General features: G+C 42.2%; 1 protein-coding gene across 2 annotated transcripts; it reads right to left on the bottom strand.

Moving 5' to 3' along the window:
• Nucleotides 1–44,770: 44,770 nt before the first annotated feature.
• Nucleotides 44,771–230,316, bottom strand: LOC124789651. 2 transcript variants are annotated; one of them, XM_047257084.1, is made up of 5 exons: nt 230,205–230,316; nt 109,342–109,452; nt 81,073–81,189; nt 61,832–61,915; nt 44,771–46,619 (listed from the first exon to the last, which is right to left on the bottom strand). In XM_047257084.1, the coding sequence occupies exons 1-5, from the start codon at nt 230,299–230,301 to the stop codon at nt 46,450–46,452; spliced, it is 579 nt and encodes a 192-aa protein (XP_047113040.1). In that variant the 5' UTR covers nt 230,302–230,316; the 3' UTR covers nt 44,771–46,449. The 2 variants fall into 2 exon arrangements, with proteins under 2 accessions (XP_047113040.1, XP_047113041.1); XM_047257085.1 differs by lacking the exon at nt 61,832–61,915 and having other exon boundaries at nt 109,300–109,452.
• Nucleotides 230,317–255,602: the final 25,286 nt, after the last annotated feature.

Genomic DNA, 255,602 nt, shown 5'->3' with positions numbered 1-255,602 from the left:
TTTATAGCACAGAGGATTATTTTGAATCCTTAAATCACTAACTGTTGTATTGTCAATATCATGTTGTTCTCATTGTCAGTTCTACGTCTCATTTATACTCTTTTAATTCTAAATTATGTGTAATATGTCTTTTCCAAAATGTATTAAATATATATAAATCCATCCCATACAGTACATGTTAAAAGGGCATGTAAAAGAACAAGACATTAATTCAATGTTTTAATTTTCAACATATTATATAGTGTTAATTTTATGTGTTTTAATTCAGTGTTTTAATTTTCAACATAATGATAATTTTGTGTGTTTGTTAGAAATTTGTAATATTCTGCTCTGTGTATTCTGGACAGTATTATGACAATTCCTATATCATATAAATGATGAAAAGGATGATAATAAATGAAATGAAATGAAATGTGCTGACTATAGTTGTAAAACGACTGTAGATCATCATAAGTAAGCATGGTCTACTTTACTCTTCCAAGTAGCTTTGCTGAGTTAGGGTCATACCTGCATAAACTGCACGTTGGGTTTGTTGCACACCTATCGGGCATTACCTCATAATGATCACTTTCTTTACGTATGCAATCAGTGTCTTACTGAATTCCCCTTATATATCGGAAGCGGTGAACCGTCTAGAAACTGAGTGTTTAGAAAATGCCGCGTAACCAACAGAACGTTTTTAATCTACGAATACATCGTTATATTCCTAGCTATTACTTAGGAACAAAGAGTATTTATAGCAAAACTGAAATTGTCGATGTTTAATTCATCTTTTATTCTTATTTATAAAATGAAACAGGTTGTTGTAGTAAAAGTAAAGACAACAGCACAGGTTTATCATCTAGCACTAGGAAACGCAATTTCCTCAACAGAAGGTAAAATAAAAAATATATCAAACAACACTTCCTCGAACTTATATAAAACACGTGTAGAAAAATTACCGAACTGTGATTTTTTGATAGAGGGCAACTCTAGCGCTGGCCACTCAGCTACAGTCGTAGTTGGGTCTCACTCTAAATAAATGTAGTGTGTTGCACGTAAATAAGGTTCAGTACTATTTCCTAGGTCACTTTCCCCCCATAACTTTTTGTCAACATATCCTCGCTTTTGAAACCTGACCTTTGCGTGTAGCCCCTGACACAGTGTTCTACTGCAAACTGTTAAGTAAGGCCCGGGTACACGGAATAGGATCTCAGGTATGTGAGTGGCTCGAAAATTTCTTAAGTAACGGAACGCAGTGTTCATTAGAGACAAGGATATCGACAGGAGTGTCCCAGAGAAGTGTAATAGGATCGCTCTTGTTCTTGTATACACTGGCGTGCAAAACTTTAGAACTACAGTGACTTTATCGTGATGTGTCACTGCCAAGTAACATAGATCGATGAAACTTGGTTCATACATAGGAACAAATGCTACAGTAAAGTTCAGAAGGAAACTGAAAGAAAGAAGAATGGAGAAAATTTTAGACCAATTTCTATCCCATCACTGTCTGATAATGTTATTGAAAAAGCGGCGTCTGTAAGGATAATTAGATAATTCATTTTACACAATTTGTTGTCAGATGTACAGTTTGGTTTTAGAAGTAGAAGTAGAAGAACTAAAAATGCTGTATTGTCTTTTCTGTTTGGGTACTGGGTGGGTTAAATAGAAGCTTTCGAACGCTAGTCATCTTTTTTGATTTAACTAACGCGTTTGATCATGTTGATCACTAAATATTGTTCCAGAAGATGGACCATTATTGAATACAGGAAGCAGCTCACAATTGGTTCATCTCTTACTTTAAGAAGAGACAGCGAAAGGTCATTCTCCACATTATTAAGAATGGCGATAATGTGGGGTCCGAGTGAGGCACCGTTAAATAGGGGGCGGGGGCTTGGGGGAGGGTGCCCCAGGGATCGATGCTGGGGTCACTCATGTTCCTTATTCTTGTAAATGATACGCCTTCTAGTATTTCATGTCAGTCTAAAATATTTCTGTTTGCCGAAGACTCTAGTTTGGTAGTAAAGGATGTTGTGTACAATGTTGGCACTGTTTTAAATAGTGCAGTTCATGATATGAGTTCACGGCTTGTAGAAAAATAAACTAGCCCTGAAACACAGTAAGAATCAATTTTTACAGTTTCTAATACACAGTTCTACAAAACCCGACGTTTTAATTTCACAGAATGGGCTTATGATTAGTGAAACTGAACAGTTCAGATTTCCAGGTATTCAGATACATAGTAAATTGTAGTGGAAAGTCCATGTTCAGGATCTTGTTCAAAGACTTAATGCTGCCATTTTTGCCGTTGGAACAGTATCTGAAGTAAGTGATAATTCGACGCAAAATGTAGTCTACTTTGCTTATTTTAATTCGCTAATGACATATGGTATCATATTTTGGGGTAATTATTCCCATTCTCAAAAAGTGTTTTTGGCTCAGAAACGGGCACTTCTGGCAATAAGTGATGAAAGTTCGCGAACCTCTTGTCCACTCTTGTTCATTAGTCTGGGTATTCTGACGTTGGCCTCATCAGCTTATTCCCAAGAATTAGCAGCTTTCAATCAGTTAATACTAGGCAGAAATCCAGTCTACATTTGGATTGCACCTCCTTTACTCTTGTGCAGAAAGACGTACAGTATACTGCTGCATCCATTTTCAATAAGCTACCACAAGAATTGAAAAATCTTAGCAGTAATCCACGCGCTTTCAAATCTAAACTGAAGAGTGTCCTCATTTGTCAACTCCTTCTAATCTGTCGACGAGGTCCTTGAAAAATTAAGCTAATTTCTGTGTTACATTGTTGACTGCGTTTATATAAACTTGTAGCTTGTCGTCTTCTTGAAATTCATGACCATTTTATTTTGTCTGTTATTACTTTTCTGTTGTAATTTCATGTAATGACACATTCCATGACCATGGAGATTCGCTCCTCAGTTTGGTCCTACGGAACTATAAGTGTAAAATAAAAAAATACGCAATGAGACGTGCAGAAATGACACTTTTATTGACAGACAATAATTACACTGAAGTCACGGCGATTTATGAAGGTTCCCTGGATATTACAAAAGGCAGGACATTGTTCTGCAACGTACTCCCATGCTGACTGCAAGGCTGATAAGGACCTCGTGTGGTAGGTCTTTGAGTTCGTCCACCAGTGCGTTTGACAACTGCAGGATGGTCGTTGGTGCATATGGACGTGCTGCAGTGCAACGCATTCCACACCCGATGGTATTTAGGCGGCCAGTCCATTCTCCGAGCATCCTGTCGCGAACTGTCATCCATTAAATTGCAGTCAGCGCCGAATTCAGCCCTGAAAAAATGCACACGGGGAGTGTCGTAATAATGTTAACCGGTGATCGTGCCGTGTTCAGAGATTTGGGCTGCAACATGATGGCTCCCCACACCATAACACCTAGACAACCAAAACGATCGTGTTTAACAATGCTGGACGTACCCTCACATGGCGAAAATTGGGAAGGCATCATGCACTAACGAATTTACGTAACTGCAGGTAGGCCCCCATTATACGCGGTTTCGTTACCCGAGTTTCCGCATGCGTGCTATTTTTGTTTTTATTCCAGTGCTGCCATCTGTTAACAGTGTGCGGAAGTATTAATGCATTAAGCGCATCTCACAAGGGAACATCCCCATCGCACCCCCCTCAGATTTAGTTATAAGTTGGCACAGTGGATAGGCCTTGAAAAACTGAACACAGATCAATCGAGAAAACAGGAAGAAGTTGTGTGGAACTATGAAAAAATAAGCAAAATATACGAACTGGGTCGTCCATGTGTAAGATATGCATTATAAGAAGAACGTGAGGTGAGGAGCGCCGTGGTCCCGTGGTTATCGTGAACAGCTGCGGACCGAGTGGTCATTAGTTCAAATCTGCCCTCGACTGAAAATTTTTCTTTCTTTATTTTCGCAAAGTTATGATCTGTCCGTTCGTTCATTGACGTCTCTGTTCACTGTAATAAGTTTAGTGTCTGTGTTTTGCGACCGCACCGCAAAACCGTGCGATTAGTTGACGAAAGGACGTGCCTCTCCAATGGGAACCGAAAACATTTGATCGCAAGGTCATAGGTCAACCGATTCCTCCACAGGAAAACACGTCTGATATATTCTATACGACACTGGTGACAGCATGTGCGTCACATGACAGGAATATGTTGTCGACCCACCTAACTAGTACACTTGGCGAATGGGTAAAAAGATTCTTCTACCTTGCCCGATTTAGGTTTTCTTGTGGATGTAATAATCACTCCAAAAGAAGTGATGAAAACATAAGAGTTTGTCACATAAACTGAAAATAAAAAGTTAAAATTTTCAGTCGATGGAAGATTTGAACTACGGACCTCTCGTTTCGCAGCTGTTCACGCTAACCACAGGACCACGACGTTCCTCGCCTCACAGTCCCCATAATATTACCTATCTTACACATGGACGACCCAGTTTGTATATTTTGCTTATTTTTTCATAGTTCCACACACCTTCTTCCTGTTTTCTCGATTGATCTGTGTTCAGTTTTTCAAGGCCTATCCACTGTGCCAACTTATAGCTAAATCTGAGGGGGGTGCGATGGGGAGGTTCCCTTGTCAGCGCGCTTCTTCTGTCGTGTTTGTCGAAACGCCAATCGTCAGATCAAATCAGTCAGTAGCGCTGTGAACTTGCACTTGATACGGTCTGTATTTAAAACGTCGTGTAAGAGGAAAGGAAGTGTACCAGTCCAGGGAAATACGCTTGCGCGGAAGTTTTATTCACTGGAAACAGAGAAAGAGGTTTTGGATCGCAATGGGAAAGATGAGCATATTGTTAACATTCAATGAATCCACTGTGAGAACTGTTAGTGACAATGCGGAGTAAATCCGGAAAACTGCTCGCTCTTCAACTGACTTTTAAGTGTGATTAAAGTGATCAAATCTCGCTCTTAGGCGATGGAAAAAAAATGTTGAGAGGACGATCCAGTACCTTTCTCCGCCCTCTCAGGTTGCTTTCATCAATTCAAGCATCGTGTTGGCTTTCACAGCATTAAAACGACAGGAGGTGGAGCTGCGGCAGACGAAGAGGTTTAGTTAGACAAGATGTAACTCTTCAGGCTTTCCCGGCGACATCTTGACATGTCAGGTTTAAACAAATTACGACACAAAAATGCTATACTGCGAAGCACATTTCCAACCTTGATGAAACGTGCTTCTTTTGGAAAGCGATGCCTAGAGGCACATTCAGTTCTATTGAAGAAAATGCGGCGCCTGGATTTAAGGATACAGGGTACTTTTCCGGCTTAATATTACGTAAAAGTCACTTCTTTCAGGCACTGCTTATAATGTATATGTTTTACAGATTTTTTGTTGATATCAGGTAATGCAGGACACTTTCTAAGCAAATTAGAAGTATTTTGAATATTTTTGAACCTGCTTAGGGTTATTAAAAAATTACAAAGAAATAGATGCATTTATTTCCAAAATGCTTCCTCAAATTGAGGTATCATTTAATCCAATGTTATACATTTGAAGGAGACCAAATTTTTGCCATATATGCATGACATGATGGTTGAGGTACTAGACCTATTTAATTCCACCATTTACGTATATTACAAGGATAAAAAATATCACATCTTACATTTTAATTTTTATATTTTTTTCCTAATAAAAATGTTATTTTTTCTATAATTTAGTTGATTCTACATGAAAGCGTAGGTCTACTACTCAAGTATGGCCTATTGAAAGTTACAGGAAAAAATTAGAGCAATGTTTTATAAACATTAGGAAATATTTGTACCTGAATTTTGAAAAATACAACTTGTGCGCATGAAGATATGAGTCCAATTAAACTGTGCCTCAGAACATTCCTGATGCATAGTCTTCATCCTGCAGCATTTTTTCATCTTGAAGCTTCCTCTTGGCATTCCTTTTAGCACTTCTTGCTTCTTTGGTAACTTGAAGAGCGAATCTTTCAGCTTCATGCACCTGTTGTCTGTCACAAACAAGCAATTGATCTTCCATATTAGAGTCACATTTTATGCCTAAATTTCTCAGGACTTCCAATCTTCTTATCACTCCATCAACGAAACATATCACTGCATCTAGTACACCAACTTTTAATGTATTTAGTCATACAAAAACATTCTTGGGTAATCTTTCCCATATGAAATGGTTGAAACTTTCATTTGTATTCTGAGTGCCCCCATGAAGATATTTACTGAGCAAAACAGGGTCACTCAGGTCTCTAAAAATTGATTTTATTTCATTCATAATACGCTCAGGAAGAGAATGCTTACCATAGTATATTTGACCACTTTCTTTTGCTTTTTGGCAACCACACCAACAATCTGCTCGTTCAGGGCAACATCCATGAACAGGGTGGTTATCTGTGGACAACTTATGAAAGTAGGTGGCCCATACAGCTTTTCTCATTGCTGTAACATCATTCAGAGGTGCACTTCGTCTAATGGCCAGTCCATAATAACTCTGAAGAAGGTCTATTTCAGTTTCTGTCAATCTATCTCGGCCAGACAGAGATTTTCCATCAGATAGCAACTTTCCTTTCATTTCTCTTCATAGCTTCCTCAATCTAGCACCCATCCTGTTTTGCACATGTCCACAACACTCCAGTTTTGTTACCAAGGTATCACTATGAACTCTGAACTCATTAATTTTATTGAAAGCTTTAGAGTCCCCATCGCCTAGGTACTTCGTATATCTAACGTTATAAATGGGAACTGACCTCTGAAATATTTTTAGAGCTCCATCACACTCCATACCTCCACTGTAACCATCATAATTCTTAGAACACTGATGTTCAGTATGTCCTTCAGTGTTACCATGGCAGGTGAGGCAGTACTTAGATAAGCACTCAACATCAACAACTTTTCCATTCTCCAGAGAAGTAGCACTTACAACACCATTCAAGGAACAATGTCCTCGATGTTGCCATGTCCCATCAAGTACAACAGCAATGTCAATGGTTCAACTAATATTTACAGTTTCTTCTACTGCACGTTTCATAGATACTTTAGACACAATCGTCAAGGCACCTAAAAGAATTTTTATGTACTTGCTGAACCTACTGGGAGGAGGAGGAGGAAGGTCCATCAAACCACAAAACGTTTAAGCAGCCTTTTTTCCTTTTCCTATTGCATGCATTGCATACACTAACTTCAAATTTACATCATATGAATTATGCACAATGTTCGAAGTCATTTTCGAGGTAGATTTATTGCAAGGTCTCCACAGAACAATTAATTTTGACGCTAAACCCTTCCTGCGACTTCGTTGTTCAGCATGTTTGTTTGTGGACTGGTTACCATGGAATTGCCTTTTATTGAATTTCTTCATTGGTGGCGTAGTTCGTATTTATTGCACACTAAAGGATATATTCTTCTACAAATATATGCAGCACTTGGGCAACAAACATTCAGTAACACGTAAACAAACTGATTCAGCGCAACAAAAGTAAATACTAAGAAAGATAATCATTTACAGACATTAGAAACCTGCACTGTTAGCAACACGTACAATGTATCATACGTGTAATTGCTGGAAACAGGAAGTTCACAGTTCCTTTCGAAATAATACTGTATTCTGTACGGTAACGGAAATAAAGGGGGCGTGGTGGCATACATGACCGTAACTTTAAAATTTGGTGTATATAGGTCATTTTTGATTTGAAAACCTATAATGTATATATCAATGTAATCAAGAAAGACTATAGAATTTAATAAAGTCATCAAAAATCAATTTTTCCGCCATTTATAAGTACCCTGTATCCTTAAGGCTGCCAAGGGCCGATGCACCCTTTCCAGAGGAAACGCTTCCCGAATATTGCAAATTGAGACCCTTTATAACCTACCAATCTCAGAATACTAGGACTCTAACAGAATGTGACAACAACAGGCTGGGATTTCATTGGAAACGAAATAATGATGTTAATGTATTATTGTGTGTTTCAGTGTTAAATTGCTAATGGCATAAAGTTTGCATTAAAATGCGTTTGAGAGAGATGATAATGGATATTTTCGGTAAAAATACTCAGGAAATCTGCACTTTTAAACTTAGGGTGAGAGTAAACCATAACCTAAGCATATATTTTCCGCATAAAATGACTCTCGATTTTCACGAATTCGATATGCGCGGCGATTCCGCGGAATGTAACTATCGCGTAAGCGATATTTACCTGTACGTACTTTTTGTGTAGGATTTGAAACAGAACTTGGGTGAGACGACATGTGTTGGACTTGATCGAATAGGAACCAGATAACTACACTGCAAACCGCTGTTCTGCCAGTGGGCGAAGAAGTCGCGCAAATGTCAGACCTGGTACATCAAATGTACACAAAGAGTAACTCTGGTATGGTTTGTGTGTCTACCAGTGTGCCTGAAGCCTATAAATCTGTCCTCTGTTGTTGTAGCGATCAGACAATTTGCTCGTAGAGCAATGGTTTTCGTTTGCAGTGAATATCGCCAAACTGTTAACGAGCAGCGGCGCCGCTGAAAGATACCTCGACCACGCCAAGAGCTCCCGATGTGTCTCAGCAAACATTATGCAAAGGGCAGTACTCGCCCTCTGAAGTTTCCGCAAGCAGTTGATCCGTTTCAGGAATGCAGGATTTCGACGATTTTTGCCTGTTATCAACACCGATACTGGCAAGACATCAGTCCCAGGGATTCAAAGACTTTGAAGAATGTTTTAATTTCAAGTTCGAAGTCGGGTAACAAATGACAAGAGAAAAATTTTTCGTGTGATGTAATTACAAATTAACATTTTTCTACTTTTCTCGTCTTTAGTTGTACTGTGAAACCTTTATTCTTGTCAAATTTAATGATTCTACTTCAAGGAATGGTATAAGTTTTAATTAGTGAGACTGCTAGTATCAAGACATGAGATACAAACGGCTGTTTCTTTCGAATACACTGACTTAGAAGATTAAGATTTTTACACCACGAGTGCACTACAGATCTCAGTGTACAAATTTCAACTTGATGCGTGTACTCTTTCGTGAGATAAAGGGTCTTATCAGAAGGAGGAACAGACAGTCGGATAACAAATGATAAAAAAAGTTTTCATGTAATATACTTACAAATTTAACAGTTTCGGATTTTAAGCTCTACTTGTATTGTGAAGCCTTTCTTCTTGCCAAATTTCATGTTTCATGCTCAAGGCGAAGTATGCTATAGATTCTGTTGAGTGAGCTTGCGACTATCAAAATTTGTGATTTAAATTGCCGTATTTTCGGCTTTGAAGATAATGTTTTTTATACCACCTAGGGACTATAGACATTACTATGTGACATAAATCTCACGTCTACCTGTTCCTGAAAAAAAAAAGGGTCTTGAACTGTCGGTCAGACAGACAGACGAGGCACCAAAGCGATCCTATAACCGTTTCGTTTTAACCGACCGAGGTAAGGAACGCTAAAACTGAACAGCAGCTGATGAGACAAATGCAGCAATATTACACAGTCCACATGTTGTAACGTAGCAAATTATTACGAGTTGTCATCTTCCATTGAAAGCTTAGCTTGCCGCGGAGCCTAGAGAAGAGCAGACTTTGGTTCTCACGCTCGTACAGCTGGCGTTGGCTATTAGGCAGCGTGAGCCGTGTACTTGCCCAACGCTGCGTGCAATACGTTACGCATACTCTCTGTGAATCTGAAGAAGTACTTTTAAATATTAATCGATAGTTTTCATACTTGGTGTACCAAATTCTATGGATAACACAGCCAAATCGCTAAAATTTCAAACCAATAACTTCAATACTTTCACAGCTATATATTTTTACCTAAAATATATAATAACTGTACTGGTATTGTGAAACCAAGTTAGGGGCTGTAATGTATTCGTGTTTAATATCAACTGAAACTACGACCAAGAGGATAGGTTCAATGTAATCTAATTTTCTGGGATTTTCTTTAATTTCATTATCACAGATTTCCGACGTAATTAAAATACTTTCGGTAATTATTGTTTCATCGCGTTTCGGTTGTTGGAGTGTGTTCGAGTGACTGAGAGAGTAAGCGGAGGACATATGTAAAGTGAGAATGTGATATTTTATTAATACTGTGTAAATGTATGCGTGAGAAAGATGTTGTCCAATAGGGGAATTTCTGACATATCTCTGAGTGAGCATGATTGTGTAAAAGGCAGCTAGAAGGGCAGTTGAGTATAAAATTTATTAGTGATTTGTTTTGTGCAAAGGAATCGTATTTAGTTTTCATTAAATTTTATTTAGTTTCGGAATTACGAAATTTCAAGTCTAAATTACTTGTGGTAATCTGATTGGCTGACATTAGAAATACCGTGAGTATGGAAGTGCTCGAAATGAGCTGATTGGTTGCTTAACAAACTACTCATTAGGAATTCAGCGTTTCCCGCGCGTTCGAGTGGGGCTTTGTGCCTCAGATGTATGAGTCGATATAGTCTCTCAGGAGCTGTCGTCTGGTAATCCCCTCTGTTAAATCGCACTGATCGGATTTGTACCAAAATGAAGGAATTCGCGCGTCTGGTCGGCTCTCTCGTCGTTTACAAAGATCGACTACAGTATTGAGCAACTTGTGAAAGTTTGAGCCTTGTGAGTGTTTTATTTTTATCCGCGTGTGAACATTTCGGTCGTGCATAAACTCCGCGTGGCGTGTTTCGAACAGGTTATGAGACATTATGGCGAGCACTTCTTTACAGGAAGCCTAGTGAACGACTGGATGTGTTAGCTCGCAAGTAGTCGTGGGTCAGTGACTGTTTATGACGTTTAAAATATCTGGTCTGTCTAAATATCTTCTGTCTGCTTTCGGGTGTGAGGTTGTTATAGAGACAGTCCGTAACATTACATAATTGATATTGGGATGTTAAACACAGGCTGGATAGCCATTTTCCTTGTTTTAAAGACAATAAACCAACTAAAAGAAAATTTTTGACATTTTTTTCAGATAAGCCATGCAAGAATCCCAAACGCTCGATACTTCAACTAACTTTCAACTACTAACCGTGGACTGGAGTTACGTGGTCTTTGCGTGTCACGTATTTAGCCGAATATTTTTCAACGCCGCTTTTGTCTGCTAAACCAGTATCTACCACCGCAGGGTGGAGGGGCAGACAACATGAAGCCTATCCAGGTGAGTGGACAGAATGTTTAATGAATAGTGAGAGTGCGACCCGCCCCGCCGCAATGTCTCTACCAGGCAGTTTGAAATGGAGAGTAGCTTCAGCCGAAGGAGAGGTTTGCCAATACTACATTCCAACTAGTTTCGTCCTTTGTACTTTCCACTCCTTCAACAGCTTTATGGCAACATCTTCCAAAATTGATTAGAGTTCTCCACATGGTGTCTACAAAAACTGGAATGATGCGACGTTTCTAAGCAAGATTTTATTCATGGATGAAGCATCTTTTACAAACTGTGGATGAAGCGACCTTGATAAAATGCGCTGCTGGTCAGTTGAAAATCCATGATTGCTGGCAGGTCTGTCGATGAGTGCTGTGGGCTTTTCGAGAATCACACCATTGGTCCCTGTTTCATTAATGGGTCTCTCTTCTTCTTAGCATCTTCCCATTTTAAAAGGGTCCCCTTTTTGAGTCAGTGCACACCATTTCATTAGATCTCAACGCTTCCCATGGATGCACGTATCTAAGATGTGCAGTTATAGCATCCGGCCACTGTAATTTAGTTCTTACACATTGTCTATGAGCATTGAAAGTGAGATAATGGACAGAGCTGATGACCGAGCCTGGTGGTGCCCATACGATGTGTCCATACCAACCAAGTCTAGATTCTTGCGTCTTCTCATTGGCTGGAGCCACTCCAGCTAGTTGTCGAATTGGTGGAGACTTCGATCTACCCTCGATTTGTTGGCGAAAATACATGTTCAAAGGCGGTGGTAGACAGAAAACATCTTCCGAAATTGTACTAAATGCTTTCTCTGAGAATTACTTTGAACAATTAGTTCATGAGCCCACACGAATTGTAAATGGTTGCGAAAACACACTTGACCTCTTAGCCACAAATAATCCTGATCTAATAGAGAGCGTCATGACGGATACAGGGATTAGTGAGCACAAGGTCATTTTAGCGAGGCTCACAACTATATCAACCAAAACCACTAAAAATAAATGCAAAATATATCTATTCAGCAGATAAAAATTCGCTTGATGCTTTCCTAAGAGAGAGTCTCCATTCCTTCCAAGCTAATTATGTAAATGTAGACCAGATATGGCTCAAATTCAAAGATGCAGTATCGACAGCAATAGATAGATTCATACCGCATAAGTTAATAAGAGACGGGACTGATCCACCGTGGTACACAAAACACGTCAGAACACTGTTGCAGAAGCAACGAAAAAAGCATGCCAAATTCAGAAGAGCGCAAAATCCCCAAAACTGGCTAAGTTTCACGGAAGCTCGAAATTTAGTGCGGACGTCAATGCGAGATGGTTTTAATAGTTTTCACAATGAAATATTGTCTCAAAATATGATAGGAAACTCAAGGAGATACACCAGTGCAAAAAACAGTCAATACCGTCACTGCGCGATAACGATGGAAATGTTACCGACGATGGTGCCACCAAAGCGGAGTTACTAAATACAATTTTCCGTAATTCCTTCACGAAAGAAGTCGAAGTAAATATTCCAGAATTCGAAACCAGAACAGCTGTTAGCATGAGTGACATTAAAGTATATATCTTAGGTGTTGCGAAACAACTCAAATCACTTAAAAAGGCAAGTCTTCCGGTCCAGATGGTATACCAATCAGGTTCCTCTCAGAGTATGCAGACACAATAGCGCCTTTCTTAGCAATCGTATACAACCGCCCACTTGACGAAAGGTCTGTTCCTAAAGACGAGAAAGTAGCACAGGTCACACTAATATTCAAGAAAGGAAATAGGAGTAGCCCACTGAATTACAGACCCATATCACTGACTCCAATTTGCCATAGGATTTTGGAGCATACACTGTACTCGAACATTATGAATCACCTTGAAGAAAATGACTTATTGATACATAACCAACACGGATTCAGAAAATATCGTTCTTGTGCAACACAGCTAGGTCTTTATTCCCATGAAGTAATGAGTGCTGTCGACAAGGGATCTCAGATCGATTCCATATTCCTAGATTTCCAGAAGGCTTTTGATACTGTTCCTCACAAGCAACTATTAGGCTAATGAAATTGCTTGCATATGGAGTATCGTCTCAGCTGTGTGACTGGATTCGTGATTTCAGCTCAGAGAGGTCACAGTTCGTAATGATAGACGGTAAATCACCGAGTAGAACAGAAGTGATATCTGGCGTTCCACACGGTAGTGTCATAGGCCTTCTGCTGTTCCTAATTTACATAAATGATCTAGGTGATAATCTGAGCAGCCCCCTTAGATTGTTTGCAGATGACGCTGTAATTTACCGTCTAGTAAATTCCAATTACAAAATGATGGAGAGAGAATTTCTGTACGGTGTGAAAAGTGGCAAAGGGCACTAAACAAAGAAAAGTGCTAGGTGGTCCACATGGGTACTAAAAGAAACCCGATAAATTTTGGGTATACGATAAATCGCACAAATCAAAGGGCTGTCAATTCGACTAAATACCTAGGAATTACAATTACAAGCAACTTAAATTGGAAAGACAACATAGGTGTTATTGTGGGGAAGGCGAAACAAAGACTGCACTTTGTTGGCAGAACACTTGAGGAGATCGGACAAACCCACTAAAGAGACAGCCTACATTACACTTGTCCGCCCTCTGCTGGAATATTGCTGTGCGGTGTGAGATCCTTACCAGGTAGGATTGACGGAGGACATCGAAAAAGTGCAAAGAAGGGCAGCTCGTTTCGTGTTATCGTGCAATAGGAGTGAGAGGGTCACTGATATGATACGTGAGTTGGGGTGGCAGTCACTGAAACAAAGGCGGTTTTCTTTGCGGCGAGATCTATTTACGAAGTTTCAATCACCAACTTTCTCTTCCGAATGCGTAAATATTTTGTTGACACCCACCTACGTAGGGAGAAATGATCTTCATAATAAAATAAGAGCCGGCCGTGGTGGCTGGGCGGTTCTAGGCGCTTCAGTCCGGAACCACGCAACTGCTATGGTCACAGGTTCGAATCCTGCCTCGGGCATGGACATGTGTGATGTCCTTAGGTTAGTTAGGTTTAAGTAGTTCTAAGTTCTAGGGGACTGATGACCTCAGTTGTTAAGTCCCATAGTGCTCAGAGCCATTTGAACTATTTTTGAATAAAATAAGAGAAGTCAGAGCTCGAACAGAAAGATTTAGGTGTTCCTTTTTCCCACGCGCCATTCGAAAGTGGAATGGTGGAGAAGTAGTCTGAAAATGGTTCGATGAACCCTCTGCCAGTCATCTAAGTGTGATTTGCAGAGTAACCATGTAGATGTAGATGTATTGTTGATCTGATCATGCTGAGAAATGCCTAATGATCTCGGTGTCCGCATTTCCGTGACATGCAGCGAGTGCTCAGCACTTCTAGGTGTGGACCAACAATCAGTACTACACAATGCAACAGGCCTCACCATTGTGCTGTGTCTCTGATTTTAGGAGGATAGGGATCTTCTTATCCCAAAGAACACCAGTGACGTTCTCAAATCGCGTCCAGGTCGCTTTGATTCTCGCTTACACATCATCATTCACATAGCTGTAGTCTGTAGTCGAGTCTTAATGAGACTCTAAATAGCCACAGTTATCTGCAGTCCCTAACAGATAAGCTGCCACAGCTATTGGAGGACATCCTGTTGTGATTTCCCACACATGTGTACTGGTAACTACAGACTTCAGTAGAACATTTGGAGATTGTTGTATGGTCGTTTGGAAAATACAACATGATCTGGACATTCATCAGACTTGATATCCTCGGGGCTTTTATCTGTGGGGAAAATTAGAAGAACGAGGAAATGCCAATCAATCGCATAGAACAAAATGCTGCGCTATGATAAGCCCAGATGAAACACAATGGGCATTACTTTCTGTCGAGAATCGCTTAGTAGCATGTATCAGTACTCGAGTTGCAACATTTTGGCCACATGATGTGGCAGTTATAATAATAAACACACGAATCATGTATCTGCTTACATGTGGTACAGTAGAGCTTATATTTCTGGCATATCTTCTAAATGCAGGGCAGTGGTTTGTGTCACTGTTATCTTCTCACAGTTTGATTAGGCAGTTTGTATGTTATGTCGCTGAAATTCTCTTGGAAGTCTTTTTCTAATAGCTCAGAAAAAAGTAGCTGCATAGATCAATTTATAAAAGAAGTTGGCGCCATAATTCTGCAGACATAAATGTTAAAACTTATTTTTCTACATTAGAAAATTCATCGCACTGGTTGCTACAACTTAGTGTAACCTGCAACTTGATACAATCACTCATTTTGAGTGTATAATTGGAATAGCCCATCTTAACTGCTGTAACTTTCATATGTCTGCTCTTTTGTGTATGTGACAAACCATCTCCCAATGCATATGATCAATGGTGTGTATCAGTAATGCTTTATAAGCAACTCACTAGACAGCTGGACATACACTGAGGTGAAGGGAGTCATGGGATACGTCCTAATTTGGTGTCGGGCCTCCTTTTGCTCGGCGTAATGCAGCAACTCGACATGTCGTTGGAAGCCCCTTGCAGAAATATTGAACCATGCTGGCTCTATAGTCATTCATAATTGCAGAAGCATTGCCGGTGCAGGATTTTGTGCACGAACTGACCTTTGAACTATGTCCCATAAACATTCGATGCGACTCATGTCTTGCGATCTGGGTGGCCAAATCGTTTGCTCAAATTGTCCACAATGTGCTTCAAACCAATCATGAACAATTGTGGCCTGATAACATTGTGCACTGTCATCATTAAGAATTCTATCATTGTTTGGGAACATGAAATACATGAATGGCTGCAAATAGTCTTTGAGTAGCCGAACGTAGCTATTTCCAGTCAATGATTAGTTCAGTTGGACCAGAGGACCCAGTCCATTCCACATAAACACAGCCAACACCATTATGGAGAAACCACCAGCTTTTACAGTGTCTCGTTGACAACGTGGGTCCGTGGCTTCATGGGTTCCGGGCCATACCATCACCTCTTACCAACTGAAATAGGGACTCATCTGATCCAGTCATAGTTTTCCAGTCGTCTTGGGTCGCACTCGCATTGGTCGTCTCCTGCCATTGCCAATTAATGCCAAACTTCGCCACACTGTCCCAAAGGATACATTCGCCATATGTCTGACATTGATTTCTGTGGTTATTTCACACAGTGTTTTTTGTCTTTTAGTATTGACAACTCTACGAAAACGCCACTGCTCTCAGTTGTTAAGTGAAGGCTGTCAGTCACTGCATTATCCTTGGTGAGAGGTAATGGCTGTAATTTGGCATTCAGGGCACACTCTTGAAGTTGTGGATCATGAAATAGTGAATTCCCTAACGATTTCCGAAATAGAATGGCCCATCTACCATTCTGTGTTCAGTCTGGTGATTCCTGTCATGCAGTAATAATCACGTGACTCATCTGGGTACAAATGACAGCTCCATCAATGCAGCGCCCTTTTCTAACTTATGTACACGATACTGCCACCATCTGTATATGTGTATATTGCTATCCCATGACTATCAATTTATATCAGCTGTATAGTACATTTATTCTCTTGTGATTATTGAAAGATAAGTCATAGCTCAAAAAAAGCGACAAGAAAATTAAATGTATTACTATGACCTACATCATTCGTAATTCAACATTCAATATCGTCACTGGACAGAAAAAAAATTATGTGTGCATTATTTAAAATTTATAAATATTACCTAGCATAGAGATTCTAAGTCTGTAACAGATAACAAAAATTATTTGAAATTAATTCAAATCATTTGTACCTCTCAACTCTAAAGACTGCTTTGTGAGATTTCACTATATATATATATATTTCTGTTTTGAACTTAAATATTGAACCATTAGATTAGAAATTTCAATAACAGGCAGCCACAGAAGGGCTTGTAAGATGTTTATTGTTTGTTGTTGTTGTGGTCTTCAGTCTGTAGACTCTGGTTTGATGAAGCTCTCCATGCTGCTCTAACCTGTACAAGCCTCTTCATCGCTGAATAACTACTGCAATTTATCATTCGTCTGAATCTGATCACTGTATTCATCTCTTGGTATCACCTTACAATTCGTACCTCCCACACTTTCCTCAAATATCAAATGATGATTCCTTGATGTCTCAGAATGTGTACTATCAAACAATCGCTTCTTCTAGGCAGCTTGGCCCACATATTTCTCTTCTTCCCAATTCTATTCAATACCTCCTCATTAGTTACATGATCTACCCACCTAATCTTCAGCGTTCTTCTTGTAGTACCACATTTCAAAAGCTTCTCTTGTTTTCTTGTCTAAACTGTTTGTTGTCCATGTTTCAGTTCCATACAGGGCTACACTCCATAGAAATACTACCATAAAAGACTACTTAACACTTAAATTCAATGTTGACAAATTTCGTTTCTTCCAAAATGCTTTTCTTTTCAGTGGCAGTCATTTAATATCCTCTCTAGTCCGGTCATCATCAGTTATTTTGCTGCTACTAATCTAATTCCCTCAGCATCACCTGATTTAATTCGACCACTTTCCTTGTTTTGCTTTTGTTGATGTTCATCTTATATCCTCCTTTCAAGACACTAGCATTTCCGTTCCGCTGCTCTTTTAAGTCCTTTGTTGCCTTTGCCAAAATTATGCCATCAGGAAACCACAAAATTTTTAATTCTTCTCCCTGCACTTTAATTAATACTCCAAATTTTCCTTTGGTTTCCTTTACTGCTTGTTCAATGTACAGATTGAACAACATCAGATATAGGCTACAACATTGTCTCGTTCCCTTCAGCACCATTGCTTCCCTTTCATGCACCTCGACTCTTATAACTGCTCTCTGGTTTCTGTACAAGTTGTAAATAGCCTTTCGCTCCCTGTATTTTACACCTGCTACCTTCAAGGACAGTACTGGGCACAACATTTTCAAAAGCTTTCTCTAAGTCTACAGATGCTATAAACATAGGTTTGCCATTCCTTACCCTATCTTCTAAGATAAGTTGTATGGTCAGTATTGCTTCACATTTTGCTACACTTCCCTGGAATCCAAACTGGTTTCCTCAAGGTTCACTTCTGCCACTTTTTCCATTCTTCTGTAGAGAACTCTTGTTAGTATCTTGCAACTATAACTTATTAAACTGATAGTTCACTAATATTCACACCTGTCAGGACCTTGCCTTTATATCTTAAGGTACTGCTACATTCCATGCTGATGAGTGACCAAAAAGTTTCCATTTGAGGGCCATACAATCCAGTATGGGTACGCTGATCGGCAAAATTACTGAGAGAATCAAGACATCGTCCCACCAACGCACCAGCTCAAAGGTAGTCATTTGGTAAAATATCTGCTGGGTGAAGAAGTCCATAACTGCCATCCACACATCCTCGTCTGACAGGAATCATCGACCCTTCAGGGCCTTTTTGAAGAGGCTGAAGGTATGATAATCATACAGTGAGAGATCAGGACTATAGGGCGGATGGATGAATGTCTCCCATTTGCGTTGGTGTAACTTCTGCTTACATTTGTGAATGGGGACATGCATTATCATGAATAAAAAGCACCCATGTTGTGCACCACTCCACAACAGTAGTTTTTGACAGACATGTGGCCTATACACATTCTTCAGTTATCCGAGGGATGTCTATTGATTTTCGCCCTTCGGCAGCTGAGAAAATAGTAACAGCACATTGGTTAATTTTGGACACATTTGGTAATAACATTGCCATATTTCACGTTTCTGTATTTACTGTGTGCATGTTGAAAAGATACAAATGCCACACTGTTCCTTTGGTTACATGTCTGTGCTTATATATGTGACAGAAGTCACACTATGTTGTCTATACACTGCAGGAATGCCTTCAAATGGAAACTATTTGATCGCTCCTTGTATGACTGATGGAGCAAGTGCGTTTAACACGCGGCCTATTGGTGTAACACTTATTTCACTGTTAAGATGATAAATTGTTGTCGTTCTAAGCAACACAGGTTCCTGGTCTGAAACTCTGCCATGGACTGACTGTATCATGATAAAAAACTGTCCCTTATATATCATCACAATAATAGGTGCTGAAACTACACACTGTTCGAAGTTAAATTTACAGAAATTACAATTAAAACAACTCATTCGATTAACTGAATACATCGAAAAATTGTGTCTTTTTTAAGTTTCTTCTACTGCAAGAGTTAGGCCAAATTATTGTTTAAATAATGGAATTCACAAATATCATTACGCAAACAATACTTTTGACAAAATTGTTAATTACTTTAGAATTAATTCCGGGCTGGTTTTGTTAACATGTTTTCGAGTAGAGCCAAATAGATATGGTACTTTAAGATTACTAGTATTTCGTCTTCCAAATGTCTATAATTAGTACAGAACTTATATTTTTTTTATACGTCAACAATAGAATTTAAGTTACAAAACAATTACTGATTTCGCCCTATAACAAAAGATAGTAACTAGGAATAGTTAAAATAAATTAGAAAATCAATTACATACATAAAACTATGCAAAAAATCAGATCTGGTGTTATATTATTTAAAACTGAGGGCCAACCTTTCTCTTTTATGAAAATGCAGATTATATTCATGTATGCTAATGGTAAATAGTTAAAAGTAACAAAACGAATTTAAGGATGCAGATGGCAAAATCAGGAAGGGGAATTAAAAATATCCCACCTTTCTTAGTCTCAACCTGAAACTAATTTCAATTAGCTGCAACAAAAAACATTTGGAAGTGAATTTACGGGACACTGAATGTAAAAATTCCAAAATATTTAAAGAGACCTCTACAAGATGTGTAGGTACTCTGACTGTTCACTGCAGCCCGAGCTGGTGGTAATGTGTGCGTGAGGTGCGCTTGCTTGGATAAATGGTGTGTGTTTCTCCTTTTCCAATAAAGGCTGTGGATGAAAGCTTATGTGTAAGGATCTTTTAATTGTGCCTGTCTGCAACTGTGTGTGTTATCTTTACGGAAAGCAGCAATCTATCTTTTCCTACATTGTTGTACTTCCAATAAATAGATACTTTTCTAGAGGTCACAGCAACTGACTATCAGTTGTTGTTAATTAAACATAATTAGTGTGTGATATCGTTTGTCTAGCTGCTTGAAGAACACTTCACTCATACGACATGTTATTGCAGTTATTATGTTATTGTGAAAATAAAACAACATTGGTGATTCAGTTAGAGTAGGTATCTCCTTATCTCACAAGCTTCAATACCTGTGATGATGACCCCACAAAGCAAACATAAGAGTATTTAGAAGTGTCATATAAATGGCTGACCTCAACACCAACAATGAGATCAAGCAAGAGGAAACACAGCAGACCACACCAGTTATACAGTAACCCAATGCTAGTTCATCAACCAATCAGCACTTTGGGCTGCTTTCTCCAAAACCAACACAAGGCAGGACCTCAGCCACTTAAACTTGCTGCCATTGTGAATGACAAGACCAGAATTATGGTTCATGTGAGCAGAGCACATTTTTGAACAGAATGACATCAGGAACGTCATTGTGTTGTGGCCCACTTAATTAAAGGAAATCCAGACAGTCCAAGCAAAATAAGTGTTGCGAAGTCCATTTTACAATGCATTCATAAACTGTCTCATTAGATAGACATTTCTCACTGACCTGAGAAATACAGCTCCAGAAATTACTTGGAACTAATGATTAGGTGACAAGTATCCCAAACAGTTATTGAAGGAACATAAGTTGCTGGTGGGGGCAGATTTGTTGCCAGGAAATTCCATCCACATGTTTTTATTTATTTATTTGTTTTGATCCTCTGAATCCTACATTGTACAGAAATGCACATCATGATATAGGACAGGTCACATGATACATATTAGACATTTATAAGAAGAGGTACATGTCTATGAATCTATAAAATGATTACATCATATTTATATCACGTGTCCCCCCCCCCCCCCCCCCCCCCCCCAAGAACCATGGACCTTGCCGTTGGTGGGGACGCTTGCATGCCTCAGCGATATTTTTTTTATGCAGGGGCAACAGTCTGAATGATTGACTGATCTGGCCCTGTAACACTAACCAAAACGGCCTTGCTGTACTGGTACTGCGAATGGCTGAAAGCAAGGGGAAACTACAGCCATAATTTTTCTCGAGGGCATGCAGCTTTACTGTATGGTTAAATGATGATGGCATCCATTTGGGTAAAATATTCCAGAGGTAAAATAGTCCCCCATTCGGATCTCTGGGCGGGGACTACTCAGGGGGACGTTGTTATCAGGAGAAAGAAAACTGGCATTCTACGGATTGGAGCGTGGAATGTCAGATCCCTTAATCAGGCAGGTAGGTTAGAAAATTTAAAAAGGGAAATGGATAGGTTAAAGTTAGATATAGTAGGAATTAGTGAAGTTCGGTGGCAGGAGAAACAAGACTTTCGGTCAGGCGAATACAGGGTTACAAATACAAAATCAAATAGGGGTAATGCAGGAGTCAGTTTAATAATGAATAAAAAATTATTGTGGCCAAGATAGACACGAAGCCCACGCCTACTACAGTAGTACAGGTTTATATGCCAACTAGCTCTGCAGATGACGAAGAAATGTATGATGAAATAAAAGAAATTATTCAGATAGTGAAGGGAGACGAAAATTTAATAGTCATGGGTGACTGGAATTCGGTAGTAGGAAAAGGGAGAGAAGGAAACATAGTAGATGAAAATGGATTGGGGCTAAGAAATGAAAGAGGAAGCCGCCTGGTAGAATTTTGGACAGAGCACAACTTAATCATAGCTAACACTTGGTTCAAGAATCATAAAAGAAGGTTGTATACATGAAATAAGCCTGGAGATACTGACAGGTTTCAGATAGATTATATAATGGTAAGACAGAGATTTAGGAACCAGGTTTTAAATTCTAAGACATTTCCAGGGGGAGATGTGGACTCTAACCACAATCTATTGGTTATGAACTGCAGATTAAAACTGAAGAAACTGTAAAAAGGTGGGAATTTAAGGAGATGGGACCTGGATAAACTGACTAAACCAGAGGTTGTACAGAGTTTCAGGGAGAGCGTAAGGGAACAATTGAAAGGAATGGGGGAAAGAAATACAGTAGAAGAAGAATGGGTAGCTCTGGGGGATGAAGTAGTGAAGGCAGCAGAGGATCAAGTAGGTAAAAAGACGAGGGCTAGTAGAAATCCTTGGGTAACAGAAGAAATATTGAATTTAATTGATGAAAGGAGAAAATATAAAAATGCAGTAAATGAAGCAGGCAAAAAGGAAAACAATCATTTCAAAAATGAGATCGACAGGAAGTGCAAAATGGTTAAGCAGGGATGGCTAGAGGACAAATGTAAGGATGTAGAGGCTTATCTCACTGGGGGTAAGATAGATACTGTGTACAGAAAAATTAAACAGACCTATGGAGAAAAGAGAGCCACTTGTATGAATATCAAGAGCTCAGATGGAAACCCAGTTCTAAGCAAAGAAAGGAAAGCAGAAAGGTGGAAGGAGTATTAGAGGGTCTATACAAGGGCGACGTACTTGAGGACAATATTACGGAAATGGAAGAGGATTTAGATGAAGATGAAATGGGAGATACGATACTGCGTGAAGAGTTTGACAGAGCACTGAAAGACCAGAGTCGAAACAAGGCCCTGGGAGTAGACAACATTCCACTAGAACTACTGACGGCCTTGGGAGAGCCAGTCCTGACAAAACTCTACCATCTGGTGAGCAAGATGTATGAGACAGGCGAAATAACCTCAGACTTCAAGAAGCATATAATAATTGCAATCCCAAAGAAAGCAGGTGCTGACAGATGCGAAAATTACTGAACAATCAGTTTAATAAGTCACGGATGCAAAATACTAATGCGAATTCTTTACATACGAATGGAAAAACTGGTAGAAGCCGACCTCGGGGAAGATCAGTTTGGATTCCGTAGAAATATTGGAACACGTGAGGCAATACTGACCCTACGACTAATCTTAGAAGTTAGGTTAAGGAAAGGCAAACCTACGTTTCTAGCGTTTGTAGACTTAGAGAAAGCTTTTGACAGTGTTGACTGGAATACTCTCTTTCAAATTCTGAAGGTGGCGGGGGTAAAATACAGGGAGCAAAAGGCTATTTACAATTTGTACAGAAACCAGATGGCAGTTATAAGAGTCGAGGGACATGAAAGGGAAGCAGTGGTTGGGAAGGGAGTGAAACAGGGTTGTAGCCTCTCCCCGATGTTATTCAATCTGTATATTGGGCAAGCAGTGAAGGAAACAAAAGAAAAATTCCGAGTAGGTATTAAAATCCATGGAGAAGAAATAAAAACTTTGAGGTTCGCCGATGACATTGTAATTCTGTCAGAGACAGCAAAGGACTTGGAAGAGCAGTTGAACGGAATGGATAGCGTCTTGAAAGGAGGATATAAGATGAACATCAACAAAAGCAAAACGAGGATAATGGAATGTAGTCGAATTAAGTTGGGTGATGCTGAGGGAATTAGATTAGGAAATGAGACACTTAAAGTAGTAAAGGAGTTTTGCTATTTGGGGAGCAAAATAACTGATGATGGTCAAAAAAGAGAGGATATAAAATGTAGACTGGCAATGGAAAGGAAAGCGTTTCTGAAGAAGAGAAATTTGTTAACATCAAGTATAGATTTAAGTGTCAGGAAGTCATTTCTGAAAGTATTTGTATGGAGTGTAGCCATGTATGAAAGTGAAACATGGACGATAACTAGTTTGGATAAGAAGAGAATAGAAGCTTTCAAAATGTGGTGCTACTGGAGTGAAGATTAGATGGGTAGATCATATAACTAATGAGGAGGTATTGAATAGGACTGAGGAGACGAGAAGTTTCTGGCACAACTTGACTAGAAGGGATCGGTTGGTAGGACATGTTCTGAGGCATCAAGGGATTACCAATTTAGTATTTGATGGCAGCATGGAGCGTAAAAATCATAGAGGGAGGCCTAGAGATGAATACACTAAACAGATACAGAGGGATGTAGGTTGCCGTAGTTACTGGGAGATGAAGAAGCTTGCACAGGATAGAGTAGCATGGAGAGCTGCATCAAACCAGTTTCACGACTGAAGACCACAACAACAACAACACATGTGTAATGTACTTAGGTCTTATATTTATTCTGTACTAGAATTTAGCATTTATACCAATAAAACTTACATTCAGTTACATTACATAGGGTCAGTAGTTTGGTCAGTAGTTTGTGATCCATTATCTGATGTTTTTATTGAGCAGTTCCTTATAGCAGTTCCTTATAGCAGCTTGTTTTTGAGGAATTCCCATATGCTGTAGAGGCAGTGTTTAATTAGGAGTGACTGTAGTTTTACTTTAAAATCCTTCACTTGTGTAATGTTATTCACTGCTATTGGGAGATGATTGTAGAGTTTTATTCCCGTATATTTGACTCCTTTATTGTATAGTTTTGTTGAATGGGGAATTACTTGTAGAGAGTTCTTTGACCTTGTATCATGTTGGTGTCAGTTTGAGTTTATATCTAAGTTGCTAATATTTTTCTTGGTGAAACATAGTGGGCCAGTATGTACTGACGTGGGCATGTTGTGGCTTAAACAACTTCTACCTAACATTTGGACCATATTAGCAGCTAACACAGAGATGCCTTTCAGTGTTCTTGTGAGTAAAGCAGTAGCCATAACACATAGCTTGCAATATGATGTTTTCAGCATGGAGCCAAACAACAACATGGCAGATGGCTCCAGACTGCACATACTAAGTAGCCCTGTAATATGCATTACATCAAGCACTCAAGTGGCAACAACTGACAAGCTGGCAACCAGTGTGTAAGAGCTGAGCACCCAAATAGTGGTGCTTAAACATACACAAAATGGAAATACCAAACTACATCAAAAGTGACTAGCAAAACTTTTCTTCAAGAACAGGGCAACAAGGAACAGTTTTAAAGTAGTAACTGGTGCTGTTATCATCAAAGTTTCTGTAGAAAGGCTTAAAAATGTGTTATGCCCTACAGTCACTCTAAATACAGCCACTCAGCCACAGTGGCCATCACAAACATTGAATTAGTTGCCCAGTTGCCCTCCATCCTACCCTCCACCTTTGGCTACTGTGTCATTTTTTCAGGAGACATATGTTTCCACTCATGCCCATGGAGTGCAACCATTAGCACCATGCAAGATTATGTTCATGAACAGTTTGTTGCAATGACGCACCATCAAGTCAAGCTGTCAAAAGACAAGACATTCATGGTTTCAGGAAAGATTCAATAACTGAATATTGGAAGCATTCGTCCATTAATGTATTCTGCAAGAAAGATGTTAATCAGACACTTTCAAAACAGTAGTTTTCCACAAGCTGAGGGACCAATGACGCAATTTTCTGTTCAAGTTTTGACAGTTTGTCTACTTCTAATGGAACTTCCATAGTGAATTTCACATGAATTGCAGGTTCTGATACCATTGTAAAAGAATGGGACCACCAAAATGATCACCACAAGACACCATTGCCTCACATTTATGCATAAACTTCTAGGAACTGCATTTAGAAGACATGAAGACTTTGGTAAATATGTGGCAAAAGTTGGCGTTTAGACTTTGGAGAACTGATTTCATGCATACTGCTGGGGGAGACTCAAGATGAGTGTATGTGAAGAACAAATTATCAGGAACTATATTTCAGAGGACATGCTTCTGTGGCACAGTTTCGAAGTTGAGGGTGCATGTAACACACAGTTAGTGATGGCTGCTAATAACTCCCATATTCAAACTTATTGCAGGAAATGTTTAGAATTGGACCTCAATATTAACAGCCAGTTTCAGTAGCGCATCATAGTAGTTGGCATCACAGAACCCACCATTGGGAATGATTTCTTTCACAACTTTCTATTGGATGCTTATCTCTTCACTGGGAGGCTCCAGTCATTAGTGGAGATAGATTCAATGAAAGTCAACTTTCCTTTCAACAGTGTTGTACAGGAATTTCCACAGATTACATCTGCAGAGAAGGCAGGGCATACATGAAAACATGGTATAATGCATTATATTCAGACATTATCTGGACCATGAGTTGCTGCCTAGCCTAGCCAACTAACTCTGCAAAAGTTTTTGGCAGCACAGGAGGATATAAAGAGGCAAATTCAGGCTGGTATAATGACACCCTCCAGTAGTCAGTGGGGCTTGCCACTCCATACAGATTTGAAGAAAAGCAATACTTGTTGTTTGTGTGGCACTAAGTGCCAGGACTGTGCTCGATAGGTATCCCAATCCACATGTGTGCATCTCAACAATGCAGTTGTGAAAGCATAGATATTCAGTGCGGTTTATTGTGAGAAACCTTACTTGCAAATACTGACAGCTCCAGAAGATGTCAAAAAGGCAGCTATCAGTATCCCATTTGGCCTGTTTCAATATCACTACATGCCTTACAGTTTGAAGAACACAGTGCAAAGCCAGCAATAATGCATCCACCAATCCCTTTGTAGAGTGTATTTTGTGTTCTGTTGCATGGATGATATTTTGGTGTTTTATGTTTCACAAGAGCAACACAAGACTCTTCTCAGGCAGCTCTTCCAACACTTACAACAATATGGTCTAGTTATCAAGCACAAATGCATCTTTGGTGAAGACAACATGAATGTTCTCAGATTTAATGTGTCTGCGACAGCCATATCTCGTACACCAGAGGCATTGTCAAACATAAGTAACTTGCCAGTGCTGCAAACCTACAAAGATCTGAGGCATCTCTACAAGGGAAATATGAGTCATGTGGACAGAGAATGAAGTGAACTCAAGAGCAGTTGGTAGCCTTCCATAAAATCAAAGAATATGCAGCTAACACTGTACTTCTCATGCATCCTTGGCATGATGCGTCACTAACATTAATGGTGGATGCCAGCTAAATAGACCTAGGAGCAGCATTACATCAACTGGTAAATGGAGCCTGGCAGCCTCTGGCTTTGTTTTCAAAAATGCACACACATCAGCACAACAAAACTGGAGCACAATAGATAGAGAACTATACATGATCTACACTGTGATTCAACACTTCAGAGGTGCTGTGGAAGGCAAGCATGTCACTGTCTACATGGACCATGCTCCTTTAACTGCTTTCTTTTCAAAGGTCACAGCACACTGCTTGCCTAATATTGACAGCAGAGTACATCTCTCTGTTCAGCACCAATGTGAGACCTATCAGCAGCTGTAGAAACATTGTGTCTGACTTCCTCACACACTGCTGTGCATGTGTGAAGGCTGTCATTGGAAACACATAACGGAACAATACAAGATGGTGGTGACTTACACCTGCTGCTTGCACAGAGAACATCAAACTTCATCCTATCTCTGGTTTATGTACCAAATTTACAAACTTTGTAGTGGTATGATTCAACCCACAACTTGCAGCTTGCTTATATGTCCAAACATTTCCGGCGTCAGGTTTCCACAAGTTAGCACATTCATGAGGGAGGGCTACTGTCATATTCCTCACAAAGAAGACAGTATGGCTAAGCATAAAAAAATGTTGCCAAAACTAGGCTCAATCGTGCAAGAAATGTCAATGGTGCAAGATTGGCAGGCGTGTATCCACATCATTAAGCATTATCAACACACCAATAGTGTGTTCGATGCACATACATTAGGATCTATTGGGACCGTTCTTGAGCCCCAGACAGTATAATTACTTGTTCAGTGATACATATATTTACTCACGGTCTTGAAGCGATCCCCATTATAGACGTGGCAGCAGAAACAGTGGCCAGAGCTTTTGTCAGTGAACAGGTTGCAAGATATGGGGTGCCTTAGATGATAACAATAGCTTGTGGGCAGCAGTTTGAGTAACTGTTGTTCCATCAGCTTCTACTGCTATGCAGCTGCTCATGTATCAGAACCACCAGCTACCATCTTGCAAACAAGAGGATGGGTGAAAGGTTCTACAAAATTCTGAAGGCAGGTATAATGTGCTCTCTTAGGGCTACGAACAGCTGTTAAAGAGGATCTGGACTGCTCCACAGCACAACTGGTATGTGGAGAACAACTAAGATATCCAGCTGAGTTCATTTCTCACAAACCAAGATATCTTCCAAATAAAGAAACTGCAGTTGACTTCAGCCAACATCCTCAGAGAAACATGGATGAAATTTGGCCAACAGCACCAAAAACACACAGAGATAAATCAGTCTTCATACGCAATGACCGGTGTATGAAGACTGATTTATCTCTGTGTGTTTTCTCGCGACGCGACGCGATGCGCACGCATGCACGCGAACGCACTCCCCTGCTCGACTCGCTGCGGCTCACTTTGTTACTGTCGCTCACACATGCCAACGCTACTAGCCCAATGCCATGCTGAGATGCAGGAATGGAGGAAGAGGCAAGATTGCTGCTGCTGTTGAGCTCCTGCTAAACGCAGTCGGGAGCAACAGTTGCGGCAACGAGAAGAAGAAGCGGAAGCCTGTGGCACAATTACAGTGCTATAAGTGCCAAAAGCTGGGACATATAGTCACGGAATGCAATGATGTGGTTGCGTGTGTTAAGTGCGGGCAACCGCACGACACACGGAACTGCACCAAACCAAGAGGTACTGCAGCGTCGTGCGTAAATTGCGGTGGCTCGCACGCCGCAAACGTGCGCAGCTGCATCTATCTGAAGACGTGGAAGCAGCAGAAGTTGGCCACCACACACAAAGAGGTGGCACAACAAGAAGAAAAGGTGGACACCCCACCCTCCTACATTAGTAGGGGAAGTGGGCTGCGCCACAAAGACGACGTGGACGCCTTCCACCAAACACTGCGGGAAGCCAACGAGGATGCAATCACTGCGCTCAAATCCGCCATGGCGGAGGAGAGTGCGGCCCTGAGAGCAGAACTAGAAGAGACGCGTCGGGAGGTGACTCAACTAAGGGTCACCTTGTACCTCGCATCCCGCACGACGCCGGATGTGGCACCGACCCCCTCCAGTACGGGGGTAGACGCAACAACACAAACAACCGCCTCCCTGGCCACACGGCAACGCAGGTTGCTAGGGAGGTGGTCATGCACTCGGGGAAAACTGCCGACAACAAGGAGACAGCCCCCTCGGAAGCAGTCATCACTCCTGTCTCTGCGGAAACACAGATGACGCAGGAAGTGCTGATGGAAACCGAGGGAGAAGAAGACGAGCTGTTCGAGTGCCTCCCCCTCCCCAACAAGAACTGTGTGAGGGAGGTGCTCACCAAGATCACAGATTCCCTGTGCGATGGTAGCTACCCCCATCATGATCATCCTTACCCTTTCACAGTAGACTAAATCCTTCCCCTACCTCATAAACCTTATCCTTTCCACTGGGGGTGCGAACCCTTGAACCAGAAGCTTCACGGGAGGGAACTCATCAGGCGTGCAGATCTGGAGCTAATCAACAAGCACTTGATCTTCACCGACGAGGACTGGCGGTACATGACTGACCAAGCAGTCCTGCACATTCAACAACAGATGCCCCCCGTGGACTTCTCCCGCCTGAAGAAGATAGAATTCGGGCAGCCAGGAAGCAGCAAGAAGAAGTACAAGATGCTGCCGGAATCATCCGGCAGATAAATTCCTACATCCACAGAAACCAGAGGCCAATCCAAAATGCGAAGAAAAACTTTCCCAACAGAGAGGATTTCAGGACGAACAGCTCAACCAGCTTAAACTCCTACACCTCGGGCCAAGGCAGGTCCATCATTATAGTGAGTGAGTGAGTGACACAATAACCTGCTCATAATGAGACACAATGACCTGCTCATAATGACACACATCTGGCTGAGGGATGACAGTACATGGCCACCTTGTCAACCTCTGTACGTGGGACCTTACAGAATTCCCCAACAAGGCATCAACACATTCAGAATAAATTGGAATGGTAAGGACACGACTGTTTCCATTGAACATTGGAAACAAGCATACCTAGAAGAGTACATGATGGCCTTGCAGCCACAGGAACAAAAAAGGAGAAACTTTTTCAGTTTATTTTCAAATTTTACTTTGCATTTTCTGACATCTTATATCACTAGGTAAGTGATAAAAAGTTTTTAATGCAGCATTCTGCACCCCTTTTCATGCTAAAGACAATTTAATGTGGAGTAATGAATGTCATTTTTCCTTCTGGTACTGTAATTATGTACCTCATTGTTCCTTTTGAGCTGTAGTGTACTATTTATAAAAAATTTCATGAAGTTATAAATATACTGTGAAGTGGTACTCAGAATGCCCAACTACTTAAACAGATGTCTACAAGATGATCAAATGAGCACCAGTTATTTCAGAACATTGTTCCACATGACATTACCGAATGGAAATATGCAAAATATGTCAACTTGTTGATTTGTCTTTTCCCAAGATTTACAATGATGAGTGCAAACATGGCTGAACTAAATTGTTCTAGGAGTTCCAAAATGTGCTTTTTACCATTTATTTTTTCGTCAATATGGACACTTAAGAATTTTGAAGTTCCAACCTATTACTTTGAGGTGATTGTTCGAGTTGGTTACACTAAACAACACCCATTTAGCAGTAGTTCTTTTATTCACCTAAACACATACAAGGCTCACAAAGAACTGAACATGGCGGAAGAGGCCAAAGATAATCTTAGCTCAGCTCAAAGATGGGTGCATCGATGTTGGTGTCAATTTCATCGGCGCCACATACCCCCCCCCCCCCCTCCCCCCCTGCTGGAGTAGTCTGCGGCAGCCAGACCATGGTCGTTGGGGAGCTGTGTGGGTAGATGTCATGAAGGAAGTTTGGGCCACCAAACCTGGAAGTCGTTGAAGCAAGCCGGGCGTCGTACTGGTAGTGCAGCGACAGGTAGGCCAGCGGTTTGCAGGTGGAACAGAGCGATGACGACGATGTCTCCAGTGGGCATGGCGAACACACGAAGTATGTCCAGGTTGACGTCGGGTGGGAGGGAAACACATTTCACCAGTTGGCAGAGAATGGCGGAGGTTGTGTCATGAGCACTGGATGAAGAAAAACACATGACGAACAGTGTATAATCGCACAGTATTATTCAGATGTCGTGGATTATGTCCTGGGGGACAGGCACAAACACCTCGAGCGAGGGCACGTTCAAGATGGGGGGGGATGTGAGAAACCTTGACAGGGCGAGGCAGGTGATGGTGGAGAGGTCGAAGGGACTGGCGAAGGGCAAGGGCATGATCGTAGGTAAGCTCAGGGTCACCAGTGAGGTGATTGTTCGGGTTAGTTACACCAAACAACACCCATTTAGCAGTAGTTCATTTATTCACCTAAACACATGCAAGACTCACAAAGAACTGAACATGGCGGAAGAGGCCAAAGATAATCTTAGCTTAGTTCAAAGATGGCTGCATCGATGTTGGTGTCAATTTCATCGGCGCCACAACTTATTTCCTCTCTATGGTATAGTATCCCTAGATGTGCAGAACTGAATATCATGTTTCTTTTTAAAATTGAGGGTGAGACCATTCACAGAAAATCAGCCAATGATATTCTTAAGAAGTAATTCTGCTTGTTGTATATGAGATGGAAGATCATTTACATATATGAGGAACAATAGTCATACTTTTCTTAGAGAGAGGTTTAGCAATGGCATATTTCAGTCTCTCCGAAAAAATTCCTTGAGTTAGTGATGCATTACATACACTCCTGGAAATTGAAATAAGAACACCGTGAATTCATTGTCCCAGGAAGGGGAAACTTTATTGACACATTCCTGGGGTCAGATACATCACATGATCACACTGACAGAACCACAGGCACATAGACACAGGCAACAGAGCATGCACAATGTTGTCACTAGTACAGTGTATATCCACCTTTCGCAGCAATGCAGGCTGCTATTCTCCCATGGAGACGATCGTAGAGATGCTGGATGTAGTCCTGTGGAACGGCTTGCCATGCCATTTCCACCTGGCGCCTCAGTTGGACCAGCGTTCGTGCTGGACGTGCAGACTGCGTGAGACGACGCTTCATCCAGTCCCAAACATGCTCAATGGGGGACAGATCCGGAGATCTTGCTGGCCAGGGTAGTTGACTTACACCTTCTAGAGCACGTTGGGTGGCACGGGATACATGCGGACGTGCATTGTCCTGTTGGAACAGCAAGTTCCCTTGCCGGTCTAGGAATGGTAGAACGATGGGTTCGATGACGGTTTGGATGTACCGTGCACTATTCAGTGTCCCCTCGACGATCACCAGTGGTGCACGGCCAGTGTAGGAGATCGCTCCCCACACCATGATGCCGGATGTTGGCCCTGTGTGCCTCGGTCGTATGCAGTCCTGATTGTGGCGCTCACCTGCACGGCGCCAAACACGCATACGACCATCATTGGCACCAAGGCAGGAGCGACTCTCATCGCTGAAGACGACACGTCTCCATTCGTCCCTCCATTCACGCCTGTCGCGACACCACTGGAGGTGGGCTGCACGATGTTGGGGCGTGAGCGGAAGACGGCCTAACGGTGTGCGGGACCGTAGCCCAGCTCCATGGAGACGGTTGCGAATGGTCCTCGCCGATACCCCAGGAGCAACAGTGTCCCTAATTTGCTGGGAAGTGGCGGTGCAGTCCCCTACGGCACTGCGTAGGATCCTACGGTCTTGGCGTGCATCCGTGCGTCGCTGCGGTCCGGTCCCAGGTCGACGGGCACGTGCACCTTCCGCCGACCACTGGCGACAACATCGATGTACTGTGGAGACCTCATGCCCCACGTGTTGAGCAATTCGGCGGTACGTCCACCCGGCCTCCCGCATGCCCACTATACGCCCTCGCTCAAAGTCCGTCAACTGCACATACGGTTCACGTCCATGCTGTCGCGGCATGCTACCAGTGTTAAAGACTGCGATGGAGCTCCGTATGCCACGGCAAACTGGCTGACACTGACGGCGGCGGTGCACAAATGCTGCGCAGCTAGCGCCATTCGACGGCCAACACCGCGGTTCCTGGTGTGTCCGCTGTGCCGTGCGTGTGATCATTACTTGTACAGCCCTCTCGCAGTGTCCGGAGCAAGTATGGTGGGTCTGACACACCGGTGTCAATGTGTTCTTTTTTCCATTTCCAGGAGTGTATTTAAGATAAGACTGGGTTCATAATATGGGGAAAAATTTTAGTATTTTTTTGGAAACACCATTAAAACCAGATGAGCTTTTATTTTTGAGAGAATGTATAAGTTTCTTAATTTCAGGAGCAGAAGTTGGTGATACCTTCATGTGAGAGAATTTTATGAGTTCCTTATCAACATACTGCTGTGATTTTTCTCTTCAACTGTTTGTCCCTAAACTTTCTACTACATTTAAGAAATGCTTATTAAATATATTTGCTACCAGTGCCTCATCATTTATAGCACTTCCATTCAGTTCAATACTGATGTTATCTTGTTCTGTGGCTGGTTATCCTGTCTCATGTTTCATTACATTCCATATAGCCTTAAGTGTGTTGCTGTAATTACTGATTTCTGACATTATATGCATGGTCCTTGAGTTTTTGTCAACCTTTCATAGTAATTTTGAATAGTTTTTGTAATATTAACTACTGCAGGATCTCTACTTGTTCTTGCCAACACATACATTACCCTTCTCCTTCCTCTAGTGATACATCGTTTTTTAAATGACTGTTCAAGTTTCTTTCTGATTAGCTTATGCAGAAACCTATTTTCAAATAATAATATAAATTTATCATGGAATACATTAAATTTTATGTTAGCATTTAGTTCATTATAAATTTCATCCTATGTCATTGCATGTAAATCATTCATAAAAACATTTGTCCTGGAGTCATTTATTCTTCTGATTTACTCTGAGAAGTATCCCTACAGTAAGGTACTATGTCATTTATCCTAATTAACTGTGCATCATGATCAGAAAGAGCTTCTGTCCCTGAGTAAACAGTTATTCTGTTGCTTTGAACTTCACCAAAGAAAACATTACCTACTGTCTTTATTCACCCAAGTTGCAAATTTAAGTACCAAGATAAAATTGTAGAATCCTAATCATTTTTCCTATCAGAAACCTTTAGATAATGTACAGTGAGGTCACTACAGACTATTAACTGCTTGATACTCTCTGACAAGTAACAGAGTAAGGAATCCAGTTTTCTCATAAACAGTTCAAAATTTACCAGTGTCAATTTATATACAGTTACAGTTGAAAGTGAAATATTTTTCATTATTAATTCAGAAGCTCACACTTCTATGTGCTGATCACTGTAAAATCTACTTGTCTCAATATTTTTGAACTTGTGTTCCATCTTAATATATGTAACAATTCCTCCTTTTCCCATATTAGTTCTGCATGAATAAGCTCCTTGAGTGTAATCTTTTACACGCAACTTGTCTAACTCTGTGTCTGTGTGATGTTCAGATAGGCACAGGATGTCTATCTTTTCAGAGCTCTCTAAATTTTCCAAACAAACAAGAGGCTCTTCGACCTTATCACTCTATCCTCAATATTTTGATGGAAAAAGTTAACCTTACTTTTCAGTGCATTCTTAAGCATTTTGTAAGATCTTCTTTCAAAACATGGTGCCTGAATTCTGATTCTAATGTAAAAATGGCACTCCTCTGACACCTGACACAACTGGGATCTTGCTATGTATGATGGTGCCCCTTCCCTCCCCTTTTTTATTATCTGCGAGAATCTCAGCCAACGTATATTTCCCTCTCCAAGTCAGGTGTCTATTGGTGCATCAAGTGTCTACAAAAGCAAATATAATGCGTGTTTTGTATTTGCTTGTTTATTAGTAGATGCAATGTGTGCTGCCATTGTGCGGAAGTAATAATTGAATTTGGTGACCACTGATGTCAATGTGTCATAATTACTTCTACATCTGTGTCTGGAGACTCTGTTTCATTTGCATTGCTGTTTTTCTTTGGTAGTGTTTAAGACTTGTGAAATTACACTAATGCTAAAATCTGGGTATTCTGCTACACCACCATAAGCAGCAATAGGATCCACCAGAAATAAAAATGTCATAGTGAATTGAATTTTATTTGACCCTATGGGATTAGCTGGTGTACAGTGCATATAGATGTGATATAGGACACATCAAAAATATAAAACATTCATTATCACATACTTCCTAGCCATTTTTCTCACATTCTAACATCACTGATTATAAGTAACAATATATACAAATTTCATGTGTACTCTTCAACACTGTAAAATTCCTTTTCCACCAGATAGCCTTTGAGATTCTTTGAAAACTTAGTGTCATGTATATTGTATCACAGTTTTTTAGGTGGACTTCTTAGTAATTTGATAAACTGAGTACTGGAGTCCTCTTTCAAGCATTATTAGTTGGTGGTGTATGCTTTGTATGTCATTCATCCTCATTGTGTTGTGGGTGTGTATGCTAGCATTTGTAGTCCACTTTGCACTGTCTTTTTTGACATATAGTTTATATGTTATTACAAAGATGTAAAAGTTAAGCTACCTAGTCTTTTGAAACAGTTTCTGAATGTTTCAGAAGTCTTTCTTCTTAATATGATCCTGATTTCTTTTTTATTTTGTAATGTGAATGCTCTTTTTATTTCTTGAATGTTTGCATTTCCCCACACTATCATTCCATACTGTAGGTATAGTTCAAAGAGTCCATCGTATACTGTGCACAAAAGCTGCGTGTCTGCATACTATGATAGCTGCCTCATTCTGAATATGATGGAGCTGAATTTATTAGAGACAGAATTAATATGTTGTATCTATTTCAGCTCGTTATCTACAGTAATACCTAAGAATGTAGTGGATTCTGCTTCTTCCAGTCTCATTTCATCCACCTCTAAACACATATGCACAGCCTTCTCTTTATTTTTGGATACTGAATACATAGTCTTTTTTAGGTTTATAACAAGTCCATTTTCCAGGAGCCACTGAGCTGTGGTTTTTTGCGTATATGTATGCTCTTCTCTCAACCTGTACCTGTTTTGGTCATTGTTCAGTATTGTCATATCATCTGCATACATTTTCTTCTTCTCTTCAGTACCTATGTCATTAATGAACAGATCATTGGTAAAGCAGATGCCAGACTGAGATTCATTGGAAGAATCCTAAGGAAATACAATCCGAAAACAAAGGAAGTAGGTTACAGTACGCTTGTTCGCCCACTGCTTGAATACTGCTGAGCAGTGTGGGATCTGTACCAGATAGGGTTGATAGAAGAGATAGAGAAGATCCAATGGAGAGCAGCGCACTTTGTTACAGGATCATTTAGTAATCGCGAAAGCATTACAGAGATGATAGATAAACTCCAGTGGAGGACTCTGCTAGAGAGATGCTCAGTAGCTCGGTACCTTCACCGAGGAGTCATGCAGTATATTGCTCCCTCCTACATATATCTCGCGAAGAGACCATGAGGATAAAATGAGAGAGATTAGAGCCAACACAGAGGCATACCGACAATCCTTCTTTCCACGAACAATACGAGACTGGAATAGAAGGGAGAACCGATAGAGGTACTCAAGGTACCCTCCGCCACACACCATCAGGTGGCTTGCGGAGTATGGATGTAAGTGCAGATGTAGATTAAACAGCAATGGTCCCATTATGAATCCTTGTGGCACTCGATATTTAATAGCTTTGGATTCTGACTGATATGCATTCCTTATTGATACATATTGTTTCCTGTTGTTTAAGCATGACTCTATCCACTTACCTGCTTGCCCTCAAATACCATAGTTTTGCAATTTTCATATCACTATTTCATGGTCAGTAGTGTCAGATGCTTCGGAAAGATCCAGGAACACTGCAGATACAACTTGTTTTTCATCTAAGGATGGTGTAATATAGTCTGTCAGACTGGCAATTGCTGATTCTGTAGATTTACTCTTTCTGAAACCATCCTGTGATGATGTAAGAATACTGTATTTGTCAAGATAATCAACTAATCTATTATACATAAGCATTTCCAGGATTTTTGAGAAACCTGACAATAGTGAAACTGGTCTGTAGTTGTTGGGGTCATCCTTATCCCTTTATTTTACACTGGTACCACCCTACTGGTCTTCAGTTTTTCTGGAAAAATTATGTTCATGAATGCACTGTTTGCTACATCCAGCAATGGTGAGATTATTTAGTCACTTACTTCCTTTATTATATTATTCAACATTTTATCATCATCAGCTGATTTCTTGGATTTCAGTTTTTGTATATTTTTCCTCAGTTCATCATCTGTGACTGATTTGAAGAATATGGTTATGCTTGATTTTTTTGATAACTTAGTAATCTTATTTTTTTGACTATTGCTTTCCAATTCTAAGTTCGCTATCACATTTATACAGTTATCATTGAGTATGTTAGCTATTACTCTATCATCTGTAACCACTCTGTTGTCTGTTTTTATTGACCTGATCTCTATTTCTTTGTTCGATCAGGTTTTTCCTTTCTTTCACCATTAATTTCATTCCAAGCTGCCTTTACCTTGTTTTGTAAGTTCATTGTGGTGGCATTAATTGCTCTTGCTTTTGCTTCTCTTATTGTTTTTCTCACTTCTTTCATAGCATCTTATAATTTTCAGTTACCCCCACCACTATTTCAAATCCTGCAGCTTCCTTTGCAGTTCTATTATTTCTCTGGTAATCCACTTTGTCTGATCCTGCTGCTTTTCTTGTCTGTTTGCTTTGGGGAATGCCATATCAAAATGGTGTTTATGTGTTGTAGTAAATGCAAGATACTTTTCATTTACATTCTGTGCATGTAGGATTTTATTGCAGGTTTCCCTGCTTAATATTGTTCTAAAGATGTTAATATTTTGTTCACTGATTTCTTTGGTTGCTTGTTTTGGTTCTGATATAATGTCCTTACTTCTGCAGAAGCAGGTCAGCTGTCCCTGGTGCTCAGATATTTATGTTGGACTACATGTGACTCATAACTACAACTACTAAAATTAGTAATAATGTTGTCAATAACTGTCTGACTTTGAGAACTCAATTTTGTCAGTGCACATATTGTTGCCTCCATATTGTATTGTATTAACAATTCTTCAAAATATTGTCTTGGTTTTGATTCTTTTCCCATGTCAGTATTGAAATCTCCACACATAATGATGTTTTTCTTCATCTTCATTCTTTGTAAGTTGTCCATTTTCTTCACAAAGATGCTAATCTTGCCACTTGGTGATCTGCGCACACAAAACAATCTAGTCATCAGTCATTACACCAGTAATTTCAAAGTTTTTTCTTTAGCTGTGGGTAATCTCACACACTTACTGTTTGCAATCTTTAGGGACTTCCCTGTATTAATATACATGGAAACACCACCACCTTTATGTTTAGATCTATAGAAGTAACTGGATAAGATACAGTCCTTTATGCACTGATATGTAGTATATCTGATTGTATTTCACTTAGGACTACTGCTTCTAGATTCTTGTTACCAATGTATTGAGTATTCTGATTTAGTAATTTTATGTAACTTTTCTTTTGCCAGCATACATGTTGCGGGCTCCACTCTGAGAGCATAACCTGTAGTCCTTTCTTTCTTGTGTTGTGCTTATATTTTCCTTTTTCAGCTGCAGCAGTTGGGTTTTCAGCCCCATCAGGCCATATAGTTTCCCTTGCTTCTGATTGTTTTGCAGGCATCTGTAAACATTCTGCTGAGTGCCATACTTTCCTATGCAGTTTTCACATAGAAACTTGTTTGGGCCTATAAAAACTGTCCCAAGATGATCACACTGTTCTTTGATGGCATAATTTATTTTGGAGATACATTTGTCACTCACTCACTTGCTTTTTATGATTCTGCTGAGTATTAGCTGGGATCCCACATAAACACTTCTTGCCAAGCTGATCATATTTCTTGTTTCATTAATAATCTGTTCTTTGCTGCTGCTTCTTAATGAGTTTGTTCCAATGTGTATACAGACACCACTGTAGTATTAGTTTTGGTTTGAGAATCTGGTTTTGTATTCATCTGTTTTGAATTTATCATATTTTTAAAAAGTTTGCCAAGTTGTTGCATTCTAATTCCCAGTCTGATGTCAATTTTGCGGTTGGGGACAGCAATATTTTTCAGCAGCAAATCACCAATTATCAGAAACAAGAGTTTGATATTTCCATGTAGTATGGCCTACTAGATTGTTCTTAGCTGAAGTCAGAAATTTATTTGCAGCAGCTGCTACACAACATTGAATGTTTGATTGCCAAGTGGTCTTTCTTTTCATAATTCCTTATCATCAGTTTAATTTAGCAGTTTCTTTTAAGAATATCTGCTGGTTTGACATCGCTATCTAGGTCACAACGGATTTACCACATTCAGTCTGATGATCTGAAAGATATGTCAAAGTAATATTCACACAATGTGTGTGTTTGTGTGTGTGTGCGTGTGTGTGTGTGTGTGTGTGTGTGTGTGTGTGTGTGTGTGTGCTATTCTGTTAGTGAGATCTGTGAGCAGCTTTCAATAGCTGTACAAATCACATTTATAACAACATACGGATATTTTTTCTTGCCTTTTCTGTGTTGGTAAGATTACTTTGGTAAATATTTTGAATTGATTGTGCACAGAAAGTAGTCTTATTTGTAAAACATAAATCCATACTGTTTCAAAAGGAGGGGGTCAAATTTATGCCTTTGATGTGATGTTTATCATTTGTCCATCTTTCTTCTTATGTCACTTCCGGTCTTACCTTTCCTCCTCCTGGCCTAGGTGTTTAAAATGTGTGTATTGTTGTAAATGTATTGGTGCAAATAATTATCTATTTTGTACTAGTGATGGCTCACATTTGATTATTTCTTAACATTAATCTCTCTCTTATGTTATTAATAGATTATCAAGTGGAAAAATGGGTGAGTGAGTGTTGTATAAATTGAAATAACTGGCTTGGATGATGTTTGCATAGCCACCACTGTGACCATCTCACCGAAATAATGGTTAAATGTAGCAACTATTTAGAACATAATTTTGATTGCCCAGTGCAAATTAAATTTTTGCACTTGAAACATTCCAATTTCACATAGTTGTGACAGTAGAAAGCCATGCCAGTTATTCCAAGAGAATAATATTTTGTGTCCTGGTATTTTTAAATCCATAGACCTTTGGTCATTTCAACTCAAGCAGTTCTCATTAAGGTGAGTTAAATGTTTTCTAGTCTGAAACATTGAAGTGTGTTTTAGTAAATTGCTGCTGGCAAATAATGGAATATATCTCTATATGATACCGTGGTTTATCAGGGATGCTTATGAGCACAATAGACTGAGTACTCTAAACCACTACCATTATTTCATAGGTATTGTAGAGTCCAAAAAGCTACATGACATTAAGTAATACATTTTGTAGAAGTAGTACCCAGCTACAGAGTAACTGAGTTTCCATTCCTTCCTTTGAACATGAGAGAGCACGATCATAAATGAGCATTATGTGGCTATTTAACAGATGGTCAGTGTTCTCAGTAGCAAATATTACAAAACTATGAACTAAGATTAAAGCCACCAAACAACCAACACATAATACAATACAAGAAATGAGCTTTTGCTAGTGTTGTAAATAACCAGTTTCACAAAATGGGGGAGGGTGCCATGAGGAGACATTTGCCCCTCTTGGCATCTGGAGTATAGACTTAGTAACACATTGACTGCTGCACACACAGTGACAGATGTTTCACCATGAGGCCAGGCCAGAGCATCAGGCATGAGGCTCTGTTGTGGCCACCAGTAGGCAAACAGCATCAGGTGTAAGGTTCTGAGCTGTGGCCACCAATGGCTTAGTGGCAGTCAACATGTTAGTCATTATAGAATTCCCATGCAGTTATAAAAATGATTGTTATGTCTGCCGTTTCACTGAACTGCATACTTAACATTCCTGACTGTGATAGGAAATTGTGGCTTTACAGTTTCTGTATGTATGTTTACATCTACAAGACTACCCTGCAATTCACAATTAAGTGCCTGACACAGGGCTCATTGAACCACCTTCAAGATATTTATCTACCGTTACACTCTTGAAGAGTACCATTTGACTCTTGAAGAGCATGCGAGAAAAACAAACACTTAAGTCTTTCTGTGCAAATGATGATTTCTCTTATTATATTACACTGGCCATTTCAACTCACATATGTGGGTGCCAACAAAATATGTTCACATTTGGAGGAGAAATTTTGTTATTGAAATTTTGTGAAAAGATCCAAAAACAAAAAAAATGTTTTATTTTAATGATTGCCATTCCAACTTGCATATAATATTTGTGACACTCTCTCACCTATTTTGCAATAATATAAAATGTGCTGCCCTTCTTTGAACTTTTTCAATCTCCTCCATTAGTCTTATCTGATGTGGAACCCACACACTGCACAGTAATACTCCAGAAGAGCACGGACAAGCATAGTGTGAGTTTTCCCACAACATTATCTGTGTGATTCTTCTAGTTTTAGCAATTTCTAATTGTAATTCCTAAGTATTTAGTCGAATTCAAAGCTTTTAAATTTGTGTCATTTGTTATGTAACCAAAATTTAGCAGATTCCTTTTAGTACTTTGATGTGGATGACTTTAGAGGCAAGTGCCACTTTCTGTACCATACCAATATCTTGTCTAAATCATTTTGCAATTGGTTTTGATCATCCAATGACTTCACGAGGCAGTAAATAACAGCATTGTCTGCAAAAAATCTAACATGGGTATGACAGGTTTTCAAGCTGTTCACGAGAAATTAAATCATTTCCTTGGTGCGGAGGCAGTTTTATGGCTGCCCCATGATCAAGGCAGGTGCAAACCTTTGCAGAACATTGCCAAACTTTGAGTCCCCTATGTTTTCTCTCATGCTTCCTTATACAGACCTTTACGAGTTGCAGAGTGGGACCATTTCAATAATTTTGTGCTTGAATTCTGGTGTAATTCCCAACATAAGATAAACATGACTGCAGTGCATTGCCCATTCCCTGTTGCATTACTTAATAATAGAAGTATTCTACTATCTGTCTAGAGGTGAGGTGAAAAAAGTGTCCAATGTGTGTGGTGATAAGATTTCTTTTCCTTGAGTTTGTATCTTCTCAAACTCTACGGGGGGAACACAGAACAACATGCAGCTGTTGAGTTATGAATTCTGTAACTAATTATTATGGCTGCAGAACAATGTATCAAACTGGGGATAAGAGGTATATCTTGGTTCAGTCATAGACTATTAGGAATGTGGTATAATGCCTAATTTCAATGTTGTTTAGGGATTTTTGAATGCTGGCTGTGGGTTACACTTTATCCAACTAACCCAAAAAATTTGTTTTCAAAAAACAAATTAATTGCCCTTAATTGTGTCTGTCAGCATTTAAAAATGGTACGAAAATAATGCAGTAAATTCAGAACCATGATCACTCACGAAGTTTTTCGTGCAAGCTGTGTTACAGATGACACTAAAGTAGGATAAAATTTTTAAAAGTTTGCTTCCAATTTCTCCACTTTGAGGAATATTAGCACATTACATTTCTTATTTTTTTGTTTTAGATTTTTAGAATTCAGTGCCAACCAGATGTTATTACTTTATAAATAAAAATACGTTTAGTGAATATTTTTTAGCTTTATTCTCCAGCTTGTTAGAGACAGTGGAGTTAATGACATGAAGATGTTATTTCAAATCATCAAGTCAATTTACATTAATATGAGCGTCATTTCTAAAGCTCTGCAACTGTAAGACAGAACTGAAGAAAATAATTTATTTAACAAAGTACCTCTACATTCCTTCAATATAATGTCCATTTTTACATATAACAGCTTCTCAATGTTTTGGAAACTTCCGTATTCTGGATAGGGCACATTCTTTGTTGAGCTATGTGATTACTCAGGTCATATCATAGGATGCTTCATCAGTTGTATCAAAACGTTTTCCATATAGCTGTTCCTTAAATTTGGGAAACAAATTAATGTCTGGTGGGCTCATATCAGGATTTTATATTGTATGGTGGGTGGGGAAGTTTTTCTCATCCATATTTGTTGAGCCTCTGCCCCCACTGGTAGGCCAATATGCTACCTTGCATTATCACGCAAAATGAGGACACCAGCTGTGAGCATGTAGGCCTTCTTTGACAAATTCTTGGGTGCAAAATATTTTGCAGAAATAGGTTGTAGTAAGCACCAGTTACAGACATCCCCTGGGGCACTATTTTTAGCTATGAGTCCATTCGTGTCATATGCAAAGATCATCATCAACTGGCAGCGGAATTTTTTCACACGTGGAAAGTAGGAACTTTTCTGTTGTTTTGACTGAGGCTTCTGTTCTGGCTCGAAATCTATTATCCAGGTTTCATGAAGTGCAACAGTCCTTTTCAGAAACTGATCTCCTCCTGGTTGATAATGTTGAAGCAATTCTTCTGCGATTCTTTTGCGAACTGCTTTCTGCTCTTCACTCAGATCATGTGGAACCCATGTGGCAACAACTTTTATCATCTTTAACTTATTATGATTTTGTAAACTGAAGGGATAGACATTTTGGCCTCATATGTAATTTCCTCACATGTTTGTCATCGATCTTTTCTCAAAATTTCATTAACAATAACCTGCGAGACATAGTCTGTTGCAGCTGATGGTCTCCCACTTCTTGGGTTGTCCTCAATGCTTACCCAACCTTCACAGAAATGGGCAGGCCACCATTGTATTATGCTATGATCCACTACACTATTAGACTGAGTGAGGTGGAGCAGTGATTAGAACACTGGACTCGCATTCAGGAGGACGACGGTTCAAACCCATCTCCGCCCATCCTGAGTTAGGTTTTTTTGTGATTTCCCTAAATCGTTTCAGGCAAATGCCAGCATGGTTCCTCTGAAATAGCACTGCCAATTTCCTTCCCAATCCTTCCCTAATCCGAGCATGTGCTCCGTCTCTAATGACGTCGCTGTCGACGGGACGTTAAACACCAATCTCCTCCTCCACTACACTATTCCCACACACTTCTCTCAAAGCCATTACAAATATCCATTGGATTCTTTCCATACAGGGGTTTTGAGTTTGATGTAGGAATGGTGGCCACTATGTGTAATTGACCTAACTCAGTTTCAGTCTCCATTTCAAAACCAAATTACTCATGACACCAGCCACTGGAACCAGCAAACCTAAAGTCTCACTCACAACTGATATAAATTTCAATTTTATCATACCGCCATAATGGTCGCACATGCACAATGTGCAGGACGTTTGAAATGACCCTCATGGTGTAGGAGGATCTACTTTCCATACAATAATTTAATATACTTGCCTTTTCTGTTTCACAGTAGTAATCTACATTCCAGAGAATATATTGAGTCAATAACTGTCAATCTTTGAGATAAAATAACATTTGTGTATATCCTGGCAAATTTTCTTCTTGGTTCAGGACATATTAAATGCACAGAATGAGTTACGGTAGATACAAAATAGCAAATTTAAAATCTTGCCTCCTCTTGAATAAATTTCTGAGAGTCCTCATGAGTGGCAAAATAGTATAAATGAAAAGCCCCTGTATTTTTATCCTCCAATTTCTACAGGGGCATGACATCCTAGCCAGATTAATATTGCCACACACTGAAAGTTTATAATTGCTGATTCTCTGCGTTTATACATACCTATATCTGACTCATATTACTAAAAGTTGTACGGTCCTCAGACTTGTGGAACATGATTTTGTATCAAGGTGGAGAATCTCATCTAGCCGTTTCTAATTCTACTTTGATTGCACATCATTAATAAACTGTCTAATAAAAAAGTCTACATGTGCCTGGAGAGCAAGGATGGAAGGAATAAAGATGCAACTGGTTTTCTTGTGAAAGTCATGTAACAATCTTTGTGAGCAATTTACATTTCTTCAGTACATTTTCAGTGCCTGATTACAACATTTTAATCAAAAACATATTAATTGTTTCTCTTAAGAGTTAAAACTAACATAACTGCTAAGAATTATTCTTTACATGTTTCCAATGCATTATAAGTAACATAAATCTGCCTTTTCAAATTTTATGTACTACTGACTATGCAGCTACTGTACTAGCAGAAATTTTTTTGTAGTAGATATGAAAGATTATTTAACAAATTTAAGTAATTGGCCTTGAAAACCATAAAAAATTCTCCATTCAGTGAATACTAAGGACTAACTGCAAATATAACATAGAGAACAGAAGAAACAGGTTTCAGTATGACTAGATTGTAGTGACTAGAATTAGCGCCCTTATCAAAACGTATTTCCATTCATTTTCGACCGTCTCTAGCATTCTGTTTATGTACATAACAAAACATTTACCGTCCAAGTTCAAAATCATTTTATTACTGTTACTAGACAAATATTTTAATTCAAGCATAATAACTGAAGTTTCATGTGATAAACAATGACACAAAATGTTCTTCCCTTTGCTATACATTCAAGTACTGTTACAACAATACATCAACAAACCTAAGGTTTGCTACATACAAGATATGGGCATATATTTCAACAGTTGAATGAAATGGCAAGAAACTAGTTATTTGGTGCTATGGTGACCGGGGTCACCAGCCGCAATCCTCATGACAATTATGATGTGCTGGTCAAAGTAGGTGACATATGCTCTGTAACAACCGTGTCAGAACATCAATTATAAACATGGACTGCCAGGACAATTATCGACAACCCAGTACCTAATCAGGCATCAGCAAGAGGTCACTGGCTGCACCACAAAACCACGCCTCAGTCCAGTCACAAGTGGCTAGAGGGTAGCACATCTCTTCCTGAAGAGTGACTATTTAAGCCAGAGCTGGATGAGGCATGTGCCAATTGCTTGCAGTCCAACACTTAAGCTCTCATCAACGCGTTACTGGTGAAGGCTGTATCACACTTAGAAGTTCGGCTTCTTCGAGTGCAGCTACTGTAATTTTGCAGCTCCTGGGAGGTTGTTGGAACCTATACCTTTGAACTGTATTTAGTTAGAACCATTGAAAAGGTGGAATTAATTTCTTGTTATCCTTATTGTTTTTGCAAGCTAATAACAAAGCTGTTTGTAATATCTACCAGTGGTTTCCTCACTCTTCAGGAAGAGACATGCTGCCCATTAGTCACTTGAGACTGGATGGGGGCATATTGTGGTGTGGCCAATGATCTCTTGCTGATGACTGGAGAGGTACCCAGTGGTACATAGTTCTTAGTTCACCTCCTGGCAGTCTGGATTGCAGTCTGGTTGCTACAGAGTGTGCAAGCATCACCTACTTTCATCCACGCATTGTAACTGTCATGGGGCTGCGGCTGGTGCCCTGGGACACCATAACACATAGTTTATTTGTACAACCACTTTACTTGTTCATTCCTATGAAACACCCCATTTTTAGTAACAGAATTTAAGTGTCATCAAATGAATGATTCACTTATCACTGTGAAAAGATGTAAGAACAGTGTTAACCTTTAAGGTGATTTTTATTTTTTCAGACATTTACTTGAAAGTTATATTAATACTTTACATTGATTTGAAATTGTGCTGATTAATTATGTAATAATAGTTTGGCACTGCTTAGGATTTCTGATACTGATGTTATATGCTAGAATCAGTAACTCCTTGAAATTTAACGTTTCCTTCCAAGCCCTGTCCAGAGGTAGCCTGGGTCGTATCTACCATGTGAGCTTCTAGTTTCAGATTCTGCCACAAAATTACGAATTTTATATGAAGGTCGATGATTTCTCAAGGCATGAAGGTAAGCAGCAGTGGCTTTTGGCCGTATTTCTCGGTCTTGCTCTGCAATAAAAATAAAAATTATTAATTTTGTCTAACTTCTTAATTAGATACTAACCAAATGAAGGGTAAGCAAAAAGTGTATTTAGTGAAATAAAGAAAATGTCAGGACTTCCAAAATGTCAGTACTTCCTCTGATGTAAACAAAATTTTTGCGTATCTTGAGCTTGTAGAATGTCTTCATAAGCAAAGAGCAAACAGCAGAAAACAAACATATAGAAGTCAATTATGGATGAAAATCTGCTGAGGTACAAAGAAGGTGCGATGGTGATTAACCACAGAATGTGAAAGGCTGAGAAGAAATGTACTGTGATGGAGATAAGAGAAAGAAATTAAATTAGTAAATGGTCACATTAAATTCAAAGCAGTCTTGAAAGGATGTTTACTTATGCACTGCCTCTCTAGTCTGGATGGGATCCCCCAAAAACTCTTGAGTCAATAACATAATCACTATTAGTAAATCAATTGTAGTTATCTTTGAGACAATTGTACATGAAAAAATAAGATAATCAGTACTGAAGTGTATGTATGAATGATTCTGTTATAATTACTCATTTAAAGCTGGTAAACTTATAAACCCACCTGCCAAAAACTACCATTTTTTTTTATAAAATATTCTGTTTGACTTATTAGGAAAAGGATAACTTCGTACTCACCACATAGAGGAGGCACTGAGTTGCAGACAGGCTCAATGAAAAAATTGCTAAACATTTAAGCTTTCTGAGGACAAAAAAGTCTTTCTTTGAAAATAGAAAACACACACGCATTCACACAAGCATAACTCACACACACATTTCCACTGTCTTTGGCCACTGTGATCTGAATGTGGACTGCAACTACATCTGAACTGAGCAGCCAGATACAGCCATAGTGCACAGTCATGCCACAGCAGCCAGAGACAGTGGCGGTGTGTGTGGGTTGTGCTTGTGTGACTGTGTATGTTTCCTGTTTATGAAGAATGACTCTTTTATCTGGAGGCTTAAATGTTTAACAGTCTGTTCAATATGCCTCTCTGCAACTCAATGCCTCCACAATATTGTGAGCAGCAACCTATCCTTTTCATAATATTATCATTATTCTACCCTGGACTTTCATGTTCAGTTTACTTGTATCACATATGTATGTATACCAGATATTCAACTGTAATTAACCACCTGAATTCAGTATATGTATAAATACTGACTTGTCCAGTATCTATTGTGCTTGTATTGTACACATGAGGTTTACTGGATAGAAAAAAATGCAATACAATACATATGCTATTTAAGCTAAGAAGGTATATACAAATTAGCACTTTGTATGATCAGCACAAAAGTCACTACTGTTTTACTAATACAGCATACTATATTGAGAATTCTGAGTAGGTGTACAATGACAAACATAAAAATGTTGTCATATAATGCGCTAACGGAGGTTTTTATACACACATTATTTCCTGCCAATCCAAAATCCAATCATTGAGATAATGTATAGAAAGAATGGCTAATAAAAATGCTTTTCACTTATATTTAGAATTTTTGGGCGTTAATAATTTTGTGTCACACATTTATAAGCTATTTGTTTCACTTTTTTGCACCATAATACAGAGTTCCATTTTGTGTATACAATCCATATAGGATTTATTTTTATCTTTTGTTTCTTAGTTATGACTATTATAGCTAATATGAGGTGACTTATTATTTATCATAAATAACATAAAAAAATAAGCATACTGGGATGTAAGTGTGAGGACGCTTCAGGTATCAGTGTATTCTTTGCAGGGTATTCAGTGATCAACTGTACATAGCATTTTTTGAAGCATAAATATTTATTCTTGGCTGCCTTATTATCATTTAAGTTAGTCTTGAAGGTATGAAAAACATCTTAGCAATTTCCTCTAAATGTGTGGACATAACAGGGACTTTGAAGTTGTAGTCTGATGAACTCCGTTCATTATTCACCTTATCAGTAAGTTAATTTGACTTTAACTGTGGCCAGCATAACAAACTGGAGCATTATGCAGTTTACAGGGTGATTCACGAAGATACGCAAATATTTTAATGTGTTATTCTAGAAGCAAAAATAAAGAAAAAAGTTCATATAAATATAGGTCCGCAAACGTTTAGTTACGGATTTACAGCTAATAAAAGATTTTACCTTAAATTTAGAAACTTTGCTAATATGAAGCCATCGCAAACTTGTACAAGGTTAAAGTAAAGCATGATTTCCATTTATTTTGTTGTTATTGATCTGGTGAATCTAAAAAAATGTCCCAGACATGTATCTGCAATAATTTTCCAGAACATCCAGAGTAGCAAAGAAGTAATTTTGTAAAATTTTTAATTTATTAACTACTTGGCCCAATTTGTTTTTTAAATTCCAGAGAATTATGCACAAAGTTTTCAACAGAAGTTGCAGAGAAATTAATTTTGGAATAATGATGGTAATAACATAAACTGAAACTGTATGAATGTGTCAGATAACCTGCTTTTATTAATACCATAGCACACATGAATTCTTGTTAAACCAGAAAAAGACAAAGCTCAGTTTTAAGGAAGTTGTACAGTGTACATACAATTTCACAATGCATTCACAATAAATGTTCAAAAATGCCTCCACCGAGTCCAACGCATTTAGCTGCAGAGGTATGAACAAATTTTGTTGCTCCTTTCCATTTCAAGGGGTTGTTCTTAATTTCATCTATTGCATTTATAATGTGAGCAAGTAATGCCTCACGTGTATTGACTTTATAAAGACTGTGTGTTTCATCCATTCCCAGTCACAAAAATCCATTGGTGTAAAATCGGGTGATCTGGGTGGCCACAGACGTGTGGCTCCATGACCAATCCATTTCTGGGGAAAACGTCCATTTTGGCATTCATCTCTTTGCTTCTCTGGATGTTCTGGAAAACTACTGCTGATACACATCTGGGACATGTTTTATTAGATGCACCAGACCAATAAAAACAAAATAAATGGAAATCATGCTTTACTTTAACTTCGTACAGTTTTGCAATGGCTTCATATTAACGAAGTTGCTAAATTTCAGTCAAAATGTTTTATTAGCCATAACTCCATAACTAAACATTTGTGGACTTTTTTTGTTAGTTTTACTTGTAGAATAACATATTAAAATATTTGCATATCTTTGTGAATCACCCTGTATAGTCACACACACACACACACACACACACACACACACACACACACACACACACAGTGATCAAGGTTCATGCACATCATGCAACAACTCAGTAGCAGCCTACCTTATTCTGTCATGTGCTTTTTTCTTTCCATGTTGCACTGTACATTCCCAGTTCCCTAAGATCTTTCACTGCTACAGTCTTGTTTATCTGAGAGGTCTTCAGCCATCTATGTTTCTTTTCATTACCTGTGCTACTCTTAACCTACTTCCCTCTCCTATTCTTGCTGTGTGCCTCTAGCCACCTCATTTGGCTCATCCTGCAACAATATCTGGTTGTTGCCCCAGCCTGTATACCTCTTGCTAGCTTTATTACAAATTAGTGGGCCCCTGTATCTTTCTCTTTATTTTGCTCTCAATTATTCTCAATTTGTCTCTATTTTCTGGTTGTGTTGTGACCCTCTGATGCATACAGTGTTATTGGACACATAACAGCACTATAGGTTCTTAATTTTACCTTTGTTGAAGTGCATCTTTATGTGTGTGTATTCTTCAGACTATAATAGCTTCGTGACTCACCTATGATCTGCTCCTTGATGTCTTCCATAATATTGTTTTCCACAGTAAACCATGCTCCCATACATTTCACTTTGTCTCTTCTGTGCATTTTTATTAACCCAAATTTAAATTTTTCGAAAAGTACCTGCCATCCTTGATAATTTCATCAACTCTGTCTTCCTTCTCTAAGATTCAGTTCAATCTTCATTGCATTACACATGAAATCCTTTACCATTTCTCCCTTCTCATCTTTATTTTCAGCCTTCACCAACACGCATAAGCAATTCATTAATAGTTTATTTTCACAAGTACTTCTTGGCATTCTTTTTCTGGATTATGCCTCATACAATCTTCTCTATTAGTAGGTTCAGAAGTGTAGGTGATATATATCTTCTACTTGGAGCTGGCTTTTCTCTGTTTCTCATATTATAGCAATGTCCTAAATATAGCTTCCAGCTTGGTACACTTTGTTCATGCTTCAGCAATACTGCTTGGCTGTGGTGGTATCTTCATTTCTTTCTGCGTACTGTACATACTTTCCCACTGAATGCTGCTATATCCTCCAGAGAAGTCAATAGACATTGTCCATACTTCTTTACCATATTCTCAACATGTTCTCCAACTTGTCTGATTTTCAATATGTGGTGAATTGTAGGGCTTACTTCTTCCAGATGAAAAACCAGTCTGATTCAGTACAATTCAGTTTATTAGCATCCTTGTGTCTCATCGTAGTGGATTTGTTATGGGTAATAGGACATGAAATTATTTTACAATCATATGTTACTTAATAAGACATTCAAACAATGGATATTGTTAATAAGATATTCTGAAGTACACCATGAAGCCATACACATAACAACCATCAGAACATAAATTATAAGTTGGATTATATTTGTGCAAATACAACGATTTTTTTTTTAAAGCAATTCAGCTCACTGTAATCAGGGAAATAGGTTATTTTATTTAAAATGCTGATGGTTATGTATTTTTCAACACTAAAAAAGCAGTTGCTAGTAACATTTTTATAGTTCTCTTTTAAGTACTTGTATGTGTAATTCTGATATTCTCCAACCTCTATATTTCTTGTTTAATCTCTTTTAATACCTCATGATATGTTTAGTAATGAAATACCTCTGGAGTTATCACAGTTCATTTTCTCATTATTCTTATGTATAAGGATTATTATAGATGTTTCTCATGCTACCAGTATTTGTTTTACTCGCTATGCAATGTTGATTAGTTCGTATATGTTTCCTACTTCTATAAGTGGTCCTCTCTTCCTACTTTTTAACTCAGTGGGTGATTCATTTCTCTCCTCACTTGTGGTCCTGTTTTGTCAGTGAACACAGTAATTTGAATGATCAGTGCAGTTTACTGTAGATAATTCAACCACAGTGCAGTATTTTTCTTTTTTGGAAAGATGTGTTTTTGCTTGTAGTGTATGATGCTTTGTTTTCTGTCTTGTGTTACGGAAATGAATGTTTTCATTTTTGTGGAAGAAACTAGGACATATTGTCGTATGTTTCTTAATAAACACTACACTTGTGAGAAGGTAAATATCTATAAGAGAATTTGCATTCTTTTAAGGAGAAGTCTGCAAGGTCTGACATGACCTTTTTCTATTCCTACTATGATTCTCAATTTTCAATTTTGCATTCTAAAGAGTTTTAGGTTGGATGATGAGCTGCCCTAGAAAATGATTCCATATTTCAAAACATAGTGCACAGTCATCAGACAGTCCTTATGACAGCATTTTTCAAGAACTTTCATTAAACAGCACATAGTACTTCATATTTTTAATGTACCATCAATGTGTGTACATCATCTATGGTTGTTCTTGTGTCAGCCTCCTCAGAAATTTTGTATTGTCCACACTTTAAATATCAGTGTCCAACACCCAAATTTTGACTCCCTAATCACTTCTCTTGGCATTATGAAAATTTAGCACTACTGTTTCATTTTTATTTATTACCAGCATGTTGTGACTGAGCAGATTTACAATACTACTCAATGTCTCTGATAGAGTTTTCCGAAACATAATTGGCTAAGATGTATACGTCATCTGTGAACTCAATAGAGTTGTGGCAGAGAGTATGTTGAATTGTAGATTATGCCAAGTGACATAAATTGGCTGTTTTTAATTGTATTCATTATTAAGTTAATCTTCATATACAGTTTGCTGTAGTTGCGTATCTGTGGTAATGTATATTTTGGAGTATCTGGCAGCTGAAGCCACACTGCCAGCAGTGTGTGTGTGTGTGTGTGTGTGTGTGTGTGTGTGTGTGTGTGTCTTTAGGTCTTGTTGGTCAAAAGCTTATTTTGTGATAGTCTTTTTGTTGTGCCTATCTGCAACTCCGCATCTCCACTATATGGGGAGTAGCAACTATCCTTTTCATAATATTGTTACATTCCAACCTGGATTTTCCATTGTTTGATAATGTATATTTTGACCTGTTCCAGATTCCTTATCCTTCTCCCACCTGATGGCATACATGAAACAGATTTTTTGGTTGAATAAACTGTATATCTCAGCCTTACAAGAAACATGCACTGAATGACTGGCAGATTGTAGAGGTGGTATTGAGCAATGAATGGGAGTTGTTTAAGATCTTAACAGCACGTTTCACAAAAGAAACTCCTTAATTTTGAAATTAAATAGCTTGGCATCAGAAAATAAGGGAGGGCCAGAGGCAAGTGATATATTTTCTTATGAATGCCTTGTAAACCAGATACAGAATTTTCACCACCAGTTCCAAACATAACCAAGTTTAACAGAAAGTTTTTGTCAATAGAACAGTTACAGTTATTCAGTGTAATCTGAGGAGGTCAGTCTGATAATTTTCAGCTGAATCTCAGCTGATATCTGCCAGTGAATTCCAAATATTACAGAACTGTTACACATGTTTCTGCAGAAGACCTAATGTCACCAGTAGACCTAGGATTTTAGGTGAAAACCTATTTTGTTCCTCATTAAATAAAGGCAATAAAAGTTGTACATACATGAATTATACCAATTTACGATCAAAAATGCTAGTTTTATAGCACCTAAAAAAACCTAATTTCTGGTTAGTACCTGACTGTACCTAAATGTTAAAAATCCAATTAAATAAAATTTTTCGTGGCTAGCATTCTATCATTGTCTTCCCAGCTAAGAATTACACAAATATTTTATCAAAAATCGTAATTTTATAGTACCTAAAATACCTAATTTTATGGCAGAACCAGACTGTACCTCATTTTTAAAAATCCTAAAAATACTTAATTTCATGTTAGAATCCGACTGTGTCTAATTTCTAAAAATCCTGAACGAAATTTTATATGAGTAAAACTACTCTTCTGTTCTTCCTGGCTACTTAGAAAACAATAACTGAATGATAACTGGGCTGTTTGCATGCATGAACGCCAATCATGAGTCAGATGACGACAGCATACGCCAGGCAGTTCCAGGCTGCCCCGCTACACAGAGTGTTGTTGCTCACTGTGAACTGTCAAATGGGCCAGCAGGGCACGGAGGAGCCTTGTGGTCTGCCTCTTGTGCCTTCCCGCCCTGTCGGAACAGCCTGTTTAAAACACCTGCACTGTCTTCATTCAGTCGGCCAGTGTGCTGCTTGGATGTGGTGAAATATTTCACAGTGACAGTGTATTTGTGGAAAGTCAAGCATGCCAAAAGTGGCCAGCTCCAAATCATCTCCGATTCCTCAGTGGTTACAAGAATTTCCTGATTTCTCTATAGACGGCAAAGTTATTCACTGCAATGTGTGCAACAAAGGCGTAAGTAAAATGTTAACCTTTTATCTGCTATGTCCACTAAGAGAGCAATGTGCCACTGTTTTTCCTGAGTTAATTTGGATCACACATGCGAATGCAAAAACGTTGTTTCTAAACCCTCAATGTAGGTTAAACCTGCTAATCAGATCTCGTACATATATTCTTCCATAACGTATTTCTCATTTCTTTTTGTTTCTGGGTACATTCTGAACAGAGATCACATTTAAGTCTGCATGTTGCAGACATTAAACACCAGGCAAATTAAAAAAATAAATCAAACTAAAAACAAATGTTTGTAATAAAACCAAATGCAATAAACAAAAACAAATTTCATCTTGACCTATGTCGAGCCACTGTTGCAGCAAACATACCATTCAATGCAGTTGAAATAGCCAGTTAAAAAGTTTTCTAGAGAAATACTATCACCACAGCATCCCATCAGAATCCACACTGAGAAAAAACTATTTACATACTTTATACAAAAATACATTGGGCAGGATAAGGGAAGATATAGGCGATTCATACATGTGGATCTCTGTCGATGAGACAACTGACGGACAAGGTTGATATGTGGCTAATTTCATTTTTGGATAGTTAGACCCTGACACTCGCTCAGTACCTACTCTGATCTGCGGCAAGGAGCTAAAAGAGACTAACCATGAAACATTTGCTCACTTTGTTAATAAAGCCCTCAAATTACTTTTCCCCAACAGTCTAGATGAAAATAAGCTACTTGTAATCTACACTGATGCAGCCACATATATGATTGCTGCTGTTAAATTGTTGAAAGTATTTTACCCACCCTTGCTCCATATCACATTTCTTGCCCATGCCATGAATCGTGTAACTGAGACTATACGCCTCGAATTTCCACATGTAAATAAGCTAGTTTCAATCATCAAAAAGGTTTTTATTAAAGCATCTACAAGAATCCAGTTATTTTGAGAGAGACTTCCCAACGTACCACTTCCACCAGAACCCATACTTACTTGCTGGAGAACGTGGCTAGATGCCGTGGAATATTACAGCAAGCATTTGGAAGACATTAAGAACATTGTTCTTAAATTGTGGGAGGAGGCAGTGAGCATTACTTCAGCTAAAGATCTTCTGTTTTCCAATGACACTGCATACATAAAATCTCATTATGCATTTTGGTCCCTATTATTAAAGCTCTAGGGTGTTCAGGGAAACCAGTCTACACGCAACTGTGATTTATAGAAGAGGTGACAGAAAAAATCAACTTGGTCCCAGGTTCTATTGGTATGAAAGTTAGTGAGAAACTAAAAGACAGTGTTACAATAAAACCCAGGACTGACCACCCTCTGCACAGTGGCTGATGTCTTACTAGGTAGATCACCAGAATATGCATGTGCAGTCCCATTGTGCCTAACACCACCATTTAAATATGCTCCGGTGACATCTGTTGATGTGGAACACTCATTCTCAGCATGTAACATGCTATTAACAGACAAGAGATGCAGTTTCTCAATGGAAAACCTGGAGTAAGTGTTAGTTATTTACTGTGGCTGTAATTATGAACATGGGAAATAATATGATGTGGATTTTTGTCAATCTGTTTATCTTTCCAAGCAATAAAATGTCAGATTTTGGTCACCTATTTTCGTATTTTTAAAACCTATTTTTGGAAGTGATAGAACCTATTTTAGGTACCTAATTTAAGATTTTTAGAACCTAAAAGTGCATGGTCTAGTCATCAGGTCATGCCCACCTATACTACCAACAAAGAGAACAGTTTTCGAATTATAAGTTCAACATAATCAATTATGTTGGGCTCAGTGCTGTCTGCTTAGGGTTAACATATGAGGCACATTTTCACTTGCATAAGTTTGTGAACAGATATTATGAGCTATTTTGGGATACTGGAAATAGTCATTCACATTTCCATGACCTGTACACACGCAGTGTGGTGTAGTGGTTAGTGCTGCTGGGTGGTGTGCTACTGGTCACTAATTCAAACCCAGTCACAAGCAATTATTTGTTATTTAGTATTTATCATTCCTGGAAGGTTCCTGAAATATCTTATGTTTGTATATTCTGGAATATTCTATGTGTGTATAAATGCTAGCATTCTGGAATATTCAGTGTTTGTATAAATAGGTGCACCCTCCATCCAGAAAGTCAGTTTTGTTCTGGCTGTACATTCATATTAGTAATAAATGTGCTCCCAGTTGTAAGTGTTGTATTTCACTGACATTGCTGCCTTCAGATTTTGGCTTGACTGTGCCTTCAGTGTGACACTGTTTGGTAGAAATGCCAGGTACTTCAAAAAATCCACATCACCATGATTCCAATTAAGCTATCACTTAGATAATTAGGAATCTAAATACAAGCAGTACATCATTCCGAAAATCCATATATTCAGCAGACAGATGAATTACAACACATTAGTAAGTCAGGTTCACATCAGACATCCATTGGTGTTTTCTGGAGATGCTGATCAGGACGCAACAAAACAGCTGGAACGATTCGTCTGAATGACAAAATACAATGGGTGGGCTGACATGATGTCTGTGGCAAATGTGTACGTTTACCTCTATGGCACAGCCCAGCAGTGGTTCAAAAGAGGACAATGAAGAGAAGCTCAGTAGCTGAGACAAATCCTAGGCTGAAATGAAAAAGAAATTTTGTAACAATCAACAGCAAATCTGCTTAGCAGAAAAGCGATTAAAGAACAGAACCCAGAATCATAGGTAAATGACAATTGCATATACCGAATTTTTTGGCCTTATGCAACATAGTGAGTCCAAATATGACAGAAACTGACAAAATCTCATATTTGATGAAAGGTGTCACTGAACATATATACCAAGTTCTTTTGGTAAAGGGTGTCAGAATGACACAGGAATCATCAAGTGGTGCCAGCAAATCGACGAATTGCAAAAGAAAAATGTTGAGTGAAAGATGTGTAACCAACTGCCGAATTTGGTCCCTAAGGCAGTTGTGAAAGACCACAATGAGTTTGCCTGCCTCAGAAGTCAGTTAGTAAGAGAAGGGATACAGTAGTGCATGGCAGCCAGAATTGTTGGACTGAGTCCAAAATAGGTAGCAGCCATGAATGTCGAATCCATACATCAAGAAGTAATAGAGAATGTTGAAGAATAGGTGTATTGAGCTTTAGCACCAATATCCACCACTAATAGAACATGCCATGAAAAATAGACTTAGCAAACTCAGATTTATACCACAACCGGCAAAATCGACCTGGCCAATGCAAATGCCATTAGCTCCCAAACCAAGTACAACGTCCCACCAAATAAGACATTATAGGCTACTTCAGAGAAAGAAGGTGAGTTTTTGATGAGCACTACACTACTGAGCAGGCAAGGAGATGGGTTGTCCCCTATCCTGTTCAACTTTGCCCTCGAGAAGATCGTACGCGAGACCTTCCAAGAGAACTAAGGGATTGAAATTGAGGGAAAGAGACTGGCATACTTAGCCTATGCAGACGACATCTGTTTACTCTCTAGGTCGGAAGAGGAGTTGGAGCAAATGACCAAAGCACTAAAGGAGGCTGCCAGCAAATTTGGGCTAAACATAAACGAAGCCAAGACAGAGTACCACGTTATGACGTGTGGTCATTGTCAGACTGCTGATCATCTACAATCACTGCAGGTTGGGGACCATTGCTACAACAGAGTGCAATAATTCAATTACCTAGGGGCACTTTTCACTGAGAACTCGTCATGTGAAGCAGAGATCAATGCCAAAATACAAGCAGGAAACTGATCTTACCACAGCCTAGCACAACTGCTTCAGTCCAAATATCTCTCCAGACAGTTCAAGATTCGACTGTACAAAACCCTGATCCAGCCTGTTGTTCTATATGGCTGTGAGACATGGAGTATCCAGAAACAGGACTTCCATAAGCACCTTTTTTTTGAGAGAAAAGTGCTTCGGAAGACCTTTGGTCCGGTTCTGGTTGCAGATGCAGGGGAATGGAGGACCAGATACAACCAAGAGCTTGAGGAACTATACCAGCTGCCCAACATAGCAGGAACTGTCAAAGCCAAACGAATGCAGTGGGCCGGCCACGTGGCCCGGATGGGGGATCACAGATGGCCTCGGAAGCTCCTGGATTTCACACCTACAGGAAAGAGACCGACAGGGAGACCCAAGAAGCGTTGGAGGGATGGACTCCATGAAGATTTAAACCAAGTGTCAATAGATGTGAATGGATGGTGGATAGCAGCATTGGACAGAATACAGTGGAGGAGAAAACTTGTAGATGCGTGCGGTCCACTGGGCCTGATCATGTAATAGTAGTAGTAGTACTACACTACCAGACATCAACCATCACAACAGTTCTATTCATGCCAGTCAACCTGTGGGATCAAGCCCATTGTTGTACCCTGTTTGAGATCACTCCCCCACTCACTACAATTATTTCCAGTTGTTGTACAGAGGTACCAGCCCTTTGCATAGCCACCATGGCCACGAAAACTGAACAAAGTGACCATCTGTGGAGGAGTGGCTGCCACAGGCACAAATCCTCCATGGACAACAGTCACAACAGTCATCAAGGTGTCAAGAAATCTCACTGAAATCATCATTGACAGACCACGTGCCTGGGCACTATTTAGCTCAGTAGCTTCTTTTTCTCTAATGCTTACAATCATCAGTTAAAGAAGACTATGTTCAGTGATATGAACGTGACTGTGCTGAAAGCTGCAATTGTGAAGCATGTCCAACTGCCAGGAACAGGTACTGCAAGAATAGCTATCAACGACAGAAAACAGTCCTTTGGATTTGTCATTTTAACAAAATGTAGCCATAATATTATTCTTAGATGGTGCAGTATCAGAGCACACATAACAAAAATTGTTCTTAACAGTTGTTTGCCGCTGAAGATGTAATTATCCTTCCATCATCAATAAGATTATTTTCAGTCTTCAGTCAAGATGCTCAGTAAAACTGTGAACCTTCTGTCATTTGCCAAAAGTTACTCAGGTTCACAAAGGAAATCCACATGCCAGTGACAATCATAAGGATTGTAGGTGGTCAATGAGAACTCTGGATCAATAGTTTTCATAAGCAACCACAACTTATGCCTTCAAAACCAGAGTGGAAAAAAGATAGACAAAATGGCCCATGGTAAAACACTGAATCAACACTGAGAATCGGCCACCAATTTACCAGTGCTCGTTTGGAGCATCACCAGATGAACGACAGATAATCCATGAGGAAGTGGAGAAGATGCTGCAAGATTACATGATCGGATGTTCAGAGGGTCCTTGGTTCTCTACTATAGCCCTTGTGAAGGGTGGCATATTTGTTTCCTCATCAAATACCAATGACTGAACAAGACATGAAGAAAGATGTCTATCCACTGCTGAACACTGATGACTCCTTCAAAGGAGCAACGTATTTCTCCTGCACACTGGCTACTGGCAAAACAAGGTTGATGAGACTGACCGGGAAAAGACTGCCTTCACAAATCTTGACAGTCTCTATGAGTTTGAAGTTATGCCATTTGGATTGTGTCACGTTCCAGCCACCAACAAAAGTATGATGGACAAGCTACTTTGACACCTTAAATGGACAACATGTCTTTGATATCTGTATGGCACTGTCATTTTATTCAAAGACATTTGAAGAACATCTCAGGCACCTGACAATCATCTTGAAGTATGTTCAGACTGCAAGCCTCTATCTGAATCCAAAAAGCGCTCCTTCATCACCCAAGAAATACAAATCATCAGGAATTTAGTGAATGCTGATGGGATCTGTACCTATCCCGAGAAAATAAGAACAGTCAGATTTCCTGATTCCTCGGCACTTTATGACAGATTGCTCATTCAACCTCCCTACTCCTGTCCTGTCACTGGCATCCCCTACACTATCAAAGGCAGGGCCCCTGTGAAAGCGGTCATGTTACCTCCAAACTTATCTGCAATCACTGTGTCACATTTTACATGGGTAAGATAACCAACAAGGTGTTTGTATGAATGGCCACCGCCAATCTGTGGCCAAGAGACAGCTGGACCACCCAGTTGCAGAACAAACTTGCCAAAACGATGTGCATCACTTTAATGACTGCTTCACACCCTTTGCCATCTGGATTCTTTCTACCAACACCAGAATTTCTGAACTGTACAGGCAGAAAATTTCCCTACAACATACCCTTCATTCCCATAACCCCACTGACATGCCTTTTATATGCTGCCAATGCACCTTCAAGTCCCTTCCTCTTCTCTATTTCGCTCCTCTATCTTAATGCAATGCAACCCCCCCCCCCCCCCCCCACTGCTCCCCAAACACACACACACACACACACACACACACACACACTCCCAGTGCTGTGTGGAAATTCTACTTCTGAATGAGGACTCTGTCCAGGAGCTAACAATATTTCTAGTATTATTCTTTTTCATCTTACTTGTCTCTGATTCAGCACCTCCTCTGTGTGGTGAACAGCAGTCTATCCTTTTCTCCTTTCCATATTGTTGATGTTTTAAAATAATTGTGATAACACTGTGGCTTCCGGGTATCAACTGCCTTTATGGGGTTGACATAACTTGAAAGTCCAGGATGAAATAACAATATTATGAAAAGAATGGACTGCTACTCATCATACAAGGGAGACAAAGGGTCACAGACAGGCACAAGGAGACTGCTATACATTTAAGTTTCCAGCCAAAATGCCTTCTTCTGATGTAGAAAGCACACACACATTCACAAAAGTACAACTCACACACACATGACCACTGTCTCCAGCCGCAGCACCCAGAGACAGTGGTCGTGTGTGCGTGAGTTGTGCTTGTGTGTGTCTTCTACTTTACAAGAAGGATTTTTGACCATAAGCTAAAATGTATAGCAGTCTTTTTGTTGTGCCTGTCTGTAACTCAGTGTTTCCTCTGTGTGATGAGAAGCAATCTATTTTGGATTTCAGCCACTGTAAATATTTAATTGCTAATATGTTGCTAAATATTTATGCTGTTTACATTTGTAATTGTTTCCTATGTAAATGAAACACTGAAGCAATAAAATTTAGGTCTTTTCCACATTTCTTTGTACACCCATCATGCTAGGTTCAAACACTGACAAAATACATAAGTAGAAAGGCTGTTGTTTTCTTCAGTGATTACTTCTATCATTTTTATGGTCTTATATGGCATATGGTTTAAGTTAATCCAAGCAGAACTGATAATGAATGTGAAACTGGTTCCAGGGCATTTGTAATTTCCTGTTTCTAATGGTACACATAATGATCTGCTGAATTATCTAATGGGCTGCAAATACAGTCCTTTGGTTCATTAAGAGCAACCTGGTCACTTTCTGAATCCAGTTCTGTGTAATCAGCATTATACGACTATTTTCACATGGCAGTTGTAGACATATAAAATATTTCAACTCACTACACTTGTTGTTATAAACTACTATTACAACATTTGTTTGGATGGGAAAAAAGACATCAAAGAGGTAAGTGTTCTAGAAAATTAAATTAAATGCAGTGCTACATCTGACACATATTCAGGTAATTCCCTATCCAGATTCAAGATTAATGTTTGAAGCGAGTTATTCAGATCATAATTTTCCATGCACCCATAAAATTGAGTTCTACCATTACTGATACAGTAAGCATAGAAATTTTTCATGCTGTCAGGCAAGTTCTTGCTAAGGACTTTGGAAAACACATCAAGGTAGCTGCTTCTACTAGAAGGCAACACTGGTTTCCAAGAAGACAGAGGCCAGGAAGGGTACAAGACAGATTACAACCACTTACTACAGCAACAAATATATTGCGCACCAAAATACTTCCGAGTAGTCCGCATTGGTGGCCTAGTGCTTCGGCACCTACAGCAGCTTGATCCACACCCTATGCGCCGGTGAACTGACGGGCAAGACAGTAAATATTTGGATGAGGTGACAGTAAATATTGGGGTGTCTGCAAAAGATATATGTCTCAAAAAATTATAAGTCATGAGCTTCATAAAAATTGCTGAGCTCACTAAGTCACTAACTTGCAGTGCTGCTATAACTGTGTCTTTTCAAAAAATGTAAATACTGTTAAGTGAGTTCAGTATGTTAGTAATACGGACTTCTGAGTAACCTCAGTTAAAAAGAATATCATTTCTTTCCTTATATGGTTGTATGTTAAATTTTTGCCATCTTTCTGAAAAACATAGATGCAGGAATGTAAAATTAAGTTGATTTGTGTAATACTATAAATGTAAGAAAATTTGTGTTTAACAAATGCTTGAGTTATTTCTGCCAACAAAGCACATGAGAAAAAAAAGTTAATGCTGTACAAAATGATGAGGAATTGTGCTTTGAATATTAAAAAAAGGAAACTGTAAGAGACAAATGTTTATCAGCCTGTTACAATACTTTCTTTGCAGATGTAAAAACGTTACATATGTAAAAATACTGCCATTATGTATAATCATAATTATAGAGAAACGTACAAGTTGGAGGTTATGTTATGGAAAAGGCTTTGTCTTCATATGCATGCTATAAGAAAAATATAGCCCAATAACTGAAATGAAAGAATGAAGTGTATTAGAAATTAAAAAATAATGATAAGCAGATTTTGTAAATACAGCAGATTTTTTTATTTTGAACACATGATTGGGTCATGATAATGGGCAGTATGAAAGACAGTGACGTGCAGATGACTGATTAAGTGAAATAGATAAATAGAACGTTAAATAAAAACATAAATTTTTCAGCAAAAGTTGCAGGGAATGATGACAGAGTACTCAGAGTCTAGGGAAGAATTTTCAGGACAAATTAGGAAAATGTGTACAACGAGGGCCGAATACATGCCATATAGAGAGCTTCTACAGTTGGCTTTGCAAGAAGTGGGATATAGCAAATGTCTCAGTTAGAATATCAAGTAAATACTTTAAAGCACTGTTTAAACTACAAGAATTGATTGTGAAAATGGAGGAAACAGATAAAGAGATGATTATGAAGAGGTCCACAATGTATAAAAAGAAGGTAATAAGAGAAATGTCAGAATTCTTGGATGATAAGAATAGAAAATTGCTTCAGTAACAATAGATGTGAAATTCCTCAAGCTATCTTGCAAAGCTGGGTGGATGGTTTAGTAGAAAATACACAGGGTGAATCACTTAAAACTTGCACCGCAAATGTTGTGGAAATGGAAAGTGCTATTGGTGTGTGATATTTACGGAATGAATTGGTTGTCAGGGGGTAATATTGTGAGCCAATCAACAGATTGCAGTAATATTTACAAAGTGTGATTTTTGTTCAAACATATTCACATTAACAAGCTAAAGGTATTGTAAATTAGAATGTCAGTAGTGTTTGTTACAGGAGTCCACTACGAGTCATTTATGAGATATTGTATTTTGTAAAGTTCTCACATCTACACTTGTACAATACCTGTTGTAGCACACACTAAAGAGCAACACAAGTGCATGCACTAGTTATGTGGATTCAGTAATGAAACAGCTGACCATCACAGGTTGTACTCAGATTGACCACTGGCAGTTGCAATACACTTTCAGTCTGGTATTGAATGACTGCTGCAACCATGCTAGCATTTCAGTGGGAATGTACTACCAGGCTGCAGAAATATATCATTGCATATCATTTGGTGTAGTTGCTATGCCCCTTGTAGACAGCATCTTTCAGCTATCCCAACAGAAAAAAGTCTACAGGTGACATATCTGTGGAGTGGGCTGGCCAATGTACAAGTCCTCTGCATCCAATCCAGTGATTTGGAAATAATTCGTGAATACATGATGTAGTACTTTATGCACTATAGACTGGACACCCATCATGTTGGTGCTACAAATTCCCCCTAGTCTGCAGAGGAATATCTTCTACTATCAGTGGAAGATGGCCTGTTAAGAAGCTGTGATACTTGTGCACATTCAACTCCTATAAACTGGTGGTTCACTATCTCACACTACATGTCTGCACTCCACCTGATGAAGCCAGTGGGGATTGTCAACAGACCAATAGTGCACATTTTGGTGATTTACCTGGCCATGATTGGTAAACGTGTCTTTATCACTAAACAAGATACATCTGGAGTATCTTCCCATAATGCCCATGCGCATAAGTTAGCACTATTCTCATAATGATTTCCATGTAGTCCTGATGGAGAGAGATATGATAGGGATGGAACATACGTCAATGGAGAATGTTTAGGACACTTGCCTCATTCTGCCACTTCCTCATGTGGTTGTGTGTGAGCTAACATGTGGATCAAATGCAGCATCAGTAAGAACATTAATTTCCCCTTCTTCTGTCATCAAGCTTTTTTCTTCTATTACATTGGCTAGGTGTTACACTACCACTTTCACATAACCAGGTGAAGAGGTTGATAAATAATTGCCGACACTGTTGACATCTACTGAGATATCTTGCCACCTATACCGAACAAGAACGAACTGTATTTTTCCTACACTCTCCATTTACCAATGAGAATGTTGTCTTTTTCTGCATTGGTAAATCCCATCGTCCACTAATGACCTACTGTTTGGACTGTCAAGCACTAACTGACTAGCAACTTGCAGTGCACTCAAGAAACACACAAGCACACCATAAGCAAACATAACAACATTGTACCTAGCAACTGCCCAGGCTCAGTGGCACAAACAAGAGCGGGTGAGGAAATCTGCACAGTACTACATCTCATAAATGACTCGCACTAGATTCCTGCAATAAACACCACTGACATTCTAATTTACCCTATTTTTATTTGTTAATGTGAACAGGCATGGTTCTATTTAAAAAGTATATGTTTGCACAAAAATACACTTTCTAAGTATTATTACAATCTATGTGTTGGCTACCAATACTGGTCACCGACTACCAATCCATCCTGTGAAAATTGCACATTAATAGCAGTTTCTGTCTCCACAGTATTTGTGGTGCAAGTTTTAGGTGAGTCACCTTGTATATGATCTGGATGTGTAACTGAAAGAACACCAGTAAAAATAGCCCAGTGTTAAGATGTGGAAATCAAAACAAAAGCTGTGTGATAGTTTAACCAGAAAAATAAAAATAATGAGCTGACATAAAGATGTGGAAATCAAAACAAAAGCTGTGTGATACTTTAACCAGAGAAATAAAAATAAGGAGCTAACATATGCAGTATATAAAAAACAGTCTTCAGACAAACATGAATAAATACTAGAAGTCTAATCAAAACATATCACAAGGTAAACAGGATATGACAGTATCTTGAGTGAACAAAAAATATGCGGAACAAAATAAACGAATGTTAGTACTGCATGAGGTCTTACAGTTCTCAAAAAAAATCTTCAAACATGGAGACATTTCTGTACCATAATGTTTCTTACATAGTTTCAATTATCAGTACTTCATTCCCATAAAAAAAGAGTATGGCATTTGTAGTAAAAGAAATAGACTATAGTGTTATACAATGGAAAATACTGATCTCAAGAAATTCAGTGCATGGTGAAAAATATGACATTGATTTTGAAAGTTATTTTATTCAAATGGTTGCTCAGAAAAACTACACCATGGAAGAAAAATAACTGTTATCCTCCCATCCTTAAATGAAAAAAGGGAGAATTTACTAGGTTTAATATATTATCTTCTGGGAAATGAAAAACACACACAAGCTCATACATACACATGCAAGATATAAGTAACATATCTGGCAGTCTTTTAGATTCGACAAATAATGATATTACACTGTGAAAGGAAATTCAACAGAAAGAGGCAAGGACTGTCATATTAGTTCTCAGAATCTGTGTGAAATACATCAAATGGAAGCAGATAATAGAAATAAAGACATTCAGAATCTAAAAAATGCCAGAAGACGAGAGAGAGAGTGCGTACAAGGAGATGAAAACATTTTAAAGACAGAAATTCTGATCAGATTTCTTAAACATAAAACTGACACTGCTATGTGAGGTATCTTCAAACAAGTACCTGATGTACAATAATTTGGGAGTGAGTAAAATGAATTTAACTTATTTCTAGCTGTTCTGGTTCATATTAAACTTGTAAAAAATTGAAGTAAAAGCATTATGATACTTTTTTAAATTTTGGCTGAACAACACACTTTCTGATGAGTTTAGAAATGTTTTCAGTGATGTGTTAGTTGCTGAGGTGCAGTCAGGTAATTAGACCAGTATTTTAAGTCTTATTATGTGGAGGCAGTATTTCCTATGGATAAATAAGTTGAGACAAATGGCCATTGCAGTCACTGCTATGATACCAAATGCAAGGGGCACCTGATTAGATATGGAAAATTTCATTTAAAGAAAAGAATGATCGGTCAAGGAAAAATGTTAGTAGTCCATATGGTTGTAGAATTAAAAATGATGTGTAAATTACTTTGGCAGGCAAAGAACAGTAATGAATTTTGTTGTTTGTCAGGGTAAAGAAAGGAAGAGGAACTGTACTGTATTGTGTGAATATGAGACTGTTTTGTGGGACATTTCAACTTATGGCTTTAGTGGGAAAGAGACTGAAGTCATAAAGCCAGGGGTGTTACAGCAGTTGAGAACAGTTATATTTTGGCAGATGAGATAACAAAAATATGGCTGTTGTCAAAGTGGTCAACACAACATTAATACATGACACAGTACTGACATAATTATACTGCTTTTCATTGCATTATTATTCAGTAGTTTACAGTTAATGACTATATAACACATTAGACTAAAGTTTTGTCTTTGTGGGGATCCACAGCCTCCAGATGCTTAATAAACGTAAACATGATCTGTAGTAGGCTGTAACATGATTTTACTTAACCATGTGGTTAGCTAATTTTGACTACTTGTCATATTAGAAGTCCTTGACAACGACAAGTAGTTGAAATTAGCTAATCACACGATTAAATAAACATCATGTCACTGCCTACTACAGACCCTTTTTACATTTATTAAACATTAGATTTTATCACCAAATTTATAATTATCCTAGTTTCCTTACTCTTAAGTGCTTTGCTACAGGTAAACCATGTATTTAAATTTGGTGATGCTTTTCAGAAATAGACTCAGCGTACTGCTTTGTAACTTGTTTCAGGCCTGAATCTCCTATAGTAACAAATGTGTTTCAATACTCACAGTGACAACAACATGAACCTGAGAAACCCAATTAATTGCACTACATTTTATTTACGAACAATAAACTGCCATCTTTTAAGATCCAAATATATTTTAGGAACTTAATTAGAGTTATAACCAGATCATTTCTTTTATTACAGAACAGAGCAGGGAGGATATTCAAGTGTAGGCTTTATTGTAAGTAGGAAAACCAAAAACAATATTATATGTCTAGACGCAGTCTATCGAAGCTATAAAGGCTAGCGTATAGCTCAGTTTAGGTAGTTGCAACACTGAATCTTTATAGTTGTGGAGACATGAGGTATTGCACATTTCACATATGAGTGTGGTTCTGTTAGTCTTAGCTATTTTTTTTCACGATATAGAGTTGATAATATGCATTATTTTATGGAGTTCAGAATAACAGTTCTGTGGGACTCAAATTTTCATGTTTTACTTATACAAAATTCTAAATTATAAAGACATATTTGTCTATGATGAAAATAGAGACTAATCTCACAAAAACTGTATGATAGCATTATAAAGTAAGTTTCATAATTACAACTTACCAAGGAATAATTGCTAGAAACAATGTAAGGTAAGTACGAAAATGTGTTTTTGCAAAGGGTGATGGATGGTCACAAAGTTGTAATTATTATCTAAAAAATGAAGTTACTGTTTTTTTTGCTTAGTTTGCAGGAATATGTCTGCAGCCCTGGTACACATTGATTCCTTGTACCCAAGTATCACAGGACACAACTAGAGACCCAAAAACAAAGTGGTGCACTATCATATGACACAATGGTTAGCTGACACAGACACTTAGTGTGCTCAAACAAACCTGAATGATGAAATGTGAAGGGACACCCTCCTCTAACATTACCTTCATTCAACAGAAGTAGAAGTTATCGATACCGAAAAGACTTTCTACCTTTCAAACAGATTAATATTATGTCAGATGCTTAACTGAAAGAATTTCACGTGATTTTGCGTACAATGTGTTATGTTTCAGGCTAAAATGTATAAACATAAATCACTTTATTTTCTTTGTTACAATCAATATGTACTAACTCTGTATGTACAGTTAAAATTAGTTTTATTTTAGAAACATTTGAAATTACGAAATATCTGACATACTGAAAATTCCTATTATTAATTTCACAATCTGATACTAATTATTGAATTTATTTCTGGATTCATTTATTAAATAATAATAGAAATTCATTTGTCAACAAAATTTGTAGACTCTTGGGAGTATTGTTAGTAGCACAGAATGGATTAGTAGTGGGCATGCCTCTGATGTGATCAGATGTGTTTTTGTGTTTGGCGATAACAATGTAATTTTTGATAATGAAGTGGAAATTGTAAAGACAGTGCAAGAGAGAAAATTGTGAAAAAATAAAAATCAATATAAAAACAGGCAATTCTTCAGTAGTTATCATAACATTTGGAACCATGAAAATCTATAAAGTCAAAGATTTCAGCCTCAAGATCAACCCCTAGAAGTGACGAACTGGAGCCAACAGTGAGAAAAGAAGGTAAGTAAAAAAAAATTTTTTTCTTTTTATAAATATTACTCCTCTTGAAGCTTATTAAAAGAATCTACTATAAAATGAGTGAAAATCAACAGGTGATGGGGAGGGTAAGATTACAAGTGGCAGACAATCTGTGTGGTCGACATAGCATTTGGCAAATGGTACATCACAATCGAAATGATAGTGAAAAAAATGATAATCAGTCATGGATTAGTTTCCAAAGTCTTCCATAACATTTGGAACATGTCAAAAGTTGCTGCCTACTGAGTTTCATGACTGCTCACACCCATTCAAAAAGATTGCTGAACAGAGGGAGCAGTGGGAATCTTGCCACCGTGTCCAGCCAATCCAGATATCTTCTGCAGCTGTGTAATCACCATGACCCAAGAGAAAAAGGAGTACATCATACAGTGGAAACATGTCAATTCACCACCACTGAAAAAGGTGAAGTTCCAGTCATCATTGCACAAGGCAATCCTCAATGTTTTTAGGGACTCCCACTGTGTTGTGTTAACTTATCATGTTCATAAAGGGCAAACTGTCACAGGAGATACTACTGAAATTTCCTGATGTCAATACGGGAAGCTGTCAAGATAGAACATTGTAACTCTCCAGGAGGCTGTGAAACATGCTGCTGCTTTGCGCTGTCAAATTTTGACTCATTCCTTATAATTTCCTTACATTGTAGTTTTTTTTTTTTTTTTTTTTTTTTTTTTTTTTTTTTTTTTTGTTTTTTTTTGCGTGGAACTCTGTGAGTCTTCCTCTTTCTTCAGATGAAGAAACCTTTGTGTGGCTGGCATTTACAGAATGCTGATGAGGTGATTTTCAAGGTGTAACAGTTCCTGAAAAGCCAAAATACCAACTCCTGCTACTAACACCTCCACCAAGTTATCCATCATTGGGATAAATATTTCACATTCAAGGGTGAAAAAGTAGAGAAGGGTTAACACCAAGTTTCATTGGCACAGATTGATTTTTTTAAATTTCATGAACAGTCATAGATAAACACAATGCTATGATAACAAAACAGAAGACATCCAATGAATGGACCAAAAATGGAAAAGAGTACAATGGTACAGCCTCCCCCAGGACTCATATGAAATGTCCAATATCATATATCACATCATCTATATCATATATCTATATCATATATATATATCACATCATCTTTGTTTATATATCTAAAAAGAAAGATGATGAAACTTACCAAACAAAAGCGCTGGCAGGTCGACAGACACACAAACACAAACAAACACAAACATACACACAAAATTCTAGCTTTCGCAACCAATGGTTGCCTCGTCAGGAAAGAGGGAAGGAGAAGGAAAGACAAAAGGATATGGGTTTTAAGGGAGAGGGTAAGGAGTCATTCCAATCCCGGGAGCGGAAAGACTTACCTTAGGGGGAAAAAAGGACAGGTATACACTCGCACACACACACATATCCATCCACACATACACAGACACAAGCAGACATTTGTAAAGGCCTTTACAAATGTCTGCTTGTGTCTGTGTATGTGTGGATGGATATGTGTGTGTGTGCGAGTGTATACCTGTCCTTTTTTCCCCCTAAGGTAAGTCTTTCCGCTCCCGGGATTGGAATGACTCCTTACCCTCTCCCTTAAAACCCATATCCTTTTGTCTTTCCTTCTCCTTCCCTCTTTCCTGATGAGGCAACCATTGGTTGCGAAAGCTAGAATTTTGTGTGTATGTTTGTGTTTGTTTGTGTTTGTGTGTCTGTCGACCTGCCAGCGCTTTTGTTTGGTAAGTTTCATCATCTTTCTTTTTAGATATATTTTTCCCACGTGGAATGTTTCCCTCTATTATATTCATCTTTGTTTATATATATATATATATATATATATATATATATATCCACCAGGCCTCAATCTCCGCTAATTTCAAGTTGCCGCCACTCATACCTCACCTGTCATTCAACAACATCTTGTTGTTCATCCCTATGAAATCCCCAAACCACCTTCCCTACCCTCTGGCTCCTACCCTTGTAACCGCCCCCGGTGTAAAACCTGTCCCATGCACCCTCCCACCACCACCTACTCCAGTCCTGTAACCCGGAAGGTGTACACGATCAAAGGCAGAGCCACGTGTGAAAGCACCCACGTGATCTACCAACTGACCTGCCTACACTGTGACGCATTCTATGTGGGAATGACCAGCAACAAACTGTCCATTCGCATGAATGGACACAGGCAGACAGTGTTTGTTGGTAATGAGGATCACCCTGTGGCTAAACATGCCTTGGTGCACAGCCAGCACATCTTGGCACAGTGTTACACCGTCCGGGTTATCTGGATACTTCCCACTAACACCAACCTATCTGAACTCCGGAGATGGGAACTGGCTCTTCAATATATCCTCTCTTCCCGTTATCCACCAGGCCACAATCTCCGCTAATTTCAAGTTGCCGCCACTCATACCTCACCTGTCATTCAACAACATCTTTGCCTCTGCTCTTCTGCCTCGACTGACATCTCTGCCCAAACTCTTTGTCTTTAAATATGTCTGCTTGTGTCTGTATATGTGTGGATGGATATGTGTGTGTGTGCGAGTGTATACCCGTCCTTTTTTCCCCCTAAGGTAAGTCTTTCCGCTCCCGGGATTGGAATGACTCCTTACCCTCTCCCTTAAAACCCACATCCTTTCGTCTTTCCCTCTCCTTCCCTCTTTCCTGATGAGGCAACAGTTTGTTGCGAAAGCTTGAATTTTGTGTGTATGTTTGTGGTTGTTTGTGTGTCTGTCGACCTGCCAGCACTTTAATTTGGTAAGTCACATCATCTTTGTTTTTAGATATATATTTCCTACGTGGAATGTTTCCCTCTATTATAAGATGGAAACATTCCACGTGGGAAAAATATATCTAAAAACAAAGATGATGAGACTTACCAAACAAAAGCGCTGGCAGGTAGATAGACATACAAACAAACACAAACATACACACAAAATTCGAGCTTTCGCAACCCCTGGTTGCTTCGTCAGGAAAGGGGGAAGGAGAGGGAAAGATGAAAGGATGTGGGTTTTAAGGGAGAGGGTAAGGAGTCATTCCAATCCCAGGAGCGGAAAGACTTACCTTAGGGGGAAAAAAGGACAGGTATACACTCGCACACAAACACTTACCCATCCGCACATACACAGACACAAGTAGACATTTTTCATGTTTGTGTGTCTATCAACCTGCCAGCACTTTTGTTTGGTAAGTCTCATCATCTTATCCGGATAAGACAATTCAGTGCTTCCTAAGGCCTTGTGTGTTACAAAACTTGATATTCATTGCGAAGGCATGTGGAATGTTCTAGAAGGATGTACGTTGTCATGATTATCAGTGGATTGTTGTCATTGATAAAATTATGTACATATACTAAATTAAGTAACTAATCAAGAAATTGAAATAATAAGTCCTTAGAAATAAATAACTAGAGACTGCAGAGATTTTAGCATGAAAAATCTATGCTTCTAATTAACAAAATGGTAATCTAAAAATCCAATAAAAAAAGAACACACTATCTTGAGAAGCAGCTTAAAAGTTATTACCAAGCGATGTATTTTTTATTTGTTATTTATTTTTATGTCTTCCTCTGTAATTAATATTCTTTGTGATTAAATTCCTAATTAACTCTCCAATTGTTTACATCTTACAGTTTTCCAATTTCCACAATTTGTGACCTTATTTGTGCATTCTATGTATTTAATCAGATAAAGCATGAGCTCTGTACTACCATTACATGTTAGTACCCAAATACAAACTGTAATTAATTACTTAACTAAAATAATATGAGAGACATTATTGTAATTAAAGTTCAGAATGATATTTTTATGGAAAACTAAAGATATTGCTATAAAAGATCGTCATTCAATATTGTATTTTATACCTTATTTGGCTGTAACAACAGTTTCTTTACATTTTGTAAATTTTAATTGTAACATCAAAATTGTACAAAATTAACAAGGCTGCAAGTTAGTTGTTGAGTTGTTGTTTTGTCAGTCAGTTTTAAAGTTACTTTTGAAAGTCAAAGAGATCAGTGAAGTCTGCCCATGTTTTGTTTACATGACGAGTGTGCAGTTCAGATGTCAATTAATGTGAATAAAGTTTGTGAAGCCTGAAAATTTCCCATTCACTCATCAATGGACCAGGCACAAGTAACACCCAACATGAATCATTACAAGAGAACAGTGAAGATCTCATAAGAACAGCAGGAGAGAAATAATGAAATAATGGCTCTGGATGAGGAATACTAAACTCATGAAGGATCTCATCTACACCCACACTCTGCAAGCCACCGTGAGGCACACAACAGGTGGTACGTTCCATTGTACCAGCTACTAGGATTTCTTCCTGCTTCATTCACATATGGAGCACACAAAGAATAACTGTTTGAATACCTCTGTGCATGCAGTAATTATTCAGATCTTACCCTTACAAACCCTATGTGAGCAACACACCGCAGGTTGTAGTATATTTCTAGAGTCATCATTTAAAGACAGTTCTTGAAACTTTCTTGGGATAGTTTACATCTGTCTTCAAGAGTCTTCCAGTTCAGTTCCATCAGTAGCTCTGTGACACTCTTTTGCAAATCAGACAGATTCGTGACCATTTGTACTGTCCTCCTCTGTTTATGTTCAGAATCCTATGTTAGTCCTATTTGGTATGGGTCCTACACACTTGAGCAATATTCTAGAGAAAGAGGAGGTTAGAGTTTAATGTCCTGTCGACAATGAGATCATCAGAGAGAGAGCACAAGCTCAGATTAGGTAAGGATGGTGAAGATAATTGGCCATGCCCTTTCAAAGGAACCACCCGGCATTTTCCTGAAGTGCTATAAGGAAATAATGGAATACATAAATCAGGATGGCTGTATGCGTGTTTGAACCATCGGTTCCTGAATGTGAGTCCAGTGTGTTAACCACTGCACCACCTCACTCGGTAATATTCTGGAATTGGTTGCATGAGTGATTTGTAAGCAACCTCGTTTGTTGACTGACTGCACTTCCACAGTATTATACCAATGAACCGAAGTCTACCATCTGCATTATCTACAATTGTGCCTATGTGGTCATTCCATTTCATAAACCTACAAAGTGTTATACCCAAGTATTTGTAAGAGTTCGTCAGTTCCAACATTGACTCATTAATATTACAGGATATTACTTTTTTTTCATTTTGTGAAGTGCACACTTTTACATTTCTGAGCATTTCTAACAGTTGCCAACCTTTGCACCTGTTTGAAATCTTATTAAGATCTAACTGAATATTTATGCAGATTCTTTCAGACAATACTTCATCACAGATAATTGCATCATCTACAAAAAGTCTGAGGTTAGAATTAATATTGTCTGCAAGGTCATTAATGTAAAACATGAACAGCAAGGATCCCAAGACACTTCCCTGAAGTCCTACATCTGATGATGGACTCTGCATCCAAGATAACACACTGTGTCCTTGCTACCAAAATGTCCTCAATCCAGTCACAAATTTCACTTCATACCCCATATGATTATACCTTTGACAATTAGCATAGGTACGGTACTGATTTGAATGCTTTTTGGAAATCAAGAAATATAGCATCTACCTGATTGCCTTGATCCAAAGATTTCAGTATGTCGTGAGAAAAGTGCAAGTTGGGTTTCACATGATTGATGTTTTCGAAATTCATGCTGGTGGGCACTGAGGAGGTCACTGTTCAAGATACCATGTTATGTTTGAGCTCACAATATGTTCTAAGATTCTACAACAAATCTATGTGAAGGATATTGGATGGTAGTTTTGTGGATCAGTTCTATTACCCTTCATGTAGACGAGTGTGACCTGTGCTGTTTTCCAAGAACTAAGCATGGTTTTTTTGTTCAAAGGATCTATGATAGGTTGTAATTAGAAAGGGGGTTAACTCGTCCACAAATTCAATATAGAACCTGATAGATATTCCATTGGGATATGAAGCTTTGTTCAGTTTTAATGATTTCACCTGTCTCTCAGCACCACTAAAACTAATACTTATTTCATTCATCTTTTCAGTGGTACAAAGATTAAACTTGGGCAATTCTCCTGGGTTGAAAACAGAGGTAGACATTTGAGCTTTTGCTTTGGTACTCTCCGTTACTGTTCCTGTCTCAGGCTCTAGGGACTGGACACTAACTTTGGTGCCACAAACAGTCTTTACATATGACCAGAATTTCTTTGGGTTTTGTGAAAGATAATTTGACAATATTGTGCTATGGTAGTCACCGAAGGCATCGCACATTGCCCTCTTGACAGAGAAATGCGTTCATTCAGCATCTCTCTCTCTCTCTATAGCCCTACACTTTGTTTTACATCTATTATGCAGTGATATCTTTTTCTTAAGAAGTTTCTTTACAGTGACTGTATAGCATGGTGAGTCCCTCCCATTATGAACTGTTCTACTGGTTACGTATCCATCCAGTGCATGGTCAACTATTCTTTTAAACTGAGCAATAGTGCCTCCACAGGCTCCTGCTGCCATGTGCTGAATATATCTTTGTGCTTGTTTTAGTTGTCCTTTTACTTTGGTAATCATTGTTGCCACAACCATGTCATGGTCACTGATACCAGCTTCAATGTGGACATCCTCAAAGAGGTCAGGTCTACTTCTGTCCATTAGATCCAATAATTTGATCATGAGTGTGGAGCCTAACTCTCTTTCCCAGGTAGTTTTCAGAGAAGACATTTAATAATGTTTCAAAGGATGTCTTATCACACCCACCACTAACAACAATGTAATTTTCCCAGTGAACTGTTGGATGATTAAAGTCTTCACTGATGATTACAGTATGATTGGGGAACTAATGTATAAGTGAACTGAGGTTTTCTCTGAAGTTTTTGATTACATAAGAAGATGAGTAGGGTGGGTGATCAAAGGAATCAATTGTCATTTTATGCCCACACCTGATACTGAGTCTTGCCCAAACAATCTCATATGCAGCTTCAATTTCTATCTCGGTGGATTTAAGTTTCTTGTTTACTGTGACAAATAAACCACCTCCATTTCCCATGTGCTTATCCTTTCAATATAAACTTAAATTTTCTCCAAAAATCTCACTGCTATCAATTTCAGGTTTCAAACAGTTTTCTGTACCTAGTATTATGTGAGCATCATGGCTTTTCATGAGTGCTTCAAATTCTAGCACTTGTTGCTAATTGTTTGGAAGTTTACCATTTGGATTTTAATACTTTCCCCTGTGGGAGGCATTTCTTTTGATCTTAGACTCATATTTCTCAGTTTCCTACAGCTATCATTATCTGGACTGGATGGAGAGTCACCTAATCTAAAAATACCTTGTGTGCACCCACAGATAGTCAGCTGCTACCTCAGTAGTGCACATCTGAACCATTTAGTGGGGATCCTACAGTTCTCAACCCTATGACATAAGTCCAGGAAGTTGCAGCCTAGCTTGTCACAGAACCTTAAAAATCTACCTGCCACCCTACAGAGGTGAAACAAAGAAAGGAGAATATGAGTTGTAGGCCTACATGAAATGATTATGGACAAGTATGATGTAGTTTCATTTACTCAATCATTCATCCAGTCACACATCCTGTTGTCAAAATATGCTTTTCTATGATAAAAACTTTACTCCAGAAGAAAATAGTGTTTAATAAACAATAGTGGTTGAAAATATCCAAAATATGTTAACATGATGGCTAATTTGTCTCCAAGACTTACAAATTTCTTTAAATACTGCATTTACCTAACTTAGTGTGGTAAAAAGCCATAATATGAGGTTTCTTCCAGTTTTAAGTGTTATCTACAGTTGCATCCAAAAATTTAGAAGATTATGCCCTGCTTTCTACTTTGAAAATTATACAAAATTTATTATTAGCTCATTATGCACTTCTGTTTAGAACCAACAGTATGGCATTTTCTTTTTCAAAACAGGGGTTAGACCAGATGCCTATTCTCTGATAAAGCAAACTGAAATCTCTTGCCAGATTGGGAGGCCGTGAAAGAGAGAGAAGCACTTTCTTAACACTAAACAGGTGGTGAAAATTTGACGTTAATTGGCACTTTTTCAACTACACTCCTTGCACATGTTTACTTAGCTGACATTTATTTACAGAGTAATGTGTGTGAATCCATGGTGTGACTAAATAATCTATTAGCCACATGAATTTGACCACTTCATTGTTTAGTAATAATGTAATGTAGGACGCTCTTTTCATTTTATTTTGAATTATTCACACAAAGTTAATTTAGTCTGTCATGTTTTACAACATAATTTACCAGACAAAACAGTTTTTCTGAGATTTAGTATTTCTCTATATTATGCATAAAACCTATAGCAGGAATTTCTTCCTAATAGAATATTCACACCTACCATCAATTGAATACCTGTAGTGAGCACTTTCTTTTCTTCTTCTTCTTCATCTTCTTCCTCCTCTTTGAATTAGATAAGAAACTGTTATCACCTAGTTCATTAATTCACCATTGCCATAATTTTTTATCCAAAAATATCCCATCAACAGTGTTGCTTTTTCCTCCAGTTATCAGTTTCAGAATGCACCCTAGCAACTGATCCTTTCTTCTAGACAGATTGTACTACTACAAATTTCTTTTCTATCCAATTCTATTCAGTACCTCCTAATTAGTTATGTGATCTACCCATCTAATCTTCAGCAGTATTTTGTAGCACCACATTTCAAAAGCTTCTATTCACTTTTTGTCTACACCGTTTATTGCCCATGTTTCACTTCCATACATGGCTACACTCCATACAAATACTTTCTGAAAAGACTTCCTGACAATTAAATATATACTCAGTGAACAAATTTCTCTTCTTCAGAAACATGTTTCTTGCCATTACCAGTCTAGATTTTATATCCTCTCTACTTCAACCATCATCAGTTATTTTGCTACCCAAATAGCAAAATTCATCTACTAATTTATGTGTCTCATTTCCTAATCTAATTCCCTCAGTATCAAATTATTTAATTTGACTACATTCCATTATCCTCATTTTGCTTTTGTTGATGTTCAGCTTATATCCTCCTTTCAAGCTCCTGTCCATTCTGTTTAGCTGCTCTTCCAAATCCTTTGCTGTCTCTGACAGAATTACAATGTCATCAACAAACCCCAAAGTTTTTATTTCTTCTCCCTGAACTTTAATTCCTACTCCAATTTTTCTTTTGTTTCCTTTAGTGCTTGCTCAGTTTACAGATTGAATAACATTGGGGTATGCTACAACCCTGTCTGTTCCTTCTCAACCACTGCTTCTCTTTCATGCACCTCGACTCTTACAACTACCATCCAGTTTCTGTACAAGTTGTAAATAGCCTTGCACTCCCTGTATTTTACCTCTGCCACCTTTAGAATTTGAATGAGTGTATTTGTCTCGTCAACACTGTCAAAAGTTTTCTCTAAGACTATAAATGCTATAAACAAAGACTTGCCTTTCCTTATTTATCTTCTATGAGATGTTTTAGTGTCAGTTTTACCTCGTGTGTTCCTACATTTCTGCAGAACTTAAACTGATCTTCCCTGAGATCAGTTTCAACCAGTTTTTCCATTCTCCTGTAAAAAAATGCATGTTAGCATTTTGCACTTGTGATTTATTAAAATGTAAGTTCAGTAATTTTCACATCTGTCAGCACCTGATTTATTTGGAACTGGAATTATTATATTCTTCTTGAAGTCTGAGGGTTTGTCACCTGCCTCATGCACCTTGCTCATTAGATGGAAGAGTTTTACCATGAATGGCTCTCTCAAAGCTATCAGTAGTCCTAACAGAACATTGTCTCCTCCTGGGACCTTGTTTCAACCTAGTACTCTGACACATTCTTCATGCAATATCACATCTCCCAGCTCATCTTCATTGATGTCCTCTTCAGTTTCCATTCTATTGCCCTCAGGTACACGTCCCTTGCATAGACCCTCTATATACTCCTTCCAACTTCATGCTTTCTCTTCTTTACTGAGGACTGGTTTTCCATCTGATCCCTTGATAGTCATATAGCTGCTTCTCTTTTCAACAAAGGCCTCTTTAATTTTCCTGTAGGTGGTATCTCTCTTTCTTCTAGTGAAATATGCTTCTAAATCCTTACATTTGTCCTCTAGCCATTCCTGCTCAGCCATTTTGGATCTCCTGTCAGTCTCATTTTTTAGACGTTTGTATTCCATTTTATCTGTTTCATATACTGAATTTTTTACTTTCTCCTTTCATCTATTAAATATCTCTACTAGTCCTTGTCTTTTTATCTACTCAATCCTCTGCTGCCTGCACTACTTCATCTCTCAAAGCTACATATTCTTCTTCTACTGTATTCCTTTCCTCTGTTCTTGTCAGTCATTCCCTGATGCTCCCACTGAAACTCTTGACAACCCGTCATTCTTTCAGTTTGTTCATGTCCCATCTCCTTATTCCTACCTTTTTTGCGGTTTTTTCACTTTTAATCTACAGTTCATAAACAATAAAGTCAGAGTCCACATCTGCCACTGGAAATGCCCAATTTAAAATCTGGTTCCAAAATTTTTGTCTTACCATTATGTAATCAGTCTGAAACCTTCTGGTGTCTCCAGGTCTCTTCCATGTATACAACCTTCTTTCATGATCCTTAAAACACGTTTTAGCTGTGATTAAATTATGCTCTGTGCAAAATTCTACCAGGTGGCTTCCTCTTTGATTCCTTTCCCCCAGCCCACTTTCACCTAGTATTTTCCCTTTTCTTCCTTTTCCTACTATCAAATTCCAGTGCTCCATGACTATTAAATTTTTGCCTCCCTTAAGTACTTGAATAATTCCTTTTATCTCAACATATATTTCTTCAATCTCTTCATCCTCTGCAGAGCTAGTTGGCATGTAAACTTGGACTATTGTGGTGGGTGTGGGCTTCGTGTCCATCTTGGCTACAATAGTGCGTTCACTATGCTGTTGATAGTAGCTTATTCAAGTTGCTATTTTTTAAATTCATTATTAAGCCTACTCCTGCATGACCCCTATTTCACTTTGTATTTCTAACCCTGTGTTCACCTGATCAGAAGTCCTGTTCCTCCTGCCACCTAACTTTACTAAGTTCCACTATACCTAACTTTAACCTATCCATTTCTCCTTTTAAATTTCTAAACTAACCGCCTGATTAAGGGATCTGACATTCCACACTCCGCTCAATAGAATGCCAGTTTTATTTCTTGTGACAACAATATCCTCCTGAGTAGTCCCTGGCCAGAGATCTGAAAAGGGCCTATTTTAGCTCTGGAACGTTTTGTCCAAGAAGATGCCATCATTTAACCATACAGCAGTGCTGCATGCCCTTGGGAAAAATTATGACTGAAGTTTCTCCTTGCTTTCAGCTGTTCACAATACCAGCACAGCAAGGCCGTCTTGGTTGATCTTACGAGGCCAGGTCAGTCATCCAGGACTGTTGCCCCTGCTACTACTGAAAGGCTGCTGCCCTCCTTCAGGAACCACACATTTGTCTCGCCTCTCAACAGTCAGCCCTCTGTTGTGGTTGCACTTACAGTACAGCTATCTGTATTGCTGAGGCACACAAGCCTTCCCACCAATAACAAGGTCTGTGGTTCATGGAAGGGTGGGGGGGGGGGGGGGGGTCTACATACAAAATAAAATAATAATTTCTATGTGAATGACATTAGTCGCTAAGTTAATGCAAATGGCACTAAGAAAATTAAGTAAATATTGCTTTTCAAGCATTCATTGTGAAGCTTAGGCAAGATAAAATGAACTGGTCTGTCTCTTTTTTCCTGCTGGATTAACTACTTAAAATTATTAAATCTAGTGTTTCTGTGTCATTTTGTTCGCTGGTTAAATCTCTGCCTTATTTTTCCTAAAACTTTTCAGACTGCAAAGAAATTTATTTGTGCACTATATAATTATGATGACTGCCACAAGAAATATATCAAAAGTTCAATAAGACCAGATTTTTGCCATCATGCTTTTTTCTTATGTGTATTTAATGTAACAGAGATTTGTTTTGACTCACATGTTATGTACATTCATGATGTTACATGTTTAAAAGTGCAAGTTTTGATGTAGCTGAAGTATAAACATGAGGAAACATAAAAGCTGTTATGCATCTACAGAACCGAAATTAAAGGAAATAAACCATGCAGAACAAGTTGTCCATTTTCTGTAATTTTTAGTATATCATTTTTATGCAAATTCATATTTTATCAGACACAACTTCAGTATATCTTGGAAGCAACTAGCCTGGAAAAATTAGACTGAATAAGTCAAGAATGTAATGATCTGTAAAATAAAATTATTAAAGAACATACAGAAGATAGAAACTTTCTAAAGAACTTCTAGAGGTAAGTATCTCCAGTTTTGTCAGTACAGTAAATTGCACAACAGAATCAATACTTTATAAAAATGTCTTCAATATAACCATTTAATGAGGCACTTCTCCAGTGGGTTAACCACTAATGCAAATAGAGACCTGATGAATTCTACTTATAAATTTAAACAAATCACCTGTGACAACTGGAGCTTGTCCCAACAGAGCCTCTCTTTCTTCTTTGGGCATAGACTCTATGGTTTCCAGGTTTGAGCGGAGGTTGTCGAAGAACTGCTGCATGTTGCTTAGGACACCTGGAATTTCGCAGTTATTATTCTAATGCATCAAAAGTGAAATTCACACAAAAGAAAACTATAAATTACAAGACAGAACTGGTGGCCATCATTCACGTTCAGGATGTTTGCCTCTTCTTGTCCTTACAACAAGTGCATCACTCTTATCCTAGGGTCTGAGTGACCTGCCCTTCTGTTTTAGACTTCTCCAACCACTTGCTCTCTTCTCCTGGAGGACAGAACTAGTAGCTCCGAAAGCCGAAAGCTAGCATAATGTTGTGTACATTTATATATGTTCATCATCATGTAATATACCCTTTGATTCATGAAGGTAACTTCTAGCTATCAATTCTGTCTCCTAATTTTATAGTTCTTACTTTATTTAAGGTGAAAATGGCAAGGAAAACTATGGAAGAATGTAAATATTTTAGGAGTAAAGAAGAGAAATAACCAAATAGTGAAGGTGCGTATTCACTGACAGGCACCTAAAAAAGGATGAAAACTGTGCTAGTTCTTGGAGAGGCTAAACACACACACACACCACCTCTGCCACTGCATTGTGACAGCTGAACCCACAATGACTGCAGTTTGACAGGTAGACTGGGGTGAGGGGTTGTGTCAGGTAGGATGGGTAGAGGGAAAAAAGAGGCAGCAGGGAGGGTTGGGGAAAGGCGGCTTGGCTGGTAACTTGTAGGGAGCCAGCAGCTGCATGGGTTGTGAAAGCAGGAGGGGAGCAGGAGGTACAAAGGACAGACATGTGACACATGGTCACTGGAGCCGATGAGTCCCATGGTGCATGATGATGATGATGATGATGATGATGATGATGATGCTGCTGATGATATGATAATGTAGCGAATGGATTGGGAGGGCAGAGGACAGGGAGACTGTTGGGCAGTAGGTGTGGATATAGTGAGTTAGCAGAGACTGAGCCCAGGATAATTACAGGAATGAAGGATGTGTTGCAAGAATAACTACCCACTGCATATTTCAGTAAAGCTGGTGGTGGTAGGGCAGGGGAAGTAGGACACAGATGGCACTGTTCGTGAAGCAGCTACTGAACTTCAGCACGTTGTGCTTAGCAGCGTGTTCTGCCACACTTGGTTAACCCTGCCCTTGACCACAGTTTGGTGGTGGCCATTCATTCTGGTGGATAGCTCATCACTCATTATCATCCTGGGCATGGGCAACTGAACCATGTGATTTGCCATGGCTTTAACTGTGTATCATTGTGCACACAAATCAGGGACGTCCATCCCACCCTTTCTAAAGTGGTATTCCGCCACCCACCCAGACTACCCTATGTCACTCCCATCCCAAACCGCTTGTCACAAGGGTCATATCCCCATGGAAGATATAGGTGAAAGACCTGTCCAATGCATCCATGCAGCACATCCCACTCTAGTCCTGTCACAGACTTATCCTATCCCACCTGTGAAAGCAGCCATGTCATATACCAAATCTGCTGAAATTTCTGCTCGGTATTTTGTGTGGGTATGACCACTGCCCACTGGAATGAATGACCACCACCAAACTGTGGCCAAAAGCAGGATTGACCCCCCAGTGACAGAATATGCTACTAAGCACAATATGTTTAAGTTCGAAAGCTCCTTCACAACCTGTGCCAGCTGGAACCTCCCCCATCAACATCAGCTTTTCTAACTACTTAAATGGGAGTTATCCTTGTAACACATCTTTCACCTCCATAATCTTCCTGGACTTAACCTTCAATAAGCTACTGCACCCACACCCTCTGCTAAACAGTCTCCCCTTCCTTCACCCTCCAAATCCACTCTTCCACATCATTGTCATCGTATGCCACACTAACTCACCAACTGGTGCCAGTTTGTTGCATTCCTATCCCACGCACCTGCTGCCTCTCCCTCCTGTATTCACATTCTGTACGCCTGCTGCCTCCCTCTCAACTGCCAGTCACCCTTCCCTAACTGTCTCTTCTGTCTCTTTTCTCCTTCTATCCACCCCTCACACAATCCCTCATCCCAGTCTTCTTGCCAAAATGGAGTCATGCAGCTGTGCGTGCGTGCGTGCGTGCGTGCGTGCGCGCGTGTGTGTGTGTGTGTGTGTGTGTGTGTGTGTGTGTGTGTGTGTGTAGTTTAGCTTGTGAGAGGATTTGTCGAAAAGCTAGAAAAGTTGTCATTCTTTTTTATGTGCCTGCCAATAAGTGAATGCCTCTACTGTTTGATCAGTTGTCTCCTTTACTTCTTAATTATTTATTTAAGATAATGAAATTTTAGTGCCTTATGATGGTAATGTGTTGATATTCCTAATGACTGAATGAGAAAGAAATCAGATTTAAAACACAAATTAATAGCTGATGTGCCGATGACAGAAACACTCAACAGTAGGAAAATGTTTCTTGATTAGGAAGAGGAGGAAATGGTTGGAGAAGATTGGAAAGGAGGGACAGATCAGGTTGAGGGGAACTCACCCGTTGTGATGCTGAGAGGAGACAAAGATGAAGGTGTCAGAGCCTCTCACCAAATTAATAGTTTACAACAAGTAAAAACTCTTAGAATTCCATTTGCTTCGAAACTTGATTTTATGATTCTGTACAAACACTTTGGAGACTGCCCTATGATACTGCAAGGTTGCTACTATTATTGCAGAATAACTGTATTTTATCAAATGTTATTGCTGTATCCATGTTAACCTTCAGCAAGCAATAGTAAATTAGTGTCTAAAAGTTAGTCCCGAATCTGATATGAGAACATCGTATCTGCACAGGATGTTCCAAGATTTTCAGAATCTGTTAACACAACAATTGGCGAACAACAGTTTCCATAACTATGAATGTAGAAAGTCATGAAACCAAAACACTAGTGAAGCCTGACAATGTCGGGGTGAAGACAGCAGCCCTAAGGTAATTTATGAGATGAACAATGTTTAATTTTAAAAATTGTAATGCCTAGACCACATTTTTTCTCATCTTTTTCTTTTTCCTTAAACAATTAAAGCACAATGACTAGTATCGGTTGCTTTCTACAACCTTCTTCATATTGTCCAAACCATTAAAAAGCTGTGGCTATGAAGTAAAAACTATCACCTTTAGCTGCAGTCATGCCATTACATGCATTCAAATTGTGGACCAACAAGGCTATAACATAATGTAGTTATAAACATTATCATGAGTGAACCAGTTTGTAAACTATAATCTCGCAAGATGACAGTAATAAGGAAGGTGAATTGCCAGTTGCATTAGTACAATTTGCATCAGTGTTGCATTATATGCAATTGTACAGTTGGTATTGCAGTGAGAACAGTGTATGCAATGATTTTAAGAATTGTCAGCTGTTCCACAGCCTGGCTTACACAGGAGTGACATAGCATTGCAAGATTACAGTTAGGAAAAATCAAACAATCATTACAAACTGAACTCACATTCTGCCCTGTCAAACAGAGAAACACTGTGAAGGAAACTAGAACATGTAACAATACCACAGAAGGAAAGTTGCTACTCACCATATAGCGAAGATGCTGAGGCGCGTTAGGCACAATAAAAAAATTCACATAATTAAAGCTTTTGGCCATTAAGGCCTTTATCAGCAGCAGACACACATACATACATGCACACACACACACACACACACACACACACACATAAACACAACTTGCACACACGTCTGCTGTCTCAGAGAGCTGAGTGTGGTATCAGCTCTTTGAGACAGCAGACGTGTGTGCAAGTTGTGTTTATGTGAGTGTGTGTGTGTGTGCGCGCATTTTTGTATGTGTGTATACTGCTGACAAAGGCCTTAATGACCAAAAGCTTTAATTGTGTGAATCTTTTTATTGTGCCTATTGCGACTCAGCATCTCCGCTATATGGTGAGTAGCAACTTTCCTCCTGTGGTATTGTTACATTCCATCCTGGATTTTCCATTCTTTGATAAACTAGAGCATGTAATGCATATAGACTAAAAGCTATATTGACTAGTAGCAAGTGAGTCCAGAGGAATTTGTCATAGAATCCCATAACTATTTTGTCATTTACTGTAAAAATAACATGAGCTTATGCCCCCCTTTCCCTAGCTTAAATCCTGACCATATTCTTGGAGCTGTCTTCAACTCACTAATGTGTAGGACCAGGACTAGTTTGGACAATACACACTTGTTACTTGTATTGGAACAATCTTAGAAACGTATAAAAGATATCCATGTGCAAATGATATGAAATAAAGAGAGCTCTCAATCCACACGAGTTCTGTCTCAGTGGAGTGCAAGAAAGTGGGTTCTTTCTTTGCCAAGTTCTGTATTTTGCCTGTAAACCCATGACAACCTAATCCTGTGTATGATAACTTCCTGGTCTCATCAGTCAATGAAATCAATGTGTTGTCTACTTTAGAGATCATTGTTGTTGTTGTTGTAGTCTTCAGTCCAGAGACTGGTTTGATGCAGCTCTCCATGCTACTCTATCCTGTGCAAGCTTCTTAATCTCCCAGTACCTACTGCAACCTACATCCTTCTGAATCTGCTTAGTGTATTCATTTCTTGGTCTCCCTCTACAATTTTTACCCTCCACGCTGCCCTCCAATACTGAATTGGTGATCCCTTGATGCCTCAGAACATGTCCTACAACTGAGATCATATACATCACAATAGAAACCAGAGCTACATGCAAGAGTGTATCCAGGCCCTGAAGGGGAAGACTGGAGGGCAGGGGGGGAGGGGGGGGGGGGAGAGTGATGGCTCATGTTAGTTTTGTGATGAATGACATGAAACAGTTTTGAGATTTCATGAGAAATTCTTTAAATTGATACTAGATCAACAGGTTTCTCTTTCTTTTTTTGGGGGGGGGGGGGGTAAGTGAGGGAGGAGGTTCGGCTTATGTCTCCCTGCCTCTTGGTGGGGTGAGTGCAAGGTTGGCTACATATCTCCGTTAGTCTGTTCACTCACAAAACCACAATGTGTTCTATCTGCACACTTGGAAATGTTGCACTGAATTCTGTATCACCAAATTCTTAGAAGCCATACACTCCCTCTCACTCGCCAATCAATTTTCTTTCTGCAAGATGTAAAATTATTAAATTCCTCTCTCTCCTTCATCACAAGGACCCATCCAAGTATCCTATAACTCTGATGCACCTGCAACTCTGGCACTTATCAGTGTTTGTATCTATCATCACAATATACCTCCACACTTCCTTCACTTTCTTCAATGAAACTTAATCCACTCCCACTTCCAGAAAGCAGTATCATTCCCGGCATCTGTCTACCTTGCACATCTTGCTCATCCATTCTTCTTCTGCCACATCAGAATTTCTCATCTGCCCCTTCTTTCCCTCCCCTATAACTATGGTTCAGGATCCCTACTCGAATTCCCTATCTTGGGATGGTTTATGATTGTGTGTGGCATGTAGCACTGGCAAAGTGGTGTACCCTTACTCAGTAATATGCTATTGGTAGGTTTTAGTAGTCTTGTATGGATCCTTTTCAGGAGGAGTCGGACAACATATCACTTTCCCCCACATACATCTTGTGTATTGACCATGAGGAGAAAATTCGAGAAATTAGAGCCAATACAGTGGCTTACCGACAATCATTCTTCCCATGCACTATTTGCAAGTGGAACAGGGTTGGAGGGATCAGATAGTGATACCGAAAGTACCCTCTGACACACACTGTTAGGTGGCTTACGTAGCATGATGTAGATGTATATGGGACCTGGACCATGAAACCAGTGGCAAGAGCCGAATTGATGCCTTCAAGATGATGTGTTGGTGGAAAATGTCACATGTATCATGGATAGAAAGACAAAAAAAGGATGCTTCCATTATAGAAGAACTTAGCATTACAAGTAGTTTACCTTCCAGTGTCAGCCAAAGATACTTCCAGTTCCTTGGGCCCATTTGGAGGAGAGAAGGGGATAATTTGGAAAAAAAAATCTTGCAAGGGAAAATCAAAGGCAAGAAGACCATGGGCAAGAGCAGCAGGCAGATTGATGGATCATGTGAACAAGATTACCGGCCTCCCGCTTCACATTATATTAAGAAGAACTGAAGATCTCCATTGATGGTGACATCTAGCCGAAGATTCAGTTACTTTAGAAATGAATGAACAAATGAGGCCAGGATACTCAGCAATTAGTTAACTGAATAATGACTATGATTTTACATCTGTATGAAAGAAACAGAAAGTAAGATTTTTTCACTAATTTAAGCACTAAGTGATACTATGCGCCTTGAACCATCATCTTAGCAACATACTCAATGTTACTCAGTCTACTAAAAAAACCTGTCACAGTCGACTCTTATTAGTTTCATTTAGGCCTACATAGCAAGGAAAAACCATGAAACTGAGTACATTTTTTTTTGACACCGTGCATTTGATGAAACTGGTCAAGCCAGGACAGGCCATCCAGACTCCAGACTAGAAGCAAGCACCACAAAAATTAAGTATTTTAATTTTTATTTTTAAATACTGTTGCACGGGTGCCCTAATAATCGGGGAAAGTGAAGATGATTATTTTGTCTGGGCTTCCTTAGTGAAGTTTATCAGTGGACAGCTGATCTGAATTAAGTCAGCATTCATCTCCCACAACCCTGCACTTCCTCGCGGGAAATTCTCAACAACACGTGATCAAATGCGTAACCCAGCCGGAGAGCATGGGGCGTTAACGAGCTGCTTCAGGTATGCGGGCGTGACTGCACCTGTTGGAATTCGCCTCGCGGGTGAACAACGTGGTCTTGTAAGCCAGCCAGCATGGCTATGGTTTTTAGGTGGTTTCCCACATCCAACTAGGTAAATACTGGGCTAATATCCAAGTCTCGACTCAGAGACACGTTATGCAAACATTCAAAAAACGTTATTGGTCTTGAACATCATATTTATGCTTGACGCAGACTGATACTGTACAGTCATCCTCCCATAATCTTAAAGGAATGTTATCCTTTTCAATTCAAAACTGCTAATGCTCATTTTTCGCGGAAAAATAGGCAGTGAAACTTGGGGTCTTTAACATGACGTGCTGCATATGGTTAAACTGCCTCTGGCCCATACAATCCCTTATATGAGTCCTTCACTAAATCTCCATTACCCCAAGACCACCCATTTCCTCACAGCTCGATATCCTACGGTTTATTAAATTTATCTAACTTAGTGTTTTACTTACATTCCCACGCATTGTGGCCCTTCGCCTAACAACACCACTATGAAGAGCAGCTGTCATCTCCAACTTCCGCAAGCAACATACTCGTAAATATAATGAATTTGTTTTAATGTTGGAAAACTTCCGCTGCTGAAGCTTTGTGCCCAACCATTGCCAAAGTTACATATCTAATAATAACAGTACTATAAGCAGCATTGTAATAGCCGTCTCATTGTCAATAGGAAGTATGCCTAAATGTCGTTTGATGCTGTCAGGATTATTTGTTCAAAATGTACAGGGTGTACATAAAGTCCGGGAACACTTTCAATTATTTATTGCACAAGAACTGAACATTGTACAGATGTCATACTTATCGCATTTTAAAGAGAAACTCAGAAAGTTTTTTTTTTTTTTTTTTTTTTTTTTTGCAAACTTTCAATATGCGAACCATGAGTGACCTGGTAGACGTCAATATGGTAATCGAATTCTTGCCATACCCATCCCAGCATGGCATCGTCGATTGTGGCAGTCGCTTCCCGTATTCTCTCCCGGAGCTCTGCTACATCACGTGGTGGAAGCGGTACGTACGCCAGATCTTTAATATGTCCCCACAGAAAAAAGTCACACGGAGTGAGATTTGGTGATCGCGGAGGCCATTTCATGAAACAGTTCGCTCCGTACCTGAACTCGCAATGTTTGCAACTAGCGCTATCGTCAAATTACCAAACTACGCTGTGTCGGTAAACACGGGGAAAAAAAAAAAAATATCATGCACTGTGAAATCCATCGGGATTGACTTCTAATGCGAAAATTTAATACGAAATCTTTTTTGGCTGGCAGGCTCATGGTCACACAAGCACAGCCTATCGCCTTCAAAAATGATAACACGCAGGTGATCAGCTATAGAAAATAGATGCTACCTGCAGCCAACAGAGTGTTATAAAACTTAAAAATTCAGAATAAATTTTGATACAGAAAACACGAGAGTAACAGACAACGTCGTAGCTAAGAATGATGTTAAATGTAGGAACTTATACAGACGAGACACACAAGAGTGTATGTTACAAATTGAGTTAACTAACTTACACCTGTATTAGTAGATGTTTCTGAGGTCCACACATTATTGAATTACAAGAAGATATTGTTATACAGGGATTCTTTTTCAGTGTCTCTATAACGCTCTCTTGTCAACCAAACTTGCACAACGAACCATTTAATCAATCGTTTCAATCTGACATTGATGTCAATCAGTTAATAATCTCGAAAGATGTTTCGGGTGACATGTACTCTGTTTCTTTAGTACATTCGTTACATCTCGTAATTATCTCAGCGAACGGCGATATGTCGTTAGACTTTCCTTACTGGCTTTTACTTCTTCTCTCTGGTGATAATCAGAGTCTTGACTATGTGATAACGGCGTAAACAGAAAGCGAATTAGTTCTGTGGTTCGAAAAACAATGATCTCTTGTTATCTTTTGTGTTTCTGACGCGCGATACATTTTTCGCTTATTTACATGTAAAATTGGGCATGTTCACGAGTAACGCTATGATGTGGAATGTGTAATTTCAACAACAGTTGCGCATATTTATTAATACGAAATCCTTGTTATTGTATGGTTTCGTGCTGGACGTTTCCAGGTACGTAACTAATCACCGTAGTTAATTCCTGATAAATAATTCATTTATAGCTTAATATAAGTTATCGAGAGCAAACAAATTTAACTTACGTTAAAATTACTATTGCCCTCTCCCAAGACGTTTTATTGTGGTGGCTGTATGTTTAGTTTTATGCTTCCGTATTTCGTTACTCGCCGATCCAGTGCTATATGCGCCGCTTTACAGCGGAGAGAACATTTCAGATCATTTTTCTTTGTAGTATGGCAGCGTATTTGTGGATATCAATATCATTCCCTAGCTGTGAGGCTATAGTTATTATTTCCAGCTACTTAAATAGATATCTTTAAGGTGTGTGTGTGTGTGTTATCACGCACGGACCTACTCCAGTTCTACACAAGGCTGATTTCTTTGTTTGACATCTGCTAGATGCTATGTGCCGCATTGAATTACAATCACTGTGGGAACATCGGAAACATACGACGAAACAAATTTCCAGGTAAGTGCAAATAATGAATATAGTGCCAAAAGGAGAAACTAGAGCATACGTGTTTCATTACTGTACACCTACGTATATTTACTACCTACAGCACGCTTTAGCCAATAGACTACAGTTTTTGAAAACATGCACTATGCGAATAATTAAATAAGAATACGTACAAAGCAGACTAAATGACAGAGAAATGATCTTCACTCACCAAACAACTATGGCAACTGTAGAGAAACATTTGCCTACAATCGTGCAAGGTTTGCTTGAATCAAGAAACTGCACCGAACAGATTAGACAGTGAAGTAAATCATTGAAATATCGAGAAAATAATTTGCTTGGGTACGAAAAATCATGTAACATTACAAGATCTCCTTTATTGTTTCACAAGAAAAAGCTCATCATATCACATTTGTTACCGCCGTAAGATATTAATTTGTCCAACAATGATAGTTTTTGCTGCGACTGTTCAGATTTAGTTGTACCTGAAATGAAAACTGTCGTGACGGCGTATAAAGGATTAATCCTGCCAACGAGGTCAAAAGAAAGTAGTTAATGTAGTAGACATATGATTCTTAACATTTGGTTTCCTAATAAATTAACTTAGATCAGAAGATGTCCAGATTCAGTAAATAAATATCACCAGTTAATTTCGTTCGTCTATATATCGCAGGTGGAATAATGAAAACTCCACCATGAGTTGGAACAAAGTTGTTAAGTTGGTATTACTGAATTACGATTACTCGACTTACTTTCTCTCGCTTTCTCTCAATAATGATATTTTCATTTTATGTAGATCATTTAGAATTCTCGTCTGCAGCAGACTTGCAGGTCACATGAAATAATTGAAAAAGACTTCGAATAGGACAAATTAATGCGATGCCTTCAGTTGAAGCATCTGTTCTGCAGGAATTAAAACTATAACGAACGTCATAAGTCCATTCAGTGCAGCCCAAGGACAGCTAAGCGAGGCGATTCTCGTAGCGAAACAACGGAATAAGACAGCGCAACCGACACAAAAGCTCAGTGAACATACGGAAGAATACGTTTCCGTAAAAATAATCCCACTGGAGCTTCTTATGGCCAATATTTATCACGTTAAAAAGCTTTTACCACACAAGAAGAACACGACGAGATTGGTGTTGCATGAAGTTTAAATCATGGACTACGAAAGTGATACGGTCGCGGTACCCTTGTACCTTGCTTGTAATGATATGGCAGTCTTATGCGCAAAGAACAATGAGACAAATTTACTGACTGCTTGGTACTACTGTTAAATGTCATGTTCGTAAAGCATAAAAGGGTAAAGCACTTAACTTACGACAGAGAGGGGTGATTTACGGGGGTCAATAATTAGTAAGGAACAACAAAGCGTTGGGTTGGTAGTTTTAAGAGTTATTTCAATGGAAAAATGAAACTAATGGGTTGAGTTGAATAACGCTTCTGATAATCTGGTCAGAACAGGCGGTGCTGGACTGAGGGCAAACTTGCGCCAAATTCTTGCGTATGAGCGCAGTACTGGCTTAAGTTCACGACTGAAACTTGGAACCTGCGTAACTGAGCTCGGGATTAATGGGAGTGGCAAACATCGTAACGGCATCTGGAAGTATAGAAAGGTAAAGAGATAACGTAGCGAAGTTCTAGCTTCCCCCAATACACTAGCGAACTTCCAGCTTGCTAGTTTGTTGGGGGAAGAGACAACCAAACCTATTTGACTTTGATCAGCAGACTCAAGCCGGCCGGAGTGGCCGAGCGGTTAAAGGCGCTACAGTCTGGAACCGCGCGACCGCTAGGTCGCAGGTTCGAATCCTGCCTCGGGCATGGATGTTTGTGATGTCCTTAGGTTAGTTAGGTTTAAGTAGTTCTAAGTTCTAGGGGACTTATGACCACAGCAGTTGAGTCCCATAGTGCTCAGAGCCATTTGCACCATTTAGCAGACTCAAAGTAAATAATCGGAAGGCCTTACTCGTAATAAATTAAAGCACCTAGAGATCTGTGAGACCGACATGAAATTTCGGTGTCTTCTCTGTTGGATGGCGAACAGAGCAGGAAAGACGTGGAAGAACGAGATGGAAACAAGGAACACAACTGTCGTGAATTTAAAGAGCAGAGGGCATGCATCCTTTACGAACGTTTAATTTTTTATACCTGTAGACTTAAAGCAAGGAAACTGTAACAGGTTTATAAAGAGAAATAGCCCTTTCTAGCTACAAGAAATTGAGACAAATTAGTAATCATTGTTAGCCACTTATCAGCTAGTTAAACGGTACGGGTTTTCCTAGCCTTCCAGGACAAGGAAAGTTTCAGTGATTCACATTCAGAACACATTCACGCACGAACGAGGAAGTGATGTGCCCCTCTCTGTCGGTGATTCGTATAAACTGTGTGCGTTAGTATTTCAGTTGCTATCAGTGCGCAGGCTTCGTTAACGAGTTGATTTGGGCTTCAGACCGCCTCATTCTGTGAACTGCACTACCTGACAAAAAAAGTGGAAGCCATGGTCGGATGCCAGTGTAATTTCATAGACTTGCACAACATAACATCGTCGCCTGCCATCCGAGAGCAAATAATGGACTCACTGCAACATTCTGAGTCATCTCGCACCACTGGTTGGAGACCTGCACCAGCGGAAGTAGGGAATTACCATCCCATGTGTCGATTGCTGTTATCGCTACAACACGAATGATTACATCTGGAGAGGGCCGAGACGGAGAAGCATTGGCTGCTGATAAATGGCGTAGCACAGTGTTCGGCAATGAATTGCTGTTCCTCACTACTCCAGATGACCACTGTCAACGAGTATGGCGGTGACGCCAGGTGAAACACTATTCTTCCATTGTTTTGGAAGGACACAGTATTTTTACTTCTGGCGTCGCGGTGTAGGTAGCCACCGAGTCAGGGCTGGCAGAGACCGAAGGAGTTTTGCCGGCCCAGCGGTATGTCACAGACATTTCTGCATCCTCATGTGCTACCTCTCATGCGACTGTACGTAATGCAATTTTTCAGTAGGACAATGCTCATCAACACGTGACAAGTGTCTCCATGAACTGTCTGCATCTTGGTGAAGTCATCCCGTGGCCAGCAAGATCCCAGATCTTTCAATGACTTTTTTTTCGAGTCAGCAGTCTTCTAACTTGTTTGATGTGGCCCATCACGAATTCTTCTCCTCTCCTGTGCCAACCTCTTCATCTCAGTGTAGCAATTGCACCCTACGTCCTCAATTATTTGCTGGATGTATTCCAATCTCTGTCATCCTCTACAGTTTTCGTCCTCTACAGTTCCCTCTGAGTGGGGTACTGTCAGGTGGGGGTGCCCCAGGGATCAGTGATGGGGCCACTCATGTTCCTTTTTTTTATATAAATGACATGCCCTCTAGTATTACGGGTAACTGTAAGATATTTCTGTTTGCTGATGACACTAGCTAGCTTGGTAGTAAAGGATGTTGTGTGCAACATTGGCTCGGTTTCAAATAGTGCAGTACATGACCTAAGTTCATGGCCTGTAGAAAATAAATTAACGCTAAATCACAGTAAGACTCAGTTTTTGTAGTTTATAACACACAATACAACTAAACCTGACGTTTTATCTTCACAGAACGGGCATATGATTATTGAAACTGAACAGTTGAAATTTCTAGGCGTTGAGGTAGATAGTAAGCTGTCGTGGAAAGCCCACGTTCAGGATCTTGTTCAAAGACTTAATACTGCCATTTTTACTATTCGAACGGTATCTGAAGTGATTGATCGTTCTACACGAAAATTAGTCTACTTTGCTTATTTTCATTCGCTTATGTCGTATGGTATTATATTTTGGGGTAACTCTTCCCATTCTAAAAGGATAGTTTTGGTTCAGAAACTGGCGGTTCGGGCAATAAGTGGTGTAAGTTCACGATCCTCTTGTCGACCTCTGTTCACGAGTCTGGGTATTTTGACATTGGCCTCTCAATATATATATATTCCTTACTATCATATATTGTTAACAATATTAGCTTATTCCCAAGAATAAGCAGCTTTCACTCAGTTAATACTCGGCAGAAATCAAACCTGCATTTGAATCGGACTTCGATAACTCTTGTGCAGAAAGGTGTGCAGTATACTGGTGCATCCATCTTCAATAAGCTACCACTCGAATTAAAAAATCTTATCAGTAATCCACGTGCTTTCAGATCGAAACTGAAGAGTTTCCTCATGGGTCACTCCTTCTATTCTGTCGAGGAGTTCCTTGAAACATTAAGCTGATGCTTATTGTCTTGTTGACTGCGTTTACTTAACCTTATGGACTGACTTTTTTCAGTTTCATAAACATTTTTTTAATCTGTTATTACTTTTCTGTTCTAATGTCATGTACTGACACCTTCCATGACGTTGGAGATTTGCTCCATAATTTAGTCCCACGGAACTTGACCTGTAAATAATAATTAAAAAAAAAGTCCCATAATCCTGCCCCTTCTTCTTGTTAGTGTTTCCCATTCGCTCCTTTCTTCATCGATTCTGCGAAGAACCTCTTCACTCCTTATCTTATCAGTCCACCTAACTTTCAACTTTCTCCTGCAACACCACATCTCAAACGCTTTGATTCTCCTCTGTCCCGATTTTCCCACTATCCTTGATCCTCTACGATACAGTATTATGCTCCGAACGCACATTCTGCGACATTTCTTCTTCAAATTAAGGCCTATATTTGATAACAGTAGACTTCTCTAGGGCAGGAATGCTCTTTTGCCTGTACTAATCTGCTTCGTTCGTCCTGGGTTATTTTGCTTCCAAGGTAGCAGAATTCCTTAACTCGTCTACTTCATTATCACCAGTTTCGATGTTAAGTTTTTCTCTGTTCTCATTTCTACTGATTTTCATTACTTTGGCCTTCTTCCGGTTTACTCTCAATCCATATTCTGTACTCGCTATACTGTTCATCCCATTCAACGGACCCTATAATTCTTCTTCACTTTCACTGAGGATAGCAATGTCATCAGCGAATCTTAACATTGATACCTTTCCACCCTGAATTTTAATCCCATCCTTTAACCTTTCTTTTATTTCCCTCATTGGTTTTTCCATGTGTAGATTGAGCAGTAAGGGCGAAAACCTGCATTCCAGTCTTGTACCCTTTTTAATCTGAGCACTTCATTCTTGGTCACCCAGTCTTTAGGTTTCTTCTTGGTTCTGGTATATAATCTATATTATCCGTCTTTCCCTATAGCTTACGTCAATTATTCTCAGAATTTCGAACATATTGCTCCATTCTACATTATCGAACGCTTTTTATAGGTCGACAAATCTTATGAGCGTGTATTAATTTTTCTCCCGTCTTGCTTCCGTTATCAAACTCAATCGTCAGAACTGTCTTTGTGATATCTTCACCTTCCCCAAAGTCAAATTGATCATCATCTAACAGACTTCAATTTTCTTTTCCATTCTTCCGCAATTTTTCTTGTCAGCAGCTTGGATGCATCAGCTGTTAAGCTGATCGAGCGATAGTTCTCGCACCTACCTGCCCTTTCTATTTTGGAATTATGTGGATGATATTTTTCCGAAAGTCTGATGGTACGTCGCCAGCCTCATACATTCCACACACCAACCTGAATAGTCGTTTGACGTCCACTTCCCCCAATAATTTCAGGAATTCAGATGGAACGTCATCTACCCCTTCTGCCTTATATGATCTCAAGTCTTCCAGAGCTCTTTTAAATTCTAGCTAGTGCTGGATCACCCATGTCTTCCATTTTGACCCCAATTTCTTCTTCTATCAAGTCGTCAGACATGTCTTTCCCTCATAGAGGCCTTCAATGTTCTCTTTCCATCCATCCACTCTCTCTCATGAGTCTAAAAGCTGAATTTCCATTGAATTTTAATGTTTTCAAGACTGTTTTGACTTTTCTATATGCTGATTCAGTCCTTCCGGAGATTATTTCTTTGTGACTCCGTAGGCTTTCCCAGCTTAATAAGTCGTGGAAGTCTCTTCGGGTTTGCTGCCGGATCCTAAAATCAACTTGACTTGATATTTCGGCGATCCAACTGGTCGCCATCTTCAGGAAATACTGCTTCTGCTGATGAGTCCCGCTGAGAACTGACGCCAGGCTGCAGATCGACGTCGTATATAGGCCACCGTTCAGTACACGGGGCATGCGCCGCCCATCACGGTTGCTGTCTCCAAGACAGAGAGGTGGCGCCGCCCTTAGTAGAACACTGGCGGCAACGATATATCGTACTCAAGGCCGCACCGAAGAACGTTCAATTTTGATGCGGGATAGTACAGAATTCCACGTCCTGCTAAGAGGAAACTCATTGTCTCTGTTAATTAAATTATCCGCCAACCTAATTTCAATCGCCTCCTTATAGACACTGTTCCAAAAAACGGCAATGTTGGAAACCCTTCGTCAAATTTCTTACAGTGTACCTCATTTAAGCAGTGTCCTGCTACTGCAGATCTTTCCGGCTGCTGTAGCCTCGTATGACGGCGATGTTCCACACACTTGTCATGAACTGTGCGAATCGAACGGCCAATGTAAGCCTTCCCACATTGACACAGAATTTTGTACGTACGTTGCCTGTCAGGTTATTGTTACAAGATATGAACAATAAAGTTCACACCACACTTCCCTAAGGCACGCTTCATGTTACTTCTAAGTCTGTCGACGACTGCACATGCGATATCCATGTAGTTTACGGAATGACGCAGTTTAAAGCCTACCTGGATTTTATTCAGTGTTCTATCTGTTAATGTGAGGTGTTTTAAAGGCAGAACTTGATAACCAATGTTTCACTTGCAAGGATAACTGTGCAAAAAATTTAAAAATCAATGCCAGACCAACTGTCGTTAATTCGGTGAATGGGTTTGATCTGGGTCTGCTTCATCTTTATCTCACAAGCTGTGCGTTAAGCCTTAAGAGCAGGCCGTATCTTCTTGTTATGTGTGCTAGCGGAGGCAAGATAATGACAGGAAAACTGTGCTTGCGAGTTGTTGTGTTGGTGCCTTTAGCAAGAGCCGTAGGGAACATTTTCTGTGGTGTTCCAGCAGGTATTTTCAATTTCATTTTTGCGATGTATTGTCAGTCCATACAAATACTGATAATCATGCGTTTTCTGCAATAGTCTGTGTCAACGGAACACATAGGCTCGTTTCTCGTTACGAATGAATGTTTTTTAACTGGAATTTTATGTGTCAGTTTAATAGAATATTCCCAGATTAGGCTAACGCGATATTCGTTTTGACGATTTGTGTTGACATGGCCAGCAAAATGCCAGGAACAGTCACGCATTGCTTGCCTGACTTGCCCGTCTCTCGGGCAGCCTGTCAAGCAGCGCTAGTCGTTGCTTGAGTGCTGGCTGTCACTCGTGTCTGAAGACAAATATCACATTAAACTAATTTGGGGCCGCTCTATTGAAGGGACACGTAAAATTCCATTAAAAAAAAACATGGCAATGCACTTGTCATTACCGCAAAAATAATTTTACTCACCATTTCATACAAGTTCCGGGAGACAGTCAAAACAATAAAAGATCCAAAATGAACCTTGACTGTTATGTACTATATTTTTTCAGTTTGTTGGTTGAAATTTTGTCTGTCGCATACTGATGTTTTTAAACAACTTTACTGTCATGTACCATTGTTTAAATAAGCTCCGACCGACCGCCGTGTCATCCTCCACCAATGACGTCATTGGCTGCCGTGTGAAGCGGCATGGGTCAGCACACCTCTCACCAGGACACTGCTAGTTTTCGTGACCTGGATTCTCTACTGTTAGGCCGACAACCTACTTAGCTGGCACCATGAGACCTAGTGCACCCCATTCCAGTCATCCTAGCAAGGAAAAATCCCTGGCAATATTGGGAATTGGACCTGGGCTCTCCACATGGTGGACAGCTGTGCTGGCAATTTTGCTGTGGAGGTGGACTATTGTTTAGACAGAGTGTTTGTAGTTTACAAATTGAATATTCTAATATGCACTGTATTCCTAGGTTCAATTCAAGCAACCTGAAGCACTGCAATTATGGCCTTTCCGGTGGAAATTGGTAACTGTAATTACTGTCAATTTTTATAGTATAGTTGTAACGATTGTACTGGATGTTAGACACAATACTCTACTAGGCCATAAATGGCAGTGGTTGCAAAATAGCAAGTATCTTTCCTTCTTTCTTCCAGATCTTCAGATTTTATATTTATTAAGCTGTTTGTAGTTTTGATTTCGCATGTAATATTGCTTTCAATGTTTTTGTTGAAATTTAGGTACTGAGATATTTCGGTTTGTGTCGTTTCCTACGTTAAAATCCTACCAGGTGGTGGTGGTGGTGGTGGTGGTGGTGGTGGTTAGTGTTTAACGTCCCGTCGACAACGAGGTCATTAGAGACGGAGCGCAAGCTCGGGTTAGGGAAGGATTGGGAAGGAAATCAGCCGTGCCCTTTCAAAGGAACCATCCCGGCATTTGCCTGAAACGATTTAGGGAAATCACGGAAAACCTAAATCAGGATGGCCGGAGACGGGATTGAACCGTCGTCCTCCCGAATGCGAGTCCAGTGTGCTAACCACTGCGCCACCTCGCTCGGTCAATCCTACCAGCATATGAATATTGCAGCCATGGGCTTTTTACTAGGATGTGACTGCTTTATTAACAACTGCTGTATGGGCTGTTCTGCACAACATGCATGTTGTGTGGGAATAGAGGCGGCCTGCATTATCGACCTGCTTTGCAGGGCAGTCCACACATAAGGGGTAAGAAAAAGTTATCGAGCTCCAGACATATGTGCCACCTTCACGACAGGTATGTTGTGTTGGAGTGGTATCATCTGGCTTTATCGACCTGTTTTACAGAGGAGTGCAGATCAGCATAGCTGGGAGAATGTTGAGACTGATAGAGGCAGAGAATGACAGAAAGAGTAGGGGCAGTGGGGATGCACAGAAAAGGAGGAGGAGGAGGAGGAGAAGTATAGAGAGGGGGGAGGGAGGAGGAGGGGGACAGAGGGGGAGGGGGAAGGGACCGAATGAGGGGGTAGGGGAGGGGTGGACAGAGACTGGCATACGGAGGATATGGGGAAAAACAGGTATGATGAGGACATGGGCAGATAGGGGAGGGGGGCAAGAAGGGGATGGATCAGAGGGGGATGAGGATGATGTGGACAGAGGGAGGGGGAAGAGTACTAATAGAGAGATGGGGGATGGAGAAGATGGTTCAATAAAGGAGGAGAAGGAGATGGAGAGAGTGGAGGAGGAGGTGATGAGCAAGAATATATATATACACTCCTGGAAATGGAAAAAAGAACACATTGACACCGGTGTGTCAGACCCACCATACTTGCTCCGGACACTGCGAGAGGGCTGTACAAGCAATGATCACACGCACGGCACAGCGGACACACCAGGAACCGCGGTGTTGGCTGTCGAATGGCGCTAGCTGCGCAGCATTTGTCCACCGCCGCCGTCAGTGTCAGCCAGTTTGCCGTGGCATACGGAGCTCCATGCAGTCTTTAACACTGGTAGCATGCCGCGACAGCGTGGACATGAACCGTATGTGCAGTTGACGGACTTTGAGCAAGGGCGTATAGTGGCCATGCGGGAGGCCGGGTGGACGTACCGCCGAATTGCTCAACACGTGGGGCGTGAGGTCTCCACAGTACCTCGATGTTGTCGCCAGTGGTCGGCGGAAGGTGCACGTGCCCGTCGACCTGGGACCGGACCGCAGCGACGCACGGATGCACGCCAAGACCGTAGGATCCTACGCAGTGCCGTAGGGGACCGCACCGCCACTTCCCAGCAAATTAGGGACACTGTTGCTCTTGGGGTATCGGCGAGGACCATTCGCAACCGTCTCCATGAAGCTGGGCTACGGTCCCGCACACCGTTAGGCCGTCTTCCGCTCACGCCCCAACATCGTGCAGCCCGCCTCCAGTGGTGTCGCGACAGGCGTGAATGGAGGGACGAATGGAGACGTGTCGTCTTCAGCGATGAGAGTCGCTTCTGCCTTGGTGCCAATGATGGTCGTATGCGTGTTTGGCGCCGTGCAGGTGAGCGCCACAATCAGGACTGCATACGACCGAGGCACACAGGGCCAACACCCGGCATCATGGTGTGGGGAGCGATCTCCTACACTGGCCGTACACCACTGGTGATCGTCGAGGGGACACTGAATAGTGCACGGTACATCCAAACCGTCATCGAACCCATCGTTCTACCATTCCTAGACCGGCAAGGGAACTTGCTGTTCCAACAGGACAATGCACGTCCGCATGTATCCCGTGCCACCCAACGTGCTCTAGAAGGTGTAAGTCAACTACCCTGGCCAGCAAGATCTCCGGATCTGTCCCCCATTGAGCATGTTTGGGACTGGATGAAGCGTCGTCTCACGCAGTCTGCACGTCCAGCACGAACGCTGGTCCAACTGAGGCGCCAGGTGGAAATGGCATGGCAAGCCGTTCCACAGGACTACATCCAGCATCTCTACGATCGTCTCCATGGGAGAATAGCAGCCTGCATTGCTGCGAAAGGTGGATATACACTGTACTACTGCCGACATTGTGCATGCTCTGTTGCCTGTGTCTATGTGCCTGTGGTTCTGTCAGTGTGATCATGTGATGTATCTGACCCCAGGAATGTGTCAATAATGTTTCCCCTTCCTGGGACAATGAATTCACGGTGTTCTTATTTCAATTTCCAGGAGTATATATATATATATATATATATATATATATATATATATATATATATATATATATATATATCCTTCTATCCTATGGCTTTACCCATGAGAGTTTTTAGATAAGTTATACCTGATATCATAGGCATTATTGTTACTAACGCCATCTACTGGCAGAACTGGCCACTTTGTGTCATGTTGAACTGCCTGTGTCAGTTTGCACACTGTTACCGTTACAGAGTGGAGTAGGAAGCGACCATACTTTTTTTATTGCTTTTAGCTTTTATTGCTTTTAGCTTTCTCAGCTTCACTGTGTTGTAGGATTGGATACTTTTTGGCATCTTGCCATATATTGTAAATTTTGTGCCACAGATCTCCCGAAATGCTTCATGAGATGAAAAATAAAATTATTTTGGTGACCAAGACAAGTGTATTGCCATTTAGTGCGAATATGCTTGTAGATCTGCTGGGAGTTCTTTTGCCTGAAGTGATAAAAAGGATTAGTTTGTAATGAGAAACGAGCTGGCGTGTTCCATCAACACAGGACGAGGCATGAAACACATTATAAGCAGTATTTGTATGGGGGCCGACATCATCCACACACTGCAAAAACGAAATTGCAGATACCTGCCAAAACATGAGAGACAATGTGTCTGACGGTTTTTAAGAGCGAGACCCGATATAACTGCTTTTAAGCACAATTTGCTACAATTTGCCATTACGTACGTTACTCTGTTGATAGGATTTTTCGATCTGGAAAAAGCATTCGATAATGTAAAATGATGCAAGGTATTGGAAATTTGGAGAAAAATGGGAGGGAGCTGTAGGGAAAAACTGATAATATACAATATGTACAAAAACCATGAACCATGAGGTAACAATAAGAATGGAGGAACCAAGAATGAAGTGCTCAGATTAAAAAGGGTGTAAGATACAAGGTGGCTTGCTATTTAAAACTGCAAGTTAAGCCCAACAGGTCTCGCAACAATATTAGGGTGCCCTCCAAAATAATGGCTGGGGAAACTTATGACTACCAAATGGGACACGAGTGACAATCACCTTAATTTATCCCGGTAGAACTGACAAAACAATGACAAACAGTGACAACATTCATATAATAAGACCCTGTCATATCTGATGTAGTGTATAGGGGAAAAATGTTAGTAATCATGCAGTTGAATTAATCGTAATTGCAAAGTGCCCTATGATTGTCATAATGTTAACTGGAACAGATAGGACTGTTGTCGTTGTTGTGGTCTTAAGTCCATAGACTGGTTTGATGCAGCTGTCCATGCTACTCTGTCCTGTGCAAGCTTCTTCATCTCCGAGTAACTACTGCAACCTACATCCTTCTGAAACTGCTTACTGTATTCATCTCTTGGTCTACCTCTACGATTTTTACCCTCCACGATTCCCTCCAATATTAAATTAGTGATTCCTTAGTGCCTCAAAACATGTCCTACCAACCTGTCCCCTCTTTTAGTGAGGTTGTGCCACAGTTTCCTCTTACCCCCAATTCTATTCAATACCTCCTCATTACTTATGTGATCTACCCATCCAATCTTCAGCTTTCTTCTGTAGCGCCACATTTCGAAAGCTTCTGTTCTCTTCTTGTCTAAACTATTTATCGTCCATGTTTCACTTCCATACATGGCTACATCCGTAGAAATACTTTCATAACAGACTTCCTGACACTTAAATCGATACTTGATGTTAAAAAATTTCTCTTCTTCAGAAACGCTTTCCTTGCGATAGCCAGTCTACATTTAACACACATCAAAAACGTTTTGCATCACCTCGGATCCGAGGGTTCCGGAAAATGTACAGAAAATTGGAATAGAAATCAACGTAAACATCAGTTTCCTCTCTTTTTATTGCTCATGAAAACCACACATTGCATGTTTTACTACCATACAGCGAGATCTTCAGAGGTGGTGGTCCAGATTGCTGTACACACCGGTACCTCTAATACCCAGTAGCACGTCCTCTTGCACTGATGCGTGCCTGTATTCGTCGTGGCATACTATCCACAAGTTCATCAAGGCACTGCTAGCACTGCTAGTCTAGATTGTCCCACTCCTCAACAGCGATTCGGCGTAGATCCCTCAGAGTGGCTGGTGGGTCACTCGTCCATAAACAGCCTTTTTCAATCTATCGCAAGTATGTTCGATAGGGTTGTCGTTATCCTGAAGGAAGTCATTCACTTCCATGACCATCAGCGGCGTACGTCGGCCCCACATATTGCCACCCCAAAACAGCAGGAAACCTCCACTTCGCTGCACTCGCTGTGCAGTGTGTCTAAGGTGTTCAGCCTGACCGGGTTGTCTCCAAACACGTCTGGTTTAAGGCATATGCAACACTCATTGGTGAAGAGAACGTGAAGCCAATCCTGAGCTGTCCATTCGGCATGTTGTTGGGCCCATCTGTACCGCGCTGCATGGTGTCGCGGTTGTAAAGATGGACCTCGCCATGGACGTTCGGAGTGAAGTTGGGCATCATGCAGCCTATTGCGCACTGTTTGAATCGAAACACGGCGTCATGTGGCTGCACGAAAAGCATTATTCAACATGGTGGCGTTGCTGTCAGGATTCCTCCGAGCCATAATCTGTAGGTAGCGGTCATCCACTGCAGTAGTAACCCTTGGGCGTCCTGAGCGAGGCATGTCATAGACAGTTCCTGTCTCTCTGTATCTCCTCCATGTCCGAACGACACCGGTTTGGTTCACTCCGAGACGCCTGGACACTTCCTTTGTTGAGAGTCCTTCCTGACACAAAGTAACAATGTGGACGCGATCGGACCGCGGTATTGACCTTCTGGGCATGGTTGAAATACAGACAACACGAGCCGTGTACCTCCTTCCTGGTGGATTGACTAGAAATGATCGGCTGTCAGACCCCCTCGGTCTAATAGGCGCTGCTCATGCATAGTTGTTTACATCTTTGGGCGGGTTTAGTGACATCTCTGAACAGTCAAAGGGACTGTGTCTGTGATACAATATCCACAGTCAACGTCTGTCTTCAGGAGTTCTGGGAACCAGGGTGATGCAAAACGTTTTTTGTTGAGTGTATACCCTCTCTACTTCGACCATCATGAGTTACTTTGCTCCCGAAATAGCAAAACTCGTCTGCTACTTTAAGTGTCCTATTTACTAATCTAATTACATCAGCATCACCAGACTTCATTCGGCCACATTCCACTGTCCTCGTTTTGCTTTTATTGATGTTCGTCTTATATCCTCCTTTCAAGACACCGTCCATTCCGTTCAACTGTTCTTCCAAGTCCTTTGCTGTCTCCTACAGAATTACAATGTCATCGGCGAACCTCAAAGTTTTTATTTGTTCTCCATAGATTTTAATACCTACTCCGAATTTTTCTTTTGTTTCCTTTACTGCTTGCTCAATATACAGATTGAATAACATTGGGGATAGGCTACAACCCTGTCTCACTCCCTTCTCAACCACTGTTTCCCTTTCGTGCCCCTCTACTGTTATAACTGCCATCTGGTTTCTGTACAAATTGTAAATAGGACTACAGAAGGGATTACGTCACACTTGTGATCAGAGTTGAAAGCATACTGTTCATTGACGTTAAAATACAAGTCCTCAGAGTGAAGCTTGAGGTAATCGATTTACTACAAAATCACTTTACTGTCCCTACACATCGTGGTTGCAGCTTGATCTCACCATAGCACTGCAGGTGAAGGCAGCTTGAAATTTTTCTAAGCCACCAACACATCAGCTCGGGATATGCAGCAACCGGGAGGGTCGACGACGGCTCTCAATGTGGACGACTGGCGGCGGAGGCTCCAGAAGATCGAGTGGTTTCTGATCGAATGCTCGCATTGGTGCATTTTACATCTGCTGATAAATTCAGATTGGGCCTCGGATCTTGCGAGTGTCGACCAATGAAAATGATTGTTAGAAAGCACTTCCTGTAACTAATACGCAATAACGTTTGTTCTGTCGCATCGACTCTCTCTCTGTGACCAATGAGGTGGTCTTTGTTGTCACCGTCCTACTTTTCTCTCCAATCTGTAGTTTATTTACGTTAGTGAATGCTGTCGGCTTTAGACTGGATAAACTTTTTTTTTCATTGTCAATATGTTAAACGGAATCTTCCATTTTCAAAGGCCCAAAACTGCAGAGCATCAGTAAATCTTCGAGATGTTTACCTCTAGTGTTCGGTGCTTCCTGGAGAAACAGTGAGTTTTTACATTGGAGCACAATAGTGCAGTCTGCTAAAAAGTGAACTATCGCACTCCACTCCCATGTTGTAAAATGTTTTTGCCAGTAGTTTGCACTTAGGGAGACCCTACACCACTGGCCATTAAAATTGCTACACCACGAAGATGACGTGCTACAGACGCGAATTCAACCGACAGGAAGAAGATGCTGTGATATGCAAATGATTAGCTTTTCAGAGCACTCACACAAGGTTGGAGCCGGTGGCGACACCTACAACGTGCTGACACGAGGAAAGTTTCCAACCGATTTCTCATACACAAACAGCAGTTGACCGGCGTTGCCTGGTGAAACGTTGTTGTGATGCCTCGTGTAAGGAGAAGAAATGCGTACCATCACGACTTTGATAAAGGTCGGATTGTAGCCTATCGCGATTGCGGTTTATCGTATCGCGACATTGCTGCTCGCTTTGATCGAGATCCAATGACTGTTAGCAGAATATAGAATCGGTGGGTTCAGGAGGGTAATACGGAACGCCGTGCTCGATCCCAACGGCCTCGTATCACTAGCAGTCGAGATGACAGGCATCTTATCCGCATGGCTGTAACGGTTCGTGCAGCCACGTCTCGATCCCTGAGTCAACAGATGGGGACGTTTGCAAGGCAACAACCATCTGCACGAACAGTTCGACGACGTTTGCAGCAGCATGGACTATCAGCTCGGAGATCATGGCTGCGGTTACCCTTGACGCTGCATCACAGAGAGGAGCGCCTGCGATGGTGTACTCAACGACGAACCTGGGTGCACGAATGGCAAAACGTCATTTTTTCGGATGAATCGAGGTTCTGTTTACAGCATCATGATGGTCATATCCATGTTTGGCGACATCGTGGAGAACGCACATTGGAAGCGTGATGGTATGGTGTGCCATTGGTTACACGTCTCGGTCGCCTCTCGCTCGCATAGAGGGCACTTTGAACTGTGGACGTTACATTTTAGATGTGTTACGACCCGTGGCTCTACCCTTCATTCGATCCCTGCGAAACCCTACATTACAGCGGGATAATGCACGACCGCATGTTGCAGGTCCTACACGGGCCTTTCTGGATACAGAAAGTGTTCGACTGCTCCCTTGGCCAGCACATTCTCCAGATCTCTCGCCAATTGAAAACGTCTGGTCAATGGTGGCCGAGCAACTGGCTCGTCGTAATACGCGTCACTACTTTTGATGAACTATGGTATTGTGTTGAAGCTGTTTGGGCAGCTGTACCTGTACACGCCATCCAATCTCTGTTTGACTCAATGTCCAGGCGTATCAAGGCCGTTATTACGGCCAGAGGTGGTTTGTTCTGGGTACTGATTTTTCAGGATCTATGCACCTAATTTGCGTGAAAATGTAATCACATGTCAGTTCTAGTATAATTTATTTGTCCAATGAATAACCGTTTATCGTCTGCATTTCTTTTTGGTGTAGGAATTTTAATGGCCAGTAGTGTATATATGCTCCTCCAGAACGAAGCTTGTCATCCCAACGTGGCACTACAAAAGCATGACCAGTGGCAGGTGGCTATTGATCCTCGCCTTTCCGTCAGGAAGCCTTCAGCGCATTGGCTCTAGGCGTGCAAGCCGACTGTAATGTCCCTGGCGTCCTGTGTACATTTTCCACTGCTGAAAATGCTTTCAAAGTTCTCTCACTTCTGCAAGGCATGCTAACTCGACTCAAGAGTAAAAGAAGAGTAAGATGGCTTCAGATAGTTACCGACAATCACTAGCGCTGCTGTCTATCTTAACCCTCAGCTTTCATTAAAAATTGCAATCAAATAGGTCTCTCAATATGAATCTGCATACATTACGTGACTTTTTCCGGGAAAACGGCCATGTAACAAAGACAAGGATGTAGTCTTTTATACTTGCTGTTCAACATATACATTAAAGAAGCAGTGATGGAAGTAGAAGGAAAGATGGGATTAAAATCCAGGGTGAAAGGACATCAATGATAGGATTAGCTCATGTCATTGATATCCTCAGCGAAAGTATAAAAGAATTACAGGATGTGTTGAATGGAATGAACAGTATAATGAGTACAAGGTATGGACTGAGCGTAAACTAGAGAAAGACCAAAGTTATCAGGAGTCGGTGTAATGAGATTTAGCTATAAGCTTTTTCTTAAAATTAGGGACACTGAAGTAGACGAAGTTAAGGAATTTTGCAACCGCAGAAGCAAAATAACACATGATGGAGGACATAAAGCAAACTAGCACAGGCAAAGAGAGCATTCCTGGCCAATCGATATCTACTAGTATCAAACATCTACCTTAATCTGAGGGAGAAATTTTAGAGAAGGCACGTTGGAGCACAGCATTATATGGTAGTGTATCATCGTCTATGGGGAAACCAGATAAGAAGAGAATGGAAGTGTTTGAGATATAGTGCTGTAGAAGAGTCTTGATAATTAAGTGGGTTGGTAAGGTAAGTAATGTGGAGGTTCTTTCTGCAGAATCGATGGGAAATGGAGAAAGGAACATACGGAAAACACAAACAAGAAGATGGGATGATGGGACATGTGTTAAGAAATCTGGGAATAAGTTCCATAGTACTAGAGGGGGCATTAGATGATACAAATTATTGGGGCAGACAGAGAGTGGAATGTATCCAATAAATAATTGAGGGTGTGGGGTCCAAATGCTACTCTGAGATGAGAAGGTTGCCACAAGAGAGGAATTCGTGGCAGCCGCATCGAACCATCCTCCGTTTCAAATAAGAAGAAGATATGATACTGCGTGAAGTGTCTGACAGAGCACTGAAAGACCTCAGTCGAAACAAGGCCCCGGGAGTAGACAGCATTTCATTAGAACTACTGACAGCATTGGGAGAGCCAGTCCTGACAAAACCCTACCATATGGTGAGCAAGATTTATGAGACAGGCGAAATACCCTCAGTCTTCAAGAAGAATATCATAATTTACGATTTGTACAGAAACCAGATGGCAGTTATAGGAGTCGAGGGACATGATAGGGAAGCAGTGGTTGGGAAGGGAGTGAGACAGGGTTGTAGCCCATCCCCAATGTTATTCAATTTGTATATTGAGCAAGCAATAAAGGAAAAAAAAGAAAAATTCGGAGTAGGTATTAAAATCCATGAGAACAAATAAAAACTTTGAGGTTCGCCGATGACATTGTAATTCTGTCAGAGACAGCAAAGGACTTGGAAGAGCAGTTGAACGGAATGGACAGTGTCTTGAAAGGGCGATATAAGATGAACATCAACAAAAGCAAAACGAAGATAATGGAATGTAGTCGCATTAAGTCGGATGATGCTGAGGGAACTGAATTAGGAAATGAGACACTTAAAGTAGTAAAGGAGTTTTGCTATTTGGGGAGCAAAATAACTGATGATGGTCGAATGGCAATGGCAAGTAAAGCGTTTCTGAAGAAGAGAAATTTGTTAACATCGAGTACAGATTTAAGTGTCAGGAAGTCGTTTCTGAAAGTATTTGTATGGACTGTAGCCATGTATGGAAGTGAAACAAGGACAATAAATAGTTTGGACAAGAAGATAATAGAAGCTTTCGAAATGTGGTGCTACAGAAGAATGTTGAAGATTAGGTGGGTAGATCACGTAACTAATGAGGAGGTGTTGAATAGGATTGGGGAGAAGAGGAGTTTGTGGCACAACTTGAGTAGAAGAAGGGGTCGGTTGGTAGGACATGTTCTGAGTCATGTAGGGATCACCAATTTAGTATTGGAGGCAGTGTGGAGGGTAAAAATCGTGGAGGAAGACCAATAAATGAATACAGTGAAAAGATTCAGAAGGATGTAGGTTGCAGTAGGTACTGGGAGATGAAGAAGCTTGCACAGGATAGAGTAGCATGGAGAGCTGCATCAAACCAGTCTCAGGACTGAAGACCACAACAACAATTCCAGTTCGAAGGCAGGCGCTGAGAGGAGACCCAAGGTGGTATGGTGAGTTTTTCTGCACTTTGCTTGCCTCGGTCGCGTGTGAAGGGGGAGCAGCGGGCAGACAAAGTAGCTAGCGCGCGTCGTCCGGTGAGTGAGGAGCCACTTCGCTGTGGCGCTGGCTGCGGCTGCGCTGCAGCTGCCGGCTGGCGGCGGTGTACGCACCTACGCTAATGTATGGCGTGTAGCGGTCGCCGCCTCGCTTACCGAGCCCCAGCATCAGGCGGCCGCCGTCGTCCGCGGCGCGCTTCTCGCCGCCAGGCAGCAGCACCAGCGGCAGCCCGGACTCGCCGTCCTCTGCCGAGTCCGCTGCCCCATCTGCAAACGACAGCACTGTCACTACAGGCCAGGGCTTAATGGCTGCCGGTACAACAGACATAAGATTGGCACGAAGCATATTACGTGCTCGGATATGCAAATCATCAGCGTTTCATTGCCACCGCACAAAGTAGATCGGTAGTGCTGATGCCATCTACATGCTGCATAGAAGGCAAAATTACGTGGCAGCTATCATTATTCAGGAATCACATCTGAATGTGGTTCGTTAATGAGTAGATGGTGACAGGAACGCAATTCGCTAGTGGCTGGACTGTGGACTATCGAGATTTGGATTGGATTGGATTGTTTGGGGGAAGAGTCCAAACAGCGAGGTCATCGGTCTCATCGGATTAGGGAAGGACGAGGAAGGAAGTCGGTCGTGCCCTTTCAAAGGAACCATCCCGGCATTTGCCTGGAGTGAGTTAGGGAAATCCAGGAAAACCTAAATCAGGATGGCCAGACGCGGGATTGAACCGTCGTTCTCACGAATGCAAGTCCAGTGTGCTACCACTGCGCCACCTCGCTGGGTGGACTATCGAGACTGTGGTCTATCGCTCCGTGATATCGTTGCTTGAGTTGGTGGCGATCCTGTTAAGGATTCGATGGATAGAGGAGGGTCATGCCGAACACGGTACAGGATTACAATGGCCCCATGTGACTAGCTCAAAAAAATGGTTCAAATGGCTCTGAGCACTATGGGAGTTAACAGCGGAGGTCATCAGTCCCCTAGAGCTTAGAACTACTTAAACCTAACTAACCTAAAGACATCACACACATCCATGCCCGAGGCAGGGTTCGAACCTGCGACCGTAGCGCTTGTGCTGTTCCAGACTGATGCGCCTAGAACCGCTCGGCCACTCCGGCCGGCCAACTAACCTAAGGACATCACACACATCCATGCCCGAGGCAGGATTTGAACTTGCGAACATAGCAGTCACTCGGCTCCGGACCGAAGCGCCTACAACAGCTCGGCCACCGCGACTGGCACGCGACTAGCGCCTGAGAGGGCAGAGATATTGTTCACTCGTCTGTGCAGGATCCTAAGCCACATCCGATGTCTCGTGTCAGGAAACGGGCTTATTTGCAGCAGATCAAGTTTTCACATGGACAGTGCGGCAACATATGGAATGCCACAGGTCTTTGGTGTGACGTCATAAGCGAGTGGCTGCCTGTGAGATCGCTCTCTAAGAATTTATATATTTTTAAGTTTCAGATACATATTTCAACGGTTTTTGTGATAATATTTACTACATAAGTGATTTATTAGTGGTTTCTTCATTCACCTCTGCCTTTCTTGTGTTGTGACCTGATATTTGTGAGTGTTTCGTATCGAGCAACTTAACCTCTTACCTGTGTTTACATTCCGCGCTGACCAGTTGCAGCTGTAGCGGCGCATCGAAAGCTGAGTACTAATTAACTGTGCGTGTATACTGGTTTATTTAGTAACTTTAGTAGTCTTCAACCGATGTTCTTGGTGTTTTCTGCTGAAGAACCTTTTTGGAACCGTTTTCAGTTTCGTTACTGTGTCATTAGACGTTTGATTCTCTTTCTGTATTAGTCTTTTGTTATATTCTCTTTTGTTGTTGATTAATACTGTTAATAATAGTAGTTACTTCCCTTGTAGAGTAAGTTTGTGATTATTGTAGTCAGGTTTTTAACATCTTCTTATTGTAGTAGCGGAACTTAGATAAAGTAGTTTTCTTGTTTCAATAACTGTAAAATTTTACCATGAGTGAGAAGTGTGGGCTTTGCCGTAGGTTCGTGAGTAGTGGATTGCGGTGTGAGACGTGTTCGAAGTATTTTCACTGGGGGGAATGCAGTGGGGAAGCCAGTGGGCATTCTGGTGAGATCCTCTCCTGGAACTGCAGGTTATGTAACAAGAGGAAGTTGATAGAGGAGCAGGAGCGTAAGATCTGTGCCCTTCAGGTGCAGTTGAAAAACGCACAAGAGGAGATAGTTAGGATGAGGAGGGAGAAGGGGGTTGGGGAATGGGAGCTGGCTGTTGGCAAGAGATCTGCTAGGAGAAGAAGATTATCAGATAGTTTTACTATTGGTGTTTGCAATAGATATGACCAACTGTCAGAGTCTAGTGGAGAGGAATCTCTAGTAGCTGTAGATGTAGGAAGTATGCAGCAGACCTCAGCAGTTACGGTGGCTAGGACAGTTGCAAAGTCGAAGAGGAAGAAGGTTCTGCTGTTAAGTAGTTCTCATGGCAGAGGTGTAGTCCAACAGTTGCAGGAAGTGTTGGGGAGTGAGTACCAGGTCACCAGCATTGTGAAGCCTAATGCAGGATTGGCTCAGGTGATTAACATAGGGGGGGTTATGTAGGGATTTTACTAAAGAGGATCAGGTAGTGATTGTGGGTGGGGCTGGTAATAGTATTGATAGGGATGGGGAGTATGACATAGATGGTGACCTGGAAAAGATAGCCACTCAGACTGGCAACACGAATGTGCATTTCGTGGAACTGCTTCAGCGTCACGATCGGCCTCATCTTAATACAGCCGTCAGGCGTAATACCATGAGACTTGGGGGTGCGCTGATGACAGAAAGCATGGGTCACATTTCAGTGGTGTCGGTGAAGTCTATCCGCAGGACGGGGTTCACTAGACATGGCCTGCACCTCAACAGGTATGAGAAGGGGAGGTTGGCAAAGCTTATAGGTGACAGCATAGGTGGGGGTGGTGGGGTCACTCATGGGAAAATTCCTGCAGTAGTGGGTGTTAGAGCTGCACCTTTTTTAGATTGAAGTCAGCTGATAGGTATTCCTGCTTAAGGGAAGTCTCTCTAACAAAGGAACCACTTTTGACAAAGCTTAGGTATCCGAGTAATGAGAGAATTAGTATATTTCATCAAAATATACAAGGTATTAGAGATAAAGTTAGTGAACTGCTTATAGATGTGGCCTCTGAAATTATTGGTATATCTGAACACTTCTTAAATAAGGAGATAATTCAGAGGCTTCCTTTACCAGGATACAGGTTGGCTGGCAGCTTTCCTAGGAGCTCTTTGCGGTGTGGGGGAGTAGCCATGTATGTGAAAACGGCATCCCATTTGAGTCAATTGATGTTTCAAAGTACTGCACTGAAAAGGTGTTTGAATGTTGTGCAGGTGTGGTTAAATTTAATGGAGCTAAACTTCTAACTGTTGTTATTTATAGATCCCCAGACTCCTATTTCACAACATTTTTGCTAAAGCTAGAGGAGGTTTTTGGTTCACATTATAGGAAATACAAAAAGTTAGTTATGTGTTGTGACTTCAACATTAATTGCATAAGTGACTGTGCAAGGAAAAGGCTGCTGGTAAACCTCTTTAATTCATATAATCTTATGCAAACCGTATTCTTTCCAACGAGAGTGCAAGATAACAATAGAACAACAATAGGCAACATTTTTGTTCATTCCTCATTACTAGAAGGGCATTCTGTTAGCAAAACAGTGAATGGCCTTTCAGATCATGATGCACAAGTTTTAACTCTAAAAGATTTTTGCGCTGCAACACATGTTAAATATAGTTATCAACTTTTTAGGAAAGCTGATCCAGTTGCTGTAGAGACCTTCGTAAACCTTATCAAGGAACAAGAGTGGCAAGATGTTTATAGTGCTGATACAGTAGACGATAAATATAATGCTTTCCTCAAGACTTTTCTCGTGCTCTTTGAAAGTTGCTTTCCGTTAGAGCGTTCAAAACAGGGTACTAGCACAAACAGGCAGCCTGGATGGCTGACTAGAGGGATAAGAATATCCTGTAGAACAAAGTGACAATTATATCAAAACGTTAGAAACAGTCAAAATCGAAATGCAGCAGCCCATTACAAACAGTATTGTAGGGTGCTTAAAAATGTTATTAGGAAGGCAAAAAGTATGTGGTATGCAGATAGAATAGCCAAGTCTCAGGATAAAATTAAAACCATATGGTCAGTCGTAAAGGAAGTGGCTGGTCTGCAGAGACAGATCGAGGATATAGAATCAGTGCGTAGTTGGAATGTCCGTGTTACCGATAAGTCGCATATATGTACAGTATTTAATAACCACTTTCTGAATATAGCTGGTGAACTAAATAGAAACCTAGTCCCAACAGGGAATCATATAGCGCCCTTAGAAAAAAGTGTTCCGAGACTGTTACCCGAAATGCTCCTCCATGATACTGACAATAGAGAGATTAATAATTAAATCACTAAAGACCAAGAACTCTCATGGATATGACGGGGTATCTAGCAGAATACTGAAGTATTGTTCTATTGTATGTTAGCCCAGTACTTAGCCATATCTGTAACTTTTCCTTTAGGAGTGGCCGGTTTCCTGACCGATTAAAGTGCTCGGTAGTGAAGCCACTTTATAAAAAGGGAGACAGGGATAATGTTGACAATTTTAGACCTATTTCTATGCCATCGGTGTTTGCTAAAGTTATCGAGAAGGTTGTATATACAAGGTTACTGGAGCATTTAAATTCACATAATTTGCTGTCAAATGTACAGTTTGGTTTTAGAAATGGTTTAACAACTGAAAATGCTACATTCTCTTTTCTCTGTGAGGTTTTGGACGGATTAAATAAAAGGTTGCGAACGCTAGGTGTTTTCTTTGATTTAACGAAGGCTTTTGACGGTGTTGACCACAAAATATTACTGCAGAAGTTGGACCATTATAGAGTAAGGGGAGTAGCTTACAATTGGTTCGCCTCTTACTTTAAGAACAGAAAGCAGAAAGTAATTCTCCGCAATATTGAGAGTGGTAGTGATGTTCAGTCTCAATGGGGCACTGTTAAGTGGGGCGTTCCTGAAGGGTCGGTGCTGGGGCCACTGCTGTTTCTTATTTATATAAATGATATGCCTTCTAGTATTACAGATGATTCAAAAATATTTCTGTTTGCTGATGACACCAGCCTGGTAGTGAAGGATCTTGTGTGTAATATTGAAACAGTATCAAATAATGTAGTTCATGAAATAAGTTCATGGCTTGTAGAAAATAATTTGATGCTAAATCACAGTAAGACTCAGTTTTTACAGTTTCTAATTCACAATTCAACAAGAACCGATATTTTGATCAAACAGAATGGGCATATTATAAGCGAGACGTAACAGTTCAAGTTCCTAGGCGTTCGGATAGATAGTAAACTGTTGTGGAAAGCCCATGTCCATGATCTTGTTCAGAAACTAAATGCTGCGTTATTTACCATTAGAACAGTATCTGAAATAAGTGACAGTTCAACACGAAAAGTAGTCTACTTCGCATATTTTCAAACGCTTATGTCGTATGGTATTATTTTTTGGGGTAATTCTTCTGATTCAAAAAGGGTATTTTTGGCTAAAAAACGGGCTGTTCGAGCTATATGTGGTGTAAGTTCGAGAACCCCTTGTCGACCCCTATTCAATAGTCTGGGAATCCTGACATTTCCCTCACAGTATATATTTTCTCTAATGTCGTTTGTTGATAGCAGTATTAGCCTATTCCCAAGAGTTAGCAGCTTTGACTCAGTTAATACTCAGGCAGAAATCAAATCTGCATGTGGAATGCACTTCCTTGACTCTTGTGCAGAAAGGAGTGCAGTATTCTGCTGCATCCATTTTCAATAAGCTACCACAAGAACTCAAAAATCTTAGCAGTAGCCCAAACTCTTTTAAATCTAAACTGAAGAGTTTCCTCATGGCTCACTCCTTCTATTCTGTCGAGGAACTCCTGGAAGAGCTAAAAAATTAAGCAAATTCCAGTGTTACATTGTTGATTTTCTTTATTTACACTTACGACTTGTTGCCTGAATATGTTTTTTATATTTCATTTTATCTGTTTCTACTTTCGTGTTATAATTTCATGTATTGACTCGTTCCATGACTATGGAGACTTCTCCTTAATTTGGTCCCACGGAACAATAAATAAATAAATAAATAAAAAATAGGCATCACGACATTGGTGTGCCCAACGACAACACTGGACAGGGAAGTAGCACCACATTGTCTTTTCAGATGAGTCCCAGTTCTCCAAACGGCATCACCATGAACGTACGCACTAGCTCCAATGAGAACGAACTTTGCCAGCATGCGTTTTTGACTGTCATACTGGCCCAGCATCTGGAGTGATGACGGTATCAGGTGTCACTACATATGCAAAACAATCATCTCTGGTAATTCGAACAGCAGCTATAACAGTTCTGATGTCTTAAGGTCGGTGGCTGTGCTCTATCTTCGAGGTCAGTGGGACAAGATCTTTCGACAAGATAACGCAAGATTGCATGCTCCCTGTGCTGTCCTGATATACAGGGTATTCGAGTGTTGTCCTGGCTAGCACGTTCTCCAGATCTCTCGTCACTGATCTCTCCAGTCAGTGAAGTTTCCGACTACACAGAACTGCGACCAATATTATTGCAAACAATAGACTTAACTGCGTCAACTACACTAGCTGACCAAAAGTACCTAGACACCAATTAGTGCACATTAATATGTGGTTCGCCTTTTTGATGGCTCAAGCTCAGGCAGGGACACTTTCAGTGAGGTGTCTCAATATCTGTGCAGGCATAGCAGCCCATTCTCGCTCAAGAGCCGAAACCAGAGAAAGCAGCGATGTTGGACGCTGAGGTAAGGAGCGCAGTCAATGTTGGAACGCATATCAAGGGTTTTCCACTGGGTTCAGGTCCGGACTCTGGGCAGGCTAGTCCGTTTCAGGAATGCTACTGTCCACAAGCCATTGCCTCACATATGCTGCTTTGCGACAGAGTGTTTCGTCATGCTGATACAAACAATCATCCTCTTCGATTTGTCCCCATTTATAAGTGTTTGCGTATCCTTGATACTGAGTTTCACCGAGACAATCTCGCATCGAGCTTCACTTCCTATATCTGTTGATCTGTCTAACACGACAAATACACCACCTCCGTTTACCATAAGCGTATCGTTTCAATAAACGCTTAAATTTTCCCAAAAAATCTGACAGCTGTCATTTACAGATTTAAACGGGTCTCTATACTTTGAATTTTGTGTACTCCACTGCTGTTAAGGAGCAGCTCAGACCCTGGCACTTTGTTGCGAATGTTTCGGCAGATAGTCATTAGGATTTTAACACGCCTGTTTTTAGGATGGAATTTTTGGGTTTTAACTGACAGTTCCGGGTTCCCTACACCTTTCGTCACATGGATTGCATGGAAAGCCGCCTAATCTAAGGAAGTCCTGTGAGGACCCACGCATAGCCAGCTACTTGGGTAACATCCTTTTATTTTGTTCGTGACTATTCGTTCCACCTACTTACTGTGCGGTAATTTTCTTCTCTGTTTATTCAGAGAAGACCTACGTTAACAGTTACACCGTGAATCATTGAACACATGCTTTACGCAAAAATATACGCAGGACAGTTCAGCTTTGGTTTGCTTGTCGGCGGGTGCTGTGGTGGCGACGGTGGTGGTTGTGGGGGAGGGAGGAGGGGGGGGGGGGCGTGCAGGTGGCCAGGATTAGATTAGATTAGATTTACTTTGATTCCAATTGATCTGTAGTGAGGAGATCCTCCAAGATGTAGAACATGTCAGAAAAAATAATAATACATGACAAATATTTAGAACTAAAACATATAAGATAATGTACCTTCCACAGGTCCCAAGTGGAATGATCGTCATTTTATTTTATTTATTTATTTTTTTTAATGAACACTATATGAAAGCATCATTTTACAACACTCATGTACTAAGATCACATTAATGCACTGAATTTAATTTAAAAATGGTTTTTTATTTATGAGGTAATAAACACATAACAGAACCACTACAATATTATTTACAGCGCACACATTACTGCACTGAAATGGTGCAGAGGTTAGACTGTACTTTACACACCACACACACACACACACACACACACACACACACACACACACACACAAACACATACACACACAAATCAGTTGGTTCTAGAAATTCATCAATGTAGTAGAAGGAGCTGGCCACCAATAAATCCTTTAGGTTTCTCTTAAACTGAATTTCATTGGTTGTTAAGCTTTTTATGGCTGCTGGCAAGTTATTGAAAATCTGTTTTCCTGAATAATGCACATCTTTTTAGACTAGAGTAAGTGTCTTTAAATCCTTGTGAAGATTATTCCTATTTATAGTATTGATTCCATGAGCTGAGCTGTTGGCGTGAAAAAATGATATATTTTTAATGGCAAATTCATTAAGGAATAAATATATTGGGAAGCAGTAGTGACCATAGTTCCCTAAACAGACCTCTGCAGGATGTTCTTGAGTTCACACCACATATAACTCTTATTGCACGTTTTTGTGCCTGGTAAACTTTAACTTGGCTTGATGAATTACCCCAAAAAATAATCCCATATGACATTATGGAGTGGAAGTAAGCATAGTATGCCAGCTTTTTCATTTTTATATCCCCTATGTCTGACAGAATTCGCATTGCAAATAGAGATTTGTTTAGACGCTTCAATAGTTCTGTGGTGTGCTCTTCCCAGTTGAATTTATTATCAAACTGGAATCCCAAGAATTTAACACTGTCGACTTCTTCTATCTGCTTGTCATCATATGTTAGACATATACTCGTGGGACACCCCTTACAAGTTCTGAACTGCATGTAGTGTGTTTTTTCAAAGTTTAGTGACAAAGAATTGGCTAGGAACCAGTGATTAATGTCCACAAATATTTTATTAGCCGATCTTTCTAAGACTACACTTGATTTGCTATTTATTGCAATGTTTGTATCATCGGCAAACAAAACAAACTTGGCGTCTGGTAATGTTACTGATGAAAGGTCATTGATATATACAGGAAAAGGTAAGGGCCCTAAGATGGAACCTTGTGGGACCCCACATGTAATTAATTCCCAATTGGATAGATTAATACATGTCTGTTTCCTAATAACACCCTTTGTTTCCTGCCAGATATATAAGATTTAAACCATTTTGCAGCATGTCCTGTTACACCATAATATTTTAATTTACTTATAAGGATATTGTGATTTACACAGTCAAATGTCTCTGACAGATCACAAAATATATCAGTTGCCTACAATATTTTGTCTAATGGATTAAGTACATTTTCGTTGTAAGTGTAGATAGCTTTCTCAATATCAGAACTCTTTAGAAATCCGAACTGCGACTTTGACGTATGTTATTTGTGATAAGGTGGTTATAAAGCCGATTGAGCATTACTTTTTCTAAAATTTTTGAGAATGCTGGAAAAAGTTAAATTGGATGGAAATTTGACGCTATTTCTTTATTTCCCTTCTTTAATAGTGGCTTAACTTCAGCATACATTCAACCATTCAGGAAATATTCCACTTCATATGTTACTTAACTCAGAATCGCATTCTTTAATTAACTTTGTTGATATTTCGTCACAGCCACTAGGAGTTTTTGATTTTAAAGATTTTATGATGGACATTACTTCTGCTGGGGTAGCGAGGGGAAATATCTGGTCTGAGGTATCTCATGGCAGCATCTACAGAACCTGACAACCCGATCTTTTCATTAATAGTTATATAAAATCTTTGTTAAAAAGTTCTGTAACAATATACACATATGTCACCAATGTATCATTTACTCTTAATGCTATTTGTCCCTCTTCATGTCTGGTTCTACCGGTCTCCTCCTTCACTATATCCCATATGATCTTTATTTTGTTACCTGATATGACTATCTTTTCCTTGTAATGTATTTGCTTTGATGTCCATATTACAGTCTTTACATTTTGCAGTATTTCTTGTATTGTGCTATAGCATCAACATTAGAACTGTTTCGGATTGACAGATACAGTTTTCTTTTTGTTTTACAAGATACCTGCCATTAGCACTGTAAATGTCCTTGAGGAGTATCCTAAAATAGTCAATTTTGGCTTATTGATTACCCTCTTGAGCTCAGATGTAACAGATTTTATATCCTGTTCAGTATTAACATTTAACAGAAGGAACTGCATGTCATGGTCTGAGAGGCTATTGACTATTGGTTTTGTAATATAATTCTGTTCATTAGACTTTTCTGTAAAGATGTTATCAATGGCTGTTTGTGACCAATTGGCTACCCTAGTGGGGAACCTTACAGTGGGAATTAAGTTGAATGATATTGTTACTAACTCAAATAAATTTTTATTAGGAGAGTCTTTAAGGAAATCTACATTGAAGTCACCAGCAACCACTATTTCTTTGTTTTTGGCTGTTATTAGCCCAGTACAGCTTCAAGTTACCTGCAGGTGCTCGATATACACTTAATACTGTGAAGGATATTTTATGATATTCTACTTCTGTTGCAAATGCTTCCATATGCTGTTCTAGGCAAAACTTATGAATGTCTATGTTCTTAAATTTATGACAGTTCCTGATGAATGTGGAAACTCCTCCTTTCTCCATTTCTGCTCTACATAAGTGAGATGCTAACCTAAATCCTGTAAGACTTAAAAGTTCTATTCCAGTGATCACATGATGTTCAGAAAGGCAGATTATGTCAGCTGGGTTTGAGGACTCTAATTCATCTATGCAGATAATTAATTCATTAATTTTATTTCTCAGTCCTCGAATATTTTGATGCAATTTTCACATTTCTGAGTTAAAATGGGGTAGAGTTGAAATTTCAGCAGATTGTTGAAAATTCTTAACCAACAGCTGTTTATGCTGATGTAATAAGCTGGACTTATAACTGCATAGAGAGACAGAATGACTTCGAGACATACAGGAGAGCGACTGGTGTCAGCTGATTTGAGTCTTTCGATTAGACGTGGTCTTCTGTGACAAGACACTTATTTGTACTACACGGCGACCAGTACTTGAGTTTTAACACTGCTACTGAGTATACTTTGATCCGGTAAGCAAAACTGACCGATGTGACGCAGTGGTCAGCACACTGGACTCGCATTCGAGAGGACAACGGTTCAAATTCGGGTCCGGCCATCCAGTTCTCTGTGATTTCTCTAAATCACTTAAAGCAAATACCATATGGTTGAAGAGTCACACCAAGGTGATTCCCCTGAAAGGGGAGCGGCCGATTTCCATCCCCAACGTTTCCTAATCCGAGCTTGTGCTCCGTCTGTAATGACGTTGTTGCCGGCGGGCCGTTAAACACTAATGTTCGTTCCTTCCTTCCTTCCTTGAGACAACCAAAAATAGCTTCGTCTTTGTATCAGTGATAACAGGAGTTTTATTTGCAGCAGAGGCATGAGAGAAGTAATGTCAATGTTGGCATCATCATATTCTTGATCATCCTCGTCCACTGCTGAATAAAAGCCCGCAATAGACTCTTTTCTCCACAACAGTAGTCAGTTATCAGTATCCATCTTTAGCCAATCTAACCTAACCTAGCCTAACCTAACCCAGCCCAACCTAACCACCCGCATTGCATTAGTCCGTTTCTCAGTCTTTACGTACCTATGGATTCCAACAAAAACCTTCTCTACCCCATCCACCATCCATTCGAGTGGCTGATTACGCCATCCACTCCATTCTATACATGGATCATTTGCACGTTATTCTTTCTCTCCTTGTAATTAACAGTATGCATCTCTCCATTGCTCTAAAGAAACCTATAGCTATCCTTTTGTCGCATTAAATATACGTTACACTGTACTGGTGATACTCCCGAAAGATGAACTTTCCTTTTCTGATACATTTTAAGCTTAGTTTGGAAGCACCTGTTTAGTTTATCCGCTTTCCAATGTATTAGGATTCTTCTGTGTATTTCTTATGCAGTCCGTTCTGTGGCAGTCTTTAACTGATCCGAGTACAAAATATCAACCGTTTCTATGTTTTCATTGTTAATAAATATTACACCCCTTTCGTTGTTGATTTGACAATGTTCTAGTCTTAAAACACTGAGGTGACAGAAGTAATGGGATAGAGATATGCACATATACAGAGAACCGTAGTATGACGTACACAAGGTATAAAAGGACGGTGCATTGACGAAGCTGTGATTTGTACTCACGTGATTCATGTGGAAAGGTGTATGATGTGACTATGACCGCACGACGGGAATTATCAGACTTTGAACGCTGAATGGTAGTTGGAGCTAGACGCATGGGACATCCCATTTCTGGAATCGGGTATTATCTCTCAGCACAAACCATGCAGTGGCCGGCGGCTTTCATTTAACGACGGAGAGCAGCGGCGTTTGTCGTGAGTTGCCAGTACTAAAAGACAATCATCACTGCATGAAACAACCGCAGGAATCAATGTGGGACGTACGACGAACGTATCCACGAGTGCAATGAGGTGAAATTTGGCGTTAATGGGCTATGGCAGCAGAGGAACGACGCGAGTGCCTTTGCTAACATTATGTCATCGCCTGCAGCGCCTCTCCTGGGTTCGTGACCATATCGGTTGAAATCTAGACGACTGGAAAACCGTGGTTGGTCACATGAGTCCCGATTTCAGTTGGTAGGTGCTGGCAGTGGGGTTCGAGTGTGGTTCACACTCCACAATGCCACGGACTCAATTGTCAACGAAACTCTGTGCAAGCTGGTGCTGGCTCCATAATGATATGGACTGTGTTTACATGGAATGGATTGGGTCCTCTGGTGCAGCTGAACAGATCATTGACTGGACATGGTTATGTTCGACTACTTGGACACCAGTTACAGCAAACAGCGATCTAATTGTTAACGTTGGCAATGCGCCATGTCACCGGCCTACAATTGGTCGCGATTGGTTTGAACAATATTCTGGAGAATTCGAACGAATGATTTGGCCAAATAGATTGACAGATATTAATCCTACCGAAAATTTGTGGGACTTAATCGAGAGGTCAGTTCGTGCGCAAGATCCTGCACCGGCAACACTTTCGAAATTATGGACGGCTCAGTATTTCTGTAAGGGACTTCCACGCCACATCGAGCTGCTTCACTACGCCGGATAAAAGGAGGTCCTACAAGATATTAGAAGGAATCACACAACTTTTGTCACCTCAGTGGAATTTGGAACTTGTTTTATTACTTTCTTCCACTCGTTACTGGAGTTTATTTGAACCAGAGCTAAACAGTACGCGACAATCATCAAAACAAAGGTGCTTTCGATATTTTACAGTTCCCAAGGAGCAGAATTATTCATAAAATTGGTTAACGGGCTTCAGTGGTAATCCCACTAAGTCATCGACTGAAAACAAGCGTTCGAAGAGGGGACGAGTCAGCGCTTGTGAATATAGCCAATCAATGCACTTCACTATTTAGAGCAAGCAACAGAAGAAAGACCGAGCAGGTGTAATGACGCCCACAAAACTTGTTCGTCCTTCGTTTTATATCTTACATGTAATAGATAAGTTGACCGGTGTTTCCCAGAATTGTCTAGCAAGAGTCATATACATTACTGGCCACTAAAATTGCTACACCAAGAAGAAATGCAGATGATAAACGTATGTTCATTGGACAAATATAATATACTAGAACTGACCTGTGATTACGTTTTCACGCAATTTGGGTGCATAGATCCTGAGAAATCAGTACCCAGAACAACCAGCTCTGGCCGTAATAATGGCCTTGATACACCTGAGCATTGAGTCAAACAGAGCTTGGATAGCGTGTACAGGTACAGCTGCCCGTGGAGCTTCAGCACGATACCACAGTTCACCAAGAGTAGAGACTGGCGTATTGTGACGAGCCAGTTGCTCGGCCACCATTGACCAGACGTTTTCAATTGGTGAGAGATCTGGAGAATGTGCTGGCCAGGGCAGCAGTCGAACGTTTTCTGTATCCAGAAAGACCCGTACAGGACCTGCAACATACGGTCGTGCACTATCATGCTGAAATGTAGGGTTTCGCAGGGATCGAATGAAGGGTAGAGCCACGGGTCGCAACACATCTGAAATTTAACGTCCCCCGATCAAAGTGCCGTTCAATGCGACAAAGAGGTCACCGAGACGTTTAACCAATGGCACCCCATACCATCACGTCGGGTGATGCGCCAGTATGTCGATGACGAATACATGCTTCCAATGTGCGTTCACCGCGATGTCGCCAAACACGGATGCGACCATCGTGATGCTGTAAACAGAACCTGGATTCATCCGAAAAAATGACGTTTTGCCATTCGTGCACCCAGGTTCGTCGTTGAGTACACCATCGCAGGAGCTCCTATCTGTGATGAAGCGTCAAGGGTAACCGCAGCCATGGTCTCCGAGCTGATAGTCCATGCTGCTGTAAACGTCGTCGAACTGCTCGTGCTCATGGTTGTTGTCTTCCAAACGTCCCCATCTGTTGACTCAGGGATCGAGACGGAGGTGCACAATCTGTTGAAGCCATGCTGATAAGATGCCTGTCACCACGACTGCTAGTGATACGAGGCCGTTGGGACCCAGCACGGCGTTCCGTATTACGTTCCTGAACCCATCGATTCCATATTCTGCTAACAGTCATTGGATCTGGACCAACGCGAGCAGCAATGGCTTCCTGAACCCATCGATTCCATATTCTGCTAACAGTCATTGGATCTGGACCAACGCGAGCAGCAATGGCGCGATACGATAAACCGCAATCGCGATGGGCTACAATCCGACCTTTATCAAAGTCGGAAAATATGATGGTACGCATTTCTCCTCCTTACACGAGGCATCACAACAACGTTTTACCAGGCAACGTCGCTCAACTGCTGTTTGTGTCTGAGAAATCGGTTGGGAACTTTCCTCATGTCAGCACGTTGTAGGTGTCGCCACCGGCGCCAACCTTGTGTGAATGCTCTGAAAAGCTAATCATTTGCATATCAGCATCTTCTTCCTGTCGGTTAAATTTCGCGTCTGTAGCACGTCATCTTCGTGGTGTAGCATTTTTAATGACCAGTAGTGTAATTTAGTATGCGACTACAGCTATAACAGGCAATTAGCCCGCTGCAGAATTACTAGTTGATGTATCATATAGAATATGAGACATCAACTGGTGAATGACTTCGTTCAGCTGTGCTCTACGTCTACATCTACATTCAGCAAACCGTCTGACAGTGTGTGGTGGAGGATACTTCTGTTCCTCCTCCATGTTCTTATGAGCTCTAATTTCTCCGATTGGAATTTCAACAGTAAATCTCTCCGTGTTACAAAGCGTTTCCAACTGATGTGTGAGCTTTCTCGCTGACTCCACGATTCCGTGATGAAACTCGCGGCTCTCGGTTCCATGTTCTGTGTCTCTGCTAAAAGATCTGTAAGATTTCTAGATGGATAAACTTTACTCTAGATGGGTAAACTTTACTCGGGAATTGGCCAAACGAGTGTTTTTAGCGCATAAATACTCACAGCAACTGCGCGACTCAAATCAAAACGAAGTTTCCTCCATACTGCAGAAGCCCTCACTGAACAGCCTTCAGCATTCAGACTGAAGTCCCGTCCTAACAGAGACTACAACATGGCAGAATGGATAGTATCAACGAAGAACTTACCTTACGGCGACGAAGAAAGGCGGCCGACATGCAAAGCGCTCAACGAGCTACTGTCTGGAGTTGGTAGGTGCGAGGCCAGCCTGAAGAAGGGAGGATTTTCTTGTGACTCCACCCTGTGCGAACGCATCCAACTACACGCTCCTAACAGAAATGGTGGCAGCTACACATGCAGCCTGTGAGGTGTCTAAAGATTGGTCACACAGCATTAAAAAATGCGTGATAGCATGTAACATCTGTTTACAGAAAGCTGCTATTGCTTACAGTGCCAGACAGAAGTTATCTATGTACTGTTTTTATTACATGATGTACGTTTTCAGCCACGTTTAAACCAAATGAATTACATTCCTTAACATTCTCCCTTGATCATTGTTGTTAATTGTAAACAATAGCCGGCCGGTGTGGCCGAGCGGTTCTAGGCGCTACAGTCTGGAACCGCACGACCGCTACGGTCGCAGGTTCGAATCCTGTCTCGGGCATGGATGTGTGTGATGTCCTTAGGTTAGTTAGTTTTAAGTAGTTCTAAGTCTAGGAGGCTGATCACCTCACATGTTAAGTCCCATGGTGCTTAGAGCCATTTTGAACCCTCTCAACCCGTGAAGTTTCATTTCGTTTCCTTCTCTCCATCAGGGTCCTTCACTTTCTTTGTCAGCTGCCAGTGTGTTTCACTAGTTGTAATATTTACGTGTACTCGTGCCTGGTACTTTTCGTCTGAACTAGCCCCCCGCTCGCCTCCCCCTGTTGGCACAGACATATCATTGGTACCTCGCAGGCTGTTTTCAGCGTACAAAAGTCGTAGTAGCGACATCGACTGGTGACAAAGTGAGTTACGGCAAAAACACATTTTAAAAAACTCTTCTGTGGAAACCTGTCGTGTAGTACGATAGAAAGCCAGTTGATTGGGACTGATGTGTTGTCGCGTCGTCGTATGTGACCCCGTTATTTAGATTTTCCTGAAAAGATCTTCAAGCATTACTCGAAGAGGTCCCTTTGGCTACTAGGATAGGTATTCCTTCCAGCGTGATGAGGTACCTGAACATTCTAGTCGTCATCATCCAAACCTAAAATTCCCCTTGGAAGAGGGATCGGGTGAATGCCCACGCTCCTTTGCCGTCATGGTCCCGGGACCTTACCCCTTCGGATTTTTGCTTGTGGGGATGGTCGAAAAGCAAAGTCTACAAAAAATGAGCGCACGGCATTGTGGGCCGGGAGTTCCCCATCCGGGGAAGTTCGGCCGCCGAGGGTAAGTACTTATTGCATTCGACGCCACATTGGGCGACTTGCGCGTCGGAGATGGGGATGAAATGATGATGAGGACAACACAACACCCAGTGCCTGAACGGAGAAAATCTCCTGCCTCAGCCGCGAACCGAACCCGGGCTCTTTGACGTGGCATTCCACCACGCTGACCACTCAGCTAACGGGGGCGGACCGCAAAGTCTACAAAGAAAACGTAAATACAAGAGACGAATTGATCGTCTGGGTTATGAATAGTACCGTCCCCATAAAAGGACTTCAAGACGAACTCAGAAGAGCTACACTGCGTTGTAAAGAGAATTCGAAATTTATATTGAAGTCGGAGGTCGAAATTGTGAAAATCAACTCTGAACTTAATCATTTGCCTTTGCTCAACACCTTCTGTGAATATTTGATTGAGTTTTATTCTAACATATGTATCGTTCGAACCAATAAAAGCTGGACACTTACTATGTGCACTATCCTATTCGAATTAGTCTACACTACCACCTCCTCAAGTAATTACTTTTCCTTCTGAATCGCTCTGTATTTCAGCCTCAGGCCAGGTTTCGACTTATTGCCAAGTCACCAGCAAATGGCATGAATAGGTTAAATAGTGAACTGTCCACTGACCAAGGCCAGAGGGGCGTTCACATACTGAGTGCCTCTCTGGGCCCGCTCAGTTCCTATGTTCCGCGTTCATACTATCTGCTGGCGACTTGGTAATAAGTCGAAAATAGCAATGATACAATTTGTGGAACTCGAAAATGAAATAATTTACAAGGTGGTCAATGCCTTTTCCTAAGGCAGCACGCCTACTCTATTAACCGTTGTGCCTCAATTCGTGCGTGATATCTGGATGTGAACTATTATGAAAAGAGGGAAAATAAAATAGAACCTTTCGCATGGTGGAAATCTGTATGTGCAATTTGTGTGCACTGCTATTAAGTATTCTTAGTTCTGTCAGAGAAGAACAGGTTCACCAACAGAACAGCAAACACACATGCAGCACAACAGCAACACATACTCCCACTGAAAATGCCACACTATATTACGGCGAAACGCTTAATTCGGGTACACAAAGACAGACGTGGCCCAAAAATCATTACAGTGCTGTAAGAAGCCATTTTCGCTACACAACTGGCTGTGAGAGTTATCCCGCAGCTCCCTTAGTGAGCAAGTCCGACATTGACTTTTTTTTCAGTTTTGGGCCACCTTTTAGTGAATAACAGGTTCACTTATCATGTATTATCCAACCCGACTCTGGTAAGCTTCTTGGTTCCGGAAAAGAGAAACGGAGGTCAGATATCAAGATTCTATCAACATCCTCAACGATCTGTAGACCAGTGAATGGCAACTCCTCTTTTGGGCTGGCTTTCACTCGAGTAGTTTTCTTTTTAGATCTCTTTATAGAATTCGGTATTTCATGTGGAACGAACCATCAGCAACACTGCCACTTCTATGATATTTTTCTCCGAGCAGACGGAGCAGGAACAAAGACCTGAAGATAAAGCAAAGAGGAAAAACATGGTCTGCAAGAAAATTCATTTCTTAGGACACGGTTTTAATTAAAATCCTCCTGCCGTAAGCAAATAATAAAAAAGTTTCAACAGTAATAAACCCTTCGAAGTCAGGTCATTCCGAGCTCCATTAACGACGCGTTAATGCTCTTCCTTCTCCAATTTTGGCGCATTCGTGGGGGCGACTGCAAAGTGCAGCGGATATGTAATGAAATCGCAGCAAATTTATACAGGGTACAAGCGACACTTTTCAGATGTTACCAGTGTCAGTCGTTCAGTCTTTCATTACATAGCACCCACAGTTCTCAGTACGTAATTATCAAGTAATTTTCTTCGAAGTTTAAATATTTTTTGCGACCAAATGAAACACGTACGTATGTCACTTCTCCATCCATTCATTCAGAGAGTTAAACAGACGAAATTCCGGTGCCGAAGCGTAACTCCAGACTTCCTAGTGGAAGCATCAGAATGTTACGTTAGACTGCCTGACCGGTGGATAAAGTTATGGACACCCTGTACCACTATCACCGTAACTGGACGGTGCTCGTTTAGCTTATTTCCCCATAACAACAGTTGAAAATCTATTGCAATTAAGCAGAGGCTATAAGTTCTCCGTGTAGTTACGATCTTTCGCGTTGATACTATGTCTGGATCTGGAATTATTTTGCACTGGCCTTAAGCTATGAAATCCCGTAGCAGCGACGGGCGCTAAGACAAACGTTTAACCGAACTAATAGAGTTCCACTCCAGAACTCGTAATTCGATAAAATTCCATTGCCCTTGTTTTCCTTTTGTTGATGTCCATCTTACCAACTGTCTTGAAGACACTATCCATTCCGTTCGATCGCTCTTCCAAGCCCTTTTCTATGTCTGACAGAATTACAGTAGCATGGGTCAATATCAACGTTTTCATTTCTCTCGCTCTCCAAAGTTCTCCCTGTTTTCCTTTATTGCTTCCTCAGTGTACAGATTGAATAACCCCTTCTCAGCCACTGCTTTCCTTTCATGTCCTTCGACTCTCGTAGCTCTAGTGTGGTTTCTCTACAAGTTGTATGTAACCTTTCACTTGCTACACTTTATCCCTGCTAGCTTCAGAATTTCGAAGATAGACGAGACGGCAACCGCTAAACAGCGCTCGGCGCCGTAACCACAGATTTGTCGGCCTAGCCGCGCGCACGCGGCTGACAGAACTGGAACAGGAACAGAAGGTGCCCGGGTGTGGCTGGCATCGCTAACGATGATACATCGTTCGCCCATCTCGCGCTTTAGCTGTAATGAAATGAGGCCGCGGAAGGTAATTACCGACGGCCTCGGCCGCATTCCTCGGATAAATGCGACTGCTAGTGGCGCGCCAGCCCACGTGGCGCCAGCGTCGCTCGAACATCGGCTCCGTGTCGTTTCTAATCAACGCGAGCCGATCGACGTGCGGCGACGACCTCCCCATCGGTCAATTAGCACCGCGGAGCCTGTCACTCGAGTTCCATCGTGTCTGGCCTAGCTTTTCATCTGCATCAGCAAAACTGAGCAAATTTCGAAGGCAGTTATTGTGCGCTGCGTATTGAGATGGATCGCGTGAGATGCCTGCTACGTTCTACAGAGGTTATGCAATGAATTTAGTCCCCATCCAGCCGTAACTTATAGCTCGCTGGAACAAAGAACATAATTGAAGGTTGGGAAAGGAAGCATCGTCGAAGAAGTGCACATCGCTGATATCAATTTCTCGTAGAATTATGAAACACGCTTTGTATTCAAGTAGTATGGGGTTTTCGAAGAACGTAAATCTCCTCTATAAAAATCAGCATAGTAATAGGGAAGACGAATGGTCGTGTTCGATTTACTGGGAGAGTTTTAGGAAAGTGTAGCTCATTTACAAAACAGACCGCTTGTAGGACACTTGTACAGTTGTGCGACCCGTTCTTGGCTTTGCTCGCATGGTTAGTACCCCCACCAGCTCGGATTACAGGAAGACATGGAAGCAACTCAGAAGCGTGCTGATAGATTTGTAACGCCAGTTTGATCAACATGCGTACGTTACAGAGAAGCTTCCTGAGATCAAATGGGAATCCTTGGAGGGAAACAATATTAAGAAAATTTAGAGAATCGGCATTTGCGGCTGACTGAAGAACGATTCTACTGCCACCAATGTACATTTCGCGTAAGGACCAGAAAATCAAGATAAGAGAAGGTTGGGCTCGCGTGAAGGCTCTAGATTGTCGTTTTTCTCTCGCTTCATTTGCGAATGCAACAGGAAAGGAAATGACTATTACATGGTATTCTCTGCCGTACACCATACGGTGGCTTGTCAAGTACGTATGTAGATGTAGATTCATCAGATAAACTCAATTCGCACCGTTCGACCGTGAGATCCTGAGTGCTGTAGGCAAGGCATGCAGGTTGATGACGTGTTTCTTCACCTCTAGAAGGAATTCTGCACAGTTCCGAAATGTCGTTTGCTGAGTAAAATAGGTCAATTGCACAGGAAAGCTCAGAACACTATTGCAAAACCCAAATAAAAAGCATGCCAAATTTAAAGGAACGCAAAATCCCCAAAATTGGCAAAGTTTTACGGAAGATCGAACTTAAGCGCGAACTTCAATGCGCGGTTCTTTTAATAGTTTCCATACCGATACTCTGTCTCGAAATCTGGCATAAAATCCAAACAGACTGGTGGTAAGTAAAGCACACCAGTAGCAAGACGCAATCAATACCTTCATTGCGCCGTAAAAACGGTGATGTCATCGATGGCAGAGACACTAAAGCACAGTTATTAAATCCAGTTTTTCGAAATTCCTTCACAAAAGAAGACGGAAGTAAATATACCAGAATTCGAATCAAGAACGACTGTCAGCATGAGTAATTTAGAAGTAGATATCTTTGGTGTAGCGAAGCAGCTTAAAACTCTTAAGAAAGGCTTGGCTTCCAGTTCAGATAGTATACCACTAAATTTCTTTTCAGAGTATGTTGATACAATAGCTCCATATTTAGCAACCATATACAACGCTCTCTCTTAGAAAGATAAGTATGCAAAGACTGGAAATTTGCACAGGTCACACCAACACCCAAGAAAAGATGTAAAGGTAATCCGCTGAATTACAGACATATCTCACTCGCGTCGATTTGCAGTAGGATTTTGTAGCGTATACTCTGCTAGAAGATTATGAAGAAACCTATTTATTGACAAATAGCCAACACAGATTCAGGAAATATCGTTCTTGTGGAACACAACTAGCTCTTTATTCTCATGAAGTAATGAGTATTATCGACAGGGGACGTCAAATTGTTTCCATATTTCTAGATTTCCAGAAGGCTTTTGACAATATATCTCACAAGCGGCTTGTAATCAAATTGCGTGCCTATGGAATGCCATCTCAGTAGTGGTACTAGATTCGTGATTCCCTGTCAGGAAGGTCACAGTTCTAAATGACTGACGGAAAATCATCGATTAATATGTGGCGTTTCCCAACCAACGTTTATAGGCCCACTATTGTTCCTGATCTACATAAACGATTTAGGAGACAATGTGAGCTGACCTCTTCGATTGTTTGCAATGATGCCGCCATTTACCGTCATGTACTGTCATCATATGATCAAAACGAATTGCAAAACGCTTCCAACAAGATAGCTGTATGGTAGGAATAGTGGATTTGACTCTAAGTCATGAAAAATGTGAAGTTACCCACATGAGCAATAATAAGAATTCGCTAAATTCGAGATACACGATTAATCACACAAATGTGAAGGCTGTAAACTCAACTAAATACTTAGGAACTACAATTACGAATAACTTAAGTTGGAACAATCACATAGAAAATGCTGTGGGGAAATCGAACAAAGGACTACGATTTACTGGCAGTACACTTAAAGACTGTGAAACGTCTACTAAAGAGACTGCCTACATTACGCTTGTCCGCTCTCTTCTGGAGTATTGCTGTGCGGTGTGGGATCCGCATCAGATAGGATTGACGGAGGATATCGAGAAAGTTCAAAGAAGTGCAGCTCATTTTGCGTTATCACGAAACTAACTAACCTAAGGACATCACACACATCCATGCTCGAGGCAGGATTCGAACCTGCGACCGTAGTAGTCGCGCGGTTCTGGTCTGAAGCGCCTAGAACCGCTCGGCCGCGCCAGAGGTAAGAGGCTGCCTATATTAAAAGGGTGCATCCCATATCATGCGTTATCTGTGACACACTGAAGAGCCAACGAAATTGGTACAACTGCCTAATATAGTGCAGGGCCCCCACGAGCACGCTGAAGTGACAGAACACGACGTGGCATGGACTCCACTAATGTCGAAGTAGTGCTGGAGGGAACTGACACAATGAATCCCGTACAGCTGTCCATAAATCCGTAAGAATACGAGGGGATGGAGATCACTTCTGAACAGCTCGTTGTAAGGCATCCTAGACATGCTCAATAATGTTCATGTCTGAGGAGTTTGGTGGCAGTGGAAGCGTTTAAATTCGGAAGACTGTTCCTGGCGCCATTCTGTTGCAATTCAGGACATGTGGAGTACGCATTGTCCTACTGGAATTGTCCAAGACCGTCGGAATGCGCAATGGACATGAATGGATGCTGATGATCAGACAGGATGCTTATGTACGTGTCACCTGTCAGAGTCGTTTCTAGACGTATCAGGGGTCCCATATCACTCCAACAGCACGCGCCACACACAATTACGGAGCCTCCACCAGCTTGGATACTCCCCTGCTGATATGCATGGTCCATGGATTCATGAGGTTGTCTCCATACCCATACACATCCATCCGCTCGATACAATTTGAAACGAGGCTCTTCCGACCAGGCAACATGTTTCCAGTCATCAACAGTCCAATGTCGGTGCTGACGGGCCCAGGGCAGGCGTAATGCTTTGTGTCGTGCAGTCATCAAGAGTACACGAGTGGGTCTTCTGCTCCGAAAGCCAATGTCGATGATGTTTCGTTGAATGTATCTCACGTTGACACTTGTTGATGGCCCAGCAGTGAAATCTGCAGAAAATGGCGGAGGGGTCGCACTTCTGTCACATTGAACGATTCTCTTCAGTTGTCGTTGGTCCCGTTCTTGCAGGATCTTTTTCCGCCGCAGCGATGTCGGAGATTTGATATTTTACCGGATTACTGATATTGACGGTACACTCGCTAAATAGTCGTACCGGAAAATCCCCACTTCATCGCTACCTCGGAGCTGCCGTGTCCCATCACTCTTGCGCCGACTATAACACCCCGTTCAAACTCACTTAAATCTTGATAACCTGCCATTATAGGAGCAGTAACCAATCTAACAACTGCGCCAGACACTTTTTGTCTTATATAGGCGCTGCCGACCGCAGCGCCTTATTCTGCCTGTTAACATATCTCTGTATTGGAATATGCATGCCTATACCAGTTTCTTTGGCGCTTCTGTGTATAAGAAAGAAATATTTTGTAAATGTTTCTTAAGGAATTGTTTTAAATACACTCTAAGACAAGGGAAACGCACCGCGAATGAATTGTGCGAATGGGACGGACGTCGGTAAATGTCTGTACATGTACAGACAAACAAATGATAAGATAATCTCATCATCATCTTCAAATGTAGCTCTCCATGCAGTCCTGTCCTTTGCTACCCTCTTCGTTTTCTCATAATTGTTTCCTGTCGTTATACTATCCACCATCTGGCACATTCCACGTCTTATTCTTCTTCTTCTTCTTCTTCTTCTTCTTCTTCCATTCACCAGTCCTTCGATAGCATCAGTAAACACTCCATTTTCATCCAGTATTCGAGCCAATTGGTTTCCTCTCTCTTCCACCAGTCTTCTCAGCATCACCTTATTCCTCACATTACCTACTCATTTTATACCTTCCATCCTGCTCCAAATCCACATCTTAAATGCTTCTATTCTTCTTTCTTCCTCTTCCCTAGGCGTCTATGTCTCAGCTCTGTACAATGCCGCGCCAGTTTCTTCTTCAGGTTCCTGTCCGTGCACCCACATAGAATCCTCTTCTTCATATTAAATGCCCCCTTGGCATTTGCTGTACCTCATTATTTCATATCATTTCGACCATAATAATGTTACTCAGATATTTGGAAGCAATGGCTCAGTCTATATTTTCCTGTCCTAACTTTATAATTGTTCTTACTTCTCGTCGGCCGAGGTGGCCGAGTGGTTCTAGGCGCTACAGTTTGGAACCGCGCGACCGCTATGGTCGCAGGTTCGAATTCTGCCTCGGGCATGGATGTGTGTGATGTCATTAGGTTAGTTAGGTTTAAGTAGTTCTAAGTTCTAGGGGACTGATGACCGCAGAAGTTAAGTCCCATAGTGCTCAGAGCCATTTGAACCATTCTTACTTCTCTTGCACTTATCACCATAAATTTTGTCTTTTTCTTATTAATTCTCATTTCGAATTCCTCACAGGTCTTATTTAATTCTTTCGACATTCCAGTCATAGTTCTTTCGCTCTCTGCCAATAACACCATATCATTCTCGAATCGAAAACATTCCATCATCCTACCCTCAGTCTGCACTCCTCTAATCAAGAGAAAGAGCTTCACAACCTGAGCGTCAATAACGCGTTGATACACCTTTGGCCCTTCCGCAAGCAGTTATTCGGTCTGGCATTGATTGACAGACTTGTTGGATGTCCTCCTGAGAGATATAGTGCAAAATTCTGTCCAACTGGCGCGTTAGATCGTCAAAATCCCGAGCAGCTGGAGAGCCCTGTCCATAATGCTCCAAACCTTCCCAATTGAGGAGAAATCTGGCAACCTTTCTGGCAAGCACGAAGACAAGCGGTAGAAACTTTCGCCGTGCGAGGGCGGGCATTATCTTGCTGAAATGTAAGCCCAGAATGGCTTACCATGAAGGGCAACAAATCGGAGCATAGAATTCGTCAACGTACCGCTGTGCTGTAAGGATGCTGCAGACGACAATCGCAGGGGTCCTGCTATGAAAAGAAGTGGTAGCCCAGGTCATTGCTCCTGGTCGTATGGTGGGCGACTGCTGTCTGGGGAGTCTTCAGACACGTCTTCGCTGGTCCTTGGGGGCTCAGTTCGAAGCAAGACTCATCACTGAAGACAGTTCTACTCCATTCAATGAGATTCCAGGCCGAAGACATGTCTGGAGAGATCCCGGACAGTGGTGGGATACGAACCTGACTGACGCTCGCCATATGGCTCGACAATCAGGAGTGATGGGCTGTGATGCCATTTCTTTTCATGACAGGACCCCTTTGGTTGTCATTCGCGGCACCCTTACAGCACAGCGGTACGTTGACAATATTCTGCGGCCCGTTTTGTTGTCCTTCGTGGTAAGCCATCCCAGTCTTACATTTCAGCAAGATAATGCACGCCCGCATACTGTGTGAGTTTCTATTGCTTGTCTTCGTGCTTGCAATCCTGTCTTGGCCAGCAAGGTCTCAGGATCTCTTCCCAATTGAGAACATTTGGAGCATTGTGGACAAGGCCCTCCGATCAGCTCGGGAGTTTGATGATCTAACGTGCCAATTGGACAGAATTTGGCACGATATCTCTCAGGGGGACATGCAACAACTCTGACAATAAATGCCAAGCCGAAGAGCTGCTTCCAGAATCGGAACACGCGTTATTCTCTTGCTCAATTTGTGAAGCTCTTTCTCTTGAATAACTCATCCAGTTTTTCTGATATTGTAATCATTTATTTGGCTGTACATGTACATCACATATACTGATTTATGATTTTCATCCCATTTCATATCATTTCGACCATAATAACGCTACCCAGATATTTGAAAACACTAACTCGCTCTATATTTTCCTGTCCTAACTTTATAGTTGTTCATACTTCTCTATTTGAAATTTGTACAGAAAGCAGATGGCAGTTATAACAGTCGAGGGACATGAAAGGGAAGCAGTGATTGGGAAGGGAGTGAGACAGGGTTTTAGCCTATCCCCGATGTAATTCAATCTGTATATTGAGCAAGCAGTAAAGGAAACAAAAGAAAAGTTCGGAGTAGGTATTAAAATCCATGGAGAAGAAACAAAAACTTTGAGGTTCGCCGATGACATTGTCATTCTGCCAGAGACAGCAAAGGACAGTTGAACGGAATGGACAGTGTCTTGAAAGGAGGGTATAAGATGAACGTCAACAAAAGCAAAACGAGGATAATGGAATGTAGTCGAATTAAGTCGGGTGATGCTGAGGGAATTAGATTAGGAAGTGAAACACTTAAAGTAGTAACGGAGTTTTGCTATTTGGGGAGCAAAATAAGTGATGATGGTCGAAGTAGAGAGGATATAAAATGTAGACTGGCAATGACAAGGAAAGCGTTTTTGAAGAAGAGAAATTTGTTAACATCGAGTATTGATTTAAGTGTCAGGAAGTCATTTCTGAAAGTATTTGTATGGAGTGTAGCCATGTACGGAAGTGAAACATGCCGGCCGGAGTGGCCGAGCGGTTCTATTCGCTACAGTCTGGAACCGCGAGACCGCTACGGTCGCAGGTTCGAATCCTGCCTCGGGCATGGATGTGAGTGATGTCCTTAGGTTAGTTAGGTTTAAGTAGTTCTGAGTTCTAGGGGACTGATGACTTCAGAAGTTAAGTCCCATAGTGCTCAGAGCCATTTGAAGTGAAACATGGACGATAAATAGTTTAGATAAGAAGAGAATAGAAGCTTTCGAAATGTGGTGCTACAGAAGAATGCTGAAGATTAAATGGGTAGATCACATAACTAATGAGGAGGTACTGAATAGAATTGGGGAGAAGAGGAGTTTGTGGCGCAACTTGACTAGAAGAAGGGATTGCTTGATAGGACATGTTATGAGGCATCAAGGGATCACCAATTTAGTACTGGAGGGCAGCGTGGAGGGTAAAAATCGTAGAGGGAGACCAAGAGATGAATACACTAAGCAGATTAAGAAGGATGTAGGCTGCAGTAGGTACTGGGAGATGAAGAACCTTGTACAGGATACAGTAGCATGGAGAGCTGCATCAAACCAGTTTCTGGACTGAAGACCACGACAACAACAACAATCCCATTCTGGTTATTCCTTCGTTGTGCCTCTTTTTTTGTCTTAAAGTGTATGTATCGTGAGTTTGGATCATAGGATGGCCTGATGATGGTACTTTGTACCAAAATCGGTAGGCAGTAGACAAAATAAAGACTGCAAGTATAGAATAGAGCTAATAATGTTTTTCTGATTGTGTTGGTCGCTTTTTTCATTCGGCAGCATGTCGAGATAATGTAATTGATCAGGTTCGGCGGGCGATCAGTACATGCGACAAAAGCCTTAGCACGCTGGCACGTGTTCGCAGAGCAAGTTCTGAACAGGTAAATGGGTCGGCGGTCGGCGGCCGGGGACAACAGTTGTTCGGGACGCACCTCTCCCACCCTCCCTCGCAACAGTTTCTCACAAACCATGGGCGCCGGTAATGGACTTGGCACTAGAATAAAGTTGAATTACGTTCCACGTTGGAGGTTAATGGTTTCCGGCGGCGGACTTCCCGCTAGACTGTGGGTAAGTCACCGGTGAAACAAATTACCCACTACAGGCATCTTTATAAGAATGAGAAAGCGAGTATGTGTCGGAACAGTTAAAGGCTAATGTGACTGAACCGTGGATTTATTTTCAAATAATATTCTTAAGAACTTATTTTATTTACTAGCGATTCATCAAGGTCATTAACACATTTAATCACACTATGTAAGCGTGGAACTAGTTGCCAGGGAGTAACTGATGAAATCATAATCAAATTCCTTTTAACAAATGGGAATTTTATTCACCTTGCTAGTGCCTAAGAGCATTTTTAAAAAAGAAACAGGTTTAAAATTATAATCAGAAAGCACCCTCTAAATATCAAGTTACAATTTATTCAGAGACAGAAAGACACAAGTTTCGACTGTATGAGCTTTCGGGCAGAGAACCTTGCCGCTCCCTTTTGACACGGCCGTAGTTACGACCGCTCACAACAGCCTCTGAAAGACTACACTGGTGCAAATCTGCAACACACCAGATTACTTTAAACTAAAAGCTTTAACAATTTACACAAGCACACAAACTATGCACCCCCGTAGGAGGGATGGAAATGGTACACTAAAAATTAAAATATTAACTTTGCCATCGGAGGCACAACTTGATTTTAATTTCTAAGAAGGTCTTACGGTGAAAGGGTGGCAACTTTATATATTAAAATGATCATTTAAATAAAATTCCATGAAATGTAATCTTATATAAAATTATACAGGGTTGGCCAAACAAGTTACGATGCTCTGCAGTACAGAGATACCGCCTCTCAAGATGATAGGCAAGATCAAAACATGTTTCAGGAATTAGGCCGTTACACTACAAGCAATAAATTCGTTAACATACTATATCCGACAAACATGACAGAGGCAGCTCCGAACGACAGACAGACACTAACTGCCTAACAAATGCGGACGAGAGACAGACGTGCAAGTCGGGGACGAGAGACTGACCAAGAACACAAGTAGAATTTAACAAGAGTAAATCACACAACACATCACCAATCACTTAACTTCTAATAAACTGCGATTTCTCGAGAAGATCTGGCGTAGCACCCCCAAATCGTTCTCCCGAACCGTCCGCTGCCAGCCGCTTCAACGGACGCAGGAAGGCGCGCCGATCTCCCCTCTCACGGCGTCGCAGCTCGCACCGGCCATACCGATGTCGTGGGTTGACTCCTGTTGCTCTCGTGTCGACCGCGAAGCCACTACGCCTCGCTATACGGCGCGGCCCACTGGACTCACGTGGCGACCTCACATGCGCCGACGCTCAAGACGGACAAGTCATCTTGTGTCTCAGTGCACGACCGACCAACCGATCGATCCAACCGCCAATAACCATTGCCTGAGCAAACTCGAGCTGACTGGCGCCCTAACGCGCACAGATACAGTAACTCAGCCCCGACTGGGCGACCACTAGCTGAGTTCTCTTACTGGTGGAGTGGAAAGACTCTCATTTTGCCGGCATTGAAGGTTGATCCGAACGAAAGACATACTAGCTCTCCAGCACTCCGGACGACAGACAGAAACTAACTGCCTAACAAAATGCGGACGAGAGACAGACCCAGACTCACTCCTGGCGAGCTCATAGCGCCCCTTAAATGCACGTGAACAGGCGACCTTTCCCCTTTCCCACCACAGGGACACATCAAAGCTGCGATTGCTACAGCGGCGCCACCGCCAGAAAACGAGGGCAACTGCTTCACACTACGCGCTGCGGCGCGCTCTTCAAAACAGCAATCTTTACCAAGGGTCAGTGGCAATACCTACGGCAGATCTCTGTGAAACGAAAATTAAATTTAACTGAAGACGCGGTCGCTGCGTAACGTCTCATAGCAGGTGTCGCATCGGTAGGTGTCTGCGCAAAGAGAGAGAGAGAGAGAGATACGCTTGAAGGAGAAAGGTTTGCTTACGTCTGGTGGTAGAGAGTAGAGAAACACTTCCACGTTTTTTCCAATCTCTCTACATAGTGTTACTGCGGTCAACAACGAGTAAAATTGTGTTGCCACTGAGGATGGCGATTTCGCAGTCTGGAAGCGAACAATTATCGCCGTCCAGCGTTATCCTCGACAAGACCTCCGGTAGGAAACTAAATCTCAGTGGAGGCGATGGATGCGCAGGCAGCTTTAATACTGGATCGCCGTCCGTAGTGACATTAGCGGTAGATAAATTTCTTGTCAAACAAAGAAGAGATTAGTTTCAAAAGTCAACCGTATTTCTAAGAAGAAGGGGGAAATTTTGCTAATTTACCACTGCGCCAGTACGCTCGGAATTCGGTTTCGACCATCTAGTTGAAACCATCATACAAGAAAATCAGTGAAAAAGTTTATTGTGTGGTTATGAAGAATAGAATACTGACAGTATGGGCGAAAACTGATATAATATGTGCCTTAATCGAATAGCGCATTTATTTAGGACGAAAACCCGGAAATGATAAAGACATAAGCAGCAAGCTGACTTTTAACTAAAACCAAATGCAGAAGAATATTACACTACTGGCCATTAAAATTGCTACACAACGAAGATGGCGTGCTACAGACGCGAAATTTAAGTGACAGGAAGAAGATGCTGTGATATGCAAATGATTAGCTTTTCAGAGCATTCAAAGAGGTTGGCGCCGGTGGCGACACTTACAACGTGCTGACACGAGGAAAGTTTCCAACCGATTTCTCATACACAAACAGTAGTTGACCGGCGTTGCCTGGTGAAACGTTGTTGTGTTGACTCGTGTAAGGAGGAGAAACGCGTACCATCACGTTTCCGACTTTCATAAAGGTCAGATTGTAGCCTATCGCGATTGCGGTTTATCGTATCGCGACAATGCTGCTCACGTTGGTCGAGATCCAATGACTGTTAGCAGAATATAGAATTGGTGGGCTCAGGAGGGTAATACGGAACGCCGTGCTGGATCCCAACGGCCTCGTATCACTAGCAGTCGAGATGACAGGCATCACCGGTCGGAGTGGCCGTGCGATTCTAGGCGCTACAGTCTGGAGCCGAGCGACCGCTACGGTCGCAGGTTCGGATCCTGCCTCAGGCATGGATGTGTGTTAGGTTTAATTAGTTCTAAGTTCTAGGAGACTGATGACCTCAGAAGTTAAGTCGCATAGTGCTCAGAGCCATTTGAACCATTTGAAGACAGGCATCTTATCCGCATGGCTGTAACGGATCGTGCAGCCACGTCTCGATCCCTGAGTCAACAGATGGGGATGTTTGCAAGACAACAACCATCTGCACGAACAGTTCGACGACGTTTGCAGCAGCACGGCTTATCAGCTCGGTGACGGTGGCTGCGGTTACCCTTGACGTTGCATCACACACAGGAGCGCCTGCGATGGTGTACTCAACGACGAACCTGGGTGCACGAATGGCAAAACGTCATTGTTTCGGATAAATCCAGGTTCTGTTTACAGCATCATGATGGTCGCATCCGTGTTTGGCGACATCACAGTGAACGCACATTGGAAGCGTGTATTCGTCATCGCCTTACTGGCGTATCACCCGGCGTGATGGTATGGGGTGCCATTGGTTATACGTCTCGGTCACCTCTTGTTCGCATCGACGGCACTTTGAACAGTGGACGTTACATTTCAGATGCGTTACGACCCGTGGCTCTACCCTTCATTCGATCCCTGCGAAACCGTGCATTTCAGCAGGATAATGGACGACCACATGTTGCAGGTCCCGTACGGGCCTTTCTGGATAGAGAAAATGTTCGACTGCTGCCCTGGCCAACACATTCTCCAGATCTCTCACCAATTGAAAACGTCTGGTCAATGGTGACTGAGCAACTGGTTCATCACAATACGCCAGTCACTACTCTTGATGAACTATGGTATGGTGTTGAAGCTGTATGGGCAACTGTACCTGTACACGCCATCCAAGCTCTGTTTGACTCAATGCCCAGCCGTATCAAGGCCGTTATTACGGCCAGAGGTGGTTGTTCTGGGTACTGAGTTCTCAGGATCTATGCACCCAAATTGCGTGAAAATGTAATCACATCTCAGTTCTAGTATAATATATTTGTTCAATGAATACCCGTTTATCATCTGCATTTCTTATTGGTGTAGCAATTTTAATGGCCAGTAGTGTAATTTACCACTGCGCCAGTACGCTCGGAATTCGGTTTCGACCATCTAGTCGAGGCCATAACACACGAAAATCAGTGAAAAGTTTATTGTGTGGTTATGAAGAATAGAATACTGACAGTATGGGCGAAAACTGATATAATATGTGCCTTAATCGAATAGCGCATTTATTTAGGACGAAAACCCGGAAATGATAAAGACATAAGCAGCAAGCTGACTTTTAACTAAAACCAAATACAGAAGAATATTAGTAACTTGGTTACATATTGAGTAGATAATATGAACGATGAACTTTTCGAACTGAAACATCCGTAGAGGAGTTATATCTGTAACTCACTGCTTAGGCCCCTACTTACACAACGCATTTCTGATCTAGCAGATATTTTTGCGCTGAGGAGAATTGTTGAATGACTCTTACAGGGCTGTATCCACTCCTCTCTTAGCTAACACTACAGTCAACTCATGGTTTTGTAACGATGATTTAATTTACCACGAAATCTTCAATCCAATCGGATTGATAGGATATTCCGAATCCTCGTATGCTGTTTACTTGGTGATAGCGCGAACAGGATGGACAACTTTCTGGAAGCCAGTGAACATGAGGCCAATCTCCACTCCACCATACAGAAGCCACTAACCTCGTAACTGAATCGAGCAAGCTGGGTTTAACAGAATAAGTACTTGCGAAAACCACGTGGATTCCCACACAGCAATTGTTCAGCCTGCACAAAACAGTGTCGTAAGCGAGATAATTATGTTTCGAAATTTTTCTCAAATAAGGAATAATGTTTCATACATGGGAATAAGCGGCAATTTCGGATTGTTCGATGCAGCCAAAGATCTGGAAAACTCGGAATATTACTAAATGCGGTATAGCGTCATGGAAATAATCAGTGAATTATTTTGGAATGGACTCGGATACGGCACATTACGTTGTAGAGGGCATTGCGCTCAAATTTAAGAGAACACAGTTTCCATTGCGAACTAAGGAACGGGCTACTTTCTCCAACGCTGTGTTACGGGTATCTGTCTCTCTCCCATATGCCGTGGTCACTACATGGTGTAACACAGGAAATAAGGTCAAGGTGGCACTCTTTAAGGGAGCACATTGGTCGCTCTGGACCGCTGTAGACAGTGAAGGACTGCTAACTAGCGGTCATGTGGTAGCGAAATGGAGTGCAAACTGTGAATCGCTTATTATTCTTACTGACCCTTTTCAGATGGTCAGATTTTCCACGTGGGATCATACCGGTTTGTTTCCCTTACAGCACTTTACAGTGTTCCCATACACGAGGCAGTTACAGCATTTACTGACAAAAAGGTTGTCCTTCACAGTGGTTGTTCCAAACCCAATGTATATTCTTTTCTGTGCAACTAACTGTGCTCTGACTTTTGGATTTACGTCCAGCACATAATTTACTGACAGCTTTCCTCATGGACTTTTTTAAATCTGCGTATTGTTTCTTCTAGGAATTGCCTCCTATCTGTAGATCCCTTCAAGTTCTGTTCGTACAATGAGTCAATTAATTCACTTTCTGGCATGGTGACTGGAACATCGTATCCGTGCGTTGCCAGCCGTACATTGGCACTAACCGTATCGATTTCCTTGGAGGCTAACATAGCATTTCTTTACTTCGATCCGAATTTTGTGTCAGCTTCCTGCTTTCCTATTCTGTTTCTGTTTTAATTAACAGTACATTGTGTATTCTGCTCCTTTTCTTGATTCTGATCTTTTCTTTCTTCGAATTAATTAGTTCCGTGATACGCGTCAGTGCTTTCTTTGCGTCTTTCTTGGCCTCAAATTTGACAAATAGCGTGCTGTCCTGTTTGGCTTGCGTGGTTTCAATCTCTGAGTTCGCGGCGATCGTAGAAGCGAGTGGCTGCCAAACAAGCGAAGGAGTCAGTCCTTTAACTTCTCAAAGATCCAATAGTTCGAGCAAGAATCGGCGTAGAAATTTCAGGCTGTACTATATGGGATGGAAATGTAGCCTTACAAAATCCTTGCATTTGCTTTGAGTATTGTACAGTATTTTATGATGAGCTCAGTTCGCCGGGAATAGCCGGCCGCGGTCGCCGAGCGGTTCTAGGGGCTTCAGTCTGGAACCGCGCTGCTGCTACGGTCGCAGGTTCGAATCCTGCCTCGGGCATGGATGTATGTGATGTAGTTAGGTTTAAGTAGTTCTAAGTTTAGGGGACTGATGACCTCAGCTGTTAAGTCCCATAGTGCTTCGAACGATTTCGATTTCGCCGGGAATAGCCTCTTTTTGACCTCTTAGGGCATCGCAGTTGTCGACAGTCCGCAATGCCAGTCCGTGAAGCATTTCCTTTTTAGTCTCTCTGCAGAATTCGTAGGTAAGTTTACCGCACGAAATATTATTCACCACCTTGCGAGGGCACATTTGTCGCTTTGAAGCTCTGCTGTAGATGATGTGGCTGTCACGTGACCCACCATTGTGGTCTAGCGGTTCTAGGCGCTCAGTCCGGAACCGCGCGACTGCTACGGTCGCAGGTTCGAATCCTGCCTCGGGTATGTATGTGTGTGATGTCCTTAGGTTGGTTAGGTTTAAGTAGTTCTAAGTTCTAGGGGACTGATGACCACAGTTGTTAAGTCCCATAGTGCTCAGAGCCATTTTTTTGACCCACCATTGCTGGCACAAATCATTAGACTTTTAACAATGAAATTCACCAACGTTGAGATGTTATTTTATTTTGTTTTCACTACCAGTTTCGGCAATTCATAGGCCATCTCAGGCCCCATATGCACCTCAGTTGCAGTTACGTTTTCGAAGAAAGCACTTAAGCTACGAATTCCCGACATCCAGATGGCCCCAGTATGCCAATATCGATTGTTTTTGAGAGGTGCATATGGGGCATAAGATGGCATAATGAATTGCCGAAACCGGTTGTGAAAATAAAATAAAGTAACATCTCAATTTACGGCTGTTTGGCGAATTTCATTGTTAAATATTTGACCAGCCGCTGTCCCATGTCCACAATGGGTCAACAGAGACCAAATCATTGTAAATTAAGCGGCGTGTATGTGCCACTTGGTTGTACAGAATCGGCACAGTAAGATTGGGTCAACGTGACATGGCAGAATTGCAGAAAGGAGCTATCGAGTTTGGACGTGTCCATGACCACACCATAAATCAAGTTGCCCAACTGGGACTGCAGGTCTCCCTCAACCAGTTCCCTTTGGAAGAGAGCCACATGCAGTGGACACTTGGAGTCGATTATCTCGGAACAGGCTGTTTCTCACAATGGGGCACATAGCTGCACGTGTTCATTTGGCCAAGCAACACAGAAACGGGACAGCAACTGACAGCAGGCATTTAGTGTCGTACGACGGGTCGCGAATTTGGCTCTCTTCAAGTGGTGCAAGGCTACGAGGGCAACGACGACCCAATATGGCCTTTAAACTCAGAATGTGGATGGGTGTATTCAGACCAGAGCTGGTACTGTGAAGTCTACGTTGCTGGCTTGGCGAACACTCAGGCACCGTATCGCACCAGTCACCTGCCTAGGGCTATCGGTAACGACGCATCGAACGCAGCAATCGATATCACCGAAATCTGGTTGCTCTGCGGTGGCTTATCTTCTCTATATACGAAATGCAATGCCCTGACTGGCTGAGTGACTAATTCATCATCGCCAATCCCAAACTGCTAAGGATAGAAACTTGAAATTTGGAGAAGGTGTGGATCTTATACTGTAGGTGTCGTTTCAGAAGGGATTTTTCGAAATTCCAACGCATAATGGGTGAAACAGGGGATGACTGCTTTTTTAAAAATGTCGCTATTAAGGTAATTTCGAAGCAAGACCTACGAAAATTGGTATTTGGTTTCTAGGTCAGAAATAAATAAATGTGTGTTTCAGATTTTTGGAAATTTAACCCTATAGGGATGAAACAGTAGGTGAACCCCTTTTTGAAAATATATAATTAATAAAGAACTACTAAAGTATTTTTAAAGCTATATCTATGAACAGTGGTATTTGACTTCTCAATTAGAAATGAAAAATATATATTTCAGTGTTTTTGGAAATTGAACCCCTAAGAAGGTGAAATAGAGGATGATATTTTTTTATGAAATCATTTTATTATGGAAGCATTTTTAAAGCTAAATTTACGAAAATTTAAATTTGGCTTGCCAGCTAGAAATAAAAAAATACATGTGTTACTGTTTTTGGAAATTAAATCCCTATGTGGGTGAAACGGGGGATGGAAGCTTTTATGGAAATTTTTCATTCTACAACCATTTTTAAGCTATATCTAAAACATTTGTACTGTATTTGACTTCTCTGTTAGAAATAAAACATACGCACGTCTGGAAATTCAACCCCTAACGGAGTGAAATAGGGTCAGACTGATTCAATGACTCATCATCGCCCAGCGCAAACAGCTAAGGGTAGAAACTTGAAATTTCGAGAGGGTGTGTATCTTATACGGCAGGCGTCGTTTAGAAAAGGATTGTTCGAAATTTCACTCCTAAGGGGGTGGAATTGGGGATGAAAAGCTTTTTCAAAGTATGTCTCTATTAAGGGAATTTTTAAGCTAGAGCTACGAAAACTGGTATTAGGCTTCTCAATCAGAAAATAAAAAAATACCTGTTTCAGCATTTTTAGAAATTCAACGACTGAGGGGGGAAAATAGTGGGTGAAAGTTTTTTTGAAACTAAATAATTACTGAAGAACTAATAAAGGATTATTAAGGCTGCATCTACGACAGTTGGTATTTGACTTCGCGGTTAGAAAAATAAACGTACGTGCTACACTGTTTCTGGAAATTCGATCCCTAAGGTAGTGCAACAGGGGATGAAAATTTTTAAGAAAATATTTCGTTAGATTAAAAAAAATTTAAAGCTAAATTTATGAAAATTGGTATTTCACTTCTCGGTTAGATGTAAGGAAATGCTAAAGGACAAAAGTGGCTATGGAAATATCTCCATAAGATCGCAAAATGCATGATTAAAAAAAAAAATAAAACTTTGGAATCCAGCTACCAGAATCGCTTTTTCGTCAGAATTACATTCGTAAAAGACCATGCTTATATGGCCTTAATTAGCGTGAGAATGTTTGGTGTTGCAGTTTGTGAAAAACATAAAAAGTCGATTAAATAAAAACAAAAAAAAAACAAAAAACTCTCTGCAGAGCATACAGTCTACTCGAGCGAAGCAGCGGGCACTATGCTAATCAATAAGTGGCTTCATGTGAAAAAGGAATACCTAAAGAAAGTTGGCAACTGTCTTCCTCGCCGAATTGATGTCATTAACGTGGGTATTGGCAGTGTCACGCAATATTAGTGAGATATCTCCTCCCATCGACTGATTTCTTGTTCGGTGTATTTGCGTAGATAACGATACCTATTTAACCCATGATGGCCTGTAGGAACAATGTTGCAGCAATGACACTACCCTACTATATTACATCCTCATGTGATGTATAAGCTAACAGTAACCTGCCAATGAGTACAATAAACTAACGTAGCCGAACAGATGCTAATCTACATTGTGAATGGCAACGAATACGCAGGGCGTGCGCTATTAAATGTACAGTTGCGTTGTCGCCGGTAAATGTAGAAATTAAAGAACCGTCAGTTTGAGGTATGCCGTCTCGCTGTTCCATGATGTGCGAGGTGACTTACCGTTTTGTTCCAAGACTATCTATAGCCCAAGGCCATAAAGACGGCAATCTTAGAACGCAGCCTCTACCTCCGCTGACGGAATCTCATTTGCCACATCCTGGCCTCAGAATCCGCCGTGCGGAGCGCCTTCAGAAAACTCGATCTGCTTGCCAGCCGGCTGTATAAGACGTACGAGCGAAATGGAATGAATAACATGGGTGATGTATTGACGTCTAAGATTATTTGTTTGTTTTTAGATAGAGCAGCAGCTTTTTCTTGATCTTACAGCGACTTCTCCAGGAATGGACAGTTTGATTTGTAAAACGAGACGCAAATGTCTTTTCGGAGAGTGCCATGTCTGATATAACTATTCTTTCTGTTATTTACCCAGACGACAAGCGCAATTTTGGGTCGTAGGGGAGAGTGTTATACCTTAAGGATAGTGTACTAAAACACAAAATTGTTCCTCATCGATATTTCAATCTGGCAACCGATTTTAGATTTACAGAAGAAATTAGCAGAGAGACATTCATAAGAAATTTCCGACTTCTTCTACTACTTTTGTTGCTATGCCACATGTTGAATTTTGTGCATTATTTGTAAATGTTATGAGTTGTACACATTTAAGTTCCACATAATCGTATTTACAAATGAATTGAGAATCTGTAATATTTTAACAATTTTCACCGTGCTGAAAATGGAAATTTGTGCAAGTTTCCCGTAGTTGCTATTTCAAAATTTATTTAACTCGTAACTGATTTTTGATAATACGTCTACTTAATTTGATTTCACTTACTGGTTATTGCTGTGTAGTAGGTTAATAATGTAATACATAGACTACAAAATAAAGTAATGACAAGATTTGTTCGATAAACCGAAAAAAGAAAGGCATGCCTCTAACTTCAGACTCTCAATTATGGCAGCTTTTGTCAGGATGTGTGGATGTAACCAGTGATAATTGCCGAAAACCAGGCAGTCACTAGTAGCAAGGTGTACGATCTTGATGCCAGAAATATGCTTTCCATGGACTATTTGTACAAATCCGAGGCTGATATGGGATAAGCACGGCTCGGACAAATATGCTGGATATGTTCTTAAACATAAATGTGCTTCAAAAGCTTTTGCTAATCGAATCTGCGTGTCAGTGTGATGGCAGAAATGTTAAAGGGACCCCTAAGATTGTTTACGTGCTGTAGAAAGGCTACAATGAAATTTGTTCTACATTGTGCTGAATCATAGATTAATCTTTGAGTAGTGTTACTTTATCATCGCAAAAATTGGTACTCCCAGTCATAGTATCATAACCTGAACCAATTCGGACCTTTTGAATTTGTATTTTTCAAAGGTTTCATAGTGATATTTCATTAACTCGCCTGGTAAGTGAATACTAACCCATGTTAAGTGCACTCAGTTTGTAAGTAAAGAATAAGTATCCACCGACATATTTTTAAGAATATGAGTAAGTTTCACAAGGCTTACAATTCAAGAGAAGAAAGTGATCTTCAAGTTGTATATTCATACTTTTATGAAATATTTGTCAAAGATTATAACTTAATCTTTGTCTCTCCTGCTGTGGACAAGTGCTCCAAATGCATCCAGTTTCAGTTGAAATTAGACAGCGGGGACAAATCGGTTGAAATTGACTTCAGTCTCCACAAAATGAGAGCAGAAGCATTCTTCAATCTACTGAAAACTGAAAATGAAATCACCCTATCCATTGACTGCCAAAAGAATTTGGTTTTACCCAAAATCCATTACCAGGCAGCTTACTATAGTCGACAGTTCTATTTATTGAACTTTACTATCTGCCAAGGTAAATGTAAAGATAAGCAGACAAAAGACCTTGTTTTTATATATCACTGGACAGAATCGGACTTCCAAAAAGATTCGAATGAAATTGCATCAGCAATTTTTCATAGCCGAAAAAATACTTGCTTGGAAGGAGTGACCACTGTAAGGCTTTTTGCGGGTTGGTTGTGGAGGACAAACCGGAACAGTTCAGTGATGATTATGCTTCAATACTGATTGGTAAATGAAGTGCCGCCAATTATTAAAGACATTGTTTTAGTATTCCCTGTACCAGGCCATTCGTATATGCCGCCTGACCGTGTATTCGGCAGAATTGAGAAGGAAATTCAAAATTACGACACTATTATTAAGCCTGAGAAATACATTGAAATCTTTAAGGACTGTGGAACCGTTTTCAGTATGAGAGCTGTAACGTTTTTGACTGGAAGGAGGTATGTGAAAATTACCAAAAGAAGTCTGGAAATTGGCATTTTAAATTTTCAACTGCTAAGAGTTATTATAACACTAGGCAATGTGCCTGCCTGTGAAGTACTTGTTGCAGGTGAACCTTCGTATAGCACCAATCTCGGAAAGGCGAAAAAAATACGCAAACGTGGATTTAAAGTTCAAAACTTTGAACTACCGTTAGTACTAACTGGAGTAACAGTAAAAGAGCCGAAAGTGAAAGATGTCAACAAGCTTCTGACTCTTCACTTTGGGGAAAACTGACCTTCTACAAAAATATTATTTTCAATTCAGTACAGAGCAGACCTGAAGAACAATCTGATGATGAAAACGCCGGTGGACACATGGACGATGAAAATGGCTTTTAATTACTTCACACCAGTTAATAGGACAAATCCAGATTTATATCAGTAAATGATTACCCTGAAGGCACTTTTAAAATTGTTTTCTGTAATGTGTGTAGGAGTAATTTAATGTTATTTTTTAATACTTTTCTGGTAAACGTACGTTTATATCTGTTTCCCTAACGTAACCAGAAATTATTTCAGTTGTTTTAAAAATACCTACAGACATTGTTTCCACAAAAATTAAATTATATACATTTAGTAAACAAACACAGTTCATAATTTTTCCCCAATTTTGTTTTTCGAACTGTCTCTTATCCAAAGTTTTTATTTTCAAAATGTGTCTTCTCCATATTTTGGTTACAAAATTTCCCTTATCCAAGAGTTTTTTATTTATAACAATATTTTGAAATAAGTTATTTTTATGATGTTTTTGATAACAAAAACAGGTAACTAAGAAATGTTCAGAAAAATTTCAAGTTTATACATACAACAGAAGTTGTTAAATACGTTTTTTACTAATTACCGAAATTTATGCCGATTGGATAAAGGACATTTTGGAACGGAGCGACTCATATGTTTTATACATCAAACTTCAGAAAGATGTGCGCTACAAAACAGGCATATTTTTAAAAATCTAGCTATTTTAAATTTTTAACATCCTAGCCCTAAGAAGATTCCTCGGCAACTGAAACGGGAATTCTTGGAGGGAAGGCGATGTTCTTTTCTAGGAACACTATTGAGAAAATTTAGAGAACTGGCATTTGAAGTTGACTGCCAAACGGCTCTACTGCCACCAACATACATCGCGCATAAGGACCGTGAAGATAACGTATGAGAAACTAGGGCTCATACGGAGGCATACAGACAGTCGTTTTTCTCTCGCACTATTTGTGAGTGGAACAGGAAAGGAAATGACGAGTAGTGGTACAGGGTCCCTAGGCCACGCACCGAATGGTACCCGGGGAAATTGTCTATCTAGACGTAGAAATTACTGAGGTTTACAACGGTATAGGACGCAGAATTGCTTTGTAACTATCGTTTTCATGTGACATTGTAGTTTGACACTGTCCTTCCACTGACTCGAAACTTTCCATTCACTTCGTCTACCCGTGAGTCGATGTGCTCGTTCCACGTCATGCCCGAACACACTGTGGCTCTAACAATGACTCACAGAGCGTGCCTTGCGTTTTGTGCAGTACATAGAGTTACATTTCTCAACGTTAACATCCACTTGCCATTAGCTGTATCAGGCTGATATTCTGTACATTAGAGATACCGCTCCTTATTCACCTAGTGAGATGCGGGAAACTTCCTGAAAATCACATCCAGGCTGGCCCGCACACCAACCCTACATTGTTAATCCGCCGGGCGGATTCGATCAGCGGCCGGCGCGGCTCCACGAATCCCGGAAGCGACGTGCTAAGGCGCGTGGCTATCCGGCGGGTCGAGAACGATTTAAAATGGAACGACTGAATTCAAGCAAATGGTTCAAATGGCTCTGAGCACTATGGGACTTAACTTCTGTGGTCATCAGTCCCCTAGAACTTAGAACTACTTAAACCTAACTAACCTAAGGACATCACACACATCCATGCCCGAGGCAGGATTCGAACCTGCGACCGTAGCGGTCGCGCGGCTCCAGACTGTAGCGCCTAGAACCGCTCGTCCACAACAGCCGGCTGAATTCAAGCAGTTTTGGGAAGTTCAGATGTCAGGTTAAGATTCATTGAGAGAATTCTAGGGCAATGTAAATCACCTGCGAAGGGGCAGATTACAAAATCGCCTTAAATCGATTGTTATAGGGTGACAATTTTTGAACTATATGAAAAAAACATACATTAGTTACAAACTACGGCGTGCACATACTTTATTCAATATGTAAACGTCACTATAGATATTCGGATATAGGTTATGACGCGATCGATATGCCGGACATCGTTGGCGGTTATGTGCCGCAGACGAATAGCGAAATTCTGCATGACCAGCTGAAGTGTCGGAATACCGATGCTGTCGATGACCTCCTGAATGGCTGAATGGTTTTGGGGTTATTGCTGTACACCATGTCTTTAATATAGCCCCACAAAAAGGTATCATATGTGTTCAGATCCGAAGAATATGGCGACCATTCTGAGGCCCATGCCAGTGGCCTCTGGGTACTCCGGAGCCAGAATACGATCCCCAAAGCGATCCTCCAGGAACTTAGACGGGGACGAACTCCGTCTTGCAGGGACATTATCTTGTCGAAACCAGGGTCACTTTGGATAGTGGGAATGAAATCATCTTCCAAAACCTTCACGTACCGTTTGGTAGTCATCGTGTCATCATGCAATATCGCAACGATTATTTCTTGACTGGATATTGCACATTACACAGTCACCGATTGAGGGCGAAGAGACTTCTTGTCGCGAAATGCGGATTCTCAGCACCTAGATGCGCCTATTTTGCTTATTGACGAGCCCCTCCAAATGAAACTGGGCTTGTTCACTAAACCAAACCATACTAAGAATATAAATTCCCATCACGCCCAGCGGTCAGCCGTGCAGTTTGAACGTCGTAATGCAAACCGTTCAGAAGTTATGACGATTTTATTTCATATAGTTCAATAATTTTCACCCTGTATGTACCGCGCGTCAGCCCGATGGCCTTACCAGATATGCATAGCACAGCAAATAGAGAAAGATCAATGAAAGGCGGCGCGTATCGCCATTGTACATTAGCATGCGTCAGAGTGTCATGAGGATGATCCTACACCAGTGACACACATTTCAAGAGAGGCGTTGTGCATCACGGAGAATGCCTATTTAAGGAGAACAGAGCAAAATGTTATTTCCTCCTATATTCATTTCGCGAAGCGATAATGAAGGGAAAATAAGAGTAATTTGAGCTCATACGGAATATTATCTTCGGCCGCACATCCCACCTGCTATTTGCAAATAGAACACGAAGTGAGGAGATGATGGTGGTACACAAAATAATCTCTGCGTCACGGCATAAGGCGATCTTCGGAGAGTAGATGCAGACGTAGGGCAGTAACACCCGAATGGTTCGCTGGATCGCACCCGAAATTAGGAGGAGCGTTCAATAAGTAATGCAATAAACTGTTTTTTTGGTCGATTTTGGTTGAGAAAATGTGGAATTTGTTGTGGGATATCGTGAAATAGTCTCGTTTCAGCTTCTAATCGCAGGGGGCGGCCCTATACGTAACCATTTTTTTGGGGGGAGGGAGGGGGGGAGGGGGGGGGGGGGGTCGGAGAACCAGAGCGTCCCAGATATCCACAGGCGTTTGTAGAATGTCAACGGAGACCAGGCATATGAACAAGGTCGTGCAAACCTGTCCGGCTCCCGCGGGTCGGCCGGCCATATACAGCCGTGACTCCTCCAATGTTGGAACGTGTGGATACTCTCATTCGAGGTGATCGACGGATCACAATCAAAAACCTCACTGCCCAAGTGGTCGTCTCTGTTGGTAGTGGTGACACGTTCGCCCACCGGTTGGGGTACTCAAAGGTGTGAGCCGGCAGGGTTTCTCGACGCCTAACAAAAGACCGTAAAGAGCAACGAAGGACCGTCTGTGAGGGATTGCTTGTGCGTTACGAAGCTGATGGTGACAAATTTTTATCGAGCATCGGAAAAAACTGTTTTCCATGGATTGGCATCCCTCCTCTGGACGAAAAGTTCGGAGCCACACCTTCAGTCGGTAAAGTGATGGCGACACAACTCCGCAGCCATCGTTTACTTCTGTCGTCTACGGCCCGTGCGGCACCACAAATCCCTCGGCACCGGTTTTGGATTGCGCTATTTTGCCATGCGTGGTGTACTTCCACCACCGCGGCATGCAAACACTTTGAAAACTTTAGCCGTTTCGTAAATGCTTACGACATTGGTCCCATGCTGGCCGCTGTGGCCGAGCGGTTCTAGGCGCTTCAGTCCAGAACCGCGCTGCTGTTACGGTCGCAGGTTCGAATCCAGCCTCGGGCATGGATGTGTGTGATGTGCTTAGGTTAGTTAGGTTTAAGTAGTTCTAAGTCTAGGGGACTGATGACCTCAGATGTTAAGTCCCATAATGCTTAGAGCCATTTGAACCATTTTGAATCTTGGTCCCAGAAACCAATGATCAAGCCTTTTGGACGTCAGATAAATCGCTCATTTTCCGCATTGCTACAACGACTGCATTATTTTTCGTGTCCCTCCCTTCTCCTCCCCCATCCCGGACACGCTTCATATACCCTCCACTGCTGGTGCTGCCACCTGCAACCTGTGAGTGGTTATTGCACATTGACGTGAAACGTAGCTGGCGGTCACGTTAATGTGGCCGGACACACGCTGAACAATACAAACGTACGAGTTTCTTCTTAAGAAGGCGCCTACGTCGAACTGAATCGAAACGTAGTTGAATATTAACAAACAATTTCTGACATTTTGAGACCTTCTGTTGTGTACACAGTTCCGCGTAGTCAGCGCGTACACAACTTTCCCACTAGAGCGCGCCCCGCTAAGCACAACAGCGTAGGCACAGCGCTCGTCCGTCTCCGCACTACGAGATGGCGCTGCCATAGAGACGGACCAAATTCTGCTTCTGCCGATCCGCGTATTAATATGTAACGCAGCCAATGAGATAGCTGCTAACGTAGAACCTTTTTGCCTCGCAGATCACACTCGCGCAGTGATACATGAACGCACGAGGTATTATAGTGATTGTACAGACCTCCGATTAGTCAGTCTGGTTTTGTCTGCAACAGTCTGTACGAGTTCTAAATTTGTCTGTACCAGTCTATAGTCAAGTTTCAGTCTGCGCCTAATAAGATTACCATATTCCTGTACATAACCATGAAGATAAATGTATAGACACTTTTGTCAAGTATCAGAGATATATGTGAGAATAAGATTAACGTACGAATATCAAAGGAACTTCAGAGGTCAATTGTAAATAGCATCCTGAACCAAGTTAAGTAATTTTTATGATGGTTATTATTTTAATAAATGTGTGTGAAAATTAATCAAGTTCTGTTTAAAGTTGGTCACCGTCAATCTGCTACTCTAAGCGTGCAAGTGGCATTTCTATCATCTGACCTAACGGCAGAAGATAAACACGCCACGATAAGACCACGAGACAAATTGCTGACACTCGCCTACTTCGTTAGAGCGACAAGTCAAATAATCTGATGGTGTGTGTACTGAAGGTCTTACAGTAAGCACACCACACCTTCATTTGGGATGGTAGCTAAATTTATACCTATTTGTTTTCGACTGTTTCGGCTGTTAAGATGAGAAGGACAATCGAGAAAGCGTTTTCGTGTTTACAGAAAATGAAAACGCGATTTTTTCGCCATTGGAGATGGCACGTGATTCCGCTCTCCCATTAGGCGAGAGTACAGTTGCATGATCAGCACGCAACGCATGCGGCGGGGCTGTTACTCAGCCACAGCACGCAACGAGAGACGCAAATTGATTTCACCGGGCTACGCACTGCATCCGGTCTGCCTCGCTTCCCAAAGGCCGTTCCCTGCTCTTTTGTTCCAGAATAGGAGACAACAGTACTGCCTTGTAGGCGGGATGTCTGTTACTGTGCAGGGCCACATATCTTTAATGACCCGAGCAACTGTTGCTTCTGATCTGCGGGATTACTTAGCGAGCAGGAACTATACGCGATAATTCACCACGAATATATGATTTCACCTCGCAGGAGAGCCTGCCAAGTTATCGGTGTGGTTGCGGAAAATACTGTAACACCACACGCTGAACCCAAAATCGAGACCTCTCCCGTCATATGGGGATAATAAAACATGATATACGCTACAAGCACGACAAGAATAGTAGTAGGCCCGACTGATATTCGTACTGCGTGCAAATTGTGTGTTTCCCTTATTGCGTTAATACTGTTCAGCCATTATTGACTTTCACCTTAACGTACTGGGACGCCGTTTCCAATAACCTGTAATGAATCCCCTACGTGCACAGACTGTTATTTCAGTTTCATTTGGTTCTGTATACGACACACCAGATGTTAATCACTTAGCGTAATTTGACGATAAATCGTTTCTCGTCACCCCTATAGACGCGCCACATCATTTTCGTTGTGATTAATTGGCCCAGTGAAAGATATATTGCGACACAGCGAAACAATAATCGGTGTCATCTCAATATTTCACAATTTGTTCGACTGAAATCGAACTCTCTTTGCGCTCCGTGAAGCACACATGTGGAACGACTCTGAAATATGAACCCTTAGTTCGGCAATATTGTTTTGTGAGCACAGCGATTGCACAAAGAGTGCTTTTCTTATATTTTTAAAGAAGAGTTTTTACTAGATAATGATTTTTCACAGAAGAGAAGTTGTTTCACTCATACAAGATGGAGACTAGTAGCCCTCTAGATTGCACCTACAAAGTTTCTTTTCCCCTTCCACGAGCATAGTATAATGCGAAGAGTGTTTATTTCAACTAAAACAACATTCAGTTACTGACCGCCGTAAGTGTTTCTCATTAACCATTCAGTGGTAATATTTGAATCTAGAGATTCCACTTATATCCGCGTTGCAAAATATTTCTAATTTCGGATTTATCAGATTTTAAAAGAATGTGGTCATACTGAAAAAAAATTGTATTGCTGCATAACATATACAACAATGAAGAACAAAGCAAAATCGTCATGTATCTCAGAACTGATCGAATTGATACCAACCTCTGAAACTACTGTAACAAATAGGAATAGGTCATGGACTGAGATACGTATAAACGCAATTAAAGTTTTTGCTAACTTACTGAGCTGTATGTACATTTCTTTATTATCACAGCAATTAAATCACAGACTATTATTTAGAGTCTGCATCATTTTGCAAGGCATAGCTGGCTGATATAATAACCACGCGGCCGTAATCACGTTAAACACTATGGCATTCGAAATATTGAGTTGCTCACTCCTCGATGACATGGCAGTTTTATATGAGCATTTGCACGGATAACCTCGTAGTTAAACTCTTCATTCATTCGCATTATTCTATGAATGTTCATGTGCTCTTTATTTATGACGACTTGATCGTCTGTTTGTTTCTTGTAAAAATCACCTAAAAACAAAAGTGTTTGTCTACAGAAATGCGTTCAACTGTTTCCTTTGCGCTAGTGTAGGACCAATAGGAACCTATATGTAGTGTTGACGATTGTTTGAGTAAAATGGTATTGTTCGTATTTATTTGAAACTAAAGTTTTTAAGCAATGGCGAGTACTTCTCACCATGTAAAAGATATAATGATTATTAAGTCTGTTGAGGACTCCGACAATTTGGTGTTTTCCCGAAGCGCAGTGAACTTTTGTCATGCGGCGGTTCCCCGCTGACATTTATCCCCAAAGCTTTCTTCGCGCTACAGTTTAATACCATATTCGCTAAACGATATTCTCTTTTCTGCGATGTCAGATGTACGTAAGCGCGGCATCCAAACTTAGCAACTACTGTCTGCATGAGCCAGCTTGGGAGGGGGGAATCTCTAACCTATTGTTACTGAAAGGAACCTGGTCAAAGACGACTTGAGTTGTACGCAGCCAAAGATACAGTGCTGGAAACGTAGAGTAAGAATATCTATGGAGTGAGCGTTGAGATAAGCAGAACAGAATTTTTAGAACAAACATACACTGTCTCGAAGACAAATGAATATTGTACATGGTAACGTTTACCCATAAGCTTCCTACAGATCCTGAATGTCATCAGGCGGCTAATACATGAGAGATCGTACAGATACTGCTCAAAAGTACTGTCAATTCTGCACACACTTTACATAGGCATTTTCACAATTTACATTCGATATTTGCAGTTATTTTATTTATTTTACGTGACCAGAAGTTACGTAGAAATGCAAAGTAATTAAAATGTAGCGTGATAAATAAAAATACATTCAAGTGAAACAAGATACTGAGGATAATAATATATACAGCACGACACATATGGTTTTCTATTGAATGAAGCTCAAGTTCCAGAATTCCGCGATTTTGATGGCCTTCTCTAAAATGGTTCAAATGGCTCTGAGCACTATGGGACTTAACTTATGAGGTCATCAGTCCCCTAGAACCTAGAACTACTCAAACCTAACTAACCTACGGACATCACACACATCCATGCCCGAGGCAGGATTCGAACCTGCGACCGTAGCGGTCGCGCAATTCCAGACGATGGCCTTATCACTTTCTGCGTAAAGATCTGTGGTGCGAGGATCGGGAAGGTTTCTGCAGACCAGGAGATGTCGGGTGTCATGTTGGTTGCCACACTCACGTAATTCCCCCTTAGCAGTGTGCCCCACTTACTGATGCTCGTCTTGTATCTTGAAACTCCTGTCCTCAGTCGGTTTAGAACCTCCCATGTTGCACGCGCCAGATGAAAGCCTGCAGTAGGCTCCTCTTTCATGGTCTTCCTATTCGCTTCAGATAATGAATCTTGCCATAATTCTGTTCGAAGAGTTTCAGGTGCTGACGGAATTGTTGATGATGTGTGCATGAAGCCTTGGTCTTTGTGCTTCATGTGCGAATAGGGGATGGCTGGGGTCGGTTTCGTGTTTCTTTTTCTCAGTTTCTGCTGATGTTCTTCTGCGGACGTCAGGTGGCGCTATACTCATAATTTGGCAGGTTTTAATGACGGGAGTTGGTCGTAGGCACCCAGTCACAATGAGTCCAGTCTGATTCATTGTCGTATCCACCTATTTGCGGAGCACTTTAGGCTGTGATCCCCAGGTGCTGCCAGTGAGTTTAGGTATGATGTTGCTCTGGGAAGATACTTACAGCCTTGTTTCTTGGCAATTCTACTGGAATGTGAGACTATTATCCAGCTTTACTTCCAGGTATTTTGGAGAATCGTAGTGGCACGGTTGTTGCCCTCTAAAATAGTACTTAACTTCCTCCTGGTTTGCCGGCCGGAGTGGCCGTGCGGTTCTAGGCGCTACAGTCTGGAATAGAGCGACCGCTACGGTCGCAGGTTCGAATCCTGCCTCGGGCATGGATGTGTGTGATGTCCTTAGGTTAGTTAGGTTTAATTAGTTCTAAGTTCTAGGCGACTGATGACCTCAGAAGTTAAGTCGCATAGCGCTCAGAGCCATTTGAACCATTTTCCTCCTGGTTTCTCAGATGAAAGGCAAAGACCTGTGTCTTTCTTAAATTTGGCTTCAGGCGGCTATCATAATACTTGCCGAAATCTCGAGGGCTGCTGTGAACGTCGTCCCACTTCCTCAAGGTTTGCCTTGAGATGCAGTTGCTGTGTCATCTGCACTAATAAATGTTCTTGTTCCAGGATTGATTGAAATGAAATGGCGTGTGACGAGGGCCTCCCGTCGGGTAGACCGCTCGCCTGGTGCAAGTCTTTCTATTTGACGCCACTTCGGCGACTTGCGCGTCGATGGGGATGAAATGATGATGATTAGGACAACATAACACCCAGTCCCTGAGCGGAGAAAATCTCCGACCCAGGCCCTTAGGATTGACAGTCCGTCGCGCTGACCACTCAGCTACCGGGCGCGGACCCCAGGGTTGATTGATTGGCCGTTAGTGTAGATGTTGTACAGCAGGGGTTCCAGTACACTATCCTAAGGGAGACCATGCTACGAGGTCCTCCGTCGTCTCTGCCTGGTATGCTGACTGACAAAGAACCTCCTGTTTCGCAGTAAACACTGGATGAACGGTGTTAAGCGGTAGTCTTCTGTGACTGTGTAAGTAGGCTGTTTAGTTTTTTATGTTGGTAACGCCATGTAGCGCTCTATATGAAAATCACTGACTGTGCTGTGTACAGTCTGTGGCTGGTTTGCATTGTTGGAATTTGCTATTGTAGTGTTGGGCAGTTGGCTGTTAACAGCGCGTAGCGTTGCGCAGTTGGAGGTGAGCCGCCAGCAATGGTGGATGTGGTGAGAGAGATGGCGGAGTTTTGAAAGCGGATGATCTGCACGTGTGTCCATCAGAGACAGTAAATTTGTAAGACTGGATGTCATGAACTGATATCTGTATTATGACTTTTGAACACTATTAAGGTTCGTTCTCTTTCAAAATGTTTCATTTGCTAACTATGCCTATCAATAGTTAGTGCCTTCAGTAGTTAGAATCTTTTATTCAGCTGGCAGTATTGGCGCACGCTACGAAGATTTTTGTTAGGTAAGTGCTTTATGAAAGGTACAGGTTATTGTTAGTCAAGGCCATTCTTTTGTAGGGATTTTTGAAAGTCAGATTGAGTTGCGCTAAAAATATTGTGTGTCAGTTTAGTGTTGATCAGAACAGGTAAAGAGCGAAATGTATGAGTACGTTCAGTTCTGCTCAGCTGTTTGAAAACCAAATAATGTAAGAGGTTTATCAGCACAGTAATTCATTAATTTTTATAAGGGGACGTATCAACTGAATCTACCTTTCTAACCAACTTCTTGTGGTTGACGGTGTCTCACACTGCTGACAGATCTATGAATGGCACTCCTGTAACTTGTCCTCTTTCGTATCCATCTTTTATGTACTGAGTCAGATTGAGGATCTGACCACAGCATGACCTTTCTGGGCAGAAACCCGACTGCTCATTTATAAGGTTTTCATCAACATGGGTATTTAGAGTGATTTTGGCTTTAAGCATTGCAGCAAGGGCATTTTGCATGTGCCAGTCAACTATATGGAATCAGCGCAGTAAAGTAGGGCCAACGTGGAGACGTGCGGAATATCACAAAGAAGCTATGATGTTAGGACGTGTCCATGACAAACCCGTGAAACAAACTGCGCGGTCTGCTGGTGTATTAACGAGGACTGACCGATGTTTCTACAATGAATGATGTACCGTTCCAGCCACGTTAACACGCCGTGAGAATGGTGGTCGTAAAAAGATCGTAACGGTGACGAACTTCAAGCGTGTCAATGATACTCGGGTTCAACCCCGACAGGAACTACCGCTTCCGGGGAATGCAAGTGTATCGCAACTTGTTTCTGAGCGAACATTGCGAAGGGACCCTGGAGTCGGATACCTCGTAGAAGGTCATTATCAGTGCGCCATGTGAAGTTTCTGGGCCACACAACGAGGAAACTTGACGGCAGCTGACGGGAAGCGTATACTATGGGTCGACGAGTCGCGCTTTTCCGTCTTTCGTCAAACGATGGGAGGTATCGAGTGCAGTAAGGGCCCAAAGAGGCGATTTGTCAATAGTGTGCATGGAAAGCACAGTTCAGACCGGAGATGATTCTCTGCTGTTTTGGTGATGTTTTTCGCACTGCGAAGTGGGCCCGTTGGTTCAAGTTACCGTAAACGCGAACTAGGATTATCATAGGATACAGGTTCCTCCTTTATGCATAAACACTGTTTTTTCTTTTTACCCAAACATGCTTCTTGCAGCATAAGAAAAGTATGTTCACAGGATTGTTAGCATACTTTCCTGGTTTGACGAAGACTCGAGCACGCTGTAGTATCTCGATTATCCCGCTATATCAGCCCATATTAATTCTATGCAAAGAAAAAGAACCTGGGCTATTTGAATCAGCAGGTGAAAGTTACCAGACAACATTCTCCCAATCGAGTCGTTCTAGGGACTTTAATGTTCAATCAGTGGCTTGAACTGGGCATGGCCTACCTGAAGAAACACGTGGACCGTCTTCCAAACCGAACTGAGGCCGTTATCGAGTCCGATCTGCCACGTGCCCAACGGCCACACACTGCTGTGACTCCTGCGGTGTTGGAACGTGGGGATATTCTCATTCGAGACGATCGAAGGATCGCAATGAATCACCTCCGTGACGACGCAAGGCCTTACCCAGGACCGACAGAGGTGACGGTGTGGTTATCACTCTGGACTCGCATTCGGGAGGACGACGGTTCAAACAGGCGTCCGGCCATCCTGATCTACACTACTGGCCATTAAAATCGCCAAACCAAGAAGAAATGCAGATGATAAACGGGTATTCATTGAACAAATATATTATACTAGAACTGACATGTGATTACATTTTCACGCAATTTGGGTGCATAGATCCTGAGAAATCAGTACCCAGAACAACCACCTCTGGCCCTGATAACGGCCTTGATAAGCCTGGGCATTGAGTCAGAGCTTGGATGGCGTGTACAGGTACAGCTGCCCATGCAGCTTCAACACGATACCACAGTTCATCAACAGTAGTGACTGGCGTATTGTGACGAGCCAGTTGCTCGAGGCGTTTACAATCGGTGAGAGATCTGGAGAATGTGCTGGCCAGGGCAGCAGTCGAACATTTTCTGTATCCAGAAAGGCCCGTACAGGACCTGCAACATGCGGTCGTGCATTATCATGCTGAGATGTAGAGTTTCGCAGGGATCGAATGAAGGGTAGAGCCAGGGTCGTAAAACATCTGAAACGTAACGTCCACTGTTCAAAATTCTGTCAATGCGAACAAGAGGTGACCGAGACGTGTAACCAATGGCACCCCATACCATCACGCCGGGAGATACGCCAGTATGGCGATGACGAATACACGCTTCCAATGTGCGCCAAACACGGATGCGACCATTATGATGCTGTAAACAGAACGTGGATTCATCCGAAAAAATGACGTTTTGCCATTCGTGCACCCAGGTTTGTCGTTGAGTACACCATCGCAGGCGCTCCTGTCTGTGATGCAGCGTCAAGGGTAACTGCAGGCATGGTCTCCGAGCTGATAGTCCATGCTGCTGCAAACGTCGTCGAACTGTTCGTGCAGATGGTTGTTGTCTTGCAAACGTCCCCATCTGTTGACGATCCGTTACAGCCATGCGGATAAGATGCCTGTCATCTCGACTGCTAGTGATACAAGGACGTTGGGATCCAGCACAGCATTCCGTATTACCCTTCTGAACCCACCGATTCCATATTCCGCTAACAGTCATTGGATCTCGACCAACGCGAGCAGCAATGTCGCGGTACGATAAACCGCAATCGCGATAGGCTACAATCTGACCTTTAACAAATTCGGAAACGTGATGGTACGCATTTCTCCTCCTTACACGAGGCATCACAGCAACGTTTCGCCAGGCAACGCCGGTCAACTGCTGTTTGTGTATGAGAAATCGGTTGGAAACTTAGCCTTAGCGACCCACTGGTGTGGTGAATCTGTGCAGGGCGGTGCTGCAACTTGTGCGGGAAGCGCAGGAAATTACAGAGCGCCTTCCGTTTCGCTATGCAGGCAGCCACGTGGGTGCGGCGGAGATTACGCAGAGGGCTGTGGCGTTCGTCTTCATTAGTCGTCCCAGCCCAGGAGCAGCAATTGTTAGTCCGGTCGTAAATAGTCCTTTAATGGGCGTCGGCAGGGCACGCGCCTACCGGGATCAAAGGCGCCGCCGACGGTAAAGAGGGGCTCACCGGTGCGGCGTGGGCGATGGAGGAGTGGGAGGGCGCGGAGGTGGTTGGGGGCGGAGGGGGAAAGGGGGGGGGGGGGTTGCGGCGGCAGCGCCGGCAGAAAAACGGCGGTGCTGTCTCTGTTGTGTCTGTGGCTGTTTGTTTCAGATTGCCGATCGTTACTGCGAGTCTCAGAGAAGATGGCAGTCGTTAAAAATACACCGATTGCGTGCGTCACGAAGGAAATTACAAGTAGCGGCATAATAATATCGTTTTCTATGTGACTGACTCCTCGAAAGGTCGTGCTGAATCTGAATCCTGTACTATTGTATCAACATTTTTTTTTGTTTTTTTTGTTTTTGTCTTTTTCTTTGAAGGACGTCGTTTTCCACTTGCGGCTGTATAAGATTTTACACTTCCCGTGCTGCAACTTCGCCATCAAGCCATTGTCAAGCATCTACAAACATACGAAGCAACGTATGAGGAAAAATATAGCGAAGAGACAAAAACGTACTGAAGAGCCAAAGAAACTGGTACACCTGCCTAAAATCGTGTAGCACCCTCGCAAGCACGCAGAAGTGCCGCAACACGACGTGGCATGGGCTCTACTAATGTCTGAAATACTGCTGGAGGCAATAGACACCATGAATCCCACAGGGCTATCCATAAATCCGTAAGAGTACGAGAGGGTGGAGATCTCTTCTGACAGCACATTGCAAGGCATCCCAAATATGCTCAATAATGTTTGGTGGCCAGCGGAAGTGTTCAAACTCAGAAGAGTGTTCCTAGAGTCATTCTGTAGCAATTCTCGATGTGTGGGGTGCCGCACTGTGCTGATGGATTGCTCAAGTCCGTCAGACTGCACAATGGACATGAATGGATGCAGGTGATCAGACAGTATGCTTACTTACGTGTCACCTGTCAGAGTCATATCTAGGCGCACGAGGGGTCCCATCTCACTCCAACTGCACACGCTCCACACCATTACAGGGCTCTCCACCAGCTTGAAAAGTACCCTGATGAGCCGTCTATCCGCTCGAAACCATTTGTAACGAGTCTCTTCCGACCAGGCAACATGTTTCCAGTCATCAGGGTCGGTGTCGATGGGCCTAGGCTAGGCCTAAAGCTTTGTGTCATGCAGTCGTCAAGGGTAAACGAGTGGGCCTTCGGCTCCGAAACCCCATATCGATGATGTTTCGTTGAATGGTTCGCACGCTGACACTTGTTGATGGGCCAGCAATTTGCGGAAGGGTTGCACTTCTGTCACGTTGAACAGTTCTGTTCCGTCGTAATTGGTCCCAGCACTGAAATCTGCAGTGCCGGCCGCTGTGGACGAGCGGTTCTAGGCGCTTCATTCCGGAACCGCGCTGCTGCTACGGTCGCAGGTTCGAATCCTGCCTTGGGTTTGGATGTGTGTGATGTCCCTAAGTTAGTTAGGTTTCAGTAGTTCTAAGTGTAGGGGACTGATGATTGGTTCAAATGGCTTTGAGCACTATGGGACCTAACTTCTGAGGTCATCAGTCCCCTAGAGGACATCACATGCCCGAGGCAGGATTCGAACCTGCGACCGTAGCGGGGGACTGATGACATCAGATGTTAATTCCCATAGTGCTTACAGCCATTTGAACCATTTGAAATCTGCAGCAATTTGCGGAAGGGTTGCACTTCTGTCACGCTTAACGATTCTCTTCGGTCAGCCGGATCCCTGATAGGTACTCTCGTGAAATGGCCGTAGGGGAAATTCCCCACCTCATCGCTACCTCGGAGATGCTGCATCCCATCGCTCGTTCGCCGATTATAACACCACGTTCAAACTCACTTAAATTCGGATAATCTGCCATTGTAGCAACAGTAACCAATCTAATAACTGCGTCAGATACTTGTTGTCTTATATAGGCGTTGCCGACCGCAGCGCCGTATTCTACCTGTTTACATATCTCTGTATTTGAATATGCATGTCTATATCAATTTCTTCGGCACTTCGGTGTAGCATTCCAATAGGAATGACTAGTTTGATGCGGAAAACTTACGTGAAGTAAAACCACAACATCATACTTTGTTTTATGGAAATTCCTAGGTCTATGTTATCAACAGCAGCGTCGTTTAAATCATTTGTGAGCATGAGAATTCCGCAGTGGAGACAACATTATGCAACAACACATACCCACACTATATGTTACAAATACCAGGGGGGTTTACAAGTGTTCTGTTCAAAGGCAGCTTTTCACAACTCTACATGCTCTGCTGTCTTTTGCCATTCCCCTCAGGTCTGCATAATTTCAGCTTCTCTCTATGTTGTCTATCATCTTGTATCTCCTCCTTCCTCTCAATCTCCTCCCACAAACTAGTCCTTCCAAAGCATCTGTTAGCGAGCACTCCCATACCAGTGTCCCACACAGTTGTTCTTTCTCCTTTCTCTCGTAACATGCAGCAGCCTTCTCCTCTCACCAACAATCTCCGACACTCTGTCGTTACTCACTCTTTCGATCCAGTTTATCTTCTACATTCTCCTCCACATCCATCTCTCAAATGCTTGTACCCTTTCTTCACCCTCTCGTCTTAGTGTCCAAGTTTCTGCCCCATAGAGTGCCACACTCCCTGCAAAACACTTGTCAAGCCTCTTCCTGAGACCTTTATTTAGTTTGCCACTTAATAATCTCCTCTTTCTATTGAACGCCTCCTTCGCTGTACCAACGCTGATGAAATGTCCATCCACCTCTGAAATGCTTCTACCCTTTTTTCATCCTCTCGTCTCAGTGTCCAAATGTCTGCCCCATAGAGTGCCAAGTCTCTTCCTCAGACCTTCATCTAGTTTGCCACTTAATAATCTTATCTTTCTCTTGAACGCCTCCTTCGCTATACCAACCCGAATTTTGACTTCCTGGTGAAATGCCAAGTCTTCAGTAATCGAACTTCCAAAATATTTAAATGCTCTTACTTGGCTGATAATAACTTGTCCTATCTCAATATTTGCCAGTCTCCTTCCTTTGCCGATCAGAACACTCTTTGATTTTGCTATACTGATTCTCATCCCACATGCCACACAAGACAGATCTTTCAGCATTTTATTTACATTTCGTTCACGTTCTGCCACCATGCCACCCCTACCATGTGTAAACAAATCTTATACTGTATAATCTCTTTCTACCAATTATATTTCTCTTTTTCCCATATAAGCCTCCCTGAATTATCGCTTCCAGTTATAATATGAGCAATTAAGGGGAGAGGCAACAACGTTGTCCAATCTACTTCGTTCCGACATTTCGTTTCCAGTTCTTATTCTTACTTTCGGTTATAAATATAGGTTCTGTACCAGTCGTCTTTCCTTCTATAAAAACTGCCAAACATGCTAATAACATCATTTGTTTCGCACTGTTCCTCTTCCTAGCTAATCAAAACTAATCTTTTTTCTTTCTTTCTTTTGCTACTGCCTTAATCCCGCATTGTGCGCAGGGTCGGCAGGGTTAAGTACGGAATTGGCATGGTTAATTTTTAGTGGTGGCCGGATGCCCTTCCTGCCGCCACCCCATACCCCCTGGGACAGAATTAGTGTACCCCAGCTGTCTGCGTCTAGTGTAAATCGTGAAATAGTGGGAATGTGATACAAATGTCTGCGAGTCGTTTAACTGAGGCGGACGTGGGGACCAGCCCGGTATTCACCTAGTAGGATGTGGAAGACCGCCTAAAAACCACATCGAGGCTGGCCGGCACACCGGCCATCGTCGTTAATCTGCCAGGCGGATTCGATCCGGGGCCGGCGCGCTTACCCGAGTACAGGAAGCAGCGCAGCTAATCAAAACTATCCAGACACTTATTAGTGGACATTAATGTGCGGAGTATCCACTCTTAGCCTTTATGACGACTCTGCTGGCAACACTTCTAGTGAGATATGTGAATTGTAGTAATGGCAGCCCATTCTTCCTCACGAGCCGAAACCGGAGGACATAGGGAATTTGGCCACTGGAGTCTACAGCGAAATCGCCACTCTAACTCATCCCAAAGGTAGGAGTTTAGATCGGTACTCTGGCCACGTTAGTCCATTTCAGGTATGTTATTGTCCGCAAGCCAATGGCTCACAGATGGTGATTTATGACAGGGTATATTGTCACGCTTATGTAAACAATTATCGTCTCAGAACTTTTCCTCTGCTGTACGCAATACACCTTGCACTAATATGTGTTCATATTCTTCCGCATTTAGCATTTTCTTGAGCGCAATGAGAGGACCATACTCTGACCACGAAAAACACCCCCATACTGTAACTCCACCTCTTCGGTACTTCACTGTTAGCACGAAGCTTGATGGTAGATAATGTTCTCCAGGCAAACCCTTCCACCGAGCTGCCAAAAGGTACAGCGTGTGTCATCACTGCAAATCGCTCGTTTCAAGCCACCCACTGTCCAGCGGCGTTGTTCTTTACTCCACGTCGAATGTGACGTCACTACAGAAAGGTGTGGCTTGCGAGGGGCTGCGTGACCATTTTACCCAATTCGTTTGAACTCCCGAGGCACAGCCATTGGGCTAGTTGGACTGCCGGTATAGTCTGTCTGTAAACTCAAGAGCGAGCAGCGCTTTTGGTGGGCGATGTGGCCTTTCCCAGAAGAACCCTGCCACTGGCCTACAGGGGCACCCAAAATCTGTTGCCCGTTACTTGCCTAGCCTGTAGATCGGCGTGCAGTGATACACGTCGTTCTGTTAGTGGGATCTTAACTGCCAGACACTTAATTCTGTACGGTTACTGATATACTTAGTATCCGGAAGCGATGGATAATCGCCCTGCATTGCAAGAAAATGTACAGAATATGGAGAAGAGGAGGTATTTATGGAGTAACGAGGGTTCGATCGTCTCTAATGTTACAACATTATGTGTTAAAGAAGGGGCACAAAAAGAACTGTTGGCTAATATTACCAGTGCCAGTCAGAGGGCCGCAATTTATGCAAACGTCAGCCTCGCCAAAATAGGATGCATAAGGAAGAAACGCGTAAATAAACCGCGTGGTTTACTGGAACCGCCACGAAGGAAAACTGATAATTTTGGGAGGAAACTCATCGTTATAGGTAGTTTCACAAAATCGGTCATTCGACAAACGATGGAGGACTTTCGCATAAACCAAAAAATAAATCCGACATTACGGATATTACTTACTGCCGTGGAACACAAACTCGATTTTCTTTGGCAGAAAGATGTTTTACAAAAGACACTGCGTGAAATCGGATTTACCTGGAAAAATTTTTAAGTAAACGAAAGATTCTGATAGAGAGAACGGATATAATTGATTGGTGATGTTAGTACCTGAACCAAGTGAGGAAATTAAGGGAGCTCGGCAGAAAATTTCTTTTATAATGATGAAACTTGGGTGGAAAACAATCTTACTTACAGAAAATGTTGGCAGGGCCCTGGCGTTGACAGCATTATCGACAATGTTAGCTGAAGCAATAGGATTATAGTGGTCAATATTGAGTCAAAAGATGGGTTTTTATCCAACGCACAGTTAATTTATAAAGCGGGATATGCAACAGGAGCTACCATGGGCAAATGATCTACTAAAATTTTTCAAATTGGATATCGACTAAAGTAAATCCGAATCTGCCACCGAACTTTGTTATTGTAATGGACAACACCTGAAGTCACAACAAGGAGCGTAACAAAGCTCTGACTAGGTCCTCAAATTGTCAATTTTCAACGCACCTCTTCAAAGAAAATTTTTAGGTTTCAGTAGAAACACAAAGTAAGACCAAGCCTTAAATTCTACAGATTGATTGCACTATACGGGGTTCGTTTTGAAAATAGCAGTAGAGGGTACATACATTCACATGAACAGGCATTCGGTTCTGTGTTTGTAGCAGAATCGTAACTTCCATTCTTATGTTAATATTACTTACTCTATACTGTTGTGTTTCGGAAGAAGCTATCGTCTTTTGTATTCATTATGGTCTTAACGCATTTGTCTAAAAATACACGCTGCCGGGACGTTGTCTGTACGCGGCGTCGCCACAAATTTTTAGCGCACGCCGCGGAAGGGCCGGTACTACGTTGTGAAACAGCCTGTAGAAGCGCCTCGTGATGTAGCTGGGAAGGCAGAGTGGGGACTCGCTCGCTCGCTCGCTCTTCAGTTTACCGACGGACTATAGCACTCTGGATCTCAAGAGTGATTCCTTCCACCGTTTTCACGCTATTTTTTACAGCCATCCTCCGCATTGCTCGACGGTCCCTGCCCGTCAGCACATGAGGTCTGACTGGTTTTGGTTTAGCTGTTGTTTTTCCTTCGCATTTTCGCTTCACAAGCACATCAACAACAGTCGGAGAGCTTTAGGGGGGGGGGGGGGGTCTGAATGTCCCTGACGGATTTCTTACTCAGGCGACATCCAACGACGACTCTGCTTTCGAAGCGACACAGTATTACCCGACATTATTTATACTGGTGGGCTCTGCCTCTCGGGACAGTTCTGGATTACATAGTGGTGTCCGGATGTTTTTGATCAGGTGGCGAAAGTAATGTTAATCATGTACTGTTGTATCCCACTTTATAGCTTGACGGAATTATCATTATTATTATTGTTACCCCTTAGAGCGGCTTTGGATCAAAAATGGTTCAAATGGCTCTGAGCACTATGGGACTAAACATCTGTGGTCATCAGTCCCCTAGAACTTAGAACTACTTAAACCTAACTAACCTAAGGACATCACACACATCCATGCCCGAGGCAGGATTCCAACCTGCGACCGTAGCAATCGCGCGGTTCCGGACTGAGCGCCTAGAACCGCACGGCCACACGGGCCGGCCGGAGCGGCTTTGAAATCTGACCATAGTTGAATCGCGGTTCTGCTCAACCTGTTACCAGGATAACTAGTTTTGGGGCAGAAGGGTTCCTAACTGCGAATAGATAGGAGGGGGGTTGCAAGTTCCGGCATTTGTTATACAACCAGGTGAAATATGAAACCGTTGACCGCATAGCAAAACATAGCTCCATACATAACATATAATGGTATGCATTCAAAATGCATGTGTGAACACTGAAGGTGTCATGGCAGAAACAATTTTTAAATGCACAGTTGCAGCCTTTCGAAGAAACATTGCATATCACGAATGAAATTGAGAAAGAACATTTACAGAGGAGACAACAGCTGTGATTACCGACACAAATAACGTAATTCCTAAACTTGTGCTATTTACATGCAGGTGTGGTTGTACACAGTACGTCGACTTGGGACAGAGGTAACAGCAACGAGGGATGTAAGCAGGTCACACATAAACTAATCAACAGTACAGCACCAGTGTTCAAACAGTATGCGGTAGCTCAAATGATTCAAAGGGCTCTGAGCACTATGGGACTTAACATCTATGGTCATCAGTCCCCTAGAACTTAGAACTACTTAAACCTAACTAACCTAAGGACATCACACACATCCATGCCCGAGGCAGGATTCGAACCTGCGACCGTAGCAGTCCCGCGGTTCCGGACCGCAGCGCCTAGAACCGGAAGACAACCGCGGCCGGAGAAGAAATTGCAAAAAGGTGGGACTATAAGGAGATGGGACCTGGATAAACTGAAAGAACCAGAGGTTTTAGAGAGTTTCAGGGAGAGCATTAGGAAACGACTGACAAGAATGGGGGAAAGAAATACAATAGAACAAGAATGGGTAGCTTTGAGAGATGAAATAGTGAAGGTAGAAGAGGATCAAGTAGGTAAAAAGACGAGAGCTAATAGAAATCCTTGGGTAACAGAAGAGATATTGAATGTAACTGAGGAAAGGAGAAAATACTAAAATGCAGTAAATGAAGGAGGAAAATAGAAATACAAACGTCTCAGATACGAGATCGTCAGGAAGTGCAAAATGGCTTAGCAGGAGTGGCTAGAAGACAACTGTAAGGATATATAGGCGTATATCACTAGGCGTAAGATAGATACTGTCTGCAGGAAAATTAAAGAGACCTTTGGAGAAAAGAGAACCACTTGTATGAATATCAAGAGCTCAGATGAAAACCCAGTTCTAAGCAAAGAAGGGAAAGCAGAAAGGTGGAAGGAGTATATAGAGGGTCTATACAAGGGCGATGTACTTGAGGACAATATTACGGAAATGGAAGAGGATGTAGATGAAGATGAAATGGGAGATATGATATTGCGTGAAGAGTTTGACAGAGCACTGAAAGACCTAAGTCGAAACAAGGCCTCGGGAGACGACAACATTCTATTAGAACTACTGACAGCCTTGGGAGAGCCAGCCCCAACAAAACTCTACCATCTGGTGAACAAGATGTATGAAACAGGCGAAATACTCTTAGACTTCAAGAAGAATATAATAATTCCAATCCCAAAGAAAGCAGGTGTTGACAGATGTGAAAATTACCGAACTATTTGTTTAATAAGTCATGGCTGCAAAATACTAACACAAATTCTTTACAGACGAATGGAAAAACTAGTAGAACCCGACCACGGGAAAGATCAGTTTAGGTTCCGTACAAATGTTGGAACACGTGAGGCAATACTGACCCTACGACTTACTTAGAAAATAGATTAAGGAAAGGCAAACCTAAGTTTCTAGCATTTGTAGACTTAGAGAAAGCTTTTGACAATGTTGACTGGAAAACTATCTTTCAAATTCTGAAGGTGGCGGGGGTAAAATACAGGGAGCGAAAAGCTATTCACAATTTGTACAGAAACCAGATGGCAGTTATAAGAGTCGAGGGGCATGAAAGGGAAGCAGTGATTGGGAAGGGAGTGAGACAGGGTTGTAGCCTATCCCCTATGTAATTCAATCTGTATATTGAGCAAGCAGTAAAGGAAACAAAAGAAAAATTCGGAGTAGGAATTAAAATCCATGGAGAAGAAATAAAAACTTTGAGGTTCGCCGATGACATTGTAATTCTGTCAGAGACAGCAAAGGACTTGGAAGAGCAGTTGAACGGAATGGACAGTGTCTTGAAAGGAGGATATAAGATGAACATCAACGAAAGCAAATGAGGATAATGGAATGTAGTCGAATTAAATCAGGTGACGCTGAGGGAGTTATTTAGGAAATGAGACGCTTAAAGTAGTAAATGAATTTTGCTGTTTGGGGAGCTAAAGAACTGATGATGGTCGAAGTAGAGAGGATATAAAATGTAGACTGGCAATAGCAAGGAAAACGTTTCAGAAGAAGTGAAATTTGTTAACATCGAGTATAGATTTAAATGTCAGGCAGTCGTTTCTGAAAGTATTTGTATGGAGTGTAGCCATGTATGGAAGTGAAACATGGACGATAAATAGTTTGGACAAGAAGAGAATAGAAGCTTTCGAAAAATGTGGTGCTACAGAAGAATGCTGAAGATTAGATCACATAACTAATGAGGAAGTGTTGAATAGGATTGGGGAGAAGAGAAATTTGTGGGACAACTTGACTAGAAGAAGGTATCGGTTGGTAGGGCATATTCTGAGGCATTAAGGGGTCACCAAATTAGTATTGCAGGGCAGCGTGGAGGGTAAAAATCGTAGAGGGAGATCAAGAGATGAATACACTAAACAGATTCAGAAGGATGTAGGTTGCAGTAGGTACTGGGAGATGAAGAAGCTTGCACAGGATAGAGTAGCATGGAGAGCTACATCAAACCAGTCTCTGGACTGAAGACCACAACAACAACAATCATCTATAATTAGGCAGCCAATTACAAAATGTATGTATGCTGTTGCGAACATTCCCTATCGAATGAGGGAACCTATCGTATCTGATCTGGAGGTAGTTCTCTTTAGTATGCATTTCCAGAATGGCCCACTGCCAGGTAAAATTTCCGCCGTCCGTATGCGAACATAACATGAAGAAGCCCTGAGAACTGGTGCAATGGGAAGTATCCTCTGTCATGGACTTCACAGGGGTTTGCAGAGGATGTAGATGTAGAAAAGCCCGTGGTCACGTTTCTTCCTTGTCTTTGTCCAACTGAGCAATATTGTGCAATTTAAAATTTCTGTTGGCAGGTACTGTGAAAAATGGATGAAAGGATGTATTTGTAACATTATTATACCGACACGTTTTGAATCCATTGCGCCTTTAATCATATTTTTTTTGTTCTAAGTGTTAAATTTGTTTAATTGCTTCTAAATTTATTGTTGTGTAGTTGCTACTTTGGGACTAATGATGCATGTCAACTGCATTAAATAAACGTGTTTGGTGAAACATAGATGAGGATGTAATGCCACATAAGGGCATAATGATGAGCAGGTACGAACTCGAGTATTATTCTTAAATATCTAGCAATATCGAATCTGTCTATTTGCCTTCATCCATAGTTCACCGGATATCATATGACGAAAGGGCAAGCTGAGTTTTGCACGAGCGATCCTTTCTAAAACGGTGCTGGTTCGTGGACCGTGGCTGTTCCGGTGCGACATACCGGTGTTCAGGGTATTGGTGTGCAATTCTGCGAGTTTGTTCTTGTGCCGTTCTTATACACGGGAGTCACGTGCGCTTTTTTCCAGTAGTTTGCGGCTTTGCGCTGGGATAGATATTGACGATAAATGCAAGCTAAGTAAGGGGCCAGTGCCGTAGAATACTCTCTGAAAATCCGAACGGGAATTCCATCCGGACCTGATGTCTTATTTGTTTTCAACTCTTTCAGTTGTTTCTATATGGGAGTCTGTGCGATAGCCTAACGACGGTATGTTTGTACTTCTGCGTGAACCATTTCTTGAACGTGAAAAACTTCGGTTTTCTTTTTGCTATCTTCAACTGCCACATCAGACTAGCCAACAGGGCATCCTCTCTGAGTGACTATATATTGCAACTCGCTACGTATCGCTCCCATAGGGCTCCCGAAGGCAAGGTTAGGCTATTTACGGAGGTCACAGATGTTCTGAAGTAATCATTCTTCCTGCCGTCCATATGCGAACGTAACATGAAGAAGCCCTAAGAACTGGTTCAATGGGAAGTACCCTCTGTCACGGACTTCCCAGTTTGCAGAGGATGTAGATGTAGAAAAGCCCGTGCTCGCGTTTCTTCCTTGTCTTTGTCCAACTGAGCAATATTGTGCGATTTACATTAGTTGGCATCTGGTATTAAAGCTCCGGAAGATGAGACGTTGTTGAACCATGCTCTGTCTGCAGGCAGTAACTACAGCACAGCCATAGGAGGTCGCTTGAAAATATATCCTAACAAGCAATCACGCAAAAAAAAAAATCCAAATTTATGTAGTGTCTCCAAGAATGTCAAAAACATGTTGTTAATAATACGTTTGTTTGCATGACCATCTTCCGCAGCAGCTGTTAAAATTATTTACTATTGGTTTTCCGTCTTGAGATTATTGCATTAATTAACGAGAATTACACCAGACGCGAATCGATTTAATTTATAAAGCATCTTCTGTGGTTATTCTGCAAACTGGATACATACGTTTGTACATTTTTGGTTGTCGTAAGGTAAAAACAGCGTTTTATTTATAAAGTAGGCGTGGTTCAAATGGCTCTAAGCACTATGGGACTTATCATCTGAGGTCATCAGTCCTCTAGACTTAGAACTACGTAAACGTAACTAACCTAAGGACATCACACACACAGCCATGCCCGAGGCAGGATTCGAACCTGCGACCGTAGTAGCAGCGCGGTTCCGGACTGAAGCGCCTAGAACCGCTGGGCTACAACGGACGGCAAAGTTGGTGTGTAACTTACCTACGGTGTTTCTTTACGTATTCTGCTGCTTCCCTCCTTGCTAGCAGCGGTTGACGTCGACTTCGATTCGCGTATCCACTTGGCTGGTTTCGCCACTCTGCAGTATTTCTGGCACTGCAGTATATACACCTGACTTTTGTCAACTGAACTGAAGCTACGTGTGTTTCTCACTCTGCACAGTAACAGCGTTTATGTTCGTTCTTTTCTTTTATTTCAAGTTGTGAGTGTTGCCAGCCTTTGAAACTACATTTATTTTGGTTAGTGTAAGTTAGTGACAATGTCTTGTATTTTAGGTAGAGGCGTGAGAGGTGTCGGGCGGGGATGGGCCTGGATGGTGATTATAGGACAGTATCTGGGGGAAGAAGGTAGTGGTAAATGGAGCCTGTTGTTAAATGTATATATTTAATGTATATATTAAGTGGTCAGGCAACGGCCTTGTCGCAGTGGATACACCGGTTCCCGTCAGAAGTTAAACGCTGTCGGGCGTGGCCGGCACTTGGATGGGTGACCATCCGGGACATAATGCGCTGTTGCCATTTTTCGGGGTGCACTCAGCCTCGTGATGCCAATTGAAGAGCTACTCAACCGGATAGTAGCGGCTCCGGTCAAATAAAACCATCGTAACGACCGGGAGAGCGGTGTGCTGACCACACGCCCCTCCTATCCGCATCCTCATCTGAGGATGATACGGCGGTCGGATCATCCTCATCTGAGGATGATACGGCGGTCGGGTGGTCTCGATGGGCCACTTGTGGCTTGAAGACGGAGTGCCTTATTAAGTGGCCAATCAGTTTAAAGATTGTGTGTTTTGCCAGAGTGGCCTGATCATTTGTGAGTCGTTTCTCTTCTGTTATAGCTTTATGAATGTGCTACCACATTCTTTTCTGTTATGGTTTTCTGAATGTGGTACCACATTCAAAAACCCATAACAGAAAGAGACAACTCATAAATGATCAGGCCAACTTGGCAAACCACACACTCTTTTAATTGATTGACACTTAATATAATATTAAACATGTTGGAGCCGGCCTAGTCGTTAAAGATGGGGTGTCTAGGAAACCTGCTTCCTCGGATCGATAGACAACAATTCAAGCATATCGTATTAATGAGTTTATAATTACAGAAAATAAGTGACAACTATGGGAGCAGTCGAACGTTTTCTGTATCCAGAAAGGCACGTACAGAACCTGCAACATGCGGTCGTGCATTATCCTGCTGAAATGTAGGGTTTCGCAGGGATCGAATGAAGGGTAGAGCCACGGGTCGTAACACATCTGAAATGTAACATCCACTGTTCAAAGTGCCGTCAATGCGAACAGGAGGTGACCGAGACGTGTAACCAATGGCACCCCATACCATCACGCCGGGTGATAAGGTAGTATGGCGATGACGAATACTCGCTTCCAATGTGTGTTCTCCGCGATGTCGCCAAACACAGATGCGACCGTCATGATGCTGTAAACAGAACCTGGATTCATCCGAAAAAATGACGTTTTGACATTCGTGCAGCCAGGTTCGTCGCTGAGTACACCATCGTACGCGCTCCTGTCTGTGATGGAGCGTCAAGGGTAACCGCAGCCATGGTCTCCGAGCTGATAGTCCATGCTGCTGCAAATGTCGTCGAACTGTTCGTGCAGAAGGTTGTTGTCTTGAAAACGGCCTCATCTATTGACTCAGGGATCGAGACGTGGCTACACGATCCGTTACAGCCATGCGAATAAGATGCCTGTCATCTCGACTGCTAGTGATACGAGGCCGTTGCTATCCAGCACGGCGTTCCGTATTTCCCTCCTGAACCCAACGACTCCATATTCTGCTAACAGTTACTGGATCTCGGCCAACGCGAGCAGCAATGTTGCGATACGATAAACCGCAGTCGCGATAGGCTACAATCCGATCTTTATCAAAGTCGGAAACGTGATGGTACGCATTTCTCCTCCTTACACGAGACACGTTTCACCAGGCAACGCCGGTCAACTGCTGTTTGTCTATGAGAAATCGATTGGAAACTTTCCTCGTGTCAGCACGTTGTAGTTGTCGCCACCGGCGCCAACCTTGTGTGAATGCTCTGAAAAGCCAATCATTTGCATATCACAGCACATTCTTCCTGTCGGTTAAGTTTCGCGTCTGTAGCACGTCATCCTCGTGGTGTAGCAATTTTAATGGGCAGTAGTGTAGTTTGGAAGACTGGAAACACTCACAGTGTGGACACACACAAACGACAGACGTAAGCGCTGTTACTGTGCAGAGCAAGGAACATACGTAACTTGAGTTCAGTTGACAAAAGTGAGGTGTATATAATGCAGCGCACGAAATAATGCAGTATGGCCAGAAATGCTAAGCGCATAAATGAATCGAAGTCATTCGACGTCAACCGCAGCTAGCAAGAAGGGAAGCAACAGAATGTGTAAAGAAACACCGTAAGTAACTAACACATCAGCTTTATAAGCAAAACGCTGAAAATGGTTCAAATGGTTCTGAGCACTATGCGACTTAACTTCTGAGGTCATCAGTCGCCTGTAACTTAGAATTAATTAAACCTAACTAACCTAAGGACATCACACACATCCATGCCCGAAGCACGATTCGAACCTGCGACCGTAGCGGTCGCTCGGCTCCAGACTGTAGCGCCTAGAACCGCACGGCCACTCCGGCCGGCAACAAAACGCTGATTTTAACCTACAACAGCTTAAAAATGTACAAATGTATATATCCAATTTGCAGGATACTTTATAAATAAAAGCGAAACGCGTCTGGTGTAATTCTCTTTAATTAAACTGCGGTAAGCTCAAGACGGAAAACCAGTAGTAGCTAATCTGTTGTCAATTTTAATTACGGCTGCAGTCATTTTTTGTTCTTAAAATAGGTGAAAGATTCGCTTTAGAAGAAGTTTTCTTGAGATAGGCAGGCACAGTATTTTACGTAGCGTATTTTGCAACTAAGTGGCGGGCTGCCATTGGGGTATCGGTCGCGGGGGCGGGTGCAGCCTGCCAGCGTGAAGATGCCAGTTAATTGGAACAGCGCTCTAGTTCTTCGCCTCTAATGATATCGGAATCGAGCGCTAACCCCCCTTGAACCGTACGCTACTACCGTTTGCGTGGCGTGGGCGACGGGGGTCCCGCGCGCTGCTGAGCGCGTCTCACGGCCGTCTCTTCTGAGCCGCGCGCACTCTGCGCCGATCCGTTGTTTCTGCCTCGCGGCAGACAACTCGCGAGTTCCTGCGGATCTCCGCATCGGGTCGCAGCTCCGAAGAATGGCACAGCCGCGGAGGCGCCGAGTTGTCTCCAAGTTCTGTGGTAAGCCGGACAAGTGCCGGGCGCGCGCTGACAGAATATCACGATTCTCAAGAAGTCTTAGTCGTTGGCTGAAGAAGCAGAGAACTGGCCAAACGGCTCAAGTGAACACACGACAATCATGGGTATTTATTACTAGCTCAGTACCCGCTGCTTCACTCGCGTAGACTGTGTGGTCTACACAACCTTTTTCTTCCTTTAATCGAATTTTTGCACTAAAGAGCCAAATAAACTGGTACACCTGCCTAATATCGTGCAGCACGCAGAAGTGCCGCAACACGACGTAGCATGGACTTGACTAACATCTGAAGTACCGCTGGACAGAACTGATACCATGAGTCCCTCAGGGCTGTCCATAAATCCGTAAGAGTACGAGGAGATCGAGTACTCTTCTTGCAAGGCATTCCAAATATGCTCAATAATGTTCATGTCTGGAGAGTTTGGTGGTCAGCGGAAGTGTTTAAACTCAGCAGAATGTTCTTGGAGCCACTCTGTAGCAATTCTGGACGTGTGGGGTGTCGCATTTGCCCAAGTCTGTCGGAAAGCACAATGGACATGAATGGATGCAGGTGATCAGACAGGATTCTTCGATGCGTGTCACCTGTCAGAGTCGTATCTAGACGTATCATGGGTCCCATATCACTCCAATTGCAGACGGCCCACACCATTACAGAACCTACACCAGCTTGAACATTCCGCTGCTGACATGCAGGGTCCATAGGTTCATGAGGTTGTCTCCGTACCCGTACACGTCCATCCGCTCGATACAATTTGAAACAAGACTCCTCCGACCACGTAACATGTTTCCACTCATCAACAGTCCAACGCCGGTGTTGACGGGCCCAGACGAGGCGTAAAACTTCGTGTCGTGCAGTCATCAAGGGTACAAGAGTGGGCCTTCGACTCCGGAAGCCCACATCGATGATGTTTTGTTGAATGGTTTACACGCTGACAATTGTTGATGGCTCAGCACTGAAATATGGCCGGCCGGGGTGGCCGAGCAGTTCTAGGCACTACAGTCTGGAACCGCACGACCTCTACGTCGCAGGTTCGAATCCTGCCTCGGACATGCATGTGTGTGATGTCCTTAGGTTAGTTAGGTTTAAGTAATTTTAAGTTCTAGGAAACTAATGACCTCAGAAGTCCTATAGTGCTCAGAGCCATTTTTGAACTGAAATCTGCAGCAATTTGCGGAGGACGACATGGTTGTGGAGAGAACCAGCGATTAGTATGATTAATCAATAATTCAAGAACAGTCTTAATCGCATTTATTATTATTATTATACCGCCAACCGGTTTCAATTCGACGTAGGGGTCATCTTCTGGTCGTTTACACCATTGGTCGACTGCTGGTGGTGTCTACATAACTGCCGTTATGTAGACGGGAATGACACCACCAGCAGTCATCTTCTGGTCGTTTACACCATTGGTCGACTGCTGGTGGTGTCTACATAACTGCCGTTATGTAGACGGGAATGACACCACCAGCAGTCGACCATTGGTGTAAACGACCAGAAGATGACCCCTACGTCGAATTGAAACCGGTTGGCGGTATAATAATAATAATAAATGCGCTTATGACTGTTCTTGAATTATTAATTTGCGGAAGGTTGCACTTCTGTCACGTTGAACGATTCTCTTCAGTCTTCCTTGGTCTCGTTCTTGCAGTATCTTTTACCGGCTGCAGCTATGTCAGAGATTTGATGTTTTCACCGGTTTCCTGATATTCATGGTACACTCGTGAAATGGTCGTACGGAAGAATCCCCGCTTCATCGCTACTTTGGAGATGTTGTGTCCCATCGCTTGTGCGCCGACGTTCAAACTCACTTAAATGTTGATAACCAGGCATTGTAGCAGCAGTAACCGATCTAATAGCTGCGCTAGACACTTGTTGTCTTACATAAGCATTGCCGACCGCAGCACCGTATTTTGCCTGTTTATGTATAACTGTATTTGAATGCGCATGCCTATATGAGTTACTTCGGCGGTTCAGTGTATGTTGTTCATAAACTGAAGCACCTTCTAAACTTTTCGCGCCAATTAAGGCCATAAAACATGATCTTTTCCGAAAGTATTTCTGACGAAAAAGCAATTTTGGTACCTAGAGTCAGAGCTGTTTCTTAATCTTGCCTTTTGAGCTCTTGCTGTGATATTTCCAAAGAATATTTCATCCCCTCAAAAAATGGTTCAAATGGCTCTGAGCACTATGGGACTTAGCTTCAGAGGTCATCAGTTCCCTAGAACTTAGAACTTCTTAAACCTAACTAACCTAAGGACATCACACACATCCTTGCCCGAGGCAGGATTCGAACCTGCGACCGTAACAGTCCATCCCCTAAAATAATTTCTTTATGAGTCAAATAACAAATTTCATAGATTTGTCTTTAAATATGTTTTAATATAACGAAACATTTTCATAAAGAATATCATTTCCTATTTCACCCCCTCAGAGGTTGAATTTCCAAAAATACACTGAAAGACGTATCTTTTTAATTTACAGACAAGAAGTGAAACACTAATTTTCAGAGGTTTAGTTTCAAAAATACTTTAGCCACGCGGTGTAGCCGCGGGGTTTAAAGCGCCTTGCCACCGTTCGCGCGGCTTCTCCCGTCGGAGGTTCGAGTCCTTCCTCGGGCGTCGGTGTGTGTGTTGTTCTTAGCGTAAGATAGGTTAAGTTAGATTAAGTAGTGTGTAAGGCTAGGGACAGATGACCTCAGCAGTTTGATCCCATAGGAACTTACCACAAATTTTCAAATTTTTTTTTCAAAAATGCTTTCAGAATGAAATATTGCCATGAAAACCTTCATCCCGTATTTCACTCCCTTAGGTGTTGAGTTCCGAAAACACTGAAAAACGTATTTTTTGTAATTTCTAACCAGGAAGTAAAATACCAATTTCCATAGACGCAGCTTTAAAAATGCTTTCATAATGAAATGTTTTCATAAAACTTTTCAGTCCTATTTCATCCCCTTTGGGGTCGAATTTCTTTTAACAGTGGAATAAGTATTTTTTATTTATAACCGAGAAGTCAAATACCACTTTCCACAGGTGTAGCTTTAAAAATACCTTTGCAGTACTTTAATAATTATTTATTTTCAAAATAAAATTTCACCTACTGTTTTATCCCATTATTGGTTGAATATCCAAAAATTCTGAAGTACGTGTTTTTTTTTTATTTCTGACCGAGAAGCCAATACCAATTTTCGTAGTTCTATCTTCAAAATTGCTTTAATAGCGAGATTTTTCAAATGGTTCAAATTGCTCTAAGCACTATGGGACTTGACATATGAGGTCATCAGTCCCCTAGACGTAGAACTACTTAAACCTAACTGACCTAAGGACATCACACACATCCATGCCCGAGGCAGGATTCGAACCTGCGACCGCAGCAGCAGCGCGGTTCCGGACTGAAGCGCCTAGAACCGCTTGGCCACAGCGGCCGGCGAGATTTTTGTCCCCTTCTTCATCCTCTTAGGGATGGAAATTCGGACTATCTCTTGGTAAACGTTGCCTACAGTATAGGATGAACACCCTCTCCAAATGTCAAGTTTTAATCCTTAACGGGTTGGGCTGCGCGATGGTGAGTCAGTGAATCAGTGAAGCGCTACCCCACCCCTTTAGGGGTTGAATTCCGAAAACATTGAAACCTCATTTTTAAAAATTTCCAACCGAGAACAGGAAAACCAAATTTCGAGGTTGCAGATTAAAAATAGTTTAGTAGTTCTTTAATAATGATTTGTTGACAACAAAACCTTTCATCCCCATAGGTGAAAAATTTTAAAAATTCTGAAATACGTATGTCTTCATTTCTTACTGAGAAACCAAATACCAATCTCCATATTTCTAGTTTTAAAATTGTGTTAATAGTGAGACTTTTTCAAAAAAACCTTTCATCCCATATTTTAATACTTTAGTGGTAGAATTTCGAGAAATCCCTTCTTAAACGACGCCAACAATTCAAGATCAACACCCTCTGCAAATTTCATGTTTCTGTTCTTAGCGGTTTGGGCTGGGCGTTGATGAGTCATTCAGTCTGGACATTGCCTTTTGTATATATATACGGTTCTCTTAACTTCACTGTAAATGTTGAGAAATCTTTGGAAATTTAATTACCTAGTTCCCAGAGTTCCAATGAAGCGCTCTAATATGTATATTACGAGAACCGTTTCTCATATACTACATGGTGGGGGTAACAGGACGAGGAGTAATCAGAAATCTAAAATGCGTCCAGTGTAGCGATTGGTTGGTAACCATGCTCTCGTTGTATTTGAGCTTCATATACCGGCAGGTTTTACTCTATCTCATGTTTATATTTAACTTTCCGGGAACCATCCATGTGATCCCACCACAACCTTCTCTGTGGTAATGTTGCCCTGTTTGAAAGTATTTCCAAAAATTCTGAAACATATATTTCTTCATTTCTGATCGAAAAAACCAAATACCAATTTTTGTAATTCTAGTTTTATCACAGCCTTAATAGCGAGATATCTTACAAAATATTACACTCGTCTTCTACCATACTTCGCTCAGTGCATTTGATTAGCCTATTTGTTATTATGAAACAGAATTGTTCCCCTCGTCTCATCCTCTCTTGACGTCCCAATGCCCAATTTTCTTGTACTGATCCATATTTTCTTGATGCTCGCGAATTTCAGCGTTGTGGGGTAAAACCTGAATCCACATGTGGATCTCGGTAGGCAAAGTATTTGAGTGTCTAATTCACGAAACGTGGTGTAATAGTTGTGCATCCTAATTAAATCTTCAGACGCCCTCTTGTGTTTTCCCAGGAGACTGTTCTTTTCTTATTAGTTTGGAAAAAGATATTTGGTGCCACCAGCTCAAACTTATCGCGCGTTGTAGAAACATTCCTTTTGCCTAATTCCTTTTCGCATGTCATTTTCTGCCCTAATTAGGCCTCCTCTTTCCTCTTTTACCGCTTCTGATGTCCCTACGTTGATAAGGTATTAGACCTTTTATTTCCTTCGTCATAGTATTTCATAACTCATCAGCTTCCTCATGCGATGTGATTAGCCTGGTCAATATCGCATGGGAATCAGAGCCTGATCGTAGAGTTTATTACGGAATCACTCTGGCTTCTTCCTCGCAAACAATTAATTCTATGTGTCGGTTCACCACATACAGCTCCAGAGATGAGATGCAACTGACAGCAGTGGCGTGGTCGAACAAGGTCCGCATTTTCGCCAGGTTACACCCACTGTATGCACTGTACAATATTAACTATTTGCTGAAGACGAGGTCAAGTTTTTCAGAGGAGATCTCGAGAACCGTTCGGCAAATTACTAGACAGAGAAAATAGAAAAGTTAAAGAGGCTACAAAGAAGAGTTGCTCGTTTCGTCACGGGTTCTTACCCCAAGCGTGATGGTCTTACGAAGAGAAACACTAGAGGCAAACGTAACTGTAGAGATGGTGTGAGTTAGGGTCATATGTAATGTTAAAACTCTGAGAGTATACGTTCCAAAATGTCGGGCGGGTAACATATTACTTCCCCCCCCCCCCCCCCCCCACACACACACACACACTACTCACGCTATCATCAGAAGGAGGACGTCACAGAACTTAACGAGCCCATACGAATGCGCAACGGTAGACGTTCTTCCCAGGGACCATTTCTGAACTGAACAGGGAAGGGTGAGTGGGTGGGTGGGTGGTAGCAGTGTCGGAAATACCCTTCGCCATACACCGTAAGTGGGGATGTGGATGTCGAGCCCACCGGCGTGGGTCGGGGACAAAAATATCTACTGGAGGGTTACAAAAACGTAGAGGTCAATCGTGTTGTAACAGCGCCGGCGTGGAACGCGAAGGCTGGCAACCGGGCTTGTTGGTGCTGCTGATGGTAATTAAAGCCGCTGGCGTGGGGTAGGGCGGGAGAAAGGGCTGGTTCATTGACAGCGATCGCCACGTGTGACGCACAAACAGCTGGTGGACGATTACTCGCTGGCGCATCTTTTTTTTCCCCTTTTTTCTTTTTCGCGAGGCAGAGCGCTACGAGTCTGGCTGGCGACCAATTTACATGCAAATGCAGCGAAAGGGCTACATATGCATGGCTTCAACTCGGCCGGCCAGCGTGGGAACTGACGGGGGCGAGTATTTGTAACTCATGCACTGGAAGAGGCGAGTCCGCGACGCCGAACAGCGAGCTTTCCCCTAGAACGTTGCACTGAGCTTAGGCTGTATGTATCTGGGCTCCGGTTGTCACTAGCATTGCTGAAAATGTTACTTGACACGAAGAAAGCTCTAGTTGTTGTGGACTTCCGTCCGAAGCTTGGCTTCACGCAGCTCGCAGCGGTAGTCGGTCCTATGTAAACTAGCACTGTCGATACCCTTAAAAATATCTGGAATCTGATATATCGAGATTTAAAAGGACATCATTATCGGCTCTCGATACATACGAAAAAGTATCGATGTATCGGCGGAAAAGATATCAACGTACCTGCCTGTAAAAATATCGGCTGGACATTGTATATATACTGCCGGTCTTAGAGCTGTATATGAGGACTGACCTGTTATTATATATTCTGTAAATATAACCCTCAGAGCGAGCACAGAAAGGAAAACGATGCACGCTCACGCTTGGCGATAACCGCTTTGCTAACAATGGTAACTGCATGTAAGTGGCACAATAAAAGATGGCTGATGGTTCTGTCGTTAGATTTCTTTTTTTTTTCGTTTCTGCAAACGCCGGCGGCCTAGCAGTTGTAATGTCAAAATTGCCATGATGAAGTTAAACATTGCAGTTTATCTTGGGAGCGCCGAGCGCTGATTACGTCAGCATTTTTCGTCGCATGTCTCCGTCTACCGCAACGACTAATATTGTCGTTTAGATTTTTGTTCATCATTTTCAGCAACTGTTTTTGAAGAATGTCGATGTGAAGAAATAGCGCACCTGCCCATCACACCGTCACCCCCCCCCCCCCCCCTCCAGTAAAGTCATACTGCTTTTTTTGTGCCACACACATTTAAAGAGACAGGTTGGACGTGATGAAAGCTCAACAAGTAGTAAGATAGCTTCACATAATGAAAGTAAAATTATGTTCTACTACGGTTTCAAAACAACAACTTCAAGTATTTTCCAAAAAATTGTGAAAACATATTATATAACGAAAGTATTGGCCCTCGGTATTGCCATTTTGATACCGATATATCGGACATAAACATCGACAATTTTTAGAAAAACATCGACATATCTATAGCAGCCATAGTTTAAACATCTCCATCTCTGAATAACTGCTGCAACCTACATCCACTTGAACATGCCTCCTGTAGCGAAGCCTTGGTCTCGCCCACCCCCTGTACACTTCCATCGACTACAAAACTGACGATTCTTTAATACCTGAGGATGTCTTCCATCAACTGGATCCTTCTTTTACTCAAGTTATGCCATGAATTTCTGTTCTCTCCACTTCGATTCAATACCTCCTAATTATTTATCCGATCTGCCCATCTAATATTCAGCATCCTTCTGTAGCACCACGTTACAAAAGATTGTATTCTCTTCTTGTCTAAACTGTTTATCATCCACTTTACACTCCTGTACAAGACTACATTCCAGACAAATATCTACACAAAAGGTTTCCTAGCACTTAAATTTATATTCGACGCTAGCAGATTTCTCTTTATCAGAAACGTTTTTGTTACTCTTGAGGATTCAAAATGCATATTGGCAATAGCAAGAAACGTTTTTATTGCTATTGCCAATCTGCATTTTAAATCCACTCTACTTCGAATATCGTCACTTATTTTGCTGCCCAAATACCAAAACTCATTTACTACTTTCAGTAACTCATTTCCTATCAAAGTTCCTCAACATCGACTGATTTAATTCGAGTACATTCCACTACCTTCTTTTATTTTTGTTAATATGCATCTTATGACCTGTTTCAAGACCCTGTCCATTCGGTTCAATTGCTCTTTAAAGTCCTTTACCGTCTCTGGCAGAGTTATAACATTATTGGCAAACCTCAAAGTCTTTATTTCTTCTCCCTCAAGTTTAATTCACTTTCCAAGTTTCTCCTTGGTTTCGTTCACAACTTTCTCAGTCCATAGAACGAATAACAGTGAGGAAACCGTATAACCCAGTCTCATTCCCTTCTCAACAATGACCGTCCTTTCATTTCCTTCAGCCGGCCGCGGTGGCCGTGCGGTTCTAGGCAGTTCAGTCCAGAACCGTGTGACTGCTACGGTCGCAGGTTCGAATCCTGCCTAGGGCATGGATGTGTGTGATGTCCTTAGGTTAGTTAGGTTTAAGTAGTTCTAAGTTCTAGGGGACTGATGACCTTAGATGTTGAGTCCCATAGTACTCAGAACCATTTGAACCATTTCCTTTGACTCTTATTGTGGATTCTGGTTCGTCTATTATATATTCTTACCACATCACTCATATTCTATAACCATTGTATAGTATCACAATTGCCAAGACTACAGAACAAGAACAGACGCGTCAATGATCGGACGGAAAGTTCATAATTTTGTGAAAAAAATGGGCACAGTGTGTCTCGTTTGGTAGTAGAAACACCGTGACCATACAACCACGACCTCGCAGATCTTGCTCTCCCCCAGTGTTGCACATGTTGATCTTGGACCATTCACTGTTTCTATTTTCCTGCTTTTTTCACAGTTCAGTTCAACTTCTTCCTACGCTCATGCTTGATATGATTTCAGTTTCTGACTGGCTGTCCACTGGGTCATTTTACCACTAAATCTGAGGGGGTGTGCGATGGGGAGTTCCCCTTGTGAGTACAAGTGACAACTCTGCCAAAGAGCCGCCATTTCTATGCACCAGTGTGGTGTGCGTACTGTAAGACCCTCGGTACACACACCATCAGATTATTTGACTTGTCGCTCTAACGAAGTAGGCGAGTGTCAGCAATATGTCTCGTGGTCTTATCGTGGCGTGTTTATCTTCTGCCGTTAGGTCAGATGATAGAAATGCCACTTGCACGCTTAGAGTAGCAGATTGACGGTGACCAACTTTAAACAGAACTTGATTAATTTTCACACACATTTATTAAAATAATAAAAAGCATAGACATTACGTAACTTGATTCTGGATGCTGTTTACAATTGACAATCTGAAGTTCCTTTGGTCCTGGTACGTGAATCTTATTCTCACATATCTCTGATACTTGACAAAGTGTCTATTCATTTATCTTCATGGCTACGTACAGGAATATGGTAATCTTATTAGGCGCAGACTGAAACTTGACTATAGACTGGTACAGACTAATGCAGACTGTTGCAGATAAATGCAGACCGACTAATCGGAGGTCTGTACACTCGTTATAATACCTCGCGCGTTCATGTATCACTGCGCGAGTGTGATCTGCGAGGAGGAAGGGTTCTACGTTAGCAGCAATCTCATTGGCTGCGTTACATATTAATACGCGGATCGGCGGAAGCAGAATTTGGTCCGTCTCTAAGGCAGCGCCATCTCGTAGTACGGAGACGGACGAGCGCTGCGCCTGCGCTGTTGTGCTTAACGGGGCGCGCTCTAGTGGGAAAGTAGGGAAAGTTGTGTACGCGCTGAGTACGGGGAACTATGTACACAACAGTGTGTATGTGACTTTTGTGACCTCAGTGTATAAAAGCGATAAGAAGGTTGCTCGTTTGCACCATAGGTAAGTCGAGGAGTAGCGCACTATATTGAGGGAAAAACCGCTTGCAGTTCCCGTTCCGGGTTGTGGGCACCCCTGCTTTGTGTGATCATAAATTATGATTTCTGCTGTTCAGTAGTCTGTCGGCAGTGACAGGCATGGGAAATCAGAATTGTGAGGGACACGTGGCCTTTGTTTCGGAGAAGGGAGCGCGGCCGGCGACGTGAAGGGCTGGACGTGAAGCACTGGAGGACGGGGCCCTAATGACGCCTCCAGCGCCCTACGTCGCAGCCGCCACCAGACACCTGTTGCCCCTGGCTGTGACACGGCACAGTCCAGGCCGTGTTACACCGCCAGCAAGCTGCCCTGCTCTGGCCACACCTGTTGGACTAGCGCTCTCTCGCTCAGCAGTGTGCTCGCTGAACGAGCAAAACCGGTGCTGCTCGCATCAGTGACAGCTACGCGCTGGTTTTGTGTATGAGACAGAACTGTTGATATTTTAAAAAATGTCTAGAGTCCGATAACGGTGAAGAAAATTGTATACCGCGCGTATTTCATAACAGTTATAAGATATGGAATAATTTTTTTGAGGTACGGAAAAGACAAACCTCCTTCGAATCTACAATAAATCAATAAATAAATAAATCGGAGCAATGACAGGAACTAATAGTAGACATTCACGCAAACCACTGTTCGAAAGCCTGGACTTCATGACAATCCATTCCATCTTCATATATGAAATACTTCTCTTTGAACAGAAAAACTCGCATCTGTTTGAAGGAAATACATTCACACATGCCTATGAAACTAGACATAAATTGGAAATACATGCTACCTTGTCACAGACTCACATTATATGAAAAAACTCCATATTACATGGCTCTGAAGATCAGAAATAAGATAAGGTCAATATTTGGGGAATCCACATTGGAGAGCATTGACACATACCTAAAAAACAAATGTTATTATAGTGTAGAACAATTTCTAAATGATTAAAAAGCAAATGTTATAGTTTAGAAGTATTTATAAATAGGAAAAGGAAGTAAGGATACAAGTACAAACGGTATACTTTCGAAGCCATATAGATACAAAGTACACACGTTCACTGTATATTCATGTTTATATACAGAATTATAGTTTGAATGGCGGTTTGTATTCCGTTCAGTACATCCATACTTCATATAGGTGTGTGAAGTCTATGGTAATGATTCGATGAGTTACGAAAAGATTTAAAATATAATGTATTTTTCTTATAATAAGCAATGTATGTATTACGTATTTCCTGTAGTATATAAAATACTGTAACAACTTAGGTTAAAGACTGACGAGTCACCAATATTCTCAATCGAATGATTGTAGAAAAACATGTTATGTGACAATAAAGTATCTTATATATCGATATTTAAAAAATATTTTAGTCTCTCGATATGTCGCTGCGAAGTATCGATATGTCGACGGAAAAAATATCGACGCAACGGCCAATAAAAATATCAGCTGCACATAGTAAATATACTGCTACTTTTACTGATTTATTATTAGATATTCTGTACATCAACAAGCTAGCAGCCTGCCCATCTCCCTTAGAGCAAGAATTGAAAGGAAAACGATGCACGTCCAAGCTTGGCAATTTCCGCTTTGCTAGCAATGGTAACTATAGATAAGTGGCACAATAAAAGGTGTCCAATGGGTCCGTCGTTCAGGTTCGTCACGTATCGGATTGTGCAAGCGCCAGCGACTTTACAGTTGGAGTGTCAAAATTGCGTGGTGTAGTTAAACGTTGCAGTTTATATTGGTGGCACTGAGCACTGATTACGTAAGCATATCACCTCATAGGTCTCCGCCCACCGCAGAATCCAGTCTTGTCATTTAGATTTTTGTTCATCATTTTCAGCAGCTGTATTTGAAGAACGCCGACGTGAAGAAATAGCACACTAGTTGCGTTAAAAACTGTTTATTAACGCAGCTGACGTGCAGTTTCTCCACATAGGAAATCTTGTTATTCCGTTCACACCGCCACCCAACCCCACCCCCACCGCACCCCCCAGTGCAATCTGACTTCTTCTTTTGTGCCACCTATACTGACTTCACACAGTCAAAGAGAAAGACTGGACGTGATGAAAGCTCAAAAAGTAGTAAGACTTATTCACACAGTGAAAGTAAAATTACCGTATGTTCTACTACAATTTCGAAAGAACAGCTTCAAATATTTACCGAAAGCTGTGAAAAAAATAATATAATATAAAAATATCGGCACTCAGTATTGCCTTTTTGATACTGATACATCGTCGGAAAAAATATCACCCATATATGTCGATATTTTTTAGTAAATGTCGATATGTCGATATTTTATCAACAGCCCTAGGGCCAGCATTTTAAACAGAGAAGAGCGTCGAACAGGATGTTTATGAACAGCTAATCTGCAGAGAGAGAGAGAGAGAGAGAGAGTTGTATAATCCCACTCCAGCTGTGTGGATGCTAAAGAGATTGCTTTTCCTAATTAATATCTCGGGCGAACAGAGAGCATTAATTTAAGTAAAGGTAATAAACGTAAAGAGTCTGAAATATTTAGAGTCAGGTATCGTAAGAGAAGATTTCCGTTTGTCAAATCGCAATACAAGCGAACCAAAATCGACTGCGCAATACAATTAAAGGTTCCGACGGTAGCAGCGGTTTGTTGCAGTTGTTTGGCTCTAAGCAAACTCGTGACTGCCATTCTATTTCGATGGAACATTTTATTCCAACTGACAAACATGTTACATTTTTACAGTTTAATTTTTATTCTTGTGATTATTTCAATTTGACAAGAGATTCAATGGCTCTAAGCACTATGGGACTTAACATCTGAGGTCATCAGTCCCCTAGACTTAGAACTACTTAAATTTAACTAACCTAAGGACATCACCCACATCCATGCCCGAGGCAGCATTCGAACCTGCGACCGTAAAAGCCACGTAGTTCCGGACTGAAGCGCCTAGAACCGCTCGACCACAGCGGCCGGCAGAGATTATTTGCTCAGAGATTTTCACCTATGGAGTGATTACATGTAATCCTATGTAATTTTTATTCTGACGAAGGCCGCCTTAGAGCTGTCGAAACCATGGTCAACTTGAAAACAATTTTAAGCAGCCGAGGTGGCTATTCATACATTCTGCAATTAACGCACGGTTGCTGGACTTCAGCCTACAACAATGTTTAAAATTTAAAAGAAATCCGCTAAATTTCGATTACGCGATAAGTCACAGAAATCGGGAGACTGTAAATTCAATTAAATACTTTGGGATTATAATTACAAATAACCTAAATTGGAACGATCACGTAGATAATGTTGTGGGCAGAGCAAATCAAAGACTGCGATTCATTGGCAGAACACTTAGAAGGTGCAACAGGTCTACTAAAGAGACTGCTTACGCCACGCTTGTCCGCCCTATTCTGGAGTATTGCTGCGCGGTGTGGGATCCGCATCAGGTGGGACTGACGGATGACATCGAAAAAGTTCAAAGAAGGGCAGCTCGTTCTGTATTATCGCAAAATAGGGGAGATAGTGCTACAGACATGATATGTGAATTCGAGTGGCAATCATTAAAACAAAGGTGTTTTCGTTACGACGAAATCTTCTCTTGAAATTTCAATCACCAGTTTGAAGGTGGTTCATTGAACCCTCTGCCAGGCACATTATTGTGAATAGCAGAGTAATCACGTAGATGTAGATGTAGTGCAGGTTCTGTTTAATTTGACCCACAGTTTCCTGTCAAGTTCAAGACCCACAGTATCACAGTTACATTTTTCGAGTCGATCCAGTTCTTAATAATTTCCGACGTGTTTGCAGTTCTTGTTCCAGAGATCTCTTACTTTGGTGTTACTTGTAAGTACCTGTTCGGCGTTCAGCAGTGGCGGGTGTCTCGAACGAAGCTTATTTCTTCGTAGGACAGGTATGTCTTGATGAATGGTAGTTCGCTATTCTGTTGTATGTTGTGGCATTTCTAGGTAGTGTCTCAGTTCTGCGAATCTGTGATGGGTAGATATTGCTTAGCGGAGGAAGCCAGTAGACAGGAGTTGATCTTATTGTACCGGCAATCATGCGCATGGTGTTATTGAGCTATGCATCGATGAGGCTAGTGCGACAACTACTACATGATACTGATGGACAGTACTTTGCCGCCGAGAAAACCAGTGCAAGAGCCAATGTACGCAAAGCCCCCATTGAAGCCTCCCAGGGTCTGGCACGCAGCCTCTGAATGATGTATCGGTGAGTTTTTAACTTGGCTGATGTTTCTTCCAGATGCTTTTTATAGAGTGCGGTCAAGTGTGATGCCAAGATACTTAGGGTACTTGTTGCGGCGTTTAGGAATTGATAGGTATATGAAATGGAATGATCACATGTGCTCAATTGCAGGCAAAGCAAGTGGCAGACTTCTTTTCATTGGTAGAATACTGCAGTCAATTTGTAAACGATATTGCTTACAAGACACTGGTGCGATCTATTCTGGTATATTGGTCAGGTGTGTGGAAAGCATATCAAATTAGAGGAACACGAGACAGGTTACGTAAAAAAATATGGGCATAAGGAATGGTCACACGGGAAAGCACCGGAGCAATGCCGAAAAACGTGAACTGGAAGACTGTTAAAGAAAGAGTACTTCAAAAGATTCAAGAAACAGTATTACACTGAAGCGCCAAAGAAACTGGTATATGCATCCGTATTCAAATACAGACATACGTAAACAGGTAGAATACGGCTCTGCGGTCGGCAGACAACAAGCTTCTGACAAGTGTAGACAAGACAACAAGTGACAATAGACATATAGCAACAAGTGTCTGGCGCAGTTCTTACATCGGTTGAGCCGGCCGGAGTGGCCGAGCGGTTCTAGGCGCTTCAGTCTGGAACCGCGTGATCGCTACGGTCGCTGGTTCGAATCCTGCCACGGGCATGGATGTGTGTGATGTCCTTAGGTTAGTTAGGTTTAAGTAGTTCTAAGTTCTAGGGGACTGATGACGTCAGATGTTAAGTCCCATAGTGCTCAGAGCCATTTGAACCATTTATATCGGTTACTGCTGCTACGATGGCACGTTGTCAAGATTTAAGTGAGTTTGAACGTGGTGTTGTAGTCGGCGCACGAGTGATGGGACACAGCATCTCCAAGGTAACGATGAATTGGGAAATTTCCCGTACGACCACTTCACGAATGTACCGCGAATATCAGGACTCGGGTAAAACTTCAGATCCCCGACATCGCTGTGGCCGGAGAAAAATCCTGCAAGAACGAGACTAATTACGACGGAACAGCATTGTTCAACGTGACAGAAGTGCAACCCTTCCGCAAATTGGTGGCCCATCAAAAAGTGCCAGCGTGCCAATCATTCAATGGAACATCATCGATATGGGCTTTCGGAGCCGAAGGCCCACTCGTGTACCCTTGGTGACTGCACTACACAAAGCTTTACGCCTCGCCTGGGCCCGTCAACACCGACGTTGGACTGTTGACGACTGGAAACATATTGCCTGGTCGGACGAGTCTCGTTGCAGATTGTATCGTGCGGATGGACTTGTACGGGTATGGAGGCAACCTCATGAATCCATGGGCCCTGCATGTCAGCAGGGGACTGTTCAAGCTGGTAGAGACTCTGTAATGGTTTTGGGCGTGTGCAGCTGGAGTGATATGGGTCCCCTGATAGTCTAAATACGACTGTGACAGGTGATACCTAAGCAACCTGTCTGATCACCTGCATCCATTCATGTCTATTGTGCATTCCGACGGACTTGGACAATTCCAGCAGGACAATGCGACACCCCACACGTCCAGCATTGCTACAGAGTGGCTCCAGGAACACTCTTCTCAGTTTAAACACTTCCGCTGGCCACCAAACTCCCCAGACATGAACATTATTGAGCATATCTGGCATGCCTTGCAATGTGCTGTTCAGAAGAGATCTTCACCCGCTCATACTGTTACGGATTTGTGGACAGCCGTGCAGGATTCATGGTCTCAGTTCCCTACAGCACTACTTCAGACATTAATGGAGTCCATGCCACGTCGTTGTGCGGCACTTCTGCGTGCTCGGGGTGACCCTACACGATATTAGGCACACCAGTTTCTTTGGCTCTTCAGTGTATGTGTGAAATCTATCGCTGCGTATCGCTTCCACTGAGAGGAGGAAGTGATGGTTAAGCTAATTGCTGTGTGTAATGTAAGCAATCGTCTCCCCGCACTGTTTACATGAATCGAACGGAAAAACAATAATACCTGGTGCAATGGGAAGTGCCTTCTGCGTGGACTTGACAGTTGTTCACAAAGTACAGAGGTAGATCGGGAAACAGAGCTGAGAACGATCTCTTGGCACAAGGTGAACTTCACAGTGGCCGAGGTACGCTACCAACGTGGAAGTGGCTGTCGTGTCGTCATTGTTTTGTAGTTCTTAATCTGCTGTTTAAGACTTGCGGCTCTTACTTCCTACCTACTTCGAGAGTAAAATGTTCGTTCCAGCCCAGTTACCGAGTTATGACTTTTCATCACGAGGAACGAAATTTCGTCTGCTACAGCGCGGCGCACCAACGGCTGGGTTTAGCCTCGGACATAACGAAACCGAATGGCCTCCTTCATCAGGAACGACATTAGCGAGCGCTAACGCTCCCGTGGGAGAAAACGAACTACGCGACTAGTCTTCGGCAGTCGTAGCCGCTGTAACTCTAAAAATCTGCCGGAAATAATAATAACAGCGGGAGCCATAAAAACGCGCGCGCCGCCATAAAAGCGCGGGTCTCGTCGCGACACGACGAAGCGATAAATTACCGCCGCTCTTCTGTTTTGCTGTCGCTCTGTCCGTCAGTGTATGTGCGCGCGGGTGTGTGTATATGTGTGTGGGTGTGTGTTTTTGTGTGTGCGTGCTGCCCACGCCGCAGCCGCCCACAGTCACATACGCGGAGCGTTGAGGCACGTGAGCCGTAATTTCGATCAATTAAATTATGTTGGGTGGGGGGCGATGGGAAGATTAACAAGTGGGAGTAACCAATCAGTAGGTGTACTGTGTCCACACGGGCAGAAACAATGAAAAATGGTTCAGATGGCTCTAAGCACTACGGGACTAAACATCTGAGGTTATCAGTCCCCTAGACTTAGAACTGCTTAAGCCTAACTAACCTAAGGACATCACACACATCCATGCCCGAGGCGGAATTCGAACCTGCGACAGTAGCAGCAGCGCGGTTCCTGACTGAACCGCTTTGAACCGCTCGGCCACAACGGCTTGCCCAAAAACAGTACATTCTTCTTTTGTCAGTGTTTGTTCCTCCATGGCACAGCCCGCTAAGGAAGGTCCCGTCCATTAGACTTAGGCAATTAGGCAATTATTTCGTTGTAATTCAGTCGCCAGCCCTCTCACTTACCACAAAAATGTCTGTTATCCTGATGGAAGAAAATCGTGTGAGCTTACATTTTGTCCGTAACGTACACGACAACGTCTAACGTCGAGGACGAATTTAGAACGAACCGCAAGAAAACAATATGATTAGGAAATCACATAAGCAATCCCTCGTTGTTGAGTACTATATGAAACTGAATTAAGAGACAAACAAATAACAAAACAGCCGCATCAGATTTACGAGGGTAATATTAGAAAAGAGTGATGCATCTATATCCTAAGAAATACACTACTGGCCATTAAAATTGCTACATCACGAAGATGACGTGATACAGACGCGAAATTTAACCGACAGGAAGAAGATGCTGTGATATACAAATGATTAGCTTTTCAGAGCATTCACACAAGGTTGGCGCCGGCGGCGACACCTACAATGTGCGGACACGAGGAAAGTTTCCAACCGATTTCTCATGCACAAACAGTAGCTGACCGGCGTTGCCTGGTGAAACGTTGTTGTGATGCCTCGTGTAAGGAGCAGAAATGCGTACCATCACGTTTCCGACTTTGATAAAGATCGGACTGTAGCCTGTCGCAATTGCGGTTTATCGTATCACGACATTGCTGCTCGCATTGGTCGAGATCCAATGAATATGGAATCAGTGGGTTCAGGAGGGTAATACGGTACGCCGTGCTGGATCCAAACGGCCTCGTATCAGTAGCAGTCGAGATGATAGGCATCATATCCGCATGGCTGTAACGGACCGTGCAGCCACGTCTCGATCCCTGAGTCAACAGATGGGGACGTTTGCAAGACAACAACCATCTGCACGAACAGTTCGACGACGTTTGCAGCAGCATGGACTATCAGCTCGGAGACCATGGCTGCGGTTACCCTTGACGCTGCATCACAGACAGGAGCGCCTGCGATGGTGTACTCAACGACGAACCTCTGTGCACCAATGGCAAAACGTCATTTTTTTCGGATGAATCCAGGTTCTGTTTACAGCATCATGATGGTCACATCCTTGTTTGGCGACATCGCGGTGAACGCACATTGGGAGCGTGTATTCGTCATCGCCATACTGGCGTATCAGCCGGCGTGATGGTATGGGGTGCCATTGGTTACACGTCTAGGTCACCTCATGTTCGCATTGACGGCTCTTTGAACAGAACGCTACATTTCAGATGTGTTACGACCCGTGGCTCTACCCTTCATTCGATCCCTGCGAAACCCTACATTTCAGCAGGATAATGCACTACCGCATGTTGCAGGTCCTGTATGGGCCTTTTTGGATACAGAAAATGTTCGACTGCTTTCCTGGCCAGCACATTCTCCAGATCTCTCGCCAACTGAAAACGTCTAGTCAATGGTGGCCGAGCAACTGGCTCGTCACAATACGCCAGTCACTACTGTTGATGAACTGTGGTGTCGTGTTGAAGCTGCAAGGGTAGCATCCAAGCTCTGTTTGACTCAGTGCCCAGGCGTATCAAGGCGTTTCTTACCGCCAGAGTTGGTTGTTCTGGGTACTGATTTCTCAGGATATATACACCCAAATTGTGTGAAAATGTAATCACATGTCAGTTCTAGTATATCTGTCCAATGAATACCCGTTTATCATCTGCATTTCTTCTTGGTGTAGCAATTTTAATGGCCAGTAGTGTATTAAACGATAGACAGCTTATACTGAGGTGACATAAGTCGTGGGATAGCGGTATGCACATATATAGATGGCGGTACTATCGCTTACGCAAGGTGTAAAAGGGCAGTACGACGGTGGAGCTGTCATTTGTGCTCAGGTGACTCATGTGAAAGGGTGTCAGGCGTGTTTGTGGTCGCGCGATGGAATCAACGGACTTAGTATGGGCAATGGTAGTTGGAGCTAGACTCATGGGACTTTCCATTTCGGAAACCGTTAGCGAATTCAATATTCCGAGATCCACAGTGTCAAGAATCTGTCGCGAGTACAAAACATCAGGCATGACCTTTCAGCAAGGGGAACGCAGCGACCGACGGCGTTCACTTAACGATCGACAGCAGCGGCGTTTGCGTGGAGTCGTCAGTGCTAACAGACAAACAGCACTGCGCGAAATAACCACAGAAATAAATACGGGACGCACGAAGAACGTATCCGTTAGGTCTGTGCGGCGAAATTTGGCGTCAATGGGCTGAGGCAGCAGACGATCGCCACGAGTGCCTTTGCTGACTGCATGACATCGCCTGCAGCGCCTCTCCTGGGCTCGTGAACATGCGGGTTGAACCCTAAACAACTGGAAAACCGTGGTCTGGTCAGACGAGTCCCGATTTCAGTTGGTAAGATTCGATGGTGGGGTTCGAGTGTGGCGCGGACACCCTACGTAGCCATGGATCCAAGTTGTCATCAAGGCAGCGTGTAGGTTGGTAGTGGTTCCACAATGATGTGGGCTGTGTTTGCGTGGAACGGGCTGTGTCCTGTGGCCCAACTGAACAAATCGTTGACTGGCAATGGTTAGGTTCAGCTACCCTGACACCATTTGCAGCTATTGATGGGCTACATGTTCCGAAAGAAAGATGAAATTTTTTTTTGATGACAATGCGTCATGTCACTGGGCCACAATCGTAGGCGATTGGTTTGAAGAACATTCTGGACAGTTCGAGCGAATGATGTGGGCATTCACACCGCCCATCATGAATCCCATCGAGGATTTGCGGGATGTAATCAAATGGTCAGTTCGCGCACAAAATTCTGCACTCGCAACACTTTCGCGGTAATGGTCGGCTATAGAGGCAACATGGCTCAATATTTCTGCAGGGGCCTTCCATTCAATGCCATATCGTTTGCTGCGTTATGCAGGGTAAAATGGGATCAGACACATTATTAGGAGATATCCCACGACGTTCGCCACGCTTGTGTGCTCTAGAATCGACGCAGCATATGCTTTAGGCATGGCAAGAAGTTCATCAGCTTGACATTTCGAGACTGTTGCTACAACCAATAGAAGAGTGTTTTCGTCCCTGCACACTTCATACAAATGCTGATGGTCTACACGATTTCCGAATGGAACGAAAGGTTAATCGTTTAATATTAGTTATACGTTGAACAAATCCATAACGTTTTATTAAAATTGGACTGACGCTTCACGGCGTAACACTTTCCATATCCGTGACTGTACTCAAAACCTACTAAAAGACACGAACGAAAATAAGTGAGGCGGGTGCCGTAACAGCCACATGAGCCGCGAGAAGAAGAAGAAAGATAGGAATAAGAAGGAAGTAATGATGATGATGATGATGATGATAACGACGACGACGATGGTGATGCCGATGGCGAAGACGATGATGAAGATAATGAGAGAGAGAAGCAACATCGAAGCACATCTTTACAAAAGCGCTAGCTATCTGAGAATTCATTAATTAAATGACTGTAAGTATACTGGGCCGAATGCGACAGAGCTGATTTCTACAATTCTGACTGTAGCCTAATTGCGGCATAATGTACCCAAAAAAATCTTTATTGTGCAATATTCTTTGCTCTAATCAGTTTTAGTAACGTAGTTATGTAGCTCCCGATGTGATTGTTTTCAAGCCGGAGTCTCTTACTTGCCAGAGGTGTTCAATCTCCCTGTCATCTTTTTCTTTGAGAAGTTACCTTATAACAGAAGTCTGCAACAAGTCTAGTAATTTGTGTAACTTTCCAGAGTACTCACTTCTCCATCTTTGTATGACAAGCTAAATGATGGAGCACCGGTCTGAGAAAATCAGGAAAGTAGGATGGCAAAATAAGGGCGTAACAGCAGAGGGCACTCTGACCGTTTCACGCGACTATATTCTCTTTTATATGTGAGAAAAATAAATCTGCAAGTTCTTTCAAACTTCGTAAATTGATAGCAGTTTGCTCCTGCTTGTCTATTTTATCACAACTACAATGTGTATGGTGAAGTTTCTGATTAAAAATTACCGGCCAACATTTGATAAGTAGGTGCACATGTGGCAAAGCAATTAGGGACTCAGACATAACATCACATAATATGCAAACACGAACTTCAAATTTAGTCTGATATTATACGAACGATAATATCCTTCTGGTTAGTTTGTTTGTCGTCTGCATCTACATGACTACTCTGCAATTCGCACCTAAGTTCCTGGCAGGGATAATCGAAACATCTTCAGACTATTTTTCTGCCACTCCGCTCTCTGACAGCCCGTGGGAAAATAGAACACTTACATCTTTCAGTGCGAAGTCTGATTTCTCTTATTTTCTTACAATCACCATTTCTCGCTATATTTTCGAATTCAGACAAGAAAATTGGTGATTGGAATTTTGTGATAAGCTCTCACCGTAACAAAAAACGCCTTGGTTGTAATAATTACCACCCCAAATCCTGTATCATGTCCGTCCGTGACACTCTCTCCCCTATTTCGCAATAGTACAAAACGGGCAGCCCTTCTTTGAACTTTTTCGATGTCCTCCGTCAATCCTATCTGGTTAGAACCCCACATCGCTTAGCAATACTCCAGCAGAGGACGGACAAGCGTAGTGTAAGCAGTCTCTTTAGTAGACCTGTTGCATCTTCTAAGTGCTCTGCCAGTAAAACTCAGTCTTTGATTCGCCTTCCCTACAACATCACCCATGTGACTGTTCCAGTTGCAACTCAGGATATTTAGTTGAACTGACAGCTTTTAGATTCATATGATTTACCGTGTAACCGGTTTTTAATGGATTCCTTTTCATACTCATGTGGATCACCTCACACTTTTACTTATTTAGGGGCAACCGCCACTTCCCGCACGATACAGGTATCGTGTGTAAGCCATTTTTCAAGTGGTTTTGATCTTCTGGTGACTTTACTAGACGGTAAATGACAGCACCATCTGTAAACAGTCTAAGACGGTTGCTCATATTTTCTCCCAAAATCCTTAATATGCATTAGGAACAGCAGCGGGACTATGACACCTACTTGGAGAACGTCGCATATCACTTCTGTTTTACTCGATGACTTTCCGTCGATTACTAAGTTCTGTGTGTCCTTTCCGGACAGGGAATCAGGAATCCAGTCGTACAACTAAAACAATACTCCTTAGGCACGCCATTTGAAGTCCCTTGTCGGGAGCGGTGTCAAAAGACTTCAGGAAATCTGAAAATATGGAATTAACCTAAGATCCACCACGGAAACACTCATTACTTCGTGCGAATAAAGAGCTAGTTGTGTTTCACAAGAACGGCGTTTTCCAAATGTGTTCTGTGTGTCAATAAACCGTTTTCTTCGAGGTAATTCATGATTTTTGCACACAATATAGGAATATGTTCCGAAATTCTACTACAAATCGGTGTCAGTGATAGGGGTTCGAATCGTGCCTCGGGCATGGATGTGTGTGCTGTCGTTAGGTTAGTTAGGTTTAAGTAGTTCTAAGTTCTAGGGAACTGATGACCTCAGAAGTTAAGTCCCATAGTGCTCAGAGCTATTTGAACCATTTTTGAACTAGAGCGAGCGTTGCAACTTTCCAGTCTTTAGGTAACCATCGTCCATCGAGTGAGTGGTTTTATGTGGTTGCTTAGTGTGGAGGTTTTGTGTCAGCATACTCTGAAAGAAACCTAGCTGGCACATGGTTGAAGTTACTTTGCTACACCGAATATATATATACGAAAGCTACTCATGTTGATAGCTGTTCTTGACTGAAGTTCTGGAATATTTACTTCGTCTTCTTTTAGAGAGCATGTAGTGAATAAACATTGTTGTAGAGATATTTAACTACCTGCATGTTGGATCTCTAAACCTTCCCTGTTGATCCTTTTGCATGCAATCATGTTGAAGCTTCTCATCCTTATATTCAGTATCTGAATGCAAGGTGCCTATGGGGTTAATTGATTAAATTCTGTTGTAAATTTTGAAAGCTCATTCGTTAAACGGGTCCGAGAAACAAAAGCACATATAGGTAACTCCTTTTTTAAATTATTAATGGAAGAACATTACTCAAGTGAGAAACTAATGACAAATGCCCAAAATGCCCTCCGCTATCTTCTGTTACGGCACAAAATAGGAAGGGGATGAAAATTAGAAAATTTTATTTAAACTCATTTCCCTTGCTACAAGCAAAGTGTGGTGACGCTACAGGCAGAAACTGAACCAGGAAATAAGCGGAACGTCGCAAATGGGTCAATATACCGTGATAGGATATACTCACGCTGGTGTAACTCATGGATCACTGTGTACAGCACCTGAGTACGAAGCCGTAGCTGCTTCGAAGTCTACAGCAATTTAAAAAAAAAAGAAAAATAATAAACATCGCTAAGTTGAAGAAAAGTGGTAAGAGAATGGGTTTTAGTCTCCACAATAGCATTCTCTGTCAATTCCGCTACCGCCACATCAATGTACAGGCCTGTATGCAACATGCGGAATATCGGCTACGTTGGTGCTAAATTGCTTCCACTCCTGTCAGCTTATTCGAGTGACAATGGATCCACGTTCTTCAGTGCGAATGCACAAATACGTCCGACCTCCTGTGGGAATCTCAGAGTAGCGAGCATGGTGGAAATGGACAGGGACTGTGGATAGGTGGCGCTCGACGGGAATTTGAAGGGCTGTGAGGCGCGTCAAGAGTCCGGGCAGTTGCTATAATGCTGTGTCCCTGATGGCGCAGTCGTTAACGCACCTGCCTAGAGAGCATTCCGGCACACAGTTTAAACCTGCCAGGAAGTTTTATGCCGGCCCGGTAGCTCAGCGTGTTCGGTCAGAGAGTTGGTTGGCCTCTGTAATAAGAAACTGAGTGAAAGGATCAACAACGAACTTGAACGGACGTCATGTGACGTCCGCAACGACCAAACACAACGATCAACAAAGAACAAAATGAAAGAAAGAAGAAAGAAGTGAGTATGAGATCCCGGGTTCCAGTCCTGGTCCGGTAAACATTTTCACTCGTCGCCGCTGATTCCGCGTAATGTCCCGATGCAGCTGACAGCAGTGATCCCATCCATTTCGTTTCCTTTCTTCCCCTATCCACCTTCAATTTACATATTATGCGAATAAGACTATCGCAAATATGGTGAGACCAAATGTCAAGTAAGAAGCTTCTCCGTAAACTGTCACGTCCAGAACCAACTAATGAGTGCTTTCAGGGAGATCGAAGACATCAGGCTGAAACTGCACTTTGCCCTAATATATCCCCAAAATACGTTGAGTACAAGATGGTGGAAGTCAGGCGTACATTGACATGAATAATTATTGACGGACCCAAAAGCACTTTCGGCCACTGCCGAACAAGAATAGCGGAGAACGCAGCGCTGATCTCCGTTCTAGAGCATATGTCTTGTTGCCTTTGGCTTTGTCGTTTTAAAGTGCCCAAAATTATGTGACGGTAAAGTGGCTCAAGTACACTGAAGAGCCAAAGAAACTGGTACACCTGCCTAATATCGCGGAAGGCCCCCTCGAGCACGCATAAGTGTCGCAACACGACGTGGCATGGACTCAACTAATGTATGAAGTAGTGCAGGAGGGAACTGCACTATGAATCCTGCATAGCGGTCTATAAATCGATAAGAGTACGAGGGCGTGGGGGATCTCTCCTGAACGGCACGCTGCAAGGCGTCCCAGACAGAACTATAATGTTCGTGTCTGCGGAATTTGGTGGCCAGCGGAAGTATTTAAGCTTAGAACAGTGTTCCTGGGGCCACTCTGTAGCAATTATGGACGTGTGGGGTGTCGCATTGTCCTGCTGGAATTGTCCAAGTCCGTCGGAATGCATAATGGACTTGAATGGATGCAGGTGATCAGACAGGATGCTTACGTACGTGTCACCTGTCAGAGTCGAATCTAGACGTATAAGAGGTCGCATATTACTCCGACTGTACACGCCCCACACCATCACAGAGCCTCCACCCGTCTGGACAGTCCCCTGCTAACATGCAGGGTCCATGTTTTTATGAGCTTAACTTCATATCAGTCAACGTCCACTCTCTGGAGACAATTCGAAACGAGAGTCATCCTAACAGGCAACATGTTTCCGGTCATCAATGTCGGTGTTGATGGGCCCAGGCGAGGCGTAAAGCTTTGTGTCGTGCAGTCATCCTGAGTATGACTTCGAAAGCCGATATCGATGGTGTTTCGTTGAATGGTTCGCACGCTGATGCTTTTTGATGGCCCAGCATTGAAATCTGCAGCAATTTGCGGAAGGGCTGCACTTCTGTCGCCTTGAACTATTTTATTCAGTCGGCGCTGTTCCCGTTCTTGCAGGATCTTTTTCCGGTCGCAGCGATGTCGGATAATTGATATTTACCGGATTCCTGATATTCACAGCACACTAGTGAAATGGTCGTACGGGAAAATTCCCACTTCGCCGCTACCTCGGGGATGCTGTGTCCCATTGCTCGTGCGCCGACCATAACAGCACGTTCAAACTTTTTAAAATCTTGATAACTTGCCATTGTGGCAGCAGTAAGTGATCTAACAGCTGCGCCAGACACTTGTTGTTTTATATAGACGTTGCCGACAGCTGCGCCGTATTCTGCCTGTTTACATATCTTTGTATTTAAATATGCAAGCGTATACTAGTTTCTTTTGCGCTTCAGTGCATGACACACGGTACATTAACAACGTTGCCGCGGGACTTGTCGGCCTCCTATGTCCTGGAGCAACAGGTAGCTGCCGGCACCTGTTCGCTGCCCTCACACACTACGACGGACTTTCTGCGTCACAACTAGAATGTTGGATGTGTCTGATTCCGTACGAGCCGTGTAGATAAGTCATGATATGGGTTAAGTGGCACGCAGCATACCGTAGATACCGTAGATATTTGCAGCGTTGAGCAGTTTTTCCCAGCGCTAAGAAATCGAACGAAATGCAAATTAATCTATAACGTCCCTTATACCAAAATACTAGGAAAATAGCGCTGAAGAGTTTCCGAGACTTTGTCGCTGGAGTTCCAGTTCAGCATGTCATTGGCATGCGTGATCGACCGATCATCTCGTCCCATTGCCATGCGGAGGGCCTGTGTTCAATTCACCGTAGTGCCCTGGGTTTTTCCTTGGTGGGATGACTAGAACAGGTCGTACTCAGCCTCGTGATACAACCGAGCAGCTCGTTGAACGAGAACTAGCGGCACCAGGGTCTGTAACGTTCACGACGGTCGGGAGAGCGAGCAATCTCCTTATCCCGCGAGCCTCCACGCAGAATCCAAATTACGCCACTTGATGGAAGATGACACGACGATTGGCCGTCATCTCACGACCCTGTGGTCCTGAACGCAGAGTTACATTCGTCCTGCTCTGTTACTCAGTTTCTCTCCTATATATTTTATGTAGATCAGGAACAGCAGAGGACCTATAACATTTCCTTGGGGAACGCCGGATATTACTTCTGTTTTATTCAATGACCTTCCGTCTTACTACGAACTGTGACCTTTCTCACACGAAATCGCGAATCCAGGTGCACAACTGAGATGGTATTCCATAAGCACGCAATTTGATTAGAAGACGCTTGTGAGTAACGGTGTTGAAAGCCTTCTGGAAATCTAAAAATACGGAATCCCGAATTCGTGTTGACTATTAGTCATTAAATCGTGTTCTTCGAAATAATTCATTATGTTAGAGCACAGAATATGTTCCAAAACCCTACTGCAAATCTTGATATGGATCTGTAATTCAACGGATTTCCTGGGTATTTCCAGTCTTTATGTACAAATCTTTCGATGAGCGAGCGGTTGTATATAGTTGCTAAATATGGAGCTATCGTATCAGCAAACTCTGAAAGGAACCTGACCGGTATGTAGTCTGGACTGGAAGCCTTGTCTTTATCAAGTGGTTTAAGCTGCTTCGTTACACCGAGGATATCTACTAAGTTACTCATGTTGGCAGTTGTCCTAGATTCGAATTCTGGAATATTTACTTCGTCCTCTTCGGTGAAAGGGTTTCGGTAAACCGAGTTTAGTAACTCTGCTTTAGTGACACTGTCATCAGTGACATCACCATTGCAAGTGTGCAGTGAGGCTGTTGATTTCGTCTCGCCGCTTGTGTACCTTACATGTGACCAGAATCGGTTTCCTGCCAGAGTTTCGTTGTGGAAACTGTTAAAAGCATCTCGCCCTAAATTTCGAGTTTCTCTAAAATTTTGATAATCCTGAGGATTTTGCGGTCTTTCAAATTTGGTATGCTTTTTTCGATGCTTCTGCAGGAGAGTTCTGACCCGTTTGGTGTAGCAGGGGAGATCAGTACCGTCGCTTACTAATTTATGTGGTATAATTGTATCAATTTCCATTGTTCCAGTGTTAGGGGAGGTACCCTGTGTACAGATCCAAACATTCGGAAAAAAATAAAATTAAACATTGATGCTTGATTCATTTAGGTAGAGTGCTATGATGTGATACATACGTGTATCATTCGTACTTTGGAGGATAGTAATTGATGTAAGTAATGGAACCTTCATCTGGTTCAACTTGCTGAATAATTTTGTTTGGTGTTTTCGGTATTCAGTGCATGTTAATACTACGTGATATAAATAAGCTTCCTCTTCACTGTCATGACTGCACACTGTGGAGTCTATAGCTTTAATTTTATAGAAATGACTAGGGTAACATTCATGCCATAACCGCATTTGTATTATGGAGCTGTGGCTTGTGTCGTTTACTAACTCTGACTTAGTAACAACATGATTTCCACGGCAATTCCTGCTCAAAACAGGCATAAAATCTTCCTTTGTTTTTTGGGTTATTGTAGAGTCCCTACTCCACTCTTCCCGTGCTTGTTGGCATATTTTTGTTTTTTGTTGTTTTTTTGTTTTCTGAGTCATCAGTCTTCTCACTGGTTTGACATGAACCGCCCCCAAATTCTTTTCCTGTGCCAATCTTTTCATCTCAGAGAGTAGCAATTGCAACCTACATCCTCAAATATTTGCTGGATGTATTCCAATCTGGAAGGCCGGGGTGGCAGAGCGGTTCTATGCGCTACAGTCTGGAAACGCGCGACCACTACGGTCGCAGGTTCGAATCCTGCCTCTGGCATGGATGTGTGTGATGTCCTTAGGTTAGTTAGGTTTAAGTAGTTCTAAGTTCTGGGGGACTGATGACCTCAGAAGTTAAGTCCCATAGTGATCAGAGCCTTTGTATTCCAATCTCTATCTTCCTCTACAGTTTTTACGCTCTACAGCTCTCACTAGTACCATGGAAGTTATTCGCTGATGACTTAGCAGATGTCCTATCATCCTGTCCCTTCTTCTTGTCAGTGTTTTCCATATGTTCCTTTCCTCCCGATTCTGTGGAGAACCTCCTCATTCCTTACCTTATCAGTCCACCTAATTTTCAACATGCTTCTGTAGCACCACATCTCAAACGCTTCGATTCTCTTTTGTCCCGTTTTACCACAGTCCATCCCTCGCAATACTTGCTAGTAACCCTGCCCTACGTAGACACTGACAGCACTGTACGTCAGATTCTTCGAATAGCAACACACGGGTAGTCTAACAGAATCTGAGACAAAAAATAAAATACATCAAGCAAAACCCGTATCGGCCAATAATTGTAGCCTTGACAGGCAGATAATAATTTTCTGGATTTTACATTAGTCTCATATTCTCGAGAACAAAAAAAAAAAAGATTCAATTTTAAATGCATTTCTACCCACAGCTTTCTCGTCAGGCCTAAAGATTATTTATCTCATTCGTATTTAACCAAGAGCCGCTGCTATAAAGTCATCAACAGCATAGCAAGGTGAGCTGTTCATATCGCTGCATAATGACACTGCGCACCATATTGGATATTGTTATACGAGCCCCTTGTAACTCCTGGGATAGGTAAAAATAGGTAAACGATATATACACCGTATCAAAAGGCGTATGATATGGAAAAATAGTTGCTTCATCGTTTGCAGTCAGCATCCTCATTCATTGTATGGGAGACTGATAAGACTGAAGCTGGACAGGTATACATTAAGAATAATGTACTGGAAAATACGCTTAGAAACGAAGGTTAAACAGAAGCCTCTCTGCAGAAGCTGACACCCAGCGATATGTTAGTAAATGGTTGTTACTGATAGAACATTTTACCGTAAAATTTTCTTAAGAGAGAGAGAGAGAGAGAGAGAGAGAGAGAGAGAGAGAGAGAGAGAACGTTTTGAAGAGTGGGGTTTAGTTATTTGTGAACTCTTGGGTACGTAGCGACAGTTTTTATGCCTAACAAGCGCGACGCTATTCAGTACACCTCACAGTGGTCTGGTAAAGTCCACGTCAAAGGCGAGTTTCTGAAATACTTTTTAAAACTCTGGACGAAAGTGGTTTCGCAAACACACACACACGCAAACACACACAGATACGCGCCCTTTCCCGTTAAAAGGAAGCCACTAACATGAATGAACTATCTCTGCAACATTCGGTCGCCAAAAGCCATTGAACAGGGATACGCTTTCTACAGTAGGAGAATTTTTTAAATAAAATGAAGTGCGTCGATAGGTACGCATTCACACAGGAAACTGCCGCTTATGAACGAGAGAGAATAAGTTCTACATTAAATGCAGGAGAATAAAGAGAAGTAGGAAAATTATGGGTGTAACGTCTCATCGATGTAAGTGTAATTGGTGCACCGCGTCAGTTAAGCTACGTTCACCGTAGGCTCCTTTAGTGGAAAAATACGTAATTTGTCTGAAGCGATTCAGAACCACCGAAAAAATTAATCTGTGCGGCCGGAAAGAGATCTGAATCTGCACTGTTCTTAACAGTAGTCCACTGACATAGGCGTGGCATCTCTCCCCTTGGTAGACTCAAGAGAGAGAATTAGACCCCAATACCGCACGAACGTACCCAGTTTTTTAACAAAAATGTTTCGAACAACGTACATTATTGGTTTATAATCTAAAGTAACACAGAAATTAGATCTGCTTATTGCTATTACACATTGGGAAAGGTAAGCCTTTACTAAGGTCATCACCATCTTTGTCATCAGCCATTTGTCATTCACTGTTGAGTAACGGCCACCTCTGCCTTCAGCCACACTTGTTCTACATCTACATCTACATTTATACTCCGCAAGCCACCCAACGGTGTGTGGCGGAGGCCACTTTACGTGCCACTGTCATTATCTCCCTTTCCGGTTCCAGTCGCGTATGGTTCGCGGGAAGATCGACTGCCGGAAAGCCTCCGTGCGCGCTCGAATCTCTCTAATTTTACATTCGTGATCTCTTCGGGAGGTATAACTAGGGGGAAGCAATATATTCGATACCTCGTCCAGAAACGCACCCTCTCGAAACCTGGACAGCAAGCCTCTCTTGCAGAGTCACTGGAGTTTGCTAAACATCTCCGTAACGCTATCACGGTTACCAAATAACCCTGTGACGAAACGCGCCGCTCTTCTTTGGATCTTCTCTAATTCCTCCGTCAACCCGACCTGGTACGGATCCTACACTGATGAGCAATACTCAAGTATAGGTCGAACGAGTATTTTGTAAGCCACCTCCTTTGTTGATGGACTACATTTTCTAAGGATTCTCCCAATGAATCTCAAGCTGGTACCCGCCTTACCAACAATTAATTTTTATATGATCATTCCACTTCAAATCGTTCCGCACGCATACTCCCAGATATTTTACAGAAGTAACTGCTACCAGTGTTTGCTCCGCTATCATATAACCATACAATAAAGGATCCTTCTTTCTATGTATTCGCAATACGTTACATTTGTCTATGTTAAGGGTCAGTTGCCACTCCCTGCACCAAGTGCCTATCCGCTGTCCTGCATTTTGCTACAATCTTCTAATGCTGCAACTTCTCTGTATACTTCAGCATCATCCGCGAAAAGCCGCATGGAACTTCCGACACTATCTACCAGGGCATTTATATATATTGTGAAAAGCAATGGTCCCATAACACTCCCCTGTGGCACGCCAGAGGTTACTTTAACGTCTGTAGACGTCTCTCCATTGAGAACAACATGCTGTGTTCTGTTTGCTAAAAACTCTTCAATCCAGCCACACAACTGGTCTGATATTCCGTAGGTACTTACTTTGTTTATCAGGCGACAGTGCGGAACTGTATCGAACGCCTTCCTGAAGCCAAGGAAAATAGCATCTACCTGGGAGCCTGTATCTAATATTTTCTGGGTCTCATAAACAAATAAAGCGAGTTGGGTCTCACACGATCGATGTTTCCGGAATCCATGTTGATTCCTACAGATTAGATTCTGGGTTACCAGAAACGACATGATACGTGAGAAAAAAACATGTTCTAAAATTCTACAACAGATCGACGTCAGAGATATAGGTCTATAGTTTTGCGCATATGCTCGACGACCCTTCTTGAAAACCGGGACTACCTGCGCTCTTTTCCAATCATTTGGAACCTTCAGTTCCTCTAGAGACTTGCGGTAAACGGCTGTTAGAAGGGGGGCAAGTTCTTTCGCGTACTCTGTGTAGAATCGAATTGGTACCCCGCCAGGTCCAGTGGACTTTCCTCTGTTGAGTTATTCCAGTTGCTTTTCTATTCCTTGGGCACTTATTTCGATGTCAGTCATTTTTTCATTTGTGCGAGGATTTAGAGAAGGAACTGCAGTGCGGTCTTCCTGTGTGAAACAGCTTTGGAAAAAGGTGTTTAGTATTTCAGCTTTACGGGTGTCATCTTCTGTTTCAATGCCATCATCATCCCGGAGTGTCTGGATATGCTGTTTCGAGCAACTTACTGATTTAGCGTAAGACCAGAACTTCCTAGGATTTTCTGTCAAGTCGGTACATAGTATTTTAGTTTAGAATTCACTGAACGCTTCACGCATAGCCCTCCTTACGCTAACTTTGACATCGTTTAGCTTCTGTTTGTCTGAGAGGTTTTGGCTGCGTTTAAACTTCCAGTGAAGCTCTCTTTGCTTTCGCAGTAGTTTCCTAACTTTGTTGTTGAACCACGGTGGGTTTTTCCCGTCCCTCACAGTTTTACTCGGCACGTGCCTATCTAAAACGGATTTTACGATTGCCTTGAACTTTTTCCATAAACACTCCACATTGTCAGTTTCGGAACAGAAATTTTCGTTTTGATCTGTTAGGTAGTCTGAAATCTGCCTTCTATTACTCTTGCTAAACGGATTAACCTTCCTCCCTTTTTTTATATTCCTATTTACTTCCATATTCATGGATGCTGCAACGGCCTTATGATCACTGATTCCCTGTTCTGCGCTTACAGAGTCGAAAAGTTCGGGTCTGTTTGTTATCAGTAGGTGCAAGATGTCATCTCCACGAGCCGGTTCTCTGTTTAATTGCTCGAAGTAATTTTCGGGTAGTGCACTCAGGATAATGTCACTCGATGCTCCTATATGTTAGTTATTTTCATCGATCAAATTTACAATAGGTCGCCATCTGTGTGTCCAATTATATCTTGGAATCCAGCGAACAGCTTCCTTGATCCATCTGCCATCCATTCTCGTGGCTACAAGTCCATCATTTTGATTAAAGCTGTAATGGAGCCTTCTATCCTAGTTTCTTTCCTGGTCCTTATCTTTTCCCCAGCTCTTATACTACGTTTCAAGATACAATTTCCTAAGCGTAGCACAATACACTGGACCATGAGGGAAGATATCAAACAGAATGACCTCCTGAGAGTCCCAGACGACAGTCGCCATGTCTTTACTGGCTGAGGGTGTGTCTTTGAACATTTTCTTTGGAGATAGGTGATGAGGCGCCCCTCCATGGGTTGCCGTTATGCTTCCGTTCTGAAGTGATGAACCCACGTTTCATCACCTGTATCGATGTTCGAAAAAAAAAAAGTTGTCACATCTGCCTGGTAATGCATAAGCAGTTCCACACAGATGATCCTTAGTTGATCTTTATGGTCTGTTAGTAGATGAGGAATCCAGCGTGCACACACCTTTGAGTATCCCAACTGATGACGGGTGTGTAATCATTACTAACTGAGATGTCAACTTGAGCAGCGAGGTGGTTGATTGTGATCTGACGATTACCTAGAATGAGAGTGTCCGCACGTTCCAACATTGCAGGAGTCTCGGCTGTGTGCTGTCGGCCGGTACCAGGGAGATCGCTCAGGTTTGCACGTCCCTGTTGCGATGATGACAGACCCCTCGCCCAATGACTCACCGTGCTTTTGTTAACTTCCAGGTCTCCGTAGACGTTCTGCAAGCACCTGTGAATATCTGTGAAGCTATCTCCCCCAAAAGACACTCGATGACAGTTCTCTGCTTGGAATGCATCTCTGTTGAAGACGCCATTTTGAAGACTACATGTAGCGCTGCCACCTATCGGAACTTCATGGAACTATAGGTGCTGAAGCGAGAATATCCCACGACGTCCCACAACGAATTCCGCGTTTTTTCAACCGAGATTGGCCGAGAAAAAAAATGTTGTGTTTCTTATTGAACGTCCCTTATAAGATTTACACTACTGGCCATTAAAATTGCTACTCCAAGAAGAAATGCAGATCATGAATGGGTATTCATTGGAGAAATATATTATACTACAACTGACATGTGATTACATTTTCACGCAATTTGGGTGCATAGATCCTGAGAAATCAGTACTCAGAACAACCACCTCTGGCCGTAATAACAGCCTTGATACGCCTGGGCATTGAGTCAAACAGAGCTTGGATGGCGTGTATAGGTACAGCTGCCCATGTAGCTTCAACACGATACCACAGTTCATCAAGAGTAGTGACTGGCGTATTGTGACGAGCCAGTTGCTCGCCCACCATTCACCAGACGTTTTCAATTGGTGAGAGATCTGGAGTATGTGCTGGCCAGGGCAGCAGACGAACATGTTCTGTATCCAGAAAGGCCCGTATAGGACCTGCAACATGCGGTCGTGCATTATCCAGCTGAAATGTAGAGTTTCGCAGGGATCGAATGAAGGGTAGAGCCACGGGTCGTAACACACCTGAAATGTAACGTCCACTGTTCAAAGCGCCGTCAATGCGAACAAGAGGTGACCGAGACGTGTAACCAATGGCACCCAATACCATCACATTGGGTGATACACCAGTATGGCGATGACGAATACACGCTTCCAATGTGCGTTCACCGCGATGTCGCCAAACACGGATGTGACCATCATGACGCTGTAAACAGAACCTGGATTCATCCGAAAAAACGACAATTCACCATTCGTGTACCCAGGTTTGTCGTTGAGTACACCATCGCAAGCGCTCCTGTCTGTGATGCAGCGTCAAGGGTAACAGCAGCCATGGTCTCCGAGCTGATAGTCCATGCTGCTGCAAACGTCGTCGAACTGTGCTAGCAGGTGGTTGTTGTCTTGCGAACTTCCCCATCTGATGATTGAGGTATCGAGACGTGGCTGCACGATCCGATACAACCATGCGGATAAGATGCCTGTCATCTCGACTTCTAGTGATAGGAGGCCGTTGGGATCTAGCACGGCGTTCCGAATTACCCTCCTGAACCCACCGATTCCATATTCTGCTAACAGTCATTCGATCTCCACCAACGCGAGCAGCAATATCGCGATGCGATAAACCGCAATCGCGATAGGCTACAATGCGACCTTATCAAAGTCGGAAACGTGATGGTAAGCATTTTTCCTCCTTACACGAGGCATCACAACAACGTTTCACTATTCAACGCCGGTCAACTGCTGTTTGTGTATAAGAAATCGGTTGGAAACTTTCTTCATGTCAGTGCGTTGTAGGTGTCGCCACCGGCGCCAACCTTGTGTGAATGCCCTGAAAAGGTAATCATTTGCATATCACAGCATCTTCTTCCTACCGGTTAAATTTTGCGACTGTAGCACGTCATCTTCGTGGTGTAGCAATTGTAATGGCCAGTAGTGTAACAAATTTCTGTATTAATTTTCAAATACGCTGCACATTATTTTAGTCTTATTCTAACAGCTTTTCATTCCTAATTCGAAACTTACTCTGATTAACTTTCAAATTTTTATTGCAATTTATGTACACTATAGGTGGTGCAGGTACTGGATCGTAATGTAACGGCATTGACAGTAATAACTGGCAACTGCCAATCGTTCTGTGGCCTACACGCATCTCAACAACGCGTTTCGAGAGACAATAGTATCATCATCAGGTTGTGAAACTTAGCTCATAAACTTAAAACAGTAAAAAGTCTTTTATGAACGACGCTAACGTATTGGTAGGCTTTACAGATTTTTAAGCTCAAGAGCTAAGTTTCATAACCTGATGAGAGCATTGTCTCTGGAAACGCGTCGTTGAGCCTTGTGTGGGACAGAAAAACCTTTTGAACGCTATCAGCTTTTGTTGCAGTTGAAACGTAACAACCGTTGCCTCACATAATTAAAATGGATAATATTAAACCGAAATGAGAAATTTCGCAGCAAGGGACATTTCAACAAGCGCGCACGTGCCGACGGGTAAACGCGCTTTGGCTGTGACGCGATGACAAAGGGCCGTTCCGTCAACTCGTGGACTGAGCTGTGTTCCGTGCGAGCGCGTTACCGGAGTATTTTTGCAGCCACGTTCAGCTGTGGTATTGAGAATTTTGTACTTAATTAAGTTCCACTCCGCTTACGCCGGTCTCTCGACACCGCGTGTTCCCCAGTGCGAGCCTCACAGCCGCGAGACAATAGCAGCGAGTGGCCTGTGTCGTGCGACTGCGACGTGAAATTCAGGGAAATGCTGCGGCGGGCAGGCTACGTGTGCTGTACACGGCGAACAGGTGGCCGCATCGCGCGCACACTCCACTGCCGCCGGTGGAGTCCCAGACGCGTCGCAAAAGCTGTGTCCACTCGCTAAACAGGGTATTTGTCATTTTACCAGCTAGAAACGACCCGCTTTCGCTTGGTATACTACTTTCATTTGTTTTGTGAATTTAAAAAAAAAACTGCTAAATTAATCGTCTAATTTATACAGCACGTATATATTCAAAGTGTCTCTACATCTTACAAAAACTGATGTATTACTTACGTATGTAACGTATATACAGAATAAAGCTTTTCGTCTTCAGGCCACGAGTGGCAAACCGGGACAATCCGACCGCCGTGTCATCCTCAGAGGAGGATGCGGATAGGAGGGGCGTGGGGTCAGCACACCGCTCTCCCGGTCGTTATGAGGGTATTCTTGACCGAAGCCGCTACTATTCGGTCGAGTAGCTCCTCAGTTGGCACCACGAGGCTGAGTGCACCCCGAAAAATGGTAACAGTGCATGCCGGCTGGATGGTCACCCATCCAGGTGCCGGCCACGCCCAACAGCGCTTAACTTACGTGATCTCACGAGAACCGGTGTATCCACTGCGGCAAGGCCATTGCCAATGTATATACAGGGTAACAATTATTGAACTGTATAAAAAAACGTAAATTAGTTACAAACTAAAGCGTGCACACGATTTATTCGACATGTAAACGTCACTACAGACGTGATTCTCGAGTTTCTCCCGGCGTATTTGATAATCAAAATATCCACGGGTGTACTGCCGGTCTACAGTGTCCAACGGGCACAATATTTCGGCGATTATACATGTCGCCATCATCAGGTGAACTGACGGACTCCAGGACATCAAACACTCTCCTGCTTCGATGGGCTCCAGCTCCGTCTTGCATGGATCACATCGTGTGGAAAGCAGGGTAACTTTGGATAATGGGGGATGAAATCATCTTCAAAAACCTTCAAGTACCGTTGGGTAGTCACCGTGCCATCAAATAATATCGCATCGATTATTCCGTGACTGGACGTTGCACACCATACAGGTGCCCGCTGAGGCCGAAGAGACTTCTTGATCACTGAATGTGGATTTTCAGTCCTCCAAATGCGCCAGTTTTGCTTATTGACGAACCCATTAAAATGAAAATATGCTTCGTGGCTAAACTAAACTATGCATGCTCTTATTAATTCCCATCATGACCCGCGGCCAACCGTGCAGTTTGAGCGTCCTAACGCAAACCGCTCAGAAAGTATGACGATTTTATTTCATATGGTTCAATAACTGTCAGCCTTAGGAGCAACAATTCCCCCTAGATCACTGACAGATTGCAACCAAACTTGGCACACGTATGACTTGCTGTCCGACGGAAGCACTGTAAAGGTAATAACCGCCTTCCTCTCAAAGGAGTGGGAGCGGCGGTGGAAAGATAAAAAAAGCTATAACGCACCGCTTGCAAATACCCAGACTATTTTAATCCTTTATTTGAGAATGAGTGCACTCAGTGGCTTGAAATAAACCTTAAGTATGATTTCAACCTTTACGAATCTTATTCGCGCTGTTGTGCTTAAGGCCAAAGACTGAACACATTAACACATTTGTAATCAAAAGTTTGAAGACATTTCATCTGGAGGGGGGAGGAGGGCGCCGCTCGATTCCTTAAACACTGCGGGTTTCCTGCTACTTACTATACTGAACAGCCAAAAGAACTGGTACACCTGCTTAAGACAGGTAGGGCCTCCTCGAACACGCAGAAGTACCGAAAAACGACGTGGCATGGACTCGACTAATGTCTGAAGTAGTGCTAGAGGGAACTGACGCTATGAATGCTGCGGAGCTGTCCACAAATCCGTAAGAATACGAGGGGATGGAAATCTCTTCTGAACAGCACGTTGCGAGGCATCCCAGATATGCTCAATAATGTTTTTGTCTGGGGAGCTTGGTGACCAGCGGGAGTGTTTAAACTCAGAAGAGTGTTCCTGGAGCCACTCTGCATCAATTCTGGATGTGTGGGGTGTCGCATTGTCCTGCTGGAATTGCCCAAGTCCGTCGGAATACACAATGGATTTGAATGGATACAGGTGATGACACAGGATGCTTTCGTACGTGTCACCTGTCAGAGTCGTATCTAGACGTATCAGGGGACTCATATCATTCCAACTGCACACGGCGCATGCCATTACAGAGCCTCCACCGGCTTGTACAGTCCCCTGCTAACATGCAGGGTCTATGGATTCATGAGGTTGTCTCCATACCCGCATACGTTCATCAGCTCGATACAATTTGAAAGGAGACTCGTCCGACCGGGTAACATGTTTCCAGTCATCAACAGTCCATTGTCGGTGTTGACGGGCCCAGGCGAGGTGTAAAGCTTTGTGTCGTGCAGTCTTCAAGGGTACACGAGTGGGCCTTCGGCTCCGAAAGCCCATATCGATGATGTTTCGTTGAATCGTTCGTACGCTTACACTTGTTAATGGCCCAGCACTGAAATCTGCAACAATTTACGGAAGGGTTCCACTTCTGTCACGTTGTAGGATTTTCTTCAGTCATCCCTGGTCCCGTTCTTCCAGGATCTTTTTCGGTCGCAGCGATGTCGGAGATTTGATGTTTTACGGGATTCCTGATATTCACGGTACACTAGTGAAATGGTCATACGGAAAAATCCGCATTTCATCGCTACCTCGGAGATGCTGTGTTCCATTGCTCGTGCGTTCAAACTCATTTAAATCTTGATAACCTGCCGTTGTAGCAGCAGTAACCTATCTAACAGCTGTGCGAAACACTTGTTGTCTTGTACAGACGTTGCCGACCGCAGCACCGTATTGTCCTTGTTTACATATCTCTGTATTTGAATACCCATGTCTATACCAGTTTCTGTGGCGCTGTAGGCTTAAAAACCACCTACATCCCATAAACTTAACATCAGGATAGGAGATTACGAAGGATATGAAGTGAAGGAATTCTGCCTCCTTCGAAGTAAAATAAAGATGACGGGCGAAGCAAGGAGGACATAATAAGCAGGCTGGCACAGGCAAACAGAGCATTGCTGGTCAGAGCTAGTATCAAAACATGGGCATTATTTTGAGGAAGAATTTCTGCTAATATACGTTTAAAGGACAGCGTTGTATGGAAGCGAATCATGCATTGTGGGAAAATCGGTGAAGAAGAGAACCGAAGCGTTTGAAATGTGGTGCTTTAGGAAACTAAGTTGCCCAATAAGGTAAGGAATCAGAGGAAATCGCTGACAGCAAGAGGGAACAGGACAGTAGCAGACGTGTTAGGAATGGACGTGGTACATGGGGTAGCAGTAGAGGGTAAACGCTGTAACGGAAGACAGAAGTTGGCATATATCCAACAAATTATTGAGGACGTTGAAAGCAAGCTCTGCTCTGGGTTGGCGCAGGAGAGGAATAGGTGATGGGTTGAATCAGACCAGTCAGAAGAGTGATGATGGAAAAGGAAACGTAGCCAGTGCCGGTTCAAATTTTGTATCCAAAATGAGGACTGGAAATGTGTACTTTGAATACGTCGTGTCTGTTCTTTCGGACATGTCCAAGAGAAAATCAAATGAGCGTATGGCATTGTGGGCCGGGAGTCACCCATTCAGGGAAGTTCGGCCGTCGAGGGAAAGTACTTGTTGCAATCGACGCCACATTGGGCGACTTACGCATCGAAGATGGGGATGAAATGATGATGAGAACAACACCAGTCTCTGAGCGGAGAAAATCTCCTGCCCCAGCCGAGAATCGAACCCGGGCCCTTTGGTGTGTCATTCCGCCTCACTGACCACTCAGCTAACGGGGGCGGAAGTCCAAGAGAACAGACACTGCACACATATAATCAAGGCAAAAGGATGCACACTCGGGTCGAACTATTACGGGAATCGGCGAAATGACGCGAATAATGAGACTAAAGGGAGAGGAGCACTACAGTTGTAATGTGTGGATAAGTCGATACTTGGACGGGAGGCGTGCTAGGGTAGTCCTTGCAGCTGCGATGACCACTGTGTCCAGATGGCTTAGTAGTCAGAGCATCTGCCTAATATGCAGGAGACCCTGGTTCGAATCTTGGTTCGGCATAAATTTTCAACTTTCCCCACTGATTTAATTCAGTGCCCACTCTCAGCCTATGTATGTAGTTCCTTAGTGCCTTAACGAGTCCTTTATTTCGTCGCGTCTGATGTGGTATGTTATTTCCGCTCAGACACCGTCGTATGCACGGGGCACAGAAGCTGCCCGCGGCACATCAGAGTCGGCGGGGTTGCCTGCGCGGCAGGCGTATACCGGGAGACGACAGCACAGCTCCGGTCCGCTGTAGACGACTGCTTTGCCGCTATGTTTGCGTGGGCTCCGTTTGCGTGACGCCAGTCGTGTTTCTAGGGGGCGGCAAGGCACGGCGACAGGAAGCGAAGTGGAGAGGCAACTGGAAGGTCAGAGGGTCTACTTGCGCGGCCGACGTTCTGCCAACCAGTACGAAGCTCGCCATCTGCCTTTCCGCTGCCGCCGCTCGCTCACCACATTCATCGTTTAGCGAATGGACTTAGAGCTTCTCCGAAGTGTAGCTTAACTTGAGCAGGACATCAATCCAAAATGAGTACTACGCAAATACTGTGTGTAACAGTGACGCTCTTCAGAAGGAAGGCACTACATTACTACGTAATAAATACATGACTGGCCATTAAAATTGCTACACCACGAAGATGACGTGCTACAACGCGAAGTTTAACCGACAGGAAGAAGATGCTGTGATATGCAAATGATTAGCTTTTCAGAGATTCACACAAGGTTGGCGCCGGTGGCGATGCCTACAACGTGCTGACATGAGGAAAGATTCCAACCGATTTCTCATACACTAACAGCAGCTGACCGGCGTTGCCTGGTGAAACGTTCTTGTGATGCCTCGTGTAAGGAGGAAAAATGCGTACCATCACGTTTCCGACTTCGATAAAAGTCGGATTGTAGACTATCACGATTACGGTTTATCGTATCGCGACATTGCTGCCCGCGATGGTCGAGATCCAATGACTGTTAGCAGAATATGGAATCGGTGGGTTCAGGAGTGTAATACGGATTGCCGGGCTGGATCTCAACTGCCTCGTATCACTAGTAGTCGAGATGACAGGCATCTTATCCGCGTGACTGTAACAGATCGTGCAGCCACGTCTTGACCCCTGAGTCAACAGATGGGGACGGTTGCAAGACAACAACCATTTGCACGAACATTTCGACGACGTTTGCAGCAGCATGGATTATTAGCTCGGAGACCACGGCTGCAGGTACCCTTGACGTTGCATCACAGACAGGAGCGCCTGTGATGGTGTACTCAACGACAAACCTGGGTGCACGAATGGTGAAACGTCATTTTTTCGGATGAATCCAGGTTCTGTTTACAGCGTCATGATGGTCGCATCCTTGTTAGGCGACATCGCGGTGAACGCACATTGGAAGCGTGTATTCGTCATCGTCATACTGGTGTATCACCCAACGTGATGGTATTGGGTGCCATTGGTTACACGTCTCGGTCACCTCTTGTTCGCAATGACGGCGCCTTGAACAGTGGACGTTGCATTTCAGATGTGTTAAGACCCGTGGCTCTACCCTTCATTCGATCCTTGCGAAACCCTACATTTCAGCAGGATAATGCACGAGCATATGTTGCAGGTCCTGTACGGGCCTTTCTGTATACAGAAAATGTTCGACTGCTGCCCTGGGCAGCACATTCTCCAAATCACTCACCAATTGAAAACGTCTGTTGAATGGTGGCCGAGCAACTGGCTCGTCACAATACGCCAGTCACTACTCTTGATGAACTGTGGTATCGTGTTGAAGCTGCATGGGCAGCTGTACCTATACACGCCATCCAAGCTCTGTTTGACTCAATGCCCAGGCGTATCAAGGCCGTTATTACGGCCAGAGGTGGTTGTTCTGGGTACTGATTTCTCAGGATCTATGCACCCAAATTGCGTGAGCATGTAATCACATGTCAGTTCTAATATAATATATTTCTCCAATGTATACCCGTTTATGATCTGCATTTCTTCTTGGTGAAGCAATTTTAATGGCCAGTAGCGTATTACGAATATTTACACAGACGTGATATACCGTTTTTGCGTACTCAGTACGGAAGACAAATTACAATTATTTCCCTGTAAAGACGAGATCACTCTTGCGGACCATTCCGTACCACGTGAGACCACGCTGTATTGTTATCTACGGCGTTAAAGGTTTAAATGCTGTGGACGCACCCAAATCATAACCGGTCGGTAATTCACCCCTGTGCGACGGCTCTGGAATCAGAGACAGTCGCTTCAAATCTTGGTGATAGAAGAAATTGTCAACGCCGATATTTAGCCATTAACGGGAGTAGAAGTTTTGGTACATACCGGACATGGCGTCATTGTCCTGCATTAAATTTCAAACCATGGTACAGAGTCTCATGGCGTGAGAGGGTGTGGCGGTCTCTACGTCTTGCGGATAATGACTTCAAACACAGCAGTACTGCTGGTACTCGCTGAAAGGAGTAGGCTATGAGCCGGCACGGGATTTCGCCCTCTCGTTTCTCTCAATATCAGAAACATGGCTCTACACTGTGCACACACCCTGTAGAGCCACCTACACTCAACGGAGACATACACTCCTGGAAATGGAAAAAAGAACACATTGACACCGGTGTGTCAGACCCACCATACTTGCTCCGGACACTGCGAGAGGGCTGTACGAGCAATGATCACACGCACGGCACAGCGGACACACCAGGAACCGCGGTGTTGGCCGTCGAATGGCGCTAGCTGCGCAGCATTTGTGCACCGCCGCCGTCAGTGTCAGCCAGTTTGCCGTGGCATACGGAGCTCCATCGCAGTCTTTAACACTGGTAGCATGCCGCGACAGCGTGGACGTGAACCGTATGTGCAGTTGACGGACTTTGAGCGAGGGCGTATAGTGGGCATGCGGGAGGCCGGGTGGACGTACCGCCGAATTGCTCAACACGTGGGGCGTGAGGTCTCCACAGTACATCGATGTTGTCGCCAGTGGTCGGCGGAAGGTGCACGTGCCCGTCGACCTGGGACCGGACCGCAGCGACGCACGGATGCACGCCAAGACCGTAGGATCCTACGCAGTGCCGTAGGGGACCGCACCGCCACTTCCCAGCAAATTAGGGACACTGTTGCTTCTGGGGTATCGGCGAGGACCATTCGCAACCGTCTCCATGAAGCTGGGCTACGGTCCCGCACACCGTTAGGCCGTCTTCCGCTCACGCCCCAACATCGTGCAGCCCGCCTCCAGTGGTGTCGCGACAGGCGTGAATGGAGGGACGAATGGAGACGTGTCGTCTTCAGCGATGAGAGTCGCTTCTGCCTTGGTGCCAATGATGGTCGTATGCGTGTTTGGCGCCGTGCAGGTGAGCGCCACAATCAGGACTGCATACGACCGAGGCACACAGGGCCAACACCCGGCATCATGGTGTGGGGAGCGATCTCCTACACTGGCCGTACACCACTGGTGATCGTCGAGGGGACACTGAATAGTGCACGGTACATCCAAACCGTCATCGAACCCATCGTTCTACCATTCCTAGACCGGCAAGGGAACTTGCTGTTCCAACAGGACAATGCACGTCCGCATGTATCCCGTGCCACCCAACGTGCTCTAGAAGGTGTAAGTCAACTACCCTGGCCAGCAAGATCTCCGGATCTGTCCCCCATTGAGCATGTTTGGGACTGGATGAAGCGTCGTCTCACGCGGTCTGCACGTCCAGCACGAACGCTGGTCCAACTGAGGCGCCAGGTGGAAATGGCATGGCAAGCCGTTCCACAGGACTACATCCAGCATCTCTACGATCGTCTCCATGGGAGAATAGCATCCTGCATTGCTGCGAAAGGTGGATATACACTGTACTAGTGCCGACATTGTGCATGCTCTGTTGCCTGTGTCTATGTGCCTGTGGTTCTGTCAGTGTGATCATGTGATGTATCTGACCCCAGGAATGTGTCAATAAAGTTTCTCCTTCCTGGGACAATGAATTCACGGTGTTCTTATTTCAATTTCCAGGAGTGTATATTAGCATCGAATATAAATGTAAGTACTAGGAAATATTTTATGACCTTCGTACATCCATAGTTAAACTGAATGATGGTGGGACATCAGCTGGTATAATTTTTCTAGTACTCAGCCACACACAATTGATATCATAAAAGTGTAGGGGCTGAAGATTGCGTTGACGCAACGTCGAAACTAGTAGCAAAATAAATGTGAAATCTTAAGTACAGCTGGAGGAGTTTCATTTTTAACATAAAAAGTATTTTATGACGGTGTTTGCCAGGAGTGCAGCCTTTTATGAAAGAAAACGTTGTCATGACACGGTTTAGACAGGAAGAGAATAAAAGCTTTTGAAATGTTATGCTGCATATGAATGCAGAAGATTAGACATGTCGACCGGATAATTATGAAGGGGTGGTAACTGAACTGGGGAGAAAATAAGTGTACGCCACAATGTGACTAAAATAAGGGATAGGTTGATAGAATACATCCCGAGAGCCGAGAGGGAGAAATAGATAGATAGAGAGAGAGAGAGAGAGAGAGAGAGAGTACGTGCGTGCGTAGCGTGGGACATTGTAGAGAGACGCCAACACTTGACTACACACAGCAGGTAGAAATGCACGGTGGCTGCAGTTACGAGCCATAAATGAAGAGGTTTGCACAGGAAAGCTACATTAACTAGTCTTCGGACTGAAGAGCAATTAACACTTAATAGGTGCACTTATGACAGTTCCAGAACGATATTTCTCATTTGCGCGAAAAAGGAAACGTTTCCAATTAGATGGCTGAACTTAGTTGGCGAGGAGACCCACTCAGTAATGACATACGATTTCTTTGTCATTTCCTTCTTTTGCGGTAGTGTACAATGGTATAGCGAAACCACAATACGTTACTACAACTTATACAAGTGGCCATAAGTTTTATGTAGGCAGTCTGCTTATTTTATGACTGGGGCTTAGAGTTCACTGTAATATCTGCATATTCTTACATAACTTCAAAGACACAGGGTAGAAGTTCGAGAGTAAGGCAGATACGGTGGTGCTTAACATCAACACCAACTAGACTAAGGAGTTAAGAGTTAGCACAAAGTTCGGGGATGAGCTCAGAGTTGTTGGAAAGACGTGGAAGAAGTAAACTCAGTTGTCGCCGTTGGGACGATAGCAACAAAAGGAGGTGGTGTCAGTATAAGACGGTATAAATTAGGCACAGAAAAGTAATAGAGAAGTCATAAACTTGCAAAATACAGGAAAGCGGAAACATCTCTAGTAGTATGGTTTTGAAGCTCTCAGTGGCTGGGAGATGTGGTCAATCATCGAACGTATTGCTTACAAATACAGAGGGATCGTTAACTTCTGCGAATCTGTAAATGTCAGATTGACAGAGAAAGACTACTTAGCAAACAGGGACCGTATAAAAAAAGTGGACAGAAAATCGACGAAATAAGAACATGCATTAAGAAAACCAGGTGGCATTCGTGAGGGCGAAGTGTTGGACTGGCGCGAAACATGCAGGCGGATACGTGGAAGATCCAGATCGGGAATGTATAACAATCGTTGTACCGCACCTACGCTACGATTGGGAACCCGGAGATCTCTCTTTACTTCCTGAACAAGAAAGAGGAAAGAAAAGATGCCGTAAATTATCGAAATTATTTGCCAACTTATCTGTAAAAAAGTAGTTTAATAGTAAAGAAACGTTCATTTCTGATTGCGCCAAAACTGCTTGAACGATTGAATGGAAGAATGGAAGGGTCGTTAACTGGAAGCTCACATTCTATCTACGTTTACAGACCAATATCCTTAACATCGGTTTGTTGCAGGATTCTCGAACATATTCTCGGTTCGAATATAATGAATTTCCTTGAAACAGAGTAGTTGCTGTCCATGCATCAGCACGGCTTTAGAAAGCATCGCTCCTGCGAAACGCAACTCGCCCGTTTTTCACATGATATCTTGCGAACCATGGATGAAGGGATCAGACGGATGCCATATTCCTTGACTTCCGGAAAGCGTTTGACTCGATGTCCCACTGCAGACTCCTAACTAGGGTACGAGCATATAGGATTGGTTCCCAAATATGTGAGTGGCTCGAAGACTTCTTAAGTAATAGAACCCAGTACGTTGTCCTCGATGATGAGTGCTCATCAGAGGTGAGGGTATCATCTGGAGTGCTCCAGAGAAGTGTGGTAGGTCCGCTGTTGTTTTCTATCTACATAAATGATCTTTTGGATAGGGTGGAGAGCAATGTGCGGCTGTTTGCTGTGGTGTACGGGAAGGTGTCGTCGTTGAGTGACTGTAGGAGGATACAAGATGACTTGGACAGAATTTGTGATTGGTGTAAAGAATGGAAGCTAACTCTGAATATAGATAAATGTAAATTAATGCAGATGAATAGGAAAAAGAATCCCGTAATTTTTGAATACTCCATTAGTAGTGTAGTGCTTGACACAGTCACGTCGATTAAATATTTGGGCGTAACATTGGAGAGCGATATGAAGTGCGACAAGCATGTAATGGCAGTTGTGGGCAAGGCGGATAGTCGTCTTTGGTTCATTGGTAGAATTTTGGGAAGATGTGGATCATCTGTAAAGGAGACCGCTTATAAAACACTAATACGACCTATTCTTGAGTACTGCTCGAGCGTTTGGGATCCCTATCAGGTCGGATTGAGGGAGGACATAGAAGCAATTAGAGGCGGGATGATAGATGTGTTACTGGTAGGTTTGTTCATCACGCGAGTGTTACGGAAATGCTTCAGGAACTCGGGTGGGGCCAGCCGGTGTGGCCGTGCGGTTCTAGCCGCTTCAGTCTGGAACCGCGTGACCGCTACGGTCGCAGGTTCGAATCCTGCCTCGGGCATGGATGTGTGTGATGTCCTTAGGTTAGCTAGGTTTAAGTAGTTCTAAGTTCTAGGGGACGAAAGATTTTAAGTTCCATAGTGCTCAGAGCCATTTGAACCATTTTGAACTCGGGTGGGAGTCTCTGGAGGAAAGGAGGCGTTCTTTTCGTGAATCGCTACTGAGGAAATTTATAGAACCAGCATTTGAGGCTGACTGCAGTACAATTTTACTGCCGCCAACTTATATTTCGCGCAATGACTACAAAGATAAGATAAGAGAGATTAGGGCTCGTACAGAGGCATATAGGCAGTCATTTTTCCCTCGTTCTGTTTGGGAGTGGAACAGGGAGAGAAGATGCTGGTTGTGGTACGAGGTACCCTCCGCCACGCACCGTATGGTGGACTGCGGAGTATGTATGTAGATGTAGATGTAAATGTACGTACATACCCACAAGAAACTGTAGGATACGTTCTCACATTAAAATACATCAATGAAGCAAAACACTATGGCCAGTGACCACCACCAGAATGAATGCCGCCTGGTCGCGGTGAGGGTACGCGACGTGGTAAGGAAAGTATAGAAGTGGAGCAGAAATGAATGAGGAATCATTCTAGCTGTGATACGGGCCGCAAAAGGGCAAATCCACGGACATAAATGACTTTGAGGAAGGCAGGTTTTAATGGCTCGACACATGGAAAGATCTCGAAGCGGCGAAGTTGACGGCCGTTCGCGTGCTACTGTCGTGAGATCTGTGGAAAGTTGTTGAAGCATGGCGAGACCACGAGTAGGCGGCAAGGTGTTCCACACGCACGCCTCATCACAAACAGTACAAGCGGCGACCTGTGGCAGATGTGAGGACGCAGTACAGTGCTGGTGCAGGCAGAAGTTGTATGGAGAGCACTGTTCAGAGCACATTGTCGAACATGGGCTGCGCAGCAGGTGATCCCTATAGAGTTGCCAAGTTGGCCTGAGGGCATCGTAACTGACGACAGCGGTGGGCACGCGATCATGGAGACTGGACAGTGGATCAATGGAAACGTGCCAAATAGTCTGAAGAGTCAGGTTTCTTATTACAGCAGGCGGTCATTTCCTGACACGTCATCATTCAGGCGCACGGCTGCTCGAAATACTCACCACGCCAGGGAAATTGGCCGATGGGGGCAACATTATGGGGGCATTCATCTGGCCTTCCGTGAGACCTATGGTACTAATCAAAGGCACCATTATAGCCGTGGGCTATGTGAGCTTTATTGAGTTACACTCCTTCAATGCTTGATGTATTTCCCTACGATGGTGGCATCTTCCAGCAGGATAACTATCAATGTCGTGAAGCGACAATCGTGCTACAGTTGTTTGAGGAGGATAATGATGAAATATCGATGTCGTCTTGCCCACAACATTCGCCTAATCTGAACCATATATATATATATATATATATATATATATATATATATATGTGTGTGTGTGTGTGTGTGTGTGTGTGTAGTTAAGACTTACCAGCCATTTGACTATCGTCTTCTGTGCGGATGCACAAACAGTGCCCAAATTCTTACGGGAATCGGCAAAAAGCCGCGAGTAATGAGTATAATGGGCAGGGGGCACTATGACTACAGTGCGGGACAATAAGTTGGGAATGTGGGCCTTACGGGAGGCGTGCCAGAGGTAATTCCCTGCAGTCGCACTATCCTCTCTGTGTCCTTGGTGGCTCAGAGGGATAGCCGACACGGTAGCTCAGCGTGTTCTGTCAGAGAGCTGGTTGGCCTCTGTAATAAAAAATAAAATAAAAAAAAGTAAAAAAAAATTGAATGAAGGGATCAACAACGAAGTTGAACGGATGTCATGTGACGTCCACAACGACTAAACATAAAAAAAAAGGTGTAGAGCGTCTGCCATGTAAGCAGGAGATCCTGGGTTCGAAATGGTTGAAATGGCTCTGAGCACTATGGGACTTAGCATCTGAGGTCATCAGTCCCCTAGAACTTAGAACTACTTAAACCTAACTAACCTAAGGACATCACACACATCCATGCCCGAGGCACGATTTGAACCTGCGACCGTAGCGGTCACGCGGTTCCAGACTGAAGTGCCTAGAACCGCTCGGCCACAGCGGCCGGCTCCTGGGTTCGAGTCCCAGTCGGGGCACACATATTCAACTCTTACCGTTGATTTATATGAACGCCTGCATGCAGCTATGGGTATTCATTTCATTGTAACGTTATGTTTCTTGTTGAATGTCGTGTTATTCGTTGTGAAACTGCGCGTGAAAAGAAGTGTTGAATATTTCTCTTCAGTTCTGAACTGAGACCTTTCATTTCCCGGTTGCCAAGAAAATTGCTGCGAAGAGCTCCAAAGAATGAATGAACAGCTAGCTGGAAGAAAGGGATAATGTTGCTCTCTCTGGTGTGAGAAATGCGCGAGGACAGTGCTCGGAAAACGTACTTTCGTTACACCGTAAAACAGTAAAAGTAATGAATGATACTCCACTTTGCAGATATTTTGTTTTACTTGTTTTCAAACAATATTTACGATTTTTTTGATATTATTAACTAAATTTCCTTGTTAGCATGCAGCATACTTTTCCTGAAGTTCCGAATCACCATAATATTTCAGTCTAACGTTATGCTTCATCATAATAGCACTATCTGAGTTTGAATATCAGTTTGTAAAACATGCTTCTCCCGTACTTCCGACGGCAGTGTCAGTTATGAGGAAACTGAAATGGAAAGAGCGAAGAACGACCTCAAGAACCGACTTATGTTGTTTGTGTTGTGACTTGGCAAGACAGCCAAGTCACAATGAGAGGAAGCCGAAAGGCACGCGTAAAGCTCACGCAGATTGGCGTGAGGTCTGGAACAGTTAAAGGAATAAATAGTAGCAAATAAAGTACGTAGTTGATGTAATACTTAACTTTAATCCGCAATTGTAGAACATCTCTCTTGACGGTACATGTTATATCCACAATATAAAATAATATCAAATACTATGGCGCCTTGCTAGGTCGTAGCAAATGAGGTAGCTGAAGGCTATGCTAACTATCGTCTCGGCAAATGAGAGCGTAGTTGTCAGTGATCCATCTCTGGCTAAGTCGGCTGTACAACTGGGGCGAGTGCTAGGACGTCTCTCTAGACCTACCGTGTGGTGGCGCTCGGTCTGCAATCACTGATAGTGGCGACACGCGGGTCCGACGTATACTAGCGGATCGCGGCCGATTTAAAGGCTACCACCTAGCAAGTGTGGTGTCTGGCGGTGACATCACAGTTTGCTTTACAGTTTTGAGAACTCGGTTTCACGGACAGCAGTTTATTGTGATGCGCAGATGAATAGCATCTCTTTACCTGTGTTGTTTTTATTTTTTATTACTTAATTGAAGTGGTGACCCCTCATGGTAATACCGGGTTTCTTTTTCAGAATTTTTAACAAATTTCGCGGCCAGAATTCGGTTCGTAGATGGAGTTCAGTCCGTTAATAGCGTGAGTTAGCGGGTACCCATCTTCAGGGTCTCTACCGACAATCTACATTGTAAGTAGTGTGTGAGTGTTACAGGTGCAACGACTGATGGCGATGGTAGAGGCATTTCAACCTGAATGTTTGTGAGAGTAGCGCTGACGAAGTTCGAACATTGTCCACACGTTCTGCGGCCGCAGCAACATCACCGGCGGCATCGCTGCAGCATCAACAACAAACAAAAACAGCGATGCTGCGGCTGCCACCACGAACAGCGTCCTCTGAGGGTGCTGGAGGGCGCGTGAATGGGTGCATTGATGATCACAGCGCTTCCACAAACATACAATAAGCAATACTATATTTTATCTTCAGGTAACATAGTCAATATTGTTAGAAAATGTACGGACTTCTGAAAATATATATGTTAAATAAACATCTAGAGACAGCAACAGTGCATCATAGGCGTCATACATGGGAGATACTAGAGGACCACTTAACTACAATGGGCGGTTCAAATGGTTCAAATGGCTCTGAGCACTGTGGGACTCAACTGCTGTGGTCATAAGTCCCCTAGAACTTAGAACTACTTAAACCTAACTAACCTAAGGACATCACACACATCCATGCCCGAGGCAGGATTCGAACCTGCGACCGTAGCGGTCGTGCGGTACAGACTGTAGCGCCTTTAACCGCTCGGCCATTCCGGGCGGCCCAATGGGCGGAAATTTGCAATATATCCCAGACTGAAAACTTACCAAAAATGAAACAGCTGAATAAAAACTATGAAGTCATCTATCACTTAGCGTTATAGACCACAATCAAAACGGACTGCCAATAATTTCCTTACTTTTGTTGTACTTTTATTGATGCCTGATGCATAATTATTAACCTTTCCTCCTTTTTTCAGTTTCACTTAACTATCTTTATGTCAATCATTAGAAACAAGATCGACATTTTCTAGTATCTTTCTTTGCGTTTCCGGTCGTTAAAATGGCTTGCGCAAAGTAAAATAGTCGGATGCACTAAATATCGTAAAGCAGGCTTATTATAACTGATATTCTTCAAATTGATGTTCTAAATTAAATAAAGTTCCTTTTATAATTAATGAAATACATTATCATCAGATTTGAACTCTTAGAAGAATAAGAGAGATATCCAGCGGTCACAAATCTTTCATTTGTGCTTAACTGAATTTTTCACGGAATTATTGATCTCCATAGTCTACTAATAATTTAGATCACATCTGTGGAGCTTAGATGAAACAGTAATAACCAATCAAACATGGGCTGTTTGATATCAACGGATTTACTTTAATTATTTTATCGATAAACAAGTTTTTTTTTTTAGTTAGCAGCTGAAAGTTTCAGAAACTTTTGATTATTCATCTTAACATTCCTTGCGCTGTGTGAAACAGGACCATAGCTATTATACTTTTAAATATGTATTAAATAAATGAAAATATCTGTACGTAAACTGTTCTGTGAGATATCCTGAACAATTTAAAGAATTACTGCGATAATTATATTAGTGTTTCCAGGGCACGATAATAAGCAAGTTGCATTCTTCACAGTACAGGTAGTTCTTACTTGATTATGTACTTTTGAAGACAATGCGCTCCAACGTTTACTATCAGTCATTGTTATCAGGACTATCAAGTAAAACAATGACTCAGTTCTGTTCTTAATACAAATGCATTATGCTTTGGGCAACAAGTAGGGGCATAAATGACAACTGAACAAGCAGAAACGTACCATATAGAATCACCATTATACCACATAACACTAATTGCTCCCCGTCTACTTTCAAAGTATCTAATGCCGAGATAGTCCTAGAAAATTAAACCATACTGAAAAGGCATGCAGTATGACATTCATTCGAAATGATCATGCGGTAGCAGTTGCTTATATGATAAACTGTACATAGATTGTCAGATATGAACGGAACCCAACTATCCCCAGGACTAGAGAATAGGGGGAATGCAATGTCGTGAATGCAGTGACTTGGTACTTTTTGTTAGTACTCCACATCTTAGCTTCAGCACGTTAATCTAGTACTGATTGTTGGAAACCCTAAAATGCTAAGGTTTTTGTAATCTGGTATCGATTTATACACATTTCTAGCATGACCAATTTTCTCAGAAAATGTATAAATAATCGTTTTATAAATCCAAACGCCTTTTTATGGCTCCAACATAATGCTCATTTTCGTTTATGATGCCGTTTCATATTTTGTATTGAAGGTATCTTCAGTGGATACTACCTTCCTTTGTGTTTTTACGTGTAATTATTACAGATTCTAAATAATTCACACCTTTAATTTTACTTGAATAAAATACTGCTTACAGTTACTCGCCTGTCCTGCGAAATCTGTGTTTACTATGACCACGTGGGAGGAAATGAAGATTTTGCAGGGCAGAGTAATTATAAGTAACGTTTTATTGGTGTACAAAGTATGGTAGGATTTGTGTTTAGTCTGTATCACATGTAAAAGCAAAAGTGCATCATTCCAGAAAGGAAAAGAAAGAGCCACAATAATACTTTCACTATAAAAGGCGAAATGTAACTAAAACGTAATTATTGTATTACTGCAAGGAAAAGGCGTTTGGATCTGTGAAATGAAAAGCGTATCTTATTTACGAAAGTTGTTACAGAAAAACATGATTAAAGAAAGCGAAAAAAGCCTCATTAGTGCTGTTGCCTATATCGATAAAAGGAAGGGGGAAAAACAGCGAAAAATTTTGTCAGAAGTAATGAATCGTGTAATAGTTTCGAAAGAATAAGTAACCGCCGAATAGTAGGCTGCAGACAGGCACGGGCCTACCTGGATAGGGTGCGGGGATGACAGCGGCGGCAGAGACGGCCGCCAGAAAGGCGAGCATCATCGCAGCTGTGGCTCTGACGGCGGAAGACCTCCTCATGGCTGCTCGGTTGGCGGCGGCGGCGGCGGTAGTGGCTGGCGCACGCGGCAGCGCACTATTTAAATACCGCGCGCGCTCCCGGCCCGCGCATGCGCGGTGTCTGGTGCCGGTGGTGGGGGGCGTCAGCGAGCGCCACGCGCTGTTCTACGCAGAATCAATCTGCGAGCCGGCGCGGCGACAACGGCCGCCCGCGTCATCGCGCTAGAATTATTAGCTCCGTTCCGATAAGAGGGGAGACCGCGGCGTGGGTGCCGGCACTCGAGCGTTAGCGCTCGCCGAACGCTGAGCTGCATTCCTGGAAACGTGATAAAGCTTTGGCGGCCGGGGGGCGGATAAATGGCAGCGAGGAGTCACGGTCCACTGGTCACTGTCAGTAAGCGCGAAGTAATGGGCTCCACCGTCTTACCGCCCTAATAGCTCTGCGTCATTGTGAGGACATTGCCAGTTTCTCACAGAATAGTTCATCAATAGTAAGGTCTGACATTTGCTCTATTTGCCGTTTCCACGTTCTAAGTGTAGGATTGTTTTCGGAACCTTACTGCTTTTCCAGTTGACCTAAATTATGCCGCAGGACATTAATTCACGAATTCGAGCCAAATAAATACGTTTTTATTTCCTAAATAACCTGACGTTAAAATTGTTTTAGGAGAATGGTTTACAAGTAGAGTTATGCTCTACCAAAACAACGGTCGGGTAGTTTTGGTACAGTACATAAATGAAGTATTGAGTTGTAGGATTACCGTAATTTTGGTACCATTGATAGGGAAAGAAATGTAAATGAATGTGTAAAGGAGGAACTGGGAGCTGAGGACCTCTCTTTTCTTTTTTGTTTCTTTTCCCCATAATTAGAACCGCACGTCATTCAGTGTTAGTCCATTGTATATTTTATATCCTTACAAAATATAAATTAAATTTTATAAGTAATAAAAATTAGTTGATCGCCTAACTTCTGCACTTTAATGTAACCAGACTAATTACGTTTGATGCAAGTAAATTGTGTATACACATACAAAAGATATACATACCGTTTTTATTTTGCACTCAATACAACCGTTCTTCTTCATGATCAAAGGCAACAGCTCCCTCTTTTTATCGATAAATGGGAAAGTTGTTTATGACTAACAGAAATATGTTTTATATAAGTTCGAGGAGGTATTCAAGCAATGTCTGATTATTTTTGTTTTGCGGTTTTTATTTTTATTTTACATTTTTGTTGAGGCAATTGCGTTTCCTAGCGCTGTATGATAACTCTGTATTGTTTTCTGTATCTTAACTACAACATCCGTCTGTTTCTCGTTGCAGATCAATAATTTTCGAACAAAACCAGAACTAAAAACTGACAATTTCAGCTTTGCTAAAAATACTGTTTATTTTTAAGTAACTTATAGGAGGATAGCTATGTGGTACAAAATTGTTCTACAGGTTACCCAGCCCTTTACATATCCTTAATGAGTTTCTAGACAGTTCATCGCTTCTGGTTTTTATGGAAATATGATAAGACAGTGACGGAATACGTAAAGAAAGCTATCGTTATAAGGTAACGCCTGATAGCTATGCAACACACCTAACATACAGGTAACACAGGTGCGCCCTTAACTAAAGGAAGCTACTAGGAAAATAACTGTAGGCAGCGCTTACTTATCGATAGTCTGTGGCAGCCTATGGTAGTTTTACGACTCTGTTTACTAGTGTTCTGCAACGAGAAATTTTCAACAAACTTTTTAAAAGAACTGTTGTAGTGTAATACATTCTGTTAACATAACTCGATTTATAAGAACACAGTTTTCTTGATTGGTGTAACGGTGATACCGAAATATTCAGTAGAATTTTTTGTGGATTTACAGAGCTTTTAAATTGAAAAAAATATTCGAAAATAAACGCAGTCACTAGTAATTAGCCTATTCGATCGTATGTACGTGAAGGAATCGTAACTCAACGGAACTTAGTATTTATTTTTATGTTTCTTGAGTTAACTCGTAGTACTGTTCAGTCTGGGTCTCAGTTTAGTGGTAACACTCGAACTCTACTCGTTTCAACCGACAGCTATTTTATGCATAAAAAAAAAAGAAGCAGATGGTCACCTTTCTGGCGGACGTCTCTGCCGCTGCTGTCATACCCGCACCCTAACCTGGTATGCCGGTGCCTGTCTGTAGCCTACTGTTCGGCAATTACTCATTCTTTAGAAATAATTACACAAGTCATTGTTTCTGACAAAATTTTTAACTGTTTTTCCCTTTTTTTCGGCATAGACACCAGCACTATTCATGCTTGTTCCACTAGCTTTAATCATGTTTTTTCCGTAACAACTTTCGTAAATAAGATTCAGTTTTCCGCTTTGCAGATGCAAAAGGCTTTTCCTTCGGACAATCCATATTTATTCACGTTTTAGATACGATTCGCCTTTTATAGTAAATGGATCTTCAGTGTATTATTTTTGTTTCCTTTCTGGAATGATACACTTTTGGTTTGTCGTATCAGTGCATAAAAGTAACAACGCAAAATCTTCCTCAGACTTTATATTTTTCATTGTCTTCAACTTACATATCACATCATCATAACCCTTTTAGCACCTGTATCTTCGTCACATATACCTATAATGGGGAGTCTTTCAGCAGCAGTCGAGGTTGTCAATATTTACAATTAGTCTGATTTTTACTGTTTCTATATACTTTTGGCTTTCTGTCATTAAAGGTAATGTACCATCAGTCTCTTGTTGATCGTATCTGAACCTCCTATCAGTGATCCAGGTTTGGTCTTTCATTTGGCTTAGTGTTATATCTCTGGGACAAAGGTCGGTCCCTGTGAATGGGTAACGCCTGCGTTATCGGTTTATACCTGTACAGAGTCAGCTCTTCCCAACCCCCGACCCCACCATCTCCTGCGTAAAGGGATAAGAAACTTACTTTTCACCGATGTTATGGGTGCGATTTCAGCTCTTATTTAATGAAGTAATTAAAAAAGATAGAATTTTAATAATTTTCACATTTATTTCCCACTTAAGTTAACTCATCTTCGCGGTACATTCGTGGATAAAAATGACCGTAACGATGTTTAATGTTTCATTTACGCATTGTACATTCCATATTAATATTAAGCGGCACACACACACACACACACACACACACACAATTGCTTTCTGAATAAGGTAGGAAGGAAATGGAGAACCTGGACAACTGTATAGCATCAGCAGAGCGCTAGGGGGTGCGGGGGACGGGAAATTATTTCTCTGTAGCAGGCTTAGTTTTTGCTACATTTTTCCCACGATCTGTTCATGACATGTGACAAAGGCAGGTAAATTACTACATAGTCTACATCGAACATACTTTGTCTAAATTTACCCAACAGAGTTTTATGAGAGAAACGTCACCCTTTGACAAAAGAGTCACGTTTAAGTTCCCTAAAACGCTTCCTTACTCTTTGGTATATAGCACATCTTAGATATCATTCAACACTGCCTGTTTAATGCCTTGCCTACTTGCTTATAGCTCCAAATGTGGATCAATATACCTGATCATATCAGCTTCTTCAGTCCCTAGCACATATTAAAAGCGCAAATCAGCTACATTTGTGTTAATTGCTTTGCGTTAATGCTAGTTAACAATGAATGAGCCTCAAAAAAAATTTTGAAGCCACAGTGAATTTTTTGTAGATGGTATCATATGTGATACCTTGGGACTTAAGCGGAACAATTATACGTACAACTACACGGTTTCATGTTGCTCTGGAGTCAAACATTACACATGTTGTTCATATTTTCTGCAGATTCAAGATAGATCAAACTACATACTTGCTATCAATCTTTCAATAATTCTAAGAAAACAATTCAAAATATTTAAACAAAAGTTTTCTAAATAAAGTATCTAGTGGGAAAAATAATTACTTTAATAAAACAGTTATTTTTCCTCATTTTTAAGCCTCCAGAACTCATATCTTTCTCTGACGTGAGCAAGAAGCACGGTTACCTCTTCTGATACCCTTTCTTCAATTTCATGTCTTTGCACTCAAGGGCCATCTTCATTACCAGGTTCATCGAACTCTTTCAGACTCATCTGGATTAGTTCTATTGTCCAATTCAATGGTCTCTTCATCAGTCAAGCATGGAAACAAAGCGGAAAAATATAACCTCACTTCTACTAACGTAAACAAAGGCAGCATTGAGTACCGAAGTGTCGTATACGATACCCAAAGGTTTGAAGCTTGCAAATCGTTTATAACAATAATTTACAGTTTCCTGTTACCATAGTGTTTCCTGTACTTTTTAATACTATATTAAAGCATGTGACAAAGCACTTACAAAAAGAAACGTCTTTACCTTTATTTCGCCGAGACAAGCTGTGCAGTTGCAGAATCCGAAGTTTGCAGTCAGTACTCACTTCATTGCTCTTGGCCTCTGACGGAAAAGTGGGCTGCTGCAGGCGCTATGGTTGTTGTACGTGGTACCACAACCCATAAAAAGAGCGCCCACGAGAAAAGAAAAAAGAAAAAAAGACCTAGAGGTATCATGTATACCTCGGCAGCGAAGAGATTAGGCTCTCGTATGCAGTATTGTTAACAGATACACGACACTTGCCCAGATTCCTCCTGATAAATCTGCCTCATTCCGCTTCCCCTATCACTGATATAAAGTGTTTATTTCATTGCATGACACTTGTTAACATTAGCCCTAGGTATTTCAAAGATGCATCGAGGTTCGGAATTAATCACTAATCTTGTACTTACATGCTGAGGAGTAATTTATATTCGATAGGGGCATTACTTAGCTTTTATTCAAGCCTTAAACGGCTTGCATTCGGTATTCCAAGAGGAGGCAGTGGCTAAGTCGTTCCGTATTTTGTTACAGTCGTTAAATTTGATTTTTGTTGCTGTCAGAGGAATCGTAGGTGAAAAATTAGAAAATTCTACTGTTTCTGTCTGATCAATTGTTTACTTACTGTCGACCTGCCCCAGCTTCGCTCGGGTAGCACTAACTGTCTACGATCGGATGACTTGCCTGGCGCAGCTGTAAAAAGATATACACAGAAACATTCCTCGTGAATCAAGCCACAGTTCGAGGGTGTCACCTGAATTGCAATTAACCCTTTTGTTTTAGTGAATTAATTGCTTCTTAGACTTCTTTAACTCGAATGATTTTTGGATCTTGTGTGTTGATAACTACTGATAAGGCCACACCAAGAAGAAATGCAGATGATAAACGGGTATTCATTGGACAAATATATTATACTAGAACTGACATGTGATTATATTTTCACGCAATTTGGGTGCATAGATCCTGAGAAATCAGTACCCAGAACAACCACCTCTGGCCGTAATAACGGCCTTGATACACCTGGGCATTGAGTCAAATAGAGCTTGGATGGCGTGTGCAGGTACAGCTGCCCATCAACACGATACCACAGATCATCGAGAATAGTGACTGGCGTATTGTGATGAGCCAGTTGCTCGGCCACCATTGACCAGACGTTTTCATTTGGTGAGAGATCTGGAGAATGTGCTTCTGTATCCAGAAAGGCCCGTACAGGACCTGCAACATGCGGTCGTGCATTATCCTGCTGAAATGTAGGGTTTCGCAGGGATCGAATGAAGGGTAGAGGCACGGGTCGTAACACATCTGAAATGTAACGTCCACTGTTCAAAGTGCCGTCAATGCGAACAAGAGGTGACCGAGACGTGTAACCAATGGCACCCCATACTATCACGCTTCCAATGTGCGTTCACCGCGATGTCACCAAACACGGATGCGACCATCATGATGCTGTAAACAGAACCTGGATTCATCCGAAAAAATGACGTTTTGCCATTCGTGCACCCAGGTTCGTCGTTGAGTACACCATCGCAGGCGGTCCTGGCTGTGATGCAGCGTCGAGGGTATCCGCAGCCATGGTCTTAAGTGCTGCTGCAAACGTCGTCGAACTGTTCGTCCCCATCTGTTGACTCAGGGATCGAGACGTAGCTGCACGATCCGTTACAGCCATGCGGATAAGATACGTGTCATCTCGACTGGCAATTGGGATCCAGCACGACGTTCCGTATTACCCTCCTGAACCCACCGATTCCATATTCTGATTCTGCTAACAGTCATTGGATCTCGACCAACCCGAGCAGCAATGTCGCGATACGATAAACCGCAATCGCTATAGGCTACAATCGGATCTTTATCAAAGTCGGAAACGTGATGGTATTCATTTCTCCTCCTTACACGAGGCATCACAACAACGTTTCACCAGGCAACGCCGGTCAACTGGTGTTTGTGTATGAGAAATCGGTTGGAAACTTTGCTCATGTCAGCACTTTGTAGGTGTCGCCACCGGTGCCAATCTTGTGTGAATGCCTGAAAAGCTAATCATTTGCATATCACATCATCTTCTTCCTGTCGGTTAAATTTCGCATTTGTAGCATGCCATCTTCGTGGTGTAGCAATTTTAATGGCCGGTAGTGTCAAATCTGTTACGGGAGGCCAGACATTTCTGCAATCTTAGTGCAGTTCCGTTAAATAGGAGGCAACGTCTAAAGAGGTCGAGTTTTGTTTTAAATATTTTTAGATAGGAAAAAGTGGTCGTAGCAATATCTTTTTATTTTCGAATAGTTACGGTAATCAGTATTGCAGCTATTGAAAACATCTCTATAGAGACATCATGTAAATTGTGTAAATACAGGCAATTAGTGAACACTGAAGCGCAAAAGAAACTGGTATAGACATGCGTATTCAGTACAGAGATGAGTAAACAGGGAGAATACGACGCTGCGGTCTCCCCTACGCTTATATGAGACAAATGTCTGGCGCAGCTGTTAGGTCGGTTAATCGGTTACTGCTGCTACAATGGTAGGTTATCAAAATTTAAGTGAGTTTCAACGTGGTGATATAGTCGGCACACGAGCGATGGGACACGGCATCTCCGAGGTAGATATGAAATGGGGATTTTCGCATACGATCATTTGACGAGTGTATCGTAAGCATCAGGAATCCGGTAAAACATCAAATCTCCGACATCGCTGCAGCCGGAAAAAGATCCTACAAGAACGGGACAAATGACGACTGAAGAGAATCGTTCAGCGTGACGGAAGTGCAACTCTTCCGCAAGTTGCCGCAGATTTCAATGCTGGGCCATGAACAAGTGTCAGCGTGCAAACTATTCAACGAAACAACATCGATATGGGTTTTCGGAGCCGAAGGCCCACTCGTGTACTCTTGATTGTTGCACGAAACCAAGCTTTAAGGCTCGCCTGGGCTTGTCATCACTGACAATGGACTGTCGCGTTGTCGGACGAGCCTCGTTTCAAATTGTATCTAGCGGATGGACGAGTATGGGTATGGAGACAAGCTCATGAATCCATGGACCGTGCAACATCAGCAGGGGACTGTTCAAACTGATGGAGGCTCTATAATGGTGTGGGACGCGTGCAGTTGGAGTGATATGGGATCCCTGATACGTCTAGATACAACTCCGACAGGTGACACGTACCTAAGCGTACTGTCTGATCACCTGCATCCATTCACGTCCAGCAGGAAAATACGACAGCTCACATGTCCGGAATTGCTACAAAATGGCTCCAGGAACACTCTTCTGAGTTTAAACACTTCCACTGGCCACCAAACTCCTCAGACATGAACGTTATTGAGGATATCTCGGATGCCTTGCAACGTGCTGTTCAGAAGAGATCTCCACTCTTACGGATTTTCTTACAGGTTTCATTGCGTCAGTTCCCTTCAGCACTAATTCAGACATTAATCGAGTCCGTGCCACGTCGGATGTGCGGCTCTTCTGCGTTCTCGCGGGGGCCCTATAAGATGTTAGGCAGGTGTACCATTTTCTTTGGCTCTTCATTGTATAAGACCAATGAATAAAAAAATGCCAGGAGCAAGTAGATGTCGCTGTTTTGTACAGAGGCAGTTCATCCATCCCGGGAATCGAGGTACTCGACATTGATACTAACAAGGTATCGGTCCCGGTAATTCCATGACTTTAGAGAACGTTTTAATTTTACTTTGAAACTGGATGATGAATGACCAAATAAAAGGTCTTTATGTGTGACATAATTACACACTAACAATTTTCGGAGTTTTTACTTTAGTAGCACTGTGAAACCTTTCTTCTTATCAAGTTTTATGATTCTTGCTCAACAGGAAGTACGCTATGGGTTTTGATGAGTGAGTTTTCGAGTATGAAAATGTGTGACATAAATGGCCGTATCTTTTGGTTGCCTTGCCTGAGAAACTTCAATGTTTTGCACCTCCAAAGGACCATAGACCTAAGTATATAGCATAACGCTCGACTTGATACGTCTGTCCGTTACTGAGAAGAAGGGTTTTTAACAGTCGTACAGACAGACAGAGAGAGAGAGACAGATGGACAACGAAGTCATCCTAAAAGGGTCTAGCTTTTATCGATTGAGACATGGAACCCTAAATACGAACGGAGGATTAACGAACGTTACACGAATTATATTGGCACATTGGAGAGATGATCACAACCAATTTGGCGTCAGTGAAAAATGTAATGTAATGTGTAAAGTAACATACAGTTCCCAAGAAAGGCGTTTCAAATCCAGTTTAATAAATTATAATTCTCGTTGATTTTAAATTTAAATTTTGCAAGTATTCCTCGGTATGCAGAAGTCGTCTGCAACTGCTGCTGAACATGACAGTTAATTTTCCATACCAGAATGTGTCCACACAGTGACGTTGATAATACTTACTGAAATTGCTTGGCGAATCACTTGTGTGTGGCGTATCGAGGCGAGCGACAGATTTCAGGCGACATCGCACGCTACAGATCACTGCAAACTCTTTGCTCGTGTGGGCCCCTTTATAATAAAAAAAAGCATTCCAAAGATATTAAAGGCTTAATAAGAATGATAACAGTTCGTCACTAATTTGTTATTCGGAGCTTTAAGGCGAGATAGATACGACTATTTAGCTTTTGTCAAAAAATGGTTCAAATGGCTCTGAGCACTATGGGACTTAACTTCTGAGGTCATCAGTCCCCTAGAACCTAGAACTACTTAAACCCAACTAACCTAAGGACATCACACACATCCATGCCCGAGGCAGGATTCGAACCTGCGACCGTAGCGGTCGCGCGGTTCGAGACTGTAGCGCCTAGAACTGCTCGGCCACTGAGGCCGGCTAGCTATTGTCGAAGAGATCAATATTCGATAAGTAAAAGCAACTGAAAAGAAAAGTTCATGACGGTAACCAAAAGGAAGAAAAATCGTAAATAGAGAAATAGTCTAATGCAATGAGTCAACGATGTAATAAATCCTGTTTGACTGAGTTGCTAAATAACTTCGCATACTATCAACAAAGACTGAAAATAATATTTTACTTGGATAAAAATATGCCATATTCTTATGAGAAAGAGCTAATACAGTAATTTATTTTTTTGATAAAGTTATTCATAGCATATTAGAGTGTGGTGAGAGTAAAGCTGTGAAATATTTTTCTTAAGCCAGTCAGCGATGTCATCGTTCTCTGTGTCTTGAAGACAGCGCAGTATTAAGACGGTACAATTTAAAAACCCGATTGAAGTAATACCGAGAACAGTCTCCCTTTTCACATTTCATTAAGGAAGACGTAACTGGATAGGAACGAATCTGTCGATAGTAAACAAATTTTTATTTCATAATAAAACCGTAGATCGTATGCTGTGGGAATATAAACAGACATGTCACTGATGAATGCTTACTGATTATTGCAGTCGCCATTCGCACGTAGTGACCTATTGTATAAAAGAAGACACTAGGATTCACCAGATTTTTAATTAATAAAGTAATCTATTGTGAATGATTATTGCACTCGCCATTTGTACGTAGTGGCCTATTCTATAAAAGAAGCCATTAGGATTCACCAGATTTTTAATTAATAAGTTAATTATTGTGAATGGGTTCCTGTAGGAAATATCTGTATACATTACGTTTAGAAGGAGAACGTTTGTTGTAAAGGAAGAGCAATGAGCTTAGTGCTCGAAGATGACTATTTATTAAGCCCTAGTGACATTCTAGAATAATAAATAAATAGAAGATAAACCACTGGATGGTTATAATTACTAAAATGCGGCTACTCACGAGGATCCAGTGTGGGCTGTAATTATCGTGCGGGATTGAATCTTGGTAGATATTTTATTGTGTTAATGCGGAACCAATTTACTCTGCAAAAAAAAAATTGTTCCAATTTTGGCCACTAGGTGCAAATCTGGCACTGTGAATGCAAGGAAGACGTATAGAAATGTTTCCATATGTAATGGGTAAGGAATGGAAAGGTCAAACAAGTGAGAGAGGGGTAATGTCGATTTTATTATTAAAACGAAGCTTACGCAGTTTGTTCAATGTGAGCATCGGAGACGTCGACTGGATACTGAATCTGTAAAACGATTTGATTGTAGTTGCTCGCAGCAATTCCGGTGGAACTGTATATTGGCCTTCCGTTCAGGTAGAGTGCGGACGAATTCCTGGTAAACGTGTTCTCTTACATATCCAAAGAGCCGGAAGTCACATGGATTCAGATCAGGTGATCTTGCTGGCCATCGGAAAACTTCCGGAGGTAACACATTCGCGTAAGATTGCATTCATCAGATATTTCACTGGCAGAGCGAAATGAGATGTTGTCCCATCTTGTATGAAAACGGTGGTTTCTACACAGTTGCGATCTTTCAAAGCAGGAATCCCATGCTAAACAAGGAGATCTCAATAACGTGCAGACGTGTCGTTACAACTGACAGGCCCTCTGGGTGCATGCTGTTCAAAGAAGAATGGACCGAGATCGAAGGCGCTTGTGAATACACACTGTACAGTCACGTACGGCGAGTGCAGCGGCTCTTCGTGCACAACATGCTGCTTAGCAGTACACCAAATGCGGCAGTTCTGTGTACTCGCTGCACACTGCAGTGTAAAATGAACAGAACATGTTCGAAACGCTCTGCATTATGTTAGATTAAGCATAAAATAAAAAGTGACTGGTAGCAGAAACTTGAAATAAATAACAGTGGAAAGAATAGTTAAAAAGTTACCAAAGAAACAAGGCAGAAAATTTTTAACCTTTTGATGTGAGCATTCGTTGTTTATTCATTCTGTCGTCGCACATCGCGTCACTCGAGGGGCACAGTTGTTTACATATTTTATCAGCCCTTCACAAATGTAATAACGAAGCCAATGATAAGACCCTAAATCGCCGGCCAGTGTGGCCGAGCGGTTCTAGGCGTTTCAGTCTGGAACCGCGCGACCGCTACGGTCGCAGTTTCGAATCCTGCCTCGGGCATGGATGTGTGTGATGTCCTTAGGTTAGTAAGGTTTAAGTAGTTCTAAGTTCTAGGGGACTAATGACCTCAGAAGTTGAGTCCCATAGTGCTCAGAGCCATTTGAACCAACACTAACACAAAATGATAAACTTCATCCATGATCATATCATGTTAAATTGCATCTGCCAAGTATTTTCAAAATGTATAAACACATGTGCGCCTTGAGTGACGTGATGTACGACGACAGAATGAATAAACAACGAATGCTGGCATCAAAAGGTTAAAAAAGTTCTGCATTCTTTGTTTGGTAACATTTTCACTTTACTTTCCACTGTTTCTTATATATTTTCGTAGCTTGATTCATGAAATACAATACCTAACATCCAACATTCTCAGAACTGGACCAGGAATTTCACCTCACATGCAATTTATGTATTAAACGATTTGCACCCCACAATGGGCCGAGAAGGTCCAAAATGCATCGTGTAGTTTAATAAAAAACGAAAATATTATGACTGAAGGCGTTTTTATTCACACACCTTAAGCCTTGAACGCAGTCACGTTCACAGCTTGAAACATGGGAGGCGATTTAGCAAGTATTTCATTTGAGGATGATACAGTAATTGGAGGCTGACAATGGAGTGGAATTCAGTAGTAATATGATATTTGTGTACATCGCAGCACAGTGACTGTTCATCCTAAGCTCTTTCTTGCGTCATTTCCTTTCATATACACTGAAGAATCAGAAAACTGGCACACCTGCGTAATATCGTGTAGGGCCCCTGTGAGCACGCAGAAGTGCAGCAACAGGACGTGGCGTGGACTCGACTAATGTCTTTAGTAGCGCTGGTGGGAACTGACACCATGAATCATGCAGGGCTTGTGACGCTACAACGCAGTCCTTGCTATGAATTTTTTCGCTTACTTAACACACGAAACTGTTTGTATACGATGTATTGTCTAGTGTAAATATGTATTGTAAATACTATGTTTAAATTATGTGATATTTAACACTGGCAAGTCAGGGCATATTTAGTTAACGTTGAAGTCAGAGAGATTGTTTTGTCGTGCTGCTGGGCGCGGGAGCGCGCCAGCGGGCAGTAGTTAGCAGTGACGCCGTGCTCGGAGTAAGACGTACAGTCGAGTGCTGCTATTCCTAGCTGTGTTACATCTAACGGCTAGTATGTGGATCTAAGTACGACGGGAAAGTAATGGTCGGCATATCTGGAAGCATGGCCGGGCAAGTTATTATCGATTAATGGGCATAGTGCTGAAGAAACGAGGGCTTAAATGTGAAGCGCACTGTGGGCCCAAGTCGCAACAGTAAAAGCCCGCTGCCACATTGTGTCGCCGCCGTGGACTTCCGTCGATCCACCGACATCGAGGGAAGTAAGATCTACGTGATTTTCGTGGGATAAAATTGTGGAAGGCTTGCCAGTGACTGTGCTTTTCTCTGAAGTTGAACAATTAATAACAAGCACTTTATAATCGAAGTGTTGCAGTTACATTTCACCCGACAATAACACCAAGTAGGTTCCTTCCGACCCTTACCTTATTGAACCGAGTGTGTTACACCATTATCAAGAGAAGAGATGTTAATTATCAAATTATATGCAAAGACGGTGAAGAGTAAATTTCGGACTGTTTTGAACGATTGGTTATCGTAGTGAATTGCTGCGCTTAATAAGCTTACGCCAACCGTAGTAACTTAATAATAGACTGAAGTAATAAATTTGATTATTAAAATTTATTTCAATGCATATTCAGCTGAAGTTAGTTCAAGTATATTTCATGAAACTATAAAGCTTATACCACCTGACAATCCCCCAATTAATGAATTATTATCATTCAAAACATAGTTAATCAATGATTGGCAATATATTTCATTATCAGTGGGTTAAACTGTGCAAAGTACGTAATTTTAAAGACAGAATGACAGTCCATTATTCAGAATCTCGATAGATAATTGTCTGCGTTGTCAGCATTGCACTTAGTTGACAAATTATGAACAAAATAATTATCAAAATACTTTTTGAAAGTTAACCATTAATGTTTAAATGTAGTTAGATTGTTAAGAGATTATTTTATATGACTACTGAGCCTGACACAGCACTTATGTAAAAGTTCCCGTTCCACCTGCTGCGCTACAAACAGGTAAACTTTATTTTTGACACAATTATTCACGTATTTAACAGTACTGTCGCTCATCAGTTGAGCTGGCGACCGATTTTTTAATTGCTTTTACTACTTAATCATTTCTTTCGGCAAACTTTCCACTGGCAAAATTTATTTCCAAATTATTTCCATTATTTCATTTACCGAACATTATTGAATGAAATTACTAATTCAATAACGATCAAGTTATAACGTCTCCTGTTTCCAGCGGAATAATCATTATTTACTTTGGATTCGGATGCCTTATCCCGACACGGGTCAAAATTCATAACTCACGGTCATTGTTAACTTGTAATTTCGCTAATCCTGGGAAGCAGGGGGGTGTTATAGTTGTCCATAGATCTGTAACAGTACTAGGGTGTGGAGATCTATTCTGAACAGCACGTAGCAAGGCATCCCAGATATGCCCAAGAATGATAATGTCTAGGGAGTTTGGTGGACAGCGGAAGTGTTTAAACTCAGAAAAGTGTACCTGGAGCTACTCTGTAGCAATTCTGGAAGTGTGGGGTGTCGCATTGTCTGCTGGAACTGCCCACGTCCGCCTGAATTCACAATGGATATGAATGGATGCAAGTGATCAGACAGGATACTTACGTACGTGTCATCTGCCAGAGTCGTATCTAGACGTATCAGAGTCCCATATCACTCCAACTGCACACACCCCACACCATTACAGAGCCTCCACCAGCTTGAACAGTCCCCTGTTGACAAGCAGGGTCCATAGATTCACGAAGCGGTCTCCATACCTGTACACGTCCATCCGCTCGATACAATTTGAAACGAAACTCGTCCGACGAGGCAATATGTTTCCAGTCATCAGCAGTCCAATGTCGATGTTGACGGACACAAGCGAGGCGTAAGTATTTGTGGTGGTAAGTTCCTATGGGACGAAACTGCTGAGGTAATCGGTGCCTAGGCTTACGCACTACTTAGTCCAACTTAAACTTACGCTAAGGACAACACACGCACCCATGAACGAGGGAGGTTTCGAACCTTCGACTCGAAGGGGGGGGGGGGGGGGGGCAGCCGCGCGCAAACCATGGCAAGGCGCCTATGACCGCGCGGCTACCTAGCGCGGCGAGGCGTAAAGCTTTGTGTCGTGCAGTTATTAAGGGTATACGAGTGGGTCTTCTGCTCCGAAAGCCCATATCGATGATGTTTCTGTGCGGCTGATCACGGCGGAGATTCGAATCCTCCCTGGGGCATGGGTGTGTGTGTTTGTCTTTAGGATAATTTAGGTTAAGTAGTGTGTAAGCTTAGGGACTGATGACCTTAGCAGATAAGTCCCATAAGATTTCACACACATTTGACCATTTGATGATGTTTCGTTGAATGGTCCGCACCCTTACACTTGTTGATGGCCCAACTATAAAATTTGCAGCAGTTTGCGGAAGGGTTGCACTTCTGTCACCTTGAAGGGTCCTCTTCAGTCGTCGTTGGTCCCGTTCTTGCAGCGACGTCGGAGATTTGATGTCTTACCGGATTCCTGATATTCACGGTACACTCGTGAAATGGTAGTAAGGGATAATCCCCACTTCATCGCTGCCTCGGAGATGCTGTGTCCATCGCTCGTGCGCCGACTATAACACAACGTTCAGAATCACTTAAATCCTGATAACCTGCCACTGCAGCAGCAGTAACCGATCTAACAACTTCGCCAGACACTTGTTGTTTGCCAGCCGCTGTGGCCGAGCGGTTCTAGGCGCTTTAGTCTGGAACCGAGCGACCGCAACTGTCGCAGGTTCGAATTCTGCCTCGGGTATGGAAGTGTGTGATGTCCTTAGGTTAGTTAGGTTTAAGTAGTTCTAAGTTCTAGGGGACTGATGGCCTCAGAAGTTAAGGCCCATAGTGCTCAGAGCCATTTGAACACTTGTTGTTTTATATAGGCGTTGCCGACCGCAGCGCCGTATTCTGCTTGTTTACATTTCTGTGTATTTGAATACGCATGCCTATACCAGTTTCTTTGGTGGTTCACTGTAACACGGTGCTGGGCTTTCTCGTTTTCTGGATGATTTCTGTGCACCTAGGAAGTTACAGCGCACTTGTTTTTGGACAGGCGGGGCAGTGCATATGACGAAGAAACGGCCTCTTTGCAATCAGCCCAGACTGAAACCTCAAGTGTTTGTTTTGGAAGAAGTCGGGTAGCTGTTGTCAGGCGAGGGAGTAGCAGGTCATCGTGTGTTTGACAACTGAGGCCTGGCCAGTGGCTGAACTGCACACAGGAGGTGACTGTAGCGGCTGGAGAGCGGCGCTTTCCCATGTTTCGTAGCTCGAGGGGCGTTTTCTAATTGCAGAGAACCTCTGGTGCGAGGATAGTAGCTGGTGCAAAAAACGCGCCACTAATAAATTTGTCAAGGTGGTCATGGAGATGGAGACAAAACGGAAGTTTTTTAGATCTAGAAGTGCGTTGTATAATCTCACAGGAATTTCATAGAGTTATGCAATCTTGGTGGGATTTTGTGTGCTTGAAGGAACCCTGTTACTGGGTAGCTGTGTTTACGTTTACCGCTACTGACTGGCATATGCTGTTTTGGGATGAAATAGCCAGGCGTAAGATTCGGTAAAAGTAGCAAGTTGTTAGCTAGTCGCAAAAGAGAGTGGATAAGAGTCCGTGGCCAGACAAGCTATTGAGCGCATCTTTATAGCTGGTTTAGAGATTTGGAGCTGTGTGCATCATGAGCGTGGCAGCCACATACGTTGGACACGGACGGTGGTGTGCATCTTTGTAGACGACCAGGGTTTAGAATTGTTCTAACTATAGCGCGAGCTCGGGCCTCTACCGCAGAACCATTCGCACAACAGCGGCGTTCGGCATAGCTGTCGGTGGATGATTACGGTGAACATAATTACACTACTGGCCATTAAAATTGCTACACCAAGAAGAAATGCAGATGATCAACGGGTATTCATTGGATTGGGTGCATAGATCCTGAGAAATCATAACCCAGAACAACCACCTCTGGCCGTAATAACGGCCTTAACACGCCTGGGATTGTATCAAACAGAGCTTGAATGGCGTGTACAGGTACAGCTGCCCATGCAGCTTCAACACGATACCACAGTTCATCGAGAGTAGTGACTAGCGTATTGCGACGAGTCAGTTGCTCGGCCACCATTGCCCAGACGTTTTCAGTTGGTGAGAGTCTGGAGAATGTGCTGGCCAGGGCAGCAGCCGAACATTTTCTTTATCCAGTAAGGCCCGTACAGGACCTGCAACATGCGGTCGTGCATTATCCTGCTGAAATGTAGGGTTTCGCAGGGATCAAATGAAGGGTAGAGCCACGGGTCGTAACACATCTGAAATGTAACGTCCACTGTTCAAAGTGCCGACAATGCGAACAAGAGGTGGCCGAGACGTGTAACTAATGGCACCCCATACCATCACGCCGGGTGATACGCCAGTATGGCGATGACGAATAAACGCTTCCAATGTGCGTTCACCACGATGTCACCAAACACGGATGCGACCATCATGATGCTGTAAACAGAACCTGGATTCATCCGAAAAAATGACGTTTTGCCATTCGTGCACCAAGGTTCATCGTTGAGTACACCATCGCAGGCGCTCCTGTCTGTGATGCAGCGTCAAGAGTAACCGCAGCCATGGTTTCCCAGCTGATAGTCCATGCTGCTGCAAACGTCGTCGAACTGTTCGTGCAGATGGTTGTTGTCTTGCAAACGTCCCCATCTGTTGACTCAGGGATCGAGACGTGGCTGCACGATCCATTACAGCCATGCGGATAAGATGCCTATCATCTCGACTGTTAGTGATACGAGGCCGTTAGGATCCAGCACGGCGTTCCGTATTACCCTCCTGAACCCACCTATTCCATATTCTGCTGACAGTCATTGGATCTCGACCAACACGGGCAGCAATATCGCGATACGGTAAACCGCAATCGCGATAGACTACAATCCTACCTTTATCAAATTCGGAAACGTGATGGTACGCGTTTCTCCTCCTTACACGAGGCATCACAACATCGTTTCACCAGGCAACGCCGGTCAACTGCTGTTTGTGTATGAGCAATCGGTTGGTAACTTTCCTCACGTCAGCACGTTGTAGGTGTCGCCACCGGCGCCAGTCTTGTGTGAATGCTCTGAAAAGCTAATCGTTTGCATATCACAGCATCTTCTTCCTGTCGGTTAAATTTCACGTCTGTAGCACGTCATCTTCGTGGTGTAGCAATTTTAATGGCCAGTAGTGTAGCAGCATTGATGACATGGTGCATTTTCCTGCTCCGCACTTGTGGGAACGTGTACGATCAACCGTCTCAGATCGAGCATTAATATGATGAATGGATGAGGTTTTCGGTTACTGTCCCGCCAAAAGTCACTGTTTTTCGTTTGGGGCAATCAAATTTGAGAGTAAATTTCAGACTGCCATTGGTGCCAGAGGGGCAGTTTCCTGTTTCTTCGACTAACACTGCAAATCAACATGTCCATTTAGGTTACAACCAACAGTCGAGATACCAATAATATTTGTTTATTTATGTTTATTTGTGACAATGTGCGATCGCGGTATCACGAGAAAACTGATGAGCCGGCTGCATCTGCCATGGAGCGCCAAAAATTCTGAAGATGGCTTTAACATGAGCCGGTACCGGTAAATAAACAAATACTATACTGATGATTGTAACTTAAATATATTGCACCAGATCGCTGAACTCCATATACAATGTTGTCTAAATTTTTGAACACATCCATAACTTGGAGTTTGCACAAATAATTTGTGAAGCATCCCACATCTCGTTCAATATATCTGTTTTTATTGAAAAAATGTTGTGTTAAGCAAGAGATTGTTTTTGTTAAGCATCTACCATTCATATTAAATATGTCTACGCAAACCTGCACTTCAGGATCTATAGCTAGGGTATTTACTAACTCGCATCATTCATTAAAGTTGTGCACACTAATTTGTAGCTTGCGTCTTAAAGATGTGTCCGGCACTAAGTTAGTTTTCTGAGTCTGGGTAGCATTACACACCTAGGGCGTTTCCTGAAAATTGGAGAACCTGTACCAAGATAGGATTGTTCAGATCTTCTGGGAATCAGTCAGAATCATTACTGTCAGAGTTTCTGTTCATTTTGCATTTCTTGTGTGACTTGACACGAGACAATATATCTGACCGCGACACTTCCAGTAATTGCTGGCGCGAATTAATAACTTATGTAGTTTCTTTTCTCTCGCTTCATGTTCATGGTTCCGTAGATACTGATCCACAACCAATGGTTTAATCTGCATTGCAAAACAACGTTATGAACTGTGAAAATTTTGACAGGATTTTAGATATCTACAATGTTGCATGAATATGACTAATAGTAAGCGGGAAAACAGGAAACTGTTATTAGACTTTTTTGCTCTTTGAGGAAGTTTAGACTTTTTGTTAGTAGAATATTATGTCACGACATTAAATATATACTGTCAGATTGGTTTAAGAGGCTGCATAACCAGATTTGAGTCAGTTTAAAGGGAACTCATGAGAAACAGAAAATCCACATCCGACTGAATGTACTCTGTGCAATGTGACTGGCTGCAGCATGCCTTGTAATCAAGCGAGAAGGGAGATTTGTACAACATGCAAGACAGTACGGCCCCTCCGCACAAGAAAGCGGGAGCTGCATGTGGTTATCTCTGAGAAGGTAGAAATAAGGAGAGCAGTGAGAGAGGCATAGAAGTAGTGGTAGACGATAATCTACACTCCTGGAAATTGAAATAAGAACACCGTGAATTCATTGTCCCAGGAAGGGGAAACTTTATTGACACATTCCTGGGGTCAGATACATCACATGATCACACTGACAGAACCACAGGCACATAGACACAGGCAACAGAGCATGCACAATGTCGGCACTAGTACAGTGTATATCCACCTTTCGCAGCAATGCAGGCTGCTATTCTCCCATGGAGACGATCGTAGAGATGCTGGATGTAGTCCTGTGGAACGGCTTGCCATGCCATTTCCACCTGGCGCCTCAGTTGGACCAGCGTTCGTGCTGGACGTGCAGACCGCGTGAGACGACGCTTCATCCAGTCCCAAACATGCTCAATGGGGGACAGATCCGGAGATCTTGCTGGCCAGGGAAGTTGACTTACACCTTCTAGAGCACGTTGGGTGGCACAGGATACATGCGGACGTGCATTGTCCTGTTGGGACAGCAAGTTCCCTTGCCGGTCTAGGAATGGTAGAACGATGGGTTCGATGACGGTTTGGATGTACCGTGCACTATTCAGTGTCCCCTCGACGATCACCAGTGGTGTACGGCCAGTGTAGGAGATCGCTCCCCACACCATGATGCCGGGTGTTGGCTCTGTGTGCCTCGGTCGTATGCAGTCCTGATTGTGGCGCTCACCTGCACGGCGCCAAACACGCATACGACCATCATTGGCACCAAGGCAGAAGCGACTCTCATCGCTGAAGACGTCACGTCTCCATTCGTCCCTCCATTCACGCCTGTCGCGACACCACTGGAGGCGGGCTGCACGATGTTGGGGCGTGAGCGGAAGACGGCCTAACGGTGTGCGGGACCGTAGCCCAGCTTCATGGAGACGGTTGCGAATGGTCCTCGCCGATACCCCAGGAGCAACAGTGTCCCTAATTTGCTGGAAAGTGGCGGTGCGGTCCCCTACGGCACTGCGTAGGATCCTACGGTCTTGGCGTGCATCCGTGCGTCGCTGTTGTCCGGTCCCAGGTCGACGGGCACGTGCACCTTCCGCCGACCACTGGCGACAACATCGATGTACTGTGGAGACCTCACGCCCCACGTGTTGAGCAATTCGGCGGTACGTCCACCCGGCCTCCCGCATGCCCACTATACGCCCTCGCTCAAAGTCCGTCAACTGCACATACGGTTCACGTCCACGCTGTCGTGGCATGCTACCAGTGTTAAAGACTGCGATGGAGCTCCGTATGCCACGGCAAACTGGCTGACACTGACGGCGGCGGTGCACAAATGCTGCGCAGCTAGCGCCATTCGACGGCCAACACCGCGGTTCCTGGTGTGTCCGCTGTGCCGTGCGTGTGATCATTGCTTGTACAGCCCTCTCACAGTGTCCGGAGCAAGTATGGTGGGTCTGACACACCGGTGTCAATGTGTTCTTTTTTCCATTTCCAGGAGTGTATAAACAGTATAATTTAGAGTGAGAATCTACTTCTGGAAAACGTAATTGGAAATATTTTTATAATGTCTTGTGTGGTATTTGTGTGAGAAAATTTTACATTCAGATCACACATTTGTGAGCGTTAACAGAAGCTGAAACAGAGAGGTCACCGACGAACTGTAAGTGTTGGGAGTAAATGGAGAATATAAAATGTTTGTGTAGGAACGGTTTCATCGGGCCTCCACATTTCTCTGCTGGTGTCATCTGCAGGTAACCAGGTGAACGTACCGTGCTCGCATGTACATCGTTCCGGTCTGCTGCGTCACTATTCGTCTCCATCTTGAACTGTGTTAACATTTCTTCACCTCTGCTTCAATTCCGTTTTCGGTACTCACTTTCCTGCCTTGCTGTCACTTTAATGCAACTCAAAAAATTTTTCGCAACGTTTTGAATAATTTTCCGTCACTGGTTTACAAGTTGCGTCCTTACCAAAATCTAGCACCAACACTTTTACGTAAACACACGCCATCTGTGCAGTAGATTTGCATCGAAAAACTCTTTTACGTCAAGCCATGAGACTGGCCTTTTTCTTTATTACGTCATTGTTTATGTAACAGAGATTTTGAAAAGTCCTCTCACGGGATAGCCACTGGTGACCGAATCTTCACGATTTTACGTAAACTCAATCCGTGCTTTTAAGTTGGCGACAAACTGCATAAAATAGCTTCAAACTTATTATTTGACAGCTATTATAAACGTGCTGCTTTGTGACTAGTTGGTCTTATAATTGTTTGTTGAATAAGTTACTATCGTTTATGCGTAATTATGATCATAACTTTTATACTGAGTAACGAAAGCTATTATTCCGCATCGTCGCCCACTGCGCGCGAAATCGGACGCTGTAGGCGCCACCTGCACACAGGTTGTAATTATAGCATTCTCAAAACTTATCAGTGAACACAATAGTTTCGCCGGCCGGGGTGACCGAGCGGTTCTAGGCGCTTCAGTCTGGAACCGCTCGACCGCTACGGTCGCGGCTTCGAATCCTGCCTCGGGCATGGATGTGTGTGATGTCCTTAGGTTAGTTAGGTTTAAGTAGTTATAAGTTGTAGGGGACTGATGACCTCAGAAGTGAAGTCCCATAGTGCTCAGAGCCATTTTTGAACAAAATTTTCGACCTATTACTCACTGGAGTATTTGCATTGCATTCACTTAAGCAACTAACGACATTACACTGAGGTGAGAAGTCATGAGATAGCGATATGCATATACACAGATGGCGGTAGCATCGCTTACACAAGGTATAAAAGGACCGTGCACTGCTGGAGCTATCCGCCCCCCCCCCCCCACCCAAATTCTAAACGTCCCTTCAGCAGATCCTCGAGCACCATGCACCCTGCCTTGCTTTCCGTATACGCCTCCCGTTGCCCACGAGGATCCTCTATGACCTCATTTCTTTCCCCCATCTGCTCCTATTCCTCGAACAAGTCTGCATGCTCTACACCTCCTGCCACCTTGATCCCCCTCACCACCTGGTTGCTCCTCTCCTCTCCAATCCCCACCCTCTGCCACACCTTTACTGTTGTGTTCCCACTCCCCCCCCACCATACCCTCCATCCTTACACCCTTCATCTCCTTTCCCAAGGTGGCTTCCGTCGACTCACCCTCCCAGATGATGCCCTCTCTCCCTCCATTTATCCCTCCCATCAACTCTGATCCTGACCTCCCCTTCCCTTCCTCTGTCCTTTTCCCTGGCTTCCTCTCCCCCCCTTCCATCCTGTTTTTTACCCACCTACCCTCTCTCTGCCTCCCTTCTCTCCCCCGAGTCCTTTTTCATTCCCCTCCTATGCCTTTTCCCACTCCTTCTTGCATCTGCCCTTCCCCCACCCCCATTACAAGTCCACTCCCTCTGTCGGCTCCTCCCCCCCCCCACTTAGTATTTCCTCTCCTTCCCCCCTTTTTTTCCCCTCATCTGTCCAGGTCCCTCCCCCCCCCCCCCCATCTGCCCTTGGCTGTGGTGTGACATCTGCATGCCAACTTTCTAGTGCAGTGTTTTAAGTGAGTGTGCAGCGTTGTACCCCTTTTCCAAAGTGCTGCGAACAGAAATCATACTGTCGCTGGGTGTGATTTTCATATCTCTTGCAAACAGAAACCAGACTTTTGCCATGTTTTTTTAATTGTCTGTCTACTATTTTACCTGTCTGTTTCCTGTATATTTTATTACATCGCCCCTTTGTTTTATGTTTTACCTTCCACAATTTTCCGCCATTTTGCAATTTAAGTCACCGTTTTTGTCACCTGATTTTATTATTTATTATCTTCTTCTTCTGTTTTAAAAATTCTACAGTCTGAAGAGCGGCGTACTAAGCTGCTGCCAGCCCGCCCCCTTTGGGGGGAATCGAAACTCAATAAAGGAAAAAAAATGGAGCTATCATCTGTCCTCAGGTGGTTCATGTGAAGAAGTTTCCGACGTGATTATGGCCGCAGGACTTAACAGATTCTGAACGCTGAATGGTGGTTAGATCTAGATGCATAGGACATTCAACCTTGGAAATCACTATGGAATGCAATATTCCGATATCTACCGTGTCAATAGTGTGCAGAGAATACCAAATTTCAGGCATTACCTCTCACCACGTTAAACATAGTGGCCGAGGGCCTTCATTTAACGACCGACAGCTGAGACGTTTGCGTAGAGCTGTCAGTGCTAACAGACAAGCAAAACTAAGTGAAATAACGGCAAAAATCAGTGTGGAGCCTACGACGAAGTTATCCATTAGGGCAGTACGGCGAAATTTGAATTTAATGGGCTATGGCAGCAGACGACCGACGAGAGTGGGTTTGCTAACAGCACGACATCGCCTGCAGCGCCTCTCCTCGATTCGTGACCGTATTGACTATATTTTAGGCGACTGGAAAACCGTGACCTGGTCGGATAGGTCCCGATTTGAGATTGTAGGGGCTAATGGTAGGGTTCCAGTATGGCGCAGACTCCAGAAAGTTTTGGACTCAAGTAGCTAACAAGGCACTGTGTAATCTGGTGGCGGTGTTGTAATGGGGTGGCTACTTTTATGTGGAATGGACTGCGGCCTCTGGTCTAATTGAACCGATCATTGACTGGAAACGGTTACGCCCGGCTACTTGTTGACCATTTACAGCCATTCAAGGACTTCATGTTTCGAAACAACGTTGGAATTTTTGTGTATCACAATGCGCTACGTCACCAAGCCGTAACTGTTCGAGAATGATTTGAAGAACGTTCTGGAAAATTCGAGCGAATGATTTGGCCATCCAGGTCGCCCGACATGAATCCTATAGAACATTTATTGGCCTTAATCGAGAGGTCAGTCCGTACTCAAAAGCCTACACCGGCAATACTTTGGCAATCATGGACGGCGGTAGAAGCAGCATGGCTCAGTACTTCTGCAGTGGATTTCCAACGACTTGAGGCCATGCCACACAGAGTTGATAGACTACAGAAAAGCTGGTCAGACACGATACTAGAAAGTATCCCATCGCTCTTGTCACCTCAGTGTGTCAGCACTTTTTTGTTTGTGAACTGAATCGTATGCGTATTAAATGGATTGTTGTTATACAACTAAGATGGTCGACTAGTGATTCCAAATTACCTTATGGACGCTGGAGCTCGATCGTAAATTTCACTCCCTGCGACAATAACACTGCCTTAATCAGAGCACTGCTTACTTTCATTATAGTTTTGATACTGTGAATACATTCATCTGTTAGCAGCCATTATTGTAGTTGCAGGAAACGAGATGTTTTTGTCTTACCTTACGAAACTCACTGGAGGAAATATTACGTCTAGGTTCTTATGTTCGCCACGCTCTAAAGAGGCTAATTTTATTTTAATTATTTCTGAAATTTACTGTGAACTGAAAAGCAAAGTTGTTAAGTGTACTTTGCATTCAAAATTATAAGATGGAAGCAAGCCAAACTGATTCTAATACCATGTTCCGATGGCTACCTTTAAACTCCTTTTTTCGTAATTAATTATTGAAAATCATTAACTGGATTGGAACCTTCGATTGGTCGAATTTACTTCAGCGAATGGAAAAGAAAATGTGACCTGTGCATGGATGCTTAAAACTGCTCTTTCAGCAAACTGCATTATTATCATTTTATTCTGAAATATTATAGTCTGGAAATATTATTACGATACTAAAGATAGTAATTTTTATACACGTTATTATTTTCAATAAAATGACGAAGGATTGAGGATAGTGGATTAATGAACTTATCAAATAAAAGACTCATCGCTATTGTAATAAACTATAGTATTCAAATTAATTACTGTTTCAGTTTGACCTAACATGACAAGTACTCCTTACGTTATGTACTGAAAAAAATTAGTCTTGCTTTGCCGTGGTTTGCACCGACGGAAGCGGTGATGGATGATAAACTCTCACAGCTTCTTCACGTCTCTGGTAACTTAATTCACTCCAAGCAACATGACGTGCCGCAGAGCCATTGTTCCGACAGCCACGTCTCACGACACTTCGCAGTGTTCTAAGACCGAAAATTCTTGCATCCGCAACTTGATCATTGCAGAGACTACTTAATAGCCACACAACTTTGATGAATATTCGACACACTTTAAGCACCACAATAATTTTACATCTACAGCCACCGACAAGCATCTGGATTCCACAAAGCCTCGCAGCTGTTCCCCTTCTGCTGCTACAGTTGCGCAAGGCACTACTGAGAATGCTAAGCCAACCACTCAATCAGATTGCTGAATTTTAACACTATCAATTTTTTTCTTAAATAAAGCAT

Source organism: Schistocerca piceifrons, chromosome 3, assembly GCF_021461385.2.
Source record: "Schistocerca piceifrons isolate TAMUIC-IGC-003096 chromosome 3, iqSchPice1.1, whole genome shotgun sequence".
In the NCBI taxonomy this organism is placed as follows: domain Eukaryota; kingdom Metazoa; phylum Arthropoda; class Insecta; order Orthoptera; family Acrididae; genus Schistocerca; species Schistocerca piceifrons.
This window is presented reverse-complemented; position numbering and strand designations above follow the sequence as displayed.

Bases quoted from the DNA above. Each gene is read 5' to 3' on its own strand.
- LOC124789651 (XM_047257084.1), bottom strand. From the start codon at position 230,301: ATGAGGAGGTCTTCCGCCGTCAGAGCCACAGCTGCGATGATGCTCGCC. The intron at 109,453-230,204 runs GTAGGCCCGTGC...TGTCGTTTGCAG, and splicing joins CATCCCCGCACCCTATCCAG to ATGGGGCAGCGGACTCGGCA. The intron at 61,916-81,072 runs GTGATTTGTTTA...CTTGCCCGTCAG, and splicing joins ACAAGCTCCAGTTGTCACAG to TTCACCGGCGCATAGGGTGT.